The sequence below is a fragment of the Callospermophilus lateralis genome, chromosome 18, assembly GCF_048772815.1.
Source record: "Callospermophilus lateralis isolate mCalLat2 chromosome 18, mCalLat2.hap1, whole genome shotgun sequence".
In the NCBI taxonomy this organism is placed as follows: domain Eukaryota; kingdom Metazoa; phylum Chordata; class Mammalia; order Rodentia; family Sciuridae; genus Callospermophilus; species Callospermophilus lateralis.
The window spans coordinates 49,137,313-49,348,505 of NC_135322.1; the positions used below are offsets into that span (position 1 = coordinate 49,137,313).

Sequence of the window (211,193 nt, forward strand, 5' to 3'; positions counted from 1 at the left end):
CTCCCCAGCATCCAGGTCTGGCAGACAAAATAGTTTTTACAGCACACATGTCCAGGGGCCATCCTTACCTGTTTTACAGTCTGGATAAAGCCCTGGATGTGCCTCTTACTTGATTTGCACTCCTGGGGGAACTCACTGCACGCACTGCAGAAAAATTGGGTGATAGCTTGATCAACACCTAACCCAAAGCATGCACCTTGCTTCGACTCTGTGATCCTGTTCAGTTCCAGCCTAAGTATGGGCTGGAACTAAGAACGGCTGCCTTTACCTCCCAGAGATGGGTCAGCCTTCTGATCAGTTAGATCATTTGATGATCATTTGGATCTAGCCATACCTGAAGGGATCCTTTGTAGTAGGCCTCAGAGCCTCAGGAGTGCTGTCCAGGGCCATACCCTGGTTCTGGCACCTCCACTATCCCTGGATCATCTACAGAAGAAGGCAGGCTGCAAGCAGTTACCCTCTGCTGTGGAAGAACATGAACTCCCCAGCCTTACTCTGCTAAGGTTCCTTTTCTAGGTCGCTGGTCAGCCCATTTTGGGTAGACCTTGTGTGAGTTCAAATTGTTATCCAGTATTTCCCTTGACTCCCAATAAATACAGCGAGTTTATATCAAAGTATACAGGTGTTTAAATCCTAGAGTTGAAGGGTTAGAAGGAAACTTAAATAATATCATAGTTACCCTTCATTGAGAGCTTATAATTATGCTAAACACAAACTCAGTACTTCCTGATGTTTTTTGCCTGCCCAATATAGCCATTCCCATTCCCGTGACATCACCCACTCCATAGCAATTCACAGTACCCACAGTTCAGGAATGAGCAAGTAACCCAAGCTTGGGTTATTAAAGTCCATCTCAACATTTTTGTGGGAATATCTGGAAAGGGCAGTTCTTAATGCATTGGTAGAATGACTACCACATGCAAGTGAGTCAGTGGGTGAATGAATCTAAAAGAGAACAAGAGACTGAGAGAGAGAGAGAGAGAGGGAGAGAGAGAGAGAGAAAGACAAACTTCTGGTGTAGGTGCTTGAATACCTGGATCTAGCCATACCTGAAGTCAGTAATACACCCAGAATTTTGTTAAATGAGCTAATGTATTCTCTTTTTTTGTGTAAGCCAGGGCTTTGTTTGTTTATTTGTTTTGTTTTGTTTTGCAGTACTGGAGATTGAAGCCAAAGTTTCACACATGCTAGGCAAGCACTTTACCACTGAGCTATATTCCCACTCCTCTAAGTTAGTTTTAATTGGGTTTCTGCCACTTGCAACCAAAAGAATCCCAACTGATATAAGTACATGCCTTTGTCCTCAAATTATAGAGGAGAAAACTAAAGAACCAGTTTGCTCTGAAATCCTACACAAGTCACTAAAGCTCTCTGTCATCAATTGCTCTAATAAATAGTGAAGGGACTGGGTTTCTTCAACTTCAAGACTCTAGCTCTCCTGAGATATCTCTCTCTCTCTAGGTCTGCCTTGCTATATGTCCTTGAATGAGTCAGTTACCTGTTCTAAGTCTCATTTTTATGAGCTGCAAAAAAGAGCAGTAATTCCATCTCTTTTTACCTTGAAGAAATCTGGTAATTCAATAAAAGAGTGGGAAATTTTTTTTGTTGCTGTTGTTCTAAAGCAAATTTATGTGGAGCTCATATTTTACTAATGAAGAATCTCAGCTCATATCAGGCAACCATTGTTATCCTCAAATGACTACTTCCAAAAAAACTTTTAAAATATTTTAATAATAAAACTTAACAAGATCTTTTCTTTTTAGAACTAGAAACTGAACCCAGGTTCTTGGGCATGCTAGGCAAGTGCTCTACCACTGAACCTCTTAGTGAGATCTTAAAGAACATTTATAAGGTGGCTTCCAGCATCTCATTGGAAAGAAACTTGTTCCAGCCAGATTCAGTTAAAGTACAGGAAATGGCACTACATGAGGTTCTCTTAGAAATAACTCCCTTTCACTGTCACAGGTTGAACTCTCTAGGAAGTTTCTTGAAGGATGGGAGAGGAAACAAGCAAGATTGGGTAGAGAGAGAAGTCAAGCCCAACGATAGCCTCAGTTAACCCCACCGATAGCCTCAGTTAACCCCACAGAAAGCTCTGGGGCCAACATAACCCATCAACATTGCCCTGTCAGACCTTTATAATATGACCTTGATGGGTCATTGGATGAGAACTTCTCCAGGGTAAGAGTGATGTGCAGGTAGTTCTCTGCAGTTCAAGGAATCCTGAGAGAGACTGAGAGTATTCCTGGCTGCTTGGGTCAGAAATCCTTCCTTGAAAGAATCTGGGGGCATATCTCTCTGTGCATCTAAGTCACCAATACTACTTAAGCTGCAAGGTTCGCTAGGAGGGGACTTGGGCGGAAAGGAGCAAGATGAAGTTAGCACAAAGTAAGGCTAGGGAAGCAATTGAGACTGTGGGATGTCTCTGAGGAGGTTGAGTTCTGTCTCCAGGGCAGGCAATGGTGACGGGATGCTTTGGGGCTGCCATTCTGCCCAGTATAGTTGAGAAAGTCTTCTCTGAGGCCTCTGAATCACACTTAATAAAAGAATATGAATCTTCCCAGCCAGTAAGGGAAAGAGAATCAAGCAAGACAGAGAAAGTTAGCCAGGGCAAGATCAAACCAGAGCTGACCTCCTTGCCCATTTGCTTGAAAGTGTCCTCTTGAGGAAGACAGCTGTTGTCTGCTTTATTAATTGTTCCTCATATGTTCCTACAAGGGAGGCAGGCTGGTGAGGTGGCCATGGGCTGGTAATTCTTTCTGCTTATTTACAAGGGAATATTATTTATTTTCCCTTATTTATGAGAAACCGTGTCATCCTGGGTGGTTTAGAGCCTGGGAAACTTGGGAAAGAATCCAATAACAGGGAAGAGTGTCAAGGTGTTATCATCAGGGGTGCAAAAGGATAGAAGGTAAAAGAGGATGCATTTGGATTCCAGAGTCGATAATGAGCCAGAAGTGAGTGTTAAATTATTCAACCTCCTTTATTGATCAATTGATCTCTATCTGCAGGTCTTGGTTTATTCTTGGTTGGCATTTCCTGTTCTGAGACACTGAGAAGAGAAAATGGAGGAGGGAACAGATTTTTAAAACTCAAAAAGAGAAAAGAACCAGTGACAAAGTGGAATTTGGTAACATATCAGGAAACTTACAATGCCCATACCTTTTGATCCAGTGGTTCTACTTCTGGAAATTAATACTAAAAACACTATCCAGAACTTTTAAGAAAAAGTATGTGCACTACTATGTTTATAGCAGCTGTATTTGTAACAATGGATAATAGAAAACAACCTAAATGTCCAACAACAGGGGAACTATAAGTCACCATCAGGAATTTTAAGTGATAACATGGGAGAATACTTATGCCATCAGGTTAGAGTTAAAACCCTAATAGAGCATTCAAGACTGTGTTTTAAAATTATAAATAGAGGATATCATAACTATGTCAAATAAGGACAGGACAAGGTCAAAGGAAATATACTAAAATGTTAGCAATAGATGTTTTTGTTGTTATTCCCCCCCGCCTTTCATTATTTAATGATGTGGTCTTGCTATGTTGTCCAGCCTGGTCTTGAACTCCTGGGCTTGAGTGATCCTCCTGCCTCAGCCTCCTGAATAGCTGGAATTACAGATACACATCGACATGCTCAGCTAGCAAAGATAGTTTTAAAGTGGTGGGACTCCTTTATTCTTTCCCTGTATTTCCTAAAAAAAAAAAAAAAAAAAAAAAAAATCTCAAGGGTACAGGAGGAGACCTTCAAAGTGAAGGCTTTGCAGTAGCTGAATGAATACAAAGGGAGGCAAATTCTCCCAGAACCTGAAGAGCAGCTGTGTCATGGGTGGGCTGACCATATCCTTGGCACACAGCACAGAGCTAAATGCTAGAATGAGTGGGTGCTGGGGGGCAGTCATTCTCTAGAAGACGATTAGAGGCCCCCAAATACATATTTTAAAAGGAAGTATGAGTTTTCCCAGCAGAGAAAGGGAAGAAGACATGCCAGATACATATGGGAAACTTGAGCAGGCCAGTGTGGCCTGACTGAGGGTTCCACGGGAAGAAATGATGAGACCGGATTGGAAAAGGAAAGTAAGGATCCTCTGGGGGTCAGGAATGCTAGGCTAAGGGCCTTTGTCTTTCTGCCTCAGGCAAACGGGAAATGTGAGGGAGGGGTCTTAAGCTGGAGGGGAGTGTGGTTTGAGCTCTCCAGCTGCCATTCCCCAGCCTCCTGTCTAGTCTGATTGCTAACACTTCCCAGAAGTTAAGAGAGTAGGGAGGGGAGGGAGGGGCATCCCAAGTAGCCCTCTAAGACGGTCAGCCAGGCCTCTTGGCCCCAGCCTGGCCTTCTTCCCACCACACCAGGCTTTATCCCCATCCCCAGGCACCCAGACAAACCCCTCTACTCCCCAAGACAAAGAGGCTCATTTGGAGCCTGGGCAAGATTTGCAAACGTCAAACTTGTAATTATAAGGATGAAATCATCTGGTTCCTTTTAAGCAAACGGGTTTATTGATCCCAACATTGAAGAAATGCTATTCTGGGGAAACTTGTTCCTCTCTTCTTTCTTTTCCCTATGGCATGGCTGAGCTAGGTGGGGGAGGATGGCAGGAGAGCTAAAAAGGGGAAAAAACCCCTGAGAGGAAGGGGACATTCTTCAGAGCCCAAAGGTGAATTTTATGGTACACGAATTATATCTCAAAAAGAAAAATTCTTCAGGGCTCAGGAAATGGCCACACTAAGGCAGATCACACCCCCATCCTGGATTTAGGTCCATCTCCTTCCAAAAACTAGAAGTGGGTGGAGCTAAGGCTTTAGGCCTGCTGCCAACCACTAATTCCCCTTCTTTCCCAACCCCCTCAAGTCTCATCTGTGGCTCCAGATCCTATTTCAGCTCTAAGATGGTACAATATTTCCTTAGTAACTGAAGGAAAAAATGACTAGAGGCTCAGAGATCTGGGGGACTCCACTCCCTTTGAAAGGAAAGACAGATGCGGGTGGCTATTGATACCAGATCTGGATAAAGCCATCCATTCAACTGACCTGGAAAGGCAAGACATCCAGGCCTCGACCTTCCAAACTAAAGAGGGACAAAGAGTTGGGCTCTGGGGCAGAAATGAACAATCCTCAAAGGAACAGCCATATCCTACCACGACAACTACATTAGGACCCCTTTATTCAACCTGTTGAAGAGTCTTTTGCAACATAGTTCGTGCTTCAGGAGGAAAGACTACAGCCACAGCTCTCCATGTGATGCCTATTCAGTGAGGGAGACAGGCAGGACTTCTGGCATCTTCAGCAGCAAAGTAGAATGGTTAAGACTACAACCCTGGGATCACTCAATCCCTCTGAGCCTCAGTTTCCTCATCTGTAGAATAAAGTCAATAATACCAAACCTGCAGGGTTGAGGTGAGGAGTAGATGAAGATGATTTACCCCAATGCTTAGCCAATTTGTTATTTCTGATGAGTCAGGGTCTTGTCACTGTCTTATGCCATCGGGTTAGAGTTAAAACCTACTTACCTTTCCAGAGGTTCTATTTCCTCATCTGTCTGAGGGGAACAGAAAGGCCTGATTTATAAGGTGGCTGAGTGAATCAACTGAAATAGGGACATAAAAGTACCCAGCTTCATGGTCAGGCTACACAATTGAGGGTTCCCCATCCCCTGTTCAACTTTATTGTGTATTGTCTACTCATCCATTCAAGATCAGCTTGAGAATCCTGCAGGAACAGCCACTCACCTAGGAAAGTAAGGAGATGGTCCAAGGGGCCCATGGGCTAGACGTACGCTTGGAAAGAAAGGTTCCAGGTAGCAAAGCTTTGGAGAATTTAGTGAGATTTTGGGGTGGTGGGTGCCGGAGGTTTCTAGGCAGTGAAGAGACATCCCAGGCTTCTATCTGAGGGCCTTAGTAGAGCTGGTTTTTAGTAAGCTCCTCCACAGGGTGGGGTCTGGATCAATCCTTACTCAACTGGTAATCAGCCAGTACTGTTAGGAACATGGCCCTAAGTATGCCTGACATAAGTGAAACTTTCCTTTATTAAGTTTCTTTTAATCCTATGTTTAAAATAAATTATAAATTTTTAAATTTTATTTTGAGACAAGATCTCCCTAAGTTGCCCAGGCTGGCCTTGAATTTGCCATTCTCCTGCCTCAGCCTCCTGAGTAACTGTGGTTTACAGGCCTGCAGGACTGTGCCTGGCCTGAAAAAAACATTTAAGCAACAATACAGACATACAGAGGTCAGCTGAGGAGTGTTTCACTCCTTCATCCTGTGGCTTATTTCCTGGCGCCCCCACTGGTTGTATGTCAGACGGAGTTGAGCGTGGCTTACCCTGTAGCCTGGGATTGCCAAAGGTAGCTGCTGATCTGAGTCGGCTTGGCAGGCTTTGCCATTCCTTTCCCTTAGATTTCCCCACCTCCATTCAACTGACAATTAGAGCACCAAGGCCTGCTCTGCACTCCCACCCATCCAGGTCCAGTTCCCCTGATTTTGACCTTTTACTTGTCAAATCTCAGGATAAGTAAAATTTTCTCCCCACCCCATTCTTCCTTTTTCTCTTCTACCATGAAGAACAAACACAAAAACTCCAGCAGTGAGCCTCTCTGGTTTTCACTGTGGACTGGGAGCAAAGCATCATCTTCTCATTTATACAACGGTCATGTTGTCCTAATACCCAAAGATTTTTCTTTTCTTTCTTTCTTTTCTTTTCTTTCATTCATTCTTTCTTTCTTTTCTTTTTCTTTTTTTTTTTTTTTTTTAACCAAGGATTGAAGCCAGTGGGGCTTCACCACTGAGTCACACCCCTGGCCCTTTTTATATTTTATTTTGAGACAGGATCTTGCTAAGTTGCTTAGAGCCTTCCTGAGTTGCTGAGGCTGGATTTGAACTTTTGATCCTCCTGCCTCAGCTTCCTGAGCCACTGGGCCAAAGATTTTCTTAACTGGACTAAGAAGAGGCAGCTAATGCATGAAAACTTCTATTCCTTGTAAAAGATTTAATTGTGCCTTGGTGTCCTGGGGTAGAGACTGCCTCACTGACCTCCCAACTTAAGTTGCAGATATTCAATTCTGGTTTTGTCTGCATTTTGCCTGTGCTAATTTGGAATTTTCCAACCAATTTGATCAGAACATTTATGTGGCAAGTAAAAATGGCATCCTTTGGGCTGAGGATGTAGCTCAGGGGTAGAGAGCTTGCTTAGCATAGTTGAGGCTCTAGGTTCAATCCCCAGTACCAGAAAAAAAAAAAAAAAAAAAAAGAAAGAAAGAAAGAAAAAAAGTCATTTTTTGCCAGATATACCTGAGATAAACTATTCAGTGGCCCTGTAATGCATTCCCACTCACTATTTCCTTTTGGGGAAACAGCTTATCTCCTTTCAATCATCAGATTCTCTTTGAGGCTGCCAACCATAGGCCCCCAATCCTTGATGGGAAGGCATATGATCTAAGCTTGCCAGTCATATCACCACATCTTTCTGGACTTAATGATTTAGCAGAGGGGAAAATGAATGACCCTGGATGAGCAAAGTCCTTCCCAATAATTTTATGAGACCCTGGAGGAGTGGCTGTTTCCATCATTTGCCAGGAAATGAATGTGATCCAATAGAACCCGAGAGAATTAAACAGTGAGGAGAAATGAAGAAATGGAAAAGAAAAGAGAGTTCTACCTGAATGGTGTTTACCTGTCTCCTTCCCTCTGATTTACTGAAATAAAATATATCATTTTAGTTTTACTTTTGTAATTGTAACTGTGCTTCTGTCCCATGCAGTTGAAAGAGAACTGAGGGAATATTCTAAGACAGATAAAGATCCATTAGTTGTTGGCATCCATGTCTATACTCTTTCTATTCATGTCCAATCATTTATATAGACTTGGTGTGGGCTGGGAAACACTCCTTAAAAGGAGCTGATTCTTTTTTCTTTTTTCTAGGTTCAATCCCCAGTACCAGGTGTTGGAGGGGTACTGGGGACTGAACCCAGAGATGCTTTACCTAATACTGAGTTACATCTCCAGCCCTATTTATTTATTTATTTGAGGGGGGGTACTGGGAATTGAACTCAGGGGCACTCAATCACTGAGCCATAACCCCAGCCCTATTTTGTATTTTATTTAGAGACAGGATCTCAAGCCTTGTTTTTGCTGACACTGGCTTTGAACTCTCAATGCACCTGCCTCATCCTCCCAGGCCACTGGGATAACAGGCATGAACCACCATGCCTGGCTTATTTTTATTTTAAAACAGGGTCTAAGTTGCTTAGAGCCTTGTTTAGTTGCCCATGCTGGCCTCATATTTGCAATCCTCATGTTGCAGCATCCTGAGTCATTAAGATTATAGATGTGTGCCACAGTGTCTGTCTATTAAGGAGCTGATTCTGTGTTTGCTATTCAGGAACATGTCTGTTGAAACAACCAGACTACAGTGTTTTTTGTTTTTTTCATTTTCCCCGCTTTCATCCCCTTCTTCCTCTTGGGCTCAAGTAATCCTCTTGCCTCAGCCTTCCAAATAGCTGGGGCTACAAGTGCATGCCACTACATCTGACCATCTTACAAATTTGACTTTGCTAAAAGACGTTGACCTTAGGCAATCACTGTTCTTATGGGCAATCACTCTTCAGACCTAAGGGTGAAAAACAATTCTGGTTTATTAGGTGATGAGTGGTTTCCTGGGGAACATAAGACTTTCATTACTAAAACCAGGACAATCCCTGGCAAACCAGGACAGTTGGTTATCCTAGCTGAGTTACATACCTGGACAGATATAAGAAATTCTGCCTTGGGGCTGGGGGTGCGGTAGCGCACTCGCCTGGCATGCGTGCGTCCTGGGTTCGATCCTCAGCACCAATACAAAGATGTTGTGTCCGCCGAAAACTAAAAAATAAATATTAAAAATTCTCTCTCTCTCTCTCTCTTTAAAAAAAAAAAAAAGAAAAGAAATTCTGCCAAATCCTGCCCTTAGGCAGATTGCCAATTGACCAGGGCACTAATTGCTGTGAGTTTGGGTGCATCCTCACATTCCTTTGAAATCTGGTCAGCTACTGGCCTTCAGAGTTGGCATCTAGTTTCTATATTGGACTTATTTTTTGACAAACTAGAACTTTAAGGATCAGGATTAATTGAGGATCAATTTTGAATCAAGTTATGCCATAAACTTGATGTCAGACTTTCTCCAGTTTGGGTTAAACCACATTCCTAGAACTTGTAGATCTTGTTTCTTGGATCTGATTGCATGTTTGGGTGAATGTATGAATTGGCAATTATATGTATATATATTTATTTATAATGGCTTGTATTTTAGAAACTAATTTATTAAACACACATCATGTGATCATATACTAGGCTTACATAAAGGTTCTCATGCTAACACAATGAGCTTATGAGTGTCTGTATTTTGGAAAATAGGAATCTGAGACCTAGCAGTTCAATACTTGTTAAGGCCCAGCTAGCGGGCAGGAGAGTCATGAGGGATTCCATCTAAGGCTCGTCCAGACTCCAAAAGCCTGGATCTATCCACCACGATTCAGTTGGCTTTCTGCTTCCACCTCTATCTTAGATGTGCATAGACTACACTCTTCCCTGTCAGTTTGGGGATGAAAAGTGTCCAGGGACTTAGGTTTCCTAAAGTTCAAGTGGCAATCACAGTTTCTTCGCGTGACTGGAGACTCCAGAAGTTCCAGATGGTCAAGTAAGGGTAGAAAATAAGGCCCGCGGGAGCCGCTGTTGCTTGCCAAAGGCCAGCTGGGCAGCTACACAACCAGTGGCCTGCTGACAGGCAAGGGGAAGAAGGCCGCCCTGCGGGAGGAGTCCAGGTTCCCTGCAGTCCAGCCGCCGCACAAGCTACAGGGTGGCGCATGCGCCGCACGGACCGCGGAGTTGTGAATGGTGCGTCTTGTTTGCAGGAGTTTGAGGCGGGCGGGCGCGAGGAGGAGGGGTGGGGCCGGCGGGGGCGGGGCGGCCGAGCGAGCGAGGTGGGCGGTGAGAGGAAGTGGCGGCGGCGGCGACGGCGGCGGCCGGGGGCGGCAGGCAACGGCTGAGGCGACGGCGGCGTGGGTTGGGCTCCAGCGGGCGGTGGCACTTCAGACTCCCCGGAGCGGGAGCCCACACGGGCGGGCGCCTGAAACAAAGGGGAGCGGGAGTCGGGGCGCCGCGGGTGGGCGGTCATTCGGTCAGCGCGGAGCCGGCCAGCGGGTGCCCGCGCTTCCCCGTAGCCCGGCCGGCCGGCACGGCCTCAGGGCGGGAAGATGCCGCGCGTCGTGCCCGACCAGAGAAGCAAGTTCGAGAATGAAGAATTCTTCAGAAAGCTGAGCCGCGAGTGTGAGGTAAGGCGGGCGGGCGGCGCGGAGGCCGCGACGCGCCCCGAGTGGGCCCGGGCAGAGAAAAGTTTGAGCGGCGCGGTTCCCGGGAAGCCCGGGGCGGCGCGCCCGCGGAGGGGCAATCTCGCCCGGGCGGCTGTCTGCCCACAGGCTCTGCTTGCCCTTATCGGCGCTGCGCTGGGCGGGAGGGCGCGCGGGCGGCGCCGCAGATTTCGCTCCTGATTTCGGCCGTCTCTGCCTTACAGATTAAGTACACCGGCTTCAGGGACCGGCCCCACGAGGAGCGCCAGGCGCGCTTCCAGAACGCCTGCCGCGACGGGCGCTCGGAGATCGTAAGTCGGCGGGGCCCCAGCGCGCGCGGGTCACTTGTTGCGCGGGGACCGCGCGGCCCAGGCGGGTTCCGGACGGCGCCGCGGATGCCGCGGCTCCCGGAACTGAGCGGGCGCCTTCTCACTTCCTACTCGGGATTCAGAAGGCGAAACCAGACGCTGCAGGCCCGCTCCTCGCGGGGACACGCTTTCCCCGTGGCCCGCCGCGGTGGCTCGTGTTTTCCAGAGCCGGCCTGGCGCATAGTTCACCGCGAGTGGAGCTCCAGCCCGAGCCAAAGTAAATAAGCAAAGGTCCTTATATAGGTTGTGACACCGATGGGGGTGGGGGGGGACTTCGGAGTATGTGCGGGAAGAAAACACCCACTCGGGAAAAGGACTGGAGCTTCATTCGAGGTCAGCGATAGTTTGTTTCCTAGACGCTGGATTTGTTGGTAAATTTATATGTGAAGCTCTTTCGCTCCCAGAATGAGAATAAATCTTTACTCCAGTTATCTATTGTCCTGATAGAAAAGGGCCTACTGGACGTTTAATTTTTTTTTTCCTGGAATATAATGCTTCAAGAGAATGGGGGGGGCGGGGATTATCAGTTTTTTTTTTTTTTTCTTTCCCCTAAACATATCCTGTTTAGTGTTGCAGTACCTAAAGAACCGCATATGGCTCTGCAAAAACCACCGTTGATCTCCTGGAGGCCCGTTTGGGTGTGATAGACTTGGTGCCTCACCTCCATCAAATCTAGGGTTGGAAAAAAAAAAAACAAGTGTCCTCCATTCATCGCCTTTTGTCCAATTGGAGGTATAATGAGGCAACGATGGGAAGAAACTATAGAAAAAGAGGTTGATTATTTGTTTAAAAAATGTTGAAGCACTGTATAATGGACTCTTTTTATCTTGCATTATGACTTGAGCCCATTGCTTTGGCAGAGACTTGAAGCTAAGGTACTGTTAACCTAACAGTAGGAAGTCATGTTGGAAAATTTATTCCTCCCCTTTTACAATCAATTATTTGTTTTTATTGAGGTGTAATTCATATACTATAAAATTCTCCTATTTCTTCACAAAAATCAGATTTATTTTTAAACAATATTTAATATTTAAACAATGTTTTTGGAATTATATTACTTAGATGATAAATTTTTGAGGAGCTTTTAAAATATTTGATCCTTAATGTATATTATGAGAGAACTCCAGTTTTAAGTCCACCTCCAAGTTTATTGATAGTTGTAATATTTGTGTATAAAACAAATACTTGGGGCCTGGCATGCGTGCGGACCGGGTTTGAGCCTCAGCACCGCATATAAGCAAAGATATTGTGTCTGCCAAAAACTAAAAAAATAAATATTAAAATTCTCTCTCTCTCTCTCTCTCTCTCTCAAAAACAAACAAACAAACAAAAAAAAAAAACACAAATACTTTTTGATTTTGGCACTGAGTGGTAGAAGGAAAGAATCATTCATTAGTTGGTCCAGTGACTGTCATTCTTTGCCTGGGTTTTCTTTTGCAAAAGGTGGATGGATAATAATTTCCCCTCCGGGGAAAATGATGAGATACAAAATGCTGTCACTTTTTTAAAGCTGAGATTTTTTTTCTGAAAACCAGTTAAGCATAGCCTGTAGGGTGCTTTTAGTTGTATCATACTTTGCTGCATGTAATTGTGAACTGAGGATATAATTTAGCCTATAATATATCTGAAGAGTTATATTCTAATATTGTTAAAATATAGCAGTGTTATATAGGTTGTTATGTTTGTCATAAATTTCTTTCCAGGGTGAATTAGGCCTTCTCCCCTTCCAAATAACTGATCTTACAAATTTTAATAAGTTTTGTTTAATTTGTTTTCTGAGAAATATTAAAGGTTAAAGGATATAAATTGATTTCTATAAGATTTGCACTTACGATGGCACTGGCACATGTTGTTTGTTGAGTAATGTAATATTTGGGGAGGAATTTCACTTTTTCTTTTTTCCCCTCTCTTCCTTGTTTTTCCCTTTTAAATCATTGTTGCCCAATTTAAATTACAGGATCCTGCCTGGGCACAGTGACACACACATCTGTAATCCCAGCTGCTCTGGAGACTAAAATAGGAGGATTGCAAGTTTGAGGCCATCCTCAGCTACTTAGTGAGGCCCTCAGCAATTTAGCAAGACCTTGACTCAAAATAAAAAATAAAAAGGGCTGGGTATGTAGCTCAGTGGTAAAACTCCCCAGTTCAATACCCAATATTTAATTAATTAATTTACAGGATCTTTAGCTCCTAGGTTGGAGACTGTACTAAGCCTGAATAAACCCCTCTAAAAACAGGTGCTTTGCCAAAGGCCCTTTGTATTAGAGGTACTGATTATTTGAATTTAGAGGCTACATAATTTAAGGCCTGAAATTTATCTTATAACTTATGAACAGGTTGGTTTCTACCTATTTAGTAGTAGAAAAGGCATTATTTTCTATTTGACAGTGGTCATATATGGTAAAGGTAAACATAGTTCTCAATTCCCCAATTATTCCACTGCCCCAGTTGCTGGGTTTTTTTCCCCCTCATTTTTAACATCTCCTTGTGTACCAGGGAGATTAGTAAAGAATTTATTTTACATTCAGAGGTGAAAGGAATTAAGGGCTGTAATACTTCACTTTCACTACAAAACTTATCAGACTCTTTTTTTTTTCTTCAAATTTCTTTAGTTGTAGATGGACACAGTACCTTTATTTTATCTGTTTGTTTATTTTTTTAAAGTGGTGCCAAGGATCAAGCCCAGTGCCTCACGCATGGTAGGCATACGCACTACCACCGAGCCACAACACCAGCCCTTGTTCAGACTTTTTAGCACATAATGAAATAATAGTGATTGTGGGTGAGAGCTAGAATTTATTTTGGTAAAATTTGATTTATTCCTCTTTTGAATTGTTATTGTAGTAAGGATATCGGAGATGTCTTCAACACAAATAATTAAAAAAATGCTTACAGGGGTATGTTGACTCTACTGTGGGGAAGGTAAAAACTGATATATTTTTAATCCTGAAGATTCAATGCTTAAAAGCATATTGAATAGGCATAAGGTGTGCCATTTTTTAAATTTGTGAAAACTATAAAATATAGTCAAGACAACTTGGAAGTCTTACATACTGACATTTTCCCACTGTAATATTTTAATATTTTCAAACAGATTTCCTGACTCTTATGTGTAGGTATTTTATTTAAAAAGGGATCCCACTGTAGCTCAGTGGTAGAGTGTTTGCCTAACATTGGTAAGGCCCTGGATTCCATCCTCAGCACCTCAAAAAAAAAAAAAAAAAAAGTTATTGGGTAAAGTAAATTTGGAAAACACTATTCTAGAATGATTAATTTTTAGTTTTTACCACTTTTTCTCTCAGGGAGGGATCTTGGTGAGAAAGTGGTAAAGCAGGAAATCTCTTCTGAGTTTTGCAGGAGATGAAGTAATAAGGTCTTCAGAGTGTCTTAGCACTATGCTGGTTTGGGATATACTGGAAGTAGAAGGGTTTGCTACTGGATAAACTAAGTACTGAAGAAATGTGATTCAGAGGTTTTGACACAGGAAATTCATTCATGGGTTTAATCTCTTATCTACTACCATTCTGTTCTGGGAAAATTTCATTATCTGAGGCTAAATCTCAAAGTTTTCTCTTAAGCAGGGTGCATTGGGGCACACCTATAGTCCCAGCTACTTGGGGAGGCTGAGGCAGGAGGACGGCTATGCTCAGAAATTGGAAGCCAGCTTGAACAATAACAGACAACCTTCCTCCCCTATCTCAGACAGACAAAGGTTATATTTTTCAGAAAACATTTATATGGTGTTTACTTGGTACTGTTTAAGCATTGTGCAAATATTAATTTGTGAGGAAACTGAAGTATGCCTCAGGTCATACTGCCTAGGCAGTTTTTCTTCTAGAATCTGCTTTTCATTTGAACTAATGGTTCTGCTATTATGGATAAAACTTATTCTGATAGTGCATAGAAAGATTTTTTTTAAAAAAATTACTATTGTAATATTGATTTTAGTTTATTTCAAAATAATTACCACAAGAAAAGGGCATCCCAGTTGATGAAAGAAATGCCATCAAAGATGTCTAGAGATTTAGCAGTTGAGTTGACAAAGTACCTACAGTACCAGTAATAGAAATAGGAAGTATAATTTTTACCTTTAAAAACAGAATAAACTGTTAACCAGTAGGGGAACTAGTGGATAGTTATATCAGCTAATGGTTTTAAACAAATGGCTCAAAATGTGAAGCCCTTGCTTTCAGATGAAGACTGTGCTTCAAGTGATGATGCTTCAGAATGTAATCAGTAAAATAAACCAAACAAAACTTTCTGGTTTCAGCAAAGAAGAGTTTACATTTAGACAATGAAAATGTATTTAAAAAAAAAAAAAACCTGCTTGTTATTTCTTTCAGAAAGAAATAGGAGGAATAATGTTATTTCTTTTTTTTAACATGGGAGAAATATAGAGTTAAATTGCTCAGGGGCTACATGGAATGACACTTAATGAAATGGTTTTAGACTGTTCTGTCTGAGTGAACCATCCAAATCTTCTATAAATATTAGATGAACACTCAGTACTTTTAGTTGTAGTTAGAGCTACTTCTTCTATAGTAAAATTTTAGAAAAGTGCATATTTTTTAAATCATCTAACGTTTTAGAAAGAAGTACTGTCACATTACATGCTAATGTATGGTTTATAACAAGAAAAACAATCCCTAGTGCATTTTTTTCTTTCTTTCTTTCTTTTTTTTTTTTGGTACTGGTGATTGAACCCAGGGGTGCTTCGCTATATCCCCAGTCCATTTTTACTTTTTGAGACAGGGTCTCACTAAGTTGCTGAGACTGATTTTGAACTTGTGATCCTCCTACCTCAGCCTCCTGAGCTGCTGGGATTATGGGCATGCACCACTACATCCAGCTCCTAGTACATTTTTTAACATGGGTTTTAAAATCCATTTAAAAATGCTCTTCTGGTTTTTATTTTTTATTTTTTTAGTACCTGTGATTGAACGCAGGGGCACTCAACCACTGAGCCACACCCCTAGCCCTATTTTGTATTTTATTTAGAGACAGGGTTTCACTGAGTTGCTTAGTGAATCACTTTTTCTGAGTCTGGCTTTGAGCTCAAGATCCTCCTGCCTCAGCTTGCGGAGCCACTGGGATTACAGGCCTGTGCTACCACACCTGGCAAAAATGTACTTACTGCATTTTTTTTTGGTATCACACACCATTCAGTGTTTCCTTGAGCGAAGGAAATCAAGAAAGATTAAATATATCATATAACTTTAAATTGTGATATGCTTTTAAATTCAAAATCTTTAGTTCACTAGTGGTTTTCACATTTAAAAATATTTAAAAGTTTTAAAATGCAAGGACAGTGGTTTCTGGTTAGACATTAGCAATGTAAGATCCTAACGTCAGCAAAAAATGACCTGAAAGAAAGTATTGATTCCATGTCTGATTTTATATTTAAGCAGCCAATGGCAAATGTCCTCAAAATGGAATCAGATGTTTGTAACTTAATACTTAAGAAAAATGATGAGTGCATGGGTTTTACTTTTAAGTATTCTCAGTGCTGCCTGGCTTAAGACATAAACTGATGTAAAAATAAATGACTGCCTGCATAATTTATGTAATGTCCTGCTCCTGATCCTGTTTGTATTGATTTTTCTAAAAGGCTTTTGTGGCCACAGGAACCAATCTGTCTCTCCAGTTTTTTCCGGCCAGCTGGCAGGGAGAACAGCGACAAACACCTAGCCGGGAGTATGTCGACTTAGAAAGAGAAGCAGGCAAGGTAGGAAACATTTCTTTTCAATTGGTGAGTTGTTTTCATTAAAGGTTTTCTGATGATATACATTATTAGCAATCATGGGTTATCCAGGTACATGATCAGATTTGCTTTCATTCCATATTATAAAGATGTAATACAGTGTTTTTAAAATCTCTGTTATACTATATCACACATTACTAATTTCATGAATATAATATTCATCAAAGAAAGTTGTAGCCCAAAAGGAAAGCAGTGAACTTTCCTATAATAACACTTAAAACCTAATTCTTTTAAAAGTGTTGACAAGAATTTTTTGTGTTTACTAAAATATGTGTGACTACAGTGTTGTAAAAAAAATGAAATTAAGAGAAAAATAGGAAGGCTCTGTTAGGCTTACAAATTCACAGTATTTAGAAGTAGTTCATGGGTAACTTTCTAATTCTATTGTAGCAAAATTAATTTTGAGGAAAACTTTTAAAACTTCAACTTGGAAAAAATTGTTTTGAAAAAGTTTCTGGGAAAACAGATTTCTTACAATTTTTATTTTAGAAGTTTAGGCAAAAGGGGGTTGGATTGTGGCTCAGTGATAAGAGTGCTTGCCTAGCACAGGGAGGCACCAGGTTTGATCCCTAGCACCACATTTAAAAAAACAAAATAAATAAACAAAATAAAGGTATTTTTTTAAAAAAGAAGTAGTTTAGGCTAAAGATTTTTTAAAAGGTAGAAATATTTTTGCTGAGAGCCCTGTTAAAAATCTAAGTAAAAGGTACAGGACTTTTTGGTGGAATTTTAATGAATAATAACTTGGATTGGTTGATCATTAAAAGAATTTTGGGGATCCATATTCAGTATTTCTTGTTTCCTTTACAGAGTGTTTCCATACCTATTTCTGTCTGTTTGAAAATTACTTTTCAAAGTGTCATCATGAATGGCATAATCTATCATTTTATTTGCAAAATGTAAGAAATATCTAAATATTAATGAAGGTATTTTGTATCAGAAAAGGATTTCTAATTTTTTATATATGCAATTAAGAATTTTTTGTTTTATGAAATTAAGTTTGATCTTGTACATGTAACAAACTACTAATCTTTGGATTTGGGAGAGGGAAAATAGATGACAGGATTTTAAAAAATGAGTAATATTTGCTTTCCTGTGTATTAGCTTGTTTAATTAGAAAATTAAAAGCAAATGTTACATATTTTACTATTTGGTAATTCTTAACATATAAGGGGAAACTTGGAAAATCATTGTAGGATTATTGGTCTTTGTCTGTTTTGGTGCATGTATGTGTGACTAGATGAAGAAAAAAAAATTTTTTTTTCTTGTTTAAGACATTTCCTCAGAATCAGCTGTTGAATCTAGTTCTAGCCCAAGTGTTCTAGCACTTGTTAGGCTGAGGCAGGAGGATCACTTGAGCCAAGGAGTTTGAGGCTAGCCTGGGTAACATAGTGAGGCTTTGTCAAAAAAAATAAAACACTAGATAGATCAGTTTCTTAAAGGCATGTATCAAAAGAAAAAGTTGCCTTCCCCTTAGCTTTAATGCTAAATTATTTAACACTTGAAGATTGGCATGTCAGTGCTACTGGCAGGTGGCGTTTTACTTGAATTAGATAATGATATCTGGTCACTAGTTTGAAGATTACATTATTCTTGGATTTAAAGCTATTGATGTGTTTCCAGTTATAGGACTAACAATATCAAAAATGTCAGATGGGGCCAGGCATGGTGGTACATGCATGCCTATGATCCCAGTGGCTCTGGAGCTGAGGCAGGAGGATCATGAGTTCAAAGCCAGCCTCAGCAGAAGCAAGGCACTAAGCAACTCAGTGAGACCCTGTCTCTAAATAAAATACAAAATTGGACTGGGGATATGGCTTAGTGGCTGACTGCCCCTGAGTTCAATCCCCACCTCCCCCCAAGCCAAAAAAAAAAAAAAAAAGTTTGAAGGTTTACTCTAGTATTTAGGAGATTTTCAAATCTGTCAGGAATTTATATTTTATAATTGATTTTAAAAATTTCCTTTCTGAGGGCTGGGATATACTCATCGGTAGAGTGCTTGCCTTGCATGAATAAAACCCTGGGTTCAATCCCCAGCACCATAAAAAAAAAAAAAAAAGAAAAAAAAGAAAGAAAGAAAATAAATTTTCTTTCTGTAAAGGGAAAAATAGTAAATATTTTCAGTTTTGCAGGCTAATGGTCTCTGTTGCTGCTATTCACCTGTTCTGTTACAGTGTGAAAGAAGCCAGAGACAGTATGTGAACAAATAAGTGTGACTGTGTTCAAGAATGGTTACACTGGCAGAAATCAGTGTCTTTCCCTCCGATGGAAATTTGTGTTTATGTATAGATCATGTTTTTCTCAACTATAGCTTTGCCAACATCTGTACTATACCAGCAGGATCTAGAAGAATAAATCGTTTTAAGGAAAAATAAAAAACCCCCCTAGTATGCTATGGGATAAATTACTCCAGTGAATTTAGAGAAAAAAATCTGTCTAGGATTTTTTCATACATGGAGCCAAGATTATTTCTCCCTTCCTTTTTATGTTCTCTTTAACCATTATATTTTGATTCTGTACCCATATGACTAGGACTAGAAACAAAGAAAATTGAAGGAACTTCCTCAAATGTAATAATTTGCCTCTTCTCCTATATCAGATCCCAAATCAGTGTCATCCTCCTTATTCTCTCAGTCTCACTGTGTTAGTCAGTGTTTCATCACTATGACAAAATACCTGATAAAACTACTTAAAGGAGGAAAGATTCATTTTTGGCTCAGTTTCAGGGGTTTCATTGTATGAACAGTTGGTTCCTTTGTTTCTGGACCTGTGGTTAGGCAGTAGTACATCATGGCAAAAGGGTATAGTAAATCAGAACTGCTTAACCTTATGGCTGGCAGAGAGAAAGGAACCAGGGGCAAGACAAAGTCTTCAGAGGCATGCCCTTGAAAACCTACTCCCTTCATCTAGGTCCCACCTTCCAGTTTCTTCCACTTCCCAGCAGTATGTTCATCTATGAATGTTATCAATGAATTAATCCATTAATGAGGTTAGAGCCCTTATGATCCAGTCACTTCCCCCAAAGCCCTACCTCTAAAAATCATTGCACTGGGGACCAAGTCTTCAACATATGAGTTTTTATGGGACTTTCTAAATTCAAATCATAATAGTTCCTGAAGCAGCTTATTTCTCTTTACTAATCAGCAGGATATTTTTATTGTGAGCAGGATATTTACAGTTTTAAATAGGATAGTCTAGGTAAAGAAGTTCATATCTGAGCAGAGGCCTGAAAGGAGGTTAGGGAATGATGAGCCCTGTAGGTATATGGGGGAAAAGATGTTCCAAAAGATAGAGGAAACAGCCACTATGAAGGCCACAGGGTGTGAGCATGTTATGTATATTTGATAAACAGCAACCAATCCAATGTGAGTAGAGTAGGCTAAGAAAGGAGGAGAGAAGATGAGATCAGGGCTTTAACAAGGAGCCAGTTCCCATGGCTATTGTAACAACATGGATTTTTATTCTGAGTGAAATAGGGAGTGGTTTCATGTTTTTGAGCAGGTAAATGATATGGTCTGGGTTAGGTTTTGACTAACCTAACTTTCGGGTTGATTGATAATAGACCATAGGGGGCAAGATTGAAATAGGGAGACCTTCTTGGCTATTTCAGCAATCTTTGCTAGAGAACAGGGTGATAACAGTGGACAGAATGAGAGACGGATGTGTTTTGAGAAAAAGCTAAGAAGATTTGCTTATGGATTGGATGAGAAAAAAAAGGAGTTATTGACTTTGTTTTTTTGGCTAGAGCAACTGGAAATATGGGATTGCCATTATCTGAGATGGGAAAGGCTATAGATAGAGCAAGGAGCAGGTTTGGTCAGTTTAGGGCATGTGAGTTTGTAATAATAGCTTGTTATTGCAGCTTCTGTTTCCTAACCACCCTTAACTCTTAAAGCCAAGACATTGCTTTTTCATAAATGATTCTGCGTCGCTTATTTTGAGTTCATTTGCCTTTTAAAAATAACAATTTTATTGAAGTATATTTTCCATTCAATAAAATACATCCAGTATAATTATATAATTTTTTTTTAACATTCTCACTCCATTGTTTATTTATTTATTTTCTGTTGTGCTGGATTTTGTACCCAGAGCCTCGTACTTGCTAGGCAAGCCCTCTTACCACTGAGTTACATCTCCAGCACAATTGTATAATTTGAGTTTAAACAAATGTATGGACACATGTAAATGCCATTACAGATAAAGGCAGTGTTTCTGTCATCCCCAAAGTTTTCTTATTTCCCTTTACAAGAATTGGGGAATTGTGTGACTGGGTGGTCCCGCATGAGGTTGCTGTCTAGATGTTGGCTGGGACTGGACAGTCTCTGAAAACTAGACTGAAGCTAAAGGTTCCTCTTCAAGCTCACTCATGTGACTTCAGTTCCTAGGCATGTGTGCACCTCTTTATAGAAAAAGAATGAAGTCACCATGCTTTTTATGACCTGTTCTTTAAGTCATTGTGTCTTATTTTATTCATTGCAAACTAGTCACTAAGTCTAGTCCACACTAAACAGGAAGGGTGATTCCATATGGGTGTGAATACCAGGAAGCTGGAATCACTGGGGTCATCCTGGAGGCTAGCTATCATTGATATAAATTTAGTGAATTTAAAAAAAAAAATTAGAATGCTGAGAAAGAAGACAAAAATCTCCATATCCTTTTATTAAAAATAATGATTTTATGATTTATGGCTCATATAAACCAGTGCATTTTATTCATTCTTTGCTTATGTGGTTGCAGGAATATTTTCAAACCAAGAATCTTCAATAAAAAAGGTTTATTAATTATTAACTACACAAATAGGAACTTTATGTAAGATCAAGTCAGATAATTTTCTCTTTTTGAATTTTTTTTTATACCAAGGTGTCTAGTGACCCATCTACATTGGTTCTTTTTTTTTTTTTTAAATCTATACCTTTATTTATTTATTTATTTATTTATTCATTTTTATGTGAGGTTGAGGATTGAACTCAGTTCCTCACATGTGCTAGGCAAGTGCTCTACCACAGAGTCCCAGCCCCTCCATTGGTTCTTTCTCAGGAAAGATTTAAAATAATCTAGTAGAACTCTAGAGTAAACTCAAAGGTAATCATAAATATTTTCCTCATCTATAAATGATAATCAGAATATCTGTTCTGTTCATATACTTCATGTGAGGATTAAATGAGGTACTAAAACATGTGATTTAGTATTTAAATTTAAATTGTAAACCCCTATCCAAAGTTAGGTTATTTGATGGTTTTCTAGGGTGAGATTATAGGTAACTGAATGTTAGTTAGTACAACAGTGTACCATAGGTAAGCTTCATTTTAGGTGGCTATACAATGTTGGAATACTATGTCTTTCCCAAGTGGTGTGTTAGCTTTTTGTTGCTGTGACGAAAATACCTGACAAGAGCAACTCAGAGGAGGAAAAATTGATTTGGAGCTCAGTTTCATAAGTTCATTTTAAGGTCAGCTAACTGTATCACTCTGGGCCTAAGAAGGCAGAAAAGCATCAAGGCAGAAGGATGTGGTGGGGGAAAGCTGTTCAGTTTGTGGCAGCCAGGAAGCAGAGAGGAGCCAAGGACAAGATATAGTCTAAGGGTACAACCTCAGTGCCTTTTTCTCCAGACAGTCCTCCTCTGCTTACACTTAACCTGGTTATGTTGACCAGGATGACCCAAATGATCCCAGCTTCCTGATATTCACATTCCATATGGAAGCCATTCAGATTATTAATCCAACAAATGGATTAGTCCACTAGTTAGTTATTAGTCCATTAATTATAGCTCCCATAATCCAGTGATTTCATCTCTGAACATTTTTGCATTACCTAATGCTTGAGTTTTTCAGGGGATATTAAATATCCAAACTGTAACAGTTATAAATCTTAGCAGCCAAAATGTTCTTAATTCTTCTTTAAATTGCTTCCCTCTAATTTTGCTGTCAGAAAACAAGAAAAAGCAACTTATCAGTATTTAAATCATTCCTAAGTTAAAATTTTATAGACCTAGCAACTCTTTAATTCCTTTGATCTTTCCTCTTAGGACCTATTTCCAATTCCTTTTTATTTCAAACAAACACAAATGAGTATGGTTAACCAAAAATTTTTAATCTTGGGTGATCAGATTAATGTTTTTATCACATAAACTGTATTTCTTAGAGTTTTGTTGGGATTTTGAATAAAACATTTATGTTTACTTTTGTGATCCCAGTTTATGAGTACAAAGTTGAAGGGTATGGTATGAAAAATATTTCATAAGTTGAAAAAAATGAACTTTTTAAAAGTGCTACTGTTCGACCATTTTTTCTATGGAAATAGAGCATCCCTATTTAGTTTTACTACATTGGCCTCAGAAATAAAGAGGTTAAACTTTGTATGGTTGGTGTAATTCTGTTTATAGTTATGATTTTAATTTATAGTCAAACAGCATGAATATCAGACATTGAGAAGTAGTTATAAATCATGTCATTAGAGTGAGTGCTCTTTAAATTTTTGGTAAGTTGTGTTTATTTTTTCCTTTTTCCAAGTTCTGAACTTTGCATACTTAAGACAAAAAGACATCTTTTTAGCACTCATTTTTATTAACTAAAATAGCAAAGAAAAAATTCACAGCATTTGGTTTAATGAATGAAAATAGAATCTTATTTTAAATGGCCTTCTCCAACAGTCAGTGGTTCTGCTGCTTCTGCAGCCTTTTGCTTACTTGCCTGCAAGCTCTTTGTCCCAAAATAAATATTGTCTGTTTATATACTATCCAAAATTTGGCAGGGTTTACAGGACTCCTTGATGTTAGTTTTGGGAAATTCTTATTCATGCTCAACAAGTTTCTTCTCTTTTCTACATAGCCTAGTCTTTCCAAATAAAATATTTCTGTGATAAAGCTTTGGAATATAATTTTCCCCCAAGAGAAATTAAGACAATTTTATAACTAGCTTCTCATATCTAGAGTTCAAGTATTTATATTCAACTAAAATTTGAAATGTATCTTCTACTACTTAGTTATTGTGTATTAAAATAAGTAATTTGGTTATTAATTTTTTTTTTTTTTTTTTGGTGGTACTAGGAATTGAACCCAAGACAAGCATTCTACCACTGAGCTATATCTCTAGCCCTTTTGAGAGTCTAAGTTGCCCAGTCTGGCCTCAAACTTGAGATCCTCCTGCCTTAGTACCTGAAATTTCAGGCAGGTGCCATTATGCCCAGCAAAGATAACATTTTAAGTATACTATACTTAAATATATGTTCTAAGAATACTAATACTTATAAGAACTGAATCATAAAATTTAGAATTGGATGTTACCCCAGTATAAGCTATGGGCTTATATTTTTTTTTAAACTTTTTTTTTTAGTTGTAGATGGATACAATAATAATAAATAAAATGAAGTCCACCATCAACTAAAAAAATACTTAACAAAAAAAATGTGCCTCGGGCTGGAGTTGTGGCTCAGTGGTAGGGCATTTGCCTATCATGCATGAGGCACTGGGTTCGATCCCCAGCACCACATAAAAATTAACAAATAAAATAAAGGTATTGTGTCCATCCAAAAAAAATTTTTTAAAAAATGTGCTTCTTAGTGTATTGCTGTACTTTCAAGACTCTGAGGCAGTGCTATACTGCGTGTCCTGAGAACAGGCTGAGTCTGGGAATGGTTGGCAGGTTATTTTTGTGTGTAAAACCTTTTTTCCCACATATACAATTGGTACAAAAGCCCTTTTGTGTTTTAAAACTTCATATATAAAGGCAGATTAAACTCCAGATTAAAATAAAATGATGATCTAGAAATATGTGATTCCATTTTCATTAGGAGAATTTAGATGTTTCAAACACATATTTTTGCCTGTATTGTAGATATTCAAAGTGTGTTCTCATGTTCTCTATTTTTAAAAAATGATAATTTCTTTTTTTTTTTTTTTTTTTTTTGGTACTGTAGATTGAACTCAGGGGCACTCGACTACTAAGCCACAGCCTTTTTTTGAATTTTAATTAGATACAGGGTCTCACTGAGTTGCTTAGTGCCTCGCCATTGCTAAGGCTGGCTTTGAACCCACAATCCTCCTTTCTTAGCCTCCAAGCCGCTGGGATTACAGGCATGCACCACCACGCCTGGCAAAAAAATAATGATAATTTCTAATAAGAGTCTGGCTTTATTTGTAGAATATTATTTGAAATAATGACCCTTTGGAAGAACTAGTTTTTGAGGGTATTGCTTATTCATGCCAGCTGGATCCCTTTGCTATCTAGAATGTTCCTGGACCCTTTTTTCCTTCTCCCCCATTTGTATCTTGTGTACTGGGTATTGAACTTAGGGCCTTATACATGCTAACTGTAAGCTTTATCAATGAGCTATACCTCTAGCCTTTTTGGACTGTTTTTTTAAAATTGAAATAAAATTCACTATCTTTATCTGCCAATTACACAACTGAATGGTTTTTAATATATCACAGTGTACACCCATTACCATTATCTGATTCTGGAGCATTTGCAGAATTCTGGGCCATTGTGAATCCAGTTTGACAACTATAAGCCAGTTTTTACTATACTAACCACCACCAGGCATTGGTTTACCTCATCACTAATTCTATTAAACCTGTACTATATAGTGAAGTCTTTGATTTGATTTTAAAACACATCTGGTGTTTGCTTGATTTTACAGCTGAAGAAACTAAGACCGGAGAGACTAAATTTTCAGAAATCATGAAGTCCCTTTCTTAGAAAGAGCCAGGATTCAGGCCCAGGTCTTTTTTACCCTAGTTTTTGTTCTTTGCGGTGTATCACACTACTGCTAATGTATATTATTAGAGAAAGTGTCACAAACTGTACCATCTTCAAAGCCTTTTATAAAGTTATTTTGGTCCAAATTATTCTTCCCACCTGAATGAGTAACCATTGATATTTTAGTGTGATCTTTTAGACAGACACAAAGAATTTTATAATTTAATTTTTATGCTTTTCATTTGAAGTTGTATATACTAGGTCAGTGTATTTCAGGACTTCCCTAAACATATATTGTTTGCTTTGCATCTTGAAATAAAGGTAGCCCAACTAGTAAGTCATCTTTTTCGGTAGGGGGATGGAGGGTGGAGTAATCTATATATTTTAAAATTATGTAAAGGGCTCAATATACATATTTATTGTTCTAGGTGCTATGAATTTAACCATTGAAGTTGACTAACAACTCTTTCTATTTTAGGGAACTGCTCTATTTTAGCATACCCTGGAATACTTGGAAATACTAAAAATACTCCTCATAAGTGTTTCTGTGGTTGAGGTAAATTTCGAGAGTTAGGAGTTCTGGATGTGGTTTTTTACTGCTTACTAGTTGTATGACCTGCAAGTGAATTATTTAATCCTTCACAGTTTTAATTTCTTCATCTTTTATATTTCTTTCTATTGGATGGTTGTAAATGTCAGATGGGACTTGGAGGTTTTTTAAAGCTGAAGAGCTTATATAAACTTAAAAATGGTAATGCTGTTATACGTGAGAGAAAAAGTGTCAGGAAGAGAGAGTTAAAAAAAAAAAAGAGAGAGCCATTTTGGAGTTGGTAGGGGCTTCTTTAAGCAAAGTGAATTCAAAGTAAAGATATGAGAGGCATGGAGATGGAGACAGACTAAAAATAACATTTGAGAGCACAACAGTGTTCAAGCTTATGATAGATTGTGATGTGTAGGCTAACACCTTTTTATGTAGTGAGAGAAAGCCAGTAGGCATTTTAAATATACCTTCAGGAATAAAAAATTTACAAAAAAATATAAATCATAGCAAATTTTCAGATTAGACTAAAAATATTTTCAGCTTAAAACCATGTGTAAGTACAGGTATGATTGGTGCAAAAGTATCTTCTCAGGTGGCTCACAAAAGGAATGGCTTTTCAACTAATAAATGGACCAGGAGTGTTTCTAGGTAGAGTACAAATTCCATGGCTATGTATGTAAATAAATATTGTAATGTCACTTTCAAATGAAACTCCTGGGAAAGGATAAACTGAACAGAATCTCAGGGTCAAGTCTAGATCCAACTTCCATGGGGAAGAAAAATATATGCATATATACACACACACACACACACATACATATATATATATAAATATATGTATGTGTATATATGTATGTGTGTGATTGTGTGTTGAGGGTGAAATTGGAGATCAAATCCAGGACCTCAAACATGCTTGGGAGGCATTTTACCACCAAACTACAAACTCCCAGGCTCTCTGACATTTTTTTTTTTTTTTTTTTTTGTTTAGTTGTAGATGGACACAATACTGTTATTTTATTATTTTTTTAATGTGGTGCTGAGGATTGAGCCCAGTGCCTTCCACATGTGAGGCAAGCACTCTACCACTGAGCTACAACCCCACCCCCCCACCCCTGCATATTTTTAAGAGCCACTTTGGGGAGTTTTGTGAGCAGAATCATGAGTGTGTTGTAGGAAAACTGACTTGCTGAGCATGGTGGTACACGCCTTTAATCCTAGTAATTTGGGAAGCTGAGGCGGGAGGATTGCAAATTCAAGATCAGTTTTAGCAATTAGCAAGGCCCTAAGCAACTTAGTGATACCTTGTCTCAAAATAAAAAAGGACTGGGGATGTGGCTCAGTGGTTAGGCACCCCTGGATTCAATTCCTTGTACACGCCCCCCCCCCAAAAAAAAAAAAAAAGGAAAAACAAACTATGGCTTATACTCTCTGGCACAAGTGTGAACCACTGTTCACAGTGTACTGGATATCTGGAGAGGAATTATGGTCAGAAGGAGTGAGCTGCTCTGTATTTTCTGCTAGGTTTACCATGACCTACCAAGCTTATGTGAGCATTCTGCCCTCCGAGGATCTTAGTGATGACCATCCTCAGAAAGTCTGTCTTTTGAATCCAGATTTTTTTCTACATTAAAAGCTCTGCTGGGGCTGGGGCTGGGGCTGGGATTGGGGCTCAGTGATAGCCCACTTGCCTAGCATGTGTGAGGCACTGGGTTTGATTCTCAGAATCACATATAAATTTTAAAAAAAAAGTCAATAGACAAATAAAAAATTAAAATTACAAAAAAAAAAAAAACCCTGCTATGATATAGGATCTCCATTAATCCTGTGTTGTGATGGGCCTCTCCATTTTTTGTTTCCTTCTTTTGCTTGTGTGGGAGGTTGTGTACTACAGATTGAACCCAGGGCCTCATACATATTAGGTAAGCACTCTGCCACTGAGCCACATCCCTAGCCCTACTTTTTTTTTTTTTAATTTCATATCTATTTCTTGGTAATTTTTTTTGTGAATAACTTACTTGGGGGTGGTGCATGGAACCAAAAATTTCTGAAATTTTTTGCCTGTTTGAAGTATCTTTATTCTACTTGTATACTTTGCCATAAATATTTGATGTCTTCTAGAGTTTGAGATTGGAGATTGTTTTCATTCAGATGACCTCATTACATTGGCATACTTCCATTAATGCTGTTGAGAATCTGAAATCAGCTAGGCGAGGAGGTACACACCTGTAATCCCAGTGGTTCAACAGGCTGAGGCAGGAGGATCACAAGTTCAAAGCTGGTTTTAGCAATTTAGCAAGGCCCTAAGCAATTTAGCGAGACCATGTCTCTAAATAAAATATAAAAATGGGCTAAAGATGTGGCTTAGTAGTTAAGCATCTCAGGTTTCAATCCCTGGTACCAAAAGAGAGAGAGAATTTGAAGTCATTGTTTCTAGTCAATTTTCCCCTCTTCACAAGTTTGTAAAGTTGTCTTTGTCTCTATGTTTTAAAAGTCATCTATGATATAACCAAGTGTGGATCCACATTCCTTTGTTGTATGGGTATTTGGTAGTCTCTTCCTTCCTTCCTTCCTGCCTCCCTCCCTCCCTTTATTTTATTTAAATGGGCCTTTATTTTGTTCATTTATTTATACTCGGTGCTGAGAATCAAACCCAGTGCCTCACACATGCCAGGCAAGCATTCTACCACTGAGCCACAACCCCAGCTCCTTGGTGGTCCTTTTCAATATGGCAGCATATGTCCTTCCAGAAGGAAATTTTCTGGTATTTCCTTATATTTTCTTTGTTCTATTTCTGGAACACCTACTATTTGGATGTTGGACCTCTAGGAATGATCCTGTTGATTATCTTGTTTTCTAATTTCTTAAAGCTCTTTGTGTTCCACATCCTGTTCTTGTTTATTGAATGCATTGTTTTTTATCTGCAGATGAAACTGATAAGTTTTGCCCCTTATTATAGAGCTTCATAGGAAACAAGCGGGCTGTGGCGGAAGCATAAAAGTCTCAATTTATTTGGGCTCAGATTTCCACTTAGGAAAAGAAAAATATAGTGGAAACAAATTAAAATAAATATGTGGAGAGCACATTAGAGGCATGTATGTTAATACATATTTATAAATTTGCAGCAAAGTTTGCATATATTCTTTCTTTTGTTTTTTAATACCAATCTACACTTCCAGTCTTTTATTTTTTATTTTAAGAGAGGGTCTTGCTAAGTTGTTTAGGTCCTTACTAAGTCACTAAAGTGAGGCTGACCTTGAACTTAGAATACTTTTGCCTCAGCCTCCTAAGCTGCTGGGATTACAGGCATGCAGCACCATGCCCTGCTTGATCTCATGTATTCTTGACCAAAGTCTGGTATGGTTAACATATTTATTTATTGAATACATGTTTGTTTATCCATTTATTGAATATGTGTTTGTTTTTTTTAATTTTTTAGTTAAACACTTGAACACATATCTTTATTTATTTTTACATGGTGCTGAGGATTGAACCTAGTGCCTCATATGTGCAAGGCAAGCGCTCTGCCACTGAATCCCAGCCCCAGCCCTGAGTATGTGTTTATATGTATACACACACATTAAGTTTCAGACACATTCTCTAGTTTCCCATTTTAGGGTTTCAATTATAAATAGTATGTTGGTAAGTTACATTAAAACATTATAAAGGAAACTATTTTTACACTTAAGTGCAATCTAATTATGATTTAGAGGCAAGTGAGATTGAATGACTGCATTCAGTAATTATCTGGCAGCCATGTAGCTGACTGTGCGTTTATGAACAGGGAGAAGCATGTGGCTAAAGGCAGATGAGTCAAAACCAAGTATCTTCTAAAGGAATCTGTTAAATAGTCTACAGAAATGATTACAACTAAACATTAGGGTACATAACTTCTTCCGTGGAAGATCTTGTTTTCCTGGGTGCATATGTCATCCCTGTATTACTGCTTGTCTGATGATTCATTGTTTGTGGGTAGGAACAACTATTCATCGTCTGGGGAAAAAATAACATCTTTACCTTTGAAAAAAATTCTATGTAAAGCGTTGGTGGCAATGTATGTGCAAGTAATCATTGTTTCTCTGTTTCATAAGTTTTATGTACTTTGATTTAATTTTTTGCCTTCACTTGTAAAGAAGGTATTCTTAAGCCCTGATTTAAATATAAGGAATCTGAGGCTTATAAGCAAAAGTAACTATCTGGGCATGGTGGTGCATGCCTATAAGCTCTGTGTCTGGGGAGGCTGAAGCAGGAAGATCGCAACTTTGAAGTCAGCCTCAGCAACTTAGTAAGGCCCTAAGCAACAAGTGAGGCCCTGTCTCAAAATAAAAAATAAAAAGGATGAGCACAACTGGGTTGAATCCTTGGGTCCCAGGAGGAAAATAAAAGATAAGTAGTTTGTCACACTTGATACTTGTTAGAGACAAATATCTATCAAGACACACTTGAGCTGGGGATGTGGCTCAAGCGGTAGCGCGCTTGCCTGGCATGCGTGCGGCCTGGGTTCGATCCTCAGCACCACATACAAACAAAGATGTTGTGTCCGCCGATAACTAAAAAATAAATAATAAAATTCTCTCTCTCTCTCTCTCTCTCTCTCTCTCTCTCTTTTAAAAAAAAAAAAAAAAGAACTGACCATCCTTAAAAAAAAAAAAAAAGACACTTGATAGAGCTAGAATTTAAACCCAAGTTTTTCTGATTGCAAAGTTTATTTTGTTTCCACTCTTTCCATGCTCTTGTGTTAAACTTAATGATGATATTCCTCTAAAAAATAATTACATATTTTTGGAATGTTAGTGAATCACTTTGGAAGTATTGATTTTGGAGTTGTAAAGAAATTTTAGTGAGTAGATGTGAATTCACAGATAGGTAATCTGGCCATTTGTGGACCCATGGAGAGTGGCAAAAAATGTCGCTTTCTAAGCATATTCCCAGTTGAAGTCACACAAAAACAATGCTCTGCCTTTTTGTAGCAGCTCTCATGGTGTAAAAGTATTCTTTTTGAGGTTTACTTAGTGCCATGTTTTTCATATTTTATGTTTTTTTGTTGGTGATTTTGCTATTTAAAGTGGTGGCCCTGAGGCTGGGCTGGGGCTCAGTAGTAGAGCACTTACTTGCCTAGCAAGTGTGAGATACTGGGTTCAATTCTCAGCACCACATATAAATAAATGAATAAAATACAGATCTATCAACATCTAAAAAATTTTTTTAAAAATAAAGTGGTGGCCCCAAATGTAGTGTTGAGGTAATGTCTAGGGTTCATAAGCGCAAGATGTGCCCAATTTAAAATACGTATATTAGGTAAGCTGCCTTCAGGCATGAGTTATGTTACAACAAATCCCATTATTATGTACAGCTAAAATGCACTAATGAAAGGGGGGAGAAAGTGAACATCTTTCTTTATAACAAATATTTTATGTACATCTTTGATTAAGTTTTAAGAGGCATTTATAGACATGGCATTGCTGGATCGGAAAAGTATGCACACTCATTCCCCCAAAATGTCTTCCAAGAATCATTAGTCAGTTTACATTTTATCTGGTAATGTAATATAACCTGGTTTGCCTCCTGATAGACATTATTAAAATTTTTTTCAATTTATATTTATATTTGTTTAAATATAGTTATCTTGTTTGAATTTAATATGCTTGATTATTGTTGTGAACTTCTAAATAACTTTTGGCTGTTTGTTTATTTTTGTGGTGCTAAGGATTGAACCCAGGGGCACTCTCTCTACCTTTAATCTACTTCCCAGTCCTATTTATTTATTTATTTATTTATTTATTTATTTATTTATTTATTTTGAGACAGAGTTTTAACTGGCCTGGAACTTGTGATCCTCCTGCTCAGCCTCCAGAGTTGCTGGGATTACAGGCATATACCTGTAAGGTGGTCTTAAAAAGAGGTGGCAAGGCTACTAAATTCAGCTTTTTAAAATTTTCCTATCAGTTGTTTTTTCCATAACCTTAAGAGTTAAGTGAGTCCTACTAAAATTTAATAGGTGAATTTAGTTTTAATTCTTACAGTTCTTTTTTAATATATTCAGTTCTTCCTCGTTAAAAGCTTTTTAAAGTTAATGATCAGTGGTATGGTGGTACTGGGTGGGTGATATCATATCCCCACTGCCCTATGAGCATACCCTTCATGTAGTTGACAGGAGTAGATAGTTGTTGAATAGGTAGATTTTTGCAAAGAGAAATTATTATAGGGAAGATACAAGGAAAAAATTCTAAATCCTACCTGTTTTCTGCTCTTCAAATATATAAATGTTTATTGAGAACCTAAGGGGTAATGATTATTCCTTCTTAGTGTTTTCCCAGTTTCTCAATTTACAGACTAGAGTTGAAAGTGTTTAAACTCCTATCAGTTTACTTCAGAGAAGTGAAATATCCTTTCCAATTGAAAGGGATTTTTTGAAAGTGAAGTCTTTTCTTCTTGCTTTTGTCAATAGCTTTGACTGTTGGTTTCTGTGCATATTGATTTTGTGATTCAATACTAATGTGTATGGGGGTCTTGTTTTCAGATCTACAGTTATTCTGTATTAATTACCTTTAAATTATGTTCTTTTGAATCACTCAATAGGAACTCTTTCTGCCATCTCTTTGTACTTTCTGATTCTCTCAGATCAGCTACCTAGAAGCCAGAAATCCTGTTCTTTTCTATAAATATATATTTGTAGAGGAAAAGACAGTTGAGGTTGCCACTACTTATTCCATATTTAGATATTCTTTGAATAAGATTTCAAAGAAGGAACTGTTGGGTAAATAAATGAGAAGTTGAGTAGTTTTTCTCATACCCTTCCTTTGACACTTATTTTTCAAAACAGGGTTACTAATTTTTAGCTCTTAAAATAGTTTGGATGGGCTGAGGCTGTAGCTCAGTAGTAGAGTGCTTGCCTAGTATGTGTGAGACTTGAGTTTGATCCTTAACACCACATAAAAATAAATAAAAAGAATAAAGGTGTTGTAAAAAAAATCTTTAAAAAAAAAAGTTTGGAGGCTGTAGCCCACTGCTTGGGAGGTTGAGGCAGGAAGATTATAAATTTGAGGCTAGGTTGGGCAATTTAGCGAGACCCTGCTTCAAAATTAAAAAAAAATGTAAAAGGCTGGTGGTGTAAGTTAGTGATCAGGTGTCCCCTGGGTTCAGTCCCTGAGGTATGTGTATAGGAGTGGGAGGTGAGTTTGTTCCATTTACTAAATTAAGGTTATTTATCATCCATCAAGCCCTGTAATAGAAAGATCTTTGTGTTTGTCTATGAGGGGAGAGAAAGAATGGAGTTTTTACTATAATGATTGGATTATTTTTGCTTTGCACACCTGTATAAGAATAATGAAACCAGTAGTCTTCCTTAGAAAAATGTACGTAGACTCAACATACATTTTTACACAGAATTTTGAGAGAAGTTGAGTGATCCAAGATCCTGTAACATACTTAAGATTATCTGATTCAGCCAACAAAGGGGAAGTTTTTAACTTGGGAATCTATAACTTAACCTTTAGCCACTGGGCTCCTGACCTGTTTTCTTTTAACCCCCCTGTCTGTTCATAGCTCCATCTACAGGATTCTTTTTTTCTACCTAACATCAAAAAGTTGGACTTTTCTGCAAGTTCTTTCTGGGTCCTTCTCTCCCCCCCCCCCACTTACTCCTGGGGGAATCTCTTCTTCCTTCTCTTCAGTTTCAAATATACAATATTGTTGGTGGCTGCTAAATTTATAATATCATCTGAGATTTCTCAAAGTGCTAAAATCCCATATGCTACTGTCTACTTGGAATCTCCTTTTGATATCTCATATGTCACTTACATAACAGATAAAAATTGTTACAAACATTTATTATGACAACTTCATTGAGATATCCACATACCATAAGGTTCAGTCTAAAAGTATACAGCTCAGTGATTTTTAGTATATTCAGAGATGTGCAGCTATCATAACTAATTCCAGAATATTTTCATCACCCCCAAAAGAATTCTCATACACATTAGCAGTCATTCCTAGCTCCCCTCTCTCCTCAGCCCCTAGCAACCACTAATTTCCTTTCTGTCTCTATATCTGCCTGTTCTGGACATTTCATAAAATGTGTCCTTTTCCTGGCCTCTTGAACTTAATATGATGTTTTTAAGGTTTCTTGATAGCATATATAATTTAGATGGAATATCACAAAACTGATAATTTAGATCTTGAATGTATTAATTTTGTTTAACATTTACCTTTTCTTAAAAAAAATACACAATGTGAAGCTTTAATTAGTTTTAACCTGTGAAATCTCACACACATTCTGTGATATTTAACTTTTGGAAAGATAAGCTATTTTGTTATTTTCTTGAGATTAGCTGCATCTGTTTACCCATTTTAAAATAGCTTTATAAAATCCATTTTGTAGGAAAAAATATTTAATTGTTCCAGAATAATGGGTTTAATTCATGGGTCATATTTAATATTTTTTCTGAAGTTTTGAATGAAATAAGGCATCATCATTTTAAGTGTAAAATGTCTTTGTGTTTAAATAACATTATTGAATTATGTTACAAAATACCAAACTATTAAGAGTCAGAATTATATTTTCTTCATACTTTGAGGCTTGGTATTCATGAATGTATAAAAGCACCATTTACTTTGAAGATTTACATATAAGACTGTATTTATTTGAATATGAACATCTAAATAAATCACCAGGATCATCTAAATGTTCTTTTTAATTAGGATTTTAGAAATTAGTCTTTCTTAAGAAATGTAGCCATTTTCTAAAGCCATTTAGGAATTTCTCAAAACAAATCAGTGGTTTTCTTTGTCATGAGAGAACATTTATAAAGAAGTAATAAATGGGTTTTTTAAAAAATTAGTATTTTTATAAGGAAAATATGTTTGTGAAAATTAATATGAATAAGCTAAGAGATTATGGCATTTTGAGTTCTGAAAGATGTAAACCATTTTTGAAGAATATAAAATCTTGATTAAAGTGGTATTAAAGATGACTTCGCTATTAGATGAATTCTTTTCATGATTCATATAAAACTTTAAAATAGGTGCTCACTTATAGGTGAGATGTTCTACCCTCCACTATGTGCCATTTAAGGGTAGGAGGAACTCTTCATTTCAGATGTGGTGAGTTGAGTTATATTGATGTGAAGAATAGTAGGATATTGTTTTTAGATTTTTGTGAGGTATTAAACATTAGGTCAGTCAGCATAGTCACTCATATGACTAGATGCACATAGATGGAGTTTTAAATTCACAGTGTGGAAGGGCATGAACACTTATCAGAACAGAAGGAAATATGTGGTTAAACGGTTTCAGCTCTTAACTGTAGACTATTTCCCTTCATCCAAATGAGAGGAGAAATGGAACCTTAGGTTTGGTGAGGTTTTTTTCCTATTGCAAGTTGAAATTGGTTCATCATGGTTTCTTGAAACCCTTAGCAAAAATGGTTGTTTAGCAGTGTAGGGAAGTGACATAAATGTATATGTAGTAGGAGTCCTATAGATTTTATATTACAGGTCTCAGGAACAAATTTTCTAGCATATTTGTAATTATTGGAAGTCAGTTCTTATTGAGCATCTTTCAAAACAAGAAGGATGCAAGAATCTTTGTGAAGAAAACTGCTAAATAATCTCAGTGACTCAGGAGACTGAGGCAGGAAGATCGTGAGTTCAGAGCCAGCCTCAGCAGCTTAGTTTAGGCCATAAGCAACTCAGTGAGACCTTGTCTCTAAAAAAACATAAAAAGGGCTGGGATGTGGTTCATTGGTTAAGTACCCCTGGGTTCAATCCCTGGTACCAAAACAAAAACCCTGCTGAACTAAGTAAAGAACAAAATTATGCTTCCAACTTTTTTTTCCCCCCAAAATGAGAAACTGTCTTACCAATTTTCTGTACTCATAGTAGCTTTCAGAGCACTGAAATTATCCAGAGAAAGTACATTTGGATAAGTGAACTTATCCATAGGTAATAAAAAAACTTCATTTCTAAATGAAGTTAAAAAAACTTCATTTCTATTTGATTACCTGGAGTTTTGAGTATCATTTAGGTACTGCTTCTGCATTTAAAATATCTTAGCAAGACAGTAAATGATTAAAATCTATGCTAATTTTCATTCAGAAGCCCATATTAAATGAGGTAATGAGAATCTAAAATGATGTTTTAAAAAAAATAACTGTTAAAGTGTATTGTTAGGGTAGAGGAGATTGTAGGAAGTGTAATAATTCTCTTAAAGTTTTTATCTGTATCATAGTGAAATATTCACTTCAAGGTAGCATTAGCACCATCCTAATTACCCTTAATTTTTATTTATTTATTTATTTATTTTTTTGATATGAGGTCTATTTCTGTTGGCTAGACTGGTCTCCAGTTTCTAAACTTAAGTGAATCTTCCTTGCTTCAGTCTCCCAAGTAGCTGAAACTATAGGTGGGGTACCACCAAGCCTGACAGGAATGAGTCAGTATGAAAGTTAATTTGGTGATTGAAAATAATATGAATTTGGAAGTCTTAAAGTGAGTTTTACTCTAGGAATGGTGAAGAACTTGCTTATTTTTTGCAGAAGAAAGCTTAAAACTTTAAAATTTCAATTAATTCCAAAGCTTAAGGATATAGGAGTTTTCTGATAAAGTTTAATGTTTATCATAGTATTCCCCCTTGTTGAGAATTCATAATGTTTGGTTTTATTCTTAAGTTTTTATTATGTTTTGATTTATTGATGGATAGTGCATAATAATTTTAACAGTGAGTTGAAATAACTATAGATTTTGGGTTAATTTATTGATTTCTGGGAAAATTATTGATTTTATATTAGTTCATAGCTATGACCTAATACATTTCCTGGTGTATTTTAATGATTGTTAAATAGTTTAAATTAAATTCCTTTGAAGAGATAATGCCTTGCAAGAGAAAAACAGGATTAATTATCAGGAAGCTGTGCAGTAGCTTATAAAACTAAAGGAAATATGAAGAGTTGAACCGTGGCTGGCTACAGGTATCGAAGTTGAAGGAAGCAATACATGCTCTAATCAGAGGATAGTGAGTTCCAGTTGTTTTCCCTCTTTATATCTTTCTATGCAAAATCAGAAGAACATCAGGACAAAGAATCTGGTGTCCTAGCCTTAACTGGAAGAGTAAAGAAACATTCTTCAAGCATCACTTTATTACGAACAGTTTTTACAAATCCTATATAATTTTCTTTTTAAAATAATCTGGAAAATTGTGACTAGAAATAAAATCCTATGTCTGAGGATATAACTTAATGGTAGAGCACTTGCCTATCATTGAGTTTGATCCCCAGCACTATGAAAGGAAGAAAGGGGAAAGAAAAGGAAAAGGAAGAAGTAGATAGAGAGGGAGGAAGGGGAAAAAGGAAGGAAATAAAATCCTAGTAGGGCCAATTAATTTATAGAATATGTCAGAGACTGTGGTGTGTGTATTTTTTTAAAGAAAACTATGGATTGTTATAAATAAGCTTAAACTTTTAATGTTCACACATCTGATAATTTTTTAGTGGTTTTCATCCTTCTTTTCTATGTCTTAGGTGTATTTGAAGGCTCCCATGATTCTGAATGGAGTCTGTGTTATCTGGAAAGGCTGGATTGATCTTCAGAGACTGGATGGTATGGGGTGCCTGGAGTTTGATGAGGAGCGAGCCCAGGTAGGGTGACGTCAGGCCTTTCTGAACATTCGTCTTTTACTTAGCCCCTAATCTTGCTCTTGTCTAGGGACCTATTTTACTTAGTCTTTAAAAGTAAATATAGAGCCAGGTGCGTTAGTGCATGCCTATGATCCCAGCAGCTGTGGAAGCTGAGGCAGGAGCACTGCAAATTCAGAGCCAGCCTCAGCAACTTAGTGAGGCCCTAAGGAATTTAGTAAGCCCATATCTCAAAATCTCAAATGAAAAATGAAAATGGGGATGTGGCTCAGTGGTTAAGCACCCCTGGGTTTAATCCCTGGTACCAAAAAAAAAAAAAAACATAAAATCTAGACAATAATAAAAAGTAAATCAAGAAAATAATACATTCTAGTAATATTGAGGAATTCTGAAAATGTTGAAGCCCACGTCTGGTCTCAATTTGGGTAAAGTGTTTTTTTCAGTGGTTCCAGATTTTCATTGGGTTAGTCCTGTCTGCTTGGTGGGAACTTAAAAGTTCAGTAAATGGTTCTATTTAGTGTTTGTTAGTGAACCTTAGAACATTATAAGGGGGATAAAATCATTCAAAATAAAATGTAGAAACAGACTAGGTGTGGTGGTGCACTCCTATAATCCCCACAACTCCAGAGAGATTGAGGCAGGAACGTCACAGATTTGAGACTAGCCTCAGAAACTTCAGGGGACCCTGTCTCAAAATAAATAAAAAAGGGATGGGGATGTAGCTCAATGGTAGAATGTACACAAGGCCCTGGTCAATCCTAGTACTAGAAAGAAGAAAAAAAATGTGGGATTAGCACTTTTGGAATGCCTGAGTAGGAATTTGGCTAATCTTCTCCCCCAAAATAGTCTGGTTTAAAAACCAGCCAGACATGGCCATACATCCCTGTAATCCCCACAACTCTGGAGGCTGAGGCAGGAGAATCACAAGTGTGAGGCTAGACTTAGCAACTTAGTCCCTGTCTCAAAATAAAACAATAAAAAGAGCTGATATGTAGCTCAGTAGTAGCATGCCTGAGTTCATTCCCCAGAACTGCAAAAAGAAAGAAAAGAAAAAAATTTATTTGTCTTTGGAAATTAACCAAAGAACACAAAGTGAGAGACCTTTATTCAAACAGAGCTCTTAACTTTTAATAAGATCAGTGACAGTCTGTGACATTGTAGTCAGGAGCTGCTGCCATCCCTTTCCCACCTCTGAGGTCCCTCAGGTTCTATCCTGCATTGGCAGGGTAAGCCACAAGGGCTGGTAGCTCTGATTGTAGGGAGGGAGGAAGGGGAAAAAAGGAAGGAAATAAAATCCTAGTAGGGAAGATTAATTTATATGGTCAGAGAAAATATAGACCAGAGCTTGGAGAAGATCCATGCCCAGGATATTGTTGAAAACAATAGATGACTTATTAGCAATCTGGCAGTTATTGTTTTAAGAAGCAATAAGAAGGCCAACCAGCCAGAACTTTATCAGGGAGATCCAGGGACATATATAGCTAGAGTAGCCCTACTAAGATCACACTTTTGTGGACTGGAAATTCACATGTGTGTTCCAAGCTATACCTGCTTTAGAGAGAAGACAAAGCGGCCCTTGTAAGCTGCTAGACCCTGGCAAAACACATAGTAAACTGGTAAACTCACCAAATTTAGCATTTCCCCAAACCTCACATAGATCTTATGGCAAAGAACAGAAGCCTATTGGCTTAGATAATTTAAGCAAAACCTCTAACCTATAACTGGCTGACAGCTAAGCTATGCTGACCCGTAGGTAGCCTTCCAGAAAACAAGACTTAAAAAGATCACACAAAACAAAAAACTGAGCAGTGGCATCAGTGGCTACACACTGCTAGGCAAAGTAGACTATAGGATTATTCAATTCGAGTCAGTGAACAAACAAAAAGAGCCAACAACAAGCTAGAAGCAGGATCAGAATTCAGAGTTGCTACACCATGTTATCTAAAATTTCAGTTTTCAACCAAAAAAAATCATGAAATACACAAATAAGCCTGAAAAAAAGAAAAAGAAGAATGCAATAGAAACCTTCAAGGGGTTCCAAAATATTGGTTCTTAGAGATGTGAATTTCAAAGTAGTTATTTACTTCAAAGAACTAAAGGAAAATTCTTTTTTTTTTTTATTTCTTTGCTTTAAAGATTAAAATTTCTGAGCACATGCCTGTAATCCCAGCTACTTAATTTGAAACCAATATGGTAACTTAATGAGACTCTGCCTCAAAATAAAATAAAAAGGGCAGGAAATACAGGCCAGAGGTAGAATGCTCCTGGGTTTGATCCCTAGCATAAAAAATAAATGAATTTTTTTTTAAAGATAAAATTCTGATGACGGTGACTTTCCAAATATATAAAATCAATAAAGAGGTCTAAATTATAAAATAGAATCATGTGGATGTGGTAGCATGCACCAGTAATCCCAGCAACTCTGACAGCTGAGATGGGAAGATTGCAAGTTTGAGACCGACAAATAAAAAATAAAGGAAAAAAAAATATTAACAATGTAGCTCAGTGACAAAAGTGCCCCTGGGTTCAAACCCCAGTGCCCCCCAAAAAAAAAGGCTCACATATAAGGAAGCCACAATAAAATAAACAACTGGCCTATTTTTGTTGTTGTTGTTGTTGTTTGTTTTGTTGTTCTGGAGGCTAAAGAGTAGTAAGATGGCATGTGCAGAATGCTGGAAGAAAAGGTAAAGCACATTACCAGATGTTAATGTCACCTAATTTTTTGGTATTAAATTTGTTAGTAGAGTTGAAATGATAATGACAAGGAAAAAAAAAACAAGTTTCATTATTTCTTTGTTCTCTCTTCCCGTATTGTTCTCCATTTATGGAAATGTGAGAATTTCTAATTGAAGAGATCAAAAAATGAAACCTTCCTTGTAAAACAATAAAGATTCAAAATTTAAATTCTTAAGAAAGAATCCCTGCTACCCTGATTTCCACAGTGGTAGGAGTCCCAGTTCTTTCAGGAAAATGATATTTTCCAGGCCTCAGAGTTCTCTTTCATAAAACAGGGGAAATGCTACCCACAAAATTATTGGTAGCCTACCATAATACCTGGCATACATCAGTTTCTAAATGAAGATTCTTGATTTTGTTAATTTGCACTTGAGCATTTTATACTTAACAGTTTCTACTATTCTTAAGGGATCCTAATCTGTCTCTTACATTAATATGTTATTTTGAAAGGAATGAATTTCAGCCTTCAGTCATTGGATATGTTTATGCTAGAACAGGGAGTAAACCTGGCCAGTAGCCCCACTTCTGTGTCCCAACACAATTTTTGTTTATCTCTGCTGATCCACAGACAGAAGTAACTTTTCTAAATTGACCAAAAAGTTGTTTGAAAATTCACCTCAATTCTTGGTTGGTGTTACATCAGTAATGATACAGTATTCAGTTGGCCCTCCACATTGCTGGGTTCTACATCCATCCATTCAACCAACTGGATCAAAAATATATATTTTTAAGAATTATTTGCATTAAACATATTTTTCTTGTGATTCTTCCCTAAACAATTATATTAGGTATGATTAGCAATCTAGAAATGTTTTAAAGAATACAGGAGGATGCATATAGGTTATATTCAAGTACTACTTTTTTGATTTGTTTTATTTTGCTTTGTGGTGCTGGATTTTAAACCCAGGGTTTGGTGCATGCTAGGCAAGCATTCCCCACTTAGCTACATCCCTGACTCCCAATTTCATTTTAGCCAAGGATATTGCATGCACTTATTTTGTGTGGATACCAAGGGATAACTGTAATTTGATGTAGAATGAAAGAGTGATCACTTGTCGTTTCTGATACGTTCCTGAAAGTAAAAGATGTCATTTAAAATAACTAAAATCATATAACATTTTGACCCACAAAATATTTTATTGCTGCTAGTCTTAGAAAAGTAATGGTTGGGCATGGTGGTACATTCCTGAAGTCCCAGCTACTTGGAAATCTGAGACAGAAGGTTCATAAGCTCAAGGCCAGCCTGGTCAACTTAGTGAGATTCTATATCAAAGTAAAACTAAAAGGGCTAGAGATGTAGCTGACAGGTAGAAAGAGTTTACCTAGTATGTGTGGGGCCTTAGATTCAATCCCCAGTACCGCAAAAAAGGAAAATTCTATGCAAAACTGTTTTCAGAAGCAAGTTTTTCTTAAAAAAATAACTTATCTTTGTACATTATAGCAAAATGAAAAATTTATCTTTATATTAATTAGTCTATAAGAATAAATATTTTTAAAAATTTTAGAGTCTCATACATGCTAGCCCAATGCTCTACTACTGAGCTATCTACACCCAGTCCCTTTTATTTATTGTTTTGAAACAGGGTCTCACTACTTTGCTGAGGCAGGCTTCAAACTTGCAATCTTCCTGCCTCCCACCTCCTAAGTAGTTGAGATTATAAACACATGTCACCATGTCAACTTAATGTCTTAATTCATTTTTTAGAATAAAGGTGCCTATAATGTTTTAATTAATAAATTTGGACCCTTGACATCTTTGGCTATTCCCTGAGCTGTATAAAAAATTGACAACAAGCTTAGCATAGTGGTACATGCTTGTAATCCTAGCAGTTTGGGGGTCTGAGGCAGGAGATTGCACATTTGAGGCCAGCTTCAGCAAAAGCACAGTGCAAAGCAACTCAGTGAGACCCTGTCTCTGAATAGAATATTTAAAAAGTGCTAGGGATGTGGCTCAATTGGTCAAGTGCCCCTGAGTTCAATACCTGGTACCAAAAAAAAAAAAGTGCGGTATGAAAAGGTTCTTCCCAAAAAGAATAGATATGAGAATTGAAGAGGAAGACTTAAAGCTATCTTTATTTGCAAAATATACATGTACCTAGTATATCCAAAACAATTTATAAACCATTAGAAAAATTAATATGAAAAAAAAGAAAAATTAATATGGATGTTACAAGGTATTGGATATAATACAACATCAGTACACAATCAGTTATATTTCTGTATATTAACAACAACAACAAAAAAAGACAAATACAGGGATGGAGTTATAGCTCAGTGATAAGAGTGCTTGCCCAACACCTAAGGCATTGGATTTGATCCTCAGCACCACATAAAGATAAATAAAGTGTTGTGTCCATCTACAACCAAAATATATATATATTTTTTTTAAAAATAAACAAACATGAAAGTGACTGCAGTGCAACCTCCTGTTCCATTCCAGTTAATTAAAACCACACCCCCTTGCGTGTGCACAGAGTATATAACAGTACTCACTTTTTTTTTTTTTTTTCTTTGTACCATGGATTGAACCCAAGGGCACTTAACCACCATTGAGCCACATCCCCAGCTCTCTTAATTTTTTATTTAGAAATGGTCTCACTGAGTTGCTTAGGGCTTTGCTAAGTTGGTAAGCCTGACTTTTAAACTCTCAATCCTCCTGCTTCACTCAGCCTCCCGCATACTCAAGTTTAACAGCAGTTAGTTTTGTCCATTTATATAGATGGATTCATAAAATATTCACTGTTTTCTAACACTCAGTATATTCGTGAAATTAATCTGTGTTAGTATGTTGTAGTTTTTCATTCTCCTTGTATTTCTTTGTATGATCATGCACTCTACAAATTTTACTGTTAATGGTCATTTGGGCTATTACTGATAATGTTGTTTCAAATATCCTAGTATATGTTGTTTCAAATATCCTCTCCTCTGGAGAGGTCTGTATATTTATTACTATTGTATACATGCCTGGCATAGAACTGCTAGATCATATGTGCAACCTTAATTTTTCTTTTTTTCCCCCACATTTTTAAATTGGTACACTATAGTTGTGCATACTGATGGGATTTGTTGTTACATATTTGTACATGCACACAATATAACAATAAATTTGGCCAATATCACCCCTTAGTACATCTTTCCTTTCTCCCTACCTCCCCTGGTCCCTTTCCTCTACTGATCTCCTTTTGATTTTCATGAGATCCCCATCCTCCCTCTTAATACCTTTATTTACCTTTTTCCTCTCTAGCTTCCACATGAGAGAAAACATACAACCCTTGGCCTTTTGATTCTGGCTTTTTTCACTTAACATAATGGTCTCTAATTCCATTTTCCTGCAAATGACATAATTTCATTTTTCTTTATGGTTGAATAAAACTCCATTGTATATATGCCACATTTTTTTATTCATTTATTCATTGAAGGACACTAGCCTGGTGTGAATTGTGCAGCTATAACCATGAGTATGCATGTATCACTGTAGTATGATGACTTTTAATTCTTCAAGATAAATACCAAGTGAGCAGAGTGGTGCATGCTTGTAATCCTAGCAATTTAGGGGCACTACTTCTTTTAATTCTTTAGGATTAAAGAATTAATCTGGGTCATATGGTTTTTCCATGCCTAGTCTTTTGAGGAAACTCCATACCGATTTCCATAGTGGTAACCTTAATATTAACTGCCATTTTTCTAAACTTTGTGCCAGTGTTACCTAACCAGCACATCTTTTACTGCTCTACATCCTTACCAGCGTTTGGTATTATCTGTCTTTTTCATTTTAATCATTCTGATGGATGTATGCTAGTATCTTCTTATGGTTTCAATAATCATTTCTCTGATGATTTAATAAAGTTGAGTATCCTTCATTTGTATAGCCTCATTTGTAAAGTACTGGCTAAAAGTCTTTTGTCTCTTTTGGTTTGTTGTTATTGTTGTAGTATTGGGGATTAAACCTAGGGGCATTTTACTGCTAGTTACAAACCCTGCCCTCCCCCCCCTTTTATTTTATTTTGAGACGAGATCTTGCTAAGTTACCCAGGCTGGCCATGAACTTGTGATACTCCTGCTTTAGTCTCCCAAGTGGCTGGGATTACAGGCATTTACCATTGTGCCAGCCTTTTGTCTATTTTTATATTGGGTTGTTTTCTACAATAAAAGTATTTTCTCACTGAAATGTAGTTTCTTACATATTTTGAATAGGTCCTTTGTCAGAAAGTTCTCTCACAAATTAAGATGCTTCTGAATATAACTCAAAACTATTTAATGATTGCATTTTGGTATTTTAATTTTAGTTATTTTAATTTTAATTATTTTGTAGATACAAATGTCAGTATGTTTTTTATTTACATGCTTGGTTTCCAATAATGCAATTCTCTAAAAATGTAAAAAATGGAAAATTTTTGTACATCACCAGTAAATATTCTTCCACACATCCCCCCACAAGAAAAAAATAAAAAATCATTGCCAGTGTAAAAACTACATTGGTTTCAGAGTGGTTCTTTAAAGACTCAAATTTTCCAAAATAGAATAGACATTATGATTGCTGTATGTATATAGGTGACTCTGTGACCAGTATGATTCTGCAATCTGTACAATCAGAAAAATGAGAAATTATACCCCAACTGATTCAAATGTATGAATTGCCAAGATCATTGTAATGTCATGTGTCACTAATAAAAAAAAAGACTCAAATTTTCTAAAAATCCAAAGATAATGTGTACTGTCATGCAAGTTTTTTTTTTTTTTTTTTTTTTTTTTTTTAATGCCAGGGATCTAATTGAGGGCCTTGCACATGCCAAGTGCTCTACCACTGAGTTTACATCCCCAGTGCTCATGATGAGGTCTTTGTTGTTCTTCTTCTTTAGCATCAGCTTTGTTACAACACTTCTGTAGTTCAGTTACTTTTATTATGAGTGTGTATAGATACTTGTAAATTCTAAAACTATAAAGTACAAATGTCAGCAGAGTGTCTCCTTTCTTTGGATGCAGTGATGAATTACATGTGTATCAAAACAAGTTCCTAGTAAATTTCTATTTTGTGTTTTTTTTTTAATTCACTGAAAATGTTATTTTCCTATAGGTCTACCAACCTTCATATTTATATTATCAACATAGGAGCCAATAATCTCACCTTCATTATTATACTTTTTAAATGGTTTTACTTTTGTAATCACAAACTTTGGAAAATTTTTTGTTTTCTCCCCATGATTGGGTTAGAAAAATAAATCCATTATTGGAATTAACAGACTTTCTGTTTCAAACACCAGATGACACTAATGCAAAACTGGTGTCCTTGAGCTATAAGATTTTCCTATTAAGCCAACATATGAACAGCTTTGCTTTTTTTGTATGTGTATAAGAATGTGGATAAAATTAACTTGGAAGAGTCATTTGATTTAAATGAAGTTATGTTCTGCAGAGTGATTGATTAAATGTACCATTTGCAGCTGCATATGTTAAATTGTTGCCTTTAAAGTAGATACTGATGCTTCTTCAGCAGATTTATTTCTTCTGGTTTTCATCTGAGAAGTGATATCATTCTGTCTCCCACAGCATAGCACACATATATATAGGTTTATCAACTTTCTTGGAAACAAATGTGATTAATTTTTCATTAAATGTGAAATTCCGTTTTTTAAGTTCTTTGCTGCAGAAAGGTGTTACCAAATTGTAAATAAATACATTTGTAGATTTAGATAATACAGTAAAGATAAAATCACTGCAGCAAAAGTAGTCAGAATATTCTATATGTGCTCTATAACAGAAAGGCTGATTTTTTACTTCCCATATGAATTTTACAGACACCCAGCTTTATTTTATGTTTACTCCACCTGGCTACTCTGTGCAGGTTGTGGTATAAATCATGGTATAACTGGCTTTAAAACAGGAAGCTGGTGGGGACTTGAATACTGGAAACCCCTCACAGCATCACCTGAAGCTAGATAAAGTTAGTTGTTCCTAGCCATTAGTTTACTTCATAAGGGAGCACGTAGTTTTATCAGCAAGGGCTATCCTTGAAAGGGAGTTGTTTCTTGTACAAGATCAGGATGACACTGGTAATTGCCTATCTTTCTGATTTTACCATTTGTTAAAATGTGGATTCTGTTTACTGCACATACATCTCACTTGTCACTAATCAGACCAAAACAGGTTAGAACTAGAAAATAGAGGGCTACTAAATCTCTCCTAGCTTTATGTTTTTTGTTGTTGTTCTAATTAGTAATACTTGACAGTAGAATGCATTTTGACACATCATACATAAATGGAGTAAAATTTCTCATTTTCTGGTTGTACATGATATAGAGTTACTCAAGTCATGTAATCATATGTGCACATACAGTAATGATGTCCAATTCATTCTACTATCCTTCCTTAGCTGGCTTTTTTACTGCAAAAATTAGTAATACTTTTTATTCTTTTAACAACAAAAAAAAATCCATGACCATTGCTAGAATACATTAATGGCTAATAACTTTTTTAGGGACTCAAATCACATATCATGTTATATACTCATTTTATCCTCTAATTTTCCTCTACTGCACTTAATTGCAGTTGATAATTTTATATTGAATTGCTATTTTAATTTTATTTTCCACCTACCCCACTGGATCAGAAACTCCATGAAAAGCTTGTTCTCTTACATTATATCTATGGCACCAAGCATAGTGAGTTGGGCATAATAAAGGCTCAAAAAATATTTGTAGAATAAATGAAAAAATGAACAAGTAAATGCACAGAACAGAAGGATCATCAGCAAATATGTTCAGTTGATGCCTAACTAAATAATAAAAAGCCTTCAGAGAACTGGGACAGCATTCTTTTGCAAGTACCTCTGGCTTGTATAGTACATTCTGAGTGTACAATAGGTATGTGTAATGTTTAAAATGTGTGAATTTTACATACATTAATGTTTGTAAAATAATTCTAACACAGTGCTGTCAGATAATTGCTTAGGCACTTATGTGTTATCTAGTCTTTACAAAAACATTGTTGTACAATATTTCTCTGCTCACTTTACATATGAATTTACAGTAGAAAATACCTTGTCCTGGGTCCTAAAGATAGTAAGAGCATCATAACATTTTTTATTCAGTCCTGGAGATATAACCCAGGGCTTCTTGCATGCTAGGCAGGTGCTCTACCAGTGAGCTGTATTCTCAGTTCCAAGAATGGGAATTTGATCACATTTCTTCAATTCTGTTTAAGTTAATAGGTAGACATTGTGTCATTGAAAATTATAAGTATTTTTTTTTAAACCCTGCTAACAATGACAAAGGATGTAGAGTAAGGTATCCAGAAGGGCTCAGTCCAGGTCTGGTATGGCACTTATACTATCAGAGACCCCAGAGTCTTTTCATCTTCCTTCTCTATTGTGCCCAGCAAATGACTACATCCTCTTTATTATGTTTGCACAGGTAGCTGCTGCATCTGTGAGAATTACATCAATTCCCAAGAAGGGATGGTGAAATGTCTCCTAAATAACTTGCTTGGAAGCCACATTAGGTGACTTGTGCTTATGATCTCATTGACTAGAAACAAAATACATGGCCACCCCTCGTTCCAAAGATTCTAGGAAAGTCAATATTGATGGGTTTTGATGTTGTTTTGGTTCTTTTAGTTTCTTCAGGTTTGCCATTGAAAATCCTAACACATCTTCAAAAAGTATATGACTACAAGGTTGAAAATCCTGTGCTGTATGTACAGTGAGGGATTTTGTTTGTTTGTTAAGTTAGAAGGTATTGTGTGGTTAGGTTGTGCCTTAGAAGACGTGCATTGGTTTCTGTGGTGAGTGGTTGGAGTAACAGAATAGAAACAGAATAGATCATTTAGAATACCTTTGCAGTAATCCAGCTAAGGGCTTTTAGTTTCCCAAACTAAGGAAATGTTTGTAAGAATAGAAAGGAGATTCATGCTGGAGTTGTGGCTCAGTGGTAGAGCACTTGCCTAGTATGTGTGAGGCATTGGGTTCGATTCTCAGCACTGCAGATAAATAAATGAATAAAATAAAGGTCCAGCAACATTTTTTTAAAATTCTTTTAATAATGGAAAGGAAATTAAAGATTCCAAAAATGTAGGACTCAATGGTGATGGTTAATTGTCTCTGTGGAAACTAGAAGAGGGTGAAGAATTAAAGATGGCTCAGATTCCTAGTTGAATTGAATGAATGGTGCTACCAGCTGAGACTAAAGAAGAATAAAGGAGAAAGTTTATAAAGTGCTTTTTTATGACAAAATGAGTTTGAAATATCTGGATTTTTTCATGTGTTGATTTTTAGTCACTGGGAAAAAATTAGGATGCTATATTATATGTTATTTATTGATAATTTCCCTTAGAAATATATTTGGTTTTTGTTTTCTAGAAGTTTCTGGCATTTTATAGTCAGTTTTATATATATATATATATATATATATATATACACACACACATACATATATATATATATATATATATATATATATTTCTGGCTTTTGTGTCATAGTTAGGGCCTTATTTCAAATGAGAAATATTTTTTTTTTCCTTGTACTTCTATGGTTTAAATATTGACAGGAATTTCATTTTGATGAGTAAGAAAAATGAAGGGAAAAAAAGGGAAGGGCTTTTCAATTGTTTGAATACAATTAAACATGACTACTATTTCCAGCATGTATTACAAAACATGAAAATATACTATACTGAATTTTTCTCTTAAAAGTACTCCCAAAATTTATTTATTTATTTATTTATTTTGGTGTTGATATCTTGAGAAGTACTTTACTTTTTGTTTCCTTCAAAAAATAAAACATCCCCAAATTTTAAAAATTTATTATAAATTTAAATAGTTATTTCACATATATTCTGACAGCAGGAGGATGCATTAGCACAACAGGCCTTTGAAGAGGCTCGGAGAAGGACACGTGAATTTGAAGATAGAGACAGGTCACATCGGGAGGAAATGGAGGTGAGAGTTTCACAGCTGCTGGCAGTAACTGGTTAGTACTTTCCCCAAAACTCTCAGGCTGTTTGTGATATATGTGCATGATATTTTTTAATGATTTAATTTTGACTTTCAATTTAAAAATTGTACTTGCTTATTCTGTTTGTTAAATGAAATTGCTAAAAAGAAACGTATTCTAATTTTAAGGTTGTATGTGAATTCCTCATTTATTGTTTTTCATAAAAATTATTTATTACAATAAGGTATATTTTCCTCTTAATTCATCAATCTAAATATTTTTGAGATTATTTGTAAAAATTACCAATGTTAACATAGAACATTATTATTTTGGGTTACTGGGGATTTAACCCTACAGCACTTTACCATGGAGCTATATTCCCCAGCCCTTTTATTTTTAATATTGAGATGTGGTCTCACTATGTTGCCTAGGGCCTCAATAAGTTGCTGAGGCTGGCCTTGAACTTGTAATTCTCTTGTCTCTACCTCCGAAGTTATTGGGATTATAGGTATATGCCACCACACCCAGCAAATTTAATAATTTTCAAACTACTCAAAGAATAGAATTAAGAAACTTCTTCTTAACATTTTTTTATTACAGAATAAAATACAGGAAAGTGTGTTATGCAGTTTTAAAGTTTGGTATCTTTGTTGGCATGGACATATATTTTTTTTCCTATATAAAATTGGAGCCTGCTTTAAGCAGATCTGAATTATAAGAAGTAAAAGAATACATAAATGGTTGTATGAGTAACATAGTCACAGAAAGGTGAAGTTATTAAAAATAAACTAAAAATTCTTTAAAAATATATTTGAACAAAATAAAAATAAGAACTAGTGTGTTTTAAAAATGTTCTCGGAGGTTAATATCTGTCATTCTTCCAGTTTATAAACTTAGTATCAACATGAACATTTCCTACAAGAAGAAATAGAGTTAGCATGGACACAATACCTTTGTAATACCTTTATTTTATTTGTTTATTTTGTGGTGCTGAGGATCAAACCCAGTGCCCCAGCCCAGCATGTGTTCATTTTTAATTAGGTCTATTAAAGCATTCATTTTATCAAATATGGTAATCTCTTTATTAAAATTTAATTATAGTATATCAACTAAATAGAATCATTTCCAGCCATGGAAAACAAATGTTTTGTACCTAAGGGAATCAAATTTATAATTACAGAAGGTAAATGGTGGTTACCAGGAGAAATGGGGAATGACTATTAAATGGGTATAGAGTTTCAATTTTATAAGATCAATCTGTTCTAGAGATGAAACATACTACAGTGTCACTACTGAACTGAGTGCTCAAAAATGGTTAAGATGGTAAATTTTATGTTATATATTTTTACCACAGTTTTTAAAGTTTTAAAATCAGTGTTACATAATACAGAAAATTTATAGGTTTTTTTTCCAAGCGCAAAATTATATATACAATATCATTTAATGTAAAAGTGTGTATGTGCGCATGCACACATGTGCATGTTTACAAAGATAGTGTTAAGAGCCTAGACTAGAGCCAAACTGAGTTCTGAATCTAGTTGTACCACTTACTTTGTCACATTGGACTAATAACTTCACCTTTCTGTGACTATGTTACTCATATATAAAACAGGGTTATAATGAGCCTGTCTTCTAGGGTCATTGTGAAGATTAAATAAGTAAATACATGGGAAAGCACTTGTAGAGCATATGGCACTGACTAGATGTCAGCAGCTGTAATTGTTACTAGGTCCTTTTGTGTGGTGTTACAATATATCCGCTTAGAATAAATTTAAAAATAAAACCTATTCAGTGGTTAGTGTATGAAATAGATTCAGCATCTTTTAACGATTGATAGTCCTTTGTAAATGAATTTATTTGTCTAACGAACTGATTACAACTAGGGATGTTCCCAAGAATACCTTTTTTTAGCTCGGAAAAGAAAACAGGAAGGATATATGTGACATACTTGTTTTCTCTTAAGATTTTACAAACTTCCATGCTACCTTTTTTATTTTTTATTTGTAAAATTAAGTTTTTAATGTATGATATGTATTTGTTGTCTTACACTTACCCTTTTTGCTTATGCTATTTGCAACTAGATGTAGAATATACTTGTCTACCATTTATCAAAGCACAGCTTAAATGTTATGTATGACTGTTCTTATTCATCTTCCAGTTTGTAGTTAGTGGAAACCATAGCACTACTTATTTCTGTTAGTATTCTTATGGATAGTATGTTGAAACAATTATAAATATGCCTGACCTCCACTTAATTGAGATCCCATAGATAGAGCCCCTAATTTTTGTGTTCCTCACATTTATTCACCACAGTGTTTTTACATTGTGTTTAGTTGATAAATGAACATCTTCAGAAAAGTCCTATCCTGCCTGAGAACTAGAATTGTAGGATAGTTTGTGGGATAAAGTATATGATACATATTAATGGTGAAAATATTTTAAATATTTATAATTTGTTGGTTTATATAAATTAGTTAAATAAGTAATAAAGTAATGAGCCCCAACAGTGTTGTGCTGGATTCTGTATTAGGAACTGGAAATACATAGGTTCAAAATGCAGGGCTTCTGTCCTTGAGTATCATTCTTGTGGGAAAAATTAGTGTGTAAACAGATAATTGTGTCCTTTAGCAGCCTGCATATATAATGGTGGGTTCAAAGGGGACTGCAACAGTGTAAAGGAAGGAGGAACATTTAAGTTGGCTTTTGCTTGGAAGATTCAACGGAGAATACACTTGCAGGGATTTAAAGGAAGAGTTTGGGTTTGCCAGTTGGACAGACTGGGGAAAACTTTCCAGACAGGAGGAGCACTATCTTATTCTCATGAAGGAATAAGGGAGCTTACTAAGTCAGAGCATGGTCAGTCTTTCTGGAACCAGCTACCATGACCTTAAATTAATGTATTTGAAGAATAACTATGTGATAATTAATAAAACAATTATTTTGGAAGTTTTTAACTTGTTTGGTTTTTCTAATTTATAATATTGTTACTTGAAAAAATGTTTGATTCTCTTCTTGGAGCTTATCTGTGTCTGTGAACAAAAACTGTTAACAGAGGAGCCAAGTAATTTGTTGCTGAGATTTTTTTATTATTTTATTTTATCTTTTTTTTTTTTTTTTTTTTTTTGGTCAGTGACAGTGAGCATAGTCTTTGTAGTCAGACCTCATTTACATTTCTGCTCCATCACTTGCCAGTCTCTCTTAAGGCCCAGTTTTCTCATAGAAATTGTTGTGAGAATTAAATAGAAAAATGCTTGTAAAGCACTTAGTGTGGTTCTTGGTATGTGTATGCCTACAGTAAATAATATCTCTAAAGTACTTCTTCAGTGCTAAAAGCTCTACCACAGTGCTGGTTCCAGTTAATTGAATTATCTGGCTAGCAAGAACATCCTTTTAGTTCTCTTAAGTGTTTCAGGGCACTTTCTCTGCATTATGACTAGAGCATAGAGAAAGTTAAATTTTCATCAATGATTTAGATCTTATAATTCCTTACAGCAGTAATGTGAAATATCAGTTCTTGTAGAGAGCTGTCATCTAGGAGATTGGGCTGGAATCTGTCTCCAGAGTATGCACTGTAGGGAGGTTTGAGGTTTGCATGCCTTTTGGTACTTTGTTTGTATATGCTTTCTTCATTTCTTTCTTTATTGCTATTTTACCCATAAACTTTTTTTTTTTTTTTTGGTGGTGCTGGGGATTATACTGAGAGCCTCGTACATACTTGGCAAGCATTCCGCCACTGAGCCCCATCCCTAGCCCCTCATAAACACTTCTGTTTTATTAATTTTTTTTTTAGTCGTTGACAGACCTTTATTTTTATTTATTTACATTTAGTTCTGATAATCGAACCCAGAGCCTCACACATGCCAGGCAAGTGCTCTACCACTGAGCCCCAGCCCCAGCCCCTCATAAACACTTCTTAAGGTCAGCTTATATTCTTGCAGTTTATCTTCTTTTTCCTAAAAGAACAGTGGAGAAAAATGTTTTTCTCCTGTAATTAAACATCTTTAGGGATTAAAGTATCACCTTATCTATCATTCTTAACTATAATTGATGAAAGCAAGACTCTCAGAAAAATTAATTGACTTGCTCTCTTTCAAATAGTTAGTTAGTAGAAGAAAATGTGAGGACTTTGGGCTGGGGATGTGGCTCAAGCGGTAGCGCGCTCGCCTGGCATGCGTGCAGCCCGGGTTCGATCCTCAGCACCACATACAAACAAAGATGTTGTGTCTGCCGAAAACTAAAAAATAAATGTCAAAATTCTCTCCCTCTCATTCTCTCTCTCTCTCTCTCTCTCTCTAAAAAAAAAAAAAAAAGAAAATGTGAGGACTTAAACCATAGTTTTCTAACTAGGAGGTCTCTACAAATACAGCCTAGCAGTGGGAAATTAATTTCCACACCACCCATAAAGATGATTAGGCTGAAAAAGCAAAATCTGCCAGGAGAGGTTAAAAACCATTTTGCCTGGAATAGAAAAGGCTGAAGCAGAAAAGAATAATATTGGTTCTAGTGGGTGGTCCTGATGGCTGACTGGAGACAAGGACCAGAGAACACTGGTAACTCCTGGGTGGCAGTAACCCAGTAAATGGTCTTTGGAAGCCTAATATTCTGGCAACACAGAGGTTTAAGGATGTCTGCCACTGTTTGAATAACTTCTGAGACCTACAGCCCTGTCATGTTAAACTTGTAATGGTGCAACTCATGAGCATAATGTATGTGTAAAGTTAAGGTTTTAATAGTTCGAAGCAGAACTCTAAGTGGTTGGTGGTTCAGGGGTTTGGATTTTCACCGGTGTCTTTTAACCTAAAAATCAGTTATTAAATTCCATTGGCATGTTTCAAAACTTTACAGATGATAAAATGGAAAATTTTCTAATCACCATTCCTGGTGGAATTAGCATTTTCTTTTTCTAGGTTTTAAGGAAAAGATTATTTCAGTAGTATAGTATCTTCTTCACCTTTCAGAGGTAATGGCAGATTATTATTAATTTGGATGATGAAAGACTATAGTGAAATGAAGAAACATAATAACCTTGCCCAAATCACTGGTGTGCAATAAAATGATGTGCAAAAGATACAACATACTGCATATAATATCTTACCCTGTGGATATTTTTAAAAGGAATATATTTATTTGAATATGCATAGTTGTACTGTAGTAGGGTACATAAGACAGTGATACTGTAGCCAGGCATGGTGCACATACATAATCCTGCTTCAGAAGGATTATAAGTTCAAAACCATTTAGAAGGTCCTAAACAATTTAGCGAGACCCTGTAAGAACATTTGTTCTTAGTATTAACACATAATAATGAAAAACAGAAGATTCTTAAATATTCTGTCTGTAAACTGGCATATAGGCTATTTTTTTTTAATGTGAAACCATTCTGTTTTGTTGATGTTGTTGTTGTCCTGAACCAGGTATTGAACTCAGAGGCACTCAACCACTGAGCCACATCCCTAGCTCTTTTGTATTTTATTTAGAGACAGGATGTCACTGAGTTGCTTAGGGCCTTACTGAGTTGCTAAGGCTGGGTTTCAACATGTTATCCTCCTGCCTCAGCCTCTCGAGCTGCTGGAATTACAGGTGTGTGCCACTGTGCCCAGCCTGTGTATATTTTTAAAAGGAATATATGTGAAATTTTATACAGAGCCCCATTTTATTAAATAGATAAAAGGGTCATAACTCTGGATGAAGCAGAGGTAAGGGTTATTCTGATCTTCCTTTGGGGTTCCTGGAGTTTTTTAAGGAACCCTGTAGGTGGCAGAGGTAACTTTGAGGGCCTTTGATGTGGTAGAATAAACATAAGGTTTGTAATGGATTGCTAACTTTACTATTTTGCCATGTGACTGACATTGGGAAAGTTGCTATTCCTTCAACCTCATTTATGAAACCTACCTCAACAATTGTTGCTAGCTCAGTACCTGGTGCTTAAGAATGGCGGCTTAGTGAAAGGTAATGTCTTCACCCCTTCACCCACTTTCTATGCTTATGACTCCAAACATATCTTCAGTAGCAGTAAAAGTAGGCATATCCTAACTTCAGACTATGAAACTCAAAAATATCATTTTGCCAAGCTGTTTTGATACTCATAGTTGTTTTGTTTTGGTTTGGTTGGTCAGTGAGTTTGTTTTTTGAAACAACCAAAAATTTTTATTTTTTCTTGGTTCTTTGGGGGACTGAGTTAGCTGTTACTCCAGGGTTGAGCAGTGACTAGGAAGGGATACCTTCTGGAAACATACAGTTTGGGTTTTGTTTGTTTGTTTTATGGTACTAGGGATCAAACCCAAGGCCTTATGCATGCAAGGCAAGCACTCTACCAACTGAGCTATATCCCCAGCACCATAGTTGGGGTTTTAAAAAAATTTTTGTTCTAATTAGTAGAATACATTTGACACATCATACATAAATGGAGTATAACTTCTCATTGTACCTGATGGAGAATCACACCAGTCGTGTAATCATATATGCACATGGGGTAATAGTGTCCAATTCATTCTACTGTCCTTACTATCCCCATACCCACTCCCTTCACTCTCTCCTTCCTAATCCAAAGTAACTATTTTTTCCTAGCCACTACCCCCCACCATATAGTTCTTGATCTGGGTGTTAGTTATGTGGGCTATGTTCACTTTGCAAATTCACTGTTATATACTTAATTTGTCATTTTCTGTACTTTAGTGTTCCCCATTGGTGTCTATATATAGAAGTAGCCCAGTGCCTTTTCTTTTTTTGGTTTTTGTGAAGGAAGAAGAAGGTTAATAGTATTGTGACAAACCTAGTGCTTTATCATAGATGAATTAGATGCCTCTCTTGTCTGTTTGATGGCAGCTTGTATACTGTTTCGAGAGACTACCTTCAGCTTGATTGAACTCTTGACCTAAAATGTTATGTTGCACTGTTGGCAGTTGATTAGCTCCAAGGTGATAGGGTGCTGAAAGAGATTTTTTTTTTTTATCATTATCTAGAAAATGCTTTCATTGGGTTAAATTATAAAGTGTTAGCAAATAAATGGTTGTTTTTAATGTCAGAGAATGGGTAAATAAATATGTTCTATAAGGAGTTTTAATACAACTCAGCAAATCATAGGATAATTTTATGTGCAGACTATTTGGAAATAGAAAAACATAAAACACTTTATGTGGGTTTTGTATTTGTGTTTTGCATGTTTTCGAAGCCTTCGATTCTGTGTGGTCCAAGAAAAAAAAATTTCAGCCTTTATTTACTTTAAATTCCGAAGACTTTGCTTTTCAAATCATTTAACTCTACACATACTCACTCTTGTGTAAGAAAAACATCAACATCAGAATATATCTGTACTGGACTTTCTTGGGACATGTTTTGGGAAAATGCAAATGAGCGTGAACTGGAAATAAGAAAGACTGAGAATGAGAGGTGGAAGAAGATAATTGAGGTAGGAAGAAGGAAGAGGTGTGTTCTTCTAGTTTTGATTTGCTTTTATCATAGGAAGGATAAATGTTTTCTTTTACAACTTAGTTTATAAAAATTACTCTATCTGCAGGATGTGTTTGTTGTTCTAAGCATTTAGAATGTTATTTTAAAAGTTCACAAGGTAAATTGGGAAGTGATGAGCAATTTTAACAGTGTCAGCACAGGTGCATACTGTGCTAGGTGCTATACATTTTAATTTTTGCTGTATACTTGATTCTTTTTTTTTTTTTTTTAACCCCTCCATACTGGGATTTGAACCTCTTGGTGCTTTATGACTGAGCTACATCCCTATCCCTATTTGGTATTTTTTGTTGTTGTTGTTGTTGTTGTTTTTTTAGTTATACATGAACACAATATCTTTATTTATTTATTTATTTATTTATTTATTGGTAATGTGGTGCTGAGGATTGAATGTAGTGCCTCACAAGCACTGTGCCACTGAGCCCACACCCCCAGCTACCTATTTTCTTTTTCTTTTATTTTTTTAAAGAGAGGAGAAAGGGAGAGAGAGAGAGAGAATTTTTTACTATTTATTTTTCAGTTTTTGGTGGACACAACATCTTTATTTTATTTTTATGTGGTGCTGAGGATCGAACCCAGCGCCCCACGCATGCCAGGAGAGCATGTTACCACTTGAGCCACATCCCCAGCCCCTTTCTTTTTATTTTAAGAAAGGGTCTCACTAAGTTGATGAGTCTGGCCTTGAACTTGTGAACCTCTTGTCTGCGCCTCCTGAGCTGCTGGGATTACAGGTGTGGTCCATTGCACCTGAGTGAATCTCTGTTTTTGAAGAACTGAGGCTAAGAAATGTGAGAATAGAAATTAAGAGAGGATAAGAAATATGCCTAAGGTCACATTTTTATAAAAAATATGATAGTGTAAAAAATATATATATATGGCTATTTCTGTGTAGCCATGACCAGTAGAGAAACCTCTAACTGCCGGGGACTGTTCCTTGTCGCTTGTTTGGAGTCATCCAATTATTATTAATATAATTTGAAAATTACTCTTACCCAAGACAAAAGCTGAACTATTCTTTTCCCAAAGTATTATTGGTAGGTTAGTAGTGATTTATAAATACGTAATTAGGATTGATTTTTCTCGGTGTTTCTTCATTGCTCAGCCCCTTTCTAACCTTCATTGACTGAAACCAGATGCTTATATCACCATCTCTGATTCTGCAGAATTGATCTGTCCTTATACATAGCATTGATTCTGTATGGAACATAATTGTTTTTTTGAGGCATATGCATCCATAGCTCTTTTAGTCTGGGATTGTGCTCCATAACTTTAAGTATTTAATTGAAAAGAATGTGCTAATATTTAGTCATTGTGTGTCTGCTAACAAAAAAATAGTTAAAATCTGCTAGAGGAATACATCAAATTTTAAGGAAAATCAAAGATGTGAGTGTTGGATTTTGTTCGAAAGTAAATAAGGAGGCTGTCATTTTTGTTTAAACAACAAAACCCTCTTAAAAGATGACACAGCTGGAGCTTCTGACAAAACTTGATCTCAGAGCTGGGGGTATAGCTCAGTGGTAGATGCATGCTCAGCATACACAAGGCTCTGGGTTCAGTTCCCAGTGCCTAAATATAAAAGCAACAAACTTGATCTTACAGTACAAATGTGATTTGTTGAGATCTTGTTTTGAAGGTCCAAGATGTTTCTTCTCTAATAAAATAACTGTTTTAGATCTTAAGAATTTGATTTCTGGTAGTTTTCAAAAATGACACAGACAATGGAGAATTAGTAGGTATTAATATACAGTTCCATTTAGGTAAAGATATTATACAGGTAGTTGCAGATAGCCTCTGCTGCTGGATTAGTTTATAACAGTTGTCTGAGAAAAAAATATCCGGGTGAAACATGATGGTGGCTTTGACTAGGGTGAGAATGTTAAAGAGAGTCAGAAGTGGTTAGGTTATGGATGCATTTAAAGGTAGAGCCATCACAATACACTTTTGGGGCCTACCATAGTGACACATGCTGAGGCTGAAGCAGGAAGATCACAAATTAAAGGCCAACTTCAGTAGGTTAGTGAGACTCTCTCAAAAAAAAATTTATAAAATGACTGAGGATATATGTAACTCTATAGTAGAATGCCCCTGGTTTCAGTCCCCAGTATTTAGAAAACAAACAAACAAAAAAGAATTCACTCTTGGGTATGAAAGAAAGACATGTTAGGAGTTTAACAGTAAAATGGTGTTGCCATTATCTACCATAGGAAAACTTGTGTTGGAGGAACCAACTTCTGTATACAAATAGATATCTGTACTTGGCCAGCATTTGGAAGCACTCAAGAAAGCTTGTAGAAAAACTCCCATTAGAATTTGTGAAAGAGACTGAAATAAAAGGTTGCATGTAGATAAAAGGAGCACTATGTTATATATTACAGAGTATGTCATGCATAGTGACATTTATAAGTGTTCTCTATTAGGCAGTTTGCCATAGATGGTTTAAGTAGGGTGTTCATTCATTCCGCAGTGAACCTTGAAATCCTCAGTGTTTATAATTGTCAAGCCTCTTGATTGTTAAATATTTTATAAAGATACTTCTGGGTATTATAAGCATACAAGATTTTCATTTTTACTTATGAGACAAATTTTATTCATAGTAATTCTGAATTTTAATTCTTAAGGTAGAGATCTGTAAAATTTACTTCAGAGATGGGATTGTTATATTTTACAGTTGTGTAATCAATAGACGATTTACTTTTCTGTGACTCCATTTCTTTATCTGTGAAATGGGGGAAAATAATAGCACATATATCTTACCATTGACAGGAGGGATTAAATTAGTTCTTTCATGGAGAGTACTCAACAGGGCTTTGCATATAGTTAGGGCTCAATAAATGTCAACTATTGCTAAAAGGAAAAGTTTGTTTCTAAGGTTATTGGCTGTGCTGATATGTTAGTTAAACCCTCTAATTCCTGAACTGAAACAGATTCTTTATTCTTTTATTCATAGTACATATTTATGATAATACTCTTTTGAAAATAAAATGGTCTTTACTCTTGACTTTTAAAGAAATTTAGCAAAATATGTCATATGTAATTTTAATTGTTCTTTTGCCAGATACTGATTGAAAAGTTTTTTGGGAAATTTTCTTATATGTAACTGGCTTATGTTTTATATCTCATATTTTATATATCTGGCATTTGGATTTTAAATCACTTTCTAACCCCAAATTACAATTTTGTCATTTCAGGCAAGAAGACAACAAGACCCTAGTCCTGGTTCCAATTTAGGTGGTGGTGATGATCTCAAACTTCGTTAATAGTAGCACAGCAAATGTGCTGCCCATCTTTACATACACATTGCTTCTAGTTGGCAGAAATAATTCATTATAAGACCAGAAACTGTGATAACTGGAGGTACTACGGTCTATTTCTCAAACCTAAGGCAGTAAAAAACATCACAAACTGCCATGGTTTTGCACTATGATTATAATACCTACATTTCTAATTTTTAAAGCATATAGCCAGTAATAATTTGAAATTTTTTTCTATGCAAGCTTACCTTGTTGGCATTATTTCAGTTGAAACTATCAATTTGTAAAGCTCTTTTTTCCTCCATTCTAATTTAAAGTTCATGTCATTTTAAAACAAATTTAAGTTTTTAATCCAAAGGGCTTTCTTTGATCAGTTGCTTTTTTTTTTTTTTTTTTTTATACTTTTAGATGTGTTGGTTACAGTTTCTTTTTAAATAGGCAGTCTTGATTTTTTTTCCTTCATTTCCTTTTGTTTTTATTGTCTATTGCATTTAAAAACTGTTGATACGTTTGCATTATTTACAAGCTAAAAACCTAGTAGCATAGAACTGTCTGCCACAGCCTTCTACCACAAAGTTTACAGTTGTTAAAGTTGCAGTATCCTTTTAAATGCTAATAATGAGCACCCTTTCTTTCCTTTTTAAACATAAAAAATTTAAATTTTATTAACTCTGTAATCTGCCCCAGGTGTGTTTTAGATTCAGCTTTGTAATCATGAGTTTGGGTGGAGATATTCTCCATAGATGATAACATTCTACTGAAATGCCTAAAGAAGTCACAGGCTGGCTTCTGTTTTATTCAGGGATTTTTTTTTTTTTTTTAATCAATCAAAAGGGATACTGGAGCTTCTTTATGTATGTAACAACATATTAAACTGGAGACAGTGATGAATCAGCTACAAAGGTAATATTGTATTAAAATCATGTTTAAGATAGCTGCTTTTATGTGTTTTATAGTGCATGCTTTTGTAAAAACAATACTGGGTAATGAAAGATTAGTCTTAGAAAATGTTCATCTGTGCAGAGGATACATTTTCTTTATTCTGGGGGAAAACATTCACAATTATATATGGTATTTTGCAAAAGGACTATTATTAGCACCTTTTGAGATGAATAGTTAAGAATATTTTTTAAATAGGCTTACTGTCAAATTGGGTGCAACTTTTTTTTTTTTAAATACAAGACTGGAAGAAAGTGCTGAGTCATTTGGCACAAACTTACGAATACTTTTCATGGTCATGTTCATTAAATGTTAGTACATTTCTGAATTTTTGCAAAAATGTATTTTATCATAACAAAATGGCATTATTTTGAAGAGTAGAAAAACTGACACACAATTCAGAAAATGAAATCTGAATAAGGTCATTGCATTTAAAAAGCATATAAATATACTTGATTGATGAAGGAGGTGTGATTTTCGATGTATATAGGTCTTTTAATTCATAAACAGATATCCTGTATCAGAATAAAAAATATTTGTTATATATTTGAAGTCATGCATGGTAAGGAGTGTGTTTAAATTGTTATAAACAATAATACATCATAAAAAACCATGCTGATCTTGTGTAACTAAGTACTATGAATGAATTTGGTTGGTATTTGGTGTTGTGCAGCTCACATGTTTACACACTCAGTGCCCTAATTTCCCCTGAGGGAATCGCCTTTTAAGTGATCCTTACAGTGGTGTTTTAAGGTTACTTTATCACAGAGCTCCTTGGTTTTTGACTTCTGCACTTCGTATTTTTTTAATAACATGATGATGGTACATTTTTCTCTATTGCTTCCAGCTAAGGGCTTTTAGTCCACCAGTATAAGATCAAATGTTAATAAATAAATGTTCCTGTTGCCATTCTTCTGTAAATACTGGATTTCCCCGTGTCGTTTAGTACTGTGTTGCTTCTGTCTGTCTTAATGCTGGCATTAAGATTATAAGCCCTTTTTCTCCAGTAGTTCAGGCCTTGAAAACTACTTTTTTTAAGTTATTGATGCAATTTGATATGTTTTCATAATCCATATTTAAGCAAAATTACATCATTGTATCAGCTTTTCTAAATTCATCTCCATCAAAACTTGCCTTAAGCTACCAGATTGCTTATGCCACCATTAGCCATATTGTGTGTTACATGTTTTACTTTCACAATAAACTTATGTGTAGTGAAAAATAGGTCTTGGCTCTTTATTGACATAATCTGATCATTTCTATCCCAGAGTTAGTTATGACATGAAAATTGATTCTATTGTTTGATCCTGCTTTTTGACTTATTGATTAAAAAAAAAGTAACAGTGACATCTAGTGGTCATTTCTTCTAATTCCAAAGAAGATTTCCCCACCAACTTCCTTTTTCCCCTCTGCCAGAAATAACAGCTTTTAAATTGTAGCGGTAAGGCTGGGTGTGGTGGCACACACCTGTAATCCCAGAACCTTGGGAGACTGAGGCAGGAGGATCTCAAGTACAAGACCAGCCTGGGCAACTTAGCCATACTGTCTCAAAATAAATAAAAAAGTGCGGGGATGTAGCTCAACACTAGAGCACTCCTGGGTTCATTCTTCAATATTGCAAAAAATAAAATAAAAATAAATGAAGTGATTTCAAATGAAATGTATATCATGGTTTTGCCCTTCCTATGAGGTATAACTATAAAGCAGTGACCCTTGAGGGGAATATTAAAAATAATACACACAGGGGCTGGGGTTGTGGCTCAAGCAATAGTGCGCCCGGGTTCCATCCTCAGCACCACATACATAAACAAAGATGTTGTGTCCGCCAATAACTAAAAAATTAATACACTAGTACTATCTTGCTAGTTTTAGGAATGTACACTAATTTTTATTGTGTTGGCATTATATCATATTCTTAGGACTTGTATTTTCTTAAACTATAAAAATAAGCCTTTTGCTTTAGAAATGTGACTTTCACTTGATCAATAATGAACACATTTACTTATTTATCAGATTTATTGCAAATAACCAAAGTACCTTTAAATGCTGAATCAAAACATTAAGGAAATTCCAACAAGTAGGATTCATATTCTGAGGCTTAACTTAAAAAACTGAGTAGTAACACCATGATTTTAGTTAGTATATCACTTGTAGAAACAGATATTAGGATATGCTTATTTTGGGTTGCTTTGTGACAAATACCTTATTTAATTTATGCTTCATTTGGCAATGGGGAGCTTTTCAAACTATAAGCTTTAATCCATTGCTGCATGTGAATATGAATAACACATTACCCAAAAATTTGGCAAATGAAAGCAAATATTGATTATCTCAGTTTTGCAGGTCAGCAATCTAGAAGTAGCTAAGTTCAGTAATTCTGGTTTTGGGTCTCAGGTTAGAGTTAACCCAGGCCACAGTCATCTGAATACTTAACTGGTTAAAAAATCCTCTTCCATCCCTACTGATGTGGTAATTGACTGCCCTCAGTTTCTGTCAGTGTGTTAGACAAATAATTTGGTTCCTTACTAAAAGTTAAGACAGAAACCTTCAATTCCTTGCCATGTGAGTCTCTCCGTGGCGCAGCTCATAATATGGCAATAGGCTTCCCCTAGGGCAAATGAACCAAGACATCATTTGTCTAATATGAAAACCACAGTCTTCTAAATAACTTAATCTTAGACTTCCCTAGGTTCTCATTAAAATTGAGTCATTATATCTGGCCCACACTCAAAGGGGAGGAGCATTAAGCATCTCCTGAAGGGAGAGATGTCAAAGAATTTGTGGACATGTTTTTTAAACCACCATAGCCATATTACCATACACATATATATACACACACACAAGTATTTACAAGACAACTTTGGTGTTTTAATCTTCAAAACATTTTTTAAACGTAATGTTATAATCTTTTAGAGGTAGATTTCAGAGAATGATTTCCCTTAGATACCATCAGCTCCTTTTCTTGCATCACCACCATCATTCATGGCATTTCAAAAATGTTCCAAAGTTCAAATGTTGGATGGAATCAATGATGGAAATTGCAGCTTTGTATGTTTACATATAGGATACTTCAAGTGACTCAGTTATTATTGTCCTTAGCAATCCCGGTGGTTCAGGATACTGAGGCAGGAGAATGGCGAGTTCAAAGTCAGCTTCAGCAACTTAGTGAGGTCGTGTCGCAAAATATAAAATGGGCTGGGGATGTGGCTCAGTGGGAGGAAAAATTTTGATTATAGGAGATAATATATATCCACACTTCTGGTATGGTACTGTGGCTATTGAGCACATGAAATATATCTAATACAATTGAACTGAATTTATTGTTTGTTAAACTTTAATGTAAAAATTGAGGTGGTGGGCTCGGGTTCTTGGCTCAGTGGTAGAGCACTTGCCTAGCACATGCAAGGCACTGGGTTTGATTCTCAGTACCACATAAAAATAAATAAATAAAAGTATTGTGTCCAATTATAACTAAAAATATATTAAAAAATAAAGATGTCCATCTATAATTAATAAAAAGTATTTTTCTGTTAAAACTTATTGTTTTAGGGAAACTACATTTCACTTCAACCTTCGCAAATTTAGTGCCCAAGTTGTGATGTGCTGTTAGTATAAAATATCAGATATCAAAGACTTAGTATATAAAAGAAAAAATAATCTCACTAGTTTTTTCACTAGTTTTTAATTTTGACTACATATAAAAATTATTTTTAATATACTGGTAATATTGGTATTTGATACATTGAGTTAAATACATTATTTAAATTTTTTTCATTTTAATGTGACTACTAGATAATCCTAAAGAAAATCTTATAAGTGAGTAAGTACATGGATCATTAAAATGGAAGGAAAAAATTATAATGGAAAATGTTGAGGCTCAATTGTTGTTAAAAAAATTAAAACAAAATATGAATTTTTATCTCCTAGGGTCATTTAAGGGAATTAATACATATCCATTGCCCAAAATAAACACGGTTGATGCTCCTCAGAGAAGCTACAGTCTGGCCCTAAAACTGATCGAAAGCAGTAAGAACCTTTTAAGTTATATTGGAAGTGTCGCCTGTTAGAGTATATCTATGATGGTCTGGGTGGGGGTGGGTGGGGAGAGAATGCTTTCCTGAGGAAATATGTGAGATCTGAAGGGTGGCAGACACAACACCTGGGAAAATTGACACAAGAATTATAGGACAATGGATGTGCAACTGATGTGATTCTGCAATCTGTATATGGGGTAAAAATAGGAGTTCATATCCCACTTCAATCAAAGTGTGAAATATGATATATCAAGAACTATGTAATGTTTTGAACAACCAACAATAAAAATCGATTTAAAAATAAATAAATAAATAAATAAAAGGTATCTCTACCCTCAAAAAAAAAAAAAAAAAGAATTATAGGAAACCAGCCAGTTTGAGAAACAGCATCAGAATATGATGACATGGTATTTGAAGGGGTTGCAGTAGTGAAATGAATCCAAAAGGGAGGGTTAGCAGAGACCAGGGTAGAAGTCACAAGTAGTGCTGAACTGGCTTTGCTAGCCATATGAAAACATTGGGATCATTGCTAAGGGTGAACCAGAAGCCACAGAGGGGTTGTAAGCTTGATGGAATGGGCAATTGAGAAAATCCATTTTGGTTGATTAAAGAGAAGGCTAGAGGCAGTAACTTTGTTGCACCTGACCATAAGGTGACCTGGTAGGGAGATTTAAGGTTAGCCTAGTGGGCTTGGAGACATTTCAGAGCTGAGAGGAAAAGTATAGGGAACAGAATTTTTAGATTTCTTCATTTCTCTTATAGTCAGAACAGGCTGGTTGTATTGCCTTAAAACACACAAAAATATTTTTAATTGATTTAAAAGATTTATCCTTTATGTGCTGGGCTCAGTGGCGCACATCTGTAATCCCAGCAGCTTGGGAGACTGAATCAGGAGGATTGCAAAGCCAGCCTTGGCAAATTATTGAGTTCCTAAGCTACCCTGTCTCAAAAATAAGTGCTGGGGATGTGGCTCAAAGGTTAAGTGCCCCTGGGTTCAATCCCTAGTACCAAAAAAAAAAAAAAAAAAAAAAAAAAAAGATCCTTTATGTGATGAATTAAATCAGTCGTTCACCTAGGCTGACAGCAGTACTGGAACATGGACAGCCATTGTGAGAGAACCAAGAAAATAGTGTCATGAAAGAGGTACTGGTTTTGGAAACTCACCTGAAATTGACACATGTCCTCTGTTTTCAATGGACCAAGCTAGACAAACCACACCCAGCTTAAGCTCTGCATGGAACTGCAGGCCTACTTTTTGCCCAGAAGGGAGTCAATATTTATGAATAACTAATAGTTATCATGAATTCCTATTTCAATAATTAAGTATTTGGGGCTGGGGATGTATTCAATAGTAGAGTACTTGCCCAGCATGTTCAAGAGCCTAGATTAAATCCCTAGCAGTGACAGGGTTGAAGGAACACAGGACCTTACTCTTTTCAAGAAAAATATACTTACAAGAGACAAGTCCCCAGTAGTCACACATTGAATTAGAATTCTAGAATCTCATTATATGCCTTCTACCAAGCTAATATACAGGAGCTAATATATAGCGGGAGAATAAGGACAGGAAAAATGCAGGATACACTTCAAAAAGAGAAAAAAGTGGGGCAAGGTATTGTGTCCAACTACAATTAAAAAAAATAATAATAAAAAGAAAAAAGTGACTGGTCTGTTAACTATGAAACATCATGGGGAGACCATTCAAGGATCCTGTGCCCTGAGAGGGGTGTGTTCTTGGTAAGGCTTTCAAGCTTGTTACATTTTTTTAAAAAGTTTTTTTAGTTGTTGATGGACCTTTATTTCATTTATTTACTTATATTTGGTGCTGAGAATTGAACCCAGTGCCTCACACATGCTAGGCAAGTACTCTACCACTGAGCCACAAGCCCAGCTCAAGCTTGCTACATTTCTTGCCTTCAAATTATCACATTTCACTGTTGTACTATGTACTAAAAGGACTGGCATCCTTGCAGCCTCTCCCCCAGCCACTTTTCCCCAGCTCCCCCAAGCCACTTTTCTGAGCAACACCACTACCCATCTCGCTACTCAAACTGGAAAACTGTATCTTTACTCTTGACTCACATTCTCCCTCATCTTCCATACCCAATCTGTAAAATTCTGCCAATAGATTCCATCAAGTCTTTTTGTTTTTAATTTTCAGTTACACACAAAGCATTTACCTGTAAGCACTTTTATAAGAGCAGATCTAACAAATCTCTGAGGGTAGGTATGATCATTGTACAGATAACGAAACCTAAGGCATGGAGAAGTAATTTGGCTAAAACACAGAATTATTAAGTGACAGAACTGGGATTCCATTTTTCAGTCCATGAGCTGTTAATTACTGTGCTGTGTCCTGGGGCTGTCCCTGTAAGTCTGGTTTGAACTGCTGCTATGATCACCTGTCTTCCTGAATACATTCTTCACCAGCCACTTCAATATTTCTGAACATCCCCACCCTTAGTTTGAGAGAATAGCCATTAGAAACATTCTGAGTTGGCCTACTTACCTGAAGCATCTGCTTCTACTTGATGTATTGGGCTCTGGATTATGGCTTCCTGGTACCATCATCCCAAAGCTGTCAGACTCACCTTACAAAAACCTGGTGCATCCCACTTAAATAAGCAAAGATAAACTTGTTATTGGCTAATGTTCACATAAACCTACCTCCCTATTATCCCAACAGGGGATTTCTTAGGGGCTTCCTCTACTTTGTTTTTCCTGTTATTTGCTTTACCAAACTGAAAAATAATTCTCATTTTGTTATGTAGAGGCTTGTGACTTTCTCTTTGTCTTGTATATATAAGGCTACCTGGCCTACCCCATCCCAATTCAGAACCTACTCCCCCCCCTCTTTTTTTTTTCCACTAGAAATAAGACCTTTTAAGTGTTTTTTAATTTATTTTAAAACTTTTGCAGTACCAGGGACTAAATCCAGTGGTACTCTACCACTGAGCTACATCCCCAGCTCTTTTTATCTTTTACTTTGAGGTGGTATTGCTAAGTTGCCCAGGCTGACCCCAAACTTGCAATCCTCCTGCCTCAGCCTCCTAAGTAGTTAGGATTACAGACTTGTGGCACTGCACCTGGCCCTCCTAGAGTTTTAAATAGATCTACTATTTCCAATCTGGTTGGATTTAAGTTCAATTCAGATACTTTTTTAATTGACTAAGACTATTCTTTGCCATTTTTTTTCCAGGTCCTCTTCTCAAGCTATTTAGTCCAGCTGCCCAACTAACCTTTCCTAGACATGTGTTATTAAAACTTGCCGTGGTGAGTGTAAATAAGGATCCCCTGATCCCCATTTCCTGTTTCCATATTGGCATTGACAATTTTTTGAAATGTTTGTTTGAAAACAATTTCCTGAAATGTTCTTCCTTATTGACATAGCTAATGTTTCTTTTGTTTTTACAGAGAAAACGTGTTTTTTTTTTCTCTTGGAATTCCTTCCACATCAATTAATAGAGTATTTCACTTTTTAAAAGTATCTTATTGTACTCATCTGGGTTTATTTAGCCAATTCCCTCCTGGACATCCCAGTGATCCAGTTCTGTTGTTATGGCATATGATGCTGCATTGGACATTCTACTCTGTTTTAATGCCAGTAGCAGTGACTTCAAATATTTATGGGATCTCCCCTGTTACACTTTGCTGCCAATGTTTAATGGTCTTGATCAAATCCTTGGCATTCTCTGTGCCTCAGTTTCCTCATCTATGAATGAGGAAGGAATTCCTCCAGCAGGTTCAGCCTGAACTTTTGGGCTGCATGCACTTGAGCATCCTAAAATGAAAACATAGCCAAGGCTGTTTCTGAGGTCAGTCCTTTGCTGCCACTTTGTAATCGCACATCCACCCTGGGATGAGAGATTATACCCTATTTTACAGGTAAATGAATGAGGTTCAAGTGAGGTGCAAAGCCTTATTCAAGGCTCTTTGTTCCGTAGCCACCAGAACCCAAGTTCTTTCCATTACATCTGCCCCTCAAAGAAGGTTTTTAAACAGGGGAGACAGTGACATGTGGCCTCCTTTGAATCCAGCCCAGGGGTGACTCTGTACCTCTGGATGTGGTTCTAAAGGAGGCTTGGCCCAGGGCCCCTTCCTTTCTACCTAGTCGTCTTCACAGCCAACCGGTCCCCACTTCCCACGCATTCTAGCTACTCTAAACTTCTTCAGGTTGACGCTAGCTCAGGGGAGACTGGATGGGGGAATCTATCCCCCGACCAACAGCATCAGCCCCCGTCAGTCCTGGCCCAACGAGAGATGGGGCACCCGCGGGCCATGGGGCTCTGGGACTCGACGTCCTTTCTCCTGTTGGGTCTCAGACCGTGTGACCTTATGCGCCCAGTGAATGCTAGCGAGACGCGTGTAGATGGAAGATGAATGTTGTGTAGCTATGTGACGTGTGTATTGCGTGGTGTACTCTCCCTAGTGCAGACATGTGAAACGTGTGTGAGGTGGTGTGCAGATGTGGGGGCTCACAACCTCTGGGGCTCTTGGCTTTTAGAATTCCCAGTAGTAAAGTCCTGCATTAACCTTCCCCGGGACTGTCAGGGCCACTTGATCCGGAGCTTGCGCATGCGCGACCCCGCCTCAGGCTCTTCCCCTGTGGCTGGAACTCCGCCTTTGCTCCGCCCCCGCCGCACTTTACGGCTGGGCACTCTGCTTTTGCTGCAGTTGTTCCAGCCGTCGCTGCTGCTGCCGCGGCTACCGTGCTTGTGCTGCTGTGGCTGCTGCCAGTGAAGTGAAGTGAAGTGAGGTGAGGTGTGGTGTTGGGCCGGTGCCGCTGCTGCCGCCCCGGAATGGGGTGGAAAGCTGGGCTGTCACGGGCTGGCGAGGGTAGCGAGTCAGTCGCGGCGTTGTCTCCTTAGGTCCAGACCTGTCTGCGCTACTGTCTGCGCTACTGCAGGGAGGCCGCCCGGGCCCGGGGAACCGAACCAATGCTGGATCTGGAGGTGGTGCCTGAACGCTCTCTGGGGAACGAGCAATGGGAATTCACGCTGGGTAAGTGTGGGACCTTCTGTCAGGACCCACTCTCTTTGGGCCCTTGAGCTTCTAGTCTCTGCCTCTGAGTCGGTGGCTGCTCGCCTTTTTGTCCCCTCCGTTCTTTGGGCTCCAGGCATTAGATTCCCACTCGGACCCAACAGATCAGTCTGTCAGTCGCCTTACAGGGTAATGACGCCCTCTCCTTGAGCCTCAGCAGGATCCCTCCTGAGACAGTGGGACTGAAGCTGTAGTAATAATAATAATAACAACCGAGTCTGTGAATCGGTACTATTGTCATTTCCTTTTCTATTTTTACTCACTAAATAATAACTAAGAGGTGGCTGACACCCCTAATCACCACTATGATCTCTGTCTCCCTTTGCTTTGGGGGTTATGTGTTTCCTTTTTCAGAAGGGAAAATCTGAGCTCCGATGTTTGCGTTCCTTCACCCTAGTGTGTTTACTTTGATGTACCAGTACTATGAAAAGGGGGTGGTGGAAGTAGGTGTTGCTGCTGCTTGTTTGTGCAGGCCTGAACTTTTGTCACTCTAATGTGGGCTACTGAGGTGAGTCAGCTGCTCATTAGATTATGGCTTATCCTTGATACACAGCATATTGGAGAAACCAGTAGAATTTTGATATATCCCATTTGATGCTCAATTGCTCTATACCTCCTGTCAGTAGTAGGAGCCAGTGTTGTTGAAGGGTCCTAGCCAATATCTCTCTTAATTTAAACCACTCCTGCAGAGTTCCTCAAAATTTTGCCAGTATGAAATGCTGCCTTGAGAGGCTAGTGTTATCATGTAATTCTGTTTGACTTGTAGTTTATGTCTTTCCTCACCTTGACAGCTTCTACCCACACCAAGACGTTCAGGACTGGGTAAAGAACTACAACCATAGCTTCAAACTGACTAGTTTGTGGATCTCTTTGTGGTACAGCATTTAGAGTCCCTTGGTCAAATGTAGTGCAGGCTAGACTTGGTGGCGCATGCCTCTAATCCCAGCAACTCAGGAGACTAAGACAAGAATTGTAAGTTTCAGGCCAGCCTCCCAGCAACTTAGAGAGACCCTGTCTCAAAGAAAAAAGTTAAAAAGAGGCTAAGGGTGTAGCTTGGTGGTATAGTGCCCCTGTGATCAATCCCCAGTATGGCAAAAAAGAAAAGAAAATACTGACTTTGATATTGAAATTTTTAGAAAACTGAGTGGGAGAGCAACACTTCCTCTGGCAACTGGTGTTTTGACTACTTAAGCCCAAGTCCTAATTGCCAGTTTCCAAGAATCAAGTGTTTGGGTAGTTCTTTCAAACTCTCTTAAGCTATCAAAAATAGAAGAACATTTTCATACATTGGGTCCAGAATTGAACTTTGGGGGAAGCTCAGAAAGACCTAAGCCTTGATGATTCCTAAGCCTTGATGATTCTTAAAGTCTGCATTTTTAAATAGTTTAAGTTATTTTTACCTTCTTGATCTTCTCCCTCAACCCTAATACATCCAAGGTATGGTTAGGGCTGTTAGGTGATGATAGGTATGGGAAATGAATCTGTGCTCTAGAATTATATTCCTAGAATAGAGAACTAGGGCAGTGTTTACCTCATGACACCACAACACTAAGTTAGATATTGTTCTGTCCTTTTGCCAGGTAAGAAATAGGTCAAAGAAGTAGGTAGAAATGAGAAACAAGTAACTGAACAGGGATTTCCTGCTTCCTACTGCTTTGCTCTTTTGAGGATGGACTAGGCCTTGTCAACAAGTTTCCTAGTAGAATTTGTGCAAATGCAGATGTATCTGGTCCTGTCAGTCATCTGCCTGGCATCACAATGTGGAACTGCATCCAGCATCTTGGCAACCTTCCTAGCCTTTGCATAATTTTCAGAAATTAGAGAAATTTAACAGCATAGAGATAAGAAAACCTAAGCCAAGAGGAATCTAAATGCTATTGATGATTTAACCATGGTGGAATAAAGGTTAGTACAAATTTGAAATATTTTCAGTCAGACTTGCAGAATGTATTGATTTGGAGGCATGTCTCTGAATTTGTTTTTGAAATTAGTCTTTAAAATGCCTAAGAAGCAGGGCATGATGGCACATGCTTGTAATCCCAGTGGCTCACCTGTAATCCCCAGCAGCTCTGGAGACTGAGGCAGGAAGATCACAAGTTCAAATCCAGCCTTAGCAACTTAGCAAGACTCTGTCTCAAAATAAAAAATAAAAAGAATTGGGAATGTGGCTTAGAGATTGAGGACTTACTTCATCGACAGTTGCATGTACCGCTGTGGGCTCTACTCAAACATTGGAAATTGAATAAGAAGAGAAATAATCTTATGCTAGGGGTAGGGAAGGATTATAGAAATAATTTGTTTTATTATAATGTGGTAGAAGATGTGTAATTTGCTGTGGAGAGGGAGAAGGGAATTGACCTGACCTGGGGATTCAGGAAAGGCTTCTTACTGGCCCACAGGAGTTGTAACCCTTTCAGTCAAGTTGGGAGAAAAAAAAAATAGATGGTGTGTGCAGGGAAATATATAAACAATTTGGCATTATAATTAGAACGTGATGAGTAGGTGAGGTGGCATATGCCCATAATCCCAGCTACTCAGGAGTCTGAGGCAGAAAGATCATAAGTTCAAGGCCAACCTGGGCAGCTTTATGAGACCCTGTCTCAAAAAAAAAAAAAAAAAAAAAAAAAAAAAAAAAGTTCTATAGATGTGTGAGGTCTTGGATTCAATCTCCAGTACTATAGTAATAGCATGATATGCTGGTAAATGAAAAAAATTTCCCAAAGTCCTGGTTCTGTTGTGTTGTAGCTGCTCAGGATACTATGGAGGAGACTGTGGGTTTAGTAGGGAAAAAAAAAAAAATGACTCTGTTAATAAAGTCTGTAATAGGCCTTGGTTTAGAAAGAACATTTTAGAAACTGAATTCAGAAAGATAGGAAAGAAAGGAATTTAGAAGTTTCTGATGTGAGACACTGGGTAGATGTTGGAAAAATTAAGTGAGATATAGAATACAGAGATTTATTTTTTTAATGTGATGCTGAGGATTAAATCCAATGCCTCATATATTCTAAGCAAGTGCTCTACCACTGATCTACAACTATAGCCCAAGATTTTTTTTAAATATTTTTTTAGTCATTGTTGGGCACAATACCTTTTATTTTATCTATTTGTTTTTATGTGGTGCTGAGGATTGAACCCCAGTGCCTCACATGTGCTAGGCAAGCACTCTGCCGCTGAGCTACAACCCCAGCCCCCTAGCCCAAGATTTTTAAAAAGTCATTTTTATTCTGTTGACTTTTATTTGCCTTAAGTTATATACAAAAAACAGTTTGAGATGTGGGTCAGAAACTGGGTGGTTGGTTAAATGAGAAAATGAGACATAGGCAGAAGAATTTATAACCTATCTATAGAGACCTGGAAAAGTTAGAGGAATATCAGGAAAAAATGGTATTAGTAGAGAGATTATGGAAATTTTCAAAGGGGAACAGTCATTACCAGAACCCATGGTTTAGGACCTGTGTGTTCTACCTCATTTGTTTTGTTCCACAGATGTGTATGACCACTTACAGTTATGCCAGTGATTGGGTACCAGAGATATGGTGATAAACAAGACAAACAAGGTACCTACCCTTTAGAAGGATATAGGGGAGAATAAAAGATAAAATAGTTGGGTGGAGATCTTGCCAAATAAGAGTTGTAGACTAAGGTGTGAGCCAAAACCTGAAATGTGAGAAAACAACTGTTGAAAGAACATTTTAGCAGCATTAAGAGTCTAGGGCAAAGGCCTAAGGCAGAAAAGCTTAACATGTGTTAGTAACAAGGGGGAGTCATCGTGAACAACGGAAAGAAAGATGGAGATGGGCAATGTCCAGATCAAAGTCTTTAGGTGACAACATGAAAAGCAGTTTTCCCTGTAATGGGAAGCCATTAAAAGGTTATAAACAGGTAAGTGATGAGATCTACAGGATAGATTTATACAGTTTAGAAAGTTAACCATTTTGTTAGAGCAAGACATGCCCCCCACCATTTCTTTGCCATTCATATAGTTAGTTCCCATTAAAAGTGTTTTGTAGCCCTTCTTACTGATCCTCGTGGCTGCTGCATCTTCCTGATGGGTTTCTCTCTAAATACTCAAGATCCTAAGATATTGAGACCAGGACTGTTAATAAAAGATAAAATAGTCCCCTGAAGAAACTGGCATTTGCACATGAATTTGAGAAGACGTATGGCTTTCCCTTTTTTGGCAACTGAGCTTACCTGACTCCTTCAAATAGTTGTTTGTCCATTCTCTCTGGAAGTAGCATAGGTGCTCCTCCATTTGAGGAGTGGTAAGGCCGAATGATGCATCCAGCCTGTTCATATTCCCACCCAATATTTATTAAGTTTATATTGTGTGCCAGGCCCTATGCTATAGAAGGCTAAAAAATACTTGAATTCAACTCAGCTTTCTAATTCCATTCAGCTTTCTTCAAACTGAATGCTCTCAAATAAGAATGTTTAAATACATATGGACCACAAGCTTTGACTTGTTTTAAATATTTTTTTAGTTGTAAATGGACACGATACCTTATTTATTTATTTGTTTGTTTGTTTGTTTGTTTATTATGTGGTGCTGAGGATCAAACCCAGGGCCTCATACAACGCCAGACCAGGTGCTACCACTGAGCCACAACTCCAGCCCTAAGCTTTGACTTTTCAATTCTTCATTTGTATGCTCTTTTCTGCACATCACATCCTCTTGATCAGGAAGTCAACCCATCTTGAATGTGACCCCCCCCATGCTGCCCTAGGATTATATGATGATTCCTGCCCTTTCTCTGTTATTCACTCTATAATCCTACTCCCACTGATAAATACTCTATAACCACTATGTAGGTGATCAGCTTTGAGCAAGGAGCTATCCTTGCATTCATGAAATTATATATGTCTTTGTTTTTAGATTATTCCAGGCCTATTTCTTCTATTTCAGAGTCTTATAATGGGCTCTGAAAACAAATTTTAGTGATTTCTGTGAGTCCCTGGAATGTTTTGAGACATCATTGGGATTTGGATTACTTAAACTGGATGTATATGTAAATTTCCTTTTAATAAGCCATGAGGTTTTTGTTTTGTTTTGCTTTTTATGTGTTAAGAGAAGTTTGTGAGGGCTGGGGGTGTAGCTCAGTGGTAGAGCACCCCCCTCTCACGTGTGTGAGGCACTGGATTCGATCCTCAGCACCACATAAAAATAAATAAAGATATAGTATCGAACTACAACTAAAAGAAAAAAGTTTTTTTGTTTTTTTTTTTTAAAGAGATGTTTGTGAGTTTTTTTGGTTTTTTTTTTGTTTTGGCACTGGGCATTGAACTTAAGGGAGCTTTACCACTGAGCTACATCCCCAGCCCTTTTTATTTTTTATTTTGAGACAGGGTCTCTCTAAGTTGCTGAGGCTGGCCTTAAACTTGTGATCCTCTGCCTCAGCCTCCCAAGTTCCTTGGATTACAGGGTTTGTGGGGGTTTAAGGAAGAGTCCAGTGAAATGCTTGATAATTTGATTTTTTTTCTTTAATATATTTTTTAGTCATTAATAGGCCTTTATTTTATTTATTACATGTAGTGTTGAGAATCCAACACAATGCCTCACTCGTGCCAGGCAAGTGTGCTACATACAGCTGAGCCACAACCCCAGTCCCGATAAGTTGATTCTGATACATGTATGATTTAAAAATTTTTTAAATGAGCCCTTATAAATTAATGTTTTTGTTTTTGTTTTGTGATGATGCTGGGTTTTTTTGTTTGTTTGTTTTGTTTTTTGCTACTGAGATTGAATCTCAGGGTACTTAAACACTGAGCCACATCCATAGCCCTTTTTATTTTTTATTTTGAGACAGAGTCTCGCTAAGTTGCTTAGGGCCTCACTAAGTTGCTAAGACTGATTTTTGTTTTTGTTTTTGGTTTTTTCAAACTTGTTATTTGTGCATCTTTATTGTGTTTCATTTTAAATTTATTTTATTTTCCTGAACACTTTTATTTGTTCTTTTTAGTTATACATGAAAGTAGGATGTATTTGACATCATACATACATGGAGTATAACTTCTTATTTTTGTGATTGTACATGATGTGGAGTTGCACTGCAAAGTTATGTCTGATTCATTCTATTGTCTTTCCCATTCCCATCCCTTCTCCCTCCCTGCCAGATAGGATACACTGTCCCATCTGGTAACCTCCCCACCACCACCACCCTTCTGCCTGTTGTGAGTCAGCATCCGCATATCAGAGATATCATTCTGCCTTTGGTTTTTTGGGATTGGCTTATTTTACTTAATCTGATATCTGAGACTGGCTTTGAACTTGTCATTCTCCTGTGTCAACCTCCTGAGCTGCTGCGATTACAGGTGTGCACCACTGCACCTGACTACTAAACCAGTGTGTTTTAACAGACCTTCATTTGAGAGATTCTGAGACAGATGCTAAAGAGGAGAAGGTCATAGGTGATAGTCCACAGCAGTGAGGACTAGAACTTTAGTTTCCAGAGACATGAAATCAGTGCTTTTCTCACTATGGCCTTTTGTTCATGTTGACTTCTCTGAGCCCTTTGCCTGCTTCAGATCAGAGAGAAAGCCCCTATTACCAGGAAGGATTTTTTGTTTTGTTTTGATGAGTCCAGTGTCTCTTAACCACTGAGCCACATCCGCAGCCCCGCCCCCTTTGAGACAGGGTCTCACTAAGTTTCTTAGAGCTTCACAAAATTGCTGAGGCTGACTTTGAACTTGCAATCCTCCTGCCTCAGCCTCCCAAGCGACTGGGATTGCAGGTGTGCAGCACTACACCTGGCTCAGAAAGTTTTTTTTTTATATTCATTGCCTCTCCTTGAATTATTTGAGTATTCCCTTAGTGCTTGCTGGTTATCTTTATTCTAGCTCTTACTGTTTAGTGAACTTTATTTGCTCTTATATCTGTAGACTTTAGTAGCTCCACTTGTCTGTAGGCTTCAGGGATCAGTGCCTAGCCCAAGTAATCACACAAGTGTCCTTGTTTTATTTCAGGAATGCCTCTATCTCAGGCAGTATCCATTCTTCAGAAGCACTGTCGCATCATCAAAAATGTCCAGGTTCTCTACAGTGAGCAGGTAAGTGGTAGCTTATTTGTTTATGAAGTAGCACTCCTATTCAGTGAGTCAGCTCCATAGGAGATGCTCTAGAAGAAGCTGACTGGTAGAAATTGCTGTTTTCCAATGGGAGGATCTCTAGCACTAGTCAGTTATTAAGTATATTGGCTTGATTCTGAAATTTGGGGTCTTTTTTTTTTTTTTTAACTTTATTTCATTATTTATTTGTTTGTTTGTTTGTGGTGCTGAGGATCAAACCCAGTGCCTTGCACATGCAGGGCGAGTGCTCTACCACTGAGCCATAACCCCAGCCCCTTGGGTCTTGATTATCTATGCTGCCAACTCTAGAAGAACAATAAAAATTAAACCTGTTTTCTCTCTGTATTCAACTTACCTACTGGAGCACTCACCTAGCACATGTGGGACGCTGGGTTTGATCCTCAGCACCACATAAAAATTAAATAGATAAATAAAATAAAAAGGTATTGTGTCCAACTACAATAAAAAAAAAAAAAACACGGAAGGCCTTTTACTTCAGGCTTTTTCTGGATTTCTGTCCACTTTTGTGTTTAAAATTATCTTTTCTGCTAGGCCTGGTGGCACATGCCTGTAATCCCAACAGCTTGGAAGGCTGAGGAGGATCTCAGGTTCAAGGCTATCCTCAGGAATTTAGTGAGGTCATCAGCAACTTAGTGATACCCTATCTCAAAATGAAAAAGGGCTGGGGATGTTACTCAGTGGTAAAGCACCCCTAGTTCAATGCCCAGTATACCCAATAAATAAATAGTCTTTTCCAACTTATTGGTTGACTTATATTCAGATGTTGCAGTGTAGATCTCTAACTAGCAGAGCATACCTTACTTGAAAGGAAGTAGATATAGCTTATACCTTCATCCTTGAAAGGGCAGTCTCCTGTGCACTGAGCTCTGAAATCTGAAGTTTTTCTATGACACAGACCATGTGCTGCTGTGTGGAACAGTTTTTGTGTACAATAGTATATTATTAATAGAAAAATCTTGATGAGAATCAAAAGATGATGATCTTTCAGCTCTGTTGTGATGCTTTTTAAACATGGATCTTATCCTTTCCTTGCTTTCTTCCCTTTCTTTTCCATTTCTCTTCTTCCCTTCAAGTGCAAAAAAAAAAAATATTTTTCCCCTATTAAAAGTTTCAGAAATTCTTGTCTCTATGCAAATCACACCTTGGAAATTAGAAGTGCGTAGCAAGTAGATTCCATCTTTCTTAAGGAGGAAAAGATATTAACAACTACTAGCAGATAGTTTTACTGACCTCTTTCTTATGTTGGACATCTACAATACTGTAAGGGCCTGCTTAAATACCACATATTTTTATTTTGTTTCCAGGGATATAAATATTAATAAAACATTGATTGTGGAAGTGATTTGCTGCTTTTGAAAATTGCTCAGTCTGAATTGTAACAATGCCAGGATAAGGCATAATCAGGTCTTGAGAGTATTGGAAAATACAGATTCTCCCAGCATTCCTTCTCTAAGCAAGATTCCTGAAAGAACTAAATGTTTCTTCATCCTGCTTATTTTCATGGAGTGGCCCTCTCCAAAATGGAACTTTGTGTTCTGGGTTATAGGTAACCCAAGGTCAGGATTCACTGCTCCATTATCTTGCTTGATACCTAATAGTTTAGACATTCATCTAGACCTACTGGAAAATTATAATATTCTTCTAGTTTTTGCCAAGTATGATGGTGCCAGCTGGGTCTGCTACTTTGATGATCAAAGAGGTGGAGGGCAGCAGATAATCTGAGCAAATCCAAGAAGACTTTTTTAAGAGAAAATTTCCCCAGTGAGGTTCATTAGCATTTAGCCGATGTTACTGTCTCTGACAGCCACACCTCTGTTGTTTCAAGAAGCTCTATAAAGCCAGGTGTGATGGTGCATGCCTGTAATCTCAGCTACTCTGGGAAAATAAGGCAGAAGAAATGCAAGTTCAAAGCTAGCCTCAACAACTTAGACCCTGTCTCAAAATAAAATATAAAAAGGATGGGGATGTAGCTCAGTGGTTAAGCACCCCTGGATTCAATCCCCAGTACAAAAAAAAAGCTCTCTAAAAACTTTTCTAAATTTTTTGAGCAACTGTGTACTAGTTTCAAGTAGGGTAGGGTTTTGAATGGTGGTGTTTTCCCTTCTACTTCTGGGCAGCCTGAGTCTGGGTTATGAGAGGCTTCAGACATTGAGTCCTTCAATTGATTGTTTTGGACTAAAAGAAGGCAGAAGGGGGCGGGGGGTACAGAGACAGTAACATTGGCTAGATGCCTTGTGCTTGGTGCTTTCTGACCTACTGTCTGTCCTCAGAACAACCCTGGAGGGAATGGATAAAGGTATTCCTTTGTAGAAATCAGAGCTCAGAAGAGGCAAATGTAGAAATGTGAGTCTTTTGATTTTAGAGTTGGGTTTTTCAGAAAGAAGCACATATAATCTGGAATACCCCTGCAATTCCAGTTACTCAAGAGGCTGAGACAAGAGGATCACAAATTCAAAGTCAGCTTTAGCAACTTAGTCAGATCCTGCTTCAAAATAAATATAAAAAAAGAACTGGGGATGCAGCTCAATAGTAAAGCGCCCCTGAGTTCAATCCCCAGTGCCACCAAAACAAACAGGAAGAAGCCCAAGTGATATGGAATGGGGGAGAGAGAAAAAAAAGTAAGAATGCCATCTATGTGTATTCAGATCACAGTTATTTTTTGCTCCTAGGATTTGGCTTAAGATATTCGAAGAAAGAATGTGTCCCCTCAAGATGGTACAGAAAGCCCAGATGTGGGCTTAGGTTCAACTGATATGTATAAGCAATATCTAATGAATTTGGATACTGGGCCATTTTACATGTCTTTTATTCCTAACTTGACTGCTTTTTTGGTTTGATGGCATTAAACTGATATGACAAATGTAGATGCTGGAGCCTGAAAAGAAAATTACCTATATGTTCACATGATTTTGTCCCTTTCTCCCAGGTATTTGTATCAAACCTGGAAGGGGGAGGCTATTTTCAGCCAATATGATGAATCAGGAGCTGCAGGATGGAAGTAGAAAACACAGTTTTGTTTTTCTGGTTTCCAAACCTCATTAGTTGGGACTACCTGCTCTTGGGTATCCCCCTGTGCATTGCATTTATATCATAGGCTTTCATTAGGTGCTGGTGAATAAATAATTTGGTCAGAGTGTGCTATTTTTTTGTTTTGTAGTGTCCTCTGAGCCATGACCTCATCCTTAACCTGACTCAGGACGGGATCAAACTACTGTTTGATGCTTTCAATCAGAGACTTAAGGTAAATATAAATGACAACTATAGTTTCATGTCCTGCTGAGCCAGTCTTTCCAGACTAATTTGTATGTACTGTTGTGAGATTTTTAGAAACTCACAGTCGAAGGTGGACTTTTTTGATTAAGTGACCATCATCAAGTAGGAGACTGTTCTCCTAAAAGGAAGGACATTGGTAGTGAGTTGGAATAAAGGTTAAAAAGAGGCTAGAAAGGGCTGCTTTCCCTGGCTTTAAAGGGGAGTAGAATGTTGAAGATTTAGGGAACATACTGTGAGGGAAGGGAAAGAGATTTGAAAATTTGGGGAACTTGCTCTAGGGGAGGGGAGAATGTCAAAGACTTTAGAAACATGCTGTGGGGAATGGGTTTTCACAATGATTAGGAAAACAAAAGAAAAGCTAAATAGCTAGGTACAGTGGTACATACCTGTAATTCCAGCCACTTGTGAGGCTAAAACAGGAAGATCACAAGTTTGAGAATAGCCTTGGCAATGTAGAGAGACCCTATCTCATAATAAAAAAGGATTGGGGATATATAGCTCAGTGGGGAGTCCCCCTGGTTTCAATTCCCAGTGCAGCCAAAAAAAAAAAGGAGAGCTAAATGTTTGGCATAGTTTGCTCTGAGTCAGTATTTTTATTTAAAGTTACCAAGAATGGGGCCAACTATAGAATAGGACCAAATGACTTTTGTCATGTTTGTATATTTTGTTTTGTTTTACTTCATTGTTGTATCAAACTGTGACTTAGAAGATGAAAATGGATACTGTTCTAATGTCTTACTGGAACTTGGGGATTAATCCCACCTGCAGTGGGTTGATTCTTAAACCCCATGGTAGAAATGTAAACAATTTGCTGGTATGTAGAGTGTCTTAATTGGCATTAGAGTACAATTTGCTAAGACCTGTTTTAGTCCAGGATGTTTTTAATATACTCTGTTTTCAAATGCTAGGCCTTACAGGTTAGTCACATGACACCAGAGTCATGTCTCACAGTCATGAGATGGAATGTGAGTTCCAGGCAGTGTCATACCAAAGCCCTTTTCCTAGTAAGGTTATGGAGTAGCCTGTCTAAAAGACTTGAGTACTTCCCAGTCCTCTTCATCTCATCACAAATGAGCTACTGAGAAGAGAAAACAACTTGGAAAGACTCCCATTGGAAGAAACCATCCTTTTGGGGGGGTCACTAGCCAGTTGTAGGGGTACCCCTCAGAGGGATAGAGTACCTGTGCCTCCTACAAACAGAGCTTCTGGCTAAAAGGGGAGGCTCTCATCTATTCCCCTTTTTCTATAGCTCCCCCCAGCTCCACTTGTAATGCTCTCAAGCAAGCTTCATATTACCCTAACTAGCTTTATACTAGAAAGGCTTGCTTGACATGTATTAAGCCCCTTCCCTGTACAAACTAATGAGTCTGACTTCAAGGGGCTTAACTTTGGAATCAGTGAACAGCTTATACAAATATGAGAGTATGGAGGAAAGGGTTCATTCAAATGCTGTGAGTGGTCCAGCAGTAGAAGCAATTCTTTGTAGTAGGTAAGATCAAAATAGCTGCACATTAGTTGAGAGGTATTCAACTTGGTTCAGTGATAAGCTCTCTAAACAAAAATCGGGATAGAGTCTATAGCCAAAAGTGAACTACTTTTGAATGTGAATGTGTCAGTTTCTATGGCAGTGCCAGATGCTCCTACACAGTACACTACAGCCTCTTGCACAGTTGGACCCAGATTGGTGGAATAGACAGACATTTAGCTAGCTTGCAACAGCCTCTTGGATAAAGGCCAGGCCTCCCAGTTGGAGGACAGTAGATGGTCCTTCAGGTACCAGTCAGCCATGCTGCTGACAGCCAAGCCTTGACACCATAGCATGGAGGACTCTGTAGTACTTATTACTTGGCAACATTAATAACTGTGTTCAGGTTCTTTCCTTTGTCTCTACTGTGAGTTCTTAGCATTTCATCTGAGGCTGAACAAAGAGCAAATTTAATAAGGATCCAGAGGTTCTTCAGGTTCAACCAGATTCTTTTTACTCTGACACTTGTCCTGAGCTAATGTGTTGTAGTATGTTTTTTTCGCAGGATAGACTTCCCCTTTTATCTTTTTGTTTTGTAAATAAAGTAAGTAATAAGTTGGGGTTTTTTTTTTTTTTTCTTTTTTGTGGTACTGAGGATTGAACTCAGGTATGCTCTATCACTGAGCTATATTCCTTTTTTTGAGTTTTTATAATTCATCACAGTATGAAATGGAAGGAAGGGTGCTTAGTACCCAACACATAGCCATAACAAGGTACATGAATTATTATTTATTTTTAAGCAGGTCTTGCTGTGTTGCCCAGGCTGGTCAAATTCATGGGCTTTAAGTGATCCCCCTGCCTTAGCCTCCCAAAGTATCTGGGACTACAGATGTACGCCACCATTCCTGGCTTTTTCTTCCTACCAATTTTAAAATGAAAACAAAAGATAATGTGCAGTACTTCAAGAAAAGAAAATGTTGGTGCTGGGGACCAAATACATGCTAAGGACCTCAAGCATGCTAAGCATACACTTTACCAACAAGCTACATGCCCATCTCCTATCAATGTATTTTAAATCTTCTTCAATGTGTCATTGTATCAACTTGAGAGGATTAACTATTCCTAAACATTTGAATTTTTTTTTATTTAGGTAATTGAAGTATATGACTTGACTAAAGTAAAGTTAAAATATTGGTAAGTTTTCTTCCCCACTGGTATGTGTCATACTTGATACAAACAGGCTTTATCTATTACCTTCATTAAATTAGTAAAGGATTCCATTGGCAGAAATTCAGGGATTACAGCCTGGTGCTATGATTTCTGAGGCAACAACCTTCTGGCCTACTCAGTTTCCTAGTAAAGTAAGCCTCATTAAGAACATGCTGTATGTTAAATACTTCAAATATGTGTTATCTAATTTAACACCCAGCAAAGTAGGAACTCAGCTTAGAGGTGATATGACAGTCCACTGAGTCTTAAACTGTCCTCTCCAGCATAGCCTCTCTCTCCCCTTTTCAAAACAGAGGTAAAATCAACCAGATAATTCTGACTCCAAGGCCAGTCTTACAGAGACCACCATTTGAGAGCCTAATCTTTTTAGAATAAAAATAGGAATGACCTGTACCATCCATAGATCCTTGAGCCCCCAGTGTAGCAATGTGCTGTGCTTGCATATAGAATATTCTTTCCAATCAGCCTTCTTAACAGGCTTTCCTTTACAAGGGTATAACAAGGACTTGATTCCTAGGACAAGCTCAGGTACTTTTTGCTGATAGAGAAGTGGACAAGCAAATGTGTAATAATTCTGGCTCCTGCAGGTTGTAGTTATCATGAGTCTTCCTAGAACCTTTATATCTTAAGTTCTGGTTTCTTCTCTCTCTTCCTCTTCAGAGTCACTGATGTCTTAGGAAGGCCTGGAGAATCAACTCTGTATATCTACTTCTCAAGAACTGACTTCAAATGCTAGGGATGTAGTTTAGTAGTAGAGCCCCCCAGGGCTCAATCCCCAGTACCACAAAAATAATTAATTAATTTAATTTAAATCTTATTTTTATATAATTGTAGACTTATACATTTATATTTTAAGACTAACTCTTCCAGAGAAAAGAACTCAGTGGTAGAGTGCTTGCCTACCAAGTATATGGCCCCTGTATTTGATCAATCCCCAATACCACATTTAAAAAACATAATTTTCAGCCACCATTTCTCATAATCTGTGGACCCATCTTGGAAAGCTTAGTATTAAAAAAGAATTTTTGTTTTTCAGTGGAGTACATTTCAACTCTCAGGCCATAGCTCCTACCATTGAGCAGATTGACCAGTCTTTTGGCGCAACCCATCCGGGAGGTAAGCCAAGTCGTCTGATTCCTCTGGTCATTAATGGCAGCCCTTAGTGATAAACCTGTCAGTGTCACCATCCTACCCGACTTCAGGATTTAAGGTTGGTACTTGGGTATGAAAGAAAACTCCTGCCTCTTGCTTTCAACCTAATAGATCAATTCAGAAACAAGACAAGGAAAGTATTGCCAGTCATTGCTCTTCCAGGCTGGTTTAAGTTAGTGACTTCAAATGCCACTCAACTGTATCATTTTCTTTTCCCCCCACCCTTACAGTGTACAACTCTGCTGAACAGCTCTTCCACCTCAACTTCAGAGGCCTGTCTTTCTCTTTTCAGTTAGATTCATGGACTGAGGCTCCCAAATACGAGGTTAGTTCTTCCTGTTCCTTGGTATTCGTTGATTGGTGCCTGTGTTATATGGGTCAGTAATCTGTCTGTCATGATGAAGGGAGGATGGGATAGGCAGCTTTTCTTTGGTTTCCTTATTGAGTTTTTTAAGCGCCAAGGTGAGTAGAATGGATGGAATTCACAAGAAGCACAAGGCCCAGGTCAGCATTCCCAACCCTCTTCAGAGGGTGTTCAGACTCACTTTTCAGAGATGAATCCAGTCATGCCTTAACTTTTTCCTAATCACTGAAATTTTCTAAGCGACCAAGGGTTAGGAGATTTTATCCTGATTTTCAGTTACCTATTGCTTTAAAGATGAACTTGCATGGTTAGGGTGAGTTCATATTAACCCAGGGGCAGGATTGACCATGTGCTTTGACATAACCAGTTCTTAAAGACTCTGAGAGCCAAGGAGGATCGGAACCTGAGTCACATGACCTATGGTGTACCTTTAGTAAAACTCTTATCCTATGTTTGTAGCCCAATTTTGCCCATGGTCTAGCTTCTCTCCAGATACCCCACGGAGCAACTGTAAAACGAATGTATATCTACAGTGGAAATAGCCTACAGGATACCAAGTAAGTGTGAGGAGCATAAATTTCATGCTAAAGCCATGGGCTCCTGGTGAGGGAAGACCAAGCTTCTATTCATTCTGTACCTACCCATAGGGCTCCTGTGATGCCCCTGAGCTGTTTCCTGGGCAATGTGTATGCTGAGAGTGTAGATGTTCTTCGAGATGGAACTGGACCCTCAGGTTTACGACTTCGCCTACTTGCTGCAGGTCAGTTTCTGGCTTTGAGGTGTCTAGATTCCTTATTATACCTATGTAGAGACAATCTAAAATCCCAGATTCTTAGAGATACATCTTATTCCTTTTGGACTACAATAATAAAATACCATAAACTGGGTAGCTTATAAATGACAGAAGTTTATTTCTGACAGCTCTGAAGGTTGGGAACTCCAAGATCAAGGCATTGGCAGATTAGTATCTGGTGAGAGCCTACATCTGGTTTGCAGATATTTTACTGTATTTTCATATATTGGAAGGGACTCACTAGCTCTCTGGGGCCTTTTTTTTTTTTAATATTTATGTTTTAGTTTTAGGTGGACACAGTACTTTTATTTTACATTTATGTGGTGCTGAGGATTGAACTTAGTGCTTCATGCATGCTAGGCGAGCGCTCTACCACTGAGCCACAATGCCAGCCCTCTGGGTCCTTTTTTGTAAGGAGACTAATCCCAGTGTTAACACCTCCCAAAGGCTCCATCTCTCCTAATACCATCATTTTGGATTTCAACATATGGGATTTAGGGGCACACAAATGTTTGTCAAATGGTTGATAGATGAAAAATGATGTAATATTCATGTTTAAAGCTTTTGTTTGTCAAGAGACAAGACAGCAAATCTTGATAAATGACAATGATGATGCTTCTCCCAGCATGTACATAATCCTGCTATGTGCTTGTGTATCTTTGCAGGTATTTCCAGATGATTCTTAGAGGTAGAGCCTATGGGCTACAATGTTGTCTGCTTTCCCCTTTTCTACCTTTAATGGCAAATTTTTTATGTAGACAGGCAGGATGGACTTGGTGAATTGTGGTTCTGCTGATTATGAATAACAACAAAAAAAAAGGCAGGGGGGGGGGACTTCTACCTTCAGTAATTCAGTATTTAGTCTCTCCAGGTTCCAGTTTTATCTCTTACTCATACCTGACCAATGTCAGCTGCTTTGGGCCTTACATCATGCTTAATAGGACTGGGATCTCCCTTGTAGAGTTTATCCCCATAAAGACAGCCTAAGATGATCCAAGGGAGGGGCTGTGTCTTCACAGAGCATTTGTTCATATATCAGAGTCTAGCATCAATCCCTGGGGCATTGGTTCTTAACTGTTAAAAATCTGGTATATATGGGCTGGGGCTTTAGCTTAGTGGCAACACTTGCCTAGCATGTGTGAGGCACTGGGCTCAATCCTTAGCACCGCATAAAAAACTAAAGGCATGCTGTCCATCTACAACTATAAAATTTTTTTTTTTTAATCTGGTATGTAAACTGTGAGCTCACACCTCTGAGCAATCAGTCTACAACCTCCAGGTTGAGTTGTTTGTCATTTTGAAGAAAATTAATAAGTGATAGCAAGATCAGATGATTTCGTATCTATCTTCTCAGGAGGATTATTGCCTGAAACAGCAAGATAGTTAAGGATCTAGAACATTTTGTCATCGGTGACAGTAGGAGGAGCCTATTGAGTGTGGAAAGTCTCACTTTCTTTTAAGTGATCTTTTAAGTGAGACATTTTATGAGAAATCTAACCTAGGTTTTCAAAAAAGTTTTTGACTCGTTGTTTACATCTTGGCTCTCTATATATACTAATAAAGATTCATATAGAAGTCACAAAATGTTAGTCAGTATTAGTATTAACAATTAATTGAGTAAAATTTGAGATTTAGTTCCCGTTTTTGTTCTTAAGTATATTCCAAAACATGAAGCTTTAAAGTTATCTGAAGGGAGTATGACTTTGATGATGGTTTTTTTTGTTTGTCTTTGCTTTTTGTACCAGGAATTGAACCCCCAAGGGCACTTTATCACTGATCTACATTGCCAGCCCTTTTTTTATTCTGAGACAGGGTCTTGCTAAGTTACTTAGGGCCTTGCCAAGTTGCTGAGACTGTACTTGAACTTGGAGTACTCCTGCCTTAGCCTCTCAAGTCACCAGGATTTCCAGCGTGGGCTACCATGCCCAGCTTCAGTGATGTTTTTGTTTTGTTTTGGGTACCAAGGATTGAACCCAGGTATGCTTAACCACTGAGCTACATCCCCAGCCCTTTTTCATGTTTTATTTAGAGACAGGGCCTCCCCGAGTTACTTAGGGCCTTGATAAGTTGCTGAGGCTGGCCTTGAACTCACTATCCTCCTGCCTCAGCCTCCTGAGCTGCTGGGATTACAGGTGTGTGCCACCATGTCTGGTGCTTCGATGATGTTGAAACATAGTAAGTCAGGACAGCTATAATGTTTTGGAAAACATACTCCAAGGAATCAAGAACTTAAGTAGTTTCCTAAAAGTGAGGGTATTCTTATCTGGTTAGGCTTCATGCAGAGACAACCGAGAAAACTCAGCTGTGAAGGGCCCCTTCTCTGCAAACTCATATAGACATTCACAACTATCTGGTAGATGGAGGAATATATTAGACCACCAGAGACCTTTGGGCCCACATTGACAGGACTTTTTTGCACAGTGTTGGGGATTGAACCCCAGTGACACTCTGCTCCTGAGCTATGTCCCCAATCCTTTTTTATTTTTTGTTTTGAGACAGGGTCTCAGTAAATTGTCTAAACTTGGCAATCCACCTGCCTGAGCCTCCCAAGTAGCTGGAATTATGGGTGTATGCCTTGCTTTGACAGTACTTTTAGTATGTTCTATAGGTCACCCAGGCTTGTTAAGTTTACAGGATTTATGGCAAAGGTTAAAAAGGATCCTGCTTTTCCCAAGATCTAGTTAATTTTAACACTACTTTTATATGCCACTTGGTATGCATGTGCTGAGAATAGACTTGTGGGTTAATCAGAAAACTCAATATTTAATTATTTTATATGTCATTTTTTTAAAGTTATCCCACATATCAAATTTATTGTTACACAGGAAAGAAATTTGACTACTATAACACTTTGAGCAAAGTAAGGTGATATCATTTTATCATGGTACCAGGACTTGCAATTCTCTAATTCTTGGCTTCCATCTTACCATTATCTTCCATGTCTCCTTATCCCCAGAATAGGGAACTCTTACTGTTAGTGTGTCTCTTTTTTATTTTGCAATAGCCTAAATTGCTGAGGCTACCCTTGAACTTGCAATCCTTTTGCCTCAACCTCTTGAGTTGCTGGGATTATAGGTGTACAGCACCTAGTGTGTCTCTATCATTTGTGCCATAAGCACCTCTGCATCTGTGTGGTGTGTCATTTACAGGAACCATTTCTGCAAGGTATTAAAGAAAGTCAGGATTAAAAGATTGTTTCCAAAGTATAAACTTTTGGCAAATTAGAAGGCTTTTTTATTCCACTTTTCTGATCTGTCTCTTGAGTGATGGCTATTATCTGGGGTAGAGGACTCTGTCGGGTATTTGTCTAACATTAAGTATGAGGTGTGTGCTTCACTATAGGGTTGTTTGGTTTATGGTTTGGGTTTTTTTTGTTGTTGTTTGTTTTTTGTTTTTGTTTTTGTTTTTGTTTTTGGTACTGGGGATTGAACTTAGGGGCATTCGACCACTGGGCCACATCTCCAGTCCTGTTTTGTATTTTATTTAGAGACAGGATCTCAATGAATTGTTTAGCGCCTTGCTGTTCTGAGGCTGGCTTTGAACTCTCGATCTTCCTACCTCAGCCTCCCAAGCTGCTGGGGTTACAGGCATGCATCACCACTCCTGGTTCACTGTAGCTGTTTTGTAGAGTTATATTGTAGGTTGAGTCTCTGATTGGCTGACTGGGGTTACCATTAAGAAATACCTTTTGGGCTGAGGTTGTAGCTCAGTGGTAGAGCGCTTGCACGCATGAGGCCCTGGGTTCGATCCTCAGCACCGTATAAAATAAATAAATAAAAATAAAGATATTGTGCCCGTCTACAACTAAAAAAAATATTTAAAAAAAAAAGAAATACCTTTTGCTTAATATGGCTGTATGTATAAACGTGGCTGTAAAACCAATGTGATACTGCAATCTGTACACATGGAAAAAAAAGAATTCATACCCCACTTGAATCAAATGTATGATATATCAAGATCATTGTAATGCTTTGAGCAACTAATAAAAAAAAAGAAAGAAAAGAAATACCTTTTGCTGGGCACAGTAGTACACCCTTGTAATCCCAGCTACTTGGGAAACTGAGACAGGAATATTGCAAGTTCAAAGCCAGCCTCCACAATTTAGCAAGACCCTGTCTCAAAAATAACAAAATTATTAAAGGTCTGGTGATGTAGCTCAGTGTAAAGCACCCCTGGGTTCAATTCTCAGCACTGTAAATTAATTAGTTGCAGTTCTTTTTTTTTTTTTTTTTTTTTTTTTTTTGTGGTGCTGGGGATTGAATCCAGGGCTTTGTGCATGTAAGGCGTGCACTCTTAACAACTGAGCTATATCCCCGGCCCCCTAGGTTTTTTTAAAAAAAGAAAAAGAAATAGCTCTTGCTGTGCACAGTGATGCATGCCTATAACCCCAAATATTCAGACGACTGAATAAAGCAGGAAGCTAAAGCAAGTTTAAAACCAGATTGGGCAACTTAGCAAGACCCTATCTCAAAATAAATAAAAAGGGCTGGGGATATAACTCAGTTATACTGGGTTCAGTTCCAAGTATTAGAGGTGGGGCGGGGAGAAATAACTCGTAACACAATCCTTGTGTCTTGTCAATACCTGCTGCTGAGGACTTACCACAGCTGTATGATGATAGGTTGCATCTTCTCCACTATGTCACAAGCTCCAGTGATAAAGCTTATGGACAGGTTCTCCAGTATTTCCTCAGCATCTAATAGCATCTTAGCTAGTAAAGAAATACTTAGTACCTGATTGAAGTTTCTAGAACTTCCATGTGAATTTGGGGGTCTTGAATGAATCCCTGGCAATATTTTTGAGTAGATAGTGATTTCTCATAGAGTTTTACTTAAGCCTTGGTGACCTGGTATTTCTGTTTACATACAGTCTTGCTACTTGACTAGACCTGATAATGCAGCATGCAACTCGTAACATCTCTCTGGGACTCCTAAATCTTTGGGCTACAGTGTCTCTAGCCCTGTGCAGAACCTGACATCTATCTTCTCCTTTGTTCTCTGCAGGTTGTGGGCCTGGCCTATTAGCAGATGCCAAGATGCGGGTATTTGAACGCTCAGTATATTTTGGTGATTCCTGCCAAGATGTTCTTAGCATGCTTGGCTCTCCACACAAGGTCTTCTATAAGTCAGAAGACAAGGTAGGAAAGATGTGTTTATATAGTGAATAGTCTCTTTCTTTCTTTGTATCTCTCATTTTAGTCATTAGTAGTTTGAACAAATATAAATTGTGCTATTTTCCCACAGAAACTGTTTTACTTAAAGTTGATGGTGAAGTGAATTAACAGTTTTTTTCTGGCCCTTGTTGGTCAAATGACCCTTCCTGTGTCACTGTCCATAATGCCTATGTTTTCTTAAAGACCTAGGCCTAGTCGATAGTCAACCATCTCTGGCCCCTTTCTTTCTGGACTCACCAGCAGTTGAGATTTCCCATACTCTCATTTACCCAACAGCTTAATGTTAAACAGGGAACACTTTCCTTAACCAAGAACTATTTAAAGGGTTATATTTTAATTTATTATTTTTTTTTCCTATAGATGAAAATTCATTCTCCTTCCCCTCATAAGCAAGTTCCATCCAAGTGCAATGACTACTTTTTTAACTACTTCACTCTTGGGGTGGTAAGTTGTGATGCCTTAGGAAAGTATTTTGTTTCTTTTGGGATGGGCATTACACCTTTGCACATCTGAGTGTGCACATGCAGCTTTAACTGTGCCTAGGCATCCTAGCCCCAGCTAACTTTGCCTAGTGTTATTTCGCATAGGCTCTGGTACTCCAAAGTAGACCTTTCCTACCACCAAAATGCCAAAATATGCTGGTATGTCTTGACTTATTTTCTGAAGAAGTCTGAACAGATGGAGACTGTGATAGTCATTCATTTTAAACTGTTTTTGGAGCTACTTTTGTAGAGCATAGAATCCTTTTCTAGAGTCACAAACCAGGAGTGTGCTTTTTATTTTTAAAGGACCATCCCAGAGGCATTGTTACAACACAGTACTCTGGACCTAAGGAACTGGATGTAGCTGGATGCTGCCATCAGTGCTGATAGTCCAGCTGGTGGGTAGGGTGGGTAGGATGCATGTATGAGAAATGGTTGTATAAATAGTGTGCCTGCAGAAAATATCTCAGGGCAGAACTGACCTAACCATAGGTCTTCTAAATTAGCTTTGAGCCTTCCGTGATCTGAGACAGCAAAGGATAGCTTCCTAAGAGGGAGAAAGGAGGGGTCTGCTTATATGATAAAGACCAAACATAACCAAGGGTCAGTTGGGACAGTGGGGGTGGGAGCCATTATAGGTCATAAACTCCTGAGGGTAGAATAAAGGAGGGAATGGTGATGTTACAGCTTGACCCCTGAGTTCAAGAGCCAGTGAAAATAGCTAGCAGAGAAAATTCCAAGAAGGGACAGCTTTGGTAGGACTTTGTTGGCTACTGGTACAGAGTAGATTCAGAGGTGACCTTGGGGTCCCAGACCTGAGCAGCTGTCAGAAGCTTGGATGGGTAGCTTTGTGTTTCAATGGGTTGCATCAAATTCAGGTCCAACTCCTGGTGAAACGTGGACTTTAGTTCTAGAGATTGCCATAGAGAGCATAAAAGAAGCCTGGAAAGTCTGGCAGGTCATAGCATTCATTATAGCCAGGAGGGCTAAGGATATAGCTCAGTTGGTAGAATGCTTACCTCACATGCACAAGGCCTTGGGTTCGATCCCCAGCACCACCAAAAAAAAAATCACAACATTATATCCAGGTGCCTTTGAGACCCTCTACTGTTAATTGGTCCCTGAATCTTCTTGATAGTCTTTGAGTCAAAGTCTGCACTTAGATTTTTCATTAGGCGCTTTTGTAGAAAAGATCTCCCTTATGTGTTTTTCTCCTTAGGCAGTATAGTTGTAACCCCTGTGCCTGCCAAGCCTGCAGCTGTTTGCCCTCCTTCCTCCACTGAAAATCCCTGGTTAAGGTTGCTTGGCCTTAGCTGACCCCTTGACTATTGTTTGGAAGAGAGCCGAGTAAGCATCCCTTTGGTGGAATGGAAATCTCCAAGATGGACATGTCTTTGGAAATTGTTCCTACACTACCTCAATAATAGAAATAATAAAAAAAACCCTTTTCTATCCCAGGACATCCTCTTCGATGCAAATACCCACAAAGTGAAGAAATTTGTCCTACATACCAATTACCCTGGGCATTATAATTTTAACATGTAAGTACAATTACACATATCTGCCCCTTTTGTAAGTGAGCTTTGGGCTGGGGAGAAAACAAAACAAACAAAAAGAAAAAAAAAATAAAACAGGAAAAAGAATTTGTGACTTTGAGCATTCTCTAATTTATCTCTACCTGAGTTCTTTCATTTTTACTTGTACATGCTATGTAAGTGCTCTACCACTGACCTACATCTCCAACCCTCTGCCTGAATTCTTGCTGTTTTACAGGAGGTGGACATATACTGAGCTGTGTCCCTGCCACAATGTCCAATGTTTTACATTCTCTCCATATGTGCCCATTTTCTAAATAGAGAAAAGGATCAGAAGCCTCAATACCTTACCCAAGGTGTTAGGCTCTTTAGACCTTAAAGCCATGCCCTATTCTATTCGACTTCAGTACCTAATCTGGCCTCTCCCCATGAATGCTGTGTCAGGGATCCAGAGCCATGGCATTGGGGAGGTGTCTTTGATTCTGGTTTTTGGTGGGGTACAGTATTGGGATATAGGAGTGGTCAGGGCTTCCAAGATTGCCCAGCCTTTATCCTCATCTACCTTTTCTGTAGTTATCACCGCTGTGAATTCAAGATCCCACTAGCCATAAAGAAAGGTGAGTAGTGTCCCCTCAGGGTAAGGAAGAGGTTCGGGAGTCACTTTTCCATTCTGAGATGGGAGAAGAGCCAAATAGAGAGGGTGGTAGTAGTTAGATTAGTGAAGCCTTTGCATGCCTGCTTCTGCTGGTAATCTCAGCTCCTCTGGAATAGGTCCCTTATTCTGGGAGCTGCATTGTTCTTGATCTAGAATCTCCTGGAGGCCTTCAAGGATTTTTCCTCTGACTATGGGATTGCTGGCCTCTGAAGGGGAAATTTTCCTATCTACAGATGATTATCCAGTGCCCCGAACCCATCCTTAGTGCCTATCTCATGCTACTAGTTGGTAGCTCATACCTGGCTAGCCTTCCTTCTCCTCTCCATCCTCTTCCATCCTGGAGCTCCAAAATTCTCCATCCTGCCTATGCTTCCCATGTACTCTAACCCTGGGGCAAAAGGTAGCTAGATCTGAATTCTGCCTACTGCTGGGGACACAGGTGGCCTAGGCCAGTTACCAGCCTGCCTATTGTGTTCTCTTTTCAGAAAATGCAGATGGTCAAACAGAAACATGTACAACCTACAGCAAGGTGAGTTCCTATTTTCCTACCTGATGCAACTTTAGAAAGACTTGAGCATGAGCCTGCTGGCAGTTTAGGTCATGTTCTCCAGGCCAGTCATTAGTCACAGGTGTGTTTACGTCCCTACTAACCCTTGCTGCTCCCCATCCGTCTTGCAGTGGGACAATATCCAGGAGCTCCTGGGCCACCCTGTGGAGAAGCCCGTTGTCCTACACAGGTGAGTCAGCATTTGCTGTCTCTGATCATTCCATCTGCTCCTTGAAGCCCAAAAGGCTCAAGGAAAGTCTGCCAGTGGGTATTGCTTTAGAAATTATAGAAGTTTCTAATGTTGCCAAAACATACTTCCTGCTCCATCCTGCACATTAGGACTGAGCCAATTGGTCTTGATGTTTGCCCCCTATCATACTTCTAAGTATAGAGGCCCTCTCATCACCAATTATTCAAAATGAGAGGTGGTCTTGACCAATTGTCCCAGGCTCTTCTTTCCTATCAAAGCCACTACCTACTATAACCTAAAGACCCTTCCTTGCTGCTGTGCTGCCTACAGCTTCTACTCGGGCTCAAGGCTCCACTTGAAAGAACCCTTCTGACTTTTTACTACCCCTGTCCAGTTCCACAGTAACTTTTTGAGCCCTCTTTGATTATCTAGAATTCTGAATTGAGTCAGGCCATTCCTACCCCTAGAACCTAAAGGGCCTATATGGAGACAGAAGTATACTCAAAGCCACAAGAGATAATTAGCTGGTGGCCCACATCCCAAAAGGGAATGAATGCCTTGCTGACCTTGTTCAGACCTTTGTTTGCTCCTCTAATTCTGCTTTCTCTGGCCTCAGGTCCTCCTCCCCAAACAACACTAACCCATTTGGTTCCACATTCTGCTTTGGTCTTCAGCGGATGATCTTTGAGGTAAGTCCTGGAGTTTATAGAAATTGGTGGTCATAGCAAGGACAAGCAAGTGATTGAGAAAAATTGGGAAGGGCCCAAGTGCCAGGGTAGGTAGATTAATTTTTCCTCAGCAACCCTGTCCATGTACTTGGCCTACCCACACTTAATAGTAAGGGTTCAGAAATGATTTGGGGTAAGCTGGGGATGTAGTTCAGTGGTAGAATATTTGCCTAGCATGCACAAGGACCTGGGTTCCATCCCCAGGACCACAAAGTAGGGGAAAGGTTGAAGAAATTTGGAATTATGGAGGCTGAAGCAGTCTGTTTCCAACAAAATGAGAAGGATTACAGGGATCTCTCTGTGTACTGAAACCAGGTACTCAGGGAAAGGGGCAGTGGGACCAAACCCTGGGCATGTTAGGAACCTTTGTGAATGAATGTACTGTAGGCAAATGGCTCTGGAGGCCCCACTGGCTTGGGAGAAGAATAGACAGCCTTTTTTTCTTTTTCTTTTTCTTTTTCTTTTTTTTTTCTTGGAAGCTATACTTTTAGCAGGCCCTTAGCAGTTCCAGAAGAACTAGACAAGTAGGTGTGGTAAAGGTCAAGTACCCCAAGAGGAACAGCAGAGGATCTGCACCCTAGTGTAAACTGTGAGGAGTTGAGGGGTCAAGAAGCCTTGGCTTTGTGTATATGACCTCTAGTCAACCCCTCTGCTACACAGGATCTGCCTTGATTCCTTCTCCCCTGTCCCTTGATCCACTGTCCTCTTCTTAAACCAGGTCATGCAGAACAACCACATTGCCTCGGTGACCCTGTATGGGCCCCCCCGGCCTGGTGCCCACCTGAGAACAGGAGAGCTACCCTAGAGACATCACCGCCCCTGCCCCTCTACCCATGGAACTGTGCGTTGCATCCTGCTCAGTGGGTCTCTCTACTACCTGTGGGTATTCTTGGACACCTTGCCAGTGTTGAAGGGCTCTTGGAATGTTATGAGGTGGAACACAGGCTGGGTGCTTTGCCATGAGACAAAGGGCCCAGATATTCTTTGTCCATCCTGAGCCTGCTGCTGCCAGCAGGAAACACAGACTGCAAAGAGAAGCACAAACTTTGATCCTTGATATCTGGACTCAGAAGCTCTCTACTAAGATGTAAGGAGGCAGGACATGTCAGCCCCTGTCCCACACACATTGGGAAAACTTGGGGCTCTTTCTGTAGCTGAGGACATGGGTCCTGCTTTTGGCTCCACATTGCCATGTGACCCTTGTGGCAGAAAGGTAGTGTGTCCATAGTACTTGGTAGCAACATTTGCACTACATCCACTTTTGTTACTTGATGAGCTGGCTGTTGCCAAGGTGGCCTACCTGCCCTTCCTGGTTCCTTTCTGGCACCCATTGCCCACCAGTCCTAGAAAGCACACCCAACTGGTTGAAACACAGCTTTCTACCATCCAGGTATGTGCTCAGGCCTGGTTCCCACCACTCTTGGAGCCAGCTTTCAAGGTTGCCTGTGCCCCTGCTCTGCCCAGCCTGGCTGGCAGGGCTGCATGTTTCCATCCTGTTTGCCTCTTTTATTTAATGCCAAAGTTTTAGCCAAAGACATCTTCCTCTTTCATTGTGTTTTAGGATTCTGTTCTGCACTGTGGGCCAGCTCCCTGCCTCAAACCTAGGCATTATCCTCAAACCAGGCCATTCATGGCTCAAGGCTAGGGGGCTCCAGGGAGGTTGGGCTGCTTGGTCTCTTCATGGGTCTGGCTAATGGAAAGTAGCATATATATGCTTTAAAAATATTAATCTTTTTGGAAAGAATTAAGAGAAATGTATAATTTTAATCCCATTTTTAATATTTTGGTCTAGCAACTTGTGATACATAGATGACAATTTTGTGAGTTTTTCAAATGTGTGTACAGATTTTTGTAAATATGACACTTTTGTAATTAACTCATGTACAGCCTCATCCTGTATAGTTCATGATGAATGTGCAGGGGATCTGCTCCAGGTGCCTGTATGGTTCCTAGTCCTATAGTCAGGCTTCTGTGGCACTCCCATGACTTTGACTTTGTAACTGACTAATGTCTTCCCATTTGGACAGTGGTCTGGCCAGAGACCCTGCACATTTTACTGTCAGGGGTAGCCAGGACTGTTCCCATCCTCTTGGAATGAGGGAACCATCCTCATCCCCTGCCCACATCCCTTCTCCAATAAAGCACCTGTGCCCTCAGCAGCAGCTTGCCATGGGCTGTTGCTGAGATATTTGTACTGAAATAAGTGTGGAAGTATTTATTTTTTAGGAAGGGGTGGTTGAAGAATATGAGAAATTTTATAATAGAAAAGTCTGAGGAGACAGCCATGGCTCCTCTGAAGGGGACAGGACAGCTTTTAACAATGGCATAGTGTATGGGTATAGGAGATGGGGAAAGACTTTAGGAACATGACATAGTTGTCCTTGATATGGCTCTATCCATGGTGTACCAGGCAGACCTGGATCCTATTGGAGTTGGCCCAGGAAAGCAGACCTGAGAGGGGAAAGATCTAAAGATGTAGACAGGGCTGGGAATCCAATTGAAGAAGCAGGTGGCAAGCAACATGTCTACTTTAGATTGAGTTATGACAGAATGCCTGTCAGGTCCATGAAGGCTGTGGAACCTGGCCTTGAGGAGCTGCATGTGTCTGCATCATCCTAGGAGTTCAAAACCAAGCCTCCACCTGAATACACTAGGTGTGTTACTAGGATGACTAAATATGTCATCAAAATATCAAATATAATATCAAAACCAAGCCTCCACCTGAACACACTAGTATGTGCTACTAGGATGACTAAATATGTCCATTGCTCTGGGGCCTGCTGGGCAAGACTGGTCTTCCTCCATCTCAGCCATAGCTCTACTTGTGGTCACCAATACATTGTTTTTTAGACCTCTTCTGTGTAGTGTGAGCCAACAGGAAATGCCAAACTCAGTTTCCATACCCTGGGATTCTGAGGAGGCAGACACAGGTAATCTAGGAAAGAGTAACCCACACCTTAATAATCCACACAGGAATCTCCTTCAGGCTCTCTTCTGTTCCATCCTGGGGCTAAGAGAAGCTTGGCACTGTGATGGGTGGCTAAGAGTCCCACTGGAAGGGGCCTGCAGCAACGGGCTGCCTATGTGCACAGACTGGCCCATGTGACCCATGCAGCAGGCTCCACATAAGCCAGATGTCAGCGGCTGAGAGCCCATGTACTACAACCAATTCGCGGTAGAAGCAGGGGTCGAAGGTGCTCAGGTGTGGTGCTGCAGAAGGCTGGGAAATGCCAAAGGTACGGAAAGCTGGGTGAGGCTCAGGTGTGAGCCGTAGGCGCTGCAGACACATGCCTAGAAAGACATCATCGATGGGAAAGAGCTCAACCTGTGCACAGGCACTTGCCAGGCGGCGCAGCGTAGCTCCAGAAAGAACAAAACCACCACCACCTGCGTAGGCTGGGTAGGCAGGCAGGCCATACACAGCCTCTGGGATGTAGTACTTACTGGCCCTAGCACGGATTGGCCTCGCCTGCACTATTACGTCACCTGCAAGCAAGTCCTGCGCAGGATCCCTCGATGCTAGGAACTCCAGCAGGTTCCCCACGTGTACAAATACATCAGCATCACCTTTAAAAACAAAGCGCACGTTGGGGCAAAAGGCTGAGGCCCAGGCCAGAAAGTGGATCTCCTTAAGTGTTAAGTTGAAAAAAGTGTCATCGAAGGCCCAGAGCAAGATGTCCGAATATGCATGGCTCTCAGCATGCAGCAGTGCACGCCAGTGTGTCTGTGTGCCCACCCCCTCCGGGTCAGCCTTATTGGTGCTTGCACTCCTGGGCACCCCCAGCAGGAACACACGGCGTACAAGTGCCCCCTGCACGCGACCCTCGGCACCCCATGTCTGGCGCACGGCTTGTCGCCTCTCGAAGTCAGCTGCCACTGACTTGACAGCTATGAGCAGGTCAGGTCGGCCACCAGGTGCACCATCACCACGGCACTTGTGAGGCTGGTTAATGAGGAGTGAAAAGCGCCGCTGGTCCTTGGCGCTCAAGTAGCGGCGGAAATCAAAGGAGCCGGTGGGAGTGGGCGATGGCGGCGTGTCCCCTTCGTAGGCCGGTGGGGCTGCGCCAGAGTCCAGTACCTGGAATGCTCGGGAACCTGAGGTGGGTCTCTGTGCCTCCCGCCCTGGCGCTTGCGGCGAGCTAGTAGTGGGGGCCGCGCCGTCGCGCTGCGCATACAGTAAGAGGCCAAGGGCGGCGCTGAGAAGCAGCGTGAGTGACGCGTCCCGGCGTAGGCGCAGCCTCCTCCTCATGACCGCGTGGCCGACGCCCGCCCTCTCTTCGAAGGGTCGCCCGCAGAGCCTCTGGAAGCAAGGACGGGTGGCGGGTGGGGGTCAGAGGCTCCAAGCTCCGCCTCCCGGAGAGGAGGGTGCGAGAGACCACACCCTGGGGGGGGGGTCTTAAACTACCGGCCGTTCATTCCCCTCCGTTGCACCTCCTCCTCGCACCGCTGGGACTAGCAGCCTGAAGGGACAAGATGTTCCCCCCTTGTAGCGAACTCCCATCTCCTCGACTCCAGCCCGGGACGGTGCCCAAGAGGCGAAAGCCAGGCAGAAAAGCCCTTTCTCAGCCCTACCTTCTCCCACCCTCACGCTAAGACCGAATCCCTTCTACCTTTCTCCTCCCCGCCCCAAACTCTGTCTCTGGGATCCCGACACTCACTCTGGGAGCGGCGTGGCCCCCCGACGCTGGAGCCTCGGGCTCAGCGCAGGGTCCCAAGGGCGGCCATGGACGGGGCCTGGGCCAAATGCAGCGTTGGCAGGAAGGGGACCGAGGCCGTGCCACGTGACCCTCCAGCTGTGCGCGCCGGGACATCTGGAGCTCAGCTCCGCCCCGGCGCCACGCAGGGAACTCCGAGTGAGGATTAATCCCTGAGAGGATTCCTTAGGGGCGATTCTTGCTGGGAAGGCCTGTTCTTGGTGCTAGCTCAGACTCCCCAAGACCAATTTTCTGAAGCCCGGTAAGTATCGGTGTCTCTGGTTACCCCCACTCGAACGGAATGCCCCCGCCTGCCACCCAGTAAACTGCCGAGTGAGGACGGTTTGCACACACAAAACTGCTTCTCCAATTCTTACAACAGTTCTCATTACTTATGCCCAGATGGGGACGCTGCTTCTTAGGCCCAGGAGGATCATACAGGCAGAAAGTACTGTCCCAAATCGTTTGGAATTCAGTCCAGGAATCCTCTGTGCTTCCCCCATCCCACCTCTCCTTTGTCCCCATTGGGATACAAGACAGCAAGTCAACCCTGTCTGCATTAACTTCCCAGGCAAGCACTGCAGCCCTGTCTTCCAGGAGCTTATAGGCCTGAGTCCAGTCCCAGATTCAGTTTTGAGTCTCCTGCTCCCCTGCAGAGCCTCCTGCACATAGAAATGTCTTGTGTCTGTGCCACTGCTGACCAGATTGGGTTAGCAGGGATTGGTAAAGCTCCTGGAAGAGGTCACTCAGCAAAGGCTTTGACCTGAGATCAAGGTGAGCAGAGTGGCACCCTGGAGCCTGAGAGCCCAGTCCTTGCCTAACTCGGCTGCCAGCTTTCAACTATCTCTTCCTGGAACTCAGGGTCTCCAGACCTCAGCCTATGTGGTAGAGCTTGGAGTAGAAAACCCCCAGCAAAGGTGTGCATCACTGCTTCACTTCCCACTCCTTTCCATGGTACCTCCACCCAGAACCTCCATGTTATTAACTGAATACACCTCAGTCTCAACTGATCTGTCAGCCGACTTTCTTACCACAGTGAGTATTCCCTGACCCCCAAACCCCTGGTTTTCCTCTTTATTCTTGGGGTTACACTTTTCTAGTAAGTGTCCTTCAGTCCCACTATCTGTCCATTCATGAATCTTTACCTGTGACCCAACTCCTAAACCCAGAACTATATACCCAGCAGCCTTCACACTCCCTCACTGGATGTCCTACAGGAACACCATTTCCCATGAACAGAGCAAACAGGGCCTCCCCAAGCCTCCATCCCACTGGCAAAGGAAGAAACTTTGGGTCCTCTTTACCCCATTCCAATCCAGGGTTACCAAGGCCCATTCTTCTTCCTGAAGATCTCCTAGTGTTCATCTCTTTTCCTCCATTGCTGCAGCCACTGCCCCAGTATCTGTCTCCTTCTTGCTGCTTTTTCTTGCATTCTCTCCCTCTCTCCCTCCCCCTCTCTCTCCGTGTACACTTCTCTCCCTCCCTCCCTCCCTCCCTCCCTCTCTCTCTCCCTCCCCCCCCCTCTCTCTCTCCATCCTCACCAGCCTCCCAGTCTTAATTCCCAAACCCTTCAAAGGCTTCTCACTGGTCTCATTATTAAATCCAAATTCTGTAAAATGGCTCACCAGACTCCATGTTCTCCTTCACTGATGGGTCATTCAGCACCCCCCTCCAGCCACTCTACACTTCTCTTCCCTATTCCCTTCCTCAAGACCCCAGGGTGCTTGCTATGCCCAGAGCACTGCCTTTCTCTCAACTCCCCACCTCACCCTTCCCACCAACCCATCTCTTCAGGAGCCTAACACCAGCCTGGGGTAGGCCTCTGTGTTCCCACAATTCCCTGAGTGAAAGTTACATTTTATTACCATTGCTAATTACTTGGGTCTCACACTGAGTGAGCTGGGGCAAGCGGGATTTGGGTATTTGGCTCACTACAGTATTTGCAGCACCCAGGGTGGTGCCTAGGACAAGGAAATTCCAGGCGCTTATGGAGTCACTCACTGTTCAAGGAGTGAAGGGGGTGAGGGCTAGCCAGAAGATTATCTTTTGGGGATAGGGGAGGATGAGAAGGACATTCATACTGTCTCCATCAAAGAATCTAGAGCAGAATCCCCAGTGGTATGTCCCAGGAGCTCAGCAGGTGTTCCTATGGAATCTGGAGAAGGCACTCAACTCTGCTGCAGCAGCTCAGTGAAGCAGAGGTTTTAAATGTAGTTGTAGGGTTCCAGTGGATTTGGAAGGAGGTTCAGCAATAGTAACCGTAGTAGCAGAAGGGACTCTAGAACCATCCAGATGATCCAAACGCTGCTGGGCTCGTGGTGGACTGCTGCATCCTTGGAACCGGGTCTAGGCCAGGTCTCCATCAGGACCTGCCAGGCCCAGCAGGTCCTCTGCCAGACTGGTGAGCTCATTCTCCTCTAGCGCCTCTACTAGGCGCTGCAGTGTGGCTCGGCGGCCCTCCGCCTGCACGAAGCGTCGCAGCAGTTGGAAGGCCTGCTCATACAGCCCATCACGCTCGTATTCATAGGCCAGTGAGTCCAACGCTGGGTCGCGCAATGCCCGACAGCTGCGCTGCAGTGAGCGTCCCACCCTACGCCACTTGAGGCCCACTGAACGTGCGAACGTCTGTTGGTCCTGCAGGCTCAGTGGCCGATTCACTGTGGAGGGAGTTGGAGAGGCAGATGGGTGGGAGGGACCCAAGAGCCAGCCCCCACTTGTGCCCAGCCACTGACATCCAGCCTAACCATCACCCCTGCCCAAACTCCAACCTCCCGGGGACCCCACCTTTGTGCTTGCACCTCACCTACTGGCCGACCCTGGAACAGAAACGTCTGTCCAGACAAGGGCGGTGGCTTTTCCTCTGGCGGAGAGGGGACCAGGGACTGCGAGGGGGCTGGGACGACATCAACATCCACATCCACATTATCACCCTGGCCCTCCAAACCACAGGTTAGATTGCAGAGCGCATCTTCCAGCTCAGCTAGTTCCTCATCCCGGAGCCGGTCGGGCTAGGGAAGGGAGTACGAGGTCAGAGGGGCTTTTATCCGTGAATCCCCACCCTACCTACCCCATGCGGACCCCTTCCTGCCGCACCTTCTGGGCTAAGATGCAATTCAAACAATGCTCCTCGTCCGTCAGCCAAGCATCTAGCCTCTCGGCACCAGCGCGCAGCTCCAGCTGCAGCGGTACAGAGTGTTGGGCCAGCGCTGCTGCCAAGCAACTTTGCAGCTTGGCGCGCAGAGTTCCCTCCCGGTAGACGCGGAGGAAGCGGCTACAGAGCTGTCGCCCACAGAAACGCAACTGCACAATCAGCTGCGGGTCGCTGCGGTGGATCTTGAGTATCTGCAGCACGTCTGGGCTCTCGGCGCTCTCTGCGGAGGTGAGCAGTCAGGCGCCAGGTGGTCCCCAAGTGGGGCGTTCTCCAAGCCGGAGGAGGGGCAAAGCCCATGGTCAAACCCCCGTCCCCATTCTCTGACCTGGGATACTAGATTATCCAGAGTACCCAGCTGGGAAACAAAAAAGGGAATGCAAACAGCAACAACCCAGAAAGCAGGCCAGGATCTATCATAGAGTACATTCCAAGATAAGAGTGGGTGCCGCCTAGCCCTCTCTCTTAAATCCCAAATGGAAGAGGGGGGCTTTGCAACACAGAAAGGGGGCATATGCCCTGGGCCACCAGGCCATGTGCATAGGCAGGCAGGGGAAGGGCAGGAGGTCTCAGGTCTTTGGCTTCCACCTAGTGCGGTTCCCTTTCCCCTGGAAAGAGAGGGGTTCTTGATTTTCTAAGGTTGGAGCTGGATGCCCCAACCAGCTTCAGCCTCCTGTGGCTTCTACCCTGAGATGAGAAAGAAGAACCTGGAATGGTAAGTAGTGGGGAGGGGTCTTGGGCAAGGAGTGCTGTAGTGAGAGAGGAAAAGAGAAGAGAGAAACTTATGATTACTAGAAAGGAGTGAGCTGGCTGCTCCAGAGTGGGGGGCATAGAGTAGTGGGACATTAGTGCAGAAATAGGTAGATGTACAATCATGGATAAACATGATTATGCTCAAGGACACACACATGCAGTAAGAAGAGAAGACAAATCCTACACAGCCAGTTTTCTCTACCTTACACTTACCCTCCCTCACCCAATTCTTTTCCTAAAAGTGGCTATAAGCCCAGGCCCACCAAATCCAGGAGGTGGGGTATTACCCCTGCCCCACCCACAAAAGAGCCTAGCCCACCACTTCCTCTCCCATTCCTACCCATTTACCCACCTGTCAATGATGTCTGTAGAGCCCTGTATACTGCCACCTTCTTCTGGGGGTGTGCATAGGCATCAGACAGAACCACCTTGTCCAGTAAGGATTCCAAAAACAGGTATGCACTGCCCACCCACTCTTCGTGCCCATTTGGCCCAGCTGCCATCTTGCCTCCTAGAGACAGACAGGCATCTAGGTTATCCTAGCCTTAGAGACAACCGTCCAGTCCCATGTGCAGCTGCAAAACACTGTGAACATCTGTTTGTCCTGCAGGCTCAGTGGCCGATTCAACTGGCACACTTGAGGTAAAGAGTTCACCGTCTCACAGGTGGCACCCTGTGCCTCTGGCTCTAAACAGAGCCCCTCCTAGCCCAGACTTACAGTGAATATTGTCCTTCCACTATCTTCCAGAAAAAATCCAGGATCATGGTGGCAGAAAAGTGGAGGTGGACCCTGCAGTGGAAGCAGAGAAGCTCTGCCTCCTCCTCAGGTCAGTGTCTTTTTTTTTAATATATTTTTTAATTTTTTTGTTTTAGTTGGACACAATACCTTTATTTCATTTATTTATTTTTATGTGGTGCTGAGGCTCCAACCCAGGGCCTCGCATGTGCTAGGTGAGCACTCTACTAGGTGAACACTCTACCACTAAGCCACAACCCTAGCTCAGGCCAGTGTCTTTTTTACCAAAACTGACAAGAGACTATTCTGGATAGTGCCAATGCCCCAAGGCCAACCAGACCCAGGTCCTGGCCTTGCCTTCAGCTTAAACTTGGGTCCCCAGGGTCCCTGTAGTCCACAGCCCTACCCTTAGGTTATTTCATCTATCTTCCCACTACTACACCTGGCTTCACTTCAAAAGAAACCTGCAGTTTAATCCCACCCAGATTCCTTCTCCCAATCCCAAGACACCTCTAAGAACTTTCTTCTTGTGTTTTCTCGATCTCTGTCCAAGTCTGGTCATATGAAGCAAGTCTGACCAAACTGCATATTCCACTCACTATTCTAGTTTGGGTTTGGGGAAAAGGGCTCAAGTTGGACCAATGAGAATCAACCCTGCAACTCTGCCTGGATCAATAGGAAAGATGTACTAATTTCCTTTCCCCTGGGGCTAAACTGAAGGAAGGGGCGGTCTGTTTTGCTATTGCTTGGGAAGTGCCTGATTGAGAATGAAACCAACATAGAAGAAAACAAAGCCAAGAGATGGAGAAGGGAACTTCTAAGCACACTATGGCCGTGGATCCAGCTGTCCCTGAAGCTTTTACAGCCTGGACTATTCAGGTATGTAAGAAAAACCATCCCTCTTTGTTATAAGTCCTTGGAATTGGGCTCTTTTCCAACTCAAATTATTCTATTGTAGGTTCATTCCTATCCAGATAGTCAGAGCTCCTTAGTAGTAACATCTTCTCCAGTCATCTTCTATCAAAGTCTGGCAGGAAGCAAAATTCCCAGCCAGGCAACCAATGCATTGACCCTCTGTTCAGTGGCCTCCCAGCTATTGACCCAGGAAGAGGCAAGTCTGCCAGCTCACCAGCTCACCCCCTCTTTCTAGAAATGAACTCAATCCCCCAGCTCCTTATCCCATAAGTCACATTCCTTTACTTTCTGTCAGCATTTACAGTTAGTGGGTTCAGAAGGGTGCTGAGCCCAAGCTCTGGGCAGGACAGAAAGAGGAGTCCCAGCTGTCTTCTATTTACAGACAGGGAGCCTCAGGGGAGGGGGTCCCAGGAGGAGCCAACTCTACAACCTTGAACATCCTTGAGGAGAAAGTAAGAATCTTGAGGTTAAGGCAGAGAGCAGAGGCTGCATTTCAGACCTTCCCCAGGCTATAACCTGAGGGCCAAAGCTAGAACACTATTTAGGCCCTCCAGCATTACCCACCCAGGTAAGAGAAATGAAAACTGGCAATGGTCCTACCCTGGGTCTGAGCACAGGGGACACACTTTTTGGAGTCCCCACTCCATGCAAGTCATCACATAATTAAAACATTAATACTGTGTATTTACCCAAAACAATAATCTGAAAATTAACAGATCAGGATGGGGGGAGTGGCCGGGGTAATTTTTGTTTCATTTTATTCAGCAATATCTTCTACTTTATGTAAGATAGAAACATTTGGGGCTGGTACTATAGCTCAGGGGTAGAGTGCTTGCCTGGCATGTTCAAGCCTTGGCTTCAATTCCCACCACCAAAAATAAAATAAAGACACATTTCCTTTGTGTTTTTTAAAAAAAAAGCAAAGTAAATGTCTTTATTAAAAGGGATGGGGGGCCAGGGGTAGTGGTGCAGGCTTGTAATCCCAGCAGCTCATGGGCTGAGACAAGAGGATGTGGGTTCAAAGCCAGCCTCAGCAACAGGGAGGTACTAAGCAACTCAGTGAGACCTCATCACTAAATAAAATACAAAATAGGGCTGGGAATGTGTCTCAGTGATCAAGGCCCCTGAATTCAATCCCTGGTACCCCCCCCCAAAAAAAATAGGACGGGGGGGGGCTGGAGTTGTGGCTCAATGGTAGAGCACTTGCCTGGCATGTGTGAAGCACTGGGTTCAATTCTCAGCATCACATATAAATAAATAATATAAAGGTCCATCAACAATTTCTCTCTCTCTCTCTCTCTCTATAGGACGGTGGGGGGGGGGGCTGGAGTTGTGGCTCAATGGTAGAGCACTTGCCTGGCATGTGTGAAGCACTGGGTTCAATTCTCAGCATCACATATAAATAAATAATATAAAGGTCCATCAACAATTTGATAAGAGAGAGAGAGGAGAGAGACAGAGAGAGAGACCGAGACAGAGAGACAGAGAACTGGGGTTGGGCATAGTGGTGAATGCCTGTAATTCCAGCCTGGGAGGCTGAGACAGGAGGATCGTGAGTTCAAAGCCAGCCTCAGCAATAGCGGAGGTGCTAAGCAACACAATGAGACCCTGTCTCTAAATAAAATACAAAATAGGGCTGGGGATGTGGCTCAGTGGTTGAGTGGCCCTGAGTTCAATCCCCAGTACCCCAAAAAAGATGGTGAGAATGTACCTCAGTGATAAATCCCTAGTGACAGGGAAAAAAGAAAGAAAGAAAGAAAAATAACAGGATGAAACTCAAAACTCTGCAGATGACAAGTAGGGCCAACAGAGGTTGGGAGCAAGCCAAAGAGGCAAAACAAGTGGGGAGCCCTGAATAAGTGGCCTAGGGGACCCTGGAAATGTTTCCACTTTCATATCTTCCTAGCCCCCTGACTTGGAAGTAAATGCTGACCGGATGAACATAGTTTCACCTCAAAGGATATAAGTAGGAACAAAATGGAACAGATCAGGCCTGCTAGGTACGCACTGGAAACCTGGAGATGGGGCGATGCCCAACACACTAGTACTAGGCACGTGGGGGAAGTCAGCTTGGCTGGAGCTGGAGCTTGAGATTTTCCTTTTGGGAATCATCCTTCCTGCGTGTCCTTCCACAGAAAACCCCTCTTCGGGAAGCCCCGAGCCTCACCCACCAAGAGTCCACCCCTGCTCCGTGTGGGCCAAGGCTTCCAGGCTGGCCCTGTAACGTTTATCTGGATGACATTATATGGATATTTGAGTACCAAAAAGTGCGCCAACTACAAGAGGCCAACCAGGCATCGGACCCTAACACAAAACATGTGTCCTCATGCAGCCCTACCTCTGGCTGATCGGCAGGGACAGCCCCCAAGAGTGGCCCAAGGACTGAAAGCCTGCATTTCTGGGCGACCAGCCCCGCGCGCCCCCTACTCATCTGCTGCCCCGTTTGGGAGCTCTTTAGCTGTTTCAGGCCTCTTTACAGGAGCTTCCCCGGTTCCCACTAGTCCACCTTCATTGTGCACGTGCCCGGGGGTCTCGGCTCACAGAACTGTTCAGACCAGCCCTGCCCTCCCTTCATCCTCACGTTCAGGGCCCTGCCACCCCGCAAAAGCCCTTGGTTGGGGCAAGGAACCTGCAAGGGTCAAATTCCGTACTCCCCACTGCCTCCCATTGAAAGAGCCCAAGAGGCCGCCGCAGTAGCTCGCCAGAGCAGCCGCGGTGACAACCACGCCATGCCAGAGCCAGGATCAGCCTCTGCTCCTGCCACACCAGCAAGCCCACCCATTAACTGCACTAACCTGCCCGCCTTGGCCGGGCCTGGGTTCCCACGCCCGCCAGGCTCCGCTGCACTGAGCCGCTTCCGGGTGTGCGCCGAGGCTCTGGGGCGGTGCCCCCGTTCGAGCCGCCCGGTTCGTCCGCGTGTCCCGCCTTCCAGGCAGCTCCTTCCCACCCTGCTGTTCTCTGCTGCCAGTCCACTGTCTCTGAGCAAAGCCCTTCTGGTCCGCTGAGCAGGTAAGATTACCAGCGCCCGAGGTTGGATGACAGGAAGAACTGCCCGCAGGTCGTGACTTTTGGGGCTTGCAGTTTTTACGAGGGAGGAGGGCTGCAGTGTAAGAGCTACCAGACTTTCATCTGTTCCTGGTGGATCAACAAGAAGGCGCCCCCTGGTGATCAGAATTTTCTAGTGCCCCTTGGGGATCTAGTTTGACAATCTGATCTCTACTAAACCCACTAAAAACCCTGTGCCATGGGTCCCAGGTACAAACCTGGCCTAGGCATCCAATCCCCAGCGTACACGTCACACATATTCCAGAAGAGACCTCTACCTTGGAAGATACGGGGAAAATACTAGTAAGTGATGTGAAATGTGCACAGAAACAAAACTGGCAACTTCATAGGTCAGGCGCGGTGGTGCACGAATGTAATTCCAGCTACTTGGGTAACTGAGGCAGGAGGATCCCAAGTTAAAGGTCAGCCTGGGCATTTTAGCGAGGCAGTCTCAAAAAATAAAAATGACTGGGGTTAGTGGTAGGTTCAGTCTTCTCTCTCTCTCTCTCTCTCTCTCACACACACACACACAAAAAAAAAAAAAAAAAAAGAGGACGCACATTTTCCCTCTAAAAGCTGCGCTCTGGGGTGGCTCTAGGGAGTTCCAAATTACTAAGCGGGAGCCAGGGCTGCTCAAGGATCAGGATCCAAATTTGAACTACAGCTCCTCAGAGGCAAGAACCGTCTGACCCCAGATCCCATGCTTTTCCTTGCAGGTCTTGCCGGTTTTAGAAAACACCCGGGACACTCCGGGGCTAGACACCCCACCCCACCCCACCCCCGACCCCCCCCCCCCCCCCCCCGCTGCAAAGACGTTTCCCCTCTCTGGGTGGATCCCGCCGGGCCCCGCCCATGCCACTGCTCTCTGATTGGCTCGTTGTCCCTGACAAAACTCTTTATAAATTCTTCTGTCTCAAGTTAACCCTAGTCACTCTCTAGTGGCTGGCGGGGATTGGACAAGGTTTCTCAACTTGGAACCTGTGTAGTCACCTGGTGACTACACAATTGAAAAAACAGTTTAAAGAACCAGAAACGCTTTGGCACCCAGGGCCGACTTTATGAATCTAAAACCTGCGCAGGGGGGGCAGAGCCCCCACATTTTGCAACGTTATTTATTTATTTATTTATTTATTTATTTATTTATTTATGGTGCTGGAGCTCGAACCTAGGGCATGCTAGGAGAGTGCTCTACCTCTGAGCTATATCCCTAGTTCTTTTATTTTGAGACAGGTTCTCCCTAAATTGCTATTTGCCTTAAACTTGTGATCCTCCTGCCTCAGTCTCCAGAATAGCTGGGATTACAGGTGTACACCACCGCTCCCAGCTCTGAAATTCTTAACGTTGTGAATAGGAATCCCATATCTTCATTTTGTACTGGGTTCTGCAAATTATGTAGCGGCTTTCAGTCCACAAATATTTCTACACCCAGGCTCAGCTGTTTCCTGGGCCCAGGGATGACCCTGTGTCTCTCTCCAGTCCGGAGCTGTTGGAAGTGGTGAAGCCCCCGACCCAGAGCCACACCATGGTGGAGCCAGAAGAACAACTGCCCCAGGAGGTGCTTGCTCTCATCTTCCGCCACCTGTCTCTCAGGGATCGTGCTGCTGTCGCTGGGGTCTGCAGGGCCTGGGCAGCTGCTGCCACCAGCAGTGCAGTGTGGCACGACACAAACATCAGGTGAGAGGGCTTTTCTGTCCCCTGCCATTCCTCATTTTTATACTTTCCCTGTGAAGTCATGGATTAGGGAAATTTATTGACTTCCCGAAAAAACAACAAAAACCTAACATTTATTGACCGCCTACTACATACCAATACATATTAACAATACATAAGATTCATATATTAACCCATTTAATCCTCATGAAAACCTGGTGTGACAGTATTATTATTGCACTGATAGGAAACAGAGGCAAAGAAAATCACTTCCCGCTGGCCACTCATCCTGGCAGTTCAAGGTGCCCACGTGCCTCCTTAGGACAGCTATAGTTCCTGAAATATTGGCTGTCTATGCCAGGGTTTCAGCTGCTGCCGTGGGGCAAAGGCATGGTGCTGAGGGAGAGGTGTGTGCATCGGGAACAGGAAGTGGGGAGGGCAGCTGGCACCCAAATTGAGAGGTTAGTGGAGGGTTGTCCCCTCTCGTTATGAGGCTGCCAACGACTTTTCTTTACTGTTCTAACCCAAGTTGTGACAGTGAATGGGAAGGCATACTGCCGCCATATCTGTCTGACTGCCTGGGCCACATTCACAACCTACAGCTGGAATTTGAGCCGTCGAGGAAGCCGAGTCGCCGGGCAGCCACCGAGCTGCTGATTGCACTGTCAGACCATGCCCCAGGTCTTCGAGGTTTGAGCCTGGAGTGCCACGGAGACAAACCGCTCTTTGACGCAGGCCGAGACATCCTGGATGCTGTGCATGCCCTCTGTGGGACCGCCAGCGAGCTGCGCCACCTTGACCTGCGGCGCTTGCCCTTCACACTGGATGACACGCTGGTGCTGCAGGTAGCCTGTGGCTGTCCAGAACTCCGCAGCCTTTTCCTAGATAACCATACGCTGGTGGACAGCGTGAGGCCAGGCTCAGTACTCAAGCTACTGGCTGCCTGCCCGCGCCTGCGCACCCTTGGCCTGCACTTGGCCAGCTTGTCCCATGCTGTCCTCGATGCGCTGGCTGAGCCAGATCGCGCGCCTTTTGCGCTCCTGGCCCTGCGGTGCGCGAGCCCTGAAGATGCACGCGCGTCCCCACTGCCCGATCAAGCCTGGGCAGCATTGCACTACCGCCACCCTGGGCTGACTGTGGAGCTGGAGCTGGAGCCTGCACTGCCAGCTGAAAGCGTGATGCGAGTCCTGCAACCTGCAGTACCCGTGGCTACACTGCGTCTCAACCTCTCGGGTGACACTATAGGTCCGTTGCGTTTTGCCGCGTGCCACTACGCCACAACCTTGCGCGCACTTGAGGTGCGCGCTCCCGCCTCATCCGAGCTGGACACTGCGCTAGAGGAGCTGGCGGCCCGGTGCGCGGGCCTGCGTGAAATACATTGCTTCTGCGTCGTGAGGACATCGGTGTTGGACGCCTTCCGCGCGCACTGCCCGCGCCTGCGCAGCTACACGCTCAAACTAAAGCGTGAGCCACATCCTTGGCGGCCCACGTTCGTGCGGTGATTGGACAAACCCTCCCTCCCCTCTGCAATCCTGAGGCTTCGGAGAAGCTGGAAGGAATTTCCCAAGCACACTCAAACTGCCAGTTCTTTCCTTGGGAATTCCTTGTCTCTTGTGCCTCTTGGGACCCGTGGCACGGTGTCGGTTCGGTACAACACAGGTGCCCTGAGTCCACTCAACTTCTGCAGACTCCAGCTCTGTCCCGGCCGCACTGGGGTCCCCCAGCTCTTCTGCATGCTCCATGCCAGCTCTGCGGTCCGGCATGGGGGGAGGGCAGGCACGGGTGTGGGCCCGGCCTTAGGGGTGAGCGTGAAATAAACAAATCCTACAGTATCTCTGCATCCGGTGAAAGGCGGGCTAGGTTCTGAAGGGGAGAATGAGGAACACGCAGAGCCGAGAAAGAGCCGTCTGGGCAGAGGTGCAAGATGGGGCTGCGGGTGCGGGAGTCAGGGGCGGGGCACTTCGCCCTTTTGGATTGACAATGCCCCAGCGTTCAGCGGGAAAGGTCTAGCTTCCTCACTATCTTATCGGCCCGCTCTATCTGGGGCTTCACTAGGACTTTCCCAGTTCATCGTAAAAAGGCCGCACACGGGCTATTTTTCCAAAATAAAGGAAATAGAGAGACTAAGATGAGATTCGAACCCAGGTCTCCCTCCTCACCCCATCCCTCCACACACATCCGATTCAGCCAGCCTTTCTGTCTGCTAGTGCCCCGGCCGCTGTCCGAGCCCCGCCCCGCGGGTTCGCACGTGGCCCCCGCCTGACCCGGCGCCCGGAGGCGGAGTAGGGCGGGGCGGGAGGCAAACGCAGCACTTTCACGGCTTTGACCAGCCCGCAGCGGCCGGGCCGCCGCGCTGAGCCGGGCCGACACTGCGCCATGCAGGAAGCGCCAGCCGCGCTGCCCACGGAGCCAGGCCCCAGCCCTGTACCTGCCTTCCTCGGCAAGTTATGGGCGCTGGTGGGCGACCCCGGCACCGACCACCTGATCCGCTGGAGCCCGGTGAGGGCTGGGGCCCCTCGACTCTCCCAGTGGTCCCCGGGGTCCCTCCACGTCGGTGACCACCCACGCCCACTCAACCCCCGCCGGGGACTGGGCTGTGGGTCACTCCGATTCAGCCGTCCAGGGTAGTTCACCTTGGAGGGGATGTGTGAGATGAAGATGAGGCGACTTCCTCTGGGGCGGAGGAAGGGTTAGGAACCTCCTGGAGACCTGGAGCCAGAGACATCTCCTAGGTCATTTAATGAGAAAGAAATGACCCCACCCCATAGACAGATCGGAAAACAGACGGAGAGAAGGGAGGGCTGGCACTGGCTCAATCAGGGTCACATCATGGCTCTGGCTCTGGCTCGGGTCTGGGACGGGTCCGAGGTGGAACCAGGGTTGGCCTCTGCTACTCCTCTTTGAGAACCGAGTCTGGGTTACGCTAGGGGTAGGGATTCACTGTGGTCGTCCGGAGCCAGGCCTCAGATGGTTCTGGCCCAGCCTTTCCATATTCCCATGAGCGGCACTGACCCCTGAGTGAATGAGTGTGTGCGCGCGCGCTAGAGCGCCGGCCTGATGGTGGGCGGGCGCCACTCACCAAGTCTGGTCTCTACCCGCACCACGGGTGGGCGGCATTCTCGGTAGAGTGGGACCAGCTTCCTTGTAAGCGATCAGAGCCGCTTCGCCAAAGAAGTGCTGCCCCAGTATTTCAAGCACAGCAACATGGCGAGCTTTGTGCGTCAACTCAACATGTGTGAGTCTCTCAGGCCGGGTGGGGACAGGGTGTGGGTGATTTGGTGCCAAAGATGGAACGACTCACCCCCGCCCCCACGCCCCACTCTCCAGATGGTTTTCGGAAGGTAGTGAGCATCGAGCAGGGTGGCCTGCTCAGGCCGGAGCGCGACCACGTCGAGTTCCAGCACCCGAGCTTCGTGCGTGGCAGGGAGCAGCTATTGGAGCGCGTGCGGCGCAAGGTAGGGACAGCCAGCAGAAATGAGTAAACCCGCGTGGGGTGTTAGGACTGCTGGCCCTGTTCTACGAGATTCTGCCTCTGCGGTGTACCTTCTGCAGGTGCCCGCGCTGCGCAGCGATGACGGTCGCTGGCGCCCTGAAGACCTTGGTCGGCTGCTGGGCGAGGTGCAGGCTTTGCGGGGAGTGCAGGAGAACACTGAGGCTCGGCTTCGGGAGCTCAGGCAGTGCGGGGAGGGGCAGCCCTGGTGGGAGGTTCTGGGTGAGAGGATGCTGGTCACCAGAGGGTTCTGGGCAGCCCCTTCAGCTCTTGGGTCTCAGCAACTCCTTCCAGACAAATGGGCCTAGTTGTGGAACTCTAGACTCTCCATAAGGTGGATGATTATTGGGGTAGTGACCCAGGTCCCTTCCCTGCCATGCCATTCTGTGTGTGTGTGTGTGTGTGTGTGTGTGTGTTTGGGAGGGAGAGTGTCTGAGAGAACTCGGATGCCTCAGCACCCTCCCAACCCTGCCCCTAGGCAGAACGAGATCTTATGGCGGGAAGTGGTGACACTTCGGCAGAGCCATGGTCAGCAGCACCGGGTCATTGGCAAGGTGTTCCTCTTCTTCTACCTCCCTTCTCCCTCTCACTCCTGGGCATCCCTCCACACCCAGTCCTCTAGCATCCAAATTAGCCCCTTTCTCAAACCCACCTGGAACTGCCTGTTAGGGTGAGGGGGGTGTCCAAAATAGGAATAAGCCCTTCTCTTCCTCTTCAGCTGATCCAGTGCCTCTTTGGACCACTTCAGGCTGGGCCCAGTAGTGCAGGAACAAAGAGAAAGCTGTGAGTGAGAGCCAAGGATGCTCATCCCCAATTCTCCACTTTCAGGACCTTCTCTCTGCCTAAGACCCCTGGCAGGGACCCCTTCTCTTCCAGAAACTCCTTCAGGCAGAACCCTCAATCCTACTCCTGGCTGCACATCAGCTTCCTCAACTAATCTGGAACTTTTCCCCCTCCCCCAACACCACAATCTGGTTCTCCCACTCCCAGGACCTTACCTCCAAATTCCCACACCAGCAATCCCTTCCCCTCCCCCCAAAACATCCCAACCAAAGAGCTTGGGGCTCAAACCATGCTCCCTCCCTCTCCTCTACCCCCAAAGGGCCCCCATCTCTGGGGGGGAGCCCCTTCCACTCTAGCATGTGACTGATGCCCTGGCAACAGGCCTCAGCTCTGCTGACTTGGCTGCTGGGGCCTGAGGGAGGGAGGGAGGGAGGGAAGTGTAGGCTGAGGGGCATGGGGACTGACCCTGCCCCTACCCTGAGGGACCCTGCTCATCTTGTATAGGTCCCTGATGCTGGATGAAGGGAACTCATGCCCAACACCTGCCAAATTCAGTGCCTGCTCCCTGCCTGGTGCCCTCCTACAGGACCCCTACTTTATCCAGTCGGTAGGTTTCTTTTTCCCCTTTCTCTAAAGCACAGCTGTTTCTTCTCCCGATTTCCCCCTAAAGAAGATGGAAGCCAACCTTCCCACCAAACAGACCCAGGTTCCCCAGCATGGACTGAGCCTTCCCCCTCACACCCTGCCCCTTAGGCCCTATAGTCCAGATGGGTGCTGTTTGGGTTCTAGCTTTCCCAGTGGTAGAGGTCAAGGACTGGGTCTAGTTTTCTATTTACAGCCCCTCCCAGAGACTACCTTGGGCCTCAGCCCTCACAGGGCCAGGGGCCCCATCATCTCTGATATCCCAGAAGACTCTCCATCCCCTGAAGGGCCCAGGCTTTCTCCCTCCAGTGGTGGCAGGAGGTAAGGAGGACAGGGGCTGCCCTCTGGGGAGCCTGTCTGGGAGGGCCTGGCAGCCCAGATGGCTGTAGGGGTGGGGGAGAGGTCAGTGCCAGGGTCTGGTTGAAGCTTTTCTCTGGTACAGGGAGAAGGGCCTGGCACTGCTCAAAGAAGAGCCGGCCAGTCCAGGGGGGGATGGCGAGGCCGGGCTGGCCCTGGCCCCAAACGAGTGTGAATTCTGCGTGACAGCCCCCCCACCGCTGCCTGTGGCTGTGGTACAGGCCATCCTGGAAGGGAAAGGGAGCTTCAGCCCTGAGGGGCCCAGGAGTGTCCAACAGCCTGAACCAAGGGGCCCCAGGGAGGTACCTGACAGGTAAGCAGAGCCCATTCTTGAGGTGAGTCCTGCAGGCCACTTTTGCAGATAGAACAACACTCTGGCACATGAAACTTCCCTACTTTGTCTGCCCCTTGGTGGCTGAGGAGGATATTGGGCACTTATGATTTCTCAGAATGTGCTCCAAGGAGCACCTACATACAAATTCTAAACAAAGTAGGAACTCCTAGTCAGATCACCTAGCTCCTCTGTGGTAGGACTGAGGAATCTGCATTTTTAAATGAGTTCAATGGGATGATTATAATATACACAGTAGTTTAAGAGCCCCTTGTATTTATACTTGCATAGAGAGAGGATCTGTCCTAAGACTTCAAGTCCTAGAGGAAGCAGGGACACTCTGTGTCCATTTATGGGGAAAGGAGGGTGGCATTTTCTAGATGTTGGGGGATTTAAATCCTCTTGCATCCAGGTTCTTTGGGAACTTAATAGGGTGTGAGCACTGCAGGCCAACAGCAGATTTTTGTGCACAGGGAACCTCTGGGTCTGGAGCAGGGTAACAGGAGCCCAGAGAGTCTGCTGCCTTCGATGCTGCTTCGGTCTCCCCCTGAAAGTGTGGAGCCTGCAGCACCCCTAGATGTGAGTACTTCTGGCATAGAAGCACATGCACTTCTTGTACCTGCTGTCTGCATAGCCTGAGAGGGCAAGCACTAACCCAGAACTTTTCCCAGGTGTTGGGCCCCAGCCTTCCAGGGCGAGAATGGACCCTGATGGACTTGGACATGGAGTTGTCCCTGGTAAAATGGGGCTGGAGAGGGCCACACCCTTGGGTCCATAGCTGTTCTCAGAGAGCCAAAGCCATGTCTGAGAATTGCCCAAGTGAGTCCCCAGGTTTCTTCCTCAGCTATTGGGCTCCCTCCCCAACTCCTTCCTGGGGTTCTCCCATGCAGATGCAGCCCTTGGTTCCAGAGAGAGGTGAAGCTGAGCTGGCAGTCAAGGGATTGAGTTCTCCAGGCCCAGGTAATGGTTGTGGGGACTCAGGATGTGGGAGGGAGGCCATGACTGCTGAACTGCTATGACTGGTGGAGTAGGCCGCTTGGGTTTTACAGGGAGATTCCCTGAATTCAGGCTGCCCTGTAGATCCTTCAGAAGCTCCCCTTCCCTTCACCATTGGGTGAGAATGGGGAGGTTAAGAATGATGATTTATCCTGACTTGACCAGAAGTCAGGGGACAGGGCTTTCCTCCCCTAGGAAAGAAGGGGGAACACTCCTTCCTGCTGAACACAGCCTCGCTCTTTCTAGGAAAGGACTCCACGCTTGGGGGCCCATTCCTGCTGGACGTCCAGGCAGATCTGGGAGGCCCAGCCCTGGCTGTGCCCGGGGCTTTAACCATTTACAGCACCCCTGAGAACCGGACCTCCTACCTGGGCCCAAGGGCCAGTCCCTCCCCCTGAGACCCATGAGCCTCTGAAGGGATCTTTTGATGTCCCCTGGGGACAGGGGTGAGCCTATCCCCCACTACTTAGTGGCCTCTCTCCATTTACCCCCATCAGAGCCGTGCACATAAACTGCATCTTTTTCTGTGTTTCTGGTGTCTTTTCTCTATCGACGAGGAAGCCCAGGACTCAGGGGGTGGGATGAGCAGCTTTGCAGAGATCCCAGAGATCCCAGAAGGCTTTAATAGAGAACCTTTGGAGAGCCGTGGTGCTGGGGAGCCAGCCCCTAACTCCTCGGGGCTTGAGCCTGGCCACTGCAACCTCCTGGAAGCGGGGACTTCGGGTCGCATCCAGCTCCACAGTGCACATTCTATATGACCCTAGACAAGTCGGGCCCCTTCTCTAAACCCCATCTGTGACAGGCAGAGAGCAGGGGTTGATGAGAAGATAGATGGAAAGCTCCTGGGAATGGGCAAGCCTAGTGTGGGTACAGGATGTGTGGGACCGCGGCCGAACTGTCTCTTCCCTGGCTCGTGTCCAGTGCGCCCGGGATGGGGAGGGAAAGCGGACTATGAGAACGTCCCCAGCCAGGGCGCGACCTCGCAGTCAGACTCTCAGCAGCGGGGAAGAACGCCCCCTCCCCCCCCCCATTCCCGGCAGCCCTGTCCGCCCCGCCCCCGTAGCAGCTGCTGCACCGGTCCCCACCCCTCCCGGCCCTTTCTGCACTGTCATCTCCTGCCCCGCGGAGGCTCGACCCGGGAGCGGACCGCCCGAAACGGGCCGAACCGCGGGCCCCACTCCACCGGGCAGAGGAAGCAAGGGAATCTCAAATTGGGCGGACTTGGAGCCTCACCACCCGCAGCGGCGCTCGCAGGTCTGTGGGCCCCGCCCTTCCGCAGGACTCTAGCTTGGGACTGGGTGGAGGGGAGGTCAGGGTACCCTACGGTCGCGCATGCGCAACGGCTTCCGCTGTTTCCACGACCCTCGGAGCTCGGCTGCAACTGAACTCTCACCGCCAGCTGGGGATTGGGGGCCTCACCCAAATCCACGCTTCGCTACCTGGAGCTCCGGGAAACATCTGGGCTTGTCACTTGAGAGAACTAGCGGCGACATAACTTCGATGTTCACCTTCGAGCTATGAAAGTTGCAAAGGGAGGGTCCAGAACAGCCGGGGTCTCTGCTCCCCAGGCAGGACTAAAGGCAGGGCTTGGGTTAACAGGAGGAGGCGACTAACGTAAAAACAACCTAGGAAGCCGGAGGGAGAAGGAGGGGCCAGTCAGGCCTATAGCCTTTCTCTCTATGTCTGGCTAGAGTAGGTGCTGGCCCCCTCTGTCTTCCATGCCCTGCAAAGGGGGGCAGTCTTTGGAAGCCTCAGTCCAGGAGAACAGAGGATCTCTGAGTACACAGTGTAGTGATGTCAGTTAATGAAGTAGTGAGGTGATATGCTGGTCACTGGAGTGCACAGAAGGAACCATCTGCCCTTGAACACTCTGGCATTGGGATGGACAAGAGAATATTTGAGTGTTGGAGGATGGGTCCGTGAGTGGAGGGAGGGAATGGTATTTCAGGCCTAGGGAGCAGCATCAGCAAAGATTCAGAGATACCAGGAACATAGTGAGTTTTCCCAGAACAGAGTGGTGGGGAGAAGTAGAGAAGAGCCTCACTGTTCTGAGTGGTGAGTGGTAGCTAGAATAACCAGACCAGATAGCTAAGATAAGTAGTAGGGGCAGGAATAAGGGGTAAAGCCTGACATTCTGCTAGACAGGAGACCTTGGTATAGTTCAGGTTGGAGCAAGTCAGAATCTAACTCTATTTTGCTTCTCTGAGTCTATCTCCTCAGCTGTAAGATTGGAACAATAAATCCTACCCCAGAGAGTTGTCAAAGTCATTATGCTGAGGGATGGTGGAATTAGAATGAGAAGTACTCAGAGGGACTGTTACAGGAGATGAAGTGAATGGTGGGGTTGACAGGCAAGAGCTGATGGAAACACTGAGATACACTTGTCACAGATGAGACATGAAGGGAGATGGAGGGTCAAGGGTAGTTCTGATCTGTGCTTGAATCTAGGGGATAGGCTGACAATTTGATAAGAGGGGAGGGAGAGGAGCTGGGGATATAGCTCAGTTGGTAGAGTGCTTGCCTCACATACACAAAGCCCTGGGTTCAATCCCCAGCACCCCCCCCACACACACACACACACTAGTGGAGAGAGAGGTGGCTGGAATGTGAAGTGACCAAAGGAAGCACATCTTGACACTAAGGGGTTCTGAAAGAGACCTGGGAGGCAAAATGGGGACTAAGACTCTATAGACCAGGAAAGGAGGGAAAAGAGGAACACTACTTGGGAAGAAGAGACCAGGAAGGATGCTGTGTAAATAAAAGCCAAGGCAGGGAAAGGGGCAGAGGGTGGGAGGGGTCCAGGGCCTGACCCCTTTATCTAATGTCAGGGGCCTTGCTAAGGCTGGCAAAGAGATGGGCTGTTGTCCTTGCTTGGTAATAAATAGACAAAGCAGATTGATTTCTACCTAGTCCCTACAGTTTGGTAGAGACAGTCTCAAAATGGGAAGAAAAAGTTTAGCAACCTTTCATGAACTGGGCCCTCAGTATTTCAAGATTAAACAAGAGATGACTGTGAGTCATTCCCAGGACAGCAGGGAGTCAACTGGGTCTTGGGTGATGTTAGGAGATCTTGGTCAGAGGTAGGATTCAGGAAGATTCAGGTATCCCTGCTAGGTACCTGGGGACCAAGAAGGGCCATGAGATCATGTTGGGGTTAGAACTGGGTGGTGATGTTGAGGATAGAGGAGCAGGGCCTGTCCTGGCAAGTCGAAAGAGGAGCAGGGCAGGCTCTCAACAGTTTGTGCAGAGGGTACTGGAGGACAGATTGTGTAAACAGCCCAGGGGTTCTGCAGAGTCCAGGCAGGAGGTAAAAGACTAGACTCAGAAGTGAGAATGGCAAGAGAAATATTGGTCAGACTAGAAAGGACTTGACTGCAAGCTGTAACCTTGGGTCTATCCTAGGTTTTTCTCCTATTGAGATGGGGAAGCAGATTGGAGAAAGACCAAGAAGTGGTGGCAAATGCCTGAAATCCCAGCAACTCATAAGGCTAAGGCAGAAGGATTCCAAATTCGAGGCCAGATTCAGCAATTTAGTGAGGGTCTTAGGAAACCTTTTTTCAAACTAAAAAGAGCTAAGGATGAAGCTCAGCGGTAAAGCACCCCAGGGCTCAACCCCCAGTACAGGGACGGGGGCGGCGACGGACGTTTGTTTGGATAAACTGGGTCTTACTGTCGGATCTGCAGGAGGCTGGGTCTCAGGAGGGAGGCCCTGATTGGGAGAGCCTACAACTGACGTTTAGAGAGGGGAGGAGCCTTAGAAGACTGGAGAGAAGCTGCAGGCAAGAGGCGGGAGAAGAGTTCAGTACTGTGGTGCCCGAGTCCTGTGCTGCGGAGCCATCTGGCCGCTGAGGTCAAGGTGAATTTAGACTACAGCCAGGGATGTTCACTGGGATCCTGGAAGAGAGGTCAGGAATGGAGGACCCCCGGTGTCCACTACTTCTCTCCCCCTCTCTGTACAGCCCGGACCATGGGCAACTCGCAGGAGCGGCCTTCGGAGACCATTGACCGTGAACGGAAACGCCTGGTGGAAACGCTGCAGGCGGACTCGGGACTACTGCTGGACGCGCTGGTAGCACGGGGAGTGCTCACCGGGCCGGAGTATGAGGCACTGGATGCACTGCCTGATGCTGAGCGCAGGGTGCGCCGCCTGCTGCTGGTGGTGCAGAGCAAGGGCGAGGCCGCCTGCCAGGAGCTGCTGCGTTGCGCCCAGCAAACCTTGCGCGCGCCAGACCCAGCCTGGGACTGGCAGCACGTGGGCCCTGGTGAGCGCACGTAGACCAGGGGCGTGACTTGGGAGCCAAGCAAAGGCTAACAGAGGGTTGGAGTCGTGGTATCCCCCAAAAGTAGATGAGTGTGTGTACTAAGGATTGCAGAAAGAGAACTTGAGCTTGAAAGACCCTCCCACTTCCGCCCCAGGCTACCGGGACCGCAGCTATGACCCTCCATGCCCAGGCCACTGGACGCCCGAGGCACCCAGTTCGGGGACAGTGTGTCCCGGGTTGCCCAGAGTTTCAGATCACTATGAGGCAGGAGGTCCTGAGGGCTCTGAAGCAGTGCAATCCGGAACTCCAGAGGAGCCAGAGCCAGAGCAGGAAGCTGAGGCCTCTGAAGGGGCTGAGCCAGAACCAGAACCCCAAATGGATCCAGAACCAGAGCCGGAGGCAGATCCAGAACCAGAGCCTGAGCCTGAGCCTGACTTCGAGGAGGGGGATGAGTCTGAAGGTGTGAGGCCTTGCAAACTCTGTAGTGGTTTAGCAGAGGGCATAGCTCAGGAAGTGACTATTGTCTCTTCGTTTCTAGATTCCTGAAGGCCAGACTACTGACCTGACATTTCCTGCCCAAGCCCAAGTAAGGTAGAACCTGGGATTATGCTGGAACTGGATCCAGTGCCACCAAAGCTCCATCATCTTATGTCTTATTGGAAGTGAATAAACTCCAGCTAACCTAGGCATTTTTTTTTTTTAAGGGTGGTTTACGTCTCTAAGAACCTGAACATTCTGGTGCCCCCACAACACTCCAACATCTAGTTCACAATCCCATTCCACACACAACAGCCCATGCTGCAGGCGATCTCAGAGCTAGGCCCATATAGTAGGATGACCTGAAACCTGTTCTTTTCCCTTCGTGAGCCATTTGGGGAACTTCTTAGACACTAGCCCCATTCTATGGAAGAAACTGGGCTTGGGGCAGAAAGCAAGGGAAGAGGACTCTATCTAGGGAGGGCTCAAGAGTTCACAGCCTTGGAAATTGAGATTAGAGGGGAATTAGAAGGATCTTAAGTAGACAGAGGCCACACGTGTAATTTTAATTGCTGTTTTAATTGTCTGACTTCCCTCTGAACTGGGAGTTCAGTGAGAATTTTAACCAGTAACTGGCACAAGGTGCTCTATACATATGTGTTGACTAAATGAATAAGAACTCTCCAGCTGTGTTTCCAAGTTTTATAGATGGGAAAACTAAGACCCAGGATAGGAATGGGACTGGGTCAACCTCAGGTAGCTGAGTCTAAGCAACAATCAGCTGTGTATTTCTCCTGGCCCAGGACAATAAACCTAATGGGCCTGCCCTTCAGGCTTAAGGGTGGCTGCTCCCAGGCTTTGCCAACTCTTGCCTAAGACCAACTGAGAGGGTGTGGGAAAAGACAGGAAGAGCAGAGGCCAGTGCAGGGGTCAGGTGAGCTTTTGGGCTTGATGCACAAGACCTGAAGCCCAGCATGTATGTGTCCATGTGTGTATAATGAAGGTAAAGTAAGAACAATTGATACCTTCCAGTAGTGTCCTGTCCCTCCACTGTTACCTCCAAGCTCCAGGCAGTAGAACACAAAAGTATTGAATAAACACATGACCAGTGAAAGAGGCAAAAATGCTGGAAAGCAAACCCCAGCGCAGCTGGGTCTACACCATCAGGACCCCTGCCCTTTGAGCCTGTGTGAAAGCCAAGACCCCAGGCGCAGGCAATCACCCCAAAAGAAGGGATCCCAACCCCCACCAGGACCCAGTAAGAGGTAGACAGCAGGAATGCTGAAGGAGCACCAAGGGGCAAGGTGGAGGAAGGGACAGACTGGAATACTGGACACCCAAAGCATCTCATGCAAAAACAAGTTTCTACTCCCAAACCACCCCTTATTCCCATTAACACTCAACACCCCCCCTCCTGTCCCCAGGCCTCCCCTCTGCTCAACAATTTGCCAGAAATGCTGCCTGATCCACAGGCACCAGGAAGACTATCAAGGGACAAAAACCTCTGATGCTGCTGCCTGTCCTTCCAGAATGTTCCTGGCCTCCCAATGCCCCCAAGAAACACCCAGGCTATAGAAGCACAGAACAATCAGCTTCATATTCTGGGGGCTGATCTGGAGGCCTCTGCATAGGACTTCTGCTGATAGCCCTCAATAAACATCAATCAGGCAGCAGGCGGCCCAGCTCTGCTTCATCCAGGCGATTGGTTGCCATGATGTGCTCCAGCTGCTGCCGATAGCGTTCCAAGTCCTGCATGAAGTGGGGCACTCGGGTATTATCCAGCACCCCATGGGGCCGTAGGTGATCCACATCCTCATAGGAGACCTGCAGGGAGGAAGCTGAGCTTCAGAGCTAGACAGAGCTCCTGACTTTTAGACAGGTGGTCCCAGCTCTGCTGATGGCTCATGGCCATTTGCTCCCAGGGCTCCTTCTTCCCATCAACCCACCACACCCACAGTCCCATGCCCATGCTATGTACCTCTAGGCTCAGACCTGGGTCTCTGTTCTTTCAACATTTTCTTTTATCTCTGCTCTATGACCCACTCCTGGCTCCAGCCTAGCCTATCTCCTATCTTCTGATATAGGTATCCAAATGCCTCCTGAACACCTTCCCCTGAATATCTCTAAGGCACCTCCTTATAGTCAACATCTGGGTACCAGCCCAACTCTTCAGTCACCCAGGTCAGGTTCCAGGGAGGATGCCTGGACTCTCACCCTCCCACTCAGGGCAGCCACTGAGATAAAGGAATATCCACTTTCCAAAGAGCTCTCCAGCTTGACCCTTCCTCTCTAAATACATGACCACTGCCTGGTAAGGCCATCACCATCAATCTGTAAGAGTGACAGGACAGCCTCTTCTTGCCAGCGTACTCTCTTCCCTAGGACTCTCTTTTAAGTTCCCCTGCCATATAACTCCAGAGGGAGCCTTCGAAAGCAAGTAACTGCACCATACTTTCTGCTTAAAGCTCCTCCAGCTCCCCACTGCTTCAAAAGAGATCCACTCTTCTCTGCCTGGCACAGAGGCCCAGCACCAGAGACTTGGTGGTCCCTGGCCATTTGTCCAGCCTCCTTCCCCAGGCCTTCCTAATTATTCCCTTAGCCTGGAATGCTCACCTCCTTTGAAATGCTACACCTACACACCCCTATAAGCTGGGTCAAGTACCTACTTTTGATTGAATTGAAATGAAATGAAATGACTAGAAAGTCATTTCATCTCCTCTGCTCAACCCCATCCATGCTTCCCGCACCAGAGAGGTCGGACACTCAGATCTCAGTCCAGCAAGAATCAGAGGTGCAAGGAATATTGCAGAAAGTGGGAGGGCAGACCGGGAACCCAGTCAGTCACCTTGCCCAGCGAGGTCAGCAGTGGGAAATCAATGGTTTGGCGGTGCCGCAGAATACGCACGATGCCGTCCAGGTACACCTGGTCCTTGCTGAAGCAGCCTGTGAGTGCAGGAGCCAGTGAGTTCTTGAGGTGGAGCCCCAACCCTCGCCTCCGCCCAGGTCAATACCCTGACTCCTGCCCACCAGGCTTGGAAGTGTCGGTCTGGCCACGCTTGGCGCGCACGCAGTACTCCCAACGAACGTCAGCGTCCTGCACGTAGCGCGCCAGGTCCTGGAAGAGCTGGCGGAAGGACATGCGCGCGGCACGATGGATGGTGTAGTAGAGCAGAGCCGCGCGCCACAAGAATGGCTGCTTGCGAAACAGCACGCTGTGCAGGCTGGCCAGACCCTCCTCCGTGGGGTTGGCTGGCCGCAGCCCATACTGCAACCGGCCCTCGGCGCTGTGCCATGGTTGCTGTGCATTGTTCACGCCCCGCAGGTAGTGAGTGCCTGTGGAGAGGGCCGAGGGGGAGGCTGCGCTGGGCGGGGTGTCTGGAGAATCCACCCTGCGGACCTCTAGTGGCGACTCTAGTATCTTCACGTCCCCAAACCCAGGCTGCACCAGCCCCAGATAAACACATACTCACCAAACCCCAAGCTGCGTGAAGACCCTCCAAAGAAGAACCTGCACCCAAAGACTCATACAGACTCAGACTCGTGCATGAATATTCCTCCACCCATCTCAGTATATTCTCTTATTCTCTCCACACCCCCCATCCCTATCCCAACTCATATTGTCCCTCCACCCCCACCCCACCCCTGCTTCCTCCAGCTTTCCTAGAGAGAAGGAACACACACACACCACCCAGCCTCAATATCTTGCATGCCCTCATCAATCACTACATAATCACATTGATTCCCCCAGCAAAACCAGTTCTTGCCCAGGACAATAGGATTCTTTATGAGGAAGGAAAGACAGAAAGGAATAGTGATTAGTGTCCTGTGCCCTCCTTCCCAGCCTGGTCTGCCTGCTCCTAAATTATACTCTGTGTGACCTCAAACAATTCTATTTCTAGGATCTGGCCTACCACCCATCCTAGAGGGCCTGCCAGTTGGCTGGGCTGGTGGGACCCTCAGGGTTCTCCCTCTGGCCTGTCAGAGCCTCAGCAGCCTTGCCCCACTGTCAAAGGAAATTAGAGAGAGAAAAAGACATCCCCCAAAGGAACAAGAGATTAGGGTAAATCCGGAGAGTGGGCAGGTGTGTTCTGGCCTACCTCTGTGAGCGAGAGGGAGGAGGCAGCTGTTCAGGAAGGGCAAGGGCCTGTCCTCCTCCAGAGGGAAGAGGGAGAAACAAAGGAGGGGGTTACTGGGGCCCCTCACTGCCCACTCCCCAGATTTCAGCCCTTTCTCATCTCCACCCCTCTACCCCCCTACCCATGACCCCCAGCCTGACCTATCTCGTGGCGAAGCATGCCCTCCAACCAATATTGGCGAGCTCCAGTCAGGTTGATGGCCAGTGTGGGTCGGCTGTTCTCCACCATCATCACAGCCTGAGACAGCAGGTCCTCACTCAGCTGCACCACAACCTGCAGATGGCAGTGTACTGAGCCATGGTTACTAGCCTTGAGGTCGCTGTGTAGGTGGACCCATCAATGCCAAGGGCAGCCAAGCTAGACACTGTTCAGGGCACTCACCCTTTACCACTTCTACTCAGAGCTACCTCCCACCTCCCTGAGGCAAGAACAGGGATTTGTCTCAGATCACCTGCTGGCCAGGTGTGAAGCTGGGCCTGGCACCACCTGCCAGATAGACTGATTTGGGGCATGTTAGGGGCTGTGTAGGCAGGAAAGCTCACCTCTCCAACGCATCCCTCTTTCTGCATGTATTTGCGCACAATGGACCAAATCTGGCACTTAGTCAGCAGCTGGCCCCCGGTGGCAGCCTCAAAGTGTTCATAGGTGCCAAACTTCTCCAGAACAGCCTCAATGATTCCAACTGCCTGCACACAGGCCACAGTAGCTTGTCAGGCTAGGTCCCTTGAGTTGTCAGGGTCAGGGTAAGGTGGGCAGGGTGGACTGACCTGATGGATGAACTGTCCAGAGGCCTCACAGTACTTCTCCAGCACAGTGGTGGGCATGGGCTCCTGGTACTCGAACTGTGGGTTGTAGGTGTAATGGGACTGAAAGAACTTGTCCCTCTCACGGTCCATATTGGTTGGCCTCAGTGCCACCAACATACAGGGGCTCTTGGTACCACCACCTGCATCCCTTCGAGTCTTAGCAATGTGAGGCAGAGAGGCTGCAGTCCGCAGGGTACCCCTACCTGCACCCCGTCCCTGTCCAGGAGGGGCTGGTCCCCGGGTGCCACGCCCTCGACAGCCAGCACTGTTTACAGTGTAGGTGCTCTCACTCCTTCGCATGTGGCCACGGCCCAAATGCAGTTTTGTGAAGGGCTGCTGCTCAGGCTGGGGCTGTAGCCCTGAGGGGACTGCCAGAGCCAGAGGCACAGCCAGGGACTGAGGCCAGGGGTACAGGGGTGGCCCATCTCGGTCTGGGCTCTTTAGCCTATGGTGCAGGGACTGGGGACTGGCAGGCAGGCTGGGGGGTGCCTGCTCATACACCTGAGCCCCCGAGTCCAGCACCATTCTGTCCTGAAGGTCACATCCAGCTGGGTCTCTCCGACTTCCCACACTGTTGACCTCTGGGGACACAGAAGGATGTGGAAATCAGCATGAGTGGGTGTGGTCAGAGGAGCTGTAGACCCTATAGGCTCCACACTGGCCTTGCTGGACTGTTGGTGGGCCCAAGGTCTGCTGCCAAGGGTATGGGTAGTTGTTCTCCTACCCCCATTCCAGTGTCCATTCCCTCTAGCAAGCTCATGCAAGTAAAATGGGCTGGAACAAAGCAAGAGAGACAGTTTTACATACCCACCTAGATGGTGCTTACTATAATTCCCTCAGCCTGTGAGCAGAGGGCAAGGACTGGGTCCCTACTCATGATTCTAATCTCTGTGCTCAGCGCTCACCCAGAGAAGACAGAGAGCAGCCTCAGCTGCCTGGATGAACCATAGATAAGAGGGCTCTCAGGGGATGCCTTCTATTTACTGCATCTTCTTGGTACCACTCTCCTACATGGCTTCACCTATACATTCGTTCCCACCTGGCCTCTGTCAATTTGAATGCCTAAGTGCCTTTTATGCCAGTATCTACTGTATTGCCCTCTCTTCTGGGCCATCTATTCATATCCAAATTAGAATCTGCTTTTGGGAAGCACAGGGAGACTTCAAATCCAAGCCAATCTCTGGCCTGCACCCTACCTGATGCATCTCCCCAGTGGTCATCCAAAGCCAATATCAGGGCACTCACCCCTGACTCTGTGCCAGGGCTCAGTCCAATCCAGTTTCTCCCAAAGACTGACTAGAGACTGCAGACTCTTGAGCACCCTTGCCTGTTCAGGGACTCAATTCCAGCCTTTCTTTTCTCTCCTACATCACCAATCTCTTCCTCTCCACTGAATTCTTTCCATCAGCATAGGTACATGTTGTTATTTATCCATCTTAAAAAACAAAGCAAAACCTGCATTTGAATCCACACTTCTCCAACTACAGCACCACTGCATTTCCCTCCAGCTGCTCCTTGTTGCAGCACAACACCCAGAGTCATCTCTACCCAGTCTCCAATTTCTTATTTCCTATTATTTAAAGTTCACTTCACTTAGGCACATTTCCCCCACTCTCCATCAAAATTGACCTAATCAAGGTGAGCGACAGTCTTCATATTGATCATCAGCACTTCACACAGTTAATCCCTTCATCTTGGAAACTTGCTGTCCATTTCACTTTCCAAATACACTGGAACTTAGTTCTTTTTCCATCTCACTGGCAGTTCTTTCTTGGTCTTCCTTGCTGATCATCCCTATCTCCCCAAACTCTTAACACTATAATGGCCCAGGACTTGACTATGGGAACTACTCCCTTCTTCATTTATGTTCATTCCCTAAGTAACCTCACCCACTCTCATATTTTTTTTTTGTTTTATTTTGCTTTGGTGCTGGAGATCAAACTGAGGGCTAAGCATGCCCTGTACCACCAAACTATACCCCCAGCCCTCACTCTCAGCCCTCAATATGAGTCATCAGCTCAAATTTCTTGCATAAACTTTAGACAGGTATTGCCAGTTTTCATACAACATCTTTGTTTAAAAGGCATCTCAAACTGCATATGTCCTTTGTCTAGAAAGCCCCCTTAATATAATGACACTAATAGAAAGTGACTTCCCTAAAATTTCTGCACAAATATCAAGGTCTTAGAAAAGGTACCCTAGCCAGGTGTAATCCCAGTCACACACAAGTTCAAGGCCAGCCTCAAAAGTTTAATAAGATCCTTTCTCAAAAAATAAAAAAGGCTGGGGATGTATATCAATGGTAAAGTATTCCTGGGTTCAATCTCCAGTACTGGGAAAAAAATCACCTTAATGCACCTCTATAAAATAATAAACTTCCTCCCCCATCTTCACCACAATCCACCCCCAGCCAGGAATTATTGTTTTCCATAGCACTATCATCACCTAAAGTGTACTGCTGTAAGCTTTATATTTTTATGATACATCTGACAAATACCTGTTTTCACCTTTCTAGCATTCACAGCTGTGTCCCTAAAACCCAGTGCCTGACCCAGAGCTCAATGAATGAACTCAAGAGCCCTTCTCAGAATTAGAATAACCAGCACTTTGCTTCCTCATTTAGACCTATCTTCCCCCTCCTCACTCTCCTCCACCCAGTCCAGTGACCAGCTGCTTGAAGATTATTTCAGGTCTCAGGTTTCATTCCCCTAAACTAACTGGATAGTTCCCTGGACCCCACACTGGTCTTCAGGCTGCTACCTGGACAATTCCCTTCCATTTTCCCTTCTTTCATTAGACCTACCTCCTCGCAATTACCAGAATACGCCTGTTTCTTTCACGTTTCAGGTCCTTCCGCCAAGAATGCCCCCGCAATGTTTCCCTGGAACAAACTCTTAACCATTTTCAGGGCTCCGTTTGGGCCTCACCTCCTCCGGGAAGCCTTCTGGGCGTCTACAGGGTCTCAATGCCTCAATGGTTTCTTTACCGCCCTAGGCAGTCACTGTTAGAGCTTGGGTCCCTGTCCTCCTACCATCCCTCGAACTCCCGGTGGGTAGGGACCCGTCTGATTCGCCCTCATGTCTCAAGTACCCAACACCAGATGCAGAATGAATGGCTGGATTGGGGAGGAGCCCTTGACTACTGAAGGCGTGGTCTGGTTCCAGTTGAGGGGTGTGGCCAGCGCCTAGAGGTTTACGTTGAAAAGCCAATGGGGACCAAGAGATCCGGGAGGGGCGTGACCTGCAGCCAATAAGCGGTAGGGGGATTGGCGAAGGGCGTGCCCAATGGAGGGCGGGGCCAGAAGACAAAGGAGCGGGGATGAGGGGTGTTCTCTGGTAAATCAAAAGGGTCGACCGCGCGCCTAGTCTCGGCCTTGGGGTTTGGGTAGGGGGTTCGGTCCGCGTGCCGCGCCCCCACCTGTTTGTTCCTCTGCTTGCCTCCCGCGGTTCTCGCTCCGCAAAGCGGGTCGCCCGCCGCCCAGCCCGCGGGAGCTGACGCCGATGACGCACCGCTCTCCGGCGCGCGCACGCTCTCACGAAATCTGGAGGAACCTGTCAATCTGTGGCGACACGCACCAAGAGGGTCTGAGAGGGCTGAGTCCAGCACCACGCCATGCCACTGGGCGGGGTGTAGTTGTCGACCCGTCCCCTTGAAGAGTTTCCAGGCCCCGGCTGGGGGCGGGACTCAGGGAGGTGGAAGTACTAGTCATTGCCTGGGGGTGAATACGTGGGGCGCAATCTATGTACCCGACCGGAGCCCGAGTACTCCGGAACGCAGTCCACAGAGAGGAAAATGTCTGGATAGGTGAGGCGCTGCCCATATTGCCAGGACTGCAGCCAGGATACCTTAGGCGTGTGCATGAACCCCCTAAACTTCACAGAAATTTTTATTTCATCCCTCTCCTTTCCCAACACATAGAGATTCAGGCGTACGTGGCTCATATTTTATTCTGCATGCACGGGAGCTTCAAGAGCAGGGCCCCGAGGGAAGACAGGAGGAGAAGGAGGGCGTAGGCGCTGGCACCAGGCTGAAGAGTGCACGGTGGCCCGTGAGGGGCGAAGGCGGTGAGCCGTCCTGCAAGGAGATGAGTGCAGCCTGACGCTGCTCTCGGGACACGTCCCCACGCAGGTCCAAAAGGGCAGAGACATGGTCCTCGCTGTAGTGACACCAGAGGTGCATCGGCCCTGCACTTCCGCTTCCCTGGCTCCTCCCACTTCCCTGCCCCACCGTCCCCTCACCTCACGTCGGGAAATTGTTGCCTCAGGCCTGCCACCTCAAGGCCAAGCAGCGTGGGGTCCCGCAGGTTCAGCAACTCCCTCAAGGCGAGCAGCACCGGCGCACAATGCGAGTTCTCCTCCAGACCCTGGGCACATGGGAGTGGGGTTTCAGATCGCCCTAGGCTCCCACCCAATCACTGAGACTCTTGCCTGTCTGCCCTCCCAACGAGCTCTCACCAAACGGAGGAAAAGCTCCTTAAGCTGGGCAGCATCGTGCCGCAGACGCTCGGCAGCCTGGATCCGTTCGTCTGCATCCCGGCACACTAGGCGGCCTTGCATCAGCGCTCGTAGGTACTGCAATACCACGGTGCGCTCTGCCTCTGCCAACAGCAGCTGTAGGGTAGGTGATCAGAGGGACTATATCGCCTCTCCCATCCGACTGCCCCCTCCCAGTCCTTTCCACTGGACGCACTTTAACCGCGGGGCTCCTCACGCGCCAGAAATCCCGGCAGAAGCGCGACGTCTGATCACACACACAGTCCAGCAACTCAGAGCTCGACAGCCACCGGCGCGAGGGCACAGACTCAAACAGAGGCTGGGGAAAGAATGAGAGGAACTGGAGCTGGAGACATGAGCCTATCTGGCAGTCCCTGCAGAGGATCCCAAAGGTACACCTTATCTCTCCCATCCTTATTCCGACGGGAAGGAAGCCTCACCTGGAGCTCCACCTGCAGTGCCTCTAATACCAGACGGCAGATCCTCCTCTGCAACTCGTCCAGCGCGGCTTCTATCGGAGCCAAGATCCCTGAAGCCACTCCGTCAGGTTGCAGGCTGGACACTGAGGAGCTGGACCAAAAACACGACTTCAGGACCAAGGCCAAGGCCTGAACGGGCCTCGGTGGTTCAGCCACTCCGACGCCACCTTGTGGCGCAAGTGTGTGGCGGGAGGGGGTTCCCTGCCCCTCTGAAGGTCTCAGGTACTGACCAAGCTAGGAGGGGTATTCTCAGAAGCTAGAAGAAGCACACAGCCCAGCGGAACCTGCCTCTAATTCACGATGTGACCTTGAGAAAGTCAGTTTTTTGATTTCTGCTTCCTCGTTTATAAGGGAAGGGAGCTAATCCCTATCAGGAGGAGCACAACTCAATCATTAATTTGTCTGTTCTCCCTATCCCCATCACAAAGAACACAACACTCAGGAGGAAGGTAATTTTTCTTATTTCTGTCCACAAATGAAACCTCAGACATTACTGGGCACAGAATATAGCCTTGATAAATATTTGCTGAAGGGATGAATAATGGCCCTATGTGCCAGGCACTGTGGTAGATATTATACATCTAATATCTCATGTGATTCTGAGACCATTCCATTATTACCCACAGAATTCTAATGAGAAAATCAATACTCAAGAGATATTAGGTTACTTGATCATGTAGATAGTAAATAACAAAACTAGGATTGGAACCCCTGAGTTATATGGGCTCAAAGTTCTGAATGGCCTAGTGTGGGCCTGGTTGGTACCTAATAGAAACTCAGTAGCAGGTGGGTGAAAGTAGTTTTTCTTGGGGGCCTTCTAGTACCTCAATGCTGTTTGGTGGTTGAAGGCGGCCAGGAGGTAGGGCACATAGTGAGGGGCCATGGCTTCCCCTCTGAGGTGATCTCTGGAGAATCGGATCAGAGCATCACTGAAACTGCAACAGAAAGATGTGGCTGGACTTTCTGCTACTGTGGTGCACCCACAAACCCAGCCCTGGTACTCCTGCCCGACTTCCAAATCCTGTTTGAAGGATCCCTTTCCCATTGGTGTATACTATTCACTCAAATCCCCTTTAGGCTGTCCTGGGAGCAGGGTGGGGATTGGGAATGGGCCCATGCTTGGCAGACCTCCTCAAGAATGCGCTCAGTTCTGACAGTGCCATGCCATGCATCCGCTGCTGTAGCGACTCACTGACCAGGCTGGTCACACGAATGTTCTCAGCCAGGATCTATAGGCAAAAATAGGCAACCATCAGCAGAGCCCTGAGCTCTGCCCTCCTCTCTGGCCATTCTCACCCACCTGCAGTACGATGGCTGGCATTGGTGAGTGGTAGAAGCCAGATGGGTCTGTGTTGGGCTCCTGCTCCCGGCCCCACTCAGCTATTTCCCCATCCAGTGCCTTCTGCAGCCACTGGGCCACACTTGCCTAGGAGAAAGAGCAAATGGCAGCAGGGTGGCAGGATGTAGCAGGGTAGTGACCCTGCCAAAGACAGGAAGGCTCTGAACTCTACAGATAAAGGCCACAGCTGATGGGAAGAGTTTCTCTTCCCTAACTACTTACCTGGACTTTGGCCACAAATGTTGCCTCCAGCTGTTCAATGTTCTCCAAGGTCAGGAGGGGCTCCAGCTGGGAAACATCAGCCTCAGGCCCCAACTCCAGGCTCCCCATCATTTCCTGCCTGGAGATGGGTGGCCCTGTGTCACACTGAGTTCTCCCCCACCTCTAATCCTCCCACTTCTTGCCAAGGACACTGACCCCAAGTACACGTGCAGTGCCCAATGCAACAAGGCGAAGGCATCAGCAGCTCCCAGCTCAGGCCCTGCAAGGAGTTGCTGCAGGCTGCGGCGCAGGCCATTGTGCAGGGTGTGGGCCCAGAGCTGCACCACTTTGTAGTGTGGTGGGCAACAGGGTGCTACTAGTGCCTCTGCTGTGGCCAACTCAGCAGGCAGGGCCACTTGCAGAGCCTCCAGCCACCTTGCTAGGGCTCCTGGTTCAGGAAGTATGGTTGTTGAAAAGTGGACTTGCTCCAGGCCTCTCTGTAGTGCACGCAGACAGCGTTGCCGCCAGTCTCGGGGAGCCTGCCCCACAGGAGTTGTGCGCCCAGCCTCCACTTCTGCCACACGAATAGCAGCCACCAGCAGGGCTGGATCTTCCCGTGCCAGCTTCCTGGCAGCCATTGCAGCTGTCTCCACAGCCTGGCTCAGTGCCTCAGCCAGAAGGCCCAGGCCCTGGAAGACTGGCAACTCAAGGCCCCCCAAAGGTGCCCATGTCTCTTCTTGCAGCTGCTCCAATTCCCGCAGGCTCACATATGCCTCCAAGAGCCTCTGGGCATCAATCAGAGTCTGCGTGTGGGCCATTGCAGCCGGCACTGATGGGGGAGAGAAGACAGATTTGGGTCTCAGCCTTCCCCCCTGTGCAATGGATACAGCAAGGGATACTGAGGCCCTGAGACTGGAGTGTTATATAAAATGTTTAATATTCAGTACAGTATTGACCAATTTGAAAGGATCCAGGCAAAATCCTAGCAGCCTGGTGGGTCATGTGCAAACACTTGAGCTAAGAGAACAAGAGGAAAGCCATTCACCTCCAAATAGATATACCTCATTAGAGAATTATTTCAGTATGTTAGCAGTATATTAGTTGAGGCTAGCCACAGCCACTTGACTGGATTATCCTCATTCAAACATCCCATTCATGGGAAACCCAGGATGAGCTGATTTCACATGCTGCTTCATATGCCTCTTGTGTGTTGTTGTTTTTTGGGGGGGAGGGGTACCAAGGATTGAACTCAGGGGCACTCAACCACTGAGCCACATCCCCAGCCCTATTTTGTATTTTATTTAGAGACAGGGTCTCACTGAGTTACTTAGCACCTTGCCTTTGCTGAGGTTGTCTTTGAACTCGTGATCCTCCTGCCTCAGCCTTCCGAGCCACAAGGATTATAGGTGTGCATGATCATGCCCAGCCATGCCATTTGTTTTTGTTTTTGAAATTTTATTTATTTTTGTGATGTTGGGGATTGAACCCAGGGTTGAGACATGCTAGGCAAGTGCTTTACACAGAGCTACACTTCCAGCCCCTTATATGCCATTTGAAGCCTGGTTTATTCTCTGGCTGGTTCCTAGTGCAGTCCCCCCACCAGAGTCCCAGCCCTTGATCAATGGTGGGCATTTGTGAACTCATTATTGGAAGCTGAGGCCCAGAGTCCTTGCACACTCACCTGCCTGCAGCCGGGGCAGCAACTGAGACAGGGCCTGTAGTTGCTTGTGTTGGGAGACTTGCTCCCGAAGGGGCTTTAGACTCTGTGAAGCCTGGGCCATACTCTTGAGCAACTCGTGGGCCTGGCTCAGGGCTTCACGGGTTCCCTGCACAGCCTCAAGGGCACGGGCCAGCTGCCACACACCAGTCTGCACACCTTCCAGATATGACTGCACCACTGACTGTGAAGAGAAGAGCCAGTGAGTCCTGGGCAGCCCTAAAACCCACTCGTAGTTCTGCTGTTCCTTGTCCTATGCCTACCTTAATACGTGCTTCTAGGGAGCAAGTACGCTGCACCTCGCGACTGCGGTACTGGCCCAGCCTGGTCAGCTGTTCTGGCCGGTAGAAGATGCCTGAGGCCCACTTGAGTGCTGCACCCCTGGCCAGCTGCTCTGCCCTCTCCTGCTCTGGCCATTCAGTCCCTGAGCAAGAAAAGCCTGGGCAACCATGTCAGTCAGGGAGGGCCTGTGGCTGCCAAACATGCTGCCCTTCCTGTTCCCCAGTCCATTCCCAGGACAATCCACTTCTCTTTGTTCTGTAGAGATCCAGGCAGACCTGGCAGGGAGGACCAAACCCCACATTCCCATATTTCTTGCCATCAACCCTCCTCCAACCCACCCACCAGGGCTCATACCACAGGGAAGTGCAGGCTTCATTTTGTCCTTGGCCGCTGAGTCCATCAGGGGTCTGGAGGAGTCGGAAATGAAGTGGGAGCAAGGATAAGGATCTGGGTTAGAGAAGACAGAGTGGATGCTCCTTGTCTCCTTTAGGCTGTTGCCTCTGTTTAGGTTCCGCTGAAGAGAAGGGAGGTTCTTGCCCAGCCCCCTCAGGAAATGACAGGGAGGCCAGTGTGATGGGGGAGGCACCTGGGAGGCCTTCACTTGTTGGGTTGGTGGGATGTGCCCCTGCCGATGCCAAGTGAGGCAGGGTGGAAACAGGCCTCACTTGGCATCTGAAAGACCCTGTTCCTTCTCTGAGATGGCCAGGACAGTTTGGTACAAAACTTACCAGACTTGACCAGATGTCCAGTTCTCCCTCCTCCACAAACAGCCTTGACCTTGAGAATGACCCTCTAGCCCAGGCAGAACTGGGCACACCCTTCACTGTTCACGGGGCCTGGGTGACTCCAACCACTCTGGCACACAACAGCAAAATTCCTCTCCCCAAGGAAGCCTCTCTTCCACTTCCCAGGCCAGAAGCCCCTCCCTCCCCAAGGCAGAAAGGAAGGAAGCTGAGTCTCTGGCATTTTATTCCCAACAGGAAAGAGCATCTGTACTGAGGTGGGGAGTGCTGGGCGCCACTTCCCGAGGGGTGGGGGTGGGGGGGTGGGGGGGTGGCTCTACTCCCTGTGATCATCAAGTCCTGACAAGCCCTCTTAGTGCTCAGAGCAAAGATATGAAGCAAATTCAGCCTCAACCTGGGATGAAGGGTAAAGTGTGCCCTGGGAGGAGGCTGTGTACCTCTGCACAGCAGAGGTCATAGACTGTAGTGAAGAGGGAGCACAGTGAGTGATGGCAGGATAGAGGTCTGATGGCTGTGTTAATTCTGTGAGTAATAGGAGCCATGGAAGGGACTACAGGATAGTGATAATTTAGTGGATATTTGGTGCAACACCCAAATCCATCCTTCAGGGCAGAGGCCCTCATTCCCCAGCTGCCCATAGTGTAATCTGCTGAGGTTTCACAGCTACCAAGTGTAAGGCTCTGAATCAATACTAGGGTACAAAGGCTGGGTACCTGAACTGAAAATGTAACTCAGTGGTAGAGTGCTAGCTTAGCACAGATGAGGCCTTGGATTTGATCTCTAGAACTGCAATAACAACAACAACAACAAAGACTGGAACACTTGAGAAGGTCTACCCTAATTTCAGAGCTAGTGGGCTGTGCTGAGGCCTCTATTATAATTGCATCTTACTTATAATTCTGCTTGTCTTACTCCCTTAACAAGGTGGATCCTCAATAGACTTGATGCCAGTAAATCCTTGTTTCAAAGTCTGTTTCCCAGAAAACTTGACCTAAAATAACAATAATAAGTAATAACCATGTTAAAAATAACAAAAAGTCAGGTTCCATGGCGCTCTCCCATAATCCCAACTAATTCAGCTGAGGCAGGAGGATGGAAAGTTCCGTCTCAAAAATAAAAAAATAAAATACAAAGGGCTGGGGCTATAGCTCAGTGGTAAAATGCCCCTGGGTTCAATCTCCATTATCACAAATAAACAAAACATACCAGCAAAAACATAATTCTTGCAACATGCCAGGAAGTGCTCTGAGGTCTTACTTGTATTCTTACATAGGCAAACAGCTTTGTATTGGCAGAGAAGTGGTTGTAAAAGAGTTCCACGACCTCTGAGCACTGTAGTGTGGACAGAAAAGAAGATGACCCTGGGACCATGGAAGGAGGGCAGGGATAAAGAGAAGTGGTCAAGCTAGATGTAGTTAGCGCTTGCTGCTTGGCAGGAAGTAAGGGGCAGAAAGAGGGTGGGTGACCCCAAATCAGTGAGGCAGCCTTTTCCAACAGTTTTTGGGGAGCAGGCTAGACTTATCAGGCAGTGTAGTCTCTCCTGAAAGGGCTGGGCAGATGGTTTGGGGCCAGGTTGGCAAGGAAGATTCCGACGGCTCCCGATTTTCTACTGTCGGGGCTGCTCGCTGACTTCCTCCACATCCCTCCCCCACTTGTCAGGGCTTGTTTTCGTCTTCTTCTGCACTTGAATATTTACGGATGTTCCCCGAAGTTTTACGCCCTTGTTTGCAGATAGGAATTGCGCTAGTTCCCTGGGAGGACACGAGGCGGAAGCGGAAGTAGCGACGGTGGCTCCGGCGGCAAGGAACGGAAGCGGAAGTGGCGGCGGCGCCGGCCTGGCCTGGCCTGGCTGAGGGGAGGCGGCGGGCGGGCGCGATGGCGGAGGCCGGGCCACAGGCGCCGCCGCCCCCGGGCACTCCAAGCCGGCATGAGAAGAGCCTAGGACTTCTCACCACCAAGTTCGTGTCACTTCTGCAGGAGGCCAAGGACGGCGTGCTTGACCTCAAGCTGGTGCGGCACGGGCTTAGGGGCAACAGGGGGAGCAGGATGGTGGGCCAGGCCTGCACCGGTAGCGGGAACCCTTGGACGTCCCCGCTGAGTCTTCTGAGAGCTGGCCGTCATCCGTGTGCTTTCTCGCAGGAGAGAGGCCGGGGGCTGTTTCATTCATTCGGCCGAGGCCATTGAGCTTCACCTGTGTGCCAGGCTGCAGGTGCTAGCCCTCGTGCCTTCCCTGGCAGATGACGGGTAAAGAGCATCAAAGCATCAGTTCAGAGCTGTGCCAGGTCTCCCCACCCCGGGGTCCCGAGCTCCTGTAGTACCTAGGCACTACAGCGGGTTGGAACCCAGGTTACACCCTTCCCAGACCACCCAAATCAAATCTCAAGGTAGCTGGGGTACATCTGAGAGTGAGGCTGAGCACTCTACTCTCTTCTGCCCGCCAGGCAGCTGACACCTTAGCTGTGCGCCAGAAGCGGCGGATTTATGACATTACCAACGTGTTGGAAGGTATTGGGCTGATCGAGAAAAAATCCAAGAACAGCATCCAGTGGAAGTGAGTGGGGATATCTGGGAAAGCAGTGTGGTCACCTACCTAGAAGTGTCAGGGTCATGGGGTGGAGGGTGCCATTGAGAGCAGGGGCCATGGGACTTGGAGTTCCTGGCAGTCCCTCTCAGTCTTATTCCCCCACTCAGGGGTGTGGGGCCTGGCTGCAACACTCGAGAGATTGCCGACAAGCTAATTGAGCTCAAGGCAGAAATTGAGGAGCTGCAGCAGCGGGAGCAAGAACTTGACCAGCACAAGGTGTGGGTGCAACAAAGCATCCGGAATGTCACAGAGGACGTGCAGAACAGCTGATATCCTCCCAGCGGTCCCTGCTTTGGGGGAGGGGGCAAAGGGCCCCTGGTTCAGCTGGGTTTGTTCCTTGGTGTCCTGGGCCCTGTCCTTCCTGGGAGGATGGAGCCTCATAGCCAGGTCCTAGCTTCAGGCTCCTTTCTCAGAGCCCCTCCCCTTCCATTCCTAGCCTATGATCTCCCCACATGGACCCAGGCCCCAGAACTTCCCCTGAGGGTGTGTGTGTGTGTCACACCTTTGCTAAAGTGTTGGGTCTCCTTTGTGGTCTGACATCTGACATCACAGGTAGGGCATCAGCCGTTCTCCTTAACCCTCACACCTTGGCCTACGTGACTCATGAGGACATCTGCAGATGCTTTGCTGGTGAGCAGAGCCTGGGTAGGGGGAGATGGGGTAGGGCTAGGCTGAGCCACAGCCCTGAGTATCAGACTCAGTCCCCAAGGAGAGTTCCATTTCTTAAGATAGTCCGTGGGGCCTGCCCAAGGAGGAAGCAGGCAGGGTAAGTCCTCCATTTGAGGGTCACTGGGACTCCATTAGGCCTGCTATATGAGTGAATGCAAGAATTCTGGGGTGGGTCCCTGGGTTTGCCCCCATCAACATTGACTTCTGGGTTTGTCTTGACAGTAGCACAAGGAAGAGAGTGTATATGTGTTTGTGGGTGACATATGCAGGGGACAGTGGTCCCCACTTCCACCCTGTAGTTAATTCAATTGCATTGTGGATACAGGAGCTATTACCCTGTATCCATTTTGTATTCCTCAGATTGGTTCTGGGAAAGGAACATTTGCCTTGGCCAAAACACCATTCCTAGGGAACAAGATTCTTACTTGAAAAGTGAGATGCCCATGGCCAATGATCTTTCACTCCACAGATGTGTTTGAACCCATATTTCCTGGTTACTGACCTGCACTATTAGAGAGAGAAGCACTTTAGCTCTGCCCAGTCACTGTGGGTATGGTGGAGGTCTGTTCTTTAGTTCCGCAGAGACTGATCTCCTACCTTGCTCCAAGGGACAGGCACCTCCATTCTCAGCTGACCCATTCTCGTTCTAGGAGACACCCTCCTGGCCATCCGTGCCCCATCAGGCACCAGCCTAGAGGTGCCCATCCCAGAGGTGGGTACTCAGCCCAGTTAGGCGGTGTCAACTGAGGGCGGGTGCTGGCTGTGGAGTCTGATAAGTCAAGGGTGGGGTAGGTAAGGGGAGGCCTGGGGTTTGGGGTTATCTAGGAGGATGGGCAGCCTGGTTGTGAGGACACTGTTGCCCTGACCCAGGGTCAAGCAGGAGCCGTGCCTGCTTGTAATTCTACCTGTCCCTACCGTCCACCTCTAGGGTCTCAATGGGCAGAAGAAGTACCAGATTCACCTGAAGAGTATGAGTGGCCCCATTGAAGTGCTGCTTGTGAATAAAGAGGCATTGAGTTCGCCACCTGTGGCTGTGCCTGTGCCACCACCTGAGGATCTGCTTCAGAGCCCACCTGCTATTCCTACCCCTCCACCTCTGCCCAAGCCTACCTTAGCTCAGCCCCAGGAAACTTCACGTCCAAGTAGTCCCCAGCTTACCACTCCCATCCATGTTCCTGGCAACACAGAAGTCCCAGGGGTAACGGGTCCAGCAGCTGAAATCACAGGTGAGGCCTAATGGGCAGCTGGTGTCAGGGTTGGTCTTTCCCTGGTCCTCACCTAACCCCCCTTGCCATGGCAGTGAATAAGCTTTTTTAAACAGGGAAGATCTGACAGTGTCTTACCTACTTTGGCAACCCCTCTTGGACCCATGTTGTCCTGGAGTCTTCCTCCTTATAGGACTTGTGCCTCTGTCTCTTTCAATGACTTGTTTCCAGGTTAACTCTTCTGGAGTGACTGGCAGTGTCTAATTCTTGGAAACCAGTCTGGAAGCCAGAACTGTGGTCTTTCTGGCCATAGGTTCTACCCAGCCAATTTCAATGACCCACTTTCTGCCCCCTGTGTGACTGGGTTTGGGAAATGTTGTTTCAGTGAGTGGTGGCTCTGGAACTGACAGCAAGGACAATGGTGAGCTCGGCTCACTCCCTCTAGGCCCAACAGCACTGGACACCCGGCCACTGCAATCTTCTGCCCTACTGGACAGCAGTAGTAGTAGCAGCAGCAGCACTAGCAGTTCATCCGGACCCAACCCTTCTACCTCCTTTGACCCCATCAAGGTGGAACCGACAGGTGGTGAGTATTTGTCCCTTCTATACCCACCCCACCTCAGGGGCAGCAGGGAGAGTCTAGCCTTAGCCCAGTACAGGTTTGGTGCAGAATTGGGGCTGGAACCCAGCCCTGCTTTGAACCCCTGTCTGATATCACCACTCTCTGCCAAAAGCAGAGTATCTGGCCTCTGAGTCAGTGCCAGTGCCCTTTTGCCTCCCTCTTGGGCTAACATGGAACTCCCTGGCCTTCTCTTAAGCCCTGCCTGTCACCTCTAAAAGCACCACTGAGTCTCTTACCCCACTGATTGACACTTGCTCCTCCATGTCACCATCTCATCTTCCTTGTCTCTTCTCTATGTGGACCCCTGGAAAAAGTAATCCCTAGTCTCCTCCTTATCTCTATCTGGTCATCGTCAGTTGACAGCCAGCAGGGTCCCTGCCCCAGCTGTAGTAGTGCTGCTCTTAATGTGGTCCTGAACCCAGCAGGTTTCTGTAAGGCTGGACTCTGGTGTTCTCTGCTGATGTTATCCCTCTTTGGCTTTAATTATGCCAGTCCTTGCATCTTTCTGTGTACCCCAGTTGCTCTGTTCTGTTTCACACTGTGGAAGGCTCTGGTTGTAGGTATAAGAATTCTCTAGCCTCCTCTTAGTGAACAACTTTTGCCTGACCTCCACACCTCTGTGGCACTGACTGTCCTCTTCATCTCCAGTGAATGCTTCATTTCCACATGTCCTCAATTTAACTCATTTTCCTCCTAAAATTTGCTTTTCCATCTCCATGGGCACTCTACCACTGGCCCTAGTCACTCAGGCTGACTTGACACGTGGGTGTTACTCCAGTTCTTTCTCTGCTGCCCACCCCACATTGCCTAGAGAGGTCTGTTTTGAGACATCCTTTTTGCATTCTCAGCACTCAGGGTGATTACTAGCCACCTTAATTCCAAACTTGTTAGCATCCTTCTCTTAATCCTTACTGACAGAATGATCTTTCTGAAATATAAACCTGACTTTGGCATTTCTCTTTTTATAAAAGTACCTTCATGGCTGGGAATATACTTCAGTGGTAGTATGCAGGAGTCCCTGTTCAATCCCCAGCACCAAAATGAAAAAAGGTATCTTCAATGGTTCCCTAAGGCCTTATGGAAAAAAAAAATCCAAATTCCTAAACCTGGTTTATGGCATCCTTTTTGGTTCTCTCCAGTTTTATTTTCTTCCCATGTGTATTCTTCCCATATGTAGTAGGGGTCATCACCCTGTAGTATTGTCCCTTGTCAAAGTGTCTACCTCCTCCAGGTGACCCCACCTAGGGTGTAACCTCTGAGGCCAGCATAGAGCAGGTGCTCAAAAGGATGGGAGTGAATGGGGTATGGCATCCTCCACCAGACAGGGTGTGCACACTGAACCCAAAAAGGGACAAAAGTCCGTTACCCTCTTCAAAGCCTCTGAATTAGAAAGGCTATACCTGTCATCTGCAATGGGTCTGGTACCCTGGGCTCAGCCCTGAGAAATTCAGGTGTAGCAGAAGAGACCAGAAAATAATACCAGCTTGGCCTGGGTTGGAGCCTACATATCCTTAGCTATGTGGAGCCCTGGGTAGGATCTGAGGAACATGGGGCCTCTGTTGTGACCAGGCTGCATCTCTACCTTGAACATGGCTTTTTTATTTTTAGTTTTTGGTACCAGGGATTGAACCTGGGGTACTTTATCACTGAGCCAAATTCCCAGCCCTTTTTTTTTTTTTTTGGTTATATGTTTTATTTAGAGCTAGGGTCTCACTGATTGCTTAGGACCTCGATAAGTTGCTGAGGTTGGCTTTGAACTTGCCATCCTCCTGCCTCAGCCTCCTGAGCCACTAGAATTACAGGTGTGCACCACTGTGCCCAGCTCAACCGTGACTTTCTTGTCTTTCAGTTTTGGAACTCCCCAAAGAGCTGTCAGAAATCTTTGACCCGACACGAGGTAGGCTGCATTCCTTCTGGTGTTGGGGATAAGGAATGTGATTCATTGCATGTCACAGCTGTTGTTTGTCCCTTTTGAGGACCTTTTGGTTGTGGTTGGTACTCAGGACAAAGGGTAAAATCTCCTGATTGGGGTTTAGGGAAATCTGTTTCATGGATTTTGATGAGTGAAGTGGTATAGCTAGAATGTCACTGTGTTCTCTCTATTTCAGAGTGTATGAGCTCAGAGCTGCTGGAGGAGCTGATGTCCTCAGAAGGTGGGTGGTATGGAGAGGTGGGGCCTCAGAAGGTGGATGGCTGTGGGCAGGAGCTTGGGTGGCTATTGGATGGGGCTTTGGCACAGGGCCTTAGCCTAGTGCTCTCTACAGTGTTTGCCCCCCTACTTCGTCTCTCTCCACCCCCTGGAGACCACGATTACATCTACAACCTGGACGAGAGTGAAGGTGTCTGTGATCTCTTTGACGTGCCTGTTCTCAACCTCTGACAGGGATATACCCCGAATGGCTGGAACCCAGACTGTCTGAGTTGGGGGCTGCCTGGGGACTTTCCCCCACCCTGCCATTAAAAGGCTTGAGAGCCACAGACTCCTGGCTTCCCCAGCCTTCCCACACTGCAGTTCTGGCCACACCTCCCACTTGTGCACTGGCGCTTGTACTGTGCTAGTAGAGCAAGGGAAAGGGGCTCAGCCCTCTCCATCACGGAGCCAAAGTGTTTGCCTCTTCTTTTCTGGAGCCTCCCCCATCCCAGGCTCAGCTGCTACCCAGTGGCACTGACCTGTCATTGTCCCCACAGGGCACCTTGTCCAGCACACTGCCCTGCTCCTGCCAGCCCCTCTCCCCAAAAAGAGGGAAAGGCAGGATGGAGCTGGGTACTTGCCAGCCACTACTCTAGCTTCCTTAATCACCCACTTACCCCAAGCTTCTCCTGGACCTCTCATGTGCCCCCCACTTCTGCTGGGCCCTGAGCCCTGGGAATCTGCAGGTGGCAGTGGTGGGTGGGGGGTGCTAACAAGAAGGAACTGAGGTCTTTAGCTAGAAATCCCTGCAGGTCAGTCCCTGAGGCCTGATACCCCGTAGCTCCCCTTCATTTCCATTTATTCATTTACCCTCATTTAGAGCCATTTGCAGAGATTTAGAAAGATTTACAGTAACGAATGGATTCCTATATAAAGATTATTTTTATACTTTTTGCAGCAAAAGGAAATTGTAATATTTGTACAGTGTCCAAATGAATAAAGACCATGCCTAAGGCTATCTCTGATCTGATTTTTTGGGGCCCCTCTCTGGGACTACGTTGGATTGGTGGCAGGATTGGGTTGGGTCACTTTGCTGGAATGGGAAGTGGAGCAGCAGCAGGCAGCCTGCCCTCCCCGCCCCCACCTGCCACACCTTGGTGCGGGGCGGGGCTGTCTTGCTGGGGCAGGCTGGCTGGGCGGGCGCTGGCCTACCCTCCTGCCCCCGGACTCCAACCCGGAACTAGCCTTGGCTCCCTCGGGAAGGCCGCGGCTTCTGGCCAGGAGTGGGGGCCTTGTTGGTGAGTGCGTGCCACCGGAGCCAGGTCGCGGACAGAGGGACGCCCTACTTGTCCTCAGGGACTCCGGGGCAGGTGTGCCCTCAGCAGGAGGTGGCACATTTCGTGGAAAGTGCAGGCACCCACAACTGGGTTGGATCATGGCGCCCCCACGGAATGTGGTGAAGATTGCTGTCCAGATGCGTGATGCCATCCCACAGCTCATCCAACTGGACCAGGTCATCCGGCCTGTCCGGCCTCCTGCCCACTGCCCACCTCTGGGGTCACCCATTTCCCTCGGGTCAGCTCAGCCCTCCTTATTCAGTCCCCTATCCCCCAACTTCTCCCCACTCCCGCCACGTGAATGACAGCTCCACTTGCAGGCAAAACCCCTGGCCGCTGTGTTGAAGGAGGTGTGCGACGCGTGAGTCCGGTGGATCCACAAGGGGTGGGGGAGGGGCAAGCGGGAGGAAGTCTCCTACCTGCCTCCCTGAGCTCTGTGACCCGCAGGTGGAGCCTGACTCACTCGGAGCGGTATGCCCTGCAGTTTGCTGATGGGCACAGGAGATACATCACTGAGAATGTTAGTCCCCCTCTTCCCCAGCCCCCATGCTCCACCCTATGACCTCTCTAACCCACCTGGCCCTGATTCTGCAGACTCATCCTCCCCCTCTCCTAAAGTGAATTTCACTGATCCCCTAATCCTGACAACCCAGTTGATCACCCTCAGAACTCTCCTTGACTGTGCTTCCCCTTTCTGCTGTTTTCTGCAGAACCGCGGAGAGATCAAGAATGGCAGCATCCTGTGCCTCAGCACTGCCCCAGTAATGCCCCTCTTGGCCCCATCTTCTCTTGCCTGCCTCTCTACTACACTCCTTTAAAGTGCCTGGTGGCCTCTGCCCTAGGTCTGGCCCCAGCTCAGCAGTGCCCCACCTAGTGGAAATCTGGGTTCCCACTCTTCCAGTCCTTAATTTTCCAAACTCCACCTCTGCTCTCTTCCCACTCCTGCCAGGACCTTGAGGCTGAGAAGCTGTTGGGTGGGCTGCAGAGTCCAAGTCGAGAAGTGCGCCAGGAAGCCCTGAGGCACCTGGTTCTGCTGGCCACAGACATGACCTTTGCCCAGGAGGTCATCAGCCGTGATGGGCTTCAGAGACTAGGCACCATCATTGAGGATGGGGACGAGTGAGCACAGGGCTGTGGAGGGATGGAGACATGGTAGGGCTTGGGGGGCCTGGTCTGGTCCTGCTCAGCCCCAAATGTGCCCCCCACCCCAGCTTAGGAGAGGTGCTAGCCCTCGGGCTGAAGGCCTTCCTGGAGCTTATGGAGCACGGTGTGGTGTCCTGGGAGACGCTCAGCATCCCTTTTGTCAGGAAGGTGGGTGGGCTTTTCTAGGGGATGTGGGTAGGGCAGTTGGGCAGTGCCAGGGTCTGCCCCTTGTGGTGGTCAGGTGGCGACAATACCCTACCCCTCTTACAGGTGGTATGCTATGTGAACATGAACCTGATGGATGCTTCTGTGCAGCCCCTGGCCCTTCGGCTGCTGGAGAGTGTGACCTTGAGCAGCCCTGCCCTGGGCCAGCTGGTCAAGAGTGAGGTGCCACTGGATAGGCTACTGGTGCACCTGCAGGTGTAAGCTCTGGGGTGAGGTATAGATGGGGGAGCAGGATGAGATCCTGGGTGTTAAGCTGAGCGCACCCCTCCTCTTGCTATAGGATGAACCAGCAGCTGCAAACCAAGGCAATGGCCCTGCTTACAGCCTTGCTGCAGGGGGCCAACCCTACAGAAAGGAAGGTATCTATCTATATGGTAGCTGCTTGGAGGGATCAGCTAGTGGGCATTGTGCTCCACCCCAGTATTAAATCATTTAATTCCCCTTCCCATCTACCTCAGCACATGCTTGACTACCTGTGGCAGAGAAACCTTCGCCAGTTCATCTACAAGGTAGGAAACTAGGGAAACCTCTTCCCACGCCTCTTCTCCCAGTAAGCCCACCTCAAACCCTTTGTCTGTCTGTCTTTCCTCCAGAACATCATCCATAGTGCAACACCACTGGGTGATGAGATGGCCCATCACCTGTATGTGCTGCAGGCCCTTACACTGGGGCTGCTGGAGGCACGCATGCGGACACCACTTGACCCCTATAGCCAGGTGTGTCTTGGAGGTGGGTGGGTCACAGCTTGAAGCTTGGGGATAGCTTGAAGCTTGACCTTAAATCTATGATATTGTTCCCCCCAATAATAACCCCAGGAGCAGCGGGAACAGCTGCAGGCCCTGCGCCAGGCTGCCTTTGAACTGGAAGGGGAGTCCTTGAGCACAGGGCTGAGTGCTGATCGTCGACGTTCACTCTGTGCCCGAGAATTCCGCAAATTGGGCTTCTCTGTGAGTGACCCCTACCCTAAGTCCCCACCTTGGCCTCCATTCAGGCTATGACTATACCAGAGGCTATGGCCCTTTCTGAGTGCATGTGCTCCCACCCATAGAACAGCAACCCTGCGCAGGACCTGGAACGTGTGCCCCCAGGCTTGCTGGCCCTGGACAACATGCTGTACTTCTCCAGACATGCACCCAGTGCATACAGCCGGGTCAGTTACCGGGTAGGGGAGTGGGGATGGCAGTAGCCTCACCTTGGCAGGATCCCTGTGGGCTTAGCCAAGACTGTCCCTATTCTCTGCTCCCACTACCCCAGTTCGTGTTGGAAAACAGCAGCCGGGAGGACAAACATGAGTGTCCCTTTGCCCGGAGCAGCATCCAGCTGACTGTGCTACTGTGTGAGCTGCTCCGTGTTGGGGAACCTTGTGAGTGGAGCTGGGCAGTGTATCTGGGGACAGGGGACGGAAGGGCAGAGAGGGCCAGGGGCTGCACACACCTTCTCCCTGAGCCCCTCCTGCCCCCCCGCTCCAGGCTCCGAGACAGCCCAGGACTTCTCGCCCATGTTCTTCGGACAGGACCAGAGTTTTCATGAGTTTTTCTGTGTGGCCATCCAGCTGCTAAATAAGACCTGGAAAGAGATGAGGGCAACACAGGAAGATTTTGACAAGGTCAGTGGGGTGGGGTGGGAGGACTGGGAGGTCAAGGAAGGAGGTTGCTCTGAGGAGGGCCCCAGAGCTCAAGTCCCAAGCTGAGCTTAGGGTGGCCCCAGGTTATGCAGGTGGTACGGGAACAGCTGGCTCGTACACTGGCCCTGAAGCCTACGTCCCTGGAGCTCTTCAGAACCAAGGTGAATGCGCTCACCTACGGGGAGGTGCTGCGGCTGAGGCAGACAGAGCGACTGCACCAGGAGGGCACACTGGCCCCTCCCATACTGTGAGTTGGTAGGAATGGCTTTCAAGTGCCAGCTCCCACCTACTAAGGTGCCCCAGGTCAATCCTGATCTGTGACTCCCCACTTCCCACCCAGAGAGCTGAGGGAGAAGCTGAAGCCAGAGCTCATGAGCTTGATCCGCCAGCAGCGTTTGCTCCGCCTCTGCGAGGGGACTCTCTTCCGCAAGATCAGCAGCAGGAGGCGCCAGGGTCTCTGAGTGTGCTGAGGAGAGGCAGAGGGTAGCTGGGTTGGACCCAGGGTCCCCTCTCATCATTCCTTCCTTCCTTCTTCCTTGTTCTCTGCATAGACAAACTGTGGTTCTGCTGCTTGTCCCCAAACCACAAGGTGCTGCAGTATGGGGATGTAGAGGAAAGTACCAACCCACCCACCCCAGAGAGCCTGCCCGAGCAGAGTAAGCAGCCAGGGGTCTAATATCTGCTCTCTCCAGATGCCCCATGCCCTAGGGCTGTCTGGGGCCCAAGTGATCAGCCCAGTATTTCTTCTTGCAGTCCCTGTTGTTGACATCAGGGCACTCCTGACAGGCAAGGACTGCCCCCATGTCCGGGAGAAGGGCTCCGGGAAGCAGAACAAGGTATATATAGTGGGACCAGCAGCTTCCTTTTGCCTGCCTGCTCTAGTCCATGCTCAATGTCCCTGCTTTCTACTTCCCTAGGATCTTTATGAGTTGGCTTTCTCCATCAGCTATGACCGCGGGGAGGAGGAGGCATACCTCAACTTCATTGCCCCCTCCAAACATGATGTGAGTGTCTGGGTGAGGCTGAGTGGAGCAGATGGGTAGGGGAGCATATTGAACAGTCTCTCATGAAGCTGGCCCCATCGTCCCCAGTACTATCTGTGGACAGATGGGCTGAATGCCCTGCTAGGCAGCCCTATGGGCAGTGAGCAGACCCGGCTGGACCTGGAGCAACTGTTGACAATGGAGACCAAGCTGCGATTGTTGGAGCTAGAGAATGTGCCCATTCCCGAGCAGCCACCACCTGTGCCCCCACCCCCTACCAACTTCAATTTCTGCTATGACTGCAGCATTATTGAATCTTGACAAGCTGGCCAGGGGCCACAGCTGCCACCCCTGTGCCAGCCACAAGGGATGGAGGGTAGAGAAGCATGGGCAAAAATAAAGTCAGCTTGGCTCTTAGGTGTGTGTCAAGCTAGCTGTGAACCTTGTAGGCCAAGCCACAAGAGTCATCCTCTGACTTCAAATTTAGTGAATGAGATAGGACAACAAGGTAGGACTACAAAATTGAGCAGCTACATTTGGGGGGCTTGCGCTCTAAGTTGGGTTGGGATTGGTTGGGGCTGTTGCCCTTCTTCCAGTTGCTTTCTTATCTTTCCTCAATGTGGGCCTGCAAAGAGAGTAGCTTGTTGTCTAGGATCACCAACTAGCTGAGAGAAGTAGCAGGCCAGGAGACAATGCCCTAAATGGATGTTTCCTGGGAAGCATTAATAGGACCCTAGTCTAGAAGCTCTGCTTCCAGAAAGCTCCTGACAATCTTACCTCAATCTTCATCCCTGCTTGGCTCTGGCCCATGTTCTTTGTGGCACTTGGAGGCCTCTGGTGACAGGTAGTAAAGGGACAGATGTAAAACTGGGCCCACTTTCTGCTGAAGGACAAGCTCAGATTCCAAAGGGCATCCCCAGGCTTGAGGGAGTATATGGGCTGATCTGGACAAGAGGGAACTCTGTGCAGGAAGCATTGCACAGTTCTGATGAAAACCTAACTTAGGAGCATGAATGACATGGGGGCTGTATATAGGTGAGAGGTGTTGGCAAATGAGGCAAAGTGTGTTGGGCTCAGCTGGAGTCTGTGGCCACAGCCTCCAAGCCACTGAGGCAGAGTAGAGCACAGCACCCATGGGACCCAAAGGGCAGGCTGAAAGCTACCACCATCCTGACTTCCTTCTCCATACCACTCATTATTTCTCCTTCCCAGTGTCTCCTCAAAGATTGTGTTTAACAGTGTTAACCATCAGTGTTTCACCTTGAAAGCAGATGAAATGGCATCTCCTATGGAGAACATACTGGGGGAGCATTTGCCCCCCTAAGTTACACTTTTGATCCTTGGGCAGCCAGGATGCCCATGCCTAGATTCAGAGATTTCCACCATGCTTATAACAGTTTGCTCTTGAGTTCAAGTTGGAAATGGGAGGACAGGGATTCCAGATGCAGTTAGTCTTCCAATACTGCCAATTCTTCTTTCTCAATGTTTCTACTCCCTTGTCCATGCCACCATCAGGCAATAACCTACTGACTACCAGCCTCTAGTCTTGTTCTTTCAGTCATATCAATACCTGCTACTACAGATGTTTTCTTGAATCAGATTTGAACACACACACACACACACACAGGTGCACACACTTTATATTCTTCAGTGTTTCTCTATTATTCATTGGCTAATAGTCAAGAATTACCATGAATGGGCACTAAGGTGAGCCGCAAGGATAGCAGATATGTAGTTTTTAGCCCTTCCAACTGAATGCCTGTGGCCTGCAGGGTTCTCGGAGCTTGGTCCAAGCTGACATTCTCCCTGAACACCATCAGGGCCTATGTGTACTCTCTGTCATTGAACCTCAAAGTCCCTTCTGCCCATTTCTGTCTTGATTCTTTCCTTGACCCTCCAGGTCAAGTTCATTGCTTCTCTAGGTTTGTGGTCCCAGGTGCTTCTTTCTCTGCTCATATATACCCTGCACACTGGACTGTCCATGTTGGCTTTTTGCCTCCCTAAGGCCTGGGCACTGGGCACTGGGCGAGCTTTGGCATCTCTGAAAACCCACATGAAGCACAATGCCTGTAGGCATTTGTCTGTAGGCATTTGAAGAGCATTTGCCAGCTGCTCCTAGAACTGATAAGAAGATAGATGGACAAAGTATGGGGACACATGGAGGGTCAGCTTGACAGATGTTTTTCAGAACTGCTATTGAGAAGTCACTGGTACTATTTAGGTGGTTAAACTAGATGACCTTTAATGATCCTTTATTCAGAGATGCTGTCCTATTTCTTTCCCTTCTTTCTACTACTTATCAAGATGGCCTCAATGAATCAGGCATCATAATCAACTGCTCCAAGGGCTTGGCTTGGCACAGTGAGTTTGCTTTAAGGCACACCCAAGAAGGTTGTGCTGGGAAAAGCCTTTAGGCCTCTGGACTTTCCTACTAGGTAGGGAAGAAGCTAGGACCTGGTTGAGTTCAGCCAGTATGGATCAGCCTTGAGGTCACTAAAAGGGTGTCTGTAAGGCTTTGGGTCAACTGAGTAGGGAGGGAAAGGGCCCTTTCATCTGAAAACTTTAGGCAAGAAGTAAAATCTTAAGTTTTTAATCTTGTTTGGATTTACAGCAAAGTTGGTGGCTTGGCTGCTGCAGTGCTTATAGGTACTGGAAGAATACGCCTAGGGAACAGGTGGAGCACATGCTCTAGGTCTGAGAAATAGGGGAGGGAGCAGAAGGTACACATGCACCCTCTGTCCTTGTGGAACCTCAAAATCCCTTCTGCCTGTGGGGAGCTGCTTCCCAGCTCCATGCTCAGTCTGCCTGTGGGCTGGCCTCCTGGCAGGGACAACAGAACCCTGTGGCAGCAACATGTAGCTGGCATTCCCATGGGCCCAAGGCAGTGAAATGTAGTTGGAAAGCCACTGCTGCTTGACTGTGGGGCAGGAAGTCTCTTGGGATGCCCTGGGTTGGTCCCATCACCACACCTAGATAGGAGGTCTATAGCAAAAGGAAGTAAGAGGCACTGGGGCATAATCGAGGTCCAGGAGCCCAGGTTAGGACTATGGGGATGAAGAAGGCTGTGTTACAGGGATGGTTACTGACCTGGCCTCAGAGTGTTAGGGTCAGGTCAGCCCCTCCCACGAAGCGGGACTGGACACAAGTCACCTGAGGCAGCTGAGCTTGGAAGCGCCTGACAGCTGCCACGTTGATACCCGGGCACATGGCCACGTCCAATACCCGGATCTGCTTGCATGCTTGCCTAATGGTATCCAGAGTTCTGTGGGAAGACTACCAGATGAGTGCTTGATGCAGCATGGGGTCCCAGCCCAGCCACTGCACCTGGCTCCATCTGCTCAGCATCATAATACACACTCACTGCTCTGTGAGTTGACTGCAGCTGGACAGGTTGAGGTGCTGCAGCCTTGGCCAGGACCCTGCTGCCTGGGCCCAGCCCTCGTCGCTGATGTGGCTGCAATGACTCAGCACCAAGTGTTCCAAGCTGGGGCAGCCTCTGGCCACTGCCACCAAGCCCATGTCTGTGAGTGCTGGCAATAGGCTCAGTGACAACTGCCTCAGCTGGGGGAATTGCAGTACCTGCAAGGATAGGGTAGATGGAGCATGATATTGGAGCCCAGAAACCTTCCAGTTTCTCTGCCTTTAGTAAAGGGAGTAGCCAGAAGCCTAGGAGAAAGGAACTCCAAGGAACTTTTTTTCCAAAATGTGAGTTGGCCCAGTTCCCTGCCTCCAGTCCCAGAATCCCCAGCCTATCCACACCTTGGCCAAACTGGCATCAGTCAGCTTGCTGCAGGCTGTCAGGTCCAACTCCTGCAGGGCCTGCAGTGTGAGCAGGGATGAACTCTGTGGCTTGGGAGAAGCATCCTCAGGACCTGAGGCCTGATAATCCAGCTCTGGGCATAGCTGTGAGGAGAAATCTCTGCTTCTCAGGTTCTTCCTGAGTTTGCCCTTAAATAATATTAGAGGGAGAGGCAGGAAAGTAGCTGAGTTCACAGACCATCCCACCCTTCCTGACTTTGAGGGCCTCATACCTGGGAACACAGTGGAGGCTTTTCACTTGATTCTTCCAGCCCCAGAAGCCCCCAATCACGGAGCTCCTTGCACCAAGCCAGGCGCAGAACAGAGAGGTGGATGTGGTAGGTGCAGATGGCCTGCAGAGTCCGATTGGAGAGGGCCACACAGGAGGACAAGTCTAGCACTCTAAGGCTTGGGCCCAGTGCTGGGATCAGAGAAAGCACTGAGGCATCCTAGGAGGAAGTGAGGTAGGGAGGAGAGCACAGAGGAGCAGCTTGTTCCTGTGCCACCAGGCTTGGTGGGGTCATCAGCAAGGGCCTGCCCAAGGTTCTTACCCACTAGCAACAGGGAGTTGCCAGAAGGTCCAAGGAAGGAAGTAACATGGTTCCTATGTTGGATTGAAAGTTTGGAAATGGACAGGGTACATTGTCGGGGTGGGAGATTTAGAGGGGGTTGCTAAAGGACAAAAGTCTATGATTGGGGCAGGAAGGAAGCAGATGGAAATTTCTAAGGCAGCTGCCCAGTTTGTTCTCCCTGCCCTTTCTGAAGGGGTGAGCTGAGACAGCACTCTGACCATAGCTCATTGGGTCAGGGGTGGACAGCTGACCCTCACTGAGCCAATCAGATATGCTACCGCTAGAATTTGAACCAGAACTATGGGGTTGAAGTGGGGGATAGAGTGTCACCTGCCAGAAGTCCGGTGGCATGTGAGATGTTGGGCCACATCATAGGCCAGATCACTTGTGGTGTCTTGGACCTCACTCTGCCTGGGCCCCAAATGGGCTCTGGGGAGGCATGCCAGCAGCACTGTCCACCTAGACTCTTGTCCTCTTACAGACTATGACCCAAATTCAACTTGAACTACTCCTCTTTGGACATAAACACTGGGTAATTCCTCCCTGGGGCCAGAGACCCAGCTCCCCAAGCCCCATCCTAGGAGGAAGGGGGGGCATGGTATGCTCACCTTCAGCGAAGAGCAGTATGCCAGCCTGAGGGAGGTTAGTGGGGGTGGAGCTCCACTCACCGAGCCCAGGGCCTGGGCCAGTTCCTGCCCGCTCACCAGGCAGCACTCAGCCATATCCAGGCTCTGCAACTCTCGCAGGCCCCCTAGGGCTGTACACCCTGCATCTGTCAGCCGTTGCAGCTTTCCCAGGCTGAGATGCTGCAGGTGCTGCAGGCCACGGCTCACGGCCAAGAGTGCCTCATCAGTCAGTTCTGAGCAGCCACTGAGGTCCAGGGACGTAAGACCTGGTTGCTGGCGGCACAGGGTGGCCACAGCCTCTGTGGAAAGGTCCCGGCAGCTGTGCAGGCTCAGCTCCTGCAGCTGCAGCCCAGCTACCTGGCCCAGGGAATGTAGGGCCTCAGGTGGTAAGCCAGTGCCACTCAGATCTAGGGCACGCAATTTGCCAGCTCGCTCTTTCACAAATCGCAGCAGGTTATGGAAGGAGAGTTGGGAGGGAGAGTAATCCTGGGGGTTGATGGAACTCTGAGCTGGGCTCAGCTCAAAATTGAGGTGGCAATAGGCCAAGGAGAGGCGCTCCAGGCTGGGGACACAGCTGCTGAGCTGGTTGAAGCTGAGATCGGCCAGGTTCCGCAGGCAAGCCAGGTTGAGCTCGCGCAGGCCACTCAATGCCTGCCGGACACGCTGGGCCATCTCTGGCTGAGCCAATAGTGTGCCTGATGTGAAGAGGCTGTTGCAGCCACTGAGGTCAAGGGTGCGCAGAGCTGGGCATCCCAGGATCAGGGCCACAAAGGAAGCCTCTGTGGGACTGCCCCCACCCAGGCACAAGCTCTGCAGGTGTGGGCCTAGGTGGTAGGCAATAGACTGCAGCACCAGGTGCGAGGTTGGTGAGCCATCCAGGTTGGTCAGGCTGATGCAGGAGATGCCCCTGAGGCCCAAACTCTTGATGGCCAAAAGGGAGGCAGAAGACACTGGGATGTTGTACCGCACATTTGTCTAAAGGGCAGAAGCAGGCCTGGGGTTAGCCCTCTGACCAGAAGTTGATGACAGGTCAGGAAGGGCCTTTCCACAGTGAAGACCTACCATGGTATAGGGTCACGTGTGGCTGAGGAAAGTGTGGGTGGGAAGTGTGGGTAGGAAGTGGGAGCTGGGAAGGCATGTCCTGCTGGGGTTTGAAGATGACCACCAAGGGCAGGCCTGAAAAGCTGGTGAAGGACAGGGCTAGATGCTGAGGGAGGGGAAGGAACAGAATGGGGAATTGGCATGCTGAGCACAGGAGGGCTGTGATATGACCTGGAAGGAAGCCCAGTGAAACTACACAGGGTAGAAGAACAAAATATGCTGGTCCCTAACCTTTGGTACCTCAGAAGGAAGCCCTGAGATTCATGGACCCAGTCTCCTACTCCAAGAACTATATTAGCTAAGCAACCAGCTTCCCCATGACCCCTTTTTAGAGACCATATAAAGAGCCTCAAGAACAGCTGAAGACAGGAAGAAGTGAAGTGGGTACTACTCACCACAACTCTCTGTGGCCCATGTGCCAGAGGTCTGGGGCAGGCAGTGTCTCAGGCACATGAATGTTTGTATTATTATTTTTTAGTACTGGGGATTGAACTCAGGGCCTCATGCATGCTAGGCAAGCACTCCACCACTGAACTACTATACCCCTATTCCCCTCCCACTTTTATTTCAGTAATAGGGATGCTCTACCACTAAGCTACATTCCCAGTTCTTTTCATTTTTTAATTTTGAGACCAGATCTCACTAAGTTGCCAAGGCTAGTCTCAAACTTGCAAACCTCCTGTGTCAGCCTCCCAAAGTGTTGGGATTACAGGAATATGCCATTGCACCCAGCTTTTTTTAAAAAAAAAAATTTGAATTGAACCCAAGAGTGCTGAGTCATGTCCCCAGCCCTTTTTATTTTTTATTTTTAGAGGGTCTATTTATTTAAGAGCTAAATTGCTTAGAGCCTCCCTAAGTTCTTGAGTCTGGCCTTGAATTTGTGATCCTCCTGCCTCAAGATCCAGGATTATAGGTGTGCGCCACCACGCCCGTCCCAGCTAATATTTTGAAACAGGGTTTAAGTTGTCCAAGCTGGTCTCAAACCTTTAATCCTCCTGCCTAAGTCTCCAACTAGCTGATATTACAGGTATGCATTTCTACCACCCAACAACAACAACAAAAAGGGTTTTGTGTGTAAGTGAAAATGTGTGTGTGTGTCTGTGTATGTGCACGCACACATACACACACACACACACACACACACACACACACACACAGGCACAAACTAACATAGGTAAGGTTGCCTGGAATTGGGTCCTGAAGAATCTCTGTGGCACAACTCTGGAACACACATCTATCTGTCCAGGTGAGGAAGGATAAGCCTCCCATTTTGTGGGGGCTGGATTTAATAATTTAACAAGTCTCAGAGTTGGCTCTGCCACAGAGAAGCAGGAAAGAGAGAATGGGGAGTGCATAGTTGGACTAGGGTGGGACCCAAGGCATGAGCTCAGGCTAAGTGGTAAGAATAAGTTGGCTTGAATAGGAGTTTGGGAGCCTCTGGCTAAGGGAGAGTCTTTCATGAATCTTCCCTGTCCTTGTGCCAGAGGGAGCCAAGGGGAAGCCAGAACAATTTGTGTGGAATAGGTCTGTGGAGAAGAGAGGGAGGGGAAGGAACAGAGTGTAATTGGCTTAGCTTTTAAAATTCTAGCCCTGTTGCTCTACCTCTTGCCCAGGTTTCAGGCACACAGAACTCAAAGAAGGTTCTTGTTTTAGTATCAACAAGGTCCTAATACAGGAGAGCTAGCTCCTCAAAATACCTACCTTTTCAGTAACTATAAAAACAAGTCTTTGTCCCCTGATTGTACCCCACAGAACAGCACCAAAGGAAATGAGAAAGGCAGAAGTGACACTGGATGGGCTCTTGCAAAACCTTATTGATAGGACTCTCCCAGGAAGCATGGAACCCATTCCTAAGTGGGTTCTGCCCCAGGTGGAGGCAGCCACCCAAGGCTACAGTGGTAGGAAGGAACATGCATAGAGATGGGTAATAGTTTCTGGTTTCTCTCACAGTAGATTGGCTAAGTTCTCCTTCCAGACCACACTTCCAAATCATGGTCCTTCCTGGTGAAAGGAGCACTAGCCACAGATCCCCTTATGGTGGGGGGATAGTGGGGACTCCCAAGGGCCTGGGTCTCTTTTTCAGATTTAAGGAGAACTGGAGAAGATTCCAGTGTGTGAGGCTAGGGAAGGAGATGAAAAGATTATAGAGAGAAGTTTGTAGAAAAGAAAGGAAAATTATGCCTCCAGCCACTGCCTAACCCTACATGAGATGAGTCAGTTTGAGGCTGAATAAACTAGGGCTAGGGGAGCTGGGAGCAGCTAGGTGGCTCAGCCAGCACCTGCCCCCACCACTCACATATGACTGAGAAGACAGGATCCCTGCAGGCCCCCAGAAGACACAAGTGCTCAGCCTCTTTCCCCTCCTCAGAGCCTGAGTAGTCAGTAATGTTTCCTTTCCCACTACCTCCCTATGAACAAGGTGGACAAACAGCCAAGGAAGGGCACTGGCAGTCATCCCAGGGATAGGCCACACCTGCTGCTGGCAGCAAAAACCCACCCCCAAAATAGGCAGGGCATGGCCTGAGGACTTCCAGTTATTAGGAAGGAGGCTTATGACCAACTGTGGTCCCATACTGTTTTCATTGGTAGGGTGGGGGCAGCCTCTAAGCTTTCACCCAGAGGCCTATCCTGCTCCTGAGGTCAGCTGGACTTTAAGTGTGGAAGCCCAGGAAGAGCCTTTTAGGGAAATTTATCTCTTTGGGGAGTATGGCAGCATGTGAAAGCAAGGCTCCTGGGATCTGAACTTTAGCTCTTCCTTTGCCCAGGAAGATGCTTCTAGAGGTCAGAGGGAAGACTGCAAGGGCACCTGCTCCAGCTTCAGCCACCCCACGCAGAGAGGCCAACTGGGGCAGGAAAGGACAGTGGAAGGCAGAAGCTGAGCTGTTTTTCATTCTTGTTCCACAGCGATCAACTCAGTAGCAGCAATCAGGGTTCCCCAGGGCATGGGCAGGGCATGGGCAGGGCATGGGTGTGTGTGGGCTGCTACGCTTGCCTGCAGTGAGACAAACTGGAAGTAAGTGAACAGTGGGTCAGCACAAGGGGAATAAGAAGTCACTAAATTCAGCATTCTATCCTGGCCTGGTAGGACACAGGCCCTGGCCTGGCCTTGGTAGACCAGTGTCTTCCACAACACAGTAGCTAGGGCACTGCCTTCTCATCAACCTGCCTACACCTGGGCTCTGAAAGATGATTCCTGCCCACGGGGTTCTGCAGATTGTTTTCTGGAATATGGTAGTGCTGAGGTGTGGGCAGGGCCCTGGATGCCTAGGTGCCTGTGGCCTGGCCTCCCAGTGCCCCCAGCCCAGTGGGACTGAGCTTTGCAGAGGTATCAAATAAATCTTTTTGTGGTGCGGGGTGCCAGGGCACTCTATCACTGACCCACACCCCCAGCCCTATTTTGTTTTTTATTAAGAGACAGGGTCTCACAGAGTTGCTTAGTGCCTCACTTTTGCTGAGGTTGGCTTTAAACTCACGATCCTGCTGCCTCAGCCTCCAGAGCCACTGAGATTACAGGCGTGCACCACTGCATTTGGCCCAAATAAATCTTAATCAACATTTTGGAGGTTCTGATTAGCTGGAGCAGCCCTGTGCTATATTGATGGGACTCCAGGATTCCAGCTGCTGACCCTAGCTTACTTCTCTCTTCCTCCCTGCTTCTCCACTTCATCTACACCCAGGGGCTTGACTGCCCCCTCTGCCTCCTCTGCCCTCTTCTCCTTTACTGGCCTCTATGAGTCTTACCCCTCCACTGCTCCTCTTCAGGGCTTACCTCCTTGCCTCCCTCACACTGCTGAGCTTGGTCTCCTTGCCTGGCCACAGATGATGAGGCCAACTGCCTCTTTGGAGTCTATGCTGGGGATACAGAATGCTACAGAGAAAGCCAGGGTATTTCCTCTTTCCTACACCCCCAGCATAAGCCTCCTCTATCCTGCCTCCTTTCCTGTCCCCACAAGAGTTCTCCCCAAGTCCACCATCTTCATCTCTGAGCCTCCTGCAGCAGACCCCTCTCACTGAAGTTTCTCAGAGATGACCTGTTCTGCTTTAAAAAGAAACCAAAGCCATCAGTTGCAAGGTCTCTCCCCTTTCCCTGTCATGTCCACCAACTGCCTCCTGGCAGAACCCCTTCCTTCCCTCTACTGTCCTTTGGGTTGTAGTCAACCCCCTTCTTTTGGTCTGCTAAGCTATTCCCACCTTCACTTATGGGAAGCTTGCCGTTTCTGCCTTTCTACTGCTCCTTCCTCAGAACCCACAAATAACGACAGTCTTAAATCACACAAGCTCCCTTTATCCTCTCCTCACTTCTATTTCTCCTTTTGTAGTCAAGTCCTTGGAGGCACAAGGGCACACCCACATCTGTATCTGGCCATCTAGTTCTCCCTTGCCTCATTCATTAACTCTTTACCACAGCCCCCACACAGTCACCCATTCCTGGCAACAGCTTCCCTCCAGCAAGATGACCAACAATACTGGAGTTCCTTCTCGGTGTCCTCTTTGCCATGCCATTCTGGTATGGGTGGTCAGGAACCATTCCCCTTGACGCTACTTCCTAGTGGGGGCTCTGAGACTGCCTTCCTGGCTCTCCTATAACTTTCCAGCGTGCTTCTGCTTTGGGGGTCTCTTCTCACCAAAGAAGAGAGACCCAGTTCAGTCCATATCCATATCACCCTGAATATGCCTGATCTTGGATGTTAGTTAGTACCTGGATGGCAGACCCAGTTCACAGATTAGTGAGTTCCTTCTGGTTTGACTCACCTGATAGCATGCATGTGTCATGGACATGCAAGTATATCAGTGGCACATGTATGTCAGAGGATACACAATCTTTGTCCTCTTCTGTGTGCCCCTGGGCATACTATACTTCACCCCATGGGGCAATCTTTCTAACTACTTTCTTTCTGATCCGCATCATTTTCCTGAATCCCAGGCCCTAGGAGCCAACTGCTTTGTGGACTTTGCTCTAGATAACCCCAGAGTTACCTATAGATAACATGCCCAAATCTGAATTTACCACTGTATCCCCAACTCTCCTCTTCCACCCATTTTTTTTTTTTTTTTTTTTGGTGCTAGGGATTGAACTCAAGGGCATTTTACTAAAAGCTACATCACCAGTTCTTTTTTATTTTGAAACAGGGTCTTGCTAAGTTGCTGAGGGTCTAGCTGCTGGGGCTGGTCTCTAGAGTCACTGGGATTATAAATGTGTGCCACTGTGCCAGGCTATTCTTTTCAAATTATTATTATTTTGATATTGTTGATATTATTATTACTACTATTATTATTGGTACTGGGTATTCAACCCAGGAGTGCTTTACCACTGAGCTACATCCCCAGTCCTTTTTTTAACAACTTGAGACAGGATCTTGCTAAGCTGCTGTGACTGACCTCAAACTTGTGATCCTCCTTTCTTAGCCTCCCCAGTTGCCAGGATTACAGGTATGAGCTACTGCTATTCCTCCTCCTAAATTGTTACCTCCCTGTACTAAGGTACCCTCATCTCTCACATCCATAATGATTAAAGTCTCTTCCATTCCATTTATTTGATATATTGAGGTATGTTTTTCTGCTCCAACCTCACTGCTTCTGCCTTAGTTCGGGTTCCCTTATTGTCTGTTAGGAATATGTCACAGAAGCTTTCTTCTCACCACAGTTCTAGCCTCTAGTGTCTCTGACTCTGAAACCATCTTTGATCTTTTCACCAAGATGACCCCTACCAAAAAGCAAATCTGACTGTGCTCTTCAAACCTTCTGCCAGGTCCCCCTATCCACAGGAGAGGCTAAGCTTCCTAGCTGTCATTCAAACCCTTCTGTATCAGAAGGCAGCCTAACTCAGCTCACCTCTCCCATGTCCACTCTCCTTTTCTCCTAGCCCAGCTCTGGGAATTCCCACTTCTGACCACTGTCTTACCCTGCCATGCTTCCAGTCAGCTACTTTGTATTTTGATGGGTCTCACCCCTCACCTACTCCTATTTGTCTATTTGGCAAATATTTATTCCTCTTTCTCTCTCTTTTTGTGGTTCTGGGAGTTGAATTCAGGTCATCCCAGGTGCCAGGCAAGCACTCTATACCCCCAGCCCTTTCCCCACTTTGAGTTCCAGGCTGAGTGTCTTCTTCTCCATGAATTCTTTTCTGGATCTTTTCTCTGCATCCCCCATTTGCCTTGCACAGACTCCAAATGCAACACCCTAGTCCCTTTTTGCTTGTGTTTTTCTCCCCCTCCCAAACTCCAGAGCACCACATCTTTCTCACTTCTGCCTCCTCAGTGACCAGCATAGTGCTTGACACTAACAGAAACATGTGAGTGAGTCTTTGATAATTTTCAGTCTTCCTTTTGCCCTGTGACTATTCTAAACTCCTTTGCTGAGGCCCTGGCCTCTATTTCTCTTTTCACTATCTTATGACAATTTGGTCCCAAAACTCATCAAGCCAAGTGGCCACTAAGGAACTAGATGCTTCTGAGGAACTTCCTCCACAGATAGTTCCATGTTTCCATCCCATGGCTCTGCTTCCTCAGGAAGGGGTGGCATCTCTGCCTCTTAAGCAAGACCAAGCCTAGTGCACTGAAGCCTATCCCTGCTACCACGTCAGGTGGCATCCACTATTCCTAATCTCTCTCCTGCCTACATACATCCCTCCTCTATGGACTTTCTCCCTCATTTGACACATTTGAGATTTCTCCTAATCAAAATTACTTTGTCAAGTCCACCTCAACCTCTTGTTTCTGCCCAATTTATTTCCTTTCTTCCAAGGGAAAGTTTCTTGCAAATGAGGTCACTCTCTATGTATACTTCCTTTCTCTTCTCATTCATTCTTCAGCTTGCCTGGCTTTTCCTCCCCACTAGATACTAAATATTGCTGAAATCACTGGTAGTCCCTTGGTTAGCAAATGTTATGGACACTATTTTTTTAAAAAATTTCTGAACTCTTTATGGCATTTGACACAATTAATCATCCACCTGATCCTTTAAAGCTCTCCTGTCTTGGACTCTATGCCCTCCTCTTTGGAATCTCCTCAATCACTTCAATAGAGATGTCTCTTCCTTGCTGTGCCTTGGACTGCCATCCTCCCGCTGGAGCATTTGCTATGGCCTGCCTGCTGTTCTCTGGCTCTTCATGTTTTCCCTGGGGGAGGTTACTCAGATCTATGGCTTCACTTCTATCCATTTAAAAATTTTCGTTTTGCTGAAAATAGAACCCAGGATCTCACAAATACTAAGTAAGTGTGTTCCACCACTGAGCTACACCCCCAGATCCATACATTCTTTCTTTCTTTTTTTTTTTTTTGGTACCGGGGATTGAACCCTGGGGTGCCTTACCACTGAGCCACATCCCCAGCCCTTTTTATTTTTTATTTTGAGACAGGGTCTCTTTAAGTTGCTTAGGGCCTTGCTAAGTTGCTGAGGCTGGCCTTAAACTAGTGATCTTCCACGCCTCTCAAGTCACTGGAATTACAGACATGAGCCACTACACCCGGTCCCTATCCAATTCTTTAATGACACCCAATTCTATACTCATAACCCAGACCTTTCTCTTAAATTCCTCACTCAGAACTAATAACTGGATTGTACTATCTAAATATCTCACACTTCAATTTTTTAATAAGTCGAAAGTCAGATACCCTCAGATACTAAAATCACTGACATTGGATAGAAAATTTGACAACAGACCCTACTTAATACATACGTTTTGTTATGTGACAGGTGACGGTTCCAACCTAAGAAGGGGAAGATGGTGTTGGGGCTATTTGAAAATTAATCAGTTTAGCTTCTTATAACATAAATGAAAATAAATTTTACCAATAAGAATTCAAATAATAAAACAGAAGAAATAATCTGCTGTCAACATAAAACTGCTCTAAAAATAATGTCTATTTTGAGAAAAAAAAGAAGAAAAATGAGGGCATATTAATCAGATCTCAGAGGAGGCAAGGGATCTTTACGTTTAAACAACAATGGAAGAAATAAAAAGAAAAGCGATATTGAGAAACAACAACACAGAAACTTATTTCTGCATCTCTTAAATAAAAACACATATCTACCAATCAAAATAAAAGGCAAACATATTAGAAATATATTTCAATAAATAGATAAGGAATTAATCTCTTTAATGTATAAGAAGTTCATACAAATGGGTAAGAAAAATACTAAGACCCTAGCAGTTAAAAGGATGAAGAACATGAATAAACAAACAAACAAAAAGAGGGAAATACAAATGGTAAGCTAATGAAAAAAACTGTTCAACCTCACTGATCATAAAAGAAATCAGTTCCAAGAGCTATTATTGTTTGCCTTTCAAACTAGTAAGAGGTCTGCATTTACCTCCTGATGAAGTTGCCTCCCTATTTTCAAGCTTGCCCTCTCCAGTCCAACTGTCCTGCAGAGCTTCTAACATACAGTCACAAACTGTCACTCGCTTGCCTTAACATTCCTTAAAGGGCCCAAGATGGTAATCAGGAGAAAACCCAACTCTGCTGTCTGGCACATCTGTCAGCTTACAGTCTGCCTCCGTTTTAGTCTTATCTCCCACATGTATCTCAGTTCCAATTACATGGAACTTGTGTGGTCATTTCCAGGACTATTCCAAACCTTGGTGTCTCTACTTGCGCTGTTATTGGTCTGGGGAAACCAACCTTCATCTTTACCCTGTTCCTCAAGGAGGCCTTCCCTGGAATTACTGGTCAACCTCATTTGTATATCTTTCTTCAGGTCCCTGTTGCACCCTTCCATGCCAGGGCGACAACACTGTGCACATGATATCATGATCATTCATGCTACTTGTCTTTCTCCTGCATGGGACTATGAGCTCCTTAGAAAACTATCTTATTCATCTGTATAACCCCAGCCCTAAGCCCAGTATGCATGGACGTGTGAGTACATCAGAATGGATGGATGGATGGATAGATGACATATGAACAGGACTGTGAGCAAGTTGAAGTGACAGACAACTGAGAATGGGTCAGGTGGGTGGGTACCTTACCTCCCGAAGGGCATTCTGGGCTGCACAGTACCAAGCCCGACTCACGAGAGAGGCCTCTTTCTGATCTGACAGAGGAAGGAAGCTCAGAATATACGTGAGCATCTGAGGGAAAAAGAGAGGGCATTGGGGCTGTTAGAGCTGGGGGATCCTTTGGAACCTACTCCAGCTGATAGCACAGTGGATTCATTTTGGATCTGAAGTTTCACAGAGTATTCACTTCCCCTCTCCAACTTCCAGGCATCTTCACTGTGAGTAAACCTTTCCTGAGCCCTCTCTGGATGCACACTTACACTAACTGGTAAAAATCAAACTTCCTGCCCAGTTTAATAGAAAAAGCCTGGGGTATTGGGGCCATATAAACCTAGTTTCAAATCCCTAATATCAAGTTCAACTTTAATGATCTCTCTGATCCTTGTTTTCTTTATCTGTAAAATGGCAATGTAATGAGACTTAAATGGGTTTCTGTGAGAATTAAGTAACAGCACAGTGTCTTGCATAGATCTGGAACATGGCAAGTCAAATATCTTCCTTTGATTCTCTGAAGTCCCACTTCCTCCTCCCGCCCTCACAAGTTCAGCTCTGGGACCCTCACTCTTTCCAAATTCTCCATTGCCAACTTGCCTTCTTAACTGGCTATTAAGAAATGATCCCAGCAAGACCCACCCTGGGAACCTCTGGCTCTCCTTCCATTTATACTCTATGAGGCTGGGGTGGTGGGGTTGGATGCTCTAAAGGGGACTGGAAATGGGTTACTTGTGAGGCTAAGAACAATTTATTAGCTATTTTTTTTCTTCTCAAATCTTCCTTTCTTGAGACCTGTAACATTGTTTTCTAGGCCTTAGCCCAGCATTCTTTTTGGCCTGCTTCTGGATTTTCTATGACTTCCAGGCCTCATACTTGGGTCTTTTGATCTTCAGTTTACTCATACATAAACAACCAACAAAGAGCTTCATATTGTCCTATGTACCAAGTGCAAGTCCAGTATTGCCAACTATCTTCCCAAATGACTCACCATCACCTTAATTGATATTTTTGCCTTCAGTCCAACTTTCCCCTTTAATGCCAATAGTGCACCCCATCTGAAGGTCCTGGTAACACTTTGGACTCATGTTCTATCCCTTATTTCAAAATACAAGTATAAAACAGAGGCTTTAGGAAACACTAACCAAGACTCATTCAAATCCCAGCTCCATTACTTCCTAGCTGTGTCTCTTCAGGCTGTGTACTTGACCTCTCTGAACTTCAGTTTCTGTATGTATGAAATAGACATTTAAAAAAAATCTAGATCATAGTCTTATAGGGACTAGATGATCCATAAATGGTTGCTGGATTATTACTAATATTTCTACCTTTGCAACTTTACCACTATAGCAGCTAAGATCTTCACCACCCCAGACCTGGATTCCTTCCACAATCTTGACCTTACCTTCAAGTTCAACTTTGCTAATCCCTTCTGTACTGTCACAAGGTTAACTGTCCTAAACAAAACAAAACAAAACCTGTTTCCTGTTTCAGCATACTCCTGATGGAAACCTTCAGGGTTATTCAGTCCTCTCAGGAAAAAATCTCCACTCCTGAGGCAGAACTGCCAGGTCTCCATGCCTGATCTGGTCCACTGGTCCCAGAGCTTCCCTGATCCATCCTTTCTCCTGCCCTACAAACACAGCATGTCTTGTAGGCCTCTTTCTTGGGTTGTCATTCCTTAAGCTTGATTTTACTACTCCACTCTGATTTCTCCTTCCCTTCTCAGATGCTGAACATATATGAGATGCTCAGCCAATACTTACAGGATTATAGTAAGGATAGGCAGTCCTCTACCTCTATTTTCACCAAAGATTTGCTCATGGAAGGGATAGGGAGATAAAGATGATTACTGAGAGGAGAATGACTTTGAAGTACAGCCTGGGTAAGGGAGGGGAAGCATGGGGAAAAGAGTACTGACAGGGACTGGGAATGACCAAGCTCCTATCCCCTTAGGGGGAAGCAGGGAAGCTGCTGAGCTAAGATAGTGGCCATCCTGTCTCCTAAGCTAAACAGCTAGCAGCTAACTCCAGGAGCAAAGGGAGGGGGAAAAATTGATCATGGGAGTGGAGGACATGATTAATTAAGCTTAGAAAGGTGGTCTTTATAGAGAGACTAGAGAATGGGATGAATCCCATCCCAAGGGGCTACTAGACATACCAAACAGCTTCTAGAGATACAACGGAAAATCCACGGGATCTATGGGCAAAAATGGATATCCTCTGGGGCCAAGGAAGAAATGGATACAGTTGCAGAATACTCATTGAACTGGGAGCAAGCCTATTTTTGCTGAGAGGGAGCACTCCAGCAGTGATGGGAAAGAGTAGCCAGTTTCCTATGGGTGGTGGGAGGGGGCTGCAATCTTCAGGGCAAAAGGGGATGGAGAGGCCACTCCAAGATACCACTGGTACTGGGGACAAAACCTGTTATCTTCTGGCCCAGGAAGGCAGAAGGTAGAGTGGTCTTGCCCCTGGCGAAGAAGGAGCAAACAGCCCATGGGGTGAAAGAGGTAGGGGCGCCATCACTATGGGACTAGGGGCTGGGTAGCAGGCCTGTCTTTGCTCAGCGACCATTCCCAGAATTGATGGGGAGGGAGTAGTCTGTTTCCCACTGCCCGGGAGAGCGGACGAAGGAAGTGGAGTGAGCAACCCAAGGGGCCAACGGGGATAAGATCGGTTACCCTTCAGGGACGATGGAATGGAGCAGACATCTTCCAGAACTGAGGGGGAGGGGACGGCAATCTGAAACGAAGGGGATGGGCAGAAATCTGTCCTCGCTAAGGTGACAGAGCAGGCATCTCCTGGGGCCTATTGGGAAGGAGAGGACGGTTCCCCAAGCTAAGGGGATAGAGTGGCCCAAAAGTGGGGCCGTTACCCAGAGCTTGCAGGTCCTGGGATCCACCGGGCGGGTCGTTTCCGCCAGGCGGAAGGCGCAAGGCGAGCTTACTGACAGTCCCTCCCCAAAGCTCGGGACCCCAAGGGCGGGGCCTGTCCGAAGCTAGGCCGGAGGGCGGCTTCTTCTCACCTCCAGGGGCAGCGACTCCGCCATCGCATCCCTGCCGCCTCCGCCCCCGCGCAAGACTTTCTGGGAAATGTAGTTCCGTTAGTTCTGGGGGCGGGACTTGAGAAAGGAAGTGAGTCCCACTTCCGTCCATGATCTGACGATTTTGGTCTGCACCGGAAGTTTAAGCGTTGCCGATGTGGTACCCACCGTCTGGTTTGGTCGCTCGCCCTTGTTTCCCTGCCTGGGTATTTGCGTCGCACCATGGCGGTAAGGAGGACGGGTAGGGCGGGGTCCACATGGGCAAATCTCTCCCGTGGCCTGGAGAATGAAAATAGAGGGACATCAAGGGATGCGGGACGTGCCAGAGGGGGGCACTATCCAATGAGTGGACTATACTAGAGTGAGCAGGGTGTTGAAGGGAGAGAGAGAGATGGCGGCGCAGGACCACACCAAAACTAGTACCAGAGGGGGTGTGTTATTTCGCCGTTATTTTCACATCTGCAATCCAGTAGAGGCCCGAGAGAGGTACCATATAACCCCACTCAAGAGTGCCCTCGAGGTGCTGTCAGCCCAAAGCTGGGCCTTGCTGGGGGGAGCTGGAGAAGGCATAAGCCTAGCATTCGATTGTTCAGGACCAGCAGGAAGCAATCGGAGCTGGGGATGCTGTAAAATGGTGTCAGCTCTAGACAGTATGGACTGGAGGAGGAGTGGACATCCCAGGGACCGTGGGGACCTGGCTGAGATGCAGATGGGACACTGTAGCTAACCAGGGTGGTGGAGGAAGTGAGAGGCTGAGAAGAGCTCTGACTGCATCTCATATTTCCTCTGCAGCCCAAGGGCAAAGTGGGCACCAGAGGGAAGAAGCAGATATTTGAAGAGAACAGAGAGACCCTAAAGTTCTATCTGAGGATCATACTGGGGGCCAACGTAAGTGTCTGCCTTTCTAATCTTCCCACTCATACCTCCACAGTACTCAGCTCTGGTGAGGAGTGGTGGTGACAGCTAAGACTCCAAAGAAGTACATTCAAAAAGAAATGAGAGGGGACTGGGGAGTGTAGCTCAGTGGTAGAATCTTTGTCTAGCCATGCACATAATCTTAGGTTTTATCTCCAGCACCAGGCGTGTGGGACACTGGCAAACAGAAATTAATGAGAAAGGATTCAGGAATAAGGTTCTGTGCTAATAAAGCAAAACACAAACAAATAATAATGAAGTGAGTCCCAGCTAGACTTCACTGCCTTCCCCATTGTAGATACATAAGGGCTTCTTTCTTGGGCTGGCTTGGGTTTCAGAAGACAGTCTTGGTACTTAGCCTCAGGAAGCAAGGCCTTTCTTCCAGTCTTATAGGAACAATCTGGCTCTGCCCATAGCCTGACCTAGTTCTTAGGTACAGTTGTGGGAGGCCCATGGTTTGAAGCATCTTTTGACCCCAGCCTGATCCTGTTTGCTTGTAGGCCATTTACTGCCTTGTGACCTTGGTTGTCTTCTACTCATCTGCCTCATTTTGGGCCTGGGTAAGTATCTTCATCCTGGAAAGTGGATGAGTGCATAGGTCCAGTGGTTGGTTTTGATATCTCTATTCTCGCTCTGCAGATGGCTCTTGGCTTTAGTTTGGCAGTATATGGGGCCAGCTACCACTCTATGAGCTCGATGGCTCGGGCAGCCTTTTCTGAAGATGGGGCCTTGATGGATGGTGGCATGGACCTCAACATGGAACAGGGCATGGCAGAGTGAGTGTCCCCCACCGCCAGCCCAGGTGAGCGGCCCCAGGGCTGGGGCACTGGGGCCCAGAGAACCTAAGGCTCACAGCTATCTGCAACTTGAAGAAAGTGGAAGGAAAACAAAATGGGGCCCATTTACTGTCTTTGGCAACCTTCCTTCTATCCACAGGCACCTTAAGGATGTGATCCTGCTGACAGCTATTGTGCAGGTTCTGAGCTGCTTCTCCCTCTATATCTGGTCCTTTTGGCTTCTGGTATGTGGGCTTGAGGGTTTCCTTACAAAAGGCATCTAACCCTCCCTATCCTTCATTTTTTGCCCCAACTTCAAGTTATCTTTTCTCTTAGGCTCCAGGCCGGGCCCTTTATCTCTTATGGGTGAATGTGCTGGGACCCTGGTTCACAGCAGACAGTGGGACCCCAGCACCGGAGCACAACGAGAAACGGCAGCGCCGACAGGAGCGGCGGCAGATGAAGCGGCTATAGCCATTGAAATTGTGGCCATAGGCTCCTGGGCACTGGGTTGCATGGCCTCAGTGCCTGGAGCAATGAGAGCCTAGTCCAGGCCAAAAGCAGCCTGAGGTATAGAATTGTTGAATAAATGTCTTAGAATGTGGCTAATGGGTGTGTGTGTGAGTTAATAAGGGACAAAGCAGGAAGAACTAGTCTTATAATATTTCCCTCTTGCTACAGGCTCAGCTTGGGGGGACATTGAAAGGAAAAAGACTCTGAAATTAGCTACGAAAACTTTATTTTGCGGCAAGTAGGGAGCTCACACATGAGCTCATGTGTGCACACGCGTACACACACACACACACACACACACACACACCTAATACTGCTTAAGGTACTGGTCAGTCCCTGGACACTGGGTTCTGGGACCAGAATTCTGCTTTGGGTTCTCCTTGCTCTGTAGTCTCTTATGCTGCAGGCTGGGATCCAGCTAGATTTCCTGAGGCAGCACCTTCACACTTCCAGGCCAGGAGTCTTGCTCAGACCCAGCGCCTGCACCAGGTCATCTCCAAGTCCACTCTTCAGTGTTCGTCTCACTGTAGGGACAGAGTAGGGTTGGAGGGGGATGATGGGGTTCCGGCAAGCAGTGGGCTTATGGTGGGTACTCACAAGATTTACGGTTGCCACGGGAACGCTTCCTTTCTCGAGCTGTAGCTGCTCGGGGATTGCTCTTGGTCACTGATTGCACTAGCAAGTCCATGATTTCATCTGATGTGTCACTGGGTAAACTGGAGCCTGGAGATTCTTCAGAGGGTGCAGTGGAAGGTCCCACTGCTGGTGGCATGACTGGGGAGCTGCTCTGGACCATACCTGTGGGAGACCAGATAGGGAGGTCAGGTCAAGGTGGCCTTATTACCCATTCCCCTCAGCAGCTATAGGTCTACCTCTGCTGCGACGGCTATGTGTGGTGTCCTCCGGCCTGCTGGTCAACAGACTTTTCATACTGGCATGACTGTCAGCATCACCCTGTCCTGGTCCACTCCCCACAGCCACTGGGACAGGTGGATTGCTGGGGGTTTCCCCTGCCACACCTGAGAACTTCTCTGTCTGAGGATGAGAAAAGGATGAGCTGAGAGTAGGGGAAGGAAACCAAAGGGTGGCAGTCAAGACTCAGAAGGGTAACTACCTCAGTGATCATGCGTCCTCGGGTCTTGTTGCGCTCACGGTAAGTGGCTCGCTTCTTCTGCTGCTGCAGTACTCGTTCACGGCAAGTCCTATACTCCAGGGCAAATTCCCGCAGCGTGTGGCAGAATTGCATGATGCGCACTTCACGGGCTGCTTGTGCAGTGTAGCCCAGGTAGAGCAGGAAGGCATGAAACCTAGGCAGGTTGGAGTGGGGGAGGGATGGGCAGTCTTGCTTGCCCTTTGAGAGATGGTGGTGGCAGTCTTGCTTCTTTGGGGCCCATACCCCTACCTGTTGTAAACACGGCGGTGCACTACCCTCAGCGTGGCAACACGGCGGGCACAGTGGGCCAAAAAGTGGGTGAGACGAGCACGCAGGGCTGGAGCCAGTTCATGTTTAGCCAAGCTCCTCAGGTTTTCCTCAGCTGCCCGGCTCCGGCGCTCCAGCTGTCCCAGGTTCTCAGTCAGTTGCTCAAAGTCCACCTGGAAAAGCAAGTGGGTACATGAGCTGTTACCCCAAAGGTAACAGGTTGCCTGAGGCTGCCTCTGCCAGACTGGCCATTGTGGGCCTAGGGACACAACTAACATTTGGCTTCTGCTCTCCAAAAGTTCAATCTAATATGCGAGACAAGCCCATTTGATGCAACAGAGACAGAAGGCTTCTTGGAGGAAGTGGCAGCTGAACTGAGACTCAAAAGACTGAGTAGGTGTGTCCTGGCCAAGAGAGGCAGAGCATAGTTCACACACCTGTAGCTGGAGCACACCCTAGCTCAGCCCAAATAGGGAAAAGGGGGAGGAGCCAACCCAAGGAAGAAATGCTCGCTTGTGCCCCAGCCCATTTTAACTAAATCTTTTGCTGGTGCTAACCTTGGCACAGCGGGTCAGGGCAGGGATTTCTGAGTAGAGATCGGAGGAATCAGGTAGGGTCTGGAGCACCAAGGAGCAGAGATGGTACAGCAGTGACTGCCGGCGCACCGTGTCCTTCACCTCAGACACCTTCTCCAGGTAGCTCAGCTCAAAACCACTGCTCTGAAAGACTCCATTTGAGCCAGGGCCTGGCTGGCTCCAGAGCCCTGACCTCTAATCCTCATGTGCTCTCACTTACCTGGGAACCATTGAGGAAGTTGCCCACAGCCAGCAGAGTAGCCAGGATGCAGCGGAAGGTGGCATTCTGCACCAGCTGTTCCATTCCCATTTTTAGGTCAAATAGTGGCTCTGCAATTTCCTGGTGTAGGAGAACCAAGGGCTTTAGACTCATGATCATCATGCTTACCTGTCCCCACTACCTGTCCCACTTTATGACCCAGATACCCGTTCCATGCTGTCATAGTCCAGCTTGAAGGCCCAAAGTTGTAGGCGGGCAGCCAGGCCCCCAATAGAGGCAAGAGTCATTAGGAAATTCTCAGCTGGGCCCAGGGGTATATCAGGGTTGGCCAGCTGGGCTTCTTCAATCTTCTGCCTCTCCTCCTCCGTGGGCATCATGGTCAGTAGCTTCTGAGGATGCAACCACCACTCCACAGTTAGCTTGAGGCCTCATGCTCCTTTAGTCATCTCTCACTCTTATAGTCATTTCCCAGGGTCTGGCAAATGCCCTGCAGATATGTTAAGCCCATCCCTACCACCAGAGGGACTAGAAATGTCAGTAAGATGGCCAGATCTCCCACCCTCCCTTTCATATCCATTGGGTATCCCCACCTCAATGCCATCCTTGCTGACAGCAAACTCATCAAAATTGAGCAGGGCAGCCTTAATGACATGCACAGGTGGCAAAGTGGTTAAGCCAATGTTGATAGCGTTGCTGCGCTTGGGGTCCAGCACTGTGGTCATTGTCCGGCGGCCCTCACCAGCTTTCTATAAGATGGGGGGAAGAGCAGTGAAAGATTGGGGAAAGGATTAGCTGGGGCAGCAATCTTGAGAGCACTCCAAGGTATTCCTCTGAATGGCTTAATGATCCTACAAATGGGAACCCAGGACACATAAAACATTGGGATAAGCTGAGATTCTAGTTAGGGCTCTGTCAATACTTTATTAAGAGAGCCCAAAACAAGTCCTTCTCCTCTCTTTATCCTGGTTTCCCCATGTGGGAGATGAGGGACTATTTCAGCCCCTTGAACTCTGATTTTCCCCATCTCTGGTGTATTTACCTTGGAAGGAAGTACATCCTTGGCTCGGGATTCAAACAAGTGTTCCAACCGGGCTGTATCCACTGTGACAGGCTCCAGGGAGGCCCACAGGGTAGTGCAGGGCCCAAAGCGGCTTCCAGACTTTCCGTGATCCCCAGCCAGCTTTAGCTCCCGCCAGAAGAGTTTTACAGTCTTCCTCTTGGTGGGGAGGGCTGGGCCATCGGGTGCTGAGCGGGGAAGTGATGGGCAGAAGGATGGAGGTGGGGGAGGAGGATGTGGGGGGCCTCCAGAGTGCAGGGGAAGTGGAGGGGGAGGAGGTGGGGAGCCTCCAGAGTGCAGGGGAAGTGGGGGAGGTGGGGGTGGAGCCCCTTTCCCGGCCTCCACAGATTCTACATTTAATATGTCCTGGTCTTCATCCTCCCCCAGATCTGAGAAGTCCAGGTCCCCAATGCAGAGCTTTGGTGTACGGGTTGGGAGCTCCTGGATGGGCTCGGCCTTGTGGCTTGGTGGCACCAGTGGTTCCTTAGGCTCCAGCTCAAGGCTCCGTTGGGCCTGGAGCAGGACTCGAGGGACAGGGCTCTGGGGGGTTCTGGGTGCAGGGGTTGGCTCTGAGGAGTCCCATAGTTCCCGGATGCCTAGAAAAAGAGAAGCAGCTATTGGCATCTTGCCCTCTATGCACAATAAGGGTGGGATTCTGGATTCTGCCCACCTGTCTACTCACCTGGGGGTCCATCAGCCTCATCTGGTGTGGCCCCAGCCAGTGTTTCTGCCCGGCCCTGGGCCAATGCAGCCTGCTTCTCTGTTTCTGCTGCTGCCACACCTTCCAGGAACCGGGTTCTGAGGGGAGATACTTGTCAGTGATGGTGTCTGACACAAGTGCATTCCAGGGTGGTACACATGCCTTGCTGAGCTCCTGGACACTGCCCCCAATTGCAGGCACACACAGGCACAGGGAATAGTCCATGCGCTGAGCAGACCCCTGTCCCCTCAAGGCAAGCCCCTTTTCAACTCTCCACATCTGGGAAGTTAGTAGTGCCAACCCAACATTCCTATGTCAAAGTACAGGGAAAAGCTCTACTTAACATCTAACTTGCAACTTTCTTGTTCACTATCCTGACTTTATAAGGAACTTTTGAGCAGAAGGGAATAGCTATCCCTCCTTTGGCCTGCCTGGCAGCTTCTGAGCACTACAGCCTGCCTGCCTGCAGAAAGGGTAGGCACTTAAGTTTATGCTATCCAATGTTTCCATTCTGGCTCCTCCAGCCTCTGTTGGTCCCTGTCACTGCCCTTCCCACAGCGTTAGGTTGCTTCACTACCCACATACCACACGGCACCCTAGATGCCCTCCTTGCCCTATTCCTGAGCTGGGTATCCCTATCCCCATTTCTGGTCTAAGCTGTTAAAGTTTCACTATTGAAGCACAGGGACCACTCTGACCCCAGTGAACTGCTTTCCCACTGCTTGCTCTTTGGGTTACTATGGAGGCATTAATCTGGTGGCAGGAGCAAGGTCTGAGAATCCCCCAGTTCTGGCTGCTAGGGGGCATGTGGAACCTGGGGAAGCAATGCTGAAGCCCTGAGCACATGGCAGGCCTGGCAGGTTGGCCTCTGTACTTACTCCAGCCTGGCCTGCCCAGTAGGGGACTGGGGGACGGGTGGGCTCTCAGGGGCCCTGGGTAGGGGGATGAGAGGAAGAAATGGTAATTGTGGTGCTGGTTCCACCTCAAGGTCCATTTGCTGGCACTTACACAGAGGTTGGGCAGGGATATTGGGAGGAAGAGGAAGGAGTGGAGGAGGTAGGACATGAGGACACTGTAAGGGGAGGGGAAAGACTGACATGAAGCAGGACAGGGTGCAGGAGAGTCAAAGAGCCGAACAAGACTGACACAGAAACAGAAAGAAAGGGAGTAGGGAGACAAAACAAGAGGCAAAAACAGGTGGAATGTCGGAAGGAGATAAAAGAGAAGCCACAGAAGGAGGTCCAGACAGAGCCGAACCCCACACCCTGCAGTCACTTACCAAACGGGAGCAGTTTGGTGAAGTCTGGAAAGAAAGAGAGAAAGCACGCGTTTGGGCAGAGGAGGCTGAGGGCCCGTGGAGGGGCACAAAGTGGAGGGACAGTTGGAGATAGGGCTCTGGGAGCCACCTCTATCTTCCTACTTACTTGTAGATGCTCCTCTCACAGGAGTTGCCCACTGAGGGCGCCATGGAAATGGCAGGAAAAAGGTTCACCAAGGTACCAAGCCCAGAGGCAAGGCCCACAGGGCTGGAGGCAGGGCTTATCAGCTGGGCAGGACTGGTGGAAGAGGCGGAGCCTATCGGCGAGGCGGAGCCTGCGGGGCTTTAGGTCGGGCCTGTCAGCCGATTGGGTCACGCCTGGCAGACTCACCCCTCCCCAGCTACCAAGGCGTGTAATTACCCAGGTTCTGGGGCGCGCACAGGACAGCCTCCCCCTTCCAGAGATCTGCGGCTCCTCTTGCCCTCCTCTGAAGAGGGCTTTCGCCGCTCCCGCCGACCACCTGCAGCTGCAGTGACTGCTGCTTCCTCCAAGTCTCCATCTTCCAATCGTAGAGCGCTCTAGCAGAGGTAGGCCAGGGCGTGAGCCTGTGGTGAGGCCCCGTAGGCATAATGGGGAACTGTACCTCTCCCTCCCATTTTCCTACTCTGGGCTCACCTCATAGAGCATAAGCTGAGTGCGCAGGTCGACATCAGTGCCCGCAGTGCCCAAGTGGCGCTGTACCAGTGCCTCCATGCCCTGCCGCTCCAGTGCATCTGTCACGTCGTAGAAGGAGTCCTGATCTGGGAGCGCAGCCAGTGTCTGGAGAATAGGGATAGAAAGCCAAGGCAGAGGCTGGTGGGGACTACAGGTCAGCAGCCCCAGGGCCCCATAGTTAGCACCTGATCCCCACCCACACCTTATTGATGAGGGTGACAGTATACACCAACAGCTCAGGATCGGCACCATTTTTCTCTTCTAGGATAGTCACCAGATTAGCCCAGGGAAGAGCACCTGCCACACAGAAAGGGGAGTAGTCATGGGGGGCAGGGAACAGGCAGGAGAGAGGGCTCAGAGTAGAGGCAGAGGAAGGGACAGACTCTGACCGGTGTCGCTGGCCACAGAGTTGACTGCCTGGATGAAAAGCGGTGCGTTGTTTTCAGAGTATTCCACAAACACAAGCAGCAGCTTCAGGGCCGTCTTCACCACCAAGCGAGACTATGGGAAGATGTCACTACAAGTGAGTGGGGTTTGGGACAGACCTCTGCTAGCTCCTGTAGGAAGGGGGAAGGGCTCCGGGGGTTAAACCTAGAAAGAATAGTCTAGGCTGAAAGACCTGGCTCCAGGGCTAGGCCCAGAAAAGCCTTCTAGGCTTAGAGGAGCCCCAGACTTGCTCCATTTTGGTCCACTTTGCAGAAGAGGAAATTGAGGCTCAGATAAGCAATGGGAGAAGGGTTCATGAATGGGTAAAGGGTCACTTACCAGGCTGGCACACAGTGTATACAGCCATTGCACTGTCTCACTGTGGGCTACCACCCCCAGCATCCCGTCCACAAAAAGCATCAGCTGGCCCAGTGCTGCAGATACAGGGATGGAAGAGGTCAGCAGAGGTGGGGGTTGTGGGGGCAGAAGTCATGGGGAAGGAGTGGGGCTGACCTCGAAGGATGTAGCTCTGGTAGTTGTGGTCAGCAGCAGCACCCACACGAATCAGGCAACTCAGTCCCTCTGAGTGCACAAATTCAGGCACCAGGTCCTTGTCTTCCTGGTGGCACCACAGGGGATTTTAGGGAGGTCTGGGCTGGCCACCCACACCCCCAGCCCACCTCTGAGCCTCACCTGGAAGATCTGCTTCAGTGAGAAGAGGGAACGGCGGAGCTCAGGGCCATTGGACCCATACAATTTTTCTGCAAGGGGTAGGTAGGCATGAAACCCTTAAGGTGACAGTCCTCCTCCTCTAAAACACAACAACAACCTCCCACCAAAGAAGATTCTAGTATTCTCTAGTCCCTGACTCTGGGTACCTCCCACTACTGCCACCACTGCAGTCTAGTTGTGGCATTAGTCCTGGCCCTGGGAGGAGAGGTCAGGGGAGGGCAAGAGGGGGCACATTCAGTCTCCAATCTACTCTGTCCAGTCTTACACAGGACAGGCCTGAAAGAAACTGGACCAACTGGGCTATGAGGGTGGGGATATTGGGAGACTGCTGGACACACTCACCCAAGATAGCGTTGACTCTCACTGAGAGCTGGGTTCGCAGAATCAAAGTGGGCTTCCGCCCTTTGCTGGAATCAAGCAGCCTAGTCAGCAGCTCCCAGCCCATTCCTCAGGGTCCCACCCCTTGAACTAATGCAGCAAAAGTCTTCCACATGCCAATCCCTGGCCCAGTTCCTTCCTTCCCAACCACTACTCCAAGGGCCCAAGGCTTGGCCAGACAGGAGGGTTTGTGTAAACACAGGTATTTTAGGTATGTGGGAGAGCTCCTGCATTCATCTTAGGCAGCAAGTAACACTGACCAAGCTTTGGGATTCCCCTGGCATAGTTCCCTGGCACCCCAGGAGGTGACCTCTGGCCCGGGCTATAGATCAAGTGTCTCAGCTGCTGACATCTGAGCCAGCCCCTGGTGGGGACAAGGGTGGGGACTTGGACCAGACCCATCCTAGCTCATGTGGAGGATGGGGAAGGGCTCCTTGCTTCCCTGGCTCTATCAGTTCTAACCTGATCTCTTCATAGAAGCCCTCCAGCATCTCTCGCTGCTCTTCCAGGGACAGTTCGGAGTCCAGGTAGTATCCAGAGGGAGACACTTGCAGGGCACAATCCTCCAGCTGAGGATAGAAGAATAGCTGTTAAGGCTGGTGCTATAGTTTAGATGTTGAATGTCCCCTGAAGTCCATGTGTTAAGGGTTTGGTCCTCAGGGTGGGGCTATTGAGAAGTGATGAGTCACCACCTTTGTAAGGCTCTTAAGATGCCTTCAAAGGGATTATGAGACCGCAGCCAATCCAGTATTTCTCTTTACTTTCTGGTCCATGAGATGTAAGCAAATTGCTTACATGGCTAAGTACTCTCGCCATGATGTGCCACCCTCACCATGGGGGCCATCCATTTTGGATTCAAACCTTCAGAATCATAGGCCAAAAATAGCTTTTTATCTTTTTATAAGTTAATTGCCATGGTATTTCATTATAGTAACACAAAATTGACTAATGCAGCTGGGGAAGAGGTGGCAAAGGTATGTATAAAGACCCTATGCCTGATGACCTGCCAGCCCAGTAGCACATGCCTATAATCCTAGAGACTTGAGAAGCTGAGGCAGGATGATCACAAGTTGGAAGTCAACCTTAGCAACTTAGCAACAACCTGTCTTAAAATAAAAATAAAAAGGGCTGGGGATATAGCTTAGTGGTAAAGTGCCCCTGGTTCAATCCCCAGCACCAAACAAACGAACAAAACCTCCTATAACCTTTTACTTTCCACTTGAGGTGTGGTAGAGAGGCACACAAGCATCTCCACTGTAGCTGTACATTCCTTCAGCAACTGTTTCTCAAGTACTTTCTAGGAACTGAGCCCTTCTGTCTCAGGTGCCAGGCTTTCTTGCCCTTTGTATGTGCCATCTCCTCTCCTGGTTAGTACCTATTTTTTTTGGGGGGGGGACAGTACCAGGGATTCAACTCAGGGGCACTTGGCCACTGAGCCACATCTCCAGCCCTATTTTGTATGTTATTTAGAGACAGGGTCTCACTGAGTTGCTCAGCACCTCGCCATTGCTAAGGTTGGCTTTGGACTCAGGATCCAAAGATAACGCTTTTGGAAAGCCTTCCTGAATTGTCCAGCCAATGTTAGGCAATCCACCCAACTCCATATATACACTCCTTGCTGAGGCATCCCACATAATCTTATCATATCCTTGACATGACACTAGTTTTCCTCCCCACTGACTAGGTTCAGGCACTTTGCCTATGTTGCTCCCTGCTGTACCTGCAAAGTTTAGCACAGTACTTGGCACATAGTAAGTGCTCACTGAATACTTGTTGAACTAATGAACACAAATGAACAAGGGGCATGGAGAGAAGATGGGAGGAAGTTCTTGCCTTCAAGGAAGCTCACAAGCATGTGGGGTGATAAGCTATAGCTACAAGGCATTGAAGCCCAGGAAGAAAGTGTTAAGCATGCAGTGAGGTGCAAACCCAGCTGACAGAGCTGGGAACATCTCTGCAAGTAAGATATTGAGGAACAGGGGATGATACATAGACTCTCCAGACCCTTTAGGCCTTAGTTGCTTTATTTTTCTCCCAAGGGGACTACAGTTATAATGGTCCTAGTTAGACCTCAGATTTTAGGGTTTGACTCAGTCAGTCTACACAGGGCCCTGAAACAGGCATTTGTAACAGGAAAACATGTGCTCCATCCATGTATCCACTTTCCATGTTTCTCTCCCTCAAGCCTGACTTACCTCCACCGCCACCAGGCATGGCACTTAGCCCCTTCAGAAACACCTTATAGAGGCCAGAATGAGGAGACTCCAGACACTCTGAGAGCAGCATTGTGCCTTGTTGTGGATACCTCCCCCACAGTACAGTGCTGGCATGCAAGACTATGCAAAGTCCCCTTTACTGAGTGACTCTGACCCTTGAGGTGCTATGGCCCAGGAAGAGCCTGCTTCTGGAAAGCCAGGAGGTCTTATGGTCTCCATTTCACTGAACAAGTCAAATCCAACATTTGTCCTGCTGTTTGGCCTGCCCTGCCCTGCCCTGATCTGGACCCCACCCAAGGACTTCCAGCTGCCCTTGGTCCCTTGGGGGAAAGGAAATCCAGCCCTAGCTTCTGTCTTTGCTTTGCACCCCTACTCCTGCCTCAGAATATGATCTGGCTCCTTCCTGGCAGTTTACCCCTATAGGGCCCTTGGGTGACACCCTCCCCCCTTGCTTAGGACATGGGACATAGGACAAACACTCCAGCCTGTTCTCTAACCCACTTCCTGCCTGGCTGCCTGCCCTTCCCAGGGCGCCTTGGGCGGGCCTGGCCTCTGTCCCTTCCCTGGGAGCAGAGTCATCCTCTCCAGGTCCTACTGAGAATAGGCCTGAGAGGGTGTATCAAAACACTAAGGCTAGAGTATCTCACCCAGGGCCAGCTCAGTTTAGGCCACCTTCACATTCCTCATGATCCCTCTTCCCACCCAGCGACTCAGCAGCTTACTCCCAAACTCCAGCCCAGCCCAGCCCCATCTCCTTGCACCTTGGACTGGAGTATTCTGGGATCTTAGAGAAACATACATACCCCAGAGCCACAACCCCTGCTCCTAGTCATTCCAAATCACACACATTCATGAACCTGGCTGTTTTAGGTTCAGAAGACACAGTAGCAACCAGACAGTGCCTCTCTCTCGGCCTTCCCATCCTTCCAACCCAGCAGGGAAGACAGTCAGGCCTGACTCAGAAAAAGCTCACAATAAATGTCGAATCACAACTTCCATGAGTGCTAAGAAAGGGGAGGAGCAGATGTGGTAACACTGGAGGTTGATCATATTAGCCATGGTAACCACTCACACACCCAGGTATATGGTCAGGCATGTCTGTGCACAGGCTAAAGTAGCACATCCCCAGAGGTTAAGCCGGCAATGCTGTCCTCTCCTCCTGCACTAACTCTTGTGTGTTCCCATCCCAAGTGAGCAAGGAATGGCCCTTTCCTCCAGAATACCTGTTGGGGCTAAGTGGTCCATCTCCTCTAGCTTCCTCAGGCAAGTTTAACCCTTTCCTCTATGATAAGAAACTAGGCCTCTTCAGCCACTTCACCTGTCCAGTCCTGCCGGGGTTCCATTCCTGGGAGGAGGTCCAGGAGTAATACCTAGCCTAATGCATCCAAGACAGTGTTCCCCAAACCCCAGCTATCTGTCCTGGTGGAGGTGGGGGATGGCAGGCTAGAATCAGGCAGGCAGCAAAAAGGGGAGACTTCCTGCCACCAGGGTGGTGCTTATCCTTCACACCCCTGGCTCCTTCCTGGGGTCACCATTCTGAAAGCTAAGCCTCTGGACCTTGTTTCTAACACCCTGGGGCTAGGCCAGGCTTGAGCAAGTCCAAACCTAGTCCCTGCTGACAATGATTAGGGTCAGCATACTCTATGGGCCCATATTCTCAGCTCCATTCTGGATCTTGTCTTCCTCACTTCTCTGGTATCTGTCTTTTGATGGAGTCCCTCCCCCATTCCAGGCTTAGCCCCTCACTTCAGCCTTCAGCCCACATTTCTATTTACTCTCCAGACTCAGGTTTTTTTGGCAGCCCAAACCCATTGACTACATATGTTTTTTTTAATTTTTAATTTTAATTTTTTTATTTTTTGCAATGCTGGGTATCAAACCCAGGGACTTGCATGCACTAGACAAGTGCCCTACCACTTAGCTACACTCCAGGTCTCCTTACACATGGTTTTATATACAGGATAAAGCTTAGGGGAAGATGGTGTCTATCCTCCCCCCATTTTGATACTGGGGATTGAACCCAGGGATTTACCACTGAGCTACATTTTGGGGTTTTGATGGGGTGGTTTTGTTTTTAAATTTTGGGATTGGGTTTCACCAAGCTGCTGAGGCTGGTCTTGAACTTGTCTTGCTCGGTCTCCTGAGTTGCTGGGATTACAGACATGCACCAAACAGAACTAGCTTTAGCTCCCCAATACTTTTTATAAAAGTATATTCGGGTGAGAATGAATATGCAGGAATAGAGTGCAAGGAAGATGGAGGAGAGGGCAGAATTACATGCTGAAGAATTTTTGTTTTAGGAAATAATTGGCCTATTATTTATTTTGACTCCTTTTCTATAAACACAGGACCCTGTGCTCTGAAGACCCTCCTTTCCTTTTATCTTGTCTCTAGTTAGACTGAGACTTCCTGGATGACATGGATGAGATGACATGGATGTGCTTTGGGGAGGGAAATCCACATTTGTTTTGCCTCCACTGTGTGGATGCCTAGTTCATTTGATTATCCTGATAATCTTTTTACAATTGAGGAAACCAAGGCTCAGAAAGAAAATGAATTGCTCTTGAATGGAACCAAGGCTAATTGACTCAGATCTTGGGTGGATGGGACTTAAAAGTGCTCCAGGGAACTCTGAAAGGAAAGTGGGAGTGTGGGCTGGGGCCTGCAGGATCGCCAAGGGCTGGATACTGCCCCCTCAGCTTCCTGGATTCTGTAAATATCCCAAACTGGTCCTCCCAGTTCTAGCAAGGAAACACAAATGAACACACACACACACACACACACACACACACACACACAATATGCTGCTAGTCACTGAGGTCACAAAATCTACTTCTGAAAGGATCTAGGTTCTATAATTCAGTTTCTCTAGCCCAGAAAGACCAGGAGATGGAACATGTCACAGGAAAGCCTGGCAGGTCACCACTCATGCTCACATCCCAATTTTCTTTAATCTTCAAAGTGACTCCCATATTAGGGGATGAAAGAGCTCAGTTCATCACCAGAGCACTCTACAGTCCCCTTAAGAATTCTCAAGGACCCCTTCAGTTAGTCCCTAACCTAGAAGGTCAGTTTCATACCTGAGCCCCCTTGCCATAATGGCTCCTGAGAGGTAAACAGGGCTGGAGTGGGTTGGAGTAGGGTCAGGACATATTTTGGCACCAAGCCACCCCCGTCCTACTCTAATCTACTCTAATCTGGGGGAACAAAATTATTGGTAATGACCAGCTATCCTTGATGCCACAAAGAGGAGACTCCTTTAGCCCTTGCAACAAGGTCAGAGAAACACCTCAGGTCCTCTGCCCAATGCCTAGGAAGAAGGTGGTGGTATCCGAGATGTGACAAAGCCTTTGAGGCTCAGAGGAGGCTCCTAAGGCCCTTTCTAGAAGGGAAGACAAAACTGAGTAGCTTTGGATTAAGAGATAAGACACCAAAGAGCCAGTTCTCTCTGGGGTGGGGGCAAGTCCTTGGGCTGGGACAGCCTTTTACATATATGGGAGAAAGGCACTCCTGAGGCCCCCACCCCACCCCCACCCCCCCCCACCCCCCCCCCCCCCCCCCCCCCCGCCTGGGAACTTTTAGCCTGGCCCAAGGCACTGTCAGGCTCCCCCCACCAACCAGGGCCAGGAGATGAGTCAGAGGCTGAGGACAGGAGCTTCCTCCTAGACTTGGAGGAAATGAGCAAGGCTTTCTCAGACCTGCAAGCTCTGAAATGGTTTAAAAAGGGAGTCCCCAGGGAACTCTAGGTTCAGTAGGTTGTCAGGGCAGAGTCCCTGGGAGAGTGGGCCCTCTTCTATACACAACCAGGGAGGGCGCAGGGTGTGCAGGGATGATGGACCAGTGCTCCAGAGTGGGAGGGCAGAGGTCACTTGGCTGTGTCCTGTCCTCTGCTTGACAACTGTACACAGGAAACAGCAGTGGGTAAGCAACCTCTCCCTTTTATTTCTGCCCTATAGCCTGGGACAGTGATGCCTGGGTTTTAGGCCATCTCTCCCTTTTGGAAGGCTAGCAAGGTAGGCCTGAGTTATGTCTGGGCTTCTGGTGCACCAGCTTAAAGGACTAGGGGAGGAACCAGTTGTTGACATTTCCTGTGAGGAGGAGCCTTGCTCCCCCCTTCCTCAGCTCTCTGATGTTCCTGCCCCATCTTATTCACAGTCCCTCTTCCTCCAGCCTTCTATTTTGGGTCTGTGGTCACAGTTTATATTTGGGACAAGCACATCACAGTGCATCTGACCATTCCTGGAAAAGCTGCCAGCTCCAGGGAGTCCTGGTTCCAAACACTGTGGTAACTTAGCTTGAAGGTTCCCAAAGGCTCTTAGTAGGGGATGGGACAGTCTTCAGTACTCCAGGTGGAGATCCTGAAAGGGGACAGACCAGGAAGCAGAGTTGCATGTGAGGGACTTAACATTCTTCCATGCAACTCATGTCCTTAGCTAAGGAAAAGAGAAAAGGTCAGGGCACCTGGTAGGTTGGGAACTTGGTCTTATTTTTTCCTTTTTCTGTGGTGATAGAGATCAAACCCAGATTCCTATTGTATACTAAACACATGCAGGAGATCAGGTATCTAAATGAAGGGGCAGAAGGGATGGTTCTGAACCTCTTTTCTGCAGCTGACCTCCCAGGCCTAACCCTGGTTGTGAAGAGGAGTGTCAGAGCTAGGTCCTGCTCCAGAATGGGAAGAATGGTAAGAATACCATACTCTAGTAGTCCAGCCTTGTTTCTGAAGTAGTTCCAGGATGAAGAACTACCTCATTTCTGTACCCCTTTCTCCCTATCCCACCTACTGAATGGCAGGTGGGCTCTGGCTGGACATACTTCTAGGCCCACTTCAGTCTCCTCCTGTGAATAGGGCAGGACAAGATGGGGATGCACGAAAACTCCGGGAGGTGGGCAGTATGCTGCATCCTTCCAGCTGTGGCCTTGAAGCCGGGCTCTGCAGGGACGCACGCCACTCCCCAGACATAGTCTCCCCACCCCTCCCCGGCTGCTGGGAGGCGGGGCTGGCCAAGGCTCCAGGAATGCAGGCCTGGGGGCCTGGCGCCCAGGGCACATTCCAGGGAAGACCCCGAGCCCAGGGGGCATGTTTGCGCAACTCGGTGTCCTGCTGAGGCACCCCACCAACTCCCAAGGCTTTTCCTAACTACTCAGAACCAATCCACTGGCAGGGAACCCCAGGGGATGAAAGGGCGCCTCTGGGAGTCTTGGCCCGGAAACAGCGCGCCGGAAGGGCTGCCTGAGGGGGTCTGTGGGCTGCGAGCCCGAGTGGCGGGGAGGTCTGGCCGGCCATCTGGAAATGGGCCTCTCCAGTACTGTGCAAAGTCGGCCTTGGGGCCCGTGCAAACTAGGGCAGGACGGAGGTTTAAAATTAGCCGGGCCCGCCCCCTCCCTTCCAGGCGCGGGCCACAAGCCGCGGGTGTACTCGGGGGTGGGGGGACGGTGACTCAAAGGGCTTTTCCACCCTGTGCAGCCTCCCGCGCTCCGCGTAACCCGGGCCTGATCGCTTCCCGTGGACTCCTCTCACCCGGCAGTCTCTTCTTGGCCGGTACACCCAGCCTCCAGATACCACTTCACCTCTAGTGGCCCGCCCTGGATCCGTCCCTCCTCCTGATACACCGCAACCCTCTCACCTGAAGCAGGTGGAAGCTGGTCCCTCCCTAGCTCCGCCTCCTGGGTCTGTTACATCCCGAACAATTACTGACACTCAGCCCAGGACAGCCACCCTGGCAGACCCGCAGCAAAAGGACACCGAGCACCTCTTTAGGTGGGCCTCACTTCGAGGGGAAGCCAAGACAATGCAGACCACAAGCTGATAGTCTCCGCCGCCCGCAGGCGTGGACCCTGGGATCCCAGTTCAAGTTTTTTCCTGAGTACACGCTCCAGCCTCTTCTTGAGAGGCCCCTCCCATCGGGTTTCAGGGCGCGGACTCTGAACTCCCTATCGCCCCAACTTTTCTCCGCGCCCCTCTCACCTTGAGTGGCGCCCCTAGCAGCCGGTGCAGCGCAGGTATTTGAGCACCCAGGGGCAGGGCCCCGTCCAGGCTGCAGGTAGGGGCCCGTCGTGGCTCCGGGAAGTTGGCACATGCAAAGGGGTCGGTGTCTTCCAGGTACTGCACCCTCACGGTCACCACTGATACTGGCTCCCCGTCCCCGCGGTCTTCCCCGCCTGCCATGGTTCTGCCACCGGCTCGCACCGCGCGCGCCTCGGTGTTTCTGACCCGCAGCAGCTTCGACCGTCTACCCTTGCTGCTTGGGCTGGGCCGGACCGGACGCCGTGGGGGGCGGAGCCAGACGGAGGCGGGGCCGAGGAGGGGGTGGGATCAAGACTGGGCCCCAAATGCGCGCAGGGGGTAACCACTGCCAGGGGCGGGGCTTGCACCAACCACTCAGAAAACCCGACAGTGATCCCGTTAGTTCCCTGACTCTGAGGGCGCGAAAACCCGAGCTGGCGCCCCGCCTTGGAGAGCGCAGAGGCTGGGAAGGCTTTCTTTGGGCTTGGGGTAAGTGAGGCTGCTCTTCTTTGCGGGATGCTCGGGCAGGTGGGGCAAAAGTTCCTTCACATAGTGGCCGACCAGGTCTCCCAAAGTTTAGGGATGAGATGGCCCTGATTCCTTCAGTTTGAGTGTTACTATTTCCATCACTTGGCGAAAAAGCAGTTGAGAAGGGTTTCTTTCAGTTTGGAGCAAGAAGTAAAAATAGATTTCGGCTGTTTGAAGGAAGAAGTGGAATCGGTTCCCTTTAGTTGTAGGAAGAAGAAGGACGAGTGCCCTTTCTCTAAAAACGAATGGGATGAGTCAGTTTGAGGAGGCAGGTAGCACATCTTCCTCTCAGTTTGGAGGAAGAACTGGAATGGGTGTCCCTCAGCTTGAAAACTGGAGTCAACCTTCCTCTGGAGCGAGATGAGCCGAATTACATAAAGTTGGGTAGATCCCTCTGAGTTTAAAGGGAATTCCATAGGTTCATGGAAAAGGTGAGTGGAGTTCCCTCTAGTTTAGGGAAAAGGGACGGTCGATTTCTCTCCATCTGGGAGATAAGAGAAACAGCTTCCTTCTCAGCCTGGAGTGAGTTGGGCCTAGTCCGGGGCTTAGGGTGACTGGGGACTTTGGGGACTGCGTAGTCCATCACCGATTTGTGGAAGCGCCCTGTGCGCGTGCGCAGCTCTGGTCCGGGCGGGGGCCTTAAGTGGGTCTCAGGTTTGGGGGAGCAGCGCGGAAGACAGCAGCGCACTGCCGCCTGCGGTCTGCACAGGGCGGCGGCTTAGTGCGCGGCCTGGGCACTTGGGGCTGGCTGCTTGCGGCCGGGCGGCAGTCGCCACGGAACCGCGTCCCTCCTTCCTGGCCCAGTTCCCCGGGACCCTCCGCCCCTCCCGCAACAGGCTGTCTCTGGAGGACGGTGGTCGCTCACCACTCCAAATCCGGGTGATGGGAGGTTTCGGGGGGCGGGCTCGAAGAAGTAGACTTGGGGACTGAGGGAAGGGCTGCTTTGGGTAATTTCCGGAGCTGGGATTAGTCTAGAGGGGATGGAGGAGAGGATTCCGACTATGGTCGTCCGGGGCAGGGTCTCCGAGTCCAGATCTGGCCCGAGGTATCGGAACCGGGATTGGGGGGAGCGGGCCCCACGTGCCTGTGACGCGGGGGCGCCCGGTAGGCGGCGGCGGCGGCGGCGACGCGGGGCCGGCGGCCGTTTGGTGCCGGGAGGGCGGCGAGGTAGGCTGCAGGATGCTGCTCGCTGCACTGGCCCTGCTCGGGCTGCCCCTGGCGGGGGCAGGGGCGGCCGAAGAGCCCACCCAGGAGCCGGGGTCGCGGGGCGAACCTCCCCCAGGCTTGGCGCTCTTCCGCTGGCAGTGGCACGAGGTGGAGGCGCCTTACCTGGTTGCCCTGTGGATTCTGGTGGCCAGCTTGGCCAAAATCGGTGAGTGTGTGTGTGTGCGTGCGTGCGCCAGGCCAGCGGTTGGCAGCAGATCCGCCCCCAACCCCCGGGTCTCCGGATCCCCTCAGCTTCTTCCACAGTGTCCTGACTTAGGTTCGGTTTCCAAAAAATCCTCGTTCGCACCCAGTCCCTGCGCCTTCTCCTATGGGTCTCCCTCCTCCCCGTTCTCCGTGGAAGCGCCAAGCATTTTCCCTTCCTGAAGGACTGCCCCTGCTTTCTCCAGCTCCATCTTTGGGTTCTTTTACCCTGTTTGCTCTCCTCTTCCCCTTGCAATGAGTTCCCCTCAGTCCAACCTCTCCCCACCAATGCCCAGCTTCCCAGAAACCTCCTTCAGCGGTGAAGTGAGGATGTGTGGGGACATTCAGGGAATGGTATTCCCCGAGGAACACAGACATCCTGGTCCTAAGGAAGCCGACTTCCCTGGAGACGACGCCAAGTATCCATTCTCTTGGGGATGCTAAACTACCTCTTTTCCTCTAGCTCACCTCTGCACCCACATAAAAATAACACATTCTTGCACCTAGGTATCCTCTTTCCCACGCACTCCCATTCAAATTCACATTCCTCCCACTTCGGGGTATAAGAAACTTCCATTTATTGGGGCTTTGCTGTGTGCTGCCTACCCTAGTTGCTTTTATACTTCAACCTCCTTCAGTCCTCAAAACAGTGAAGGGTGTTTCAGACTATTTTCCTTGAATAGAGCTGCTTTTCCTTGCCTCTGCCCCTTCCTTCCTCCTCCCTTTTGTGCAGCTAGTGGTCCCTCCTCCCACCAGAGACCCTCCTCCTTCTCCCTGTTGTGCAGGCTCTTCTGTGGGGGTGACTAATTATAGCTGAGCGTTGCTACTCACTCCCCATCTATGCTGGCACAGCCTGTACTCCGGCTTACCAATGCAGCCTTCATGTAGGAATCTCACAGCCTAGTATTTGCCCCCTTATCCCCCAGGGACATTGCTTGGTCGTGGTGGTGGTGGTGGTGCAGGCCTAGATAGAAAGGGAACTCTGTACTTTGCTTTGGCAGCTGGGAAAGTGGTACTCAAAATGCCTTCAGTGAGCCTGATTCTGCCAGAGAACTGGCTTTGTGATGGGTCTTGGGATGCAGTGCTGCGTCTGGTGCATGCTGAGGAGATGAGAATGAAGTAAGGTTTCTGAAGGAGAGGAAAGAGGTACTCAAGGCAGGGATGAATGTGGGGAGTTCTATTGACTAAGCTCACACTAGAGATCCAGCAGCAGTGAGAGCAAGCTAGGTGCAGCTCAGATTTGGAGTGAAGAATTGTGTTTACTGAGAAGTCTGTGAGTTATGGGAGAGTTCCTGTCTTAAGGTTTATAGCAACAACTGTGGTTTCCACTGTTTGGGGGAAAAAAAGAAAAAACAATTCTCATAGAAAAGGAGAAATATAGAATGTTCAGGAATACCTCCCAGTTTCATTGCTAGGTCTCCACCACACACACCTTCTATTCAACACATATTTATGTAAAGCCCACTGTGTTCCAGGCATTATCTTAGGCTCTTTGAGTACAGCTTCCAAAGGGCACTGCCTTGGCATAGGGATTCACACCTGTGTCAGGAAGAGTACAGGGAGGCCTCCTCTGCCAGCACCCTCAGGATTGTGTGAGGAAAAATGTGTTCACTTATAGTCTGAGGGCCCAAGGGAGATCCATATTCTAGGGGACAAAAGTATAAGTCTCAGTAGTGCTAGAAACCCTTTTCTTACTTTCTCCTCTTTTCCTAAAAACAGATCTCTTTATTATTTCCTCCCTGAGTCATATTAACATTTGTTGAACCTACTATGGTCTAGGCCTCACACTAGGCACATTCGCACACTTTATATAATTTTATCTTCATACTTTGTGATTGGTATTTTTCCCATGTTACAAGAGAAGAAATTGAAGTTCAGGTAGATTTAATAATAATCACAGTGATAAATCCAGAAAAAGACATGGAGATCTGGCTGCTAAACTTAAAACTTTTTATTTTTTTGTCAGGGTGGGGGGAACCAGGGATTGAACCCCAGGAGTGCTTAACCATTGAGCCACATCCACAGCCCTTTTTATTTTGAGACAGGGTTTCACTAGGTTTCTTAGGGTCTCATTAAGTTGCTTGAGGCTGGCTTTGAACCTACAATCTTCCTGCCTCAGCCCTCTGAGCTGCTGGGATTACAGACATGTGCCACCATGCCCAGCTAAAACCCAAAACCTTTAAAGTACAGAGTCTTTGCTGAGCCCAGACAATGAAAAATATGTTGGGCTAGAAGGTCTACAATGCTCCTAGGAGGTGTAGTATGCATTATAGTTGGGGAACCCTAACTATAATATAACATAATAACGTTTATCATAATAATATGTAACATTTATTGAGCTCTTACTATAAGCAGTGTGCTAAGGGCTCTTAAGGGCATTATTTATTTTATCCCCACAACAATCCTGTGAGACCATTATTGTTTTGTTTTTTGTGGTACTGGGGGTTGAACTCTACCATAAAGCTACATCCCCATTTTTAAAGTTTTATTTAATTATTTATTGGTACCCAGGATAAAACTCAGGCACATGACCACTGAACCACATCCTCAGTCCTATTTTGTGTTTTATTTAGAGACAGGGTCTCACTGAGTTGTTAAGTGCTTTACTTTTTGCTGAGGCTGGCTTTGAATTCACAATCCTCAATCCTCCTGTCTCAGCCTCTCCAGCCACTGGGATTACAGGTGTGCGCCACCACGCCCAGCTTATTTATTTTATAATTTTTTTTAGTTGTAGATGAACACAATACCTTTATTTTATTTATTTTTATGTGGTGCTGAGGGTTGAACCCAGTGCCACACATGTGCTAGGCAAGCAGCATTCTACCACTGAGCCATAACCCCAGCCCTTATTTATTTTAATTTGAGACAGGGTTTTACTAAGGCTGTCCTTAAACTTCAAATCCTCCTGCCTCAGTCTCCTGACTATCTGGGATTATGGACATGTTACTGTACCTAGCTGATTGCTATTGTTTTTACTTCCTCTTTGCTGATGAGAAAACTGAGGGTCAGAGAGATGAAGTTATTTTCCTAGATCAGAGAACTAGTAAATGGGGGACTTAGACCTTGAACCCAAACAGCCCTGGAAGCCCGTATTTCTACAGCTATGTTATGCATAAAAAGGATTTGCTTAGGTTCAAATAATAGCTGTGGAAAGGAGGTCAGAGAAAGATGAGGTCCCCTGAAGATGAGAGAGGAGGGAGCATTTCCAGGAATGGAAAAAGCAAGCAAAAGCCTTGCTGCAGTGAAGGGTTTGTAGCCCTGGAGGTTAGAGATTCTAGAAATTTTGCATTTCGATTTTCTTCCCTTGGTCCCAGGGTCAGGGCTTCTAAGACTGGGAGGTTATAGGCTGGTGTGTGGAAGGTGTTCCATAAGCTCATACCTGCTACCCTCTTCTTGCATTGTAGTGTTTCACCTGTCTCGGAAGGTAACATCTCTGGTCCCTGAGAGCTGCCTGCTGATTTTGCTGGGCCTGGTACTAGGCGGCATTGTCTTGGCTGTGGCCAAGAAAGCTGAGTACCAGTTGGAGCCGGGTACCTTCTTCCTCTTCCTGCTGCCTCCTATTGTGCTGGACTCAGGCTATTTCATGCCTAGTCGGCTGTTCTTTGACAACTTGGGTGCCATTCTCACCTATGCTGTGGTGGGCACACTCTGGAATGCCTTCACAACAGGCGCTGCTCTCTGGGGCCTGCAGCAGGCTGGACTTGTGGGTGAGTGATCCTGAAGACCTGGGCTGACAGGCAGAGGTTTTTGTCAGACCCATCACCTCTCTTCTTTCTCCTCCAGTTCTGAAGGTCCCATGCTGGCAAGAGCCATGCTATAAAAGATCCATCTCAGGCCCCTCCCACCTGAAGTATAAGGCAACTCTCCAAATGGGCTTCAACCCTCATTTAGTTCCCTTCTAGTCAAGTCTGCACTTCTGCTGCATGACAACTGAGTGGGGACTGGCTCCCAGTGTGTGCGCTGCTGAGCTGGAGGAGCCTGCATTACCACTCTGTTGTCTCCTACCCTGTGTTACCACACTGCCACTTGTCAGCCCTACTTTCTTGAGACACAACTCACCATTTCTGCAAGGGCTTACTGTCCTGGCTCTACTCAGGCCATGTCAGTGTGGTTTCCTGTTTTTATTATTTTTACTACATATATATACATCCATAAAATGCTAAGTACTATGCTGGGCATTCTCTCCTTACTTATCCTATTGACTCTTCATAACAAACCTGTTGGGGTATAATTTGTCCCATTTAATGGATGAGAAAGTAGAGTCCCTAAAATTCATTTGCTATCAGATCCAAGATTACCAGAAGTCCAAGATTAGCCTCCATTTTATTGAGGTGTTTTTCCTTTAGCCCCCTCCCCTGTTCCCCTCTTTATTTCCTTATCAAAGAAATCCATTCAATCCTGATGTTGATAATTCAGACTTCTTCCAAAGTAAAAGGAGATGTTTATAGTTCCCAGCTGGGGACTTCAACCTGGTTTTCCTAATAAGATAATGAGCTATTTGGGACAGGAAGGGAAAAGAGGACATTAGATGCTAGTCTTAGTAGTAATTTTAATGATAGTAATGGCTATTGGATGCTTACTATGTATCAGGCTCTGGCTAAATAAAGGACTTTTGTTTTAAACTTTTAAAAAAAATTATAAATAATTGAGTACATTATAATTATGTATATTTGTGGGATTCATTATTACATACATACACAATAAATAAAGAACTTTTTAGGTGCATATTGTTATTTCCAATTTGTCCATGGGAAAAGTGAGGCTCACAGAGATTATTTGACATGTTCAAATACCACCTGTAGGACTTTTTTGCTGTCCTCTTGCTAAGAACTGTGAGTGTAACATCTCTTTGGCTGAGAACTGCAGGAGTGGGAGAAAGCTCTCTCCTGTTATCCTCCCTAATAAAGCCAGTCGACAGCCAATTCCCACCTGCTGGGAGCTACTATTATGATTGCTACAGTTTTCATTACCCGTACCATCTTAGTTTTTCAGTTTACATAGAGCTTTTTTAGCAATATCCTGAGTTGGTTTTTGCAGCCATTTTGTGAGATGAGCAGATGAGGAAGCATGGTTAATAGAAGTCATGTTACAGTGACATCACCCATATCACACAGCTGATGAGTGGCAAAGCCAGGCTTTGGGAATAGGCAGCTTGCCTCAAGTCTCCTGACCTGCAGGCCAATGCCCTCCTCACCTTCCCAAGTACTTTTTGGGCTTCCTGTTTTATCAGTGAGGGTAGCATCTGGTCTGTTCCAGTGAGTGCCACATGAGTTGGGGGCATCTTCACCAATTACTGGTCTGTCTTCTGTCTCTCCCTTGCTAGCCCCCAGAGTGCAGGCTGGCCTGCTGGACTTCCTGCTGTTCGGGAGCCTCATCTCAGCAGTGGACCCTGTGGCTGTACTGGCTGTCTTTGAGGAGGTGCACGTCAATGAGACTCTCTTTATCATCGTTTTTGGGGAGTCCCTGCTCAATGATGCAGTCACTGTGGTGAGTGCTCAGCAGGCTGACATCCCCTGACCTCAGGCTACCACATTCTGACTAGTTGGGCATCTGAGCAGGCTCAGACCCTTTCTTCTGGTCCCCTGGGGAAGAAATAGGTCTCAGCTTTCCCCCTCTCCCAGTGGCCTTGGTTGCTATCTCCCCATCACTTGCTCCTGAATTTCCTCTTTTCACTTAGGTGCTGTACAAGGTCTGCAACTCCTTTGTGGAGATGGGCTCTGCCAACGTGCAGGCCACTGACTACCTGAAGGGAGTCGGTCAGTATTTCCCCCTCTCTGTCTCCCCCAGGTTGCTGAGTCCCACCCTCCTGGCAACATGACAGCAGAGGCTATTTGGGTTGCCTCATTTCTTATTCTCCTCTATGGAGAAATGGGGTCTGGGCAAAGCTTGCCCTGGGATCCTGAGCCCTGGGGAGTGTGGTGGGTATCCTCCGCCACTTCCTACCAGGCAGCACTCTTGTCAGCCTTGGGAGGGTCTGGACCAGGGGTCATGCTGATAACCCACTCCTCCCTCAGCCTCCCTGTTTGTGGTCAGTCTGGGCGGGGCAGCCGTGGGCTTAGTCTTTGCCTTCCTCTTGGCCCTGACCACACGCTTCACCAAGCGGGTCCGCATCATCGAGCCGCTGCTGGTCTTCCTCCTCGCCTATGCAGCCTACCTCACTGCTGAAATGGCCTCACTCTCTGCCATTCTTGCGTGAGTTCTGGGAGCCTTGCAGGCCGGCAGCTGGGAGGGGGCACTGGAGATGGTTGCCTCTCACATGGACAGAAGTGGGACCCTGAGGAGTTTGTAGGTTTTCTTGAGCCCTTGTGTACTGGTTCCTCAGTCTCCCTTGGAGAGACAATAAACCTCAGGTAATCTTCCAAAACTGGGCACCCAGAACTGGGTACTCCAGGGCCCAGTCTTCCTCTGACTTAAAAACCTGGGACCATTGGCTGTGGTAACTAAGTGCTTCAAAAGATGCCTCAGAGTCTGCTAATTGGAGCATGTTTCTCGTCATTTTCCCTCCTGGAGGCACTGAGTGGAAGCCTAGAGATCTGGATTCCCAGGGCCACTACTGACTTGCAGTGTCCATGCATTCCCAGTTTTTGCCCTTGCCTTCCTAGTTTTTGCCTCTGAGAGTCTGACACCCTGTGTTGGGCAATGCCCACTCTTGCAGCATGCTCAAACCCTAGAGACTGAGCCCCCTGGAACGCCTTCTCACTTAATTCTGTCTCACCATTCTTCTCCCAGGGTGACCATGTGTGGCCTGGGCTGTAAGAAGTACGTGGAGGCCAACATCTCCCATAAATCACGCACAGCTGTCAAATATACAATGAAGACTCTAGCCAGTTGTGCTGAAACTGTCATCTTCATGCTGCTTGGCATCTCGGCTGTGGACTCTTCTAAGTGGGCCTGGGATTCTGGGCTGGTGCTAGGCACCCTCTTCTTCATCCTGTTCTTCCGAGCCCTCGGTATTGCTGGCACCCTCTGTTTCCCCACTCTCCTCCTTGTCTCCCCTCCCCCTGCAGGCTCATTCCCCAATCTGAGTCCACATCCTTGTCAATTCCTATGCTTCCCCCTAGTGCTCAATTCTCCCAGTCCTTACCAGACCTTAGCTCAGACACTTGGTGCCACCCACTCCCAGTGTCTTCCACTCCCAACACCTTGCTCCTGCTGACCTTCCTCCTGCTGTAGGCGTAGTCCTGCAGACGTGGATGCTGAATCAGTTCCGGTTGGTCCCTTTGGACAAGATTGACCAGGTGGTGATGTCCTATGGGGGCCTGCGGGGGGCTGTGGCCTTTGCTCTCGTCATCCTGCTGGATAAGACCAAGGTCCCTGCCAAGGACTACTTTGTGGCCACCACTATTGTGGTGGTCTTCTTCACAGTCATTGTGCAGGTGGGAGTGCCCATGAGGCTGGTGGGGAAAGGGTCCAGTAGGCCCTGGGGAAAGTCTTGGAACCTATGGAACAGGCACTCCTCCTCCTGTTGGGAGAAGCAGGAACCTAACTTTCAAGACCTTGAGTGCACTGGGGTAGGGGGACAGAGCTGAGGCCTAATGATGGGGGAGAGAAAGGCAGCAAGGACTGATTAGGGAAGGGCTCACCTCCTGCCTGTCCATAGGGCTTGACCATCAAACCACTGGTCAAGTGGCTGAAGGTGAAGAGGAGTGAACATCACAAACCCACCTTGAACCAGGAGCTGCATGAGCACGTGGGTACCAGAACCCCAACCCTCCACCTGTCCCTTTCTCCCTTCTCCTATTTTGGCAGAGTCCTGATCCAGTCCCCCTACCCACCCCCTTCTAGACTTTTGACCACATTCTGGCTGCAGTGGAGGACGTTGTGGGGCACCATGGCTACCACTACTGGAGGGACAGGTGAGGGAGCTGCCCCGAGGCTCCTTCAACAGCAGCAGCCCCACCAGACAGGGCAGCATGGGGGATGTGCCACCCTTCTAAGAAGGGACACAACCAGGTTCAGGCTGGGTAACCTCTGTCTGGAGCCTTAGAGAAGCATTACTGTGCTCAGGATAAGACAAGGCTCCCTAGTGTGGCCTGCCTGGCCCTGCATGATCTGGCATTTACCAGATTCCAGCCCCATCATGCTCTGCTATGTCTTGTATGGTCTTCCTGCTAATTACTTGGACCCCATTAGAGCCTTAGGATCCACCAAGATCCCTAGGCCTGGCCACTGGGACCATTGTACATGTTCTCTCTACTAGAACATTCCCTTGCCTCATTTTACTCTAACTTTTGTTCATCCTTCAGATCTCACCACAAGCATAAATTCCTTAGGGAGGGCTTCCCTGGCCTCCCTGAGAAGGACAAATCCCTATCATATTCTACAATTATCCCTGTTAGTTCTTGTCATGGTTGCAATTTTACAGTTATTTGCAATAACTTTAATTAATGTCAGAGTTTCCCCCAACACTGTAAATTTTACAGAGCAGGAACTAGCCTTGAGATTCTCCCGGCTGAGACCCATTCCAAGAAAGCCAGGCCAGTGCTGGTGGTGTCCCTGTCCTATCTGAGGAAGGGCCAGCCAGCCAGGCCTTGGGGATGGTACTCAGGGCTGGGCCTGGCATCCTCTATAGGTGGGAGCAGTTTGACAAGAAATACTTGAGTCAGCTGCTGATGCGGCGGTCAGCCTACCGCATCCGGGACCAGATCTGGGATGTATACTACAGACTCAATATCCGGGATGCCATCAGCTTCGTGGACCAGGTAGGGCATATGGCCAAGAGAGCAAGGTAGAAAGGAGCAACAGGCAGGCAGGCAGCCTTATTAGGAGAGAGTTGGGAGTTCCCAGCTGTACTCATGGTCTGATGAAGTAGCAGAATTAAGCTTGACCTGGTGCTGACATTCAGAATCTGGCAAGCAGTATAGAAAGGTGGGAAACATCTGGACCCTGGAGTCAACAGATGTAGTTCAACTATTATCACAGGTGTGTGATTTTTGGAAGCCACTTATATGTATGAACCTGTTTCCTCAGTCATAAGAAAGCAGAAATAAGAACAAGAGTACCTATGTCAAGTTTTATGGATTCAATATATAAAGTGTTACTACAGTATCTAGCACATCAAAAGAGCAAAAGAAGTATTAACTGTTGTTCTCTTTATTATTCTCCTGATGCTGTGGGCCACCTTCCATCTGATTGCTGTCTGACTTTGGTCTTGACCCCTACAGGGAGGCCATGTTTTGTCCTCCACAGGCCTCACTCTGCCCTCTATGCCCAGTCGCAATTCTGTGGCAGAGACCTCTGTCACCAACCTGCTGTAAGTCCATTGAAGCCTCTTCCCCTTCCCCCAAGCTCCTCTCCACTGGGCCCTCTCTCCAAATCCCTTCTGGGGAAGATTTTTCAGCACCTTTATTTCTACTCTTCCCCTGGCCTGTGCCTCCTGCCCCCTCCCTAGCACACATGTCCCTGCCTCCTGCAGGAGGGAGAGTGGCAGTGGAGCCTGTCTGGATCTGCAGGTGATTGACACAGTACGCAGCGGCCGGGACCGTGAGGATGCTGTGATGCATCATCTGCTCTGTGGAGGCCTCTACAAGCCACGCCGCAGGGTGAGAGCAGGCAGGACATAAGAGGTCCAAGGGTGATGGGGGCTGATCTGGGGAGGTATGATTGAAACTTAAGAGGCAATTGGTGCCAGATTGTGGTAAGCTGTAAATGCTCAGTTGGAGAGTGCTGCCAACAGGGTTTCATCCTGTTGGCAATAAAAAACCTTGACTTGTTGTTGTTTTGGAGAAAGGACTGACCTTCTCTGGTAGCACAGAGGGCGCAAATTGAGAGCAGGAGAACCAGTAGGGATGTTGGAGGGAAACACTTCAGATTCAAGTTAGGTGGTGGGAGGAAGAGGACCACAAGGACCTGGGGATTGGCCATGAGAGGAGAGGAGGAAATGGCTAAGGGGCCTTGAGGGTCACTAGAGAATAAGAGTCACAGGAGCAGGGATGCTGAGGAAGCTTTTGGGATCAGCATGGGGGAGGCAGACATGTTTTAGGAAATAGTGAGTTAGTTCAACACAGACCAGTAGGAAATCTGTTGCAACCCCACAAGGGGGCAGCAAGCCATATTTTAAACCTTCTAAAATGAGAAGCTAGCTGCTACCATCCCTGGCAGTTGTGCTTTTTTTGAGGGTGGGGTGGGGTGAGGGTGGTACTAGGAGTTGAACTCAGGGGCACACAACCACTGAGCCACATCTCCAGCCCTATTTTATATTTTATTTAGAGACAGGGTCTCACTGAGTTGCTCAGCAACCTCACTGTTGCTAAGGCTGGCTTTGAACTTATGATCCTGTTGCCTCAGCCTCCCGAGCCTCTGGGATTATAGGCATGCGCCACCGTGCCTGACCCCTGGAAGTTTTAACAGGCAAGGTTTTTTAGATCATTGAGACAGAATTGACTTTCTTTTAACTTGCACCACATCCTGATTTGACTAAGTATCTGCAGAATAAGCTTCAAAGGTCTCAAGACAGCTCTCTCCATATAGGCTCTCCTGCCCGCAAGCCATCATCTCCTACATCTGGTGTGTCTGCTCCCATAATGAGAAAGGGGGCTCAGAATGGAAGGTGCTACTCCGTGATTGGCCATGGCAATGCTGAGGGCTTTCTTACCTTTCTAGTTTTGAAACTTGCCATGGTCTATTCCTACAGTCCATGATCCTGCAGGCTTTGGTTCACGAGCTGGGGGCCCCATGTTGTCCTCACAATCTGCCAGACTCCAGGCCCCTGTGTCTTCCTTAGTTAATGGCTGGCAAACACTGTCTCATCTAACCAGTGGGGTTTATATTCTTCTTTTTTTGCAAAGGGTACTCAGGATTGAGCCAAGGGACATTTTAGCACTAAGGTTCATCTCCAGTCCTTTTTATATTTTATTTCAAGACAGGGTTTTGCTATTCTAAGAGTTTCACTAAGTCACTGTTGCTGGCCTTGAACTTGCAATCTTCTTACCTCAGCCTCCCTAATAGCTGGAATTATAGGGTGTGCCACTGCACCCAACAAGTTTATATTCTTTTAACTATTTTTGGGGGTCAAAATTTCAGTAGAAATAAGAATTCTCATTTATCCATTACCCAGCTCTAATAATTACAGATACATAATACATTTTGTTACATTCTGTAGCCCCATACACCCTGCCCACACTTTCTTTCTTTTATTAGTGCATAATAGTTGGGATAATTTTGACAAGGTCATACATACATGGAATTTTTTTTTCATTCATGGAATTTAATTTATTCCATTCAGTCCTCCATGTTTCCCCTTTGCTCCTCCCTCCCCCTAGTCACATGCCTCTTTTCTACTGGTCTTCCTTTCACTCATTTATTTTTGATTGATGCTTTATAGATATACATAAGGTAGAATTGACTGTGGTATATTTTTAAACATGCATATAGTTTAATTTTGTTAAAATCATTTTGCTTTTCCTCCTTTTTCCATCCTTTTTCCCTCTCTTTTGATCTCTTTTTCTACTCCAATGATCTTCCCTGTATCTTTATGATATTAGATCCCCATTCCTTTCCCCCCTTATTTTGCTCTAGCTTCTGCATATAACAGGAAAAATTGACCCTTGATTTTCTAAATCTGGCTTATTTCATGTAGTATGAGAGTCTCCATTTTATTCACTTACTGCCAAATGCCATAATTTCATTCTTTTTTTATAGCTAAAAAAAGAATGTATATATATACCACATTTTCTTAATACACTCGTCTATTGATGGGCATCTGGGCTGGTTCCATAACTTGACTATTGTGGATTGTATTGATATAAACATTGATGTGACTTTTATCACTGTAGTATGCTGATTTCTTTTAGACAAATACCAAGGAGTGGGATAGCTGGAGCATGTGGTGGTTCCATCATAGTTTTGGGGGGGAATTGCCATACTGCTTTCCTTCCATACTAATTTCTTGCCCACACTTTTATCTTTGGGGATGTTGGTTTACTGGGCATTGAACCCAGGGGCGCTTCACCACTGAGCCACATCCCCAGCCCTTTCAAAAACGTTTTCTTATTTTGAGACAGGGTCTCATCAAATTGCTGAGGCTGGCCTTAAACTTGTGCTACTCCTACCTCAGCCTCTTGAGTCACTGGGATTATAGGCATATGCCAGTGTACCCAGCAATATTTTTATCTTAAAACTTATCATATCACATAATCTCTAAATATTTCAGTTTGTATCTAGTTGGCAAGAAATATTTAAAAAAATAAATCATAGTACTATTATCACAAAAATGACAATAATTCCTTCTCATATCAAACATTCAGTGTTCAATAGATAATCTTTTTCCAGATTGTTTTTTCAAATCAGGGTCCAAATAAAGTCCATATTTTGTACTGGGGAAATATGTCTCTTCATTAAAAACAACAACTATAATAGTTCCTTATCCCTCTTTTTTCTCCCATGGTATTTATTTACTGAAGAAACTAGATACTTTGTCTTAGAGAATTTTCTAGATTTTGTTGATTGTATTCCAGTGGTGATAGTTAATATGTTCCTTCATCCCCTTGGTCATTAAATCTTGAGCCCTGATGAGATTCAAAAACATTCAGTTGGTATGCTATGTACTTCTTATTGTATTATATCAGGAGTATACAATTTATACATAACTTTGTGTGTGTGTGTGTGTGTGTGTGTGTGTGTGTGTGTGTCTAGATTGACCAATGGGTTCAGTCTAATTAGTTCTCATGTATTCAACTTTAAAAAGAAGGAATAAATGTGTGCTTATCCTGTTAAATGTCATCTTATTTAATTTAGCCCATCATTCCATCATTTGGATCTCATGTCTCCTCAGATTCATATCATCTGAAAATTTGCTAAGCCTGTTAATTTGTATTCATCCAAATCAACATAAAAATGTTGAACAGGATAGAGCTGAGGAGAGTCCTGTGGCATGCTACTAAAGACTTTCCTCCAGACTGACATGGATCAAGCATTTTTTGGGTATGGTTACTCAACCAGTTCAGAATCTACTTAGTTGTAACATAACACAACCTATAATTCCTCATGTTCTTTCTAGAAATATCATTAGAGAGAAACAGAAGCATCTAATATGCAGCTAGAAAGATAACATTATCATTGAAGAGTGAGATAAGGACTGGAGAGAAAGATTTGGTAGCAATCTATATCAGAAGTTTCTTTGGCTATATCAGAATCCCCTGAGAAGCTTGCTCAACTGTTCCTGGCTTCATTTCCTGGAGATTCTGATTCTGTAGTTTGGAGTGGGATTAAGAGTCTGTGTTCTTAACAAGTGATTCAAACGCAGCTGGTCTTAAGGCTGGTGTTCGGGAACTACAGACATATCAATGGGATAGTCAAAGCCAGGAGAACAGATAAGTTCTCTGGGGAGAGAGTTTGGAGTCAAGAGAAGAGGACCAAGGATGCACTTGAAAGAAAGGAATAGGGAGCCAATGAGGGAGAAGGAACCCTTGGAGAAGCAGTAGCAGATATGTCTCAGGCCTGGGGGCAATATAAGGCTGGATGTTGCACCAAGGCCTGGCTGGTGTCTAGGCAGAATGAGGGAAAGTGTCAGAATCAATAAAATGGAGGCAGTAGCACCAATGGAAAGGCTTTATTCAAGGAGGCAGGCTCAGGAGCTTTCCCAAAAGCAGAGAGGAAGTGACCAGTGACAAGGGAAGAAGCAAAAATGCAGGAGTGGAGAAACTGTAGTGATTACTGATGAAGGCCAGGGCTGGGGAGTGACAGACCCCTTCATCTCCAGGAGAGAGGCATCTCTGTGTGCATAGGTCAAAGAGGGCAGATGGGAGACTTAAAGGAAGCTCTTAGAACAAGTTCAGGGAATCAGAAAATAAGAGTGGTGGGAAAGGGACCAGACTTGGGGTTTGAGGCAAGATGAGTGATTTGGAACACTTTGCAGTACTTTGGGGGAATTACCTACCGTGAGATAATGGAAAAGTGGTTAAGCTCCTGAAGATAGAGACAGAGACAGGCTGGGTGAATGCACAGTAGACTTGATCTTTTTTGAGTTTTAAAAAGATAAGATGAAGGGGATGGCTCTGAAGTAGGTAGATAGGTACTGGGATTGAAAGGGTCTAGGGATCAGGGGAGATGGTTATGAAGGCCTCAAGTGCAGTCTGGGTCTAATGACGGTTGTTGTGGAAATAGCTGGAAAGTTCAGCTGGAGAAAGGATCCTGGGTACTTAGAAGGGGCCAGGATGGCCACAGGGATATGAACCACAAGCCAATAAATGGAGATGCAAAGAAGGAAATGGCCCCCATAGACTTATAGTAGTCCCAGGGAATAAGACATAATAACTTGCCTTCAGTCACTTCAAGTCAAAAAGAACTGGGAAAAGGACAGCAAAGGATGGGAAAAACAGATTTGGAGGAATCAATTCTAGGGTGAAGGGAAGTTTTTCTACAGTAAACTAGAATACAGTCTCTGGATGGGTTCCTATGATACTGTTTTGTTTTAATCCATGGCTAGTTCTGGAAAAGTTGGGCTGGCAGAACCTGCGGTGAACATGTTGGGGCTGTGGCCTGGGGTTCCTGTGGGAAGCCAAAGCATCCAGCCTCATGGCAGGGTGGGGCTGTCATTGCCAGTACAAAGCCAGCTGCAGCCGCCACTTCATCTCTGAGGATGCGCAGGAACGGCAGGACAAGGAGATCTTCCAGCAGAACATGAAGCGGCGTCTGGAGTCCTTTAAGTCCACCAAGCACAACATCTGCTTCACCAAGAACAAGCCACGAACCCGCAAAGCCGGCCGCAAGAAGGCATGTCCTTTCTCTGAGAGTCCTCTTTGGATCTGGGCACACAGTTTTGAGTCCTTATGTGTTGCAATCTAGCATTAGGGAACCCCTAGTTGAATCATCCTCAGGGATTTGGTAACTAGCAGTTTGAGTTCCCTTTTAGATCCTCCTGGGCCTCCAGAAGAGTAAAGGGAGGTGTTCAGGGGGAAAGCAGGCTCTTGGTTATGTAGTCACTTGCTACTAGAGAGATATAATAACAGGGGAGGAGCAACTCCAGGAGCCACTCAGCCCAAGCAGATGCACCCAGATTCCCTACTGGGGTACAGGTGACTCAAATTCCACAGACCTCTGGCTGGCTGAAGAATGGTTAGATGGTAGAACCACTGACATTCAAAATTTCCTCCCCTGCTGGGTTAGGAAGACTTGTCCTCTGTTGACCCTACCAGAAGGCAGGGTTGGGGTGCAGAGCCAGGGCCAGAAGCTCAGGGTTTCTCTCTTGGTCCTCAGAAGGATGGTGTGGCTAATGCTGAGGCTACAAATGGGAAACCTCCTCGAGACCTGGGCTTTCAGGATACAGGCAAGCAGGGAGCAGGGGTGGCTGGGCTTAAGGATGGAAGGGAGTTGGGGAAGGGCAGGACCCATCTGCCAGAATCCTGGAGGACCTTCTCTGGGTGTATTTAGCATATCAACTGGGTTTCACCCATCAGGGACTAGAAGGGCACTCTTGCTTTCAATGTTGACAATATTCAAAGCAGTAATATAATGTGTGACAGGAGGTACCTGATTGCTAACTGGTTTACAGGCCCTGAGGAAACGGTCATAGAGAAGGGAAACTTGGCCTGGGCCTTGAAGGATCGGTAAACCCTGGGGCTTAGTATCCCATGTGCAAAACTATTTCCCTGTGAACATAGTGTTAATGGACCTTCCAGCCCTCCCAGTGTTCATGTTGATGGTGAGGTCTGGGGCTGACAAGAGGATAGAGGAACTATAAGGTGTGACCCTTACAGCCTCCTCCAAGGGCTTAGCTCCTTTGGCTGCCTCCTCAGGCTCTGCAGTCTCCCTTCCCTTCCTCTCAAGCCCTCTTCCTACTAGAGACAGAGGAAAAAGGCACCTCTGTCAATATGGGCTGTGCTTGGGGGAACAGGAGCTGGCTTGGGGTTGCTGGGCTGCTCCCCCAACCCCAACTCAGCTCTTGTGCCTATCCAGCTGCTGTGATACTAACTGTGGAGTCTGAGGAGGAAGATGAGAGCGACAGTTCAGAGACAGAGAAGGAGGACGACGAGGGGATCATCTTTGTGGCTCGGGCCACCAGTGAGGTTCTCCAAGAGGGCAAGTTCTCAGGTAATGGCTTCCTCACTGCCTCCCTCCCCTTTGGAGCAAGGATTTTCTTCTCTGCTCCAGATAACTTTCTTTTCCTATTCACCATTTTAATCACTAACCAGCTTTTACTGAGCATCTCCTTTCTAACAGAAAGCTGACATACATGATCTGGTTCAACCCTCACAACAACCAAGATGGAGAAACTAAGCTCATAGATCCTAAAGGACTTGTCAGTTGTCCAGTGTCACATGGCAGAACCAGAATTAGAACCTGATCTGTGTGACTACAAAGCCTAACGCCTCTCACTGCTATTTCTCCATGAGGAGCATAAGATGATAGCAAACCTAATAGCAGGCTCTGCTGTATCCAGGCTTATCATACCTGCCCTCATGTAGAGCCCCAAGTGAGGGTGGTACCTGACCTAGGGTAGGAATCTGAATTAATAAAAATGGAATTATAGATAAAAATGATACATGCATGTTTTCTGCATGTGGAAACCAAATTCAATCATAATACTAGGTATCACTGGTGGTTGGCTCAAGAATTCTCAGGTGACTTTTTAGACAGATTTATTGCAGAAAATTTCAAAATACATAATGATAGAACAGGAAAATAAACTCTTATTTATTCTTTACCCAGCTTCAATGATGACCTATTCATACCACTCTTATTTCACCTTTACCCTCACCTATGACCCTGCTCTTATGAAAAAAATCTCAAGTATCATAACACTTTATCAATAAATATTAAGCATAAAAATAGGGAATATTTTTAAAAATTATAACCACACTGCCATTACTGTATGTAAAAATCTTTGTCATCAAAGATTCTAGTCCATGTTTAGATTTTCCTGGTAGTCTTAATATTTTTTATAACAGCTTTGTGCAAATAGAAATCCAGGTAAGACCCACACATTACATTTGGTAGATCAGTCCCTTTTATCTTTTAATAGTGGTTCTCAAGGGATGGGATGTGAAGAGATTTGGCATCCCTGAGGATAACCAATTTTTGGAGACATGTTTGATGTCACATCTTGGGATACTACCCTTGCACTGAGTGGGTACAGAAGGCCAGGAATGCTGCTAAACATCTTACAAAGCACAGGACAGCCCTATGACAAAGTGGCTACCTCAAAATGTCAACCCTCACAACAACAAGATGGTTGTCAAGTTTGGAAAACTCTGAGTGAGCCTTGCTACTTTTTTCCCCTTGCAACATATCTATTGAAGAAACCAGGTTATTTGCCCTGTAGCCCTTCCTTGTCTGGATTTTGCTGATTGCATCCCCAAGTGTCATTAAATATATTTTCTGTCCATTATATTTCTTTTAAATCTAGATCATCTCCTTCTTTCCTTCCTTCCTTTCTTTCTTGGCAGTAGTGGAGATTGAACTCAAGGCTTTATACATGCTAGGAAAGCACTACCACTGAGCTATAACCCTAGCCCTAGCCCTTAAAAGATTTTTGTTTAATTTTTAATTTTTAAAAAAATTTTTGGAGACAGTATCTCACTGAATTGCCCAGGCTGTCCTTGAACTTGCAGTTTTCTTGCAGCAGCCTCCCATATAGCTGGGATTATAGGCATATGCCACTGTACCTGGCTCTGTTCTCTTTTCATTAGGCTAACATTGATCCCTGGATTCAGATATTGTTCCCTGCTGTATTCATTTTCAAGTTACTCATTCACCATTTTTTTTTTTTTTTTGGTACCAGGGATTAAAACCAGGGGTACTTTATCACTGAGCTCCATCCCTAGCCCTTTTTATTTTGAGACAGGGTCTCACTAAATTGCTGAAGGTCTCAGTAAGTTGCAGAGACTGACTTCACACATGCCATCCTCCTGCCTTATCTGGGATTACCAGAGTATGCCACCATGCCCAGTTTATTCATTTGCCTTTCATTAAATGGTCTTGGCAGCTATTCATCACTACCAGATACAATTCATTAAGGGTCATATAATGGTGATATTCTGTATCTTTTTAAGTATGGGGGATTGAAGCTGGGGGTTCTCTACATGGAGCTGTATCCTCAACCCTTTGTATTCTTTTAAGACAGGGTCTCACTAAATTGCTGAAGCTGGCCTTAAACTTGTGATCCTCTGCCTCAGCTTCCCAAGTAGTGAGGATTAAAGACATGGACCACCACAATTAGCTCCTATTTTTCATCTTCATTTGTTAGCAGGAATTCTGTAAAAACATTCCCTAATCAATTATTTGGTTACTTTGAGGAACAAACAGGAAATAATGGATAAGTGCTTGATCTTTCCTTTTATGTCAGTCTTCAGACCAAGAAGTTAGTTCCCTAGCATCCTCCAAAGGTGAACACTGATGGTTTTTTGTTGTTGAGTGATAGGAGATGAGACTTTTTGTTACTAAATTTTAATATTCTAGGTCTTTCAAGAGATAATTTCACTTCTAATTATAGCATCAATATTTTATTTTACTTTCTTAGTACCAGGGATTGAACTAAGGACACTAGACCACTAAGCCACATCTCCAGCCCTATTTTGTATTTTATTTAGGAACAGAGTCTCACTGAGTTTCTTAACACCTTGAAGCTGGCTTTGAACTTGTGATTCTCCTGCCTCAGCCTCCCTAGCTGCTGGGATTACAGGCATGTGTGCTACCATGCCTGGCAATCATCAATATATTTTAAAACATAATCAAGAAGGTTTTGGGGGCCCTGGAAGTACAGCTCCATGTAAAGCACTTACCTACTATGTGTGAGGGCCCTGGATTTGATCTGCAACATGAGAAAAAAAAAGAAAGTTTATTGAACTCTTTGGGACTTTATCAATGAATAGTTATGTGCAACACATTGTACTTGACATTGGAGAGCTCAGTTTTCCTCTGTTTAGAACCTCACAATTCCTGTAATTCAGCAGCCTGCACTTCTGGGATTCTCAGCTCCCATTCCCTATCTTGCCATCCCAGCAACTTCAGCCTGCTGTTAGGTTTGTATGAGCTCATGCTCTGGTCTTACAAAGGGCTGTGGTGGGTGCTCAGGCAGTGTGCCCAGCAACAAAGCCTTTGGCCTAGAGCCTCAGGGTTTTCCTCTCCCTGGCTTCCTGTCTCTCTCTTGCTGGCTGGTTGGTATGGAGCTTGGCAGAGTGCAGTTCCTGAGACTGGTGCTGCAGGTTTGGTTAAGGTGGTGGGGGATGAGACTTTTTTCCTACCTGGCTCCTGCTTCTTCTGCTGCAGCTACTTCCATTTGTTCAGTCGGTATCTCTTGAGCAACTGCTTTTTGCCCAGCCCTGTGGAGGTGCTGGAAACACAATGGAGAGCAAGACATTCACTGAATAATTGTACAAAGGGTGTAATATGGCAACTGTGGAATGAATTAACTTATAAGAACGTGCTTATACTTGAGGATTTCACTACATTGGTAATGAGCTCACGTGTACTCTCTGTTCCTAGGAAGCCTTGAGATATGCCCTAGCCCACGCATCATTCCTCCCTCTCCAACCTGTGCAGAGAAGGAACTACCCTGGAAGAGTGGGCAAGGGGACCTGGCAGTGTATGTGTCTTCAGAGACCACCAAGATTGTTCCTGTGGACATGCAGACAGGCTGGAACCAGAGCATGTCATCCCTGGAGAGCCTGGCATCCCCTCCTTGTACCCAGGCCCCCACTCTAACCCGCCTGCCCCCACACCCACTGGGTACTGAAGAGTCCCAGGCGCCTCTTGAGCTGTCCTCTGATCCCCGTCCTAGCTTTGCCTTTCCCCCAAGCCTGGCCAAGGCTGGCCGATCTCGAAGTGAGAGCAGTGCTGATATCTCCCAGCAGCAGGAGCTGCAGCCCCTCATGGGCCATAAAGGCCACACCCATCTTAGCCCTCGCACTGCTAATTCCCACTGGTGCATTCAATTCAACAGAGGAGGGCGGCTGTAGCCCAGGGTCAGGGGAAGAGTAGGTGACAGAACCCTTGTGGGAAGCATTCCCTGAGCAATGGGCAGAGGAGCTCACTCAGTCTGACATGGGGCCAGAAGGGTCTGGACTGAAGCAGAACTAGGTTTCCTTGGGGATGGTCAAAAGGGTCTCCTGGGCTGGTCCTCACAGAGACTCTTCTCATCCCTGCTCCTAACCCCTTCCATTTCCATTTCAGTAATGGCTCAGGACCCAGTCCAAAGTTCTAGGGGCTGGGTCCAGAGATTTGGGTAGCTGATGTCCCTTCCCTAGGGAGTCTTTCTAGGCTCACTGTAGACAGCTAGCTGTTCCTGCCCCTAAAATAAGGACATCATTCCTTCCCTGCCTTTTACCCTGTCCCTAGTACTAGGTCAGGGACAGTGCCCTAACAGTGAGGCTCAGCAAGAGGCTGGTCCTCAGAGGCACTGGAGTGGGAGAGGGAGCGGGCCTCACCCTTGGTCTCTGGTGCCCTATTGGGTCAGTTGGTTTTTTTGTTTTGTTAGGGTAGTGGGCATCTTTGTCTCTAATCCTTGCTTTAGCTCTTTCCCTTTGCTGCAAGGTATTGGGGTAATGGTTCTTCCTTTTCCAGGACCAGGGCCCTGGGCCAGGCTTCAGTTAAAACTGCTTCTTAGCCAGAGTCCCTCTGGGGATCTGATACTATGGGCCTAAATCTGGGACTCTCTGATGCTTGAATCTGGGTTTTCTGAGGAGGGGACACAGTAGCCTCTGGGCTCCCATGTCACCATCTCAACATTCCTTAGAGAAGGAACCAGGTATCCCAGGGCTACTGCTCCATTGCTCCAGGGGCTGAGATGCCTAGCTACAGTGATAGCAGGGGCTGAGTGACAAGTGGCTTTCCTGGGGTTAGCCCCTGCCTTGTGTTTTGTACCTTAGATCCAAGATATATTAAAGATCTCTCAGATGGATGGTGTCTTCTTTCCGTGTGTCTGGGGATTCTAGGGGTAGGGACAGTGGGGGTTTGCCTGCCCAGAGATTCTGGGGTAGAGAATGGAGGGGAATCCTAGGTAAGATTCTTGGTCCTGCTGGTCTTACCCATACCTCTCTCATACTTTTCTAACATTGTCTGCTTCTAGCAGGGGGCTGGAGTGGCATTGTAGGGGAACACTGTATGTGCTTGGGGTTGCAGAACTGGGAATCTACAAAATAGGAAAGGCTAGCAGGAAGAGACACCTCAGAGGTCAGGGGCCAAGTGTCCCAAAATGCAGCAGCCACACCTGGGCTGAATACAGAAAAATACAGAAGTATTTCTGGAAAACTTAGAGGCAGATGTGGAACAAATGAACAGAAGTGTCCTTTTATTTATTTTTTATTTTTTTAAAGAGAGAGAGAGAGAGAATTTTAATATTTATTTTTTAGTTTTCGGCGGACACAACATCTTTGTTTGTATGTGGTGCTGAGGATCGAACTCGGGCCGCACGCATGCCAGGCGAGCGCGCTACCGCTTGAGCCACATCCCCAGCCCCAGAAGTGTCCTTTTATACATGGCAAGTGAGAAGGCAATCTCAAGATGGTTACTGTGCATGTTTATGATACAAATCAGATTAGCGTGCTCCCAGAAAACCCTAGATAACAACACTCCCTAATCTAATTCCCACTGTGTCTGAAGGATTTTTTTTTTTTTTTTTTGAGAGAGAGAGAGAGAGAGAATTTTTTTTAATATTTATTTTTTAGTTTTCGGCGGACACAACATCTTTGGTTTTTTTGTATGTGGTGCTAAGGATTGAACTCGGCCCGCACACATGCCAGGCGAGCGCACTACCGCTTGAGCCACATCCCCAGCCCATGAAAGATTTTTTAAAAGTGTCTTTATTGAGATTAAATGCACATGCCATAAAAATTTACCTATTTAAAATGTACAGTTCAGAGTTTTTAATATATTCATAGAACTGTGCAACCCTCACCACAATGTAAGTATAGAACACTTTCATCATCCCCAAAAGAAGCCCTGAACCCATGTATTATTCCTCAAACCCCAACCTCTATAGCCCTAGGTAATTACTAGCCCTGGACTAGCTGCAGGACTCAGTATACCAAAAAGGTTAAAAAATTAGTAAACTAACATTTACTTTTTATGCACTGTGCATGGGGAAAACATGAGGAGAAGAAACTTTGTCTTCAAGTTGTTTACTACTAACAATGACAAGGCCTTGTAGTTAACTAATAGTTAACAGTCAGTCCCAGCTGTTACTCACCAGCTATGTCATCTTGGGCATGTTACAAAATTTCTCTAGGCCTCAGTTTCCTCATCTCTAAAATGGAATAAAATCATACTTCAGAAGGTTGCTGCCAGGATTAAATGATAAAATAGGGAAGAATCTGTTCCAGGCCTGGCCCATGGTAAGGGATCATAAGCATTTGTCATCATCCATCTTATACTGCAAGGCAAAGGTATGTGGAAAGTGCTATGGGTCCTTGAGCAGATATGTACAGGCTTCTTAGAGGAGATGGAGTATATGTGTATGTTTAGGGCTGGTACCAGGTGGGAGTTGTGTGGAAGCCAAGATGGAAGGTGGATTAGTAGAAAGAAAGGCCAGAGATGGAAGACCTTTTGTGAGACTGCTCCAGAAGTCCAAGGGATGTAAAGAGGCTGGTACTGGTAGCTGTTCCCAGACTATAATGTCAGGATCACTGGGAAGCAGGTTCCTGGGCTTACCCCAAAGTTCTGATTCAGCTGGTCTATGAAGGTCCAGAAAACAGGTGAGCAAATTTTGGGGGTTGGGCAAATGTCTGCTACGTAGGAAAGGGAGCAAGTCACAATCTCATTCACTGGGTGCCAAGCCCGACTGGGCTGGCACCTGCTAGGTAGGACTTCTGGGAGAAGATGCTTTATCTAGGCCTTGAAGGAGGAAGAATTTTGATCAGGGGAGATGGGAGAGGGCCTTGTAAGTAAAGGAGACAGTATGAGACAACATTTGTAATCAGATGTTTCCCAGGCCAATCTGGGTGCTGGGAAGAAAGGTTATGATACTTCTGGATGGCCTTGAATGCCACACTGAATGGAGTTTGGAGTTTATTTACGCCAAAGGTTAGAGATGCTAGAAGGTTTGGGGTATTAGCTGCCATTACTATTTGGGGCAGTGCTGAAGAAGGGTATGCAAGGTGGAGCAAGGGAAATGACTATGAGTCTCTTATTATTAAGCCCACTGAGGCCCAGAGCTCACATTTTATTTCTGACTGACCCATGTTGGCAAGGAATGGAAAAGCTGAGGGAGGGTTACGGAAGGGGCAAGGAGGGAAGCCCATCCACATTTTATGATCTCAGTGGAAAAGGCTGGTGAGAGTAGATTCTGCTGCCAGTGGAGCCACAGAGATGGGCTCCATGAGTCACTACTGCTCAGTCCTGCAAGCTCAGCCCACAGAGCCTGCTGTGGTCAGCCGCCCCAAGCTGGCTCCAGGCCCAGCCCCTCAATGTTTCCCACTAGGCCTCAGTCTGTCCCTGTTTCTCTACCATCTCTGTACCTTTGCTATCCAGGGTTGTGCATCCTGCAGCTCTCTGCTTCTTCTGTTTCCCTTTCAGACTGAGCCTCTGAATGTCTCCATCTGTGATTGGTTTCCATGCAACTCACAGACGGGAGCCTCAGGAGGGCAGGGGAAATGTGACCAGTCTCAGATACCCCTAGACTTTTGTTCTGTGCCAGGCCCAATGCTGGATAATGAAAATACAGAAGAAGAGGACAACATACAGACTGCTTACAATGCACATTCTATGTGGTATGGGGAAACTAGGGGCTAGCCCTGCCTCTTTCTCAGCATGTCTTTATCCCCCTTACTGATTGCTATGCCCAGGGTGCCAGGGTCAGCTAGGGCCTGTGGCTTGGGCCTCTTCTTTGCCTCTGGCACTGGGAAGGTATGTGTGCCTGCCAGCAGGTCATCCCAGTTATTAGGGATCCTGAGGTGCTATTGGGTGGGAGTAGGCAGTAGAGGGAGAAAGGGGGAGCAGGAGGCAGTGACTCAGTGGGAGCGGCCTTGGAACAGAGCTAGGGAGGGAGCCAAAGTTGGACCCAATGTTCACTGAAGCTAGAGGAGGGAGGGAAAAGAGATCTGACTGGGGACTGTGGATAGAGCAGAACAACTCCAAGGCCAGCCCTTCTCCTTGCTTGGTATCTGCCTGGGAGTCTGAACTCTGGGTGCCGAATGGATGTGGGGAGGATTCTGTGTTTCCCACTGTGCCTGCTGCTGATGTCCAGGTTCATGAAGGAGGCATCTGCCTTAGGGCCAGGGAAGGCATTATGTTCACTGCCCTCTCCTCTTAGGGATCAAGGGCCTGGGTATGCTAACAGGGCCTGGTCATGCTGTGGGGTTTGCTGCCTTTTCTGGCCACACAGTTGACCTCCCAACAATCTTCACACAAATTTTGAGGAAACTGTCAGGCCAGGCCCACAAGCCCCAAAGGGACCCAAACCTCAGAGCTGGGAGAAATCTCAAGTGTCTTTCATCAGTTCAGTATTCCCTAAGGGTGTAATGAGGGGGTGGAGCAGGGCACAAATGTAGCCCCAGAAAGCAGTATTTGACTTATTGGGTCCTTCCTAGTCCTTCTGGAAATCTCAGGATAAAAGAGTAACTTTCTTGTTTCACAGGTGAGGCACAAAGAGAAGAGAGTCCCTGGAGCTCCTCCCAAAGGTGAGTGGAGAAGCCAGGTCGAGGCTAGGTCCAGGTCCAGGACCCAAACATTAGCACCAGCCTCCTTAGTTGGACTTTTTTGGGAAAGGGTTAAAAAGAGGTGCCAAGGAAGCAAGAGGGTGGAGGGTCTGTGGGCCTGATGCATTCTGGCAGGCCTGGGTCAGCTCCCATTCCAGAGGCTGCTCTGTCTCCTCCACCTTGCAGCCCAGACAGAGGGGTATTCCATCCTGTTGTAGGATACCACAACCTCTTTATCTCAATGACAAATTTTTTGTTGTTCTTGTTTTTACGGTACTGAGGATGAAATTCAGGGCCTCCCACATGCCACGCAAGCCCTCCATCACGGAACTACACCAGCAGCCCGCTCTCTCTCGCGCTCTCTCTCTCTCTCTCTCTCTCTCTCTCTCTCTCTCTGTGTGTGTGGACCTGGGCACTTGAAGGCAGAAGGGGTCTTAGGTGGCGGGGACCCACACTTCCAGTCTCCTCGAAGATATCTCTACTGGCTCCCAGTAGCTGCTGTGGGGTTATGGAGTCTCTTCCTAAGAGCCTCTTGGAAACCGAATTTACATTTGTCTTCTTTGGACCAGATTTGCTAGGGGAGCTGGGAAGGTCTTCCAGGACCCTGCTGGCTTGCAAGGCGGCGCCCCCTCCGCTACAACCAAGGGCTTCCCCCAGGCGCGAGCTGGGGCAGCCGACCCGCAAGTCCCCTCCCCAGCCCCCAGCGGGGCGCCGCTCACTCACGCTTCCGGCGCGTCGGCAGGCAGCGCGGTGGGCTAGGTGGAACGGCCGTTGGACGCTGCCTCGACTCGCGCACTGAGACGCCGGGGGCGGGGCGCTCAAGTCCGGGAGCCGTCAGACCCGTGGGTAAGGGGCGCTGTGCGGGCCCACGCCTCGGCGCTTTCCCGCCGCCCGGCGGTCTGCCGTCGGGACCTTCAGGGTGGGCTGTGGCTTCGTCCTCCGGCCCCCAGGGGGCGGCGCGGCGCTGCGTCTCCAGTGGCCCTACCTTCCATCCCCGCCGCCAGGAGGCGGCGCCATTGCACGCGGGCGGCCGGGCTGTTCCCGCCGTCGAGGCTCAGGGGTGTTCGAAGGCTCGGCTGCGCGTCTGTCTCCCGGGCTTCGCGGTTCCCTGCGGCGCTCCCAGGAACGTGAGTGTAGGTGGCGGACGACAGAGTCGCGCGCCAGTCCCCCGAGTTGGGCTGGCGGGGAGCGTGAGCACGAGGCAGCCTCACGGGTAGTCCTGCAAAGCCTGGTGTGAGGCGAAGTCCGAGGGTGGAGTCGGGTAGGACCT

General features: G+C 45.4%; 15 protein-coding genes across 38 annotated transcripts; 9 read left to right on the forward strand and 6 right to left on the reverse strand.

The window, feature by feature from the left end:
- The first annotated feature begins 9,975 nt into the window (after nucleotides 1-9,975).
- Nucleotides 9,976-61,862, forward strand: Cbfb (core-binding factor subunit beta). Of its 5 annotated transcripts, none has more exons than XM_077105731.1 (6): nucleotides 9,976-10,309; nucleotides 10,549-10,635; nucleotides 16,301-16,417; nucleotides 37,203-37,319; nucleotides 48,889-49,015; nucleotides 59,635-61,862. In XM_077105731.1, exons 1-6 carry the CDS (start codon nucleotides 10,232-10,234, stop codon nucleotides 59,655-59,657), a joined length of 549 nt encoding a protein of 182 aa, XP_076961846.1. In that variant the 5' UTR covers nucleotides 9,976-10,231; the 3' UTR covers nucleotides 59,658-61,862. The 5 variants fall into 5 exon arrangements, with proteins under 5 accessions (XP_076961846.1, XP_076694338.1, XP_076961845.1 ...); XM_076838223.2 differs by having other exon boundaries at nucleotides 48,889-48,984; XM_077105730.1 differs by having other exon boundaries at nucleotides 48,892-48,984.
- Nucleotides 61,863-69,343: 7,481 nt separating this feature from the next.
- Nucleotides 69,344-96,581, forward strand: Phaf1 (phagophore assembly factor 1). Of its 2 annotated transcripts, XM_076838051.2 has the most exons (17): nucleotides 69,344-69,426; nucleotides 69,539-69,671; nucleotides 76,674-76,756; nucleotides 79,953-80,036; nucleotides 82,684-82,727; nucleotides 83,800-83,879; nucleotides 84,146-84,240; nucleotides 84,739-84,836; nucleotides 84,927-85,039; nucleotides 90,076-90,209; nucleotides 90,606-90,689; nucleotides 92,186-92,268; nucleotides 92,836-92,879; nucleotides 93,403-93,446; nucleotides 93,596-93,654; nucleotides 94,271-94,343; nucleotides 95,101-96,581. In XM_076838051.2, the coding sequence occupies exons 2-17, from the start codon at nucleotides 69,608-69,610 to the stop codon at nucleotides 95,185-95,187; spliced, it is 1,269 nt and encodes a 422-aa protein (XP_076694166.1). In that variant the 5' UTR covers nucleotides 69,344-69,426; nucleotides 69,539-69,607; the 3' UTR covers nucleotides 95,188-96,581. The 2 variants fall into 2 exon arrangements, with proteins under 2 accessions (XP_076694166.1, XP_076694167.1); XM_076838052.2 differs by lacking the exons at nucleotides 69,344-69,426; nucleotides 69,539-69,671; nucleotides 82,684-82,727.
- B3gnt9 (UDP-GlcNAc:betaGal beta-1,3-N-acetylglucosaminyltransferase 9) lies at nucleotides 96,141-99,130 on the reverse strand. 3 transcript variants are annotated; one of them, XM_076838053.2, is made up of 2 exons: nucleotides 99,041-99,130; nucleotides 96,141-98,682 (listed from the first exon to the last, which is right to left on the reverse strand). In XM_076838053.2, exon 2 carries the CDS (start codon nucleotides 98,629-98,631, stop codon nucleotides 97,423-97,425), a length of 1,209 nt encoding a protein of 402 aa, XP_076694168.2. In that variant the 5' UTR covers nucleotides 98,632-98,682; nucleotides 99,041-99,130; the 3' UTR covers nucleotides 96,141-97,422. The 3 variants fall into 3 exon arrangements, with proteins under 3 accessions (XP_076694168.2, XP_076694169.2, XP_076694170.2); XM_076838054.2 differs by having other exon boundaries at nucleotides 96,141-98,842; XM_076838055.2 differs by having other exon boundaries at nucleotides 96,141-97,673; nucleotides 97,869-99,130.
- Nucleotides 99,131-100,912: 1,782 nt separating this feature from the next.
- Nucleotides 100,913-107,742, reverse strand: Tradd (TNFRSF1A associated via death domain). The gene is made up of 5 exons (XM_076838291.2): nucleotides 107,424-107,742; nucleotides 103,330-103,488; nucleotides 102,170-102,447; nucleotides 101,880-102,084; nucleotides 100,913-101,733 (listed from the first exon to the last, which is right to left on the reverse strand). The coding sequence occupies exons 2-5, from the start codon at nucleotides 103,478-103,480 to the stop codon at nucleotides 101,423-101,425; spliced, it is 945 nt and encodes a 314-aa protein (XP_076694406.1). The 5' UTR covers nucleotides 103,481-103,488; nucleotides 107,424-107,742; the 3' UTR covers nucleotides 100,913-101,422.
- On the forward strand, nucleotides 107,548-111,003 carry Fbxl8 (F-box and leucine rich repeat protein 8). The gene is made up of 3 exons (XM_076838290.2): nucleotides 107,548-107,637; nucleotides 109,150-109,347; nucleotides 109,853-111,003. Exons 2-3 carry the CDS (start codon nucleotides 109,196-109,198, stop codon nucleotides 110,823-110,825), a joined length of 1,125 nt encoding a protein of 374 aa, XP_076694405.2. The 5' UTR covers nucleotides 107,548-107,637; nucleotides 109,150-109,195; the 3' UTR covers nucleotides 110,826-111,003.
- A 631-nt stretch (nucleotides 111,004-111,634) lies between these two features.
- Nucleotides 111,635-116,451, forward strand: Hsf4 (heat shock transcription factor 4). Of its 3 annotated transcripts, none has more exons than XM_076838152.2 (13): nucleotides 111,635-111,822; nucleotides 112,450-112,558; nucleotides 112,651-112,778; nucleotides 112,876-113,000; nucleotides 113,292-113,367; nucleotides 113,532-113,596; nucleotides 114,101-114,203; nucleotides 114,421-114,559; nucleotides 114,785-114,908; nucleotides 115,400-115,505; nucleotides 115,598-115,663; nucleotides 115,817-115,886; nucleotides 116,169-116,451. In XM_076838152.2, exons 1-13 carry the CDS (start codon nucleotides 111,700-111,702, stop codon nucleotides 116,318-116,320), a joined length of 1,386 nt encoding a protein of 461 aa, XP_076694267.2. In that variant the 5' UTR covers nucleotides 111,635-111,699; the 3' UTR covers nucleotides 116,321-116,451. The 3 variants fall into 3 exon arrangements, with proteins under 3 accessions (XP_076694267.2, XP_076694265.2, XP_076694266.2); XM_076838150.2 differs by having other exon boundaries at nucleotides 114,435-114,559; nucleotides 114,681-114,908; XM_076838151.2 differs by lacking the exon at nucleotides 112,450-112,558 and having other exon boundaries at nucleotides 111,678-111,822; nucleotides 112,669-112,778; nucleotides 114,435-114,559; nucleotides 114,681-114,908.
- Nucleotides 116,452-117,009: 558 nt separating this feature from the next.
- Nol3 (nucleolar protein 3) lies at nucleotides 117,010-120,870 on the forward strand. 2 transcript variants are annotated; one of them, XM_076838221.1, is made up of 5 exons: nucleotides 117,010-117,176; nucleotides 119,607-119,778; nucleotides 119,882-120,184; nucleotides 120,339-120,644; nucleotides 120,723-120,870. In XM_076838221.1, exons 3-5 carry the CDS (start codon nucleotides 119,890-119,892, stop codon nucleotides 120,728-120,730), a joined length of 609 nt encoding a protein of 202 aa, XP_076694336.1. In that variant the 5' UTR covers nucleotides 117,010-117,176; nucleotides 119,607-119,778; nucleotides 119,882-119,889; the 3' UTR covers nucleotides 120,731-120,870. The 2 variants fall into 2 exon arrangements, with proteins under 2 accessions (XP_076694336.1, XP_076694335.1); XM_076838220.1 differs by lacking the exon at nucleotides 119,607-119,778.
- A 1,227-nt stretch (nucleotides 120,871-122,097) lies between these two features.
- Matcap1 (microtubule associated tyrosine carboxypeptidase 1) lies at nucleotides 122,098-126,131 on the reverse strand. Its single transcript, XM_076838401.1, has 6 exons — nucleotides 125,565-126,131; nucleotides 125,340-125,483; nucleotides 124,938-125,070; nucleotides 123,689-123,994; nucleotides 123,507-123,604; nucleotides 122,098-122,485 (listed from the first exon to the last, which is right to left on the reverse strand). Exons 1-6 carry the CDS (start codon nucleotides 126,126-126,128, stop codon nucleotides 122,321-122,323), a joined length of 1,410 nt encoding a protein of 469 aa, XP_076694516.1. The 5' UTR covers nucleotides 126,129-126,131; the 3' UTR covers nucleotides 122,098-122,320.
- Nucleotides 126,132-129,073: 2,942 nt separating this feature from the next.
- On the reverse strand, nucleotides 129,074-135,022 carry Exoc3l1 (exocyst complex component 3 like 1). Of its 6 annotated transcripts, none has more exons than XM_076838398.2 (15): nucleotides 134,843-135,022; nucleotides 134,469-134,521; nucleotides 134,096-134,256; nucleotides 133,797-134,016; nucleotides 132,332-132,944; nucleotides 132,137-132,254; nucleotides 131,876-132,001; nucleotides 131,704-131,804; nucleotides 131,400-131,510; nucleotides 130,537-130,666; nucleotides 130,293-130,415; nucleotides 130,058-130,213; nucleotides 129,842-129,966; nucleotides 129,536-129,759; nucleotides 129,074-129,162 (listed from the first exon to the last, which is right to left on the reverse strand). In XM_076838398.2, exons 2-14 carry the CDS (start codon nucleotides 134,512-134,514, stop codon nucleotides 129,570-129,572), a joined length of 2,220 nt encoding a protein of 739 aa, XP_076694513.2. In that variant the 5' UTR covers nucleotides 134,515-134,521; nucleotides 134,843-135,022; the 3' UTR covers nucleotides 129,074-129,162; nucleotides 129,536-129,569. The 6 variants fall into 6 exon arrangements, with proteins under 6 accessions (XP_076694513.2, XP_076694507.2, XP_076694511.2 ...); XM_076838392.2 differs by having other exon boundaries at nucleotides 134,096-134,271; XM_076838396.2 differs by having other exon boundaries at nucleotides 134,096-134,271; nucleotides 134,469-134,561.
- A 1,674-nt stretch (nucleotides 135,023-136,696) lies between these two features.
- Nucleotides 136,697-143,086, forward strand: E2f4 (E2F transcription factor 4). Its single transcript, XM_076839070.2, has 10 exons — nucleotides 136,697-136,867; nucleotides 137,299-137,408; nucleotides 137,549-137,710; nucleotides 138,028-138,071; nucleotides 138,761-138,822; nucleotides 139,039-139,336; nucleotides 139,701-139,901; nucleotides 141,787-141,834; nucleotides 142,046-142,090; nucleotides 142,202-143,086. Exons 1-10 carry the CDS (start codon nucleotides 136,733-136,735, stop codon nucleotides 142,315-142,317), a joined length of 1,221 nt encoding a protein of 406 aa, XP_076695185.1. The 5' UTR covers nucleotides 136,697-136,732; the 3' UTR covers nucleotides 142,318-143,086.
- Nucleotides 143,087-143,503: 417 nt separating this feature from the next.
- On the forward strand, nucleotides 143,504-147,701 carry Elmo3 (engulfment and cell motility 3). The gene is made up of 20 exons (XM_076837574.2): nucleotides 143,504-143,581; nucleotides 143,726-143,766; nucleotides 143,853-143,925; nucleotides 144,116-144,166; nucleotides 144,355-144,524; nucleotides 144,617-144,716; nucleotides 144,819-144,970; nucleotides 145,054-145,132; nucleotides 145,232-145,282; nucleotides 145,367-145,489; nucleotides 145,589-145,720; nucleotides 145,822-145,923; nucleotides 146,028-146,136; nucleotides 146,243-146,379; nucleotides 146,481-146,644; nucleotides 146,738-146,850; nucleotides 146,949-147,053; nucleotides 147,151-147,233; nucleotides 147,315-147,401; nucleotides 147,489-147,701. The coding sequence occupies exons 1-20, from the start codon at nucleotides 143,504-143,506 to the stop codon at nucleotides 147,699-147,701; spliced, it is 2,163 nt and encodes a 720-aa protein (XP_076693689.1).
- A 2,232-nt stretch (nucleotides 147,702-149,933) lies between these two features.
- Nucleotides 149,934-165,530, reverse strand: LOC143384085 (uncharacterized). 3 transcript variants are annotated; one of them, XM_076839154.2, is made up of 8 exons: nucleotides 165,494-165,530; nucleotides 162,449-162,550; nucleotides 152,359-153,351; nucleotides 151,412-151,627; nucleotides 151,140-151,283; nucleotides 150,742-150,959; nucleotides 150,468-150,642; nucleotides 149,934-150,362 (listed from the first exon to the last, which is right to left on the reverse strand). In XM_076839154.2, the coding sequence occupies exons 1-7, from the start codon at nucleotides 165,515-165,517 to the stop codon at nucleotides 150,474-150,476; spliced, it is 1,866 nt and encodes a 621-aa protein (XP_076695269.1). In that variant the 5' UTR covers nucleotides 165,518-165,530; the 3' UTR covers nucleotides 149,934-150,362; nucleotides 150,468-150,473. The 3 variants fall into 3 exon arrangements, with proteins under 3 accessions (XP_076695269.1, XP_076695268.1, XP_076695270.1); XM_076839153.2 differs by having other exon boundaries at nucleotides 149,934-150,642; XM_076839155.2 differs by lacking the exons at nucleotides 151,140-151,283; nucleotides 151,412-151,627 and having other exon boundaries at nucleotides 149,934-150,642.
- A 115-nt stretch (nucleotides 165,531-165,645) lies between these two features.
- On the forward strand, nucleotides 165,646-167,806 carry Tmem208 (transmembrane protein 208). Of its 3 annotated transcripts, XM_076837807.1 has the most exons (6): nucleotides 165,646-165,739; nucleotides 166,304-166,399; nucleotides 166,927-166,986; nucleotides 167,066-167,202; nucleotides 167,363-167,447; nucleotides 167,539-167,806. In XM_076837807.1, exons 1-6 carry the CDS (start codon nucleotides 165,734-165,736, stop codon nucleotides 167,674-167,676), a joined length of 522 nt encoding a protein of 173 aa, XP_076693922.1. In that variant the 5' UTR covers nucleotides 165,646-165,733; the 3' UTR covers nucleotides 167,677-167,806. The 3 variants fall into 3 exon arrangements, with proteins under 3 accessions (XP_076693922.1, XP_076693924.1, XP_076693925.1); XM_076837809.1 differs by lacking the exon at nucleotides 167,539-167,806 and having other exon boundaries at nucleotides 167,066-167,228; nucleotides 167,363-167,433; XM_076837810.1 differs by lacking the exons at nucleotides 167,363-167,447; nucleotides 167,539-167,806 and adding an exon at nucleotides 167,264-167,311 and having other exon boundaries at nucleotides 167,066-167,228.
- A 113-nt stretch (nucleotides 167,807-167,919) lies between these two features.
- Fhod1 (formin homology 2 domain containing 1) lies at nucleotides 167,920-183,664 on the reverse strand. 4 transcript variants are annotated; one of them, XM_076837803.2, is made up of 24 exons: nucleotides 183,381-183,664; nucleotides 175,659-175,765; nucleotides 175,161-175,225; nucleotides 174,780-174,847; nucleotides 174,600-174,705; nucleotides 174,426-174,520; nucleotides 174,050-174,161; nucleotides 173,863-173,957; nucleotides 173,622-173,765; nucleotides 173,367-173,524; nucleotides 173,112-173,288; nucleotides 172,967-172,990; nucleotides 172,566-172,619; nucleotides 171,670-171,785; nucleotides 170,970-171,583; nucleotides 170,521-170,676; nucleotides 170,137-170,319; nucleotides 169,931-170,050; nucleotides 169,693-169,854; nucleotides 169,118-169,308; nucleotides 168,830-169,022; nucleotides 168,588-168,750; nucleotides 168,313-168,513; nucleotides 167,920-168,239 (listed from the first exon to the last, which is right to left on the reverse strand). In XM_076837803.2, the coding sequence occupies exons 1-24, from the start codon at nucleotides 183,579-183,581 to the stop codon at nucleotides 168,157-168,159; spliced, it is 3,588 nt and encodes a 1,195-aa protein (XP_076693918.2). In that variant the 5' UTR covers nucleotides 183,582-183,664; the 3' UTR covers nucleotides 167,920-168,156. The 4 variants fall into 4 exon arrangements, with proteins under 4 accessions (XP_076693918.2, XP_076693919.2, XP_076693920.2 ...); XM_076837804.2 differs by lacking the exons at nucleotides 172,566-172,619; nucleotides 172,967-172,990; XM_076837805.2 differs by lacking the exons at nucleotides 172,566-172,619; nucleotides 172,967-172,990; nucleotides 173,112-173,288.
- A 1,462-nt stretch (nucleotides 183,665-185,126) lies between these two features.
- Slc9a5 (solute carrier family 9 member A5) lies at nucleotides 185,127-206,114 on the forward strand. 2 transcript variants are annotated; one of them, XM_076838017.2, is made up of 16 exons: nucleotides 185,127-185,319; nucleotides 188,759-189,061; nucleotides 190,678-190,841; nucleotides 191,032-191,110; nucleotides 191,369-191,546; nucleotides 192,084-192,304; nucleotides 192,528-192,730; nucleotides 192,955-193,044; nucleotides 193,140-193,210; nucleotides 193,927-194,056; nucleotides 194,519-194,607; nucleotides 194,770-194,896; nucleotides 199,896-200,066; nucleotides 200,550-200,619; nucleotides 201,249-201,383; nucleotides 204,777-206,114. In XM_076838017.2, the coding sequence occupies exons 1-16, from the start codon at nucleotides 185,127-185,129 to the stop codon at nucleotides 205,247-205,249; spliced, it is 2,697 nt and encodes an 898-aa protein (XP_076694132.1). In that variant the 3' UTR covers nucleotides 205,250-206,114. The 2 variants fall into 2 exon arrangements, with proteins under 2 accessions (XP_076694132.1, XP_076694131.2); XM_076838016.2 differs by lacking the exons at nucleotides 199,896-200,066; nucleotides 200,550-200,619; nucleotides 201,249-201,383 and having other exon boundaries at nucleotides 204,777-205,078.
- Nucleotides 206,115-211,193: the final 5,079 nt, after the last annotated feature.

Excerpts from the sequence above, each read along its gene's own strand:
- Cbfb (XM_076838223.2), top strand. The coding sequence starts at position 10,232 with ATGCCGCGCGTCGTGCCCGACCAGAGAAGCAAGTTCGAGAATGAAGAA. Across the intron at positions 10,310-10,548 it reads AGCTGAGCCGCGAGTGTGAG|ATTAAGTACACCGGCTTCAG; the intron begins GTAAGGCGGGCG and ends TCTGCCTTACAG. Across the intron at positions 10,636-16,300 it reads GCGACGGGCGCTCGGAGATC|GCTTTTGTGGCCACAGGAAC; the intron begins GTAAGTCGGCGG and ends TTTTTCTAAAAG.
- Phaf1 (XM_076838051.2), top strand. The coding sequence starts at position 69,608 with ATGCTGGATCTGGAGGTGGTGCCTGAACGCTCTCTGGGGAACGAGCAA. Across the intron at positions 92,269-92,835 it reads GGGCATTATAATTTTAACAT|TTATCACCGCTGTGAATTCA; the intron begins GTAAGTACAATT and ends CCTTTTCTGTAG. Across the intron at positions 94,344-95,100 it reads TTCAGCGGATGATCTTTGAG|GTCATGCAGAACAACCACAT; the intron begins GTAAGTCCTGGA and ends TTCTTAAACCAG.
- B3gnt9 (XM_076838053.2), bottom strand. The coding sequence starts at position 98,631 with ATGAGGAGGAGGCTGCGCCTACGCCGGGACGCGTCACTCACGCTGCTT.
- Tradd (XM_076838291.2), bottom strand. The coding sequence starts at position 103,480 with ATGGCAGCTGGGCCAAATGGGCACGAAGAGTGGGTGGGCAGTGCATAC. Across the intron at positions 102,085-102,169 it reads ATTGCATCTTAGCCCAGAAG|CCCGACCGGCTCCGGGATGA; the intron begins GTGCGGCAGGAA and ends TCCCTTCCCTAG. Across the intron at positions 101,734-101,879 it reads GTTCCAGGGTCGGCCAGTAG|TGAATCGGCCACTGAGCCTG; the intron begins GTGAGGTGCAAG and ends CTCCCTCCACAG.
- Fbxl8 (XM_076838290.2), top strand. The coding sequence starts at position 109,196 with ATGGTGGAGCCAGAAGAACAACTGCCCCAGGAGGTGCTTGCTCTCATC. Across the intron at positions 109,348-109,852 it reads TGGCACGACACAAACATCAG|TTGTGACAGTGAATGGGAAG; the intron begins GTGAGAGGGCTT and ends TTCTAACCCAAG.
- Hsf4 (XM_076838150.2), top strand. The coding sequence starts at position 111,700 with ATGCAGGAAGCGCCAGCCGCGCTGCCCACGGAGCCAGGCCCCAGCCCT. Across the intron at positions 111,823-112,449 it reads ACCTGATCCGCTGGAGCCCG|AGTGGGACCAGCTTCCTTGT; the intron begins GTGAGGGCTGGG and ends CATTCTCGGTAG. Across the intron at positions 115,506-115,597 it reads AGCCTGCAGCACCCCTAGAT|GTGTTGGGCCCCAGCCTTCC; the intron begins GTGAGTACTTCT and ends AACTTTTCCCAG.
- Nol3 (XM_076838221.1), top strand. The coding sequence starts at position 119,890 with ATGGGCAACTCGCAGGAGCGGCCTTCGGAGACCATTGACCGTGAACGG. Across the intron at positions 120,185-120,338 it reads CTGGCAGCACGTGGGCCCTG|GCTACCGGGACCGCAGCTAT; the intron begins GTGAGCGCACGT and ends CTTCCGCCCCAG.
- Matcap1 (XM_076838401.1), bottom strand. The coding sequence starts at position 126,128 with ATGGTGCTGGACTCGGGGGCTCAGGTGTATGAGCAGGCACCCCCCAGC. Across the intron at positions 125,071-125,339 it reads AAGAGGGATGCGTTGGAGAG|GTTGTGGTGCAGCTGAGTGA; the intron begins GTGAGCTTTCCT and ends TGCCATCTGCAG. Across the intron at positions 123,995-124,937 it reads CATGCTTCGCCACGAGATAG|GCACTCACTACCTGCGGGGC; the intron begins GTCAGGCTGGGG and ends CCCTCTCCACAG.
- Exoc3l1 (XM_076838392.2), bottom strand. The coding sequence starts at position 134,514 with ATGGACTCAGCGGCCAAGGACAAAATGAAGCCTGCACTTCCCTGTG. Across the intron at positions 130,667-131,399 it reads AACCACCAAACAGCATTGAG|CTCCTCAGTGTCCAGCCTGC; the intron begins GTACTAGAAGGC and ends TTTTTGGTCCAG. Across the intron at positions 129,760-129,841 it reads CAACAATTTCCCGACGTGAG|CGAGGACCATGTCTCTGCCC; the intron begins GTGAGGGGACGG and ends GTGTCACTACAG.
- E2f4 (XM_076839070.2), top strand. The coding sequence starts at position 136,733 with ATGGCGGAGGCCGGGCCACAGGCGCCGCCGCCCCCGGGCACTCCAAGC. Across the intron at positions 138,823-139,038 it reads TAGAGGTGCCCATCCCAGAG|GGTCTCAATGGGCAGAAGAA; the intron begins GTGGGTACTCAG and ends GTCCACCTCTAG. Across the intron at positions 141,835-142,045 it reads AATCTTTGACCCGACACGAG|AGTGTATGAGCTCAGAGCTG; the intron begins GTAGGCTGCATT and ends TCTCTATTTCAG.
- Elmo3 (XM_076837574.2), top strand. The coding sequence starts at position 143,504 with ATGGCGCCCCCACGGAATGTGGTGAAGATTGCTGTCCAGATGCGTGAT. Across the intron at positions 145,133-145,231 it reads CCAACCCTACAGAAAGGAAG|CACATGCTTGACTACCTGTG; the intron begins GTATCTATCTAT and ends CATCTACCTCAG. Across the intron at positions 147,054-147,150 it reads AGAGAGCCTGCCCGAGCAGA|TCCCTGTTGTTGACATCAGG; the intron begins GTAAGCAGCCAG and ends TTCTTCTTGCAG.
- LOC143384085 (XM_076839154.2), bottom strand. The coding sequence starts at position 165,517 with ATGGCGGAGTCGCTGCCCCTGGAG. Across the intron at positions 151,628-152,358 it reads CATACTGCTCTTCGCTGAAG|GATGCCTCAGTGCTTTCTCT; the intron begins GTGAGCATACCA and ends ACTTCCTCCTAG. Across the intron at positions 150,960-151,139 it reads CTGATGCCAGTTTGGCCAAG|GTACTGCAATTCCCCCAGCT; the intron begins GTGTGGATAGGC and ends CTATCCTTGCAG.
- Tmem208 (XM_076837807.1), top strand. Across the intron at positions 167,203-167,362 it reads ATGGAACAGGGCATGGCAGA|GCACCTTAAGGATGTGATCC; the intron begins GTGAGTGTCCCC and ends TTCTATCCACAG. Across the intron at positions 167,448-167,538 it reads TCTGGTCCTTTTGGCTTCTG|GCTCCAGGCCGGGCCCTTTA; the intron begins GTATGTGGGCTT and ends CTTTTCTCTTAG.
- Fhod1 (XM_076837803.2), bottom strand. The coding sequence starts at position 183,581 with ATGGCAGGCGGGGAAGACCGCGGGGACGGGGAGCCAGTATCAGTGGTG. Across the intron at positions 172,991-173,111 it reads TGTGAGAGGAGCATCTACAA|ACTTCACCAAACTGCTCCCG; the intron begins GTAAGTAGGAAG and ends CTTTCTTTCCAG. Across the intron at positions 170,320-170,520 it reads TCAGCAAGGATGGCATTGAG|AAGCTACTGACCATGATGCC; the intron begins GTGGGGATACCC and ends TTGCATCCTCAG.
- Slc9a5 (XM_076838017.2), top strand. The coding sequence starts at position 185,127 with ATGCTGCTCGCTGCACTGGCCCTGCTCGGGCTGCCCCTGGCGGGGGCA. Across the intron at positions 191,111-191,368 it reads TGACTACCTGAAGGGAGTCG|CCTCCCTGTTTGTGGTCAGT; the intron begins GTCAGTATTTCC and ends CTCCTCCCTCAG. Across the intron at positions 200,620-201,248 it reads CCTGGGCTTTCAGGATACAG|CTGCTGTGATACTAACTGTG; the intron begins GCAAGCAGGGAG and ends GTGCCTATCCAG.